General features: G+C 42.6%; 2 protein-coding genes and 1 long non-coding RNA gene across 13 annotated transcripts; 1 reads left to right on the top strand and 2 right to left on the bottom strand.

The window, feature by feature from the left end:
- Positions 1-797: 797 nt before the first annotated feature.
- EDN1 (endothelin 1) lies at positions 798-8,096 on the bottom strand. Its single transcript, XM_030549536.1, has 5 exons — positions 7,715-8,096; positions 6,049-6,217; positions 4,572-4,730; positions 4,164-4,277; positions 798-2,099 (listed from the first exon to the last, which is right to left on the bottom strand). Exons 1-5 carry the CDS (start codon positions 7,776-7,778, stop codon positions 1,958-1,960), a joined length of 648 nt encoding a protein of 215 aa, XP_030405396.1. The 5' UTR covers positions 7,779-8,096; the 3' UTR covers positions 798-1,957.
- A 15,614-nt stretch (positions 8,097-23,710) lies between these two features.
- On the top strand, positions 23,711-28,086 carry LOC115645150. The gene is made up of 3 exons (XR_003998664.1): positions 23,711-23,722; positions 24,509-24,511; positions 27,984-28,086. It is a non-coding gene; the product is annotated as an uncharacterized LOC115645150 (long non-coding RNA).
- Positions 28,087-52,182: 24,096 nt separating this feature from the next.
- Positions 52,183-255,559, bottom strand: HIVEP1 (HIVEP zinc finger 1). 11 transcript variants are annotated; one of them, XM_030552408.1, is made up of 11 exons: positions 255,414-255,559; positions 254,303-254,424; positions 251,994-252,065; positions 250,715-250,859; positions 139,164-139,217; positions 107,283-113,263; positions 97,671-97,804; positions 96,052-96,227; positions 74,483-74,584; positions 56,535-57,046; positions 52,183-53,902 (listed from the first exon to the last, which is right to left on the bottom strand). In XM_030552408.1, exons 4-11 carry the CDS (start codon positions 250,752-250,754, stop codon positions 52,730-52,732), a joined length of 8,172 nt encoding a protein of 2,723 aa, XP_030408268.1. In that variant the 5' UTR covers positions 250,755-250,859; positions 251,994-252,065; positions 254,303-254,424; positions 255,414-255,559; the 3' UTR covers positions 52,183-52,729. The 11 variants fall into 11 exon arrangements, with proteins under 11 accessions (XP_030408268.1, XP_030408266.1, XP_030408269.1 ...); XM_030552406.1 differs by lacking the exon at positions 251,994-252,065; XM_030552409.1 differs by lacking the exon at positions 251,994-252,065 and having other exon boundaries at positions 254,303-254,380.
- Positions 255,560-288,358: the final 32,799 nt, after the last annotated feature.

Raw genomic sequence — 288,358 nt, 5'->3', positions numbered from 1 at the left:
TTTGGCTGAATGTATTGATTTATTTTAAAAAGCCTGTTTTTTCAAGCAAAACAAAGAAATGTTCTGTTTGACAAGTTTTTACCAGCTCTATTTCCTTTGGCTGTGGGATTTGATAACAACTTTCATCGTATGGTCAGAGTTACTTTTTAAGCCTTCTCTTCTCGTTTGATTTACCTGGTATACAGTCCCTTCAAGCGGCGTCCATCCAGCTGCAGCTGCCTTAAGCCAAAGGACTTGGAGTGATGCAAATGTTAACGATGGGTCCATCTCTCCTATGAATACCTCAGGGTCTAGTCTAGGTCCTACTGACGTTAAAGGGACCATTAACTTTGCTGGGAGGAGGCTCAGTTCCTCTGGATATAATATTTCTTATCCAGTCCAAGAATTTTTTAATCTGAATCCTTATACACCCTGTTAGCCATCTCTTAGGGCACAAGATAGGCTCCACTGCCCCACTTATCATGTGGTTTGCCAGAATGGCTACTTTATGAATTAATTTTTTCATGAGGATAGATTGACCTCTCACTCAGCCCCCTGCCCCACCTGGAGGACCAGTGGACTGCTTTTCATCTGGTCCTTTTTGTTTGGCTTGGGTGCCCCCACCAGGAGTTAAAACTCCCATTCGCATAACCCTCAGGGCCATTGGAACATATAAGCCTTCCCACTGCATCCAAGGTCAGTCCCAGGGAAGGCCCGGCCTTACTCCAGCCATCGTATTGACATCTGGGAATATTAACCACCAGACCAATACAATAGTTAAAAATATTTATTTCTAAAGATATTTACCTTGACAGGCACAAAGCATTTCCCAATTTCACACAGAAATACATAAAACATGCATAGACCAATATGGCCCATTCCAATGTATATTCAACATGGTAAATATAAATGGATAATTTGTAGGAACATAAATATTTGTTAAAAAATTAAGCACATCATAAAATTCCATCAGCCCTCAGTCAGCAAATTCAATAATGTGAGTAAATTCACTGCTATAAACAGTCACCCAAAATTAGCCTTTTGGTTTCATTTTAAACAACTCTCTGTCTCCAAACATTTACATGACACAAGACGCTGAAGAAATTCTTGATCTAGCAACACTTTCTGCTACACATCAGGGTCAGTGGATTATTGGCAACCTGCAATACAGTACAAACCCTATTATTAGACCTTCAGTTGTCCAAACCTCCCTGTTATGTTAAACAAGATCATGTCCCCTGTTGTCTATTACTTATGTTGAAAATTCCTTTCTTTATCCAAAACCTTGGTTAGCCAAACAAACACAATGTCTGCCCTGCCGTTCAGATGACTGTGGTTGTTCTAGAAAACCAGACTGCTGAAAAAGGCAAAGGGTTGTGGCTGATAAGTAAAGGCAATACTTTGTAAAAATACTTTTGCAGAAGTGCAGTATACAGTATGTGAGGTAGACTTGTATCTATGCAATGAGTGCTGATTAAAGTAGAACAATGTCGTTCACTTTCATTTTAATTTATAAGTAAAAAAAATAGTCTCTCCTTTCAAATCTTGATTTCTCTTCTTTTTAGGAGTTTCTGTATCAAGTATTCCTTGCAACATCTTTTGGCATTAGTCTTTTTTTTCTCCCTGAAATCTGTCAAACTGATCAACAACACTCCATTTTACAACTTCTTTTCAGAAGCAGCATTCAAATGTTCCCTTTCTTCTTCTGACAGGCAGCTGTCAATCAACGTTTGTTAATCTAACACGTCCAATTGGATTCCAGAAGTATGACCTGTTAGGTCTTCACTGCTTTTACCTTGTCCAAATATAAGATTTCTTTAGGTTCTCTTCTAGCTATCTTTGGGGTGGGGGTTAAGGGATGGCTTAATATTTAGAACAACATGCCTTGCCATGTGAAATGTGAAAGTCAAAACAGAGCTTCGGCAATGCTCTATCAGTTATTGTTGATGGAGAAGGGTTAGGGTTGGTGATCTCCTCACTAAGAAGTTGTTTTCAGACTTTCCCAGATGCTTTGCCTTTTATGTGTTCTGTTATGCTTCAGCCTCTTCACTTCATGCAGTGCAGCCTTTAACTTTGCGATACTGAAGGAAGCTTTGATACTGTTACCAATGGCTTCTAGTCTGTAAAAACAAGAAAAATACCAAATACTATTATAAAAATTGAGATCAATCTTGTGTGAATAATAGGTGTGTGTGTGTGTGTGTGTGTGTGTGTGTGTGTGTGTGTGTGTGTGTGTGTAAAATCAGCATTTTGATTACATAAATCTAAATCTAGATTTATGAGGCCAGGTCCTCATATGAAGTAAATTATCATAGATCCACTGGAGCTGTACTGATTTAAACCAACTGAAGATCCAGCCCATTAGATATTGTGGCAAGTCTGAAAACCCTAATCCCCAGAAACTGTGTGTATCCAAATTAAAAGATATTCTGTAGTTGTTGGCTACTTTTTACTATTATTGGGGTTTTTTAAGATTAAGTGGAACCCAGTTTTAGTGAATTCAGGTAATGGGTAAAATTTTCAAAAGCTCGTAAGTGATTTGGGCCCAGATCCACAACTTCCTAACTTCCATTGATTTAAATGGACGTTAGGAGCCGAAATGTCTTTGATGATCTGGGCCTTAGAATCCTAAATTTCATTTTCAAAAGTAACTTAGTCCCTTAGCACTCAGTTAAAGCAAGAGAACTTCTGCTCCTGTGTGCCTATGCCACTTCTGAAAATGGGACTTTGGCACTTTTGAAAATGTTACCCATAGTCAAATTCTGTTTAGAGATAAATGGAATAAGTCATAAATTGCTTCAAGAATGGCAAGCTGCAGATTGCCTCACAGGAGGTGCTACTGCAAAGCTGTTCTTTGAAAAAGTGGGCTCACTGCATCATTTATATCGTTCAACTGGGATTACACTGCATTGCAATATGGCCAGCTAATGCCACTCCACCTATTACATGAGGATCTCCAAGTGCTCTCTCAACATTAATTTAATTTAGCCTCAACACTCCCAGGAGATAGGTCAATATTTTCCCCTTTTTACAGATGAGTAAATTGAGAAACAGAGAAGTTAAGTGAGTTGCCTGTAGGCACACAGGGTCTAATAGTGCAACCTTTACACAAACATATTTCTACTCTTGAATCCCATTGAAGTAAGTGGCAAAATGGGGAATAGAACCCAAAAGTCCTAATTCTGAGGTCCTGTCTCTTTCCAACCTTACCCCTTTGTGTGGTAGTTTACAACAGCAGCATTTTGCACTCACTTTGCCTAGGTTTATTTGACAACACAAGGGGCAAGGCTGTGGAGAATCAGAACCACAATGTTCTATAAAACCAGCAATGCCTCACCGAATAAATGGCATTTTTAACCTGGGTACATGGGTAACTTACATTTCAATAAATGTGAAGTATGCATGAAAAATCAGCCCTGAATGAATTTCAGCTTCTCATTTTACAAGGCTAATAAGGACACATTAATTTCAAACAGTACAGATCATGCATGAGCACACTAAAAATCAATGGATATTTCTGTCAAGATTTAATTTGCTCGTATTTTGTTTCAGGCTGATGTTCTGCTAAGCCTAGAGCACACAGAAGAAGTCAGCAGTATGGGGCTCAATAAGCTTAATTGTGCAAGGTAAGGATTTAAAACTGGGGTGGCCAAACCATGGCTCATGAGCCACATGTGGCTCTTTTACAGTTAAAGTGGGGCTTGCAGAGCCCCCTCCCCCACCTCCCTTCTCCACATACCAGATTTTTTGTGGAGAAGCCCTCTACCTTGCAGCAGAGTGGTGGGGGAGGCGCTTATGTCCAGTGCGGAGGGAGGTCTTGGGGCCTGAGCCCTGCAGAGTGCATCTACTGGGGTCAGGGGTTCAACAGGAATGGGGCTAAATCCCCGAGCCCCAGCAAGTGCCTCCTGTGGGACAGAAGCCCTGAGCCTGGGTAGGTGCATCCCTGCTCTTGAACTTCTGAAGATTATCTTATGTGGCTCAGAGGGTCAGTAAGTTTGGCCACCCCTGATTTATAGGATGAGCAACAATCAAAAGAAATAGTCCATGTTTTAGGGCTCCATTCTGCTCCCAGTTGAAGTCAGAGGCTGAACTCATACAGAGTCAACTGGGAGTAGGATCAATTGCTGTGTTTATACTTTATTGAAACTTCATCAGCCTGTTCAGGAGAGGGTACGATAGCTCACCTTCTCATTTTCCTGCTGTTAAGTAGTCGCCTGTGCACACACTTCAGTCCAAGTCCCATGCAATCTTCACCTTTGTTAAGATGATCCCAGCCCTTCTCCAGTGTGGACTGAGCCCTGTTTTCATAAAAGAAAACAATATTGCTATTAAAAAACAAGACTTCAGTCTACCTGGTGACACTTTTACATGATCCATCTTCTTAAGCTAAGAAATGTAACTGATGCTTCTGGGCCAGATTGCGGTATCCTTAATGATGCTGGTGAGTTGTAAGGCAAGTAGTGCCCCTGACTTCCCTGGGACTATTCACTTGAGTAAATACTCACCAACATGAGTAGATATACCACAACCTGGCCCTTTACAATGAGTGCATTTCAAAATTGATTACAATAATAATAATAATAGTAACCCACCAGAGTTCTTTTCCTGTTTGGCAGAAGTTCAGACACCTCTTGTCTTTTTGGTTGGCACACTGGCATCTCTTGCTAGATTCTGGTTGCTTCCAAGCGGTTGTATCTTCCAGAGACCGCCTCGATCGAGAAGGGCCACCAAGCCCATACGGCACAGTCCGCCTATGATCAGAAAATCAACATGAAAGATATTAATTGAATTCATTGCCTTAGAACTGAGGGGGTGTGTTCTGTGTCATCTTATCAATGGGACTGGTTTTGTGAGTAAAGGTTGCGGGACTGGGAAGGCTCTTTTGGTCACAAATTTGATATTATCAGAAAAATTTGCACTGAAGCACTGTGATTACAGTGTCTGCTTCTGTGACTAATGCATTTTTAATCATGAATTAAGAAATATGAAACAATTTGCAATAGAAGGCAACAGAACCTGACCTGTCTGAATGTTGGTAAATTGCAAGCACAGAAAGAATAAATTTAAAAAAATTAGTGAGATCCTCAGCTGGTGTTAAAGGGCATAGTTCCATTGAAGTCAATATTCACTACATCAGCTGAGGATTGCTTCATCCTTAATGAGGAAAGTGTAAAAATGTAATGTATTCTGCATTGTACACAAGCCCACTATTCTATAAAATGTACTCATTCACAATCCGGTCTCCCAGCCATTCTTAAGAAACAGTGTGGTTTCACTGAACATAGTTAGTTATTTAGGACCAGATTTTGCTCTGAAGAGACTCCCAAAGAAAATTACCACTCCAAGTGAATAAGGGTGGTAGAAACAAGACACCAGCGTTTCACCCTTCTGTGCTTCTCAGTGAAAAGTATTTTATAGCATCAACCATCCTATCCTAACTATGAAATAGTCTTGGTTGTATCTTAACACTTTAAGAATTGTGGAAAGGTTAGAATTGCTGTGCCTAGCGTTAAGCTATTTGCTTCACCTATAAGGCCAAATCTCGCTTGCTTTCCCCATGTGAGTGGTCTCTCCATTAAAGTCAATGGGAACATTAGTGTGATTACAAGTATGAGATGCGGCTCTATATTAGTATAGAGAATTCTGTGCTAACACATACTGTTCCATCGTCAACTACTCATTCCTCTCTAGCATCTTAAAAATATTCCTCTAGAGCAGTGCATGGCCTTTTTAAACATATTTTTCAACTAAAGTAAAATGCCTGCTAAAAATGCACAGGATTCATTGTACAGGATTTCACTTGGGCTGAGTACTGAAGAGCCCTCTAATGGCATGAACTCTTCAGATGCAGCCTATGAGCCCAGGTGCTCTCACTGACCATGCTGGTGCATTGGCTGCATGGAGGTGGTTGTATTTGCTGGTGCCCCAGGGAGCCATTGTCAGTGGTGCCTCTTCAAAGAACACTGGGGCTCTAATGAAAGGGAACCATAGCGACCGGCTCACAACCATCGCCGCTAATGCCCGGGTGAACGGGAGGTTAGAGCGTTCCAAGGGCCCCCCCCCACTTACTCCGGGGTGTTGATCCAGATGATATCGAGGTGGCAGAAGTAGACACACTCCTTGTCCATCAAGGAGGAGCAGGAGCAGCGCTTGGCCCTGCGCAGCGGCCAGGTGGAGCTAGAAGGACGAACCTCGGCGACAGAAGCGGCCACAGCAGCGCTCAGCTCAGCGCCTAAGGCTGCAGGGGAGAGAGCGAGAGCAACGGGGTTAGCAGGCGAGTGACTCCAGGAGCACTTTGCATCGCAGCTGCTGCATGGAACAATTGGACGGTGGACTCAGGCGGCTCTGAGCCAGGCAAGCGCGCTGGCGGGAGCGCAGTGGTAGGAAGGGAGATTGATTGGTCCCATAGCCATGTATCTATCTGCTCATCACCCGCCCCTGCCCAGATCTTTAAGGGTCTAGCAAAGCGGAATAGCTCGTGTGCATGGCTGAGATTAAATTTGTATCTGAAACAGAATCACCCTCGTCAGATGTACCAGGGCGCTGGGGGTCAGGATTACAACTCTCATGCTGTCTCCCTGCTGGACTCTGCATAGTTCTGGGGGCATTTAACTCAGGGGTTTACTGGGGGTATTCAAAGGCTGGTGCATTTCTCTGATTTGTCGTAAGGAGACACGCACCCAGCGGTTGTTGAAGGATTCCCCAGCCGTCAGACTGTAGTTTTCCGAGTCCCCTCCGCCCTCCCTTTCAATGCTCGCTTGGGGAAGGGAGCTGGGATTGCAGGTGAGGGAGTCAGGGCAGTGAAGATTGCTCTGGGCGCTGGGGTCCTGCCTCCGGGACCTCGGCTCTATTACCTGTCCCTTCCATTAACCCTTCCCGTCTTCCCCATGCGCAGGGGCTGTGGCCACTCCCTGCAGCATCTGTCCCCACCCCAGCAAAGGGGTGGCTGCGCTTGTAATTCTGCATCAAAACTACCAGGTTTTGAAGCCTTCCCGCCTCCCTTTGGTTGGGGCCACCCAGCTCCGGAGAAGACACGTTGTTTGGGGAGGAGAAATGATGGAAAGAAATTAGCACACCCATAAGATCTGCTTTTCCTAACCAGGGTGTAGTGAATACTGACGAAGCAAGACTTCAACGCCCCCCAAACCTGCAGGAGACTGCGGGACATAAAGGTTTTACTGTAGGATTTGGGGCGGGAGGTGATTTTTAAACCTTCCCTTCAGTTCCATTCAGTAGCGAGAGGTGACTGATTCACATCCATTTAACAGCCTCGAAATTATGATTAGCAGCTTGTGCTGTGACCTCTGCTCTGCCCGGGCTAGTTAAATCATCTCTGGGGAACACAAAAACAAGTTACGGGGCGGGGGGAGCAAACCCTTTCTCGAGGTTTGCAGAAGACCTGGGTGGGGGGAGCCCAGGGAAAGCCCATTGCGGGACCTGACCTCGCTCCTGATTTAGTCCTGTGGACGTCTGAACCCCGTGAGCTGTCTGTATGAAGGACTAGGTGGTTCTGGACCAATCTCCTGGAATCCCACCCAGGGGCACTGGAACAATTTGAACCGTGGCGGTGCTGAGAGCCACTGACCTACACCGTAAACCCTATACATGATGAAAGTCACTCCATGGCTGGGGGTGTAGCAGCACCCCGAGTTGCGGCACCTCTGATCCCACCTGGAGCAGCCGCGTTAGTGGTTAGCCCCCTGCACTCCGTCCTTGCCCCCCAGCTCACACCTACCTGTTTCCTGGGCTCCTGGGCAGAGCACGAACAGCAGGGAGAAAATCAACTGTGTACAATCCATCCCGCCAACGTCAGCCGGTCGCTCTTTTGCAGTCACAAAGCACAAGCCACGAGCAGCGGTTACTTCTCAACTGCAGAGCCCCGGGGGAGCTTTTCAGCAGAGGCGCCCTTGGAAAGGAAAGCTGCTCCCTTGGGACAGGGCGCGCTGCAAACCCAGTAACAGTCTCCAAAGCAGCACTGGCAAACCTAGAGGCTCCTTGTCCAGCGCGACTGCCTGAACGCTTCTGGCTTGGACAGCTCTCGCCAGCTCCCTTTTATACCGAACCCCCATAGAGCGGGTAAACAGCTCCGACTTTATTTGATCCGGAGACAATGTTATTGTGTTATTAGTCACCGAGAGGCAACGTGCAGACCGAGATAAGGCCAGGCTGGAAAGGAAACCACTGCAAACTTCAGAGCGGCAGACGCCGTCTGACAATGCAGGGGCCGGGCTACACACTGGCAGGGTGGGCGGTGGGGAGTGGAGAGAGAAAGAGAAGGAAAATAAATAGCCCGGGCAGACCTACAAGAAAGTAACCTGAGGGCAAAAGGGCGCCGACGGCATAGAGCCAGCAGGGGGAGCCCCTATGCTGAGCTCCTAACACCTGGCCAGATGCTACTGCTCCGGCTGTCGCCACCTTGCCCTCCCCACTCCCCTCCAAGGTAGCCATGTAGAAATCTGAAGTGGTTTGTTTAAAAAGAAAACAGGGGCGCGGAAGAAGGGGTTCTCTCAAGCATCTGGCTAGATTAAAACCATCCTAAACCTCAGCACATTGACGCCCACGTGGTTCAACACCATCATCCTTTACTGGTCTAGGTGAAGAAGGCAGAGTACTGCCTGAAAGACAGTGCTTGGCTCCTCGTTTTCAGTCATTTAATGGTGAGGGTTTAGCTGTTTCTAGGGAAAAGGGCAAAAACGAGTCTAGTTTTCGACGGGGAAAGAATGATATCCCCGCTCCAACACCCCAGCTCCCTGAATCCTATAGATCCGGGGTTCCCAAACTGTGGTACTGGTGCCATTGGGGGTACACCAGACATCTCTGGAGGGGAAGCAGGAGAAATTGAGCAATGGTGGATTTTATTTATTGCATTTTCGTTTAGGCTACTCAAAGGAAGCTATAAAACTCTCTGGAATTTGTTATATAAAATAAGGTAGTTAATTTACTTCAGGCTATATCAATGAGAACACAGATACACGGAGACTCTGAGGTACAGAGCCCTCACCTCCAATCACCCTACAGAGCAGATTCAGTTGCCCAGCAATTGGCCAGTCTGAGCGCAGAACTGAAGGGTGGGTTTTTTCAGTTGTATACCTTGCACTATAACTATATCTGTATGTGACCGTGAAATATGGACACAAGGCTAAAGACAGGTAGTGTTAAGAAGAACACAAAGTGTCAGCAATGAGAAGAGTAGGGGTACACAGGCGATTGGTAGATCTGGAAGGGGTAGGGTGACCAGATGTCCTGATTTTACAGGGACAGTCCTGATATTTGGGGCTTTTTCTTATATAGGCTCCTATTATCCCCCACCCTGTCCCGATTTTTCACACTTGCTGTCTGATCATCCTAGGAAGGAGGTCCACAATAAAAAACATTTGGGAAACTTTGCTGTAGATCATGCTCAGTCTTTTTGAGGGAATTGGGAAGTGCAAGAAGCTGCCTCTCTCACTGAAGAGTCAGGGTAGACTGGAATGTCCCTAGTGATGAAAGGTCTCCAAGGAACCCACTGAGTTAAAGAAAGAAAGAAAGAAAGAACTAGTCTCCTTTTGTTTTGTTCTTTTATCCATTAACCCATAGGTGTATTAAATAGCATTAAATGTAGGTCATTTTACTACATCCAGGCCACTGCAAAAAGATATGCATACTTAACATCATATACATTTAATAATAATTATTATTAATAGAGATTGCAAGGTCTTCAGGACAAGAACTATGTCTTTCATGAAATACCTAGCACAGGTATAAAATAGGAAATAGTCATTGTAATAAGAATGAATACAATAGCATTGCTGACATACCTATTTTTTGTGATTTGGTTTTGGTTCCTTTAGAACGTGCCTATCCTGTTTGTTTGTCAGTATTTCTGTCACTGGGCATAACAAGGATTATAGCAAAGACATGGCATGGTGTGCGCACCAGGGACTGGATTACTGAACCCTCAGCTATTGACTTCATTAGGAGCAGGAGTAGGCTCCAAGTGCTGGTTTCTGATGTCCTATTTATATTGCTGTCTCTTATTTAGACTCATGGTCTTTATTTGACAGTTCAATACATTTTTAGTGATTATTGCTGGACACCAGACCTTATTATAAAAATAAATGAAATCAGATAAACTAACTGAGATGGCCTTCATCTGAATATAGCTGAACAAAATATGTCACTCATTCAATGTGCAGTGATAATATGGAAAATGTGCCAATTTTACCCCAGATAGATAGTTCTCATTATCTGGTTTTTTTTGTACTTCCCTATACTTAGAGATATTTCCTCAATTATGGCAAATACCGAAGTTGCTAAATGAAAATCTTATTTAAATTATCTCAGGGGAATGACAAGTTTTTAAATGCCATCATAGTACATTCATCATTTTTTCTGAACAGGAACTATCATATCATATTTGAGGATGTGACTACTGGAATAATAGGTTTCTATCTATATACACAAACTAGTACTACTGAATAATAATCCACCAGCAGGCATACATTTTAAAAATTGGATGCTTTCACTCCAGCACAGATGCCCAAGATGCAGTTTCCCAAGTAACTCTGGGTTGTTTGCCCAATAAACTGCTGATTGTATAAGAAGTATTAGTAGCACATTAAAACAATACACTGTATTTTCATTGCTCTCCAAAAGTTGGGAAAGGAGGGAACTGCATTTAGAAAATGGAAAATGCTGACAGAACGACTGTGTGGGGTGGAAAATATCTCTCTACTTCAGTCAGTTTTTTTGTGTAACACAGAAGAAGGTACAACTTTGCCATGTCTGTCACTTAAAGATGGTATTACATGTCAGCATTTTTAATAAGAGATTTTTCCAAAATTGCCATTTCTCAAAGAATATTTCCAATACACCTCTGAACAACATACTAACCCACAGATTCCTTCCTACCAACACTACAAAAAGAAGGATTCTGCGTGGACTCCTCCTGAAGGTCAAAACAACAGACTGGACTTCTACATAGATTGCTTCTGTCGACGTGCACGGGTTGAAATTGTGGAAAAGCAGCATCACTTGCCCCATAACCTCAGCTGTGCTGAACACAATGCCACCCACAGCCTCAGTAACAACTCTGACATGATAATCAAAAAGGCTGACAAAGGAGGTGCTGTCATCATCATGAATAAGTTGGAATATGAACAAGAGGCTGCTTGGCAGCTCTCTAACTCCACATTCTACAGGCCATTATCCTCTGATCCCACTGATGATTACCAAAAGAAACTACACCATCTGCTCAAGAAACTCCCTGAAAAAGCACAGGAACAGATCTGTACAGACACATGCCTAGAACCCCTACCAGGGGTATTCTATTTGCTACCCAAGATCCATAGACCTGGAAATCTTGGACGCCCCATCATCTCAAGCATTGGCACCCTAACAGAAGGATTGTCTGGCTATGTGGACTCCCTCCTACGCTACCAGCACTCCCAGCTATCTTCGAGACACCACTGACTTCCTGAGGAAACTGCAATCCATCGGTGATCTTCCAGAAAACACCATTCTGGCCACTATGGATGTGGAAGCCCTCTATACCAATATTCCAAGCAAAGATGGACTACAAGCCATCAGGAATAGTATCGCCGATAATATCACGGCAAACCTGGTGGCTGAACTTTGTGATTTTGTCCTCACCCACAACTATTTCACATTTGGGGACAATATATATCTTCAAGTCAGTGGCACTGCTATGAGTACCCGCATGGCCCCACAGTATGCCAACATTTTTATGGCTGACTTAGAACAATGCTTCCTCAGCTCTCATCCCCCAGCACCCTCCTCTACTTGCGCTAAATTGATATCTTCATCATCTGGAGCCATGGAAAAGAAGCCCTCGAAGAATTCCACCATGATTTTAAAATTTTCCATCCCTCCATCAAGCTCAGCCTAGACCAATCCATACAAGTGGTCTATTTCCTAGGCACACTACTGTGCTAATAAGTGATCGTCACATAAACACCACCCTATATTGGAAACCTACTAACCGCTATACTTACTTATATGCCTCCAGTTTCCGTCCCGGACACACCACGCGATCCACTGTCTACAGCCAAGCTCTAAGGTACAACAGCATTTGCTCCAATCCCTCAGACAGAGACAAGCACCTACAAGATCTCTATCAAGCATTCTTAAAACTACAATACCCACCTGCTGAAGTGAAAAAACAGTTTGACAGAGCCAGAAGAGTACTCAGAAGCCACCTACTGCAGGACAGGCCCAACAAAGAAAATAACAGAACGCTACTAGCCATCACCTTCAGCCCCCAACTAAAACCTCTTCAGCGCATCATCAAGGATCTACAACCTATCCTGAAAGATGATCCCTCACTCTCACAGATCTTGGGAGACAGACCAGTCCTCACTTACAGACAGTCTCCCAACCTGAAGCAAATACTCACCAGCAACCGCACACCATACAACATAAACACTAACTCAGGAACCTATCCTTGCAACAAAGCCTGATGCCAACTCTGTCCACATATCTATTAAAGTGACACCATCATAGGACCTAATCACATCAGCCACGCCATTAGGGGCTCATTCACCTGTACATCTACTAATGTGATATATGCCATCATGTGCCAGCAGTGCCCCTCTGCCATATACATTGGCCAAACCGGATAGTCTCTACACAAAAGAATAAATGAATGGATTCAAATCTGACATTAGGAACCATAATGTTCAAAAACCAGTGGGAGAACACTTCAACCTCTCTAACCACTCAGTGACAGACTTGAAGGTGGCAATTTTACAACAAAAAAACTTCAAAAACAGACTCCAAGAGAGACTGCTGAACTTGAATTAATAAGCAAATTAAATACAATTAACTTAAGTTTGAACAGAGACTGGGAATGGTTGGGCCATTACACCAATTGAATCTATTTCCCCATGTTAAGTATTCTCACACGTTCAATGGGTCATCTTGATTATCACTTCAAAAGCTTTTTTTTTCTCCTGCTGATGATAGCTCATCTCAATTGATTGGCCTCTTACAGTTGGTATGGCTACTTCCACCTTTTTGTGTTCTCTGTATGTATAAATATCTTCTTGCTATATGTTCCAGTCTATGCATCTGATGAAGTGGGCTGTAGCCTATGAAAGATTATGCTCAAATAAATTTGTTAGTCTCTAAGTAAGTAAGCCACATGTACTCCTGTTCCATTTCCAAGAAGTACATCTATCAGTGCAAGATATTTTCTTCTTCTTTTGTCAAAATGCCTTGCTGGAATGTATTGGGTTAGCTGGTGGAAATGGCATGTAGACTTGGAAACATTTTTTCCCTGGAGTAGCAAAGCAAAAACATCATGCGGTAGGGGTTTATTAAAGTGCCATTCAATTTTTCGAAAACAAAAACCTCTTCAGTGATTTATGGGAGAGTTTTAAGTATTAGCATTGATAGAGATTTATCTATTCTGGTTCAGCAAGTCATGACAACTCTATTTCCTTCTGATTCTGGAACTAGCTGGGAATAAGCTGGCCCTGGCATCAGAGAGAACTCAGATTTAGGTCCAACTGTGCATAGATCCAAAGGAAAATTTCAGCAGCTGGGAATTACAAGGGCAAAGAAAGACTGCACGCTCTTTCTCCTGGGCCATGCCTCATTGGCTGGGAGGTGTATGGCACTTCTATGCCATTCAAAGACTCTGCTTGGAAATGAAATTCCACACAGGATTAGAACCACTGAATTTTCAGCTGCTTTGCACCACTGGAGAGGCACAAACCAACAAGAGCTGGAGCTAGAATCAAGAGTCATTTTTTGCAACCTGGAAATTCAAGGTCACATTCTGGCTTCCTACTTATTCAATAAATCACTCCACTTCATATGAAGCACATCTCCCCCAAATCTCTAGTGAATAGATGGGCCTTGTTAACACATTAGGGCTATTTTGGAACAATTAGTGAGCTGAGGGTCTCTCATGGAGAATAACCTTTCAGCAGAGTTTTTTCCTTTATACTGAGGGAACGCCAGCTTCAGCACCTCCACTGCCGGCAGCTTTGGCAATATAATGTGGGGAGAAAAATCAACTAGACAGACAGGCTCTAGCTCTAGAGTTCCAGCTGGGAATTGTCATGGCACTGACTGAATTTTCTGCAGGACATTTTGTCCAGTGTCAGAAATGGAAAATGCTGGCTTATCACAGAAACAATAAGAGGAGATTGCAAAACTGGTCCTTTGTGTCTAGAGAGCAAGGGAAGCAACTTGTTGTTTTCTATGGATTTGAAACACAATATTAAGCAAAATGAAAGTTACACAATCCTTCCCTCCCTCATCAGGGTTGCCTCTCTTATCTCCTGGACTTTCCAGTCACTCTTTCACTTAGCCCCAGTCTTACTCAATCACCACTCTCAAGGCCTAAATTTAGGCCTATCATGAGTCATCTCATCTGATGCCCACACAGCTTTCTTTCTGTTTACCCCCATTCACTCTGTCTATTGACACCTCTGCCACTGGCCTTCTCTGCATGCTCATTGGCCAGCTGAAAGGTGAATTCATTGTCAACCAACCTTTCTCCTCACCTCCAATTAATGAGTTTCCTGGAAGGACATAGAAACTTCTCTCTCCCTTTTCCTGGAAGGACATAGAAAACTCTCTCTCCCTACAGTTTTGGAGCTGGTAAGGTGTTTGGGCGTCTAGCCATAATGATTAGCAGATATTCCCAATTCAACACTTCACTAATTATGTGGTTCCTCCAAAGTGTCCAACTAATAATTCTCTCACACCCCAAAGCAACAAAAAAAACAACAACCTTCCTCTCACTTTCCCACTCCATATACTCCTCGGGAGGAATCTATGTGCCATATTTTTGCTCCACCTGAGCACGGGGTAAGCATTCCTGACATAGACCTTTAGCAACTCCTGACATAAATCTTTAGCAGCAGAATATAGACACTGAATGATTATCCTGTAAACAACACTTCCTTTGTAAAATGCCACCAAAAGGCAGGCATAAAAGGTGTGATTCAACCCGTTAGAGGCCAGCACAAAGGCCCATGCTCTATGCTCTCAGCCCTCGTTTGAGTGTTTAAGAGGTGAACATCATTGTTATTACTGAGGAATGGAGAGAAGAGAAGAGATGGGAGAACACACTGACACATTATCAGGAGTCATTTGGCACAGGTATTGTTAAGGAGTCTTGGCAATCAACATGGTCAGCCAGAAAACAAAGGACTAATGTGATGCCATGAAGAATCTAATGGGAAAATACACAAAGGCTGCCTCTACCATTAAGAAATCAGGTGCTGGGACTGTATTTTAAAATGTAGTGAAGTGTAATGTGTATCACTGCTCTTTACTGGATGGAATCAGAACTGTCTAACTAATGGTGTGTCATGTGCTCTCAATGAGGAGGAGAAATATGGTTTATCCCTATTGTCACTGGAAAGGTCCAAGTAGCTGTTGTGTGCAGCTGGGTGGAACCACCAAGTTCTAGAGGGCCCCAATGTATCATAGTACCAATAAAGATTTCTTTTCTGTTTAGTTCACTATGAGCCAGTATTTAGTGTTCATCTTGGTTGCATAGTGTTGTCATACCATGGTTAGCCTGGCTTAGGGATCCATGGTTAATAAGATTGGCAGGGGAATAGGTAGGGATCCAAAGGCTAAAAACTATGGTGGTAGTGCTGGTGTTCGCTTTTATTGTGCTTATCATTTTGTTTTCTTTTAAATGAGTGGAATTATTCTTTGGGCCATAATTGTTTGAGTATCTTAACAGAGATGGGCAGCCATTGTGATAAAAATAATACTAATAATTTAAATTATTTTCAAGCTTGCTAAAAATAGAAGAAGTGAACACTTGGGTGCAGCAGCTGAAATCCAAATCACCCTCTGTTGAAATGTAGGAGAATGTTGGCCTTACTGAACACCGCTTTCTTCCTCTTAGAGGGTCAAGGATGATGTCACCTGAAAAACAAACACAAAGATTCAAGTTTCGGAGAGATAGCTTCATGTGTCCCCCTCCCCCTTTTCTTTTTTCACAGCAAAGAGCTGTTAATGTCAGGGAAATAAGTAACTAGGAACCAAATCAAGGATTAGGAAAGGGAAACGTGGGAAGAGGAGAAGATTTAAATAGTCTGGAAACAGATAAAGAATCCATGGAGCTTTAGGTGGAAGGGAGTTTGCCAGTAACACTATTTCTCCATTCCCCTGCGTGGCACAATTGTCTCACCCATCATATCTTGGCTGAAGGGGGAGTTGCGCTATGGTGCCTCCTTCTCCCTTAAATGCAGGACATTGGGGATGTTGAATGTACTAGATCCTTCTCCATCCCAACAAGTTTTAGAAGCTTCTTTCACCAGCCCCACAATTGCTAAAGAGAAGTAGAGCACCTGGAACAGAGGAATGGACTAAGAAGAGCCCTCTTCTGCTTCCTTCCTGTGGACTTAGACAATGCTGGGCCCCTAGCACTCTCCCTCTAACCCAGTCATCAAGTAGATGACAATGGGTCACCTCCCCCCTGCCACCCCTGACTCCTGAGGATTAGCCTAATATAGTCCACCCATCACCTTGTAATCTGAGAGCCTAATTATGTTTGTCATTCTAGCTATTTTTATTTGTTATTTGTATTGTAGTAGCCCTAGGAAATCCACAATCCTGTTGCACTAGATGCTGTACCAAAAAGTCTCAGTCCTCCAACTGTTGGCATTATAAACAATTGACTGCAGAATTGTGCCAGGAAGGCCAGCTTTGATTTCTCTTTCCAACTACTGTACGTAACTTTCTTATATGAAAAGGAATTGATAGAGAATCTTTCTGTCTGGATACTGGGCGTATTGACTCATATTCCACCCAAAGTGAGACAATGACTTTTGTAGGGTTGCCCAACAAAATTTTACAGACTTAAGAGGATGACATACTCTAAACTAGGGGTCCCCAACACGGTGCCCGTCGGCACCATGGTGCCCACCCAGGTGTCTAAGTGTGCCCGCGTACTAGCCGGCGGACGAGCAGCTGCTGAAATGCCACCAAGAAGCAGCGTCATCCAGAGGCGTTGCCGCTGAAATGCTGCTGATTTTTGGCAGCATTTCGGCAGCAACGCCTGTGGATGACAGTGCTTCTCCTTGGCATTTCAGCAGCAACGCCTATTGACATTGCCACTTGTCGGCGGCATTTCGGCAGATGCTTGTCTGCCATCACGGTCCTCTGTGGCTCATCATCTGGCACCCACCAGATGAAAAAGGTTGGGGACCACTGCTCTAAACGTACCTTTTAAAGAAGCATCCAGACTTTTGCTTTTTAGAACTTACCTCCTGACAGTTTTGCCCATTCCTAGGATTTTCTGTTGCTTTGTTCAAAAAGGCTAGGCCTTTCATTTTGTACAATTCACTGGTGGCAGAATTTTCTCAGAACTCATTTTTAGTAGACTTTTAATGTTCCTTTTCAAATTCCCAGGTTCTCTTCAGGTTATATAATCCTCCCCTCTTTTGCGTGATTATGTCTCCAAAGATCCAAAACAATACATAATTTTTAATCCAACCTGTTCTCCCTTTTTCTCCTTGTATAAGGGATTCATGGAGATTAATTTAATTAGCAGAGGCATTGTTCAGAGAGTGGTGCTGGAAATAATTCTTTTGCATCAGGATCCCTTTCCCTAGAGAAGTTAGCACCTTTTGTGATTGTGAGACAGTTTGCACTCATTCTAGGATTAGCTAGGCTTTGATGCTTGCTTGCTAGTTCCAGTGGTGTTTGTGAGTTTTGTTTTTTTAATTTTTAATTTTTTTTGTTAGAGCTACCTATGCACATTATGCAACATGAAATATGTTTACAGTTATAGGAGTTGGTGTTTAAAAGAGGTTTGGGGAAATGCTCCACTGAATATGGCCCTGCTTACCCTTTACTGAATGGCCACCTCTTGTGAAGAGGAGACACAGCCTAGTTGACTGTCTTTACCCATCTCCAAAGCAGTGGAAATTCCTGCTCCACCTCCAACTTCATTGCCACCAGGGTTTCCTAAAATTGTCTCATGGAAACTAGCCCAAACAAATCAATCTTCTCAGCATAGCAGAATTATCCATTGACCTTTTGAACATTTGGAATTTAAGGAATGAGGCCATCTTTAAGAGCTCTTTCTGAATAAGCAATTTGGAGCTCTGGCTATACAAGGAAGTTTTACCCAAACATTTCCACGTGGGAAACCACCAGATTCAGCAGAACTGGTGTTAATGCTGGTGGGAACTCTAGTGCGGACATGACTGGCAGCTGGATCCATTTTTTTCCATTGGGTCAGTTAAACTTGCTTTTCAATAGGTTTATCTAATATCACAGTAAAACACAATGGAAGGTGCCTTGACTACATTAGGCCTCCCTCCTGTGCTAGCACTAGCTCAGCTGAACTGGTGGTAGCACCAATGGGAATTTTGTAAAGATTGCCCCATTTAGACCCAGATGGAACAGCAAAATACAAGGAGCATCTTGTAAATGCAGTTTTTCCTATTGGGAACTACAATTCGCCCTGGTTTGAGGACCAGTAGATCTAAAACTGGAGATGAGACTGTATGGTAAGTGCATTGTCAGAACCCAGAATGGTATCTTTAAAGATGAAATGATTCATGGAATAGATGAACTTCCGTATATTCATTGGTGCAAGTAGAACTCATTTCTTGCTGGTACTGCACTCATGGGAGGAACACAAGGGGGGCATGTGACCTCCCCACATGACCCTCCATGTGACTCCTCTCTGCCCCCAGCCCAGAGCCCTCTTCCTCTCCCCATCCCCTCTGACACCCACCTTTGTATATACTAACATCAACATGCTTAACTACTCATTTTCCCCCCTCATATGTAGTATTCATTCTGTTTATATGGAATATGGGAGTTGGGTGAGGAGCTATTTCAGTATCTGTATGAATTATTAAAAGACAAATTTTAAGTAGAACTCTATCCTAAAATGTTTTACGGTATTTTACCCAAACACTGAATTTCAATGGGGGATTCAACTTTCTTTATAGGAACAGAACAGACTCCTGAAACTTTTACCAGACCACAAAAGAGGTCCATAGTCATGCAAATAGTCCCATTGTCTTCAATGGGATTGAACAAATGATTATGGGTTTGCAGGATTAGGTTCCAAGTTTGTAAATTGTTCCGGATGAAACTGACAATGCCTGAGCTGTCAGATCAGAAGAAGCTTCAATTGAACAAAGGTGAGCAGCTGTGTGATAAGTCTTAGCTCCATTGTTAGAATGAGGAACATATTTTCAGCAAAGTTCTTGGCAGATTCCTGAGGCAGCTGGTTTAAGGCCATCAATGTCCAGCGTTATAATTTTCACTTATAGTTCTTTTACCCACAAAGCTGGAAAATAAGGCATTAGTTTTCTTTGTTTTTCAGCTCCAGTTCCAGTTAACAAAATGCATGTTAGACTAGTTTGGCTGCAAAGAAGAATTCTAGGTACACTGGGGACAACACCTGATTCTCATCAGGCTGCATAACTGGGCTGACATCAGAAGCCAAACATCCTCTGGTCAGTGCAAGCAGAGGCATTCCTCTAATGATTTGGATTTGATGTGATGCAGTATGGATGTCATGGATAATTCAGACCAATGGGGAGAAACAGAATAAAAAATACTGTTTAAATGTTTTCTGTCTCCCCACACTGCTCCCCTCTTGAGGACTCCAGACCAATCTAATAGCATAAAACATATGATAACAAACTTAAACAAAGCCTTTGTTTGTTAGCATATATATTGTACTATTAAAGCTATTTAACCAATGAATGTCCTCCCTAGCCGCGTTCTGCTGCTTCAAGGAGCAGATTGCAGCCCCAAGTCTTTCTGGTACCCTATACCTGCTAAAAATCTCTTGCCAGTACTGAGTACTGGTGGGTACCATCCTACTTGCACTCTTGTTTATATTTATCTGCACATTGACATATGAAGGGAAACACTTAAAATCTGACCAGTCTTGGTTAGATTTTCTGTGATCAATCTCAATTTTAGGACCATTTCTTGCCACAGAAATCCCACTACCATCAATGGGAGTTACACATAGAGCTTGAAATGAAGACAGACTAGGAGGTATAGCATCTACCACCTTCTAACTGTCCAGTCACACATATCCAGAAACTTAAGTTTTCACACTATCTAACGCCCCTTCATAGTTCTTAATGACATCTCCCTCATCACCCTCAGGCTCGTTCTTTGGAGATAAACACTTTGTGTTTCTCTTGCCAGTATCAGGTTATAAAAATGAGCTGCAGGGTGCTCATAGTGGATTTCAGTGGAGCTAACCAGGGATCAATAGGTCTTATACAAGGTATGTAAAGAGCTTGTAAAGAGAAAACACTGCATGCATCACAAGACAAAATTTCAGCCCTCCATTTATAAAATAAGCATTTCAATTTACAATTATACCAGAAAAGGAAATCCTGATGCCAGAAATATTTGATCCTGCAAATTCATATTTCCAGAGAGGGCACTCCTTCCCCAAAATTTAACTAAGGCCTTGTCCACATTCAAAGTTGCACCAGTCTATCTTTAACTCAGTTTAAAAACAGATTTATTTAAAAAAACTCAATGTGGATTCTCTTAGATTTAAAAGAGATTTATCTCATTTTATCTTCAGTCAATTCCTTAATGAATTAAGCTAAATTGAGATAAGACTGGTTTAAACTGGATTGAGAATGTCCACCTAAGGTTTTGCACCAGTTTAACTAAATCAGTTTTAAAATTGTACCATTCATGAAACCAGCACAACTTTGATTATAGACAAAGCCCAGATTGAACACAGAGAACAGCAAGAGGCAGATTGATAAACTGATAGATTTTCTTCTATTGTTGATGGGGTTTGGATCAGAGAGGACCTGGCATTGCCCTTTTCCATTTCTTTCCAGAACTGTATCTATTCTCAGAAGAGCTGGCACTAAGTTTGCTGGTACAAATGTGGTGTGTTATGTTATAAATAGGGAAATGTAACTAATTACTTTTCATTTCTGTAGCCCTGTGAATGAAATCTTTGCCTTCAGACTTTCATATTTATTTCTAGCTCGTTTCCAAGGGGAAAAAAGAAACAACAGGTTTTTATCATAAAGGAAGCATTCTGTAGATGGGTATTAGGCAACGAAGAAATGCCCAAATCCTCTTTGCAGAGAAGTGAGTGACTGCATGTTCATCATCAAGATGCTAGTATCTTAACACCACTCATATGTGGGAAGGAGAGTGGGCAGCCCACCCAGTTATCTTTTGATGTATTTACTATTCACACAGCTTTACCCAAATTACTCTTTCTTCCCTGATTTCTTTCATTTCAAGCCAATCCTGTTTATCTACAAAACATTCAAGATTGATAAGGGTTTCATTATGATGAGTAGGTGGCATTTCCAAGGCTGGAAACAATGTGTAGTTTTTGCTGGACGCAATGATTAACTATCAGTATATACAACAATGTGTGTGTGTGTGTGTGTGTGTGTGTGTGTGTGTGTGTGTGTGTAAAACAGTGGAAACCAAGTATATAAAACAAACAAACTATAACAAATACGTTGCCATTAGAACTTCACATTTCTCACTCTGCTGCACCCCACAGTAAACTGGAATTTCATAGCAACTTAATGGATAAAACCCAAATCCTTCATCTCCAAAAACACAGACCTAGTTCAGTTAAAATAGAATCTCCATTGGCTGTCAGCAGTTTAGAGCCTATTTTTCTGATTCTAACCAATAGAAGACAGTGGTGCACAAACATGCTAGACACTTCATCACTGTGTATTACATACATTTCCTGATTATTACTAGGTTATAAGGAATATTCACAACTAATTCCTGTTGGGCACTTATAGTACGTTGCCTTGGAGCAAAGTAAGGTGTTGCTTAATCACATATACTATAAACTGCATTTTTATAAGAATGAAAGGACTTCTTTTCGCCTTATCAACAAGTAGGATTATTTTCTCAAAGGATATTTCACAACCCAAAGTATAAGAGTGCTCCAAGGTGTGAGAAATATGATCAAACAATAAGGGAAATGGGGTGCAAAGCAACGTCTAGGCAATATACAGAAAATAGCACTAGAATGTAATTTAGCCACATGACAGCATGTTTCCCTCATCTAACAAGGTGGGTCAAACTCAAGGAGCTCAGGGATTAAGCCTAATATGGACATGATGAAGAAATATCAGCTCTTTTACCATTTAAGGACTTGAATCCCAGTAAAAAAAAAGAAGATACTATCTGCTGAGCTTGCCCAAGGTCATTTGGGGCCCCTGCACCCACCCTAAGGTTGTAAAAATAATAGTCATTTAGACCCTGATCCCGCAAAATTATTCATGTGCTTAACTTTAAGTATGTGAGTTGTTCTATTGACTTCAAGCATAGCTTTAAGTAGGTACTTAAGTGTTTGTAGGATTGGAGCTTGAAATTTGAAATTTCCTTTGATTCAGGTAGAAACCATGTCTTCCTGTGTGTGTGTAGACAGGGCCTAGCACAATACAAATAATGAACAACTATGCAAGTCTTGCTTTCTACTGAGAGGTACCTGGGAATCTAGAGGTGGGAACATCACATGGTTTGCAGGCACCTACAATCAACCCTGGATATATACAGGGCACTGAGTGTTAAACTGGAGCATAGATGAAGCGCAGTCCAGTGGCTTTAAGTGAAATTTATTAATATTATCTTATCCCAGCATTTTATATTGCTGCCTGTCATAGCAGTGGCTGAGTACCTTCTATGTAAACAATTGCAATAGTGAAGTCCTTAGTGGACTTCATGGAGTCTCTGGCACTTCTTTTTTTTGGGAGGGGTCCTTGATTTTAGTCTCTAAGGCAAGTGCATTGCTCCTAGGAAAGGTACTGGGATAGGTATTGCCCTTCAGTTTAGCTTCATCAGCAATGAGGTCCTCTGGGTAGGCTTGCACCAAATATTACTTAGGTCACAACCCCCTCTCAGCAATGGCAACTGCAGCACCTCCCAAGATTGGTGATGGGATATACAGTCCACGCCTAGGAAAACCACAATACCCACTGTCAGAGATCTCTTCCATAAACACAAATAGAAAAAAAGGACTTATTCTCCTCCTGGGAGGCAGTCACCTTCAGTGAGAGTTACTCACACATATGGAGTGCAGAATAAACCTCTTGGTGTCTCTCCCATGGCAGAAAACAATACAGTGGAGATTTTATTCTTCTATTTACTGTTTGAGAGAGGCAAAAAACAGATTTGTGGGGAAGGAAAGAGAGGGAGGGACAGAAAGGAAGAGACTAACCAAGGAAGAAGAAATGAAGAAGAGGAAAGTCAAGAGGAGGAGACAGAAATACCAGGAATATGGTTGATTTTCAAAAGGCGTTTGTCCATCAGTTACTAGACAGTGGTTCAGCATGATAGGAATCAAAACTTCAGGATTGTCAAAACATGGAATAGGTATGGAGATTCAAAGCTAACATTCCAGAGGAAACAACTAGAGACAAAAAGGAAACCAGACTCTTATATCACACTACATTGAAGGATCTGGTCCTCTCTAATGAGATTAAAATGGACATTGATATTGCTCAATAAAGAATATCACACATGATGATAATGATCAAATGGAATAGCAGGCATGGCTCAGTGCATGAACTTTGAAGCTGGGCTTTTCAAAACAGCCTGAAAGGAATTACTTGTAAACTGAACACATTTGAGCCAGAGTCCTTCAGATGCACCAAATACAGAACTTCAAGGCCATTTTTACTGCCACTTTGCAGACTGAAACCACGCTTTAAGGTATGGTATTCCCCATCTCCAGTATATTTGACCAAAAGCCATTCTGGTAATTTCTCTCATAGTTCTGCTGGATTGTCCATGTTGAGCCCTGATTGTTTATAAGAAAAAAAAACAGAAAAAGTCATTCAACCACCAGTTGATATCTTCAGCTGGAAATAGGCACCATGTTATTAATATTCATTTTATAGAGAGGAAAGGGAGCATACATATATTTTAAATGTTCCTGCTTTAATAAACGGATCAGGCCACCAGGTGGTGCTTTGCTCTAAAGTTGCATATCAGGAGACTGGCAATGTAGCAAACATAGGCTGCTGCTGCATTTGCATCAAGAAGTTACCTGTGGGATTAGCTTAGAACAACTCTGTCATTACAATCACTACACATGCCCTTCCTGCGATGGCAGATGATAAGCAATAACCAGACGCAGCTGAGCCTTCCTAGCTTTTTTCACCCAGGTTTTGCTAGGGAACAAAAAAAGCCTTTCTTTAGCCAAAGGAAACCTCTGCAAAGAGAGAGCTCTTGCAAATGGCCAAAGCCAGCTCAGATCAGATGGAAGACACCTTCCTGTTGGCTTTCAATGGCTTTGAATCAGGCTCTTACTCCTGACAGCAAGCAAAGATGATGACAAACACCCAGCCCACCAGTTTTAAGTTGTTGGGGGAAAACAAACAAACAAACAAACAAATAAACAAACAAACATGTCAGCTAGAGAACTGGTGTAAATAACAAGACCTAACAAGGAGCCCTCTCTCCACAGCAACAGACGGAGGGCCAGAGACAGCTGTAGAGACTGGTCACCCCTTTTTCTCTTGCCTAGAGCCTGTTTTTGCCATTTAGGTGGCATGAGGGGGTTACAAACTGGGCAGAAACTGCCAGGAAATACCCATGATGCAAGTGGTATTCCCAGATAGTGTCAAGCTACTGAAACTGCTTTTCACCCTCCCCAGCTTAGTCCTCAGTGAATGGGAAGGGACAGGGCCTGGCTGGAACATGGTACTGTGGCCACTGTTGCCAGGGCATTAGCTAAGGCAGCTCTAAGTATAGTAATGCAGATTCAGGGCCTGGGTATTACACTGTGAAAGTGACTTGCTTTACATCATTGAGGAAGGAGAGTGGGACAGGTGGGTTCATAGCCTTTGGATAGTCACTTGCCAAATCTTCCCCCCAATGACTTATGCCTGTGTGGGCGTATGTGTGCATGCACACAGGGGAGACAGCATAGGCCCCTGCTCTGAAAAAAGCTATTTGTTACACTTTTACCCCTACATTTGCAAAACATTTCATGGGCCCCTGGACATGTCACTGCCATCAAAGTCCTTGAGAATCAATCACAGGGCTGAAACCCCACACAGCTCTTTGAATATGTTCTCTGTGGGTTGGAAAGAACACAGCGCACAGGCTGCAACTAGGCAGAATTGTCTGTAAACACTGCAGCACCCCAAGAGAAATTATACTGGCTATAGTGTCCTCTGTTTGGTCAGACACAGACGTATGTGCACTTGGGACTCTCCCTTATCTCTTGGTGCATTCATTGGATCATTTGTTTTGGGAGCTGCTCTGAACAGCTCTGCAACGGAAACATCAAGGAGGGAGAGCAAAGTCAGGAGAAAATGGGTGATTGTGGCCCAAATGGAAGGATGTGTGAGGAGAACCACCTCACAAATTCATTCACAAGACAGGAAATATCCTGCACTGTGGTGAACATCTTCCGCAACTTGCCTGAATAGGCTAAAGGATTAGTTCTCTTATGTATTCTCCAGCTGATCCCACGCTAAGAGCTTTATGTGGATTTGGGCTGGCTTTCCTGCACCAAGTCCTTTGACCTATTAATCCTTCAGAAATGACCAGTTTCTTCTTCACTCGCCCCCCCCCACCATCCCTCGTTTTTGGGGGTTTTTTTTTGGATCTTCTCCCACAACATTTTTAGAGCAGCAGCCTTTCCAATAGTTTTAGTAGTTAGGGGCCTGATCCTGACATCCTTACTCATGTTGGTTGGTACCTTACTACACATGTACTCCCACTGAAGCCAATGGGCGTAGTCATAGAGTAAGGCACAGTAAATTGTGGGTCAGGGTGGGCAGACTGAGGCCCCGGATGTTTTAAAGGGATGTACACAGGATCGGCTCCAGGCACCAGCAAAGGAAGCAGTTGCTTGCGGCGGCACGTCTGGGTCTTCGGCAGCAATTTGGTGGCGGGTCCCTCATTCCGTCTCAGAGGGAAGGACCCACTGCTGAAGAATGGAGAGGCACAATAAAGCTGCTGCTGAAGTCCTGCAAATTGTGGCTTTTTCTTTCTTTCTTTCTTTCTTTCTTTTTTTTTTTTTGGCTTCGCCGCTTGGGGTGGCAAAAAAGCTGGAGCGAGCCCTAGATGTACACACAACTTAGTCCTTTAAAAATAAGCCGCTGGGTAACCATTTCCATTCCTTTACCTTAATTTAACATTTGATCCATCAGAGCGGAGCACTGATTGATCATACAGTTCTAAAATTCACCCGGAATGAAAATGACACGCTGCTCTCAGAGCTTGCAACCATTCTCTGTTAACAGCACTCACTCATATGCTCCCTAGGAGAATCAAGGAAGCTGCTGCCATAGGAGGCCTTATCTTGAAGATGGGAAGACATCGCAGCAGTTACAGGTTTACTCTCAGGGCTACCTGTCCAGCCACAGATCAAGTCAGAATAGAAACTAAGCACCCTGTTGTGGATCAGAAGGAGTGTAACACATGGGACAATTTTGCTAGCACTGAAGTGGCAGCCAGGGTGCATGAGAAGCGCATTCTGAAATACATCCACCTAAATCCACATGCTTATTATAATCTTTTCAGTGGGAGAGAGCATTACTGATGCCTCCGCTAGTACAAGATGAGCCCACACCAGGTTCTCTCCCAGCCAGTGATTTCTGCTATTCTCTCTTTTTCTGGCCTTGGCTTCCCCTTTGTCTCTTCCATTACCATTTGATGGAATAGGACGACTGCAGGAGACCCCTTAGACATCTGCACACTTACGCTGAAGATAAATATTTAGTTCTGGCTTTGTGTCCATGGACCTGGCTTCCCCATACTGCAGATGTACTTGCTGTCCCTTCCCAGAGCATCACTGAGCCTGTCTACAGGGGAAATGTAGAGGCTTTGGCTCCATTTAGAAAAGCACATGAACACAAGCACACAAAAGTTAATATGGCTTAAACATATGATACATTACGCATGTGCTTAAATCCTTTTTTGAGTAGGGATGACAAACATGGGCTTGAATGCTTTCTTGAACTGGAGCCTTTGTTTATTGAATAGAATGCTTTATACAACATCATGAATGGTTTAGACACAACAAAGCCTTCATCGTGGCATCAGGTTAGATTAGACTCCTCTTGGGGTCCCTTCTAACCCTACAGTTCTATGAACCTCTGATCTAATGGCAGTTTGGCTGTTTCTAGAAGTGGAAGGAATTTGAACATTTTCTTAGCTTTCAACAGGAAAGCAGTGACAGGCCCACCTCTCTTTGGATGCTGCAGCTCACCCTCATTTTTGGAGGGCTGTGAGGGCTAAGTTTGATCTAGTGCGAAGGCACACAAAAATCTGAAAGCTGTGGATTGAGGTGAAGAATGCATTGTTTTATATTTAGTATATGATCATGTGATCCACCAACAGATAGATAGCTAAGAAGGGGAAAATGCATTGCCCATTGTAAAGTTATTTAACATTCAGCACCAGGGGACAGAGAGTATAGAGAGGAGTGGAGTTATCTTGGTTTGCCCTCCAACTCCTTTAGGAATAGATCACTGCCAACTTCCTCTCCTCCAGGGCCTACAGATTTCTTAGCACAGCACAAAAGGTTGGTCCAGTTTAGCTCTATAAATAAAATCTTGTCAGGATCATTAATTCTGAGCTGACCACTATCCCACACAGTAGTTCTGTGCTGTCTAATAGAGTGAAGACAATATTACCTGGTACAGTTCTCACACTCCTATACAAATATGTGAAGAAAGAATCCACAGATCTATAGCAATTACTGTGTAGGGCTTGTAAAAATTCTCTCAAGGCTTTGTCTTAATGAAGCATATCAAGTGTGATAGATATATTTATAATTAAAATTGCTGTATGAATAATCAAAGAAAAGTTATGATCCTCTCCTCATCTACTGTGTTGCCCAGAATAAGTGATTTGTCTTATTTGGAAACCCTCAGTCTCCCACAACAAAACCCCCAAAACAAAACAACAATCTTCCGTCCCAGCTGTAGGAGAAATAGCTTAATTATACATTTCTGCTTGCTTGTGTGTGTGTGTGTCTGCATGAGAGAGAGGGCATGAGTGTGTGTATGTTACAGTTGCCAACCCTCCAGGATTGCCCTGGAGTCTCCAGGAATCAAGATTAATCTTCAATTAAAGATTACGTCATGTGATGAAACCCTCAGGAACATGTCCAAACAAAATTGGCAACCCATGTGTGTTTGTGTGATTTGTTATGGCAAACCCTCTGCAGTCTACCCAAGCAGAATCAGGATAAATTAGGAAGGCTATAGCAAACTCACACTCTTTTCCTGAGCAAAACACAAGCACAAAATTAAACAGTATCAGGTCTTTAAAGCTTGCTTATTAAAATAAAAAAGGAATTAGTACTAAACTCTCATGGAATGAATCAGAAGAGACAAGAGAGGAAGCCAGACAGCATACAGGAAACTGCAGCCTCAAAAGAGACCTGGATTCCAAATTCTAAAAACTTTATTGTGCCCAGCCCTGCACAGGAGAAAGAGGGGGTAACAAGGACCCATCCTACTTTGCATACTCTCCCAGAGGCCAGACACTGTGGCAGCCTTTATGCTTCTTGGAGCACAGAGGCTAGTTCAAGGCAATGAAACTTCTATCCCTCACCTCCCACGGCCCTATGCTGGGGAAAGGGTGGCACATTGCCATGTTCTCTTGACATTTCTTGACAATGGGCCTGGGTCGCCTCTCATTTACACGGGTGCAAGTCAGGAGTAGCTCCACTGAAATCTATGGAGCCACACCACAAACTGATGTAAGTGAGAGGTGAATTGGACCCAAAGCTTCCAGCAATTCTTCAAGTACCAGAGGGGTAGCCGTGTTAGTCTGTATCGACAAAAACAATGAGGAGTCTGGCAGCATCTTAAAGACTAACAGATTTATTTGGGCATAAGCTTTCGTAGGTAAAAATACCCTACTTTTTCAGCAATTCTTGGTAAGGCAGTACAGTTCCACACCCTTCCTTACTGCAGGCTATGGCTTACTATTGCCATTTTGCCCTAGACCTAATACATAAAGGTTTCTAGCTTTATACCCAAAGCAATTCTATGCCATTAATAACAGAGGGGAAACCCCATAACAAAGGACAAGGAGTTCTCTCTAGAGGGAAAAACTGGGATCTGAATTCTAAACTCACTTTTCAACTTGAGCAAAAGCTTGCTTCTGGCTTGGATGCTTCTGGGCTTCAGTTTTGAAAATGTTTAAATGTATATCCCAAATGTTCACACTCATCCAGCAACTCAATGGATTTAGTGGGAATGACTGGGCTCAGAGCAGCTGTTGGTTTGGTTTTCAGCTCATCAGAGGATCTTATTAAAATAGTAAATTTCCATAAGAAGTGCTACTGCAGCATTTTCTTAGAGGGAAGTTGTTATGCTAGTTGGATGATAACAACACATTTGGATAACTTGAAGATCCAGGTGCTTGGAAACAAACATCGGATGCTCAGCTCTGGGCAAAGTTAGAGCACCCACTGAGAAGGGAATTAATGCTCACACAGTTCATCAAACATTCCCTGTACTAATTCAAACATTCCCTATTGTATGTGAGATTTTACTAAAGCAAATGTAGAGAGAATCCATCTCAGACCCTTGCTCTTCGTAAATTGTTCATGTACTTTAACAATGAGAGGATTAAGGAGCCCCCTCTCCCTTTCATCTAAATATGAAACTAATGTTTCAGACACCTCCCCATTTTTTGCTCTGGGCATATGCTCCTGAATTCACGTTGCTGTCAAATTAATTTGCATCACCAAAATTATGCCTCAGTTGAATTTGTTAACGTGTTGTTGGCTGTTTTCATCTTTCATATAAATATGAATCTATTTGTAAGCATGGAGCTTGGTAATTATGAGTTTCTTCAATGAGGCTTAAGTAGCTGGCAACTGAAAAATGTATATTATAGGCTGTAATGTTCGCCTAGAGATTTGAATTTAGTGCACAAAAGAAAGCTCTCACTTCCTAGTGAGCTTGTTAGAAATATTTAATTTTGTATTTCTGGTGAATAGGGTAACTGGAACCATTGTAGCTTTTTTATCTTCTGAAAAAATGCTGGTCAGTTTTGATTTTCTTAAAAGGTTTACAAGCCCTGGGAGTGACAATGCCTAAAGTTTTTTTGTTTTGTTTTGTTATGTTGATAAAGAGCAATGAACATACAAGGGCACCTATTCATTACTCCAAGCACCGTAGGCATGATTCAGGATAAACTGTAATGACTTTCACCATTCCTACAACGCCAAAAATTCTCCCGACTGCGCCATTCCTGACCCTAAATGAGACATAGATAGGTAAAATAATGATTGACCCAATTCCTACTTCTTTCTGCTACTAACCACTATGATGGGGATTGATCTTGCAGGCTACTGATCAGTCTGAAGCTGACCTGCCAAAGCACTCAAGCATATGCCTAACTCCAAGACAGGATGTCCTGCCAAAAAAAATATGCTTTAGCTCAACCACAAGTTATGACCCAGCAATCACTGGGTGAAATTTTGTGCAACATGTTAGGCAGGAGGTCAGACTAGATGATCATAATGGATTTAATATCTATGAATATTAACTGAGCACGTGAATAGTCCCATTGACTTCAGTGACCTCCAATGAGACTTCATTGGGACTACTCACATGCATAAGTCAAATTAAACATGTACTCAAGTGCTTTGCTGGGTTAGGGCCGGCGTGCTTAGCATCTTGCAGTACTGAGCTCATAATTCTCCCAGCTCTCCAAGAGGTTCAGGAAACAAATGTGCCTGAAACAGAGACACATTTTGGGCTATTTGGACCAGTGGGATGGGCGAGTCCCAAATTCAAGGGGCCCTCACACACTTTGAGAAAATAAAAAACAAAATAGAACATTGTTGTGGGAAGTTCAAAGCTTCCATGTCCTGAATTTGCTTTTAACTGCGTAACCATAACCTTCCACTGAAGCAGAGTTTTGCACTGAATATAAAATGAAGCCAAAGTATCATGAATCATGCTGCCTGTGACCACATAGTACGTAAAACACACAGGGTGTGAAACACGGTCTAATTTCTAACTTGGGAGAATTCTCCAATTAGCATTTGGCACTTAATGAAGTAGATAGGAGAGTGGGTAGCCGGAAAACACATTCACCCCATGCATACCGTTAATATTCACCTGTGATTCAGCCAGGGAGAGATACAGCTAAATAGAGATTTAGATAAAAATACAATCTGAATAGCTGAACTATAACAAGAGTTCTCTAAATAGCATATGTGGTGCTATTATTTTTCCCCAGAGCACGCACAAATTCTTTGAGTTCAGAGTGGGTTTATTTTTTAAAATCTCTATAGAAAAGCTTAGTAAATGTCTTGCTCATGTTGATGAGGTTCCTCTGGGGAATGTCAAGCACAAATAGTAATATACCCTCAAATAACTCACCCCTCCAAAAAAAAATGCAGAAGAGGAGGGCAATAATGGAAGCAAGGAAGAATACTTTTTAAAAGAATCTCTTCATGTCGATATACAGCTAGTGCAGTTAACATAATAAACAGAGGTTGATTTAGGGAAGAGAAGGAAATAGCAATTGAAAATCTTTTAGCAACAAGAATTTAGCTAAGTTTGTTGAACATAAGAAACAAATGACCGTCAGAGGGAAGAGGAGAAGGAACATGGGAAGGCTGTTGTGGGTGGTCTCCTTTTGGAGAGTTAGCATTTGGATTCCAGGATATTTTTTCCTTCTAAGGTTCTATTGCCCCTTTAGCCTGAGCAGTTAGCCTATAGTCAGGGACTTACAGGATTGTTTCCATTAGGATGAGAAAGTGAAGATCTGAGTGAGACATATTATTGGTTTAACCTTGTTAATTTACAAATTATGGACTCAACATCCCATTTTCCTGAACAGGGTAGAGACATGTAACAGCAGGCAGGTTCTTTGCTAAGAAATCCCTTAGCCTGCCACTCCAGTGAGCTCTATGCCCAAGAAGCCCTGTATCTATGATTTCTTTCAGGGTCATAATCACAGTCACAGCACCTTTACGTGCCTTTCTGGTTCCAACCCATACAGGTTGCAATCAATATCCCAGTCCCTGTATCTGCAGTCAGGGAAATCCCTCAGTCCACAGAGCTTGGCTCTGATCTACCACGCAGCCTCATTCCTCTGGTGGTGAGCCCCGCTATTTTCAACAATTTTTACTACATAAAGGGGCTTGTTGATTCCTTCTGTTGACCCTGAAAGAGAGCTTGGCCCACCTATTGGCTTTAAAGAGGTCTGAGATTGGCTTTAGATCCAAGATCACCCCTGCTAGTAGCCAGTAGCATCTTGCAGCACAACAGGTCATATCTGTCATCGTGCACAGCTATTTATAATACAGTATTAAAAGTGAGGCACGTGTGACTGAACTCTCCTCTGCAAAACTGGGGCTAATGTTGCTCCCTTGGTCTCTGTCTCATGACTTGTCTCATTAGGCCCTGACTCTGCAAAGACTCATGCATGTGCTTAACTTTTGGCACTGTGAGTAGTCCTCTGAGCTTCAAGTAAAGCAATGTTTTATCATTTGGAATGTACTTGATGTTGTCCCCCCGTGGTTCTCACAGAGATTCCTCCAATGGGACTACGTGCAGTAGGTAAAGTTAAGTATGTGCATAAGTCATGCCAGATTTGGACTCTTGGACGCTTTGGGCAGGGACTGTCTTTTACTGCGTGTACCTAAAACACTCAGCAAAATGGGGCTCCAATCTCAGGTGAGTAGAGAGGTGCTACTGTACAAAGAGCGTAAATAATATAATTACTCAAGAGCAGCAATTGCTTGTTGCCTGGCACTGTCATCCTTGGTCCACAGCCTAATTCCACTCCATTCTCTCCAGCTATATGACAGGAGGATGAGACCTTGTTCTTATGGTAACTGCCTTGCTTGGGGTCCTGTAAATTCATAGATTTTAAAGCCAGAAGAAACCATTATAACCATTTAGTCTGACCTGCTGCATAACACAGGCCATAGAATCTTACCCAATAATTTCTCCATCAAACCCATAATTTCTGTTTGAGCTATAGGTTCTTTTTTGGAAAGATACCAGAGTTCAAGTGAGGAAGAAGCCACCACATCTCCAGCTAGGTTGTTACAATGGCTAATTCCCCTCAGTGTTAAAAGTAGCAAAGAGTCCTGTGGCACCTTATAGATTAACAGACGTTTTGGAGCATGAGCTTTCGTGGGTGAATACCCACTTCCTCAGATGCAAGGTGCCACAGGATTCTTTGCTGCTTTTACAGATCCAGACTAACACGGCTACCCCTCTGATACTTGAGTGTTAAAAGTGTTCATCTGATGTTTAGTCTGCATTTGTCTAGCTTCAACTTCGGCTTGTTATACCCTTGCTGGTCTGCTAGACTGATGAGCCCTCTGCTATCAGAAATCTCTTCTCGATGTATGTATTTGTAGTTCATGATCAAGTCGTCTCTTAACCTTCTCCTGGCTGAACTAAGTAGATTGAGCTTCTTGAGTCTCTCCTAAAAGAAGGCATGAATTCCAGGCCTTGAGTCATCCCATTCCCTGTTCCCTGCCTTAGTTGTAGTTTAGCAGCTAAACCGGTTCCTTCTTTTTCTTCTCCACATTATTTATTATTGGGACTGGGTAGAGGTCCAAGCAGTGATCATAGCACCATTGTTCTGGGCACCAGGCACACATCTAATGAAAAGAAAGGCCCTCCTCCAAAGAGCTCGCAATGGCCAAACTGAGGCACGGAGCACTTAAGTAGCTTAACCAATGTCACACCAGAGAACCAGTAGTAGAGGAGCTGGGAGTAGAATCTTAGTTTCTTCACTGAGCCTCATGTTGTAGCACATGGACTACAAGAACTGAGTACAACAGCTCTCTCACAGAGACAGTGTCACAAATGAACCGAACTAGCAACGCAGCATTTTCAAGGACTGTCAGTGCTCTCACTAAAAAGCTTTATTTCCCAAGGATTTCATAACATGCCAAAGACAATGGTTTGGGTCTTTACCCTGATACTCATCCTCCCAATTCAAAAGCAAAATGTGTGAGTAAAACAGAGGCAAAATACTGAGAGCTCCCATTGGTTTGCACAACTGAAAAATAATTCAAATGGTTTCTCTTTAACTTCTCAACTAGGGAAAGGCTAATTTTAAGAACCAAAATGTGGCACACAGACACTCAGCTCCCACTTTTGTTCATTTTAAGCTTTGTGTGTGCTAACATTTCAAAACCAATTACAAGATTGGAATTTGATCAGTGACTTTTGAAAAGCCAAGTTTTCCCAGTAGATCTACTGTGTATATATCTCCCACTCTATTCCATAGCAGCTTTCGGGGGAAAACAGAAGACAAGATAGAATCTAACCCTTTGTTTACAACCCATTCAACTCACATAGAAAATATCTTATTTCCTTTTCTTCACAGGGCCTGTATGCAGCAATACATCAGAGAAGCTTCTACAGCCACTGATTCTGGGGCTTATTTGTGTCTACAGATTTCTGTCTTCTATCAGTAATTTTTGTTTGTTTATTTGCTCTCTGTAAGTAATACTCTTCACCTGGGAAAGCTGCAAAAAGACATGGTGGGATGTCCTTCTGTAGCTGCTTCATATGCAAAGGCTTGTACTTCCTCCTTGCTTCAGAGTAAAACTAACTGGCAGTCAATCTCCCTTTGCAGCCAGCATGGTGGGAAACATATTTGCTTTGGGAGTTGTCCATTAGGGCTAGACAGACACAGCACATCCAGACTGTATGTGGGGTAAGTTTCTACAGAAATAAAAACAACACCAGGAAAGAAGGCACAGGCAAAGAGATTTTGCTTTCTCTTTTGCTAGTACTATTCACATCTGTACCCTATGTGAGCAACTAATTGCAATAATGAGATGCAGCCAGTAGCAACAGTACTCTAGTAGCAGGTAAGCAGTAAGAATTCAGCACAAGCAGAAACATGTAGAAAATAGGCAATATGGGACCTCAGATAACTAAATTCAAATCCAGACAACAGCCAACACCTGCAGCAGTGACACAGAGGTCTATCCATCATCCACTGTTGTTTATATGAAGAATGAAATATAAGATTGTTTATATGAAGAATGAAAGACTTGTTTGTCTCTGAACCAAAACTAAAAAGCATGAATAATAACACCCATAAGTCTAACATGCCAGTATTAATCCCAGCAGCAACCAGCAGTACAAGTAGCTGAGCTCAGGCTGACAGAGCAGCTATTGCACTATCAGTAAGAACCCTCTATTGGTGGTGTTGCATGCAATCTGTGTGTCTGCCTCACCCCCTTCTAGTGCTGCTTTTTCCTCTAAATTAATGCTGCATCTAATGAGATACCATCTCTTTCACACTCCATTTCCTTGTTCTACCCACAAACCCCACTCCCTTCCTGCTCTGTAAACTCAGCATTTATCTGTTCTCCAGCCAATCAGCATTTATTAGGCATTAGTTCCTGTTCCCTCTGACCCATTAAGATTGCAGAAATACTTTCCTTCCACTCTACTCTTATCTCCCATTTGGTTTGACTGCTAACTCCTCCCTAAGGAAGGATTTGTCAAGAAGACACCACATGGACAACAATAATGCTATAGTTTTCATTCCCACCATTATGTCCTGGTGATACTAACTTACCTAATAACAGCTATCTAGAGGGCCACACCCCGAACAGAGAGAAAGATGAGGAATAACCACTGAGAAATGAAATTGTAGATGGAAAAGCAGGCATAACTGAAAAGATGAACAGGATGAAAGAAAATAATGAAGAAGGTAAGAAGATTGGACTGTGTGGGACTATGGTAATTAGTGCTTGTATCATAAGTTGGTGCTGTCTTTCAATTAAAAAATCAGTATCTTTCTATACAGTCCCCCCCATCACAAAGTATCAGGTAGCTGGTTTTCTGAAGCTCTGTACAGCTTAACCTATTGCAGTGATCAGCAGCACACTTCATCTCTTCCAAATGGTCATATGTATTGTATTATTTAGCATTTTTTCTCAAAATGAATGTATTTCAGTGTATGTCTAGAGCAGTGGCTTTCAATCTGTGGTCTGTGGATCCTGGGGGATCTGCAGACCAAGTCCAAGATGTTAAAAGGGGTCCGCACCTCAATTTGAAACTTTTTAGGAATCTAAGAATGAAAAAGGTTGAAAACCACTGGTCTAGAAAATGCGTGTCGATTCCTGGGTGCTTTGTGCAGCTCTACTATGAACTTGTGTTTTTCTTAAGCTGTTTAGTTTCTCTAGTGTCCAACATACAGTAATCAGTTTAGGATCTTGAAGTGTGCTAATTACATAATTGTTTTTCAGTCGGCTTTATAATTTGTATTCCTTGACTTGCTCCTTTGTCTCCACTGCATGTTGTTGATCTCATGGGCCTGAGTCTTGTTTACACAAGGGCTCCTTTACACCATTCTGATGTGATAGTGAGGGTGTGCACCACAGTTCAAAAGGGCTTAGTGTAAATGAGAATCCGACAGTACATTTGGTTTACACTTCAGGGTATTTTTGTTGAGTTCCTCTGACAGCCATTTATATACAGATGTTTGGTATGGTTTGTCAGATAAGTGCCTGTTTTTTTCCTCCTCTCAACTCTGGCTTCTTTGGCATACAAGAGGGCCATCCTTAACACAGCTATGGTACTCTTCATGGTGGTTGGTCTCTTCCCTGGTATGAATCCAGGAAAGACATGCTTCTTTTCTTTATAAAAGACTGTTTTTTTGTTTGTTTCTTAATTCCACTAATTCTCTTTTTATTAATCTTGACATTTTTATGAACCACTTTCTCCTAATACCTTATGTGAGTGAGAGTGTGTATGTGTGTGTGTATATATATATCTCTCTCTCTCTCTCTGTGTTTTTTAATAATTGTGCCATTATTTCAGGTGAACCTAACAACAAATTCTGCAGCGTATGGCTTGTTTTTAGCTCTGTGGCTCTCTGCTACATTCCCTAGTGCAATAGAACCTGGCTGGCTGCTTTCCCCCCATGCTTTGCTGGGTGAATTTGCTGAGGGGTCACAAGAACAATGACTATGAGGGTAAGTAGCTGGACAGTACCTACTCTGGTTGGGATATATAAGGCTTCATGTGAAATTGAATTAGCACATAAAGTTAGATTGTGCGACAAAGCTTTATGTTCTAATTTCTTTAAATCTCCCAAGGAAAAAAATCCCTTGTCAAACTTCTCTTCTATCAGTTAGGCACAACTACAGTATCACCAGATTAATTACAGAGCTCTTAATAAAACCCTCCTCTGATGCTGCTGTTAAAATGCAGCAGAAAATGGCATCTGTTTTGACCTTTATTCTGAGCCTCCTGTTAAAATGACTTTTCCAACAGATCCCAATATGTCACATTTTCTTTGTCCTTTAATTTTATTTATGAACAGAACAAGGAGGCTGGTAATGGGTTTCTTAATGTTCCTTTTGGAAGTGTGAACTGTGTCCCTTCCTTCCATCAATCTACAGTTAGCAGATGAAGCTCCTTTACAAAATGCTATTAACTGTTGCTGTGAGCAGTTAGTCAAAATAGCAAGTCAGCTTCAAACAGAAAGGTTCCAGATTCCCTCAGTGTGTTAGGAAAAGCACATTAGTAGGATTAAGTCTGGCCAGCTGACACAAGCCTTACATCCCATGCAGACATTTGGGTTAATGATGCAAATCTGGGTTACAACTGCAAATGTATCAACCATTGATTTGCACGAAGGAGCAACCCCAGGTTTAAAAAAAAAATCACTTTCCTCTGTCATTAATAATAGCAGCCATTGTGAAACACCCACAAAGCTTTTCTAGATTTCCTCCATGGTTCAGGTTGTCCTTAAACATCCATGGGTAAAATCCTGAATGCAATGGGAGTTGACCCTATTGAAATTGGTGGTGCAAGATATCACCCCTTTTCTGATGTAATCAATTAATTAAAAGCAAAAAAACCCTCTTCCCATAGGGCAGTGGTTTTCAAACTGGGGTACATGGACTCTGAGTGGAATGCGAGCTCTCATCAGGGGGTATGTGAGAAAAATCCTGTTAATGACAAATAGTGTGCTTTATTTAGTACAGAGGTGGGGCACCACCCCCAGGGAAGCATCGAAGAATGTTCAGGAGGGTGAGTGGCCATGCCAGGTGCCTCAGGCCAGCCCCGTGGGGTGGCGCTGAGGAGGGAGTGTCACCTCCACCCCGACTCACCTCTGCAGGCTACCCAGCCACCCTGAGCTCCTGCCTTGGAGTTACAATTTTTTGGTTGCCCCCCCAGCCCCCGAATGGGGAGAGGCCAATGTCCCAGGTGAGCCTGATTGACACAGCAGGCAGGCTAAATCAGGGAGTTAGGAGGTCGGGGGGCTCCCATCCTCTGTGTGAGCTGAAATTGCCTGGGTCAGACAGAGTGGGGCCGAGCTAAGGAGAGAGTGAGGGCCCAAGCTGAGCTGGGGAGCAGAGCCGTGCCAGTCAGAGAAGAAGTCCAGGAAGCAGGTCAGAGCTGGGAGCAGAGTCACAGAAGCAGCTCAGAGAGCAGACCTGTGCTGGGAGAAGAGCTGTAGCAACCAAAGCCAAAGGGGCCAGAGAAGCAGCCCAGGGAGCTGGAGCTGGAGCAGTCCGGAGCTGGGTGCAGTGAGCAGCTGGGGAGAGTGAGGAGGACCCTGGGCCACGAACCCAGCACAGGGAGACGCTCCCAGCCAGGAGAGGGTGAGCCCCGCCGGACGCCTGAGTGGGCAGGGCTACAGGGCAGTGAGCCTGCCCCTCAGAGGGTCAGGAGGCGACCTGGAAGCACAAAAGCTGGCTGTCAGAGCTCAGTTAGAGCCCAGCCACTGCTGGGAGCAGACCTGCCACAGGGAGCTCAAGACTGGAAAGCTGCTGGGGCCCAGGGCAGTTGCCCTGACTGGCCAGAGCTTCCCCACGCCCACTACTGGGAGGAGCTGCCGGAGCCTCCCCGTCCCTGTTGTTACCCCGAGGAACCCCTGGAGCAAGCCTGGCCGGATTTCCCGGAGGAGCTGCTGGACCTACCACCCAGCCCTGGCCGCAAGGAGCCCATGCTGTTGGACTTCCCGGGAGTTGACCCCATGGACCAGGTAGGCCCGGAGGGGGAAATTGGAAGTAGCCTGGGGGCAGCCAACCCCAGTCAGGCCTTGCAGCCAAAGGCCTGAGCTCTTAACTGACTGTGTATTGTTGCTCCACCTTGCAGCAGAAAGCCTGAGCCCCCATGTAACTGTGCATTGTCGCGTAGCCCTGAAGCCAAGGGCCAGACCTGACCACATGTAGCGGGCCGATGTGGCTCCCCTCCGCTCTCCGAGAGGGTCAAGCCCCGGTCGCACACTTCTACAGGAACCTTAACCCTGATAGGGCAGGGACGACACTGGGAAGAAAGGTCCTGCCATCTAGAGCCTCAGAGTGTGTGGCCACTGCCAGAGCAAATGTCTGACTTGCAGCCTTCCTGCAGCACAGCTAGGGCCTGAGCAGGAGGCCTGGGACTTGTGAGGAACAGACAGAATGTCCCTGACATTCCAGAGACGCGGGGTGTGACATCTCCGTGCCACTGAACAGGATGACGTGTTTTCCCTTTAACTTTCCCCATTTTTTCTCTATTTTTATAAATAGATTGTTTAATAAATTGTATTTGCTTTGAACTGTATGTAATGATCAGTGGGTCAGAGAAACGTCCAGTGAAGAGAGAGCACCCCGGCGTGGGGACACCTTAGCCCCTGCCTTAAGTGACCATGATAAGGTTGGAGGTCAAGCCCCCCCAGGAATCCTGGGCCCAGCCTTGTCGGGGTTACGAGGACTCTGCCAGACAGGAGAATGGAAGGGGAGCCCTCAAGGGCAGGGAGGCCTCTGGGTAAAGGAAGTGGGAGCGAGGACTCAGATCCTTTCACTAGCCCATTTCACCAGGGTAGTGTATAAGTCAGGAAAGTTCCCCACAGTAGCAGAACCATTTTGCCGCTTACATCTGGAAACACTTACTTAAGTGGAAGGCAGAAATTATGGGAGGGAAGGAGGGGGAGATGTAACACTACAGTTGCCCACCCCACCCCCACATGTATTGTCTCTGCCTCTCTCAATACAGATACACAGTACACTATGTTATTTGGAAAGGGGTACATAGCCTAAGAAGTTTGAAAACCACTGCATAAGGAATTCCTTTCTTCAGTGTACCAGAACATACTGGAAACTTACTAGATAATGTCTGCAAGAGAATGTGTAGCCGTGTCTAAACTTTTTCCCCTAAAGTTTCGCACCTTTGGTTCCACTGCTCTAAAGTCTGAGTCATCACTCCAGTATTCCAATTTCATGCTGTTGAAAACTTGTCACTTTGGCATAAAACTCCCATAATGGACTGGTGAATCAGGCCCCTGGGGTAGCTGCTGCTATTTCTGCCTCTCGGCAGGGTCAGATGACACAATGCTTAAAATACCACTGGCCTGTCAATCTGTTGCCCACGCTAGTGCTCCCACCAGGTGTAGCAATGACAGGCAATTTTAGGGAGTGAGAAAGTCTTTCTACACATGCATATACTTGTAGGTTTAGTAGAAAATCTCACAATCCATAGGATGGGATAAATTTCATAGTTTTGCCCTCTTCTGAAAAGGTTTTTCTTAAATATTCCAACACTTGGGATTTTTTTATTGGTAATGCATTGCTAATCTCACTTGTCTTTCTCTAAAATGTGTTTTTTTTAAAAAATGACAGCAGTACTTTTGATTATTAAAAATAAAAAATGTTTCCATTCATATTTTCTCTCTTCACTGAGCAATGAAGAGAGACTGGTAGGATTCTCTTTCTGGCTTCTATATGCCAGCCAAAAACTTTAGGAGTGTAACACTGCAGGAAAGTTTTATATCAAAAATGTTTCCAACATTTTTATTTCAATTTTAATATTTTTGCAGAAGCTAAACTTTGAGCCCCACTCTTTTGCCATGCATTTAAATCACTTGAATGAGGGAGCTTTCTCTAAAACACTTCTTAAATTCTTAAACTATAATCTTGATAGAAATGAAACTAAAGCATCTCTAGAACATAGTCTCAATTTTGCAAAGACTTCTGAATATATTTAACTTTGTGCCTATTGATTTTACTGAAAATATGTCATACTGAGTTTTCTCCATTGATTTCAAGGGGACTACTTAAGATCTGGAGCCCAAACTTGTAAAAAGCAGTTGCTTGTTATGTATTAAACTCTTATGATGGTAGGCTAGTAAGGGGGTTAGACACTGATGAGTAAATGACATTTCTGAAAGCCAGCCTGTGACAGGCACCTACAAGCTCAGAGATCAGACCATGTATCTTCCTATTCTATGAGCTTAATGATAGAAAAAGGACAGTTCTCTAGACCCTCACTCAATTATTTGCAATTACTGGAGGAAAATTTTCTTGGTGTCTAGAAAAACAGAATTGTGTTGCTCAAATTTCTATAAATAGAGGGAGCAATCTAAACATACTGTCTGATGTGTTACAGCCTATGTGGCTCTTATTTTTAGTATATAAAAATTAAAAGAAACCCATAAAATGAATGAACGTAAATGCTATTTTTAGAAGAAAAAAGTTTAAAATCCAAAAGCTCTAATCCCATGTGCAATTTTCAAGATGCATCATTCCTTGAAGAAAATTGTTCAACCAGTTATTCATTCAATTATCTGATAAGACCTAAGTTCATCGATTTCATAAATTTTTAAGGGGAGAAGGAACAACAGAGTCTAGTCCAGCATTTCTCAAACTGGTATCTACAGACTGCTGGGGGTCCCCAAAGGTATCCCAGGGGGTCCACAGGCCTCTCTGATCAACTCCTCCCCCTCCCTCCGAGCACCTCCTGCACGCTAAAAGTCCACCAGCGCAGAGGGGCTAAGGCAGGCAGCAGGCTTCCTACCTGCCCTGGCTCCGTGCCACTCCTGAAAGCAGTAGGTCTCCACGCACTGCTCCCCTGCACCGAGCACTGGCTCCGCAGTTCCCATTGGTTACAAACTGTGTGGGAAGCACCTGCTGGTGGGGGCAGCTCATGGAGACCCCTTGGCCCCCTGCCTAGGAGCTGCTGCCAGAGGATGTGCACTCAAACTCCCTCCATCCCAGAGCCCACACCCCCTTCTATACCTCAAGCCCAGAGGCTGCACCCAAACTCCCTCCCAGAGCCTGTACCTCTCACCTTCTCCTACATCCCAAACCCCTGCCCCAGCTCAGAGCTCTCACCTCCTCCTGCATCTAAACTCCCTCCCAGAGCTGCACCCCCTGCTGCACCCAAACTCCCTGCCCCAGCCTGGTGAAAGTGAGTGAGGGTGGGGGAAAGCGAGCGACAGAGGGAGGAGGGATGGAGTGAGTGGGAGGTGGGACCTCAGAGAAGGGGTGGGGCAGGGGCATTGCCTTGGGGAAGAGGGCAGGGCAGGAGCTGAGTGGGTTGGGGAACTTTGGGGTCCCTGAAAATTCTAAAATCTAAATAGGGGTCCTTGGGTTGCTAAAGCTTGCAAACCGCTGGTCTCATGGCCTGAAGTTTCAGCATTTCAGTGTTAGAAATTGAAAAAGAAAACTATAACCTAGAACAATGAAATGGAAGAGCCACAAAAATCTAAAAATTAGAATGTACATAACCTTTTGTAATAGATCTAACACTAAGCCATGTTTGATTCTCTTATTCCCTTTATTTTCATATTTGAACAAAATATGGCAATTTAGAGAAGTATGAAAGACTAACACTTAAAACCATAGGGTCAGATCTGCAAATAACGTAAATTATTTTGATCAATTTATACCAGCTGAAGATCTGACCCATAGTTTACCTCAAACATTGGAATAAGTTAAGAATATGTAAAACTGGAATTACTCAAGAAAAGTTAATTTGTAACAGATTCCAGGTAAATAATCTTTTCCTGTGTGGTTATTTTTGGTCTGTGGCATTATTATGGAAACAAATCTTCAACACAACTGGAGAGAGAGAAGCTGGGCAGCAACATTTTTTGCCCGTGCTACTCTGCTGAGGCAGTTGATGTCTTCATAGTTGAAGCACGCTAGAGCTTTGATCTGGGTTAAGGAATATACTGTGAGGCACTGCTGATACAGGGAAACCACAATTTCTAAAGAGAAACTCAGCAGTAAGACCACAAGAAAATACTGGACTAGGGTATCTGAAACTCCCAAAGATGGATGACTATCAAGCAGATAACCCCATGGGTGGTTATAGGAAAGGAGAATAAAAGATGTAGGAGAAAGACCATAGAGACTTTTCTGATGCTTATCATAACTTTATCTGACCTACCTAACCTGTTGAATATTTGGTAGCAATCAATGCAGATTGGCAGGGGCTATTTATTCCTTTGTAATTTCTGTGATTGGCCTGCCACTTAGCCAACACAAAGGTTAAGACTTCTCTGCACGAGACAGGAGATAGATACATGAGGCAAAAAGGCAAAGCTCCCAAAACACATTTTCAATAATTAAGGTCACACAAAATAAGGTGCAGACTAAGTCAGCGTTTTAAATATGTCGTCTTATTTTTCAGGTGTGCCGCACTATGAAAATCACTCTTCTTTGTGACTCTAGGACCCAATACAGAGTGAATTCTAGGATACAAAGTCGTACTAAACCAAAGCGCACAGAGTTCAATATCCAGTGTGTGAAACGAAGTAGTATTAATTGATAAGGTATTGTGCATAAACTAAAATATATTTTAAAATTTCAGACACCTGACAAAAGGGATACATTTCTACACAAACTCAACAGAAAACTTTTATGTTAAGAAAGGCTTGATCAAGTTAAGTACACAAGGAAATAAGGCACGATAAGACTACAAGTTTGTGCTGACTAACAAGTGACTGGGATGAGTTTTCATTGGTGCCTCCAATACAGTCTATAGATTTAGGAGTCTTCTGTACCCAGTGATACTTTTTATTGATATCAGTAAAAAGTAAATCTGTGGCAGGACTATGACTTCACAGGAACCCAGAATTCTACCATTCCTAGAGTTTTGTTACACAACCCAATGCCTTGGAGTTAGACAGATAGTTAATATGGGCCAGCTGTGTGTTTGGCTAGTCTTGCAGAATAAATTAAAGCATCCTTAAAGCAAGGCAAAACATCAAAAACATGACATTTTTCATGGAAAAGGGTTTAAAGAAAACCTCAGTTTGGGGACAATGGAAACCGATCTTTCCAGCTTCCAGAGGCAAAGAGCCAGGCCACTCTGCCTCCCTGAGCTCTGGAGGACAGAGACAGCTCCAGAGCTCTTTGCCTCTCCATCCCTGGAGGTGGGGTGGGGGGATGCAGTGCACCTGCCAAAAGTGAAATTGAGCAGCTTTCCAGGCATGCAGCGGGGTAACCAGCCTTTTGATTTTTTCCCAATCTTCTTGTGGAAAACTGGTTTTGCATAAAGTGCGGTTTTCATCAGAAAGTCATTCGAATGAAAAACTTTTCAATCAGCTCTACTGCCAACAAACCCAATAGCACAAATGGCAACAAAGGTTAGTACAGGAGAGAGAAGTCTTAGACACAGTGCCTTTACTTCGGTCATGGACCTGATGCTGGCAGTGAAGGTAGGGATGGATGAGCTACTGTGCTCACTCTACAGATTTAGTACCTGGTTTTGAAAATCTTGACCGAAAACGAAGGGTGAGATTGTGGCCTGGTTTACACAATTGTACAAGAGAGCATCTCCTTGCGCTAGCTACTCAGATGATAGGGAGTCTAGCAGCTTTGAAATGCTGCTGCATCCATGCAAATGAATGGGACTTGGACTCTGTCCTTCTTTCCTCTACAACAGGGGTCTCAAACTCCCACGGGCTACTTGCGGCCTGCAAGCCTCCCCAGTGTGGCCTGTGGGGTTCCAGCTGTTTTGGGGCTGGGTCTCTCCCTTGGCCCCACCTGCCTTCCCCAGGTGCTCCTCACTCAGGGGCCCTGGCAGTGCAGCGGAGCTGAGCAGTGTCTGCCTGCTCACTCTAGTGGCTGCCAGCCCCTCCCTGCGGCCCAGCGGTGGGATGGTTTGCCTCCACACGCTGCCCCCACCCCAAGTGCCCCTGTGGCCAATGGGACACTGTGGGGGCGGGGGCTGGGGGCAGAAGTACTCTGAAGTCCCCTGGCCCACCCCACCTTGAAGCCTTAGGTAAGTGCAGCACTCCTAACCCCTTCCCAGAGACTGCACTCCACCTCCAAACTCCTTCCCAGAGCTCACACCCCCTCCCCACACTCCTCAGCCCCCAAACTCCCTCCCCGAGCCTGCACCCCCTTCCTACACACCTCAGCCTCCAAACTCTATCCCAGAGCCTGCACTCCAGACCTCTCCCCTAGACCTCCTCCCCCACCCAAACTCCATCCCAGAGCCTTAGGGAGGTGAGGGGCAAAGTTTTTGAGGGACAGGTTCCGGGCAGCATGAGGGACATTGGCCCACTGGGAGGATTTGAGGACTGGCACTGGCCCTAAGGTAAATTGAGTTTGAGACCCCTGCTCTACAATGTGTCAGCTAGCATAGCTACACCAGTGCAGAAAGGAAATATGCTGTGTTTGGGGTGATCCAGTGCATGGGACTTCCTCTGGGGGTAGAGTGTGGGTTAATTGGGAGGAAGACTTCTAATCTGTTTCCCAGGCTTGTTCATAGGAAAGCAATGACTGAGTCCTATGAATTTAAGAGATGACTGCTGTACTCAAAATGTAGTGACATGTAACTAAGCTGATCCACACATTAAATTTTTAGCATCTTGAAGGGCTAAACCAGTTACAGGATTTAACTCAATGTCTGACTATATATGTGAATATGAAATGAGTGATGTCTAAACTGAAATGAGGACATTTTAACCAGGTAACAATGAAAAGTGAAAACAGTGGATTACCTGTCTTTACAAGCCATCTTCAATGAGCCTGTTTCCAGCATTACAAAATGGCTCACTGGTCACAGGCATTGCAATGTAAGGGATTTCAAATATACTAAGAGTATAACCACAGAATCAAACAGGTCTTAACATTTGACCTCATGGGGCAAAACAAACCTGTTATTACCAAAGACAACTAAGCATGCCTAGCTAATTGACAGATCTCAAGACAGGCTTTTCTTTCCATGACTGAACTTTAGGAATGCAATGCCTTGTCATCTTTCAATTAGCAGGGTTTTCTTAGACTTCATAGACAACATTTGTCTCTTAGCTACTCAAAATATTGCTGTGATTCTAGAGGGGAAAAGGCATAGTGTTCAATATTTTTTCTTTTAAATATGGGAAGAGTGTTTAATAAACAGGTTAGGGTCAACGTTTTTCAGAACACACAATTACATGCTTCTTTCTTCTCCTTATGCCCTCCCAGGGTACTGGATAATCTAGTAATGGAATGTATTTTAATAGGAAGGTGGAAAAGAAGAGACAAACCCAACCAGTCTACAACCTATGCATGTGACAATTTATACATACAAATGTCAATGCCTTTATACAATGTGTCATCCTCAGGGATCGAATCCATCAATGATTTACATATGCTTTTAAAGAAGTCCCCTGTCTTCAGCCTCCTACAGATTACATTATTATATTGTCATGTAAAATAGGCTTCTCTAAATACCCATCCCCATTTTCGTTAATAAGGGAGAAATATTCTTCCACTGTTTTAAGACGATCCTCGGAAAAAAAATGCTTCAAATCATTAAATTATGAATGTGCACAATAGACTGCCCACAAACTTCTGTTGTGGACTTCTGATGACAGTCCATCACCAATACTAGAAACCACAATAATCCTAAAGCTGAGGGAAATATTTCCTTCTTCATTCTGATATCTCACTGGCCCCAGAGGAGCTTGTCAAAGGCAACAGGCTTAAAGACCTTCCTTTACACAGCAAGCTGCAGGTAGGAGCTTGTAGGTGATGGTCTATTGAAACTCCCAGACTGGGATGTTCTTACAACACCTGGAAGAGCAAGTCTCATGTAGATAGTTGGAGTCTCTGGGTTTTGTTAATTTGTGAATCAGCTATAGTGTCTCCATGTTTTATCCAATTTTAGGAAACTATCTATAGTGTACCATGCTGATTTAAGTATTATCAGTCCATGAAAAGGAACTTTGCAGACACACTCAGATATGTTTATGAACATATACTTGGCATCATCTTATGAAAATTTAGATTTCTGGGATAAGCAGTATGGTGACAGATTCCTTTTTGGACACCACATGTGAGTAAACTCAAGGGAAATTAAACTGTTTATCCAAACTCTATTCTGGGATGCCATGGTACACGTTTGCTCTTTGGATGTAACACCCCCTGTTTGACCTAACTAGAACGACATCAATAAAAAGTAAGTCTATGGCAGGACTTTGACTTCACAGGAACACAGAATTCTACTGTTCCTATGGTTTTGTTATACAACCCAATGTTTTGGAGTTAGACAGCTAGTTAGTTGACATAGGCCAGCTATGTGTTTGGCTAGTCTTGCAGAGTGAGTTAAAGCATCCTTAAAGCAGGGCAATTCATCAAAAACATGACTTTCATGGAAAAGGTTTAAAGAAAACCTCAGCTTTGCCTCTCCATCCCTGGAGGTAGGGTGGGGGGATGCAGTGCACCTGCTAAAAGTGAAATTGAGTAGCTTTCCAGGCATGCAGCTGGATAACCAGCCTTTTGATTTTTCCCAATGGAAAATCATGTTTTTGGTGAAGCTGAAATCTTCTTGTGGAAAACTGGTTTTGCATAAAGGGCGGTTTTCATAAGAATGTTATTCGAATGAAAACTTTTCAACCAGCTCTACTTCCAACAAACCCAATAACACAAATGGCAACAAGGGTCAGTACAGGAGAGGGAAGCCCTGGACACAACGCCTTTACTTCGGTCATGGACCTAATGCTGGCAGTGAAGGTAGGGATGGATGAGCTACTGTGCTCACGCTACAGAATGGGAGAATCTGGGGCTGGTTATGACAAAAATGGCTGCACGACACTCTGAGATCTTGCATTACGAGTAAATCAAAGTTCTAAGAGGGACTAAGACAGAAATCGCTTCATAGATTCCACAGTGAGAACCTACATTCCAAAAATAACATTGCTACAAAAAAAGCAGCTACCCAGGATGGACTGCTGGAAATCCATGGTGGAAATATTATCTATGTTCCAGATCTTCAAGGTGTTTATCGAAGTGGTAAGCTAGAGCCATGCAATACTGAAACACGGTGCATCACCACCATTACTCGAGATACCAGTGAAAATAGGGAGATCACATGCTACTTACCTGTTCTGCTTGTAATTAGGGTTTTCAAGATCTGTTTGACAGATGTTAGTATGTTAATGGGACTTAAGCGAATGCTTAAAATTAAGCATGTGTGTATATGCTGTCCTCAATCAGGGTCTTAGGCATGGATCCTCAGTCGGTATAAACTATCAAAGGTGCACGGAATTCAATGGAACTGTGACAATTTACATCAGGTGGGGAACTGCCCCTTCCATTCTAATCCTGCACTGTCAGCATCAATGAAAGTTTTGCTACTGATTTCAGTAACAGCAGGAGCAGGCCCTTAGAGGCAAGGAAAGGATGAATCGCCTCATGAATGGTGCCAAAGCAAATATGGAAGTGCACAAGTATAGAACACTCCTTTTCTTAAAAAAAAAAAAGGAAAGCCAGGATTGCTCTGCAAGTAGTCACATGCTTATACCAAAGGGAAAATAACCGTGTGTGATGTAGAGAAGTTATGTAACTTAGAAAATAAATGTCCTATGTGAATGTTAGATGCCTTTTATTTACTTGACAACCATTTTTCAGCACATAACACTGAAATAAAAAATGTTCTCCTAAATAACCAAAAGCTTCTGTTGGCCATGTGTGCGAATTAAAGCAAAATTGACAGACACTGAAGAGGAGCAGGCAAGAATCCCAGGCATTTGTAAGCTGTGGCTACATTTCTGATATTATTTGTTTCTGATAGTAGCTGCAAAGTGGCAGGTGCTGTACAAACACACAATAAGGCCTGGACCTTACCATGTAATACGCAGGAAGGGAAAAGGGTGACAATTATCCACATCTAACTATTTCCTTCCACTTTCCCTTCTAAAAATACTATCTATATGACTTATCTGCAATTATCCCATAGCCTGGTCATTAATGGAAATCCTACTCCGCTGTTTTTGTGGAGTAAGTGACACCAGCAGTTCTCATAGCAGGCAGGTGCATCCTAGTCCTCACAGACAACACCTCGGCGATGTTCTATATCAACAAATGGGGGGTGTACGCTCCTCTCCCCTATGCCAGGAAGCCCTTGCGCTGTGGTACTTGTGTAGATCGCTCAATCCACCTGCAGGCATCATACCTCCCAGGAGTGCAGAATGAGCTGGCGGACAGTCTCAGCCGGCCACAAGTGGTCTTCCACGGCCACGAGTGGTTCCTCTGGCTGGACGTGGAAAGATCAATCTTCTGTTTCGAGGGCTCTCCCCAGATAGACCTGTTTGCCACTCAGAGTAACAGGAAAAGTCAGCTATTCTGCTCTCTCATGAGTCACAGTTCGGGGTTCATCGTGCTCTTCAAGATCGGCAGGGACTGGGCCTGAGTCATACTGAAAGCACCAGCGTGGCCACGCCTGCACTGGTTTTATGTCACTTCTGGGAATGTCTGCAGAGCACAGCTCACTTTACCACTGGTCCTGGATCTGATAATGCAGGACCATGGCCAACTCTGGCACCTGAATCTAGTCGCTCCACCTCACAGCCTGAATGCTCCATGGCTAAACACAGCACAGCTGCCATGCTCAGATCAAGTCAGACAAGTCCTTTTTGGTAGTAGAAAGCCTTCCATCAGGGCAACGTACCTTGCCAAGTGGAAAAGGTTCTCCATCTGGGTGGAACAATGCAGTCAGTCGCCGCTGCTCACCCCCATACCGTTCATACTAGACTACCTCCTTCACCTAAAACAACGAGACCTGTCCTTGTCATCAATAAGGGTCCACTTAGCTGCCATCTCCACCTTCCATCTAGGCACAGACAGCTTCTCAGTCTTCACAAACCCTCTAGTCAGTCATTTCCTCAGGGGCCTGGACAGGCTTTTCCCATAGATGCGTCAGCCTGTCCCAGCTTGGGACCTTAATCTAGTCCTCTCCAGACTTACAGGCCCTCCATTTGAACCACTGGTGACCTGTTCCCTGCTCTCTCTCTCTCATACAAGGTTTTGTTCCTTCTGGCAATTACCTCGGCTAGACGGGTATCAGAGCTCAGGGCCCTTACGTCCAAGCCCCCTTACATAGTTTTTCATAAGGACAAAGTCCAACTCAGACCTCACCCGGCCTTTCTCCCTAAAGTTGTCTCCCAGTTTCATATGGGCCAGGACATCATCTTCCCAGTGTTTTATCCCAAGTCATACTCCTCCGATAGGGAGCGCAGGCTGCACTCACTGGATATACCTAGGGCCCTAGCCTTCTACATAGAGAAGATAAGATGTTCTGGAAGTCTATCCACTCTTTGTGGCCCTGGTGGACAAAATGAAAGGTGTCTCTGTCTTCTCAAAGCATCTCATCATGGATCACATCCTGCATTCGGGAGTGTTACAGCCTGGCGAGGGTGCCCACCCCTCAGGGCCCAGGCCTCCTTGGTGACGTTCCCGGTGAAAGTTCCCACCCAGGAAATCTGCAGGGTGATTAGAAGGTTCTCGATACATACATTCACGACGCACTATGCAATTACACAACAGCCCAGAGACAATGTGGCCTTTGGATGTGCTGTGCTCCAATCAGTGCAGGACTCCGACCCCACCTCCTAAGCTTTGGCTTGTGAGTCACCTGGTCGGAATGGAAATGAACAATCATGCAAAGAAGAAAAAAAGTTACTCGTTTTCTCATAACTGTTGTTCTTCGAGATGTGGTGTTCATGTCCATCCCAAAACCCACCCTCTTACCCCTCTGTCGGAATAGCCGGCAAGAAGGAACTGAGGGGGTGGAGGGCCCTATATTGGGCGCCCAGGCCCATCCTGTGGATGCTGCTAAGGGAAAAATCTTCTGGCTGGCATACATGCGGGGCGCACACACCTGGTTGGAATGGACATGAACAACACATATTGAAGAACAGCAGTTATGAGAAAGTGAGTAACTATTTTTTTCTAACTGCTGTGTATTACTGCAATTTGTTGACAATCACATTGATATGTTTATACTGTAAATGCTATTTCTTAAAGTCAAAGGCCAACATTGTATTTGTTGCATTATTTCATTACTGTGTGCTGCAATATTGTAGACAATGTGAGCAAAGTACAAAAACAGAGAAATAGCTTAGGGATATAATATTGCACTTGAATTTAGAGCAGTGTTGAGATAAAAATTGTTATTGTAATTTACAGGAATAAATCTGTGAGCAATGCAACACCCAGCTAACATTCAGTTTCACTTGTGATTTTCAAGTTTCTCAATCATCATTACATATGCACACATCATCTTTACTTTCACCAGAAAGGTTGCTTATCAGTGTTATTACTTTGTTCTACTGAATTTTGAATACAATTGTTAAAATAGCTTTATAAATCTGCTGTTTTCTAAAATGCTCTTTTTAACCCTCTTCCATATACTTATTAAAAAAGAAAAAATGAAGCACTTTGTGTTGAAAGGTTGTTTTTTTTTTTAATCGAATCAATTTCAGGATAATTCCAAATTTAGGGTGGCTTAGACTTGTAAAGTGTCTTCTCTTGAAACATTTCAAGGCTTTAAGAGGCCTCTTGGGGACTTTAAATTGCTTGCACTGTGCATGCCCAGAATCTCATTCCAATATTTTGGAATTGTTCCATATCTTGTATGCTTACAGTGAGATTGTTGGAATTGGGGCAAGTTAATTGTATACATCAACCTATTTTCTTTTTCCTGAATGAATAAGATGAAGCTGTATTTAAGGCAAAATTAGCCACCTACTGCTGGAAGTAATGATTTCATGAAATGAAATACTTATTAGAAGCCAAGGAAGTGTCCTGACAACTTGTACTGCAAAACCCTCACTGCTGCAGCATCATTTTTTTGCCTCTTGCACTAGTGATACTACAAGCAAGAAGACACAAATTATTCCTTTGTTGCTCAACTATATTTTAGTTTTATTAAAATGTGGCTTTATCGTTCAAAGTTACCAAAAACAAGATTATCTTCAAACCTTGTCATTTTTGGTAAGTAAAAAAAGGCTTATTTTGACATTCAGCCTTTGATAATAAATATGAAAAATTTATAAGCAAATATGTTCCCTACAGGAATTTTAAAAAGGAATTTGCTTCCTAAGAACATGAAACACCTGTTAATTCATCTTTAACCATGGTTGCAGGCAGCTGATCAGTAGTTTCAAAACAGAAAGCCAGTTATGGGGGCTGTATTAAAATAAGTGATTTAGGTAGCTCACCAATCACTAATTAGTATCAAGAAGGCACAACATAAGCAATGGTAAAGTCAGTAAACAAAATTTTACTGTAATATTTCATAACACAGATACTGTATTCTGTTTTAAGTGTAAAGCTACTGTCTTACACGAGAAAGATGGACAGACCCTTGTTCCAAGACTAATATGGATACAATAAATATGGAGTTTTACATACTAGATCTGTACACAGAAACTCTGCCCCACAGCCATAAAAATTTACATTTAACAGTGCAACATATAATTTAATCATTTTAGTTTTTCTGACATAAGATGTTTTTACTTACTAAACACAAGCAACTACCTGGTTTTAATATACATATTTTTTATATATATATATATATATATTTTCAACAATCTGTACAGGTTTCTAAACATAAAACTCCAAAAAGGCACAATTGTCTATACAACATGTACAAGAATGGCTGGAGCTGACGAGAAACAACAATTATTGGTCAAGAGTTCATGATTGCACAAAAAGATTAGTAATGAGTTTGTGTCAGAAAAATGTGCTTTAAGGAAAGGAAGGTTTGCAAAGAAACCTGTAAGTGTTGTTATAATAATAATAAAAAATCTAGGTTGCTATTACAAGTCTGTCCTCATCATCACTGCTGCCATCACTAAACTGTACAGTATTTTGCCTTCGTGGCAATCCTGCTGGCCTATGTACCTGTCTATTTGGAGAGACAGTTTGATGGACAGGGGACTTGGTTAAAACTTCAGAATTCACCTTCAAGAGGGGTTCTGAGGTGGAAGCCCTTTTGACCTGAATGGAAATGACATCACACTTTGGTTTGACGTGGTTTACTGAGTCAGCCTTTTCAGTATCTGTTTTTCCAGGACCATCAAGTCTTTCATACTCCTTTGAAGAAAAAGGCTCTGCAACTTTTTTTACATTGTACCACTGGACCGTAGGTGCCACTTGAGGTGATACAGCACTAGCGATCGGATTGATGTCAGCTGCAGGAAAACTCACAGGAGTCCGCTCTTGGTGAATTTCACGGGCTTTATTACTAGAAGCTGGTATTCCTGGAACTCCTTGCCCATCTGTAGTTACGGGGCTGACTGAAGGGATCAACGTAGGCAGTGCTATATTCAATATTTGCAGGCCTGGAATGTGTGTCTGAGGGCTGGGGTTGCTCTGAGGAGAAGGGTTTGCAGTCAAAACTTGTAGTCCCACAGCATTTAGCGTGAGTCCTGAAGGATGTATTTGAGGGGCTATATTTGTATTGGCCAGGCCTAATATGTTCACTGTCTCCATGCCTAATGGTGGAAGAGGTTGTAAGCTTGGTGTACTCAGACTCTGGATGCCTGGCCCGTTTATCTGACCTATTGGAATACATGGCACAACACTGTTCACTTCAGCAACTCCCAGTGGATTTGCAGTGGCAGAGACTGCACATGCTGTGTCACCAAGCGCACTTGTAGTTCTGTGAATCACGCTAACAGCAGGAATGGTAAGTTGCACTGGCCCACCTTGAATTGGTACAAATGTGGAGTACGTGGCTAGGCCAGCAGGGACCACATGAATGCCCCCTACTGGAATCATACCATAAGGTGTCTTGGCTTGCTGCTGTGAGTGCAAAGGAAGGTGGCTAAATAAATGAGTCAGAGGAGTTGTCAGTTCTGTGCCATGCAGCTTCTCTTCTTGGATATCAGGATAGGGTGAGGCTGCTGAAGGACCCACCATTGTTGTCTGCGTGCTTTGGTCCACGGCTGGTGAGGGAAGCCCTACAGACGGTGTGCTCTACAAAAGAACAGCAAAAACATTTCAATATTAAGAGGGCAAGTGCAGCTAAATTAAATCAAAATACTCTAAAGGAGGTAGTTCGAATTACAGCCTACTTTCCCTTTAGGAAGTTGCAACAAATCTGTTCACAATACAGCTCATGACCTGAACAATTATTGACTATGTCTCCCGCTCCTCACCCTTTAAGAAAGCTTTCCTAAGTCTAGTACATCTGCTTTCTCTCTTGTGTTAATACATAACAAGCATTTTGGCATTTCCCTTATAGTAAATTCATTGTGAAAATCAGCTCTCGTCTGGGAATTAACTACTGTGGTATCTTGTCACTGGACATCCAGATCTACAAGCGTCATCCTCTCCTGGGGGTATTTATTTAGCCACACATCAGCAGCATTACAGTCTCTGCACTGAAAGGCTAATGCTACAATGCATTTGTTGATGCAGGATTTTAATCTGGAAGACTAGAATGAAAAGAGATGGATGATGATAAAGTATTGTCATCATAAAGTGACATGGTTACATGGAGGAGCACTGAACTGGGACTTGGGAGACCTGGGTTCTGTTCGCAGTTCTGCCATTGACCTGCTGTATGGTCGTGGATAGCTAACTTCGCCTCCGTGTGCCTCTCACACTCTCTCTCTCTTGTCTATTTAGACTGTAAACAGTTTGACATAGGGATACTCTCATCCTGTGTGTTTGTACAATGCTTACCACAATGGGGCTCCCGTTGCAACTGGGGCTTCCAGGGGCAACTGCACTACTACTACTAGGGCTTAATATCCTGTGACCCTACTGTACACATCAGGTTACTGCAGAGATTAAGGAGTCAGATGCCTTATGCCATCACCATTTGGCTGAGTTGTAAGATGCTGAAAATTGCCATTTCCCATCTGTGTTTTCCTCAGTTTGCTAGAGGCTGGTTCGTTCAATCCCTACTCCTACTCTGCACACCCAGAATTCATATCCCCCACAGATTCCCCCCCCCCGAAAACAGTCAGGTGCTGCAATTACACCTTTTGCCCACCAGGGGCTGCTGTTGTGCCAGAAGAGAGGGCAGCCAGCTCAAGGCCAGAGAAGCCAGCTTCAGAGACAAAGGTGGCAGTGGCTGCGTTCCTCACAGGGCCATGCCTGCAGGGCTGGGTGAGGAGGCATGGGATATGGGGGGGGGGACAGACAGAACAGGGCACATGGGGCTGCGAGGGGGTCACAGACTGGGGTTCAGAAGGGCCAGTGGGAGGGACAGAGTGAGACAGGGCACAGGAGGCTAGGGTGTGACAGCATCGAACCAGGGGCTGTATGGGGTTGGGCTGCACAGACCAATGGGGGGAATGGAAAAGAGCTGGCTGAGGAGGGGTGCAGGGACACATGAGGACATGGGGGAGTGGTTGTGCAGCAACACGTAAGGACAAGGGCAGAGGTGTCTGACTGAATGGGAGAGGCTAAGGATCAGCCAAGGTCTGCATGGGGGAGACTTCCCAACTCTCTAACAATCTCGCTTCCCTGAACCCACCCCCAACCAAAAAAACCCACACCAAACTTGTTCCATACTTTTCCCACCCACACCCAATAACCCTTCAGATTCATTCCCAGGCTCCTTCCCAGAAATTACTTCCCTCTCCCTCAGATCCTCCATTACTCTGACTTCCCCAAGCCTTTGTCCTGCTTCTGAGGGGCATGGAAAATAAGGTTCTGTTTTATAGTTTAAATGAATTAGTACTCAGAGCTCTGTATTGACATGCCTAGTAAGGAATGTCAAAAAACATTTCCTGAATCTTTTTTGTCTGTACTGTTACAGACATACTTGCTGACAGGTATTTTGAAATAAATTACTAAAATAATTGAAACTGGTGTGATTGCATTGTGTTATTTTGACAAAACATGCAGAATTTAGAACTGTGCCCAGAATTTTTATTTTTGGTGCAGAAGTCCCCCAGGACTAAATCCCTCAGGATTCCACCAGCATGGCACATGCATCACACAAGCATCTTGCTCAGTATGCCATATGCAGGTGAAGCTCCAGACAGACACAATGGAGCCGCCTCCTGCTGATGCTGTCCTGTTCCCAACAACTAATCCTTTTGCCTAGGTGATGGTGCACTGGGCTGGAAACTTTGAATACAAGTCTTAATTCTTTTAGAGCCTCAGATTAGTAATTCTGTGCTCTTCCCAGCCCTTGGTATTGAACATGGGCAACTATTGTGCAGGTTTTTTGGATCCTGGAACACAGCATTCTATTCTAGCACTAAGTCTATTTGGTATATACCACTATTTAGTGTGTACAGTACAGTCAATTAATTCCAAACTTTTGCAAAGATCTAAAGAATCACGTTATAACTAATCCTTTTAATCCTGGAGATACAATCTAATCTACACACTTGGGGGGGCGGGGCGAGGGAGGGTAAAAACTAAGTGTTCCTCTATTATTACTATACTCCTGCACTTGGAATTCTTTTTTTTTTCTTTTTTAAATCTGCATCAGTCTGCAACAATTGTATGAAGAATATAAGGAAGGGAAACAGATGGCTTTTAGAAAAATCACCAAGATAAGAACAGATGTTTGGCTCCCAGTCACAGCTCTTGAGAAACATTTAAAATACAAGTCTTCTTCTCCCCCTAAATTGAATACTCTAACCTTTGTAACAACAGTAGCTGGTGTTGCAGAACTTCCCAAAGCTTCAGCTGTATCTGGATAATCTACAGACATCTGATGACATGGAGATCTAGGAGAAGGGCCCGGGGAGATGGCAAGCTCTATACTTGTTTCATTGTCTTGTATTTTCTCTTCTTTTGCTTCTTGATGTGCAATTGCTATTGGTGACCTGGAATTCCTGCTGTCTGATTGCAACGTACTGAGTACAGTCATCTTTGTAAGTAGTGCTTTAGGTAAACCATCCATAGAGTCTGTGTGGACCCCAGCAAAGCAGTCTGTAATTCTGATGTCTTCATCAGCACTTGTGGTCTCCTGTAGGATATTTCTAGATGGATGATGCTGAGGGCTGGCTGTAACTGAGGGGGTTGTAGATAGGACTGATTCAGCTTGGCTGTCTTCATCATCATCTTCATTGTCATTGTCATCGTCCTCCGGGCCATCAGAATCTTCCACATCAAATCCTGATCGATCGCAGCCAAACCTTTGCTTCTCACCTGTAAAATAAGACCCAATACAAAAATTAGAAAAATAGTTATTCCACTGAAGACCTAGCCAAGTTTTTCTATCAGAGTTATCAGCTTTGGGGGAATAGGTCAAGACAACTTGATATCATTTGAATTGTAATGCTGATACAAAGCAGAATCACAAATGTCTATCACCCAGCACTCAAAGTACAACACAAGTGCATCAGCTACTTTCCACTACTAAGTCACAAACAACCAAGAGCTCTACACTTCCATTTTCCAAAGTATATCATTAGGCACACTTACGCTAATCCTGTATCTCTTACTTCTGCATTTTTCTCATGCCTGTAAGACTGCAATTTCCCCCCTTAAATCTTCTCTATATAAAGTGTTTCTTTTAATAAGGGACAAAAAAATCCAAATGAAACAAAACCACATCCAAAAACATACATTTAGGTTCTTAATTGGATCCATCAGCTTCAATGCCACTACAACTATAAGAAAGACTTTTTTACATATGATACCTCCAGAGTGACCTATGACTTTCATTATTTCTGACTTTCATCATAATGTGTAGGTCAGTGATTTTTGAAGTTTTGGGGCTTGGGACTCAGTCTGGATTCTCTTTTAAGCAGTATTCCTTGGGGGGAGGAGAGGGGTGAATCGCACCTGTCTAGGAGATGGCATTATTCCTGTACCAACATTGCATAAGTATTCTTTGAGGAGTCATACTGCTTCTCCTTCTCCCTATGCACAGATAACCCTTCCTACAAATGTTGGTGTAAACTGTATTTGTAAGTCCTTATAGGTAAGTAAATCTATCTGAATTAATTTGACTGGATCCTCACACCTATGCAACAAACAAAATGAGAGTCAAATAAGCTTGTCTTGACTATGAAAAGTGGTAGAGTTTAGGATGGCTTTAGCTCATAAATTCCCCAATTGCTTCCAATCTCTTAATCTGACTTAATACCTAGGTTCCCTGTCTTGTCCAAAATCCCAAGATATTTTTATTCATTTCACAGGTTTCTCAAAGTAAGATTCCCTTTTACACTGGACTCTCGCTCTCGCACACAAATATTTCTATATCTTCAGATTCTTATACCTAGGCGAGTCGTCTCCCCCCCCCAAATTTTCATATTATTAAATATATATTACAATTCTTCTCTGACTTTACTAAGATTATAAGGACAGGACTGTCCTTGTTCTGTGTTTGTACAGCAGCTAGCACAACAGAGTCCATGACTGGAGCTTCTATGATGATATACATCACGAATAACAATCTGACGAGAATATATAAAAGACCAGTTTTAATTATAGTCTACATTACTCTCCAAAGCAGAGATGTGTCCTCATTTTTTACGGTTTTTGCAATCTTCTCTATTATAACACTAATGTTTTAAAATATCATCACATTCAAGTATTGTGAGCCAGGAAGATGTGAACCAAGAACATACTTAATACATAAGGAATAATTCAAATATTCTTTAAAAAAACATTGAGGAAAAACTCTATTTAAAATTAGCGCTTCTAGTACATAAATTCCCACTGTGTATTGTGTAAAAGCAAGGAAGCGGTCAGTTTCTGGATTTCACCCTTTGGAGTTCTTTCTTGGTGTAAGAATTCATACCTGTGGATAGCTGATTTGTTCTGGAATATACTGATCACTATATATACACACACATATTAACCTAATACTACTTTCTATGACCTTCCTCCCCCACCCACAGCTTCAGTGGAAAATACTGTCAAAACCTTTGACTCAAAGCCTATTGCTAACCGCTACTTAAGCTTTCTGCCTTCAGGGGATAAGATGAAATACTTCAAATGAACAGCAGTAGGAACACCAGTGTTTTAACTACACACGTTTTAAACTTTTGTTATTGAAATACTCTCCTTTTAAAAACAGACTTTAAGACTCAAAAGAAATTGTCATACTATAGCTCTTCAATTTCCAGTGATAGAATTACTGTGGTTGCAGTAGTTTATGGAACTGCACACAGAACAAGCTATGGTCTGGATCCTGCAAACATATAGACAAAAAAACACCTTCACATGTGTAAGTAGTTCTCAAAAACAGTTGCAGAGTCAAGCACCCAAAGTCTAGAAAATGCCAGATACAAGGTCAGCTATTCTATCTGTGGTTGTGCCACAGACTTCCTATGATATATTGGCCATAATGTATATGTGAACTAGGGACAAATTAAGTCTCAAAGAGTCCCAGTTTAGGCTTTTCTTAACTTTTGAGTGCTTGACTTCGTAACCTTATCATGCTTTTAATGTAATGTAATTATTTATTACTATTAATTAGCATTAAAATTGAGCTCTTCTTCCTTTGCCTCTCCATACCCCAGTGCTACTTAGGAAGACTCAGGCCCCACTGCCCAATGAATAATTTTAAAAAAAGTAAAGCCAAGATTTTCAAAACTAGATATTATACATCCCGTTATGGGGGGAGGGATAGTTCAGTGGTTTGAGCATTGGCCTGCTAAACCCAGGTTGTGATTTCAATCCTTGAGGGGGCCATTTAGATCACTGGGGTAAAAATCTGTCTGGGGATTGGTCCTGCTTTGAGCAGGGGGTTGGACTAGATGATCTCCTGAGGTCCCTTCCAACCCTAATCTTCTATGAGCTAAGTGTTGACCTTTAAAACCTCCCTAGCTCTTCTTTCCTCCCAGGTCTCCCTATCCCTGTCTCTCTTTGAAAAGTGTGTTTTTCACCATTCTGAGTAATTTTAAAAGATGGATTATGTTGGGGCAGGGATGGATTAGGATGCTACTCTCTATCCACTCTTATGTGTTTCAGGGAGGAGAGGAATCTTTAAACAATACCATGCATCTAAGAAAGCAATTTCTGCAAGCTTCCACTCTGGCCTGGTCTTGCTGTGAATGTAGACTGCGCATCTACACCGATGAATGCCCGGCAGATGACCTTTATGAGAGGTATCTGTCGGTGGAGCCCCTCAGAAAGCAGGTAAGAGCTGCAAAAGGAGGTGGCTTGTCTGCATAGCAACCAGGAGCACAAGGGCTTCATTGACAGGACATACGTGGAAATCTCTGGGACAGAGGATGCTAGCCACCTAAGGATGACTACAGTAGCACCAGAGGAGGAAGGAGAACTGGCTCTTCCAGGGGAAGGAAACTGTTTGTTGGCCACATCAGGCAGTAGACAGTGGTGACGAGATGCTCAACATAATTATTATTAACAAGGGGGTGGGAGGGAGGAATGCAAACAAACAGTGAAGAAACAGGTTAAAGAATATTCAGATAAGTTTGATTCAAATCAGCAGGGCCTGACGAAATTCATCCTAGAATGCTAAGGAACTAGTTGAAGTGATCTTAGAATTATTAGCACTATTATTCTTTGAGAACCCAGAGGTCTCAGAGGGCTGGAGAACAGCAAACATACTACCTATCTTTAAAAAAAAAAAAAAAAAAAAGTGAACATGGACGACCCTGGGAATTACAGATCAGTCAGCCTAACTTTGACACATGGACAGATACTGGGACAAACTATTAAGCAACCAGCTTGTAAGTGCCTAGAAAATAACAGGATTTTAAGGAATAACCAACATGGATTTTTGAACAACAAATCATGCCAAACAAACGTAATTTCCTTCTTTGACAGGGTTACTGGCCTGGTGGATTGGAGGAAAAGCATTAGATGTGATATATCTATATTTTTAGTGAGGCTTTGACACAGTCCATCATGACATTCTCATATGCAAACTAGGATAATATGGTCCAGATTAAATTACTATAAAATGAGTGCACATCTGGTTGAAAGACAGTACTCAAAAAGTAGTTATCAATAGCTTGCTGTTACACCGAGAGGACATACCTAGTGGGATCCTGTAGGGGTCAGTCCTGGGTCTTATATTATTCAATATTTTAATTAATAACTTGGACTATGGAATACAGAGAATGAGTATAAACTCTGTGGATAACACCGAGAGGGGTTGCAAGCACTTTGGAGGAGGAGAGGATTAGAATTCAAAATTACCATGTCAAATTAGGGAATTGCTCTGAAATCAACAAGATGAAATTCAGTAGACAGTTGCAAAGAACTACACTTAGGAAGAAAAACTCAAATGCACAACCTCAAAATGGGTAATAACTGGCTAGGTGGTAGTACTGCTGAAAAGGATCTAGGGATTATAGTAGATCCCAAATTAAATATGAGTAAACAATGTGATGCAATTGTAAGAAAAGCTAATATTCTGAGGGTGGATATGACACTACTGTTAATGCAAAACCTGGGAGGTAATTGTCCTGCTCTGATAGGCATGATGAGGCCTCATCTGGAGTAATATGTCCACTTATGGGCTCCACATTTTAGGAAAGATGCGGATCAATTGGAGAGACTCCAGAGGAGATCAACTAAAGGATAAAAGATTTAAAAAATGTGAGCTGTAAAGAAAGGTAAACATGCCCGGTTTATTTTTAAGTCTTGAGAAAAGATGACTGATGGAGAAGGTGTGAAGTGTTCAAATATGTTAAGGGCTGTTATAAAGAGGATGGTGATTAATCGTTCTCCATGTCCCCTGAAGGTAGGAGAAGTAGTAATGGGCTTTAATCTCCAGAAAGGGGGATTTATGTTACATATTAAGGAAAACTTTCCAACTATAATAATAATTAATCTCTGGAATAGGTTTGCAAGGGAGGTTGTGAAATCTGTGTCTTTGAATGTTTTTATGAACAGGTTGGACAAACACTTGTCTGGTCCTGCCTCAGCACAGGAGGTTGGACTTGATGACCTCTTGAGGTCCCTTCCATCCCTCCATTTCTATGATTTACTCCCTCTTGTGGAGTCAGGGGCACAATGGTTTAGTTTTTCCATAGGAATAAATACTAGCAAGAGGAGGAGTGGGGTAGGTGGTGCAGCACAGTGGCAGGTGGTATAAAAGGTAGCAGGAAGAGGTGAAAAGCTTAGGTTGCCAGAGTTTCTGTGCACATATGACTTACATTCTGCAGAGATTAAGTGTGTAGGATCTGTGTTGTGTAGCTAGTGAGAAATAACCATAGCTGTCATGCAAAAAGTGTGTTGTGAGTGGTTACTGATAGTTGTGATCTGAACATTGCACAGGAGTTGACACACTTCATGGTTATTATTGAATAGTAACATCAATAATTGTCATTCAGATTTTCAGCCAATCAGTATTCAGGGACTTGCATAACTGAGTGCTTTCACTGTACTCAGCGCTAGCATCTCTGTGTTTTGATTGACTGAGCTCCTAAGCATTATTTAAACATCTGGATTCCGATTCACTCTTTACTTTTCTCTACATTAGTATGCCTGCTGGGTGCTAGTGTTCAAGTCTCATTTCTTTTTGTTTGTTCCTATAATTAAATCTCCAATAAAAAGAATATTTTAAAACAAAACGTGTTCAATGGCACAAGTAACAAAGCAAAGAGGGGTATTCAAAGTATTGGCAGGGTTTCCCAAATGGAGAACACCTGCATTATTAAATTGGAATTCATCTGCTTTGGGTTTTTTTGGACCAAGTCCACAATAAAGGTAAGGAGTACGATTTAGCTGAGAGGTATCCAGCACACAGGTAAGCCTGGTTATTTGATGCATTAAGCACATATTTTAAGACACAGATTTTTTTAGATCAACTTGCAACTTAGTTTTAAGGATATATTGTGATATTTAAGATATACATTTTGTACTTTAAGTACGTTTTTATTAGCTGCATTATATATTGCAGAAGCTTTGGTTTGTATCATCATTCTGAGGTGACTACATTGATGTGCACAGAATATATCATTATATAAGGACTAAAAGCAACTCCAAGTAATTAGGCCAAAATGCCCTACTTCATTGTGAGAAATTACCTTCTCTAAACACACATTTAAAAATAGTATTGATCTCACTGGGAAATACTGTTAATATAGGACCTAAGCCAATATTTTGTAAACTTATGCATATGTCTCAATCTCCCATCATCAAAAAGTGGAACAAAAAAAGGGGAAACCATGTAGGGGACACTGATTCCTTAAATGCAGGGCTTAATGTGGGGATATCATACCCCTCCAGCCCTGTTTACCTATTTCCCTCCATCATTTGAGTTTGCCGGCTTCTGCTTAGAAGTGTACACATAGAGCCAGAAGCTTGCATTATAAGCAACCTGACAGGGATAAGTGTGGTTCCATTACTCCCACACTGCTTTCAAAACACCAGATAAAAAAAATAAGTTATTTTGGCAATGCAAAGAAGAACACAATGCTTTATATCCATGTGTGCGTGATCACTGCACTGATAGGTCCCTGGGCTTTTGTAATTAATGAATGCTTGGAGTATTATCTAATATTAGTGATGTTACTTGTGATAATGTCTGACTCTACAGTTTCTGCTTTCTTCTTACGTGGAGGGGAAGAACCATGAAGGTTACAGGTTTTTAGTAATAAGGTGCTGTCTTTGGAAGAGATATCAAACAGAGGCTGTGACCACTTATTGTATCTCAAAGAGCCTATGGCACCTTTTTTGCAAGCTGAGGCTTGTTAACCAAGATGTCTTGGTCCAATTCCAACTTTGGTAATTGCTTTCTGTCTACTTAAGTTCCCTGTAAAATTTTAGTAGGAAAAAATTATTTGCTTGCTGACCTAAGTTCTGTATAATACTGTTATTAAATAGTTGATACATCAGAAGAGCTGTTTGCATTTTGCTGTGGATATCAGTGTAAGTTTGTAAAGCAATACAGGATCATTAGAGTTGTCATAAAATGATTGTGTTTAAATATTTAACAATTTGCTTAAAATGTTTCGGCACATTTTGTCTTGGTCACACAATAACCAGTACAAGAATCCAGCTTAGTGAAAATAGTATCTACTACAGCAAAAAGAGTTTTTTTCCCCCTTTCTATTTGGAAAACATTAAGGATGTTTGTGTAAAGCACTCAGGATAAGTGAAAATTAAGGTTTCATGCACCCTTCTTAACTCTTCCCTCTTACATGTATGCAGTTTGACCTTGTCTAATTATGTGATTTAATACTCTCTCAAAGACAAAAAAAGATACATCCTTAGATATGCATGGGTAACATTCCACTATGTTGTACTACTGTATTTATGGGTCCATGCATCATTTACATGTGAGAGACGAACTGAATGAGGCAAGGGATCTTATGGAAGGACAAACTTAATTGTATTTCCTGACTTAACTGTGCAATTCTAATGGTCTTTATGAGATTTTTTTTTTTTTGCAATTGAAGTTCCTATGTATTTTACAGAAGAAAAAGGCTCTATCCTGCTAAATGTCCAAAATTAATAAAGCAAATTCTCTTTATTGATAGGGTGGCCTGATCCAAAGCCCACTGAAGTAAACATGCATACATTCTTCAGTCTGGCAAAGGAGCCTTGCTCTTTTCAATGTGTACCTCAGCAGACATAGATGTTCACTGAGCACCTGAGTTAGTCTCTCCAGATGTGTTTCCTTTGCTTAGAACACTGGTGAATGTGCCTAAAAACTAGTATCCAAAGTTCTGCAAATGCTTATCCTGGGATTTTCAAGCACTAAGAGCTTTGCAAATACAAAACTAGTTTTCAGTCTAACTTTCCACGGCTCTTCTGTTCTATAGTTTATTTCCCAGTCAAAGTTCTAACCCCACCATTTTAGCACAAAAACTGTTTAAAAAATCAACCTCAAGAATACTTTATAATGGCAAAAACATTTGGAGAGGGGGCATGAGGATGTTTTATTCTCCCTCAAAAAATGGCTGAACTACCATTTTTCCCTCAAACGTTTCCAAAGAATGTTCTCCTTAGGCCACAAATGAGAACCTGAACCTTCTAGCCAGATAAATGAAAATTTCAGGAAGTTAACTGCAAACAGCGATTTAATAGAAAAAAAATTAACATAACTTTTCACTGTAGATTTTGTAGCACTTCGGCTATAATCATAGTTAGTAAAACTGAGTTTAATCCTACTTATTGAAGTACACTAGTTTATGGGTAAACCCTCTTGATTCATTTTGTCCTTATGGCCTTGGCCTGCCAATCAGATCAGTATTTTTGACCATGGTATTGATTAGTTAGTTGCTATAATGGCATTTTACCTCCAAGAGGGAAAGAAAAGGCTTAAAGTTCCTCAACACAGCAGCATTAGTTGGAATTATTAGCATCTTAGGATACGTCTAGACTACCCACCGTATCGACAGGTAGCGATCGATTTCTTGGGGATCGATATATCGCGTCTCATCTAGATGTGATATATCGATCCCCGAAAGCGCTCCTTTCGACTCCGGAACTCCACCAGTGCGAACGGCGGTAGCGGAGTCGACAGGGGGAGCCGCAGACATTGATTCCGCACCATGAGGATGAGAGGTAAATCGATCTAAGATACTTCGATACGCTATTCACGTAGCTGAAGTTGTGTATTTTAGATCAATCCACCACCGCCCCCCAGTGTAGACCAGCCCTTAGTATGTCCATTACTGAGAGAGCCTAGGGTTGACTAACTCCAGCCCTGCTCTTACCAGTTGAGGATGCTACAAACTATAGGACTGAGGTAGATAATACTAAGCATTTCTTTACATTTACACTTTTGTAAGCCCTTTATTTATTTTAAATATTTTTCTGCTTGAATCCTTATTGTATATAGTTGTTTAAAATGCTGTTCATTTTAGTAATAATATTTACATGAGGCATCACAGCAAATGTTTTCATAGTCTAAATTTATAATTTTTCAATATTTATTCTGATATTGTCAGAAATAAACATAGTGTCTGATTTGACTTTTCAGGGCCTGGTCCTACAGTCATGTAAGTAACTTCCCACTGACATCAAACGGCAAAGTTCAGGGGCTTACAACTTGACCATATCTAGGTAAATTTTCATGGGAAAAGTAGAAGATCCAAGGACTATCTCCCTGCCAATTCTAAGCTCCTGCTACAAAGCAGGGAGGCACTAGAACTCTTCAAAGAAACAACTGGGGAAAAAATACAATTTAACATTAGCGTAACTGCAATTTTTCCTTAACCTCATTTTTTAAAAGGGCAGAACTGCTTTTGCTGAAACTTTCCAAAATTGTTCAGCTTGAGGCAGAGGGCAATTTCAGCCCACATGGCTACATTTGGCAAAATTTATATGCAACTGAAAGCAGGGAATTATAATGGAAAATGTTAGGCAATTTTAACTACAAGTGTCAGTAACAGCTCTGACTATGAGAGACTGAAGGTACTTCTTACTAGCTGAATCATATCCTGGGCTGATAAACATTTCTACCTGCAGCCTTGTATCTGCCTCTGAGTTTATTTTGTCCAGAACATGTTTAAACTTCAAACGGGGAACATCTACATTAACAACTAATTAAGGCATTTATTCCATACTATCAAGTTATGGTCTTTATCCAAGTTTAAGAAAGATATAGTATACTATGACAACAAAGGTGGAAATATTTTCAAATATTACATTTGTGACAGACCCAGGCCAGTGGGGTGCAGGAGTCTGGTAGAGGGCAAATATACTGGTCACTGGATAAGTAGTTTTCTGTTCCCTGAGTGACCAGAACAGGGTCTGCACTAGAGTAGTCAGGAACTTGCTAGAACCAATTAAGGCAGACAGGCTGATTAGAATCCCTGCAGCCAATCAAGGCAGGCTAATCAGGGCACCTGGGTTTTAAAAGAAGCTCTCTCCAGTCAGATGGGGAGGAGCCAGAGGAGAGGAAGTGTGTGAGAGGAGCTGAGACAGAGGGTGTGCTGCTGGAGGACTAAGGAGTACAAACATTATCAGACAGCAGGAGGAAGGTCCTGTGGTGAGGATAAAGAAGGTATTTGGAGGAGGCCTTGAGGAAGTAGCCCAGGGAGGTGTAGCTGTCACACAGCTGTTACAAGAGGCATTATAGACAGCTGCAAATCCATAGGGACCTGGGCTGGAACCCAGAGTAGAGGGCAGGCCTGGGTTCCCCCCAAACCTTCCAACTCCTGATCAGACACAGGAGGAGTTGATCCAGACTGTGGGGCAGATCACTAAGGTGAGCAAATCTGCCAATAAGCGCAGGACCCACCAAGATAGAGGAGGAACTTTGTCACACATTGTATTATCATTAATACTCAGCAGCATGTCCTTTGTAAGCTATCACCACCTGACCTGTTTTTCTACTAGTATGCAGGCATATATTTGAGGTTAAGAGTGTTACCGTCTTGCAATGGACATCTCAAATGCCACAAAGAGACAATTTAAAACTACTTGGCGGAGAGCTTTTAAAGACTTACAGATAGATGTTAACAAGAAAATTATTAAACAAAATTAGCACCTATTTCTAAATTTGATGGATTACTATTTTTTAAAGTAAATCACAGGTTTACTTTAAAGATTAAATTTTAGTCTCTGCTCATTACTGTCTGACAGACTCATAGTGACATCTACTGGAAGAAACTTAAGATCCTCAGATGAGCAGCTGCAGATGTTTGAACCTGAAATTACGTAAAAAAAGAAAAGCTTATGGCTTCTCACATTCTTTTCTTTAAACGAGAAGTGTTCACATATAATCCTGCCTTGTGTAAATCTTGTATTATAAATTACCACTAGCCACAAACACACTATTCCCAGGTCAGAGGATGTAGAGTTAGAAGGCATATTACATACATTTAAGCCGAGCAAATAATCATGTTAATTATTATTTTAAAAAAAATCTTCCCTGGAAAAGAAAAAAGGTCAATTTTAGATTCTTCTAGATTATCAGTAATAGATTTTTACTGAGGTTTTCATTTATTTTAACCTTTTCTATGCAGGTATGCTAAGAACGCAGAATAAAACAGCATTAAACTAAACCTGAGCCTTGAAAATCAGTTTATGAACTACTGTGATAAATGACACACTGCTAATTACGTTGGAAAAAACTGATCTTTAGAAAGGCTCATGTAATATTGTTCAAAAACTATAATTCAGTGTATATTACATATAAAAATATCTAACAATTACAGTGTGGAAAGCAAGATATATATTTAGGATGAAAGCTTTCTGCATAGAAACTGCTCACAAGTTCTTCTCATCACTGAAGTGTATTGTTAAATAATTTGTATAATGCAGTTGGTGGTTTACTTAAGTTTGCAAACTCTTACACTTGTGAGTAGTTTTATTCAGGCAAACAACCTCAGTCATATGCACTTGGCAGGATCAGACCTAGAATGTTTACAGTTCAGAAGAGATACAAATTCATCTTATTAAAAAGACTGCAAAGTAAAAACAAACATGGTCAAAAAGGATATCCCCAGCTGGATTTTGTCACACTAAATGGTTCACTTTTGCTGACAGCTGAATTCAGATATTAACATTCCTCACATTGTAACCCTTGGGGACAAGAACATTCCATGGATCAGAAGATGAAAGGTAAAATGACATGAGGATGGTTTAGAACACAAAAGCTGAAATCAAAAAGTATTTACTAATACCCAAATGATGACAAAACCCAAATACAAAGAACATGGTTAAAAGCTCTGATTCCACAGAGTCTTAACCAGCAAGGGGGAATCTCACTCTCGCTCTCTTCCAAGGAACACTGTAGTCCTGTAAATTCTTAAGTGTAATGACTGCAGTGTCTCAAGTTGTTTGAAAAATGGATTGCATTAAGTGTGTGCACACAACAGCGAAATATCTACAACAGTTTTCTGTTCCTTCTTCTATATGCTGATATTAAACTGTGTAGTACTTCCAGGTGAGAATCAACCTCTTTCTGATATTCGCTTAAAGAACAGGGCTACTCATACTGGTATCAGTGCTGGTATTAGTAGGATAACATATGTAGTAGTAAACTTTAACTGTCAGACTCTTAAACAACAAGCTAGTAGTTTCTTTAAATGCCAAACCCTAATTTCAGCTGATTAACTCGAGGAAAAACATACTGAGTTTTATTGGAGACAACAGCTTAGTTAAGTAGGCATCAACAAAAAACTGGACATGTATATGACCAATAAGAATATGCATTATTACCTATGCCAGAACAAAAAATTATAACATGAGACCTATAGACACCCTGCTGCTCCAGGACATAAGCGAACAATTAATTGCCTAAGGGACAGATGAAATTTCCTCTATGACCATGTCATTTCACAATTGTCTTCTCCTGGATTTCTTGCACCCTCCTCTAAAACAGCTGGTATTGGCTGCTGCTAGAGGAAGAATATTGAGTTAACTGGACCATTGGTTCCTATGATATAAACGTGACACTTCTAACTATCAGTCAGCTCTTTGACTAAAAAAATAAAAGCATGCAAAGCTGTCATTTATTAAAGTAAAAAAAAAAGCATATTTGACACAAATAAAACATTCACCACTGAAAATCAAGGTGGTGGAAGGTGAAAGGATCAAATAATACTGATGTTATTAGGTGAAATCAGATGATTTACACTTCTCCAAAGGGATAGCTCAGTGGTTTGAGCATTGACCTGCTAAACCCAGGGTTGTGACTTCAATCCTTGAGGGGGCCACTTAGAGATCTGGGGCAAAAATCGGTATTTGGTCCTGCTAGTGAAGACAGGGGGCTGGACTCGATGATCTTTCAAGATCCCTTCCAGTTCTAAGAGATAGGTATATCTCCAATTATAAAAAAACTTTTAAATGGTACAGTTAGTAAATTTTATCTTATTAAGCACATGATACTAAATTATTTAGGGTAAAATTTTCAAAAATGCCTAAGTGACAATGTTCCATTGACTTCACACAGTCAGTTACTGTAAGCGAACGACATTAACTCAGAGGTTAGATATCAGAGGGGTAGCCGTGTTACTCTGCATCTGTAAAAAGTGACAAAGAGTCCTTTGGCACATTACAGACTACAGATATATTGGAGCATAAGCTTTCATGGGTACTTACCCATTTTGTCAGATGCATGTAGTGGAAATTTCCAGAGGCAGGTATAACTATGCAGGCAAGAATCAGTCTAGAGATAACGAACTTAGTTCAATCACGGAGGACGAGGCCCTCTTCTAGCAGTTGAGATGTGAACATCAAGGGAGGAGAAGCTGCTTTTGTAGGTGGCTAGCCATTCACAGTCTTTGTTTAATCCTGAGCTGATGGTGTCAAATTTGCAAATGAACTGAAGCTCAGCAGTTTCTCTTTGAAGTCTGGTCCCGAAGTTTTTTTGCTGCCGGATGGCTTCCTTTAAATCTGCTATTGTGTGTCCAGGGAGATTGAAGTGTTCTCCAACAGGTTTTTGTATATTGCCATTCCTAATATCTGACTTGTGTCCATTTATCCTTTTACGTGGGGACTGTCCAGTTTGGTCAATGAGGGGCATTGCTGGCACATGATGGCGTATATTACATTGGTGGTTGCGCCTCTGGAAAAATTTCCACTACATGCATCTCACGAAGTGGGTATTCACTCACAAAAGCTTATGCTCCAATACATCTGTTAGTCTATAAAGTGCCACAGGACTCAGACATTAAAGACTCTTATTTTGTAATAGACAGAGGTGAAGCTTAATAATGTGATTCTTCAAAAGAACATGTCTAATTTCTTCCACAGAACACAGACCTTTAATAAAACAGAGCAAATGGATTTTCAACAAGACATAGAATCTTAAGTGACTTAGGCACTTTTTAAAATATTACCCTCAGTAAACAGAGCGCCATGTGCTTGGCCACTTCCCAAGTATATTTCCCAATTTCCCACCTCTACTGGAGATTCTCATATTAATTTTAAAACGTTTGTTTCATATGTAGTTTTGCTTCTGTTTTTGCTCTGGAACAAGAAGAACACAATAAAGGCTGAAGAAAGTGGCTTTGGAAAAGAAACAAAAGGGGGTGAGAGATGCACACCAACCATTTACTACTTTTGCATACCCCAAGGGGAGAGTTCCTGTACCTTCTTCATGAATTCAGGTGGAGTGGTTACATACATCAGAGTAACTCTCTCTCTTTTGTTTGAGCAAAGACTAGAGAATATTGATGAGAAATAAAACCTTAAACAACTGTAAAAACATAAAACTAATAAAGGGTTTAAAAAACCTATGATGAAATAGCAGCAATTAAATGTGCAAGCAGAGAAAAAGCTTGGCATAGAATCAACATGCATTTCTTTACGGATGCAATCTTAACACCTTACAGTGCATACCCAAAGCTCACAACCTTGTCCAGAGCCCTGCTTTTAGAAGGTACTATATGCTTGTATAACACTGACAGACCCTGCTTGTCAGCAGGTGGGACTGAACCTAGGACCTCTGGAGCTCAGTGCATGAGCCTCTACCACATGAGCTGAAAGCCAGCTGGCTGGTAGCTAAGGCTGTAGAGCAGACTCATTTTTTCTCTCTCTCTAAATGGTCCCAGTGACACTAGATAGGACAGAACACCACACCCAGAAGATGTATGGGTTACACTTAGGGTGACCAGATCACCCAGGTCAAATATCGGGACGCGTGGGAGTGGGGGGGGCAGAGGGGGAAAAAAAAAATCTCCCAGCCCCGATTCCGCCTCCCTCTGCAAGTGCTGGAGGGAGGCCTGAGAGACTCAGGGGAGCGCGGGGCCGGGGTGAATATGAGTCCACCCTGGCCCCAAGCAGGCAGGACTCGGGCGCGGTACCTGGAGGGAGAGTAGGAGGTGGCCTGCGGGGCCAGGCGGCGGCTGTTCTCCCCACCTGGGCAGCAGGACTTGGGAGCTGCCGCTGGGGGAGGAAGTGGCCGCTGGCCACGCTCGGCGGCTGCGGCTCTGGCGCCCACGAACCCCCCGAGCCCGGGCCTGCTGCAGGGACCCAGCAGCGCGCACACTGCGCCCAGCCCCTGGCCAGTCACGTCTGGCTGGCTGCGTAGCTGGTGCAATCCCGCGGGTGGCCCCGGAGTGGGGGCAGCAGGCCCCTGCCCCCGCATCTCGCTTGGGTCCCGCAGGGGAACGAACGGGGCTGGGCTGCCGATGCCTCCGCCACAGGATTGCACCAGCCCAGATGTGACTGGCCAGGGGTTGGGCACAGCATGTGCGCTGCTGGGTCCCTGTAGCAGGTCCGGGCTTGGGGGGTTCGGACCTGGGCGCCAGAGCTGCAGCCGCCGAGCGCCACGTGCTTGGCCACTTCCTCCCACCACGGCAGTGGGAACTGCAGCAGTGTCTGCTGCTGAGTCCTGCTCACGAGGTGGGGAGAACAGCTGCGGCCTGGCCCCGTGGGCTGTCCCCTACTCTCCCTCCAGGTACCACGCCCAAGTCATGCCTGCTCGGGGCCAGGCTGGCCTCACACTCACCTCGGCCCCGCGCTCCCCTGTGTTTCCTGCGCATGGCGTGCTTGGCAAGAGGCGGGAATTTGGGGAGGGAACCAATGGGGGAAGGAAGGGTCGGGGTCGGGGCAGGGGAGGACACGAGCTCTTCTGAGCTCTGGAGCCTTTGCTTGTTTGTCCCGTGTCCCAACCTAACATTGGTTGGGACACGGGAAAAACAAGCAAATATCAGGACAGTCCCAATAAAATCGGGACGTCTGGTCACCCTAGTTACACTGCATGTACTGGCACACAACTCCAAAGGTAAAGATATGTGGAGTCAGTTTCTTTAAGGAGAAACATAGATATGCATCAAACACAATGACAGATCCTTGCACGTCTCGTTAAAGACTGGGTATCAAGTTTTCTTCCCCTAAGAGACGTAAGCACTATCTATCTGGGTGCTTTGTTTTCTCTTGGTATTTGGGCACCTATTAATGATTTTAGCAGTTTTTGGCAAGTGGACGCTTCAGATCAGGCTAGAATTTTCAGAGGAGCCTAATGGAATTAATGTCTAAATCTCAATGAATTTCTTTTTTTTTTAAATCCCAGTAAATTTCACTATAGCATTTTAGTAATTTTCTTGCAAAAATGTTGTGCCCTAATATATGCTAGTGAATTACTATGTAGTCTGTTATAATTAAAATAATAATTTAAAAATAACAATTGTCCTGAGTACTAATGATGATTTTAAATCCAAAACCATAACGTTACTACTATAAAGGGAGATACTTAACAATGCAAACATAAACCTATCAATCACTTAATTTTTTTCACTCTAGTGAATAGAACATCCCTGGTCACCTATACTACAAAAGGCCAAATGAGATTATTATAGCTGCAGAATGGTATTTAAAAAAACAAACAAAAAAAAACCAAAACAGTTCAGCATTTTTAATTTATTTTTTTAAATTTTGTGTGGAAACTGAACATTTGAAATAAAATTGTTCCTAAGTGAGAAATAGATTTGAATATGTAATGGCAGCATATTTTCTGTGGTACTTGTTTTTGTACTTCAGTTACTAAGAGGACTAATTCATGAATTTTGTTGTCAAGTAAGATTACCTTTGTTTTTTCCTTGTCTTCAAAAGGAATAAATCAATTTGTGCTCAGAAAGGGCAAATGCCGCTTCCTTTGTACTTAGAACATTACTGAGTCATACTAACTGAAGAACATTGAGTCACATTCTCAACATTATTAAGAATTAAATTCAGGCTGATTCACTTAGTCTGCTATTGGTTGTCAAGTGAGAGCATGTGCATTAATCTGTTACCCTTTCTTCTTTCAGTAAAAACGCTTCGCCACTTTTCTCTTTAAAGCCTCCTCCACAATCTAATAAACTATTCAGTGTAAATATGAAAAATATACTGAAGACAAAAATATGTCTGATCCTACTGCAGAACAGATGGGTGGGCAGATGTATTTTACCACTACACTGATGAATTTCTAGAACCAAAACTAAGTCCTAAAATAATGTCCTGTTTTACCTCTCAGAATTGGCTAGTGCTAGTGAACTAGCTTATTCAACTAATCAAAATCTGCAGTGTCCCTAATTCTGCATTTCTGGAACACACTCAAGCTCCTACCTTCTTCTAAAGGCAGCTTTGAGTGTCTTAGAAATACAGGATTTTTGGTTCAAATTTTATCAATTGTTATAAATGCCTTTTACTGATGTTCATGTTATTAACGAAAAAGTAAAAAGGGTGAAGGTGGAAAAGCGGCAGAATTGTTAACTGAATATCACCCACCTAGTGATATACACAATCACTGCTACAATAGCACAGTCTTCTTCTGCATGCAGCACAGTGACTGCTTGTTTGCTTTCTGGGATAAGCTGCACAAAATATTTACAGCAACATGTTCATAATTTGAGCATTTTATTGCAGATTTGACATTTGGTCCAATTTTTGTGAGACTTTTGTATTAAAATTTGACTTTTTAAGCAAAATTATTTTCAGTGAAAATGTGAAATTTTGTGATGTGGAACTGCATGTTCTGCAGGAAAAATTATGTTTCTGAGATATATTGAGGTCTTGTAAAACTGGTGATATTAAACTGGGTAGCATTTTTTGAACATTTCCCAGCAATGGAATTTTAGCAAATGCCATCCCTTTTTTTGGCTTATGTGTCTTTCTAGTACCTTTTACTCTCTGTCATATTTCTAAGGTGTCTATCGCACTGGCATTTCCTTCTAACAGAAGTTAAAGGCTCTGGGTGAGAAAGGCTAGATACGTGAGATGATAGAAGAATAAATCAATACAAAGGTGGAGTAAAGAAATGAAGATCCTTACCATATTCTTCTCCATCCTGGTCATCTATTAAGCCTATTGAAACTCCTAAATCCATACATTTCTTGCTGTGTGCCTTGGACTTCATATGTTTTGTCAAGTTTCCTTAAGAGAAAAACAAAAATGAATTACTCTTTAAATATACATATATATGTACCCAAGATTGTCACATTCTGCATATGGAGCTACACTGATACAAACACAGTTATAGGTGTACTTTGATTTTGTACATAACCAGTTCACTCTTCCCGAGACCCAGATAAGCTGTCCATAGTTATCGAATATTTAACACCCTGAACCAACTGTCACAAAACCTAACTTGTAGGGACCTAGAAAAATCACTGGAACAAACACTACAGTCCATAATACCTGAGTTAGCTGCCTTGCCTCCCTTTACAATGAATGAGGACAGAAAGGCATCGAAGAATGAGATCCAAAAAAACAGCATGCTAGATGGAGAGCCGCCTAAGCTAGCCAATGGAAAATGCGGAGGAGAGGGGTCTGTCCTAAGCCCCATCCCTCTCAGGGAGGCACCTATATCTGCTTGCCTATCACAAACAGGAACCCGTCTCCTGGAGTCATATTGCTTATGTGGCTAAGATGTTTCTTGCAGGAATGAGGTAGGGACTTGCCACCACCACAGTGGAAGTGCCTGTTACATTAACTTTGATTAAATAAATGGGCTCAAAGAATTAAAGGAGTTAACATGACCCTGTCACTGTCCACCATTAAACAGTTTTAAACCAAATTGGGGGTTTGGTATACAGACCAACAGGTGGTTGCGATTTTGCCACCTCCACTGGCTATGTTATCTGGGTCCTTCTTTCTGGCCTCGCTTGGTCAGGACATCTCTTAGGATTAGGATGACAAAGGCCCAACAGTGTCACAGTGGACTCTGGGTCCCAGGAGACAGTGAGGGTGGCAACCATGAGGGTGAAGCTCACTTCTTCCCCTTTTTTCAGTCAGCAATTGTGCTGATGCTCAATTTTCACCCCCAAAGTCTTTTCTTTGAAGAGCTCCAAAAGGGAGTGATGGGTGGAATAGCTCGTCCTCTCATTACGTTGTACACCAATTAGACCTAATTTCCAGTCCCACACTTCTCTTGTTTACCAGGAATGATCTTAACATAGTCCTAGTCCAGGGTTTCTCAAACAGGGGTTGCCGCTTGTGTAGGAAAAGCCCCTGGCAGGCTGGGCCAGTGTGTTTACCTGCCTGTCCGCAGGTCTGGCCGATCGCGGCTTCCACTGGCCCCGGATTGCAGCTCTGGGCCAATGGGAGCTGCTGGAAGTGGAGGCCAGTAAGTCCCTCGGCCCGCGCCACTTCCAGCAGCTCCCATTGGCCCAGGGCAGCAATATGGGGCCAGTGGGAGCCGCAGTCGGCTGGACCTCCAGATGGGGCACGTAAACACACCGGCCCGGCCCGCCAGGGGTTTCCCTATACAAGTGGCGACCCCTGTTTGAGAAACTCTGTCATAGTCCATGGTAACGTCAGTAGGTCTTTTTGGTTAGACTAAGTCTTTCAGTCTCCACTTTGTACCTTTGCCCATCAACATTTATTTTTGTGACATTTTATGAACTTTTATGTACTTTCATACAAGAGCCTTGCCAAAAGCTCTGGACACAGTCACAAAAGCGTAATGCTGGGAAAACACTTGTACTGAAGATGATGTTGCTGTCCTGCAGAGATCTCAAAGGTATGTTTTTCAGCAGGGCTACTGAGGTAGATTGAACACTCGTGGAATGAGCTACAACTCTTGGATGGGGGTGAACCTCTGAGGCTTCATAACAGGTTAAGATACATCCTGAAACCCATTTGGATAGTCTTTGGGTGGAAACTGCTTGTCCTTTCATGCACTCTGCAACTGAGATGAAAAGTCTGGGTGAAGCCCTAAAGGTCCTAGCCCTGTCTAGGTACAAGTCAAGAGTTCTACTTGCATCCAGTGTGGGAAAGCTTGATTCTTCTCTCTAAGACTGAGTCTTAGGATAAAACAGCAGAAGGTGAATCTCCTGGTTGATGGGAAACTTTGGGAAGGAAGTGAGGGTGTGGATGTAGAGTCATTGTGTCGTGATAGAACATGAAATACCATAGGTCAGCCATTAGACTCCAAGCTCTCTTACCCTCCCGGCTGAGTGGATGGCTATGAGAAATGAGATCTTAAAGGGACAGACAAAGGAGAGAACAGTTCGCCACAGGTTTAAATTGGGGTTTCTGCCACGCAATAAGGATTAAGTTGAGCTCCCATGGTGGAGTTGGTTCCTTGACAGGAGGGAAGACGTTGAAGAGGCCCTTGATAAATCTTGCTGTGGTTAGGTGAGTAAAAACTGAAAACCCTTTGACTGGGAGGTGAAAAGCTGTGATAGTAGCTAGGTGAACTTTGACGGAGCTCAATGATAAATATGAGTTTTGTAATTGAACAGATAATTGAGAACGTGTGGCAGACAAGACTCAAAAGGAGCTGTACATCTCTGCCCGCACCTTCACTTCTGCAGGTACATTTTCCTTGTTGTAGGTTTTCTGCTATGAAGCAGCACCGTTTGTACCTCTGGGGAGCAGTCTTATTCTATCAGGGTTCCCTCCCCGCTCTGAACTCTAGGGTACAGACGTGGGGACTCACATGAAAGACCCCCTAAGCTTATTTCTACCAGCTTAGATTAAAAACTCCCCAAGGCACAAATTCTCCTTTGTACCATGGATTAGGTAACACTGTCATCACCAAGTGATTAGACAAAACTCAGGGAAAGGACCACTTGGAGTTCCTACTCCCACCTAATATCTCCTTAAGCCCTACACCCCCTTTCCTGGGGAGGCTTGAGAATAAACAAGATGAGTTTTTTTAGGACACTAAAAAGAAAACAAAAAACCAATCAGATTCTTTTAAAAACCCAGAACTTTATTAGAAAGAAAAAAGGTAAAAGAAGCACCTCTGTAAAATTAGAATGGAAGATAATCTCACAGGGCAATCAGATTCAAAACACAGAGGATCTCCCTCTGGGCAAAACTTTAAAGTTACAAAAAGAAAACCAGGAATACACCTTCCTCCCAGCACAGAGAAAAGCACAAGCCAAAATAAAAGCAAGCTAACATATTCCTTTGCTAGTACTTACTAATTCCAATGGAGTTGGATTGCTTGCTTTCTTGATCTGTCTTCGGCAAGCACACAGAACAGACAGAACAAAGCCTCCCCCGACCCCAGATTTGAAAGTATCTTGTCCCCTTATTGATCCTTTGGGTCAGGTGCCAGCTAGGTTACCTGAGCTTCTTAACCCTTTACAGCTAAAAGGATTTTGTGCCTCTGGCCAGGAGGGATTTTATAGTACTGTATACAGGAAGGTTGTTACCCTTCCCTTTATATTTATGACAATACCAGAGAGCTATTTAGCAGTCAAGCTTTAGGTGAAGTGCTGAAAAATTCAGATGAGTGATCAATCCCAACTCTTGGGTGAGGAGGTTCACTGTTAGGGGAATAAGGAGAGGCAATCACAGAGACAGGTGGGTCAGCTCTGGGAATCACACCCATCTTGGATAAGATAGTGCGAAGAGGATGGCTACTAATTTTTTTGTTTCAATTTGTTAAGAACCTTAAGTAGTAAGAGAATTGGAGGATAAGCATAAAGTAATACATGAGGTCAGGGAATGACTAAGGTATTTCTTGTCAAGTTGTGGAGGTTCCCTCTCCTCGAGCAGAATTGTCTGCACATCACACTGGATGGAGTTTTGAAGGGATCTATCAGTGGATGGCCCCAAGTAAGATCTCTCTCGGAATACCTTGTCATTCAGCTCCCACTTGTGGTCAGTGTCTCCAGAGGGAATCTGCCAATATATTCTGTAATCCCAGTAGATAAACTGCTGAGATTTGCCCACAGTATGATATTGCACCAGAGTCCCACAGTTTTAAGGATTTCGTGCATAAAGACTGTGATCTTGCTCCTCCTGGACGACTGATATAATATACTGCTATTCTGTTGTCCAGCATGATCCTAATTGGGTAGCCCCTGTTGTGGGGTAGGAAGTGCTTGCAAGTGTAATGAACCACTCTGAACTCTAATACATTGATATGGAGTATGGCCTCCCAAGGAGTCCATCTTCCTTGCGCTGTGAGGTTCTGGGAGTGTGCGTCCCAGCATATCACCAAAGTTTCTGGAGTGATGGTCCTTATAGGACAAGGCTGCAGGAACAGAATTCCCACACACACTTTTTGTGGCTCTTTCCACCAACTTAGAGTGCTGAGTACACTCCAAGGAACTGACACCTGTTTCAACAGACTGTGCTTATTCCTGATATAGATGGTTCTCAGCCAGGTCTGAAGACACCAAGAATGTACTGTTGCTAAGGGTGTCACAAATGTACAGGCTTCCATATGGCCCAGAAGTTTTAAGCAAGCCCATGCTGGGTTTGCTGTATCTTTGAAACAAGGTTGGACTTCAAGGTAAATCTATCCTTGGGCAAGTACACATTGGCACTGGAGGAGTCCAGAGTGGCCATGATGAAGTCTGTGTTATCTGGGTATGAGGGTAGAATTTTTCAGGTTGAGGCAGATACCTAATGAATGATAAAGAGCTAGGACTTTGCCAGTTACTGCCTAAGCCTTTAGAAATGAGCGACCTTTCGGGAGCCAATTGTCCAGGTAGGGGGAGATGACTATTTCCATCTAACAAGATGGACTGTGGTGACCAATAAGACTATGGTAAAGACCTTGGGCTGGCAGAAAGGTTGAAAGGTGATATGGAAATAAGCATTCTGAAGATCAAGGGAAGTTAACCAATCTCTCAGATCCAGAGAGGGAATTAACGTTCCTTGGGTTATCATTCTGAAATGCTGAGCACAGATGAAAGTGTTGAAAATTCTGAGGTCCAGAATTGATCTCTGTCCTTCAACTCTCTTTATGACCAAGCAATACCAAGATTAAAACCTTTTTAGATGAAATCCAGTAGAATAAGTTCATTCGAGTGCAGTGTTAGGAGAGATTATACCTCCTGTCTCAAAAGATCCTTGTTAGAATGGCCCTGAAGACGGATGGGAAAGAAGGGTGAGGGGATGGTAAGGAGCTGAACTTGATGGAATGGCCTGTGAAAATCAACTCCAGGATCCATCTGTCTGAGGTGATGCACTCCCACGAAGGTAGAAAATGGGACAGATGATTCCCAAAAGGATGGTAGTGGTGGGAGAGGGGGAGGTGCAGTCTAGAATCCGGAATAGATGGCAGTTTGTGGCCCTTGATCAATAAGTCAAAACTGGCATTTTGAGGACATCACTGGTTGGGAGTTCACTGAAGAGAGCCCTTTCTTAGGGAACCTGCACTTCTTCCTGAGGCAGGAGGATTCAGCTAGTTTCAGGGGCTAGTAGTGGACTGGATGAGATCACTGAGCAGTCTTCAACCTGCGAAGAGACCCACCTGTGGTGTCACTAACCATCTTGAATCCCTCAAAAGGAAGACCCTCAACAGTATTTTTCAATCTTACGGAGGAGGCTGGAAGACTGCTGAAGCTATGGAAAGGGCAGCTATGCCAGTGGCCTTGAGCAAAGCCTGTAGAGGTGCCTTAGCAACTTTCTGACCTTCTGTAATGAGGGCCTGAAACCGTCCTCTCTGATCCTGAGGCAAGTGTTTAATAAAGCCTGAGAAAGAGAATAGTTTTAGAAGTCATACTTCACCATCAGGGCTTGGTAACTGGCTATTCTGGACTGCAAAGTAGCAGATGAGTATCTCTTGTGGCCCAGAAGATCCAATCGCTTCAGCTCCTTGTCTGATGGTTTTGAATGGAACTGGTGTTATCTGATCCTCTTCTTTGCTGTCTCAACAACCAGAGAGTTGTTTGTAAGGTAGGAGAAAAAAAATACTCTGAGCGAAATATCATATTGCTTATCAGCCCATTTGCAGGAGTTGGAATAGCCACACCTTGGAGCTTGCCACACCTCTCATTACTTGGGCTAATGAAGCATCATTGATGGGCAAGGTGATCTTGTCTTGGGGAGATGGGTGAAAGATGTCTGATGGAATGTTGGGGTTCCTGAATGTCCTCCACTGAGTTTGTCAACTGTCCACTATATGTTTCACTAAGTCTTGAAACGCCTTGAAATGATCACAGTAAAATGGCGAAGGAGACATGACAGCCTCATCTGATGAGGAGGAGCACTTGTGGGAAGGTATTCTTAAATCCTACCCACAGCTTACATTTGGAGGAGATATGCAGTGTTATCACAGCTGTGACAGTCCCAGGATATTAGAGACACAAGATGAGGGAGATAATATCTTTGACTGGTCTGTCTTCTGTTGTCTCTCTCACCAACACCTGGTCCGATAAAAGATATTACCTCACTCATCTTGTCTCTCTAATTTGGAGCGGAGGTGAGACTCCCAAAGGCTGCCGGAATGTTGGTTACTGTGGAGAAAAAAACCTATGGCAGGTCTGGCAGGGTTTGAAGCCTGGGGTGTTGGGCATAGCCCATATTCAAGACCATACAGTGAAGACAAAGAAAAGCGATAAAGGACCATATCAGACCAAAAAAAGAGGACAAGGAGAACCCCTCCCACTTGTGCTAAATAATGGAAAAATAATAAAACAGAAGTACCACTATAAAGATAAGGGAAAAAATAAGCGAGAGCTGTACAAAGCAGCATGGCTAGAAAATGGACACTGCAATGCTCCATGTCAAGCTGCAGGCAACTGAGAAGGAAATGGAGTGGTGGCAGGTCCACTCCTCCCTATATACCTTTTCATTGGGACATGAGAGTGTTTGGGATGCAGGCATAGACCCTGCTGATGAAAATCTCTGACAACCTGATGTGGACCACCCATAGGAAACCTACTCAAAGAAGAAACTGTGGTTATAAAATCCATATATTATTACTATTGACTGACTTACACAATAACTTTCCAAGTTTCCAAGGTGCTTTACAGAAATACAGGTTATGTACTCCATGTGTGCAGGACAGTTCACCACCCACTGAGAAACATCCTCTTCTTTTGACTGAAAAATCATCATCATGCTCCTATTATGCACCTGGCGTTTAGGGCAGTGACGAAGCTCTCCCACTCCTGTCTGTTTCTGGTAAGTCTTTCAATGATTCCCCAGCTTTTTCAGCTTGGCTTCCATAATTCTTCCCCATGTTGTTTTCAAGTGGCCTCATTTTTGCTTGCCTTCAGGTGTCCATTTTATTGCCACTCTGGTGATGGAATCAGTTTCTATCCAAAGCACATGAACGATTCATCTCCAACGCCTCCTAGCAATGATGGTGCTCAGATCCTCTTGGCTGCATTGCATCAATAGATCTTGGTTTGAGAATGTTCTGGGCCAAAAGATACAGAGGATTTTTCTGAGGCAGGTTGTATGGAATGAAGACAGTTTGGATATGTCATACTTTCTCATTCCCCAGCATTCTGCACTATAAAGTAGTGTTGAAAGTATGCAGCTCTGATAAATCTTGAGTTTGGTTTTGGTGTTGTATTTTGATGATTTCCAGACTGTATTTAAGCTCCTGAAGATGCTCCTGGCTTTACTGATTTTGTTCTGGATGTCCTGGCTTGTTCCACCGTCCTGGTTGATGGTGCTGCCCAAACATGTGAATGTTTCTATATTGGTGAGACCATAATCCTCTATCTGTACTGGTGATGGTGAGGCAATACTAAAGGTCATAATATCTGCCTTACTGCAGTTGATTTTCAGTCCAATTTGCTGGCTGAATGCGTTGAGTCAAGTTGTTTTTTTCTTGTATATGGTGTTGGGTATGTGATAGGAGAGTGACATCATCTGCAAAGTCCAGGTCTTCAAGGGATGAGAAGAGAGTCCATTTAATGCCTCTTGGCATGTCTTCTGTTGTATGCTGCATTACCCAGTCAATGGCAGTGTTGAAGACGTGACACACCCCTGACATACTCCTGTTTTGACTTCAAAACTGAGCTCACTGTGATCAACACTGCATGTAAAGTTGAAATAGAAGCTTTTGATGATGTTAAGTATCAGAGGGGTAGCCGTGTTAGTCTGGATCTGTAAAAGCAGCAAAGAATCCTGAGGCACCTTATAGACTAACAGATGTTTTGGAGCATGAGCTTTCGTGGGTGAATACTCACTTTGTCGGATGCATGTCTTTGATGATGTTGGGGATTATAGGGAAATGAATTCCGTATGCCCACAGAATGTGCCATAGGTCGGTCCTGTGAATGCTATCAAAAGCCTTCTGAAAGTCTATGAAATTTATGCAGAGTTGCCATTGTCATTCTAAACATTGTTCTATTATGTTTCGTGGAGTGAAGATCTGGTCTGTGCATCCAAGCCTTTTCTGAAAAACAGCTTGCTCTTTTCTGAGAACATGATCAACTGCCTCTGATATATGCTGGACTATGATCTTACACAATACTTTGCTTGGCACAGATAAAAGTGTGATACCACACCAGTTATTACAATCACTGAAAGTTCTTTTCTTTGGTATATTCACTATAACCCCATTGATCCACTCCTCTGGCACTTTTTCCCTTTCCCAGACTGATGTAAATAGAGGGGCCAGGATAGGTGCTGCTAATTTAGGATTTACCTTTAACAATTCTGCATTCAAAGTTATCCTTGCTAGCAGCTTTCCCATTTTTTAAGGATTTGATGGCTTGAATGATCTATTCCTTAGTTGGGGTATCTGTGTGGATACCAACATCTTCTTTTGCCTCCTGGATGTTTGCTTCCTCTTTAGGTGGCTCCCTAAATTCTTTGAAATGCTCTGTACAGCGCATATCTTATTCTTTTTTGGTTAGTAGATGTCCCTGTTTGTTCCTGACGAGAGTGTTTGTTGGTGTCTGCCGTGTACCACTGATAAGCTGTGTCATTTTGTAGATGGTTCCTTGTTCAACACAAGGAGCTGCATCCTCTGCTTGTGTTGCCAGATTATCAATATAATGCCGTTTGTCCGCTCTCACAAGGCGTCTGACCTCCCAGTGCGCCTTGCTACACTGCTCGTGGTATTTGTCCTTTAGCTTCTGGGATTTTGTGTCAAACTTTTTTTCTTTGGGACTCGTCTGGTTTCTGTGGCATTCCACGTGGTGGGTGTAATCCACTCCTTCCTGTCATTGTTTGCATTGTCCTTACTGACCTTGGCATTCAGGTCTCCCATGACGACAGTTAGGTCGTGGCATGTACTCTCTCTAACTCCTCCTGTAGTATAAGGTAGAATTTGTCCTTTACTGCTTCATCACTGTCATTTGTCGGAGCATAACACTGAATTAGGGAGATATTATTATGTTTCCATTTCAATCTCGCTCTCCTAAGTCTGCTGCCGATGGATTTCCATTCAAGCAGGGAACGCTCCACTCCCTTCTTCAAAAGGATGGCAACACCCTCATGGTGTTGTCCATCATCCCGTCCAGAAAACAGCAAAGTTTCTCCCGAGGCTGCTGTTAATCTTTCTGATCCCATCTATTTTCTCTTGCAGACACCCAGGATGTGTAAGCTGTAGCGTCTTATCTCTGCTGTGACCTGAGATAGCTTCCCTGCTTCATACATTGTCCATACATTCCAAAAACCAAGTTTGTTTTTTGTCTTGGTGTTCAGCACTTCAGTCTTCATGCCAATGGCTTCCTTTTGGCTTTCACCACTGGCAATCATACGGGTTATTGACTCCTGGAGGCCATCAAACACAATAATGGTCGATTTCTCAGTCACTGTTTCCGTAACATTTTGTTTTTTTTTATAGGACAAGGTTGTTAGTTCTGTGCCTAACCCACAACCTGGAAGACCAGGGTGTCTGTTTTGACTGAATGCAGTAGTCATTGTGGCAACCACAGCATTGCACAACAGTTTAGGATAGGAAGTGAATAAAAATACTGTATCCAACCAAAATGACAGGGGAATTGAGGCAGGCGGAATTTAATTATTTGAGTTTGGAATATGGCCAGCACATCCACTCTTGCAAAAACTCCCATGGGCTCTTTCATGATCAGAAGTGATTAAGGCCTCAGTTTGACATTTCATCTAAAAGACTGCACCACAAACATGTGTACTCCCTATACTGTGATGGACTACTAAGTTTCGACACACCTGCTGAATTACGTGCATCACTTTCAAAACAAAACAAGATATTGTAGGAAGTGTTCCAGTCCAGTGCTGACTAGGCCTGACCCTACTTAACACAATAGTTTCTCTGAAATCATAGTGATATAGGTGCATGAAAGTTTAAAGCAAAGATCATAATTTAAAAAAATTAAATATAAATTAAAAACAGTACAGGTGTGTCTCATCTTACACTGGGGTTACGTTCTGCATTCAGTGCGTAAAGCGAAAACTGCGTATAATCAATATTACATTGAGTATAATGGAGGGCGGAATCAACGCACTACAGGAACAGTATTTAAATTGTTATTTTTCTCTTTTTTTGGTTTTTGTTTTGTTTTTGCCAACCGCGTAAAGCTGAATTTGTGCATGTTAAATGCGCGTAAGATGCGACAGACCTGTATAACGAGCATGTCATTAGTACAGTGTTTGTTACTCTGTTACTCAGTCAATTAAGAAGAAAGTTCAGCCACATGAGACAAAATTCTATAGTTAATAAAATAATTGTGTTAGAAAAGGACTTATCATTTAAAAGGTCAAATTAAAGCTAGCTTAGTCTCCTGCTCTAGACTCAGAAACCCAAATATGATTGTGCTGCCTCTGTAATTCAGAAAAGACGGTTACTCACCTTTGTAACTGTTGTTCTTCAAGATGTGTTACTCATATCCATTCCAGTTAGGTGTGTGCGCGCCGCGTGCATGTTTGTCAGAAGATTTTTACCCTAGCAACACTCGGTGGGTTGGCTGGGCGCCCCCTGGAGTGATGCCGCTATGGCGCCGGATATATACCCCTGCCAACCCAGCCACCCTTCAGTTCCTTCTTGCTGGCTACTCCGACAGTGGGGAAGGAGGGTGGGTTTGGAATGGATATGAGCAATACATCTCGAATAACAACAGTTACAAAGGTGAGTAACCATCTTTTCTTCTTTGAGTGCTTGCTCATATCATTCCAGTTAGGTGATTCCCAAGCCTTATGTAGGCGGTGGGGTCGGAGTGAAATGTGGCAGAATGTAAAACTGCTGAGCCAGAGGCTGCAACATCTCTTGACTGTTGAACCAGAGCATAATGCATGAAATATAATGCATAGCAAAGATATGGACCGAGGACCATGGAGCTGTGCGACAGATCTCGTGGGTAGGTATACGAGCCAGCAAGGTGGAAGATGAAGCCTGAGCCCTGGTGATGTGACTTGAGGAAATATGAGCCAAATCATAACAAGTGCGGATGCACGCCATCACCCAAGATGAGATCCTCAGAGGAAACGGGTAGGTCTATCCTTCGGTCTGATACCGCAACAGAGAGTTGGGGGGTTTTACGAAATGGTTTTGTCTGCTCAATATAAAATGCGAGCGCTCTACGGACGTCCAGGGAGTGCAATTGTTGCCCCCATTGCATTGAGTGTGGTTAACATGAAAGGCCGAAACTACCTTAGGGAGGAAAGCCGAATGTGGTCGTAACTGCACCTTGTCTTTGTGGAACATAGTGTACGGTGGAACCACCGTAAGAGCCCTGAGCTCAAAGACTCGTCTGGCCGATGTAATGGCTACGAGGAAAGCTGTCTTCCAAGACAGGTATAGCAGCAAGCAGGTCGCTAATGGCTCGAATGGGGGAGACATAAGTCTGGCTAAAACCAGGTTGAGGTCCCAGGTTGGGGCTGGGCGGCGTACTTGAGGGTATAAGCGCTCCAAGCCCTTGAGGAACCTCGAAACCATAGAGTGTGAGAACACAGAACATCCACCTTACCCTGGGTGGAAGGTAGAGATGGCTGCCAAGTGTACCCTCAGCGATGATACCGCTAGGCCCTGCTGTTTTAGGCTAAGGGTAGTCCAAAATAGAGGGGATGGAGACCTCAGTAGGAGTAAGATCAAGCGTTCTGCACCTGTAGGAGAAACGCTTCCACTCGGCCAGGTATGTTGACCAGGTGAAGGCTTCCTGCTACCCTGGTTTAGCCACGCAGCAGCCACACCGTGAGGTGAAGAGACTGTAGGTCCGGGTGGCGAAGCCTGCCGTGCTCCTGAGTTATGAGATCTGGGTGGAGTGGCAGGGTAATTGGGTTGGCTATCGACAGGTTGAGCAACGTAGTGTATCAGTGCTGCCTGGATGATCATAATGATGCACGCTCTGCCCCTGCGGAGTTTCAGCAGGACCCTATGAATCAGCGGGAACGGTGGGAAGGCATAAAGGAGTTGGCCCTTCCACGGCATCAGGAAAGCGTCCAAGATCGATCCCGGGGAGAGACCTTGGAAGGAGCAGAACATTTGGCATGTCCTGGTCTTGCAGTAAGCGAACAGGTCTATGTGGGGGAAAAAATCCCCACTTCTGGAAAACAGAATGCATTACATCGGGGCAGATCGACCACTCATGAGACAGGAAAGACCTGCTGAGTCAATGCAACAAGGTGTTCTGAACGCCTGGGAGAAAGGACACTACCAGATTTATCGAGTGGGCTATGCAAAAGTTCCAGAGATGGATGGCCTCCTGACAAAAGGGGAAGGACCATGTCCCTCCGTAGTTGCTTATGCAGCACATGGTCATTGTGTTGGCTGTAAACACTGAGACACCACGGCCTCACAGCTGCTGCTGGAAACCCTGGCACACTAGGCGGACTGCTCATTTTTGGACATTTAGGTGGAATGCCAGCTCCTGAGAAGACCAAAGGCCTTAAGTTGAAAGGTAACTGAGGTGAGCACCCCAGCCAAGAGATGACACGTCCATCGTCAGGGACACTGAGGGCTGGGGGGGATGGAACGGCACCCCTGCCCACACCAGGGAGGGAGTTAGCCACCATTCCAGGGAGCCTAGGGTGCTTGACGGAATGGTGACTATCGTGACCATTGGGTCCCTGTCCGGGCGGTACACCGAGTTGAGCCAAACTTGGAGAGGATGGAAGCGGAGCCTGGCATGTTTGGTTACAAACTTGCAGGCAGCCATGGGACCCAGGAGACCGAGACAAGTGCGAGCCGAGGTCGTTGGGAAAGTCTGCAGACCTCGGATGATTGTTGCCATCACCTGAAACCGCGGCTGTGGTAAGCAGGCTCCGGCTAGATCGGAGTCCAGGATAGCTCCTATGAAGTCTAACCTCTGCGTGGGAACCAGAGTGGATTTTTCTATAGTGATCATCAGGCCTAGACATGTGAATAGGTCCTTGACGATGCTCACATGCTGAGTGATTCGTGTCTTGGAGTCTCCTCAGATAAGCCAATCGTCCAGATAAGGAAAAACGCCTATCTGACGTCAGCGGAGGTAGGCGGCAACGACGGCCATACACTTGGTCAATACCAGTAGGGCTGTAGAAAGGCCAAACAGCAGGACCGTAAACTGAAGTACTGACGGTTGGCTAGAAAGCGGAGGTATCTCCTGTGTGGAGGGAAGGTGGCGATGTGAAAGCGGCGATGTGAAAGCACGCATCCTTCATATCGAGGGCGGCATACCAGTCTCTAGGATCCAAGGACAGGATAATGGTTCCCAGGGATACCATGCGGAATTTCAACCTTATCATAAACTGGTTGGGTCCTCGCAGGCCTAGGATAGGTCTGAGACCTCCGTTCGACTTGGGGATTAGGGAATAATGGGAGTAAAACACCTTGCCCCTTTCGTCCATCGGCGTCTGCACCTCTTGTAAGAGGAATTGCTCGTGAGAGGGGTCCCTGAAGAGGGACAGGGTTGGAACAAATTGGAGGTGGTACCCATACTCCAGCGTGCGTAGGATCCAGCGATCTGAAGTTAACTGGGTCCCCGCCAGGAGGATGTAGGAGTGGGATCCCGGCCTGTAACTGGTACGCCACCCTTGGGCGCATCTTCGGAAGTTCGTCTTTGGTCCCAGTGGTGGTTGCGAGGGACCTTGATCTTGGCCCTCTTGGAGTCCTGATGGTCATCTGCGACGACTTCGGCCGCGCCGCCTGCTGAAGTCCTGTCTCTGGCTAGGCACAGAGTACAGCGGTGTGGCTGGAGACGGAAAGGCCTGCGTTTGGTCACTGGCGTATGCACGCCAAGAGAGAGTATTAGGACCCTGTTGTCCTTCAGGCTTTGCAACCTGGGGCAGTCTTTGCCGCAAAGAGGCCTTTACCATCAAATGGTAAGTCCTGAATGTTATACTGCAGCTCCGGCGGGAGGTTTGAAACCTGAAGCCATGAGATGCGCCTCATGGCAACACCCGAGGCCAGAGTCCTGGCTGCTGAGTCTGCTGCATCCAACGAGGCCTGGAGGGAAGTTCTGGCCACCTTTTTCCCTTCCTCCAAGAGGGCAGCGAACTCTTGGCGAGAGTCTTGAGGGAGAAGCTCCATAAATTTACCCACCGCCACCCAGGTGTTATAATTATAGCGGCTAAGCAAGGCTTGTTGATTTGCCACCCAGAGCTGTAAGGCCCCTGCAGAGTACACCTTGCGGTCGAGTAGGTAATTCGCCTAGCCTCCTTCGATTTCGGGGCTGGCGCCTGCTGGCCATGTCGTTCCCTCTCCTTAACGGACTGAATGACTAGTGAGCAGGGAGGAGGACGGAGATACAAGTAGTCGTACCCTTTAGAGAGCACCATATATTTACACTCGACTCCCCTGGCCGCAGGAGGGATAGAGGCTGGGGACTGCCATATAGTACCGGCATTCCCCTGGATGGTCCGAATAAACGGGTAGGGCCCCTCTAGTGGGGCTTCCGGCGATAGAATGTCTACTACCAGGTCCTCTACCTTTGGGACCTCCTCCACTTGGAGGTCCATGTTGAGTGCTACCCTCCTTAGGAGGTCCTGATGGGCTCTCAGGTTGTTGGTGGGCACATTAGAATCGCGGTCCTGAGCATAAGAGCTGTCCGCGTGGGATGACACTGATGCGTGTCTGGATGGCCATGGAGGTGCTGAAAAGCCATGGGCAGAGTCTCTGTCTCTATCGGACCTTGCCCAACTCGGCACCGGTCGGCGTACCAGTACCTGGAATGAGATCCAGACCTGCGGCCACAGCGGTGCTGGGAGGTCGACCAAGATCTCGTGGCTCGAGGTCGGGAGTGGCTACGAGAGTCACGGTGCCTGTAGCGATGCCGGGAGCTGGAATGGTGCCGAGAGTAGTGGGTCGGCGAATGGGATACCGATTGGTGTGGCGAGTGCGACCGGCACCGAGGAGGAGAACAGCACTGGGACTGCAAGTGGCGTCGGGAGTGAGAGTGCCGACAAGACCTGGAGCGTCTGTGGGACCGTGAACATGAACGGTGCCGCTTGGCAATGAGATCCCTCGCCATTGGGAATGTCTCCGGCGTGGAGGAAACAGTAAGCTCAACCACAGTGCGTACCAGGGAGCTGTCAGGCACCGGATTCGACGGCCCTCGTGGGACCAGGATCGACGGTGCCGACGTCGTCGGTGCCTCGGCAGGTGTCGGTGCCGGGCGATCCGACTTAGATGAGCTCTCTGGCTGAGGTGCAGTTGGCACGGAAGCAGCAGGAGCAGTAAGCTCAACCACAGCGCGTGCCGGGGAGTTGTCAGGCACTAGATTCGGCAGCCCTGTGGGACCAGAATCGACGGTGCCGATGTCATCGGTGCCTCTGCAGGTGTCGGTGCTGGGCGATCCGACTTAGACGAGCTCTGTCTGCAGTGCAGTTGGCACGGAAGCAGGAGGAGTCTTAGGCTTTCTCGACCTCAGAGAGAGGAAGCGGTGCCGAGTCGATGTCAGTGCCGGCGACTGCCGGTGCCGAGAGGCCTTGGCAGTACCAGCGTGGTCCGGTGCCGAGGAGGCGCTTCTGCCCGTGAAGTGACCAGTGCTCGATGCTGAAGGCAGAGGGGTAAGTGAAAGTCCCGCTCCTTTTTGTTCTTGGCTTAAAAGCCTTGCAAATGGGGCACTTAGCTGTCAAGTGAGATTCCCCAAGGCGCTTCAGACAGGAGTTGTGCGGATCTCCTGTCGGCATCGGCTTGTGGCAGGCCGAGCCTGGTTTGAAACCCGGGCTCTGGCACTGGGTGCGGGGGAAGGGGCTACTCCCCGAACCCCGCTAACTATTACTAAACTAAGTATGCTAGTAAAGAAAAAACGTATAACTATATATCTCAATATAAAAGGATTATAACTATATAACTATATACATGATAACAAACGAGAACTACGAGCAGCTAGGGAAGTGGAGGTCAGCTAAGCTGCGCTCCACTGTTCCAACAACCGACATGGGCGGTAAGAAGGAACTGAAGGGTGGCTGGGTCAGCAGGGGTATATATCCGGCACCGTAGCGGCGCCACTCCAGGGGGCGCCCAGCCGACCCACCGTGTGTTGCTAGGGTAAAAATCTTCCAATGAACGTGCACGCGGTGCGCACACACCTAACTGAAATCGATATGAGCAAGCACTCGAAGAAGAACTCCCAGATCCTAGTTGGTGAGAATAGTGAGGAAGGGGAGTGCCTCCATATCAATTTATCTAGTTGCTCCTGAGGGAGGCTCAGAGACTACCCACCCAATGTTATCTTGGCTAGAAGGTCAGCAGAGGTGATACAGAGTGTTGAGAGCCCAGAGATGGTGTCAAAGCAAGTAAAATAGAAAATCCATATTCCTCAAGAATCACTTGGTGAGAAATATTAAGATTGGTAATTACTTTAATCCTTTGCAAATCTAATCACATGTACAATATATATTAACCTAGAACAAGCAAATCTAAAAATGAAAGCTAGTCACCTGTAACCAGCGTTCTTTGAAATAACCTCTGCATTTTCCCACTCTTAGGCCACTCAGAGAAGGAAACTAAGTTAAATTAGAAACATAACTGTTACATACAATGTCAGAATTCAAAATTTTATTTTTTAAGAGCAGTGCAGAACCACACACTCAGACAATTAAGTGTTCTTCACAGTGCTGAGAATCCTGAACAGTGTCAGGTGAGTAGGTAATGATTTATAATCAGAGGTTACTCACCTTGTGCAGTTACTGGAGTTCTTCAAGACGTGTGTCCCTAGGGGTGCTGAACTTCAGATGCGCTTACACCCCCATTTGCCTTCAATCGGAAATTTTTGGTGGTAGTGCCTGCTCGTGCTGCACACCAAGGGCATATAGGGCTGCACAGGCAAACTGCCCTCAGTTCGTTCTCCATCACAAAGTCCCATACAAGAAACACTGAAACAGGGGAAAGAGGACAGGTGGCAGAGCATTCACAGGGACACATATCTCAAAGAACTCGTTACTGTACGAGGAGAGTAACCTCTCTTTTTTCTTTGAATAGCATCCCTTGGGGTCCCCCATTTCAGGTGACTTTCAAGCAGTATCCTCAACATGAGGAAGCTCTGACTTCAAGTCCAATACTAAAAACAAGACTGCATTCCCAAGGCAGCGTCTCATCTAGAAGAATGAACCATCACGTAGTGCTTGGAAAACGTATGTACTGCAGATCAAGCTGCAGCTCTGATGATCTGAACAAGGGGAATGTTTTTGAGTAATGTCACAGAGGCAGAGAAAGAGCTTGTGGAATGGTTAATACCCTAGGAGGAGGTTGTAAATGGGCAGATTCATAACAAGGAATAATACATCCAGAAATCCATCTAGAGAGTCTCTGGGTGGAGACTGAGGATCCTTTGGACATTCAGCAATTGATAGTCTTGGAGATTTTCTAAATGATCTGGCTTGGTCCAAATAAGAGGCCAGTGTTCTCCTGATGTCTACGGCATAGAAGAGAACATCCATCCTGGTGTGATGTGGCTTCACAAAGAAAACTAGAAGATAGATATCTTAACAGATATGAAATTCAGATGACACCTTAGACAGAAAATTTAGTATGTGGATGTAATGAGACTTTGAGTATGTCTGCACTGCAATTAAATACCCATGGCTGGTCCATTTCATTTGACTCAGGCTCTGGGGTTGTAAAATTGCAATGTAGACATTTACGCTCAAGCTAGAGCCCAGACTCCGGGCCTCTCCCCCATCACCGGGTCCCAGGATGGATGAAAGACTCATCATTGGGCAAACAGCAAGGTGACTCAGGTAAGGGTCCCAGGCCTGTCTGGGCCACACTGGAACTATTAATATCATCTTGGCTTTGTCTTGCTTGATCATGTTTATCTCCTTAAATATCAGGGGCACTGGAGGAAATGCATACAGAAGGCCCCTTGTCCATGGAACAAGGAGAGGGCCCACACCCCCTCTCAATTAAAATTGTTTGCATTTCTTGTTGATTAAGGTAGCAAAGAAATTCACTTCTGTAACTCCCCAAGTCATGAAAATGTGACTGAGAATCCAGGAGTCCATCTCTCATTTGTAATTGCTTGAGAAGTGCCTGCTGAAGTCATCAGCCATAGTGTTTTGTACCTGAGAGGGAGGCTGCCAAAATTAGGATGCAGTTGGTTATACATCGGTTCCATAGCCTCACTGTTTCACACAAAGAGGATCCCATGCTTACCCGTCCATCACACCAGTTGATATAGAACATGCAGACTACATTGTCTGTCATGATTTTTATGAAACTGCTCCTGATTTAATGGCAGGAAGTAGATACAGGCACTTCTGACTGTCCTCAACTCCAGGATGTTGATGTGCAACTATGCTTCTTGTGCAGACCATTTGCCCTGAATGGTGTGGATCCCAAAATGTTCTCTCCAACCCACCAAAGTTGCAGCTGTCATTATGGCGATGGCTAGGGAGAGCTGGATGCATGGAACACCTGCGCAAACATTGTCTGAGTCTTTTCACCAATTGAGTGTCTTGTACTTGATGAGGGACTGACACCAGTTTCTGCAGGCTGCATTTGTTTAGGGGCATAAACCATCCCTGGAACCATCAAAGGCATGACCTAACACGTGTCACAAAAGTACAAGCTGCCATGTGTCTGAGTGGTTGAAGGTGATTTCTTGTTGATGTCTGTGGACTGATTTGAATTTTTGAGATGGGGTTTGTTAAGGCCATGACCCTGTCCATGGGAAGGTAAGCTCTTGCTCATACTGCATCTAAGGATGCCCTTATAAATTCTATCCTTTGCACAACGCTTAGAGTGGATTTTTTGATGTTAAGATGAAGACCTAGCCTGTAGAACAGAGACACTGCTGTCTTTACGGTGGAGAGAATCTCGGAAGACAGCCAGTTGTCGAGGCATGGAAAAACAATTATCCCCAGACAAAGATAGGCAATGACCACTGCCAATACTTTCAAGAATAACCCTGGGGCAGAAGATAGGCCAAAAGGAAGCACCTGACACTGGAAGTGATCTTGACTGATCAGAAACTGAAGGAATCTCTTGTGAGCTGGATAAATCGTGACATGAACATATGCATCCTGAAGGTCAAAGGCTGAAAACCAATACCCCAGTTCCAACAACGAAGTTATAGCTGCAAGAGTCACCGTCCTCGATGTTTGTGCTTTCAGCAAGTTGTCTGGGAATCTTGCGTTCATTCACTGCTTCCACAACCAGAGTTAGGTGAAAGATTGGAAAACAAAAATTCAGAGCCCTTGTCTGGACTTTTTTTATTTATTTATTTTTTAAAATCAGCATGCTTGCATGTCGATGGTATTGTTAACCAGGGTCTGCTAGATGGTCTTGGTAGGATCCAACAGGGCCTTATTAATTGGCAAGGCTACTCGAGCATAGTGAGTCCACTGGAGAATATCCAGGAACTTATGCTTTGACTCTGACCTCTATGGGGATCTGTAAAGAGTCTGCAATACATTTCAATAAGTCCTGGGACTGTTTGAAATCATCAGTTAAAGAAGCTGGAGGAGGCATAATCATCTCACCTAGAGAGGATGAGGAGATATTTGTTTGCAGAGTAGCGTCCTTATCTGTTCTGGCCTCCTGCTCTTCAAAGGATTCCTGCATGTGAGGTAAAGGAGGAGGCAGAGATACAATAGAACAGTCTCCTTCTGTGGTCTCCAAGTGAAAGACTAGGGACACATGAGAATTGCTGTTGATATTTAGAAGAAGGATCCCAGATAGCCACTCAGTGGGGTCCATCAGACATGGGAGGTGGCATCCGATGGTGCTTGAATCAGAGTGGGGCATGGATTTGAACTGGGTGTAACTCCCTTCTCTCCCCAAAAGTAACAGGAGAGAAGTTCCTTTGGTGCGTACGGGAATCCTGCACTGAGATTGGAAGTCAGAAGAGAACTCTTCATCTAAAGGAAGTGCTTTGCCACTTTTAGAAGGTGCTGGAGGACTGAATGGTACTGGAGAAAGATACAGCCTCAGTCACCATGTCACTCTCGCTATCAACAGACATTTGGTAACCATTATTGGTGAAGACTTCAGTTTATCTGAAACAAATAAATCCCTGGAGCGTCTGAATTCCTGTGGTATAGCGTGGGTTGGCATGGGGCAGTTTCACAGACAGCCAACAGCATAGACTGCTCTATTAAGTCTCATCTGATGGAAGTAGACAGTACTGAAGAAGATGGCTTGAGAGGAACCGAGACAGAATAAGAAGTATGCCCTCTCCCTGGTACATCATCTCCCTGGCCTAGGAAGGGAGAGTACTGAGTATGTTGTAGGTGTTATCCTTTTAGGAGTAGAGTGCTTAGACTCCTTCACTGCAGTGTCCTACTGCTGTAGTATGGAGAACGATCCTGGTACAGAAGCATGTTTGGTGCCTTTAGTCTTTTAGAGGAGCTCAGAGCTCCAGACAAAGGGTCGGTACTGACGGAACATAGAGACTCGGCAGTACCCATATTGGGATGTGAGATCTTCAGTGTGATCTTTGAAGAGATGAAGGCTTTCTCAAAGCAGAGAATTGACCCTCTGTCTGTGAATCTTTCCCGAGTCCTCCAATGATCCTTCCAGAGTAGACCTGGACAAGCATGTAGATATTGATGGGACACTATTCTCATTCAGAGACTGCTGTGTAGGGATGGAGATGGGATCTCCTTGCCTGGATCCAAGGCCAGATGAAGAGAACACTCCATCGTTAAGAGTTTAAATGTTGTCTCCAGATTCTTCCTAGTTCTGCTTTCAAAAGCTGAACAGATGACACACTTTTGAGGGATGTATGTTTCTCCAAGCAACAGATATACCAGGAATGCCTGTCACTGACCAGCATAGCTTCCCAGCAACTGTGGCAATGTTTAAAACCCAGAGACTCTGGCAAACCCTGGGATGATGGGGATCTTAAAAGGAAAAAATAAAACAAACAAAATAAAAAAACCCAAGGGGGGAGGTTTATAGAACAGACCTCTCTACAAAATGAACTATTTATAAAATTAAATTTAAGGAAAGGTAAGGAAAGAAAATAAGACTGAAGACAAGTAGGCACACCAGCACTCTGTCTCAGACCAAGTCCATTGAGAAGCAACTGAGAGTGGTTAGTCTGCATGACATTATATGCCCTCAATAAGGAGTATGAAGATGGGTACGACTTATGTGTGGCCTCACCAGGATCTACACAATAAATCTCCAATCAAAGGCACAAGTGGAGCACCCATAGGGACATTGCTTGAATTAGAACACGACATTTTATAGTTGTTACTGTAACACCACTTATTCAATTTATTTTATACCTCTATACCCACTCTTGCTGTTTAGATTTCTTTTTTTTAAAAAAAGGCAGTTTCAAGTAGGTAGAAAAGAAAAGAAAAAAGGAAAAATCACTAGCTACGACAAGTGCTTCTACCTTTAGTTTTGAAGGAGAAGTTGCAGTAGTTGCAGTGGTAAGGACGGACATCTGTATGTGTACGAATATGCTTCTTCAACATACTTGGTTTCTTACAACGTATACCACATTCTTCACAGATGTACTTTCCCCTTCCTCTTCCCCGAATATACACGTATTCTTCATTTGATTTGTACCTAACAACAAAATGGTAACAGTGAGGAAGTTTGTTACGAAGTGGGTTATTTTCTAGCTAAAGTCCTATGTCAGCTAAAGTTTGAAAATCCTTTGTAGAATGAATAGAATTCCAGAAATAATGTAATATGTGAACGAACGACATCAAAATCAAAGCCTGTCTCTGATCAACTCATGGCATTTTAGTCCTCAGTTATTTTACTAGGTAGCCAACAAAAGGTTTAGAGCAGAATCCTAATGTCTTTAAGAATGGGCTTCCCCCTATACGACAAACATCTAGATTCCAAACTTAAATCGTAAATCTGTTTAACACATACACACACTTCTAAAAACTGTCAATTTTTGTGGGGAGGAGGAAGGTGCTAAAAGAACATCATGTTGGAGACTGAGGTCTATGTAATTGGAATAGCCTGGGTTATGACAGCGAAAAATTCCTCACATCTCCCTGCCAATGTATTTCAATCTTAACCCTAGTGGGACACCCTTTGGATGAAAGTGTACTTCAGAGTCTGCAGCCATTCATTACTTGGCTTCTCTGCTGAGAACATCATCCAGGATGCCACTTGAGGTGTTGATTTTTTGTGAAGTGGATCCTACCCATTAGGAAATGGGCAAAGAAAAGGAACATCACTTTGCCTGGACAGATGGTAACAAACTTATGCTCACCATTGCCCTGGATTGGATTCATTAGCCTAGAAATGAACGACCCTGGGATCTCATTACCAATCACCTAAGTCATGTCGTCTCTCTTCTCTTTGTGCCCCCCCAAAACCTTTAAAAATGTCAGTGTTACTTTACTATTACAAAGAATTGTTGTAATATGTTACATGGAGGGTACCACATGCAAGTGATTGTTATTTTGATGAGCATTTGATATCTGATGCAAAAAGTTACAGTGCTTTATTATTTTCAGTAAAATTTTCAGAGTGCTTTGCAAACTAGAGCTCTCCAACTTTTTCACATAGACTGCATGTGAACAGAGACTGTATTGAGGACCACCATCCTGCCCAGGCCTGATCACTTAGACCAGCTCCCCTCCCATCCACAATCACATACCATCATTGTGGCAGCAACAGAAATCATTTACATGGACTGGTAACATTAGGAAAATACCTATGCCTATGGCCATATCTATCTATAACATCAGACATTTTTTTATGTGATGTGATGAGTGTTGTGTTCTTTGAAAAAAATTAATCCCACTCTCTACTGTTTCTTCATTTAATCTTTCTCCTTCTATCTGTGCACCACCATGGAACATATGACTTGTGTTTCTCTAGGGAAAACCAGGAAGCATCCCACAGACCATTGCTGATCTACATGCCACAGTTTGGGAATTGTTAATTGAAATAAATTGAAAGAGGAAAGATCATCATACTTTCAAACAAGGCCCAGAACCAAGAAATAATTACCCCAATAGTGTTTGCTTAAAAATATATACTTGCCCTCCATCAAATATTTTAACCCTTCTTGGTTCGGTTTTGGTAAAGGAGTTTTCTTTATCGTGCTCAGTGCTCGTTTCAGAGTTTTCTTTATTGCTGAATTCGCTTGGAGTCAATTTTTTTTTATTTAATGCCCGCTGAAAGAAAATAGGAAATTAATAAATTTCTGACTACAGCTGATGTTAGCACCCTTCATTATGTTATTCAAGTCAGTAAATTAAGAATAAACAAAGTAAAAAAACCAATTATATGCACAAATAATTGCTTTAGAAGCCATACCTGTAACACTGATTGCAGATCTTTGGAACAAGATCTTCTTACTAAGCTTATTTCCTACTACACATTGAGAGTTTATGGACGCATTGACTCTTATGGAAGTTACTCTCCCATGGCAAATGGGAATGCTGTGAGTTTGCATTCAAAGTGGCCTCCTCATTCTGTTGTCAAGGCCTCAGTTTAGGTGGGGTTATGGAACAAGAATGAAGTTTGGGCAACAGACCTACTTAGTCCTCCGAAATCTGAAGAGGCCCTCCTATGCCTCTCGGCCTCTTTTATCTCTGTGGCAGAAGCCATGAAGTCAGTGGCTGTCATGCCAACTGCAACCTCAGGACTCTCTTAGGTGATGTTCCTCAGCTGCACCAGGATGCTGCTGTCCTCCATAGTTTGACTAGAAGTGAGAAATTTTAGCCATACAAACCAATTACTTCCACTTTCTCCTCCAGTACTACTGGTATAGTATCAGGACTACACTTCATGAGCACTATATATTTGAACCACTTGCTCATTAGAGCTGTCACAGGGGACTGCAGGGAACACATCTCCCTCAAAAATTCCTGTCCTGTAGCTGCAATGCTCAGATTCTACCAGGGGCACATTAACCACTAGTATCTCATTGCCTCCAGGGGCGGCTGACAACTGTCAACAGAGATGAAGATGAGAGAAAGACAGACGTATACAAAGAAGAGATACTTACAGGTTATATTAATTTAAAAATATGTTTATATTTTCACTCTAAGAGTGGTCCACTCACAATTTAGTAACTTTCAAAGCAGAGATTCCAAACCCCCTTAATAACAGTATTCCATATGTGTTTCTTATTGCCAGAGAAAATTAAGAGAGAGTATACCAGTAATCTAACAATGCAAAATAATTTTTCAGTTTTCCCTTGATTATTAAAGAAGGAAATTATTTTCTATCATTTTTTTTTGTAAAGGCTGAATTCTACAACATTTACCAGTTGAAATCTAATCCTTCCAAGTCTAGCGTATTTATAAAATGAGGCAATGATCTAATTAGCTAACAGTTATTACAGCCATGTTTATAAATTGTTCTACCCACATAGCTGGCATACCTAACACATTTTCTAATGCTAATAAGCCAATAAAATGGTAGGAGAAAAATATTAGACTCATTATTTAAAATGTTTTTCATTGGCTATAGAAGTGAATGCTGGAGGTTTTAGGATTCACAGAAAAGGCAATGCCTCAGCGATGTATTTACATTGATCGCATATTAAAACACTGTAAACTACATACAATCATCCTGGTATGAAGGGATTGTGCAAGTTCCTCTGTGCCACTTGAGCCATGCTTTTGCTTTCTGCATGTGTAGGCGTATGGTGCAGAGAGGTGCAGCACTGGGGATGGGTCAAAGGAGAAATTCGTATATTCATAATTTGGCATTTCCAATGACCTTAACAGTCTGCGTAAGTGCAGGATGCTGCAGCTGCTACTCCAGCATTTAAGATTGATACATTTCTATGTCCTGACTGATGTTGGTCTTTCCTTCCTCCACTCTAAATACTTCTTCCACATCAAGCCTGATAATTCTGGCTCTGTGCAGTTGAACATAAATTTCACCCTCATGCAAAAATATCTTTATCCTTCATGTTGCATTAACAATATCTAACACTCTGGACAGGAGATACCAGAAGATCAAGTGACAGTGCAAACTTAATTCAACCACACTGAACTTCCTGTATATTTCATGGCATATGTTATAGCTTAGTCTATTACTTTTTATAGTGTAACATTTACGTTTAACAAGGGAAAGGGGAATAGAAAATGCAATTTCTATGCAATGCGGCCAGCAGTGTGTGACCATTCCCAGCACCTGGAATTTGCTGACTTTAAGTGCTTGATCTTTCAGTCTTAATGAATTAACTTTTTTTTTCCATATTTAATTTGTAATGGTATAAAAAGGAAAAAGGGAAGAGAATCCAGAGGTAATTGCTCTATGTAGCTTACAAGCTCTTGGGCCATCTGCACCAAGGTGAATTTAACCTTTCTATAAATATATGACATACATAATGGTTATAAGACAGGATATTCAAATCCATGTTCAAAACTACCATCCCACTTCCCACAGTCACATATTTAAATTAACTGGTTTTATGCTAATTTAGCACTGGTTTTAGTGTTCATAACATAGCAGATAATCCCAGTGAGCTGAAGCAAAACTTCTGCTATTACAGAAATGCACGAATAGAAATGTTATTTGAATTTCTGTCAGGAAATTTCAGAATCATGGGGTAATCAGGAAAATCTGCATTTTTATTTATTTTTCGTAAATAATGTTTGTGAAAAGTACCAGATTGACCCTCATGAAGACTCAGGTCATCTCTATGTGTACGAGAGGTACAGTGCAGGCAAAGGCAGAACAACGCATTATTGTGCCTCACTCCTAAACAAAAGGACCACAGCTAGTGGTCAACTGATAAGAAAAATTATACTGGACAGTAAAAGTTTCCTTTCTTCAATTACTAATGCCTGACAATCCTCTCAGTGGCTTTCCTACTGCTCTTATGACTGGAGGCAAAGGCCTGATTCACCTCTGAATTATTCCAGTTTTGTGCCACATTAAATCCACCAATCTCCATTAGTGATATAAAACTGGAGCGACAGTGATTAATGCAGCACAAAGACCATTATTTAACAACTACTGATGTCATGTACAACTGTCCCATGGAACACTACACCGAGAACCAAAGTTTTCCAGAGCTATAATTTTCATGTTATAATAATCATTTTTCCCCCACTGGCACAGAGCCATTTAGGGAAAATGTTTAATATTTTGAGATAGTTTGCTAGTTTAATATAAGACTGCTCCGATTTAAGTTCTTTCCAATGGTGAGTTGGATTGTTGTCACACATAATCCAAGAAAGGAAATGATCCAATCAGTAGGTATTTTCCATTCTTCAGCCTATTGATGGCAAAAAATCCTCACAGTGGAATGTACCAAGAATCACCTCAGAGCGGGAATCAAACTTTAAGAGAGTAGTACACAAAATTAGGTACAGATGCTCCCCAACTTACGCAAGCGTTCAGTTCCAGAACGCCTTGCATAACTTGAATTTTGCGTAAGTCGGAAACATATACCCAACCATTACACACACACCTAAAAACCCCCGACTCCTATTTTTAACTTATGGAAATTTTTCTGAAAGTGTGGATGTGTGTAACCCGGGGGACATCTGTAGTAACTAGGCTTAAGAGAGAACTACTGAGAAACCACAGATAGTATTAGGTGATTGAGCTTGTAATGTCTAAGGCCATGTCTACATCTAAAATTTTGCAGCGCTGGTTGTTACAGCTGTATTAGTACAGCTGTATAGGGCCAGCGCTGCAGAGTGGCCACACTTACAGCAACCAGCGCTGCAAGTGGTGTTAGATGTGGCCACACTGCAGCGCTGTTGGGCGGCTTCAAGGGGGGTTCCGGGAACGCGAGAGCAAACCGGGAAAGGAGACCAGCTTCGCCGCGGTTTGCTCTCGCGTTCCCGGAGCCACCCAGCAAACCGCAGGGAAGGAGACCTGCTTGCTCGGGGTTCCGGGAACGAGAGAGCAAACCGGGAAAGGAGACCAGCTTCGCCGCGGTTTGCTCTCGCGTTCCCGGAGCCACCCAGCAAACCGCAGGGAAGGAGACCTGCTTGCTCGGGGTTCCGGGAACGAGAGAGCAAACCGGGAAAGGAGACCAGCTTCGCCGCGGTTTGCTCTCGCTTTCCCGGAGCCACCCAGCAAACCGCAGGGAAGGAGACCTGCTTGCTCGGGGTTCCGGGAACGAGAGAGCAAACCGGGAAAGGAGACCAGCTTGATTACCAGAGGCTTCCTCCTTCCACGGAGGTCAAGAAAAGCGCTGGTAAGTGTCTACATTGGATTACCAGCGCTGGCAGCGCTGGATCCTCTACACCCGAGACAAAACGGGAGTACGGCCAGCGCTGCAAACAGGGAGTTGCAGCGCTGGTGGTGCCCTGCAGATGTGTACACCTTCAAAGTTGCAGCGCTGTAACTCCCTCACCAGCGCTGCAACTTTCTGATGTAGACAAGCCCTAAGAAAGAAAATGGAGTTTGGACCAAGTAGCTACCTCTCCTGTCCAAGAAACGGCATTAGCTCACTGGGCCTTTAATTTATTTGAACCTATTGTATTTATTTATTTTAGAAGCAGTAGACCCTCCTCCGTTACACACATCTTTGAGGTGTACTTTGAATCAATGGTCTATGCCCACACTACTTCCTCTGGTCCAGTCAATGGTAAAGAACAGAAAAGGGTCCTGGATTTCCTTATTGCCTGCATTTACTTCAACATATCTTCATTCTTCTCCTGACATCTAATGTCAATAGAAATGTCTTTTTTTAGGATTGGGATTAGCACAGAAAGGTGACAATATTGTAATAGCATTCTGAGCGTCCAGAAAAACAGTTCAAACCCCACTGCTTGAGTCATTTAAATATGAACTGGACTGGAGGAAACGACTGAGAATATACTGTATGAAAAAATCCTGCATTGGTACAGCACACGCTAGCTCTTTTCAATTCTTAATTTCTATTTTTTAATCCTAACCTTTGCACAATCTGAGGGATACATTAATCTTCACTTGATGATTTCTTGCAGCACTTTCTTCTTTTATAACTCCTTTAAGTATAAGGAGTTATACTTAATTTGATGCCAGTCAGAAGCTGGAGAAATGGAGATGAATTTCTTTCCAGCTTCACCGTAATAATATACTTTGAAAAAAAATCAGAATATAAACTTGAAGAAAAATTAATAATTTTGCTTCTTTGTTAGCAGAATAAGTGTAAATGTAAGTGGGCACATATGACAGCAGCCTCTGTTTAAAAGGACACTTGTCAAAATATTATTCAGAATCTTGTTACTCACTATTTATACGCTAAACTGAAATTATTTTCCAACAGAATTTTCTTTTCTCCATTGTACATGCACACTGGCTTGTTTTTGCAGAGGCTGCTCACGACTGTCCTTTTAAAAAATACAAAAACTAAAGTATAGTGAAAAGCCCATACAAAACTTCGCTTTCCCAAAGAAAATAGCTAAATGTACACAACTAGAAAAAAGGCCAATTTAATGCCTGTCACGACAGTGTCCCTTTAAGTTTTTTGTTTTAATGTAGTAACATTTAAATACATCTCATCTACTATATGAGGGAGACATCTTGAAACAGATATGAGTAAAACCAAAAAAAAAAAAAAAAGAGAAACACTGACTTTGCAATACATAATACAATTCAGTGGCAATATGGATACAGAAACAGCAGTCTGTATTGAAATGCACATTTTTTTGTTGTTAACACAAAGGGTTAAGTCTTCACCCCAGTGAAACTGATGGTAAAATTTCCAGTGACTTCAACAGAGCCAGGATTTCACCCTAATACTTTCCTGCCTTTAGAGGTTTAATAGAATATCCTTACAGCCTCTCTTGCAATTCTGAAGTTATTTTTCTAACCTTACAGTATCTGTCCCCACCTCTGAATATTTTGTATCTTAACCTTCTCTTCAGCACAGAAATACTAGACAGATCCCTTTGGAGCCGCTAAACTGTAGTCTTTGCCACTGAACAGCAACTCTTCTTTCCCTCAGACGGGGGTATGTTTCCTCCATGTCAATTTCAGGCCCAGTTGACCCAGCTTCAAAACCTCACATAGCCACAGCATGAAGAATGTTGTGCTGCCCATACACTGAAGACTAACCCAAAATAATCACTGTTGATCCCCCAAATAATAATTCTGTATGTTCTAGACATTCTTTGCATGATTCTAGACAAACTGATCTCTGGGGCCAATGTTGAAGCCTTACAGCTGTACCCAAAAAAGAAAAAAAACACTGCACAAAACTGGCATCAGGCAAAATGGTAAGGAAAACAAAGAAGAATCTCAAACTGCACTGTACAGTGCACAGTTTTCTTTATAAGATGATACAACTCAATGTGCACATTTCTACATTTTCTTAGTAATTAACCTTTCGGTGCCTGGGACAACAAATTCAGGCAGACTAGATAAATACTGACCCTTGTTGCCAATTTATAATATATTATTGGTATAGCATCAATATAGAAAAATTGTTAGGGTACAGAGTCTGCTTAATCTATTTGCAGAAAGTTACATCAGTTACTAAGAACATCAAATTCAGTGCAAATTAGCATACTGCTCCATTTGTTAGTTTTACAAACACAAATACGTGGCCATTGCAAAACAAGTCTCCTTTCTTCCACATCTTTATAGTACACCAAGGCATTAAAAATGTTATTACCTTGCAGCTTAAAGAGTAGTTAATTTTTAATGATCGCACCTGTTAACTTTTGAGGCAGGGGGGTGGAAGAATGGAGTGGAAATATTCTTAAAGCAAAAACCAACTGAAATCCTTTTGTCAGACAAAAGGGTGACTGTTACCCCCCACACAATGAAAAGGTACATTTTAATTTGTTTTAGTTTGAAAAAAAGTAATTTTATACTCTGATAATGAACATTTGTCAATAGCTTGCTGTCCATGTATCTCTCTGAGGTAGGCAGGCAATTACATTGCTGCTTCTAATGCTGGTGTCCTTGGCATTGCCATTCCAGAGGCTTACCTTACTGCTCAAGGACAAGATAGACTATGCCAGCCAAGATGTGCATTTGGTTACAGGCTTTCTAGAGCAGTAATGTAACAGGGTGCCTTGCCTCTTAAGGGCTGGAAGACCTAGGGCTAGTCAACCCTGATTACTAAAAAGGGTTAGATCATGTCATTCCCTGTAAAGGGCAGCAAGTGGCTGTAGTGAAGGGGGAAGCCTAGGAAATGGCAGGAAGTGAGAAAGGTTTATATGGGGAAAAACCCTGAGACCAGAGGGTCTAGTAGCCAGAGCCAGAAACTTGAGGCTTCAGCCAAGTAGGGCTGGGAGTGACCTGCCAAAGGAGGAAAAGCCCCAGGCAGGAAGTTAACTGGGAGTGAACTGGAGACTGCTGGCAGTAAGCAGGCTCCAGAAGACAGACCTGGGATGAGGGGCAGGAAAAGCCTGAGCGTAACCCAGCAAGAGGGTAAACCTGATGGACTGTGTTTTGGGACTTTCAGCTTGATTCTGGAACTTTCTGCATGTGAATAAACCTGGACCCTAGAGAAAAGGTGGTAAATGGACAAGAAAAGCCCAGCTGCCATTTGTTTAAGAAGCCCTTTGAGTGAGATATTGTTAGCAGGGTACTGCAGAGCCACCCCTGGGCAATAAGGGGTGCATAGGAGGTGCCCAACACACGAACCAACTTGCATATTCTTTTGTGTGTTTTGTGGATTGTTTTTTTTAATAACAAAAACAGGGTAATTAATGGATTGCATGTGGTGATCATCATTCATTTCCAGTTGTCTAGTTTCTGTTAATGTTTTAGTGCGGAAGGAAAAGTTACTCAAATTCACTCAAAACATGCACAGAATATTATATTCTGATAAAGATTCTGATCATGTATGGGAAGCACCAACTGCAATGAGACACTCTTAGAAAAAATTTTTTCAGGACACTCAAAGAAATTTGAGAATAAACTTTAGAGATATAAAATATGTGACATGAGATATTACTATGCACTGCAGCAATATTTTATAAAACATCTACATTGTAGCCAGTTATACTGCCTCTAACTCACTCAATTGTGCCTAAATATTCAAGCACATACAAGACAATGATTTGAAAAGTGTATTGAAGTCCCATTAAATTAAGTAATTTGTACTGTATACTCTGGATTGAAACAGAAATCCTGTACGGGCCCATAATACCTGGCAGCATTCAAAATGCATATATTTCAAAGGAAGGATCCAAACATATTTTAGCTGAAGACATCATATTGTATAATCATATATCATTCTCAGACCTCAATCTTTTTACCTTATTTTGGTGCTCACACAAATGAAATGCTGTAACATTAGTTCTAACTTGGTATTGTGCAGGTAGATATTGTGCAAGCTTTTTTAACAATTCTGAATTTTCATTCTTAACTTATTATTCCAGTTAGCGGCCTCTCTTCAGTTGGAGGCTGTCAAATGCGCTGAATAGTATGAGGGCTTTCTGTTGAGGACATATGAGCCACTGAAGGAGACTGATGCTCTTTTACTGCTGATTCCATGTCAATGGTGTTATTCATATATATGTGGATTACGTATATTATTTTGAACATGTTTTTAACTCTGTAAATTTCATGGATTCTTTGGAACAATATCAATCAATAATATAGAACGGGTAGTGAAAATTTTTAAGAAAGCGGTAACCACATTTTAAATGACATTATCTTGGCAATTGTTTCATCCAAACTATCAAATTGGGGGATTGAGGTGGGAATAGTACTCTCTCTCTCCCTCCCTCCTATCTAAGTTCCTTCTAAATTACACAGCTGCGCAGCAGGCTATAAAGGGACACACAACCACAGGGGCTTGGAGAGGAAGAGGTAGGGGGTGGGTGAGGACTGTGGAGGGGACCAAATTGGGGCTTGCAGGGCTGTCGTGGGCCTTTTCCCCAGCCCTGGAGCTCACTGTTGCCAGCGGAGAGAGGGGGCCACCCTCCCCCGGAGCTTGCTGCTGCGGCAGGGAGAGGGCTGGGGAGAGTCCTCTGGCCCCAACCCTAGGGCAGCCTGCAAGCCAAATGCCTTATCTCCAGCCCCACCCCAGAACCCTCACCCCAATCCCCCGCATGCCAACCTCCTGCCCCAGCCCCGAGCCCCCTCCCACACTCCAAACCTCTCGGCCCCACCCCCGCCACATATCACCTCCATTTTGGTGCATATAATAAAATTCATACTGCACATGGATAAAAAAAATCAGAGGGAACATTGCTTCCCACACACCTTGTTTCAACTAGCAATGATATCAAATGTGTTTGTAGCACACCCATGGATAACTGCTCAATCTGAGAGCACTATTTTACATCAGACAATAATAGTCAATTTAGAGGGTCAAATACCTGCAAACTCTTCATTTACAAACAAAGCTGCTTTTAAATAGACAGGGATAAAGTATTTAAATGGAAGCTATTTTTGGTACACTTTTCTTGCAATTTAAAACTAGCCAAGTGGATTTCTGTTCAAAGACCTGTCTAATTTTAATCCACAAAGAAATTTTTTTTAATGAAAAGTGATAAACCCCTAAGAACAAGTTTCTTCATTGAAATAGTGTAATATCTTTATAGTAGTGCATCCCAGCACAACTATAACACATAAGCACATTATGCATATAATTAATTAGATAGGGGAAAAAATCAAGGCACAATACATTATTAAAAATATAAATGCAGTATGCTTTTTTAAAGCAAGTACTCTATAAACACAAATTTTATCCTTAAAATTAAGATATATTAAATGTACTTTAAGTACCTTGGTTAAGCTGTTCCTCCACTTGCTTGAGTAAACCAATACATCGGATCTGGAATGAGTTGTTATTGCTTGAGTGTATAGTGGTTTTTCAACTTTTTGTTTTGAATTTAGGAGGGAAAGAGCAACCTTTGTTGACAAGCCAAGTGGATTGGGATTGTTGAGACTAATAGTCCAAGTAGAATATGCTGAAGTTTTTTGGTCATTTTGTAGCAGATGTAATGGTTTTCTTTTTAACAGATAACACCATGTAAAATTTGTTGAAGTCTTTAGGCTTGGAAATGACAACCGTTGTGTATCCCCTGCATTTGTCACAGATAGAGTAGTTCCAGGGTTTGCTTGGCCTTGGGTATTAATTTGTGTGCCCTCATTATTAACCCGTGGGGACCAACTTTCTTGACTGTTACCTAAAGCCTTCAGAAGAGAAGTCTGATTATTCACTGCAGACGGTTCAGATGGCTTTTTAACTTCAAAACTTTGAGGTGCAGAAGATGTAAGATTTTCAAATTCTGGTGACTCCTTTATGGTTTCAGAAACTCCAGTTTTAACACTTTCAGATGAATGGTGGTCAGTCACTAGCACATCTGGTGAACTTCTCTGTCTGCTGCTTTTTTCATGTTGTGGAACAACATCAGGCTCTAATAAGAGGCCTTCAAGAGGCTCTATGGTGCAAATCTGTCTCACCAATACTGGCTTCTTTTGCCTATTAGGGTCACTGGCTCGAATGTTCAATGTTTGCATTGATCTCGAATCTGTTGTGCAAGCTGCTCCACTTTCATCTTTAACACGCTTTTGGTGTTTTTCCATGGCAATATCTAAACTATTGGCTGGTGAGAGCATGCGTTTACTTGATGCTGCAGCTTCTTGTTGGGGGAAGAGTCCACTAACTGGTAATTTCTGAATAATATTCAAGGAACTTGGCAAAGGTGAATTTCTGCTTCCAGTCTCAGAAAATGAATGATCAAATATAGATGAGGATTGTAGATTTGGCAAAACTCTCTGATGATCTCTGTGTAATTTTCGCAGTGGAGTTTTCCCTTCAAGAGTTGGCATTGTCACAACATTTGTTTTACAGACAGACTGATTTACCTGATCCTGCGTCACTAAAATTTGGGGAAGAGGTGTAACAGTAGCAAATCCGTAAGATGGAACATTACTATGAACACGAACAGGCACCATAAAAGTTGGGATGTGATGTATTTGACCACTGGAGTTTTCAGGTACCATACGTTTTTGGGGAGGCACTGAATATGGATTAGACATACTGTCAGCTAATTTAGTAGGTATGGATAATGAAGTCCCACTCTGGTTCACATCAATTTGACCTGGAAGAGTGTGGGTTGGGAAAGCACCTGTTATTGGTTTAGAAGAATATGACTTACTTACATGTGCAGCTTTAACTTGAAGCTGATACTTGGGAGCAAAGTAATACTCCTTTTCAACAGACTGACAAGAAAAGGTGTTTGTGTCTGCTTGTTCTCCTGGGGCCAGTACTTTAAGAGAAGTCTGCGAATCTTGTGTTGAGGGCTGCTTTCCCTGATTATGCAAAACAGGACCTAAAGGTTGCTGAACAGAGGGGAGGCTAAGAGGGTTACAGTTCTGAGTTACTGACTGAGATTCATGTAATGGTTTAGAGTAAGTCGGTGAGCGCTGAGAACTTGAAGGAAACTCCACTGAAGTTCTACTAGAGGTCTGCAGCCTGTGAAATGGTACTGTAGACACGTCCGTTGCATGAGCTATTTGAAATGAAGATGAAGATTTAACTTGAGGCAGATGGTTTTCTGGAGCAATATTTAAAGATATTTGTCTTACAAGTGGCCCCCTCCTCCTTTCTAACAGAGGCACATGTCCAGTAACTCCACAGACAGAAGACGACTTTGGAGAGGATCTCTCTACAAGTGGGGTAGGTTTTGATGGAGACATATTTCCACAATCAAAAGATTTACTTCTGTAATCTACAATCTCCATGGATGGTTGTGTGCAGTTAATTTGTTCTGATGCAGCACGTCTCATTTCCCTGCAAGGAGGGTCAGGCACACCAAGTGTATTTGAGCCAGCAGGAATTGTAAGGAATTCTGCTGATTTATTAAGATCTATTTTGGAAGCACTCTCAGTTTTAGAAATGTCTTCTTTATCAAATGAAGCTGAGAAACTAGAGGCATGAGATAAACTACTCTCCCGACTTAAACTTCTAGAAAGCATGGAGTCAAAGCTTGATTCAGCTGAAGAATGCTCAATTTCAGCCAACCGGATCCTTTTCTTCTTCGGTGGCAGTTTTTCTGTTGGCAATTTTGACAGAGTTTCGCTACGCTGGGGCCAATTAAACTTTTCTGTTTTTTCCTGATCACTGAATTGGTTTTCCTGGTCCCTGTCTGGTTCTTCTGTGACCAGTATTTCGGGAACCTGGATGTTATGTTGGCGAACTAGTTTTAATGGCTGCATTACTGCATTTCTTTCATTAGAGACTATTTGACTTTCCTGAAGTTCCACTCTGGGTGCTTCTGCTGACACTGATTGATGATGCTGGGAAGTGTTCAGATGACAGTGCCTTTCCTCTTGAATTACCACTGTGTTCAAAGAATGGTGCTTCACAGTCTTATTAACCTCTTGAAAAGACACTGGTGAAACTCTTTCAAAAGATTCTGATTTCTCAAATGAACTGGGCCTGCTCAATGAATTAGTGTGCTGTATTACTGAAATGCCAGTTCCTTGTCTTTTCAACTCTACCTTTTCTTGTGCAACTGAACTTGTCTGCTTTTTCATAAGTGGAGAGACCTTTGGCTCAGTGGTTTGTTCTGTGCCTCGTGCCACAAGCTGAATTTGAGACCTTTGAAGGGGAATGCTGCCATGCTGTTGTGAATCTACGATTGTTGCATTAGGTTTAGATAAACAGGGAAAATCTCCTGGCTTACTTTGACCTTCTGTACTCTTTGATGGTATCCCAGTATCATTTTGCTGTGGCTCGTCATCATCTCCAACACTTTTCATTTTCCTTCTTTTTCTTATCTGCGGTGTCTGCTCCCAGACACCAGTTGAACTGGCAACTCTGTAGTGAAGAATTTGAGGTTGTGTGGTGCTAGGGACTATCTTATGTTCAGGCTCTCTGATAGCTGCCTTAGTTTTTGGTCCATGCAACTCTGAACAATAAAACTTTTTGTGGTTTTCAAAATTCTCCAGTTTTCTATATCTGTTTCTGCAAGTTTCACACTCAAACATTGTCCCTCGCCCTGGATGTGATTTCTTTACTTTTTCCAAATTTGAAACTTGTGCAAGTGACTTGCTCCTTGGCAATGAGAGTTCATTAGGCAAATTACATCCATGATAACCTTCTTCTACAGATCGTGCTGGTGCAAGAGCATGGCTTTCATTAGTTGAAGAGTCCTCTATTGCTGTCTGTCTAACAAGAGTGCGAGTATGCCCCCCTTGGTGCAGTGGAGTGACAGGTCCCGAAAGAAAGACGTCATCATACAAAGAGCCAATTTTATCATCAAATGATTGACTTCCTCGAATTGGATGAGGAGGCGGTATTAAATTTGCAGGTATAGCTGAATAGCTGGTAGTAGGCATAGAATTACTTCTGGTTATAGGTAAACAGTCAAGGGACGGTACAGACAGAAGAAAAACTTGCTTTGATTTCTCAGTTGGTGTGAAAGGAGACTTTGGTATGTCAGAGCTCGAACTAGTTCTTCTTCCCATCGGTTTTAAATCAAACTGGAAGGAGTCTTTAAATATGTATGACTTTGGTGAGTCTATACTGCCTCTTCTTGAAAGAGATGTTCTTCTTGGTTTCACACTATCTAACTGTTTGTCATCCACTACAGCTTCATTATCTGATATTAACTTTGAGATGCGTTCCTCAAGTGTTTTCGTTGCCATTGGTGGTCGCATTTGACCAGAGAAAAGTAAATGTTTTTCAGCACAAACTGTTTGTACAACAGATGCCACTGTGGCACTTATTCGTGGCACAGAGGACAGATTTTTATTTGGGTCTTTTTCAGAGGTGGGCAATCCCCTGACAAAAGGAGTTGGTGGACTCATTGCTTGATCTGCACTCTCAGAACGTGAAAAGTAACCAGAATCAGTGCTTCCTAAGCTCCTAGGGCTCAAAAGACATTTTCCTTGTTCCTGGGAACAATCAGTTGCCTGTTGTCTTTGTAGCTGTGCATGCACTGTTCCTACAGCAGACCCAAGCTGTTCTTCTAATGGACCCATTTCTATTTTCTGGTGGTGCTTAACATCTGTCTCCTTTAAAGAGACCATGTGTGTTACATTTGATTTTATATTTGTAACTTTAAAATCTCCTTGTCTCTGTGCTGCAGCAAGCTGAGGCGTGGAGTCTGCTACTTCTGGACTATCAGCCCTTAAAGGAGAAACATTCACAGGATGAACTACTACTTTAGGTAAAGCTGCCCTAACTTGTGGTTCTGTGTCATGCAATGAAGAGTCGCCTATTATACAGTTTGGATTGCTTAAAGGAATGGGGCTACCTTTCCGTAACGTTTCAGAATTTGAAATGATTTTCACTATTTGTGCAGGTTCCAGTTCTATGGATCCTTGATCGTCTTGTCTTTCATCAGCAGTGCCTTCATCTTCACTTTCACAACTTTCTTCCACATCTGAATGAATACTAAGTGCTTTGTCTGATTCATGAGATAGGAATAAACCACCAGAGTCCGGTTGTAAGACAAGTCCAAGTTTGATTGCATGTGCATGAGATTTTTTGTGCTTGTATAGATTACTTTTGGTTTTAAATGAAAATCCACATGTCACACAAGGATACGGTCGCTCTCCTGTATGGGACCTGATATGCTTTTGGAGAACACTAGGCTTGGCACAAGCCCTATTGCAATACTCACAAACATATTTTCCTAGTTTTTTAGGCTTCTGGTCTTTCAGAAGATTACATATTTGTTCTACACCATGGTTGACAACTGATGCTATTTGGGCTGAATTATACAGGGGAGCTACAGGAAAGTGTGTTGAATGAGATGGCTTAATTGACAAAGACGAAGATGAACTAGCTACTAGCTGGTTTTGAGGAAAAACCTGAGTCACAGTAGAAGAGGGGGGGTGTACTACAGAAGAGGTTACTGCTATACTGTATATCTGTTGGAGTTTGGGGTTTTCTTTACCCTGCTGATGTACCAGTGATCTAGTGAAACCTGGACACACAACAATCTGTTGATTTTGCTGTCCAGTTTTAGCAATAAATTGTTCTTGTGAATGAGAAATTGACTTGGTCTGTGTTTGTTCACTCTTCCCTGATGTTACCGCTTGCACATCACGTGAAGAACAAGGATAGTAGTGCGATCCAGCTACTAACTCTTGCTGTGATAAAGCAAAATGATTTGGGACACTCATTGTATTGGATGTGAGACTCGAAGAGGCGCTTGTAGTTTTATTTGGTCTCACTTTTTCTATTTGCATCCCACAAGGAGGGCACTCTTGTGCTAAGATGTTCAGTTCAGGCTCCATAGCTTTTAATAAGACATCAAATGCAGTACTTGTACCTGAGGATGAAGTACTACAATCAACAAAAGTAATACATTCATTATTGTCAATCTTTGATTTACTTGACAAGGAATTAGAGAGAGGCTTCTTCGCTGGCAAGTTTAATTGGCTTGTATCACAGTCTTCTGCTGTCCATTTACTCAAATCCAAGGACTTATGTAACAATGAAAGATTTGTCTGCATCCATGTTTCAGATGTGACTGTTTCATCAGTTACCTTGCTACTAAGTGTTTTCCCATTTTGTTTCACACATTGTTTTCTATTTTGTACAGGTAACTGATTCTTTGCTTCTAAGTGTTCCAAAGCATCAGGAAGAATTTTAGATGATGAAGATTCTTCTACATTTTGTTTATGCTTGGCCTGAGGGCGGTTTCTCAAAGGCGATTTTGTTATCTTTTTCAGATGGTTTTCAGTTACAATCTTTTTCCGTTTCACACCTTTAACTGTATCTGAAGTTCCTCTAGTACCAGCCTCTGAGATATGTTAAAACAAAACAGAAAAGGAAATGGTAAATTCACAGAATCTCTGTATGAATTATTATTACAACACAAATACATTATATCATCAAATCAAGGTAATGACATTACAATTTTAACAAATCTAGTAAAACATTTCAACATGTTCTAAAATGCAAATGGAAATGGAAATAGTTTTTCATTCCACTACAAATTATTCAGAATTAACATGTCTGTTTGATAGTCCCATACAACACATGTCTTAACCTGAGCATTAAACTGTCCATCTACCAGAGAATGGCTGGAGACAGTTCCTCCAGAGTGTTCTTCATTTCTAGGGACTGAACCTGCTGAAACCTGCATCTGTTATCTTGGGAAGCAAGAGCTGAATTTTGATTCTGTGACTTATGTTGCTAACACGCTTAAGACCAGCCCCATGTTTCCCACTGCTATCATTTTATCTTCTTAGCTGCAAGACCCCTCTCTCAGCTACTCAGCTAGGCTTCTTTTGAGTAACGTCTCCCTGCTGCATTACGATCAGTTAGCTCTGTTAGCATAAGCAACGATAATAGCACAGATGTTAACTGGGCAATGCTATTTTTACCAACGTATCACCCAACTTTGTTCACTGAGAAAATATGATAGTGTGGTTAAGACACGGGGACTCAGAAAATCCAGGTTCAGTTTCCAGTTCTGCTTCCTATGTGACCTTGAGCAAGTCACTCTGGGTACATCAAGGACTCAGTCTCCCAGCCCAGGTCCACAGACTTGTGCTAATAGGGCTTGTGCTAGTGTGCTAAATAGCCACGTAGATGTTGTGGCTCAGGCTGGAGCCGGTAGGAGGGGGCTCGACAGAGCTATTTTTAGCATGCTAGAGCAAGTCCTGCTAGCACAAGTCTGTGGACCTGAGCTGAGAGGCTTGCTCCCAGATGCAGAGCAGAGACACTCTTTGGAAGAAATCCTGGCTCCATTTAAGTCAATGGAAACATTTTTGTTGAGTTAAATGGGGTGTGGATTTCACAGCTAATCTATCTGTTCCTCAGTTCTCAATCTGTAAAACAGATATTTTCCTAATATTTTCCTGCTTCACTGGAGTGTTGTAAGGATAAATTAAATGTATGTGATGTGCTTAGATATAACTGTGATACAGGCCACACAGAGTACATCCATATGACAAGATGGTGAAAACATTGTATGACAGATGGAGCAATTTCCTGAAATATCCTGTACTACTGCATTAAGTTTTATGTCTTATTGTGGGCCAGGATTGTATGTAACCTATATAGAGGAAAATGTGACAGATGTAAGAACTGGGAGTTCTAAAGATTATACTGCAAATGTGTCAGAAAAGTATGGACTTTGGGGACAAGTGTTAAGTTGGCTTTTGGGGGAATTTTCAGGGAGTGGTGAATACAAAGTCCCCAACTCTGGTTATGCAAAAACCCAGCCATTTAAAGCTATACCTTGAGTACATGGTTATTGTCTGTTGATTACTTGTTACAGAAGGCCAAGATAAAAGGTCCAAGCTATATAAAGAAGCAACTGATCTGCCCAGCCTTTGTTGTGGTTCTGGAGAGAAGACAGTTGTGAACTTGTAACTATGGGAGAAAACCCAGTTCTGGGTTTAACCTACCAGATCCTTATGCTGGTATTAGGGATGACCTCCAGTGTTTGCTCTAATATTTTATGTCCATGTGCGGAATGAATGTTGTTATGTACACCAATATGGAGGTGATGTTTGACATATCACCTTCATATTGGTGCACATAACAAAATTCATGTGGTGGTGGTGGGGCCAAGGGGTTCAGAGTATGGGAGGAGGCTCAGGGCTGGGGCGTAAGCTCTGGGGTGGGGTCTGGGATGAGCGGTTTGGGGTGCAAGCTGCCCCAGGGCTGCGGTGGGGAGAGAGGACTCCCCCTAGCTCTCTCTTGCTGCAGCAACTCAGGGCTGGTGAGAGATGCTTCTCCCCGGCCGCAACAGCTCTGGTGGGGCTGGGCAAGGTCGAGCAAGGGGCTCCTCTCCCTGACAGCTCTGGTGGGTCTGGGGAGAGATGCCTCTCTCCACCTGCCCTTGACAGCCTGCTGCGTGGCCAGGCAGCTTACAGGGCACATCGTTGACCTCTGGTAAGATTTTTTGCATGTGTGTAGCAACTTTTATTGTTAAGTGTTTTCTCTGCAATGTTTTTACCTTAAGAATAAATATGCTTGTTTAGAAGGAGCTGTATGGTAACTTATAACTGTGGGCAACACACTGGTTATAGCCATTGGAGAGACAAAAAAAATGCACAGCCAATGGTCATTTTAGGTAGTCTGGCTGCTGGGGATATCACCATATAAGTAAGGTAGGGAGTTGTTCAGCCTTAAAATCCCCAGTTGGAAGGGAGTGAGATGTGGGTCTCTGCCCAAGAGAGGTGACTGCTAGGAGCAGGAAGCCTAAATTGGGTGCCTTTGGTGGACCACAGAGGAGAAATACAGGTGCAGTTACTCTGAAACTGTGACAAACTAATTGGGTTGGAGGGGTGGACCATAGATATTAATTTTTTGAACATGGCTTTAATTTTTTTTGGCCAGTTAAACCTAAAAATAATGGCTTAAGCTACAAATTTCATTATTCAGACGTACTTGATTATATTGGTTTTCTATGCAAACAAGTACAGAGACTTTTCTGTGTTTGCAAGCTCTAAATTTTTAGTTTTTTAATTAAAAAGACTTTATCAGGTAACAATTTTTTTTAGCCTACCTTATGTTATAAAGGATACTGTAGAATATTAAAACTAACAGGATGTAATTCACTTTTGTTTATACTATGTATTGATTTTATCTCTTTCAGTTTAGACAGTCAAAATATGACCAGTTAGTTACAGTAAGTCCTGTACTACCAGGGAAATGGACCCGATGATTGAATAGGTATTTTCCAGATCTTGACTCTCTGGTTAGGTTAGACAGAGAGATTTATTGCCCCTGAAAACTATGCTTGCTTGTTGATTTGTAAGGTATTACAAAAGTCACTATGCTGGTATATATGAAAATCTGCAAAGAAAATATAAAGAAATTGAGCTATTTAAATAATACACCTCTACCTTGATAGAACGCTGTCCTTGAGAGCCAAAAAAATCTTACTGTGTTATAGGTGAAAGCTATTGAACATGCTTTGATCCACCGGAGTGCGCAACCCCCGCCTCCCCGGAGCACTGCTTTACCACGTTATATCCAAATTTGTGTTATATTGGGTGGCGTTATATTGAGGAAGCGGTGTATTTTTTGATTTATAGCAACTCCTTTTCATTCACAGTAAAATAAGCCTTCATTTTGCCCTTGTTTTAAAATACAAATTATTATAGTGGAACAAATGAAGCACTGAGCAACAGATTTGTTTTTCTATTAGGACTGTCTTCTCCCCTTCCCCCGCCCCCCATCTCCTCCTTTACATTTGGCAACAGACAAGGAACGAAGACACCTTCCTTCATGGTTATTTTTGTGACTGGATTTATCAGTATCGTTTCAGATGAGCTACTACCACAGATAAATGAAATCAGTCAAGTTTAAATGATTTTCCATTTGGTTATTCATGAAACGAAACTAACAAAATTTGAATTATTTAAATATTTAACTATACTTGTTGCTCTATTTAACTAGGCATACACTGGGAATTTCAGGGCTTCCCTGAATAGCAAATGATTTATAATATCAAACAAAGTATAATTTTGTAGCATAGGCATATATTATTCTGTACAGAGCATGCATCAAAACACAGTGTAACATTGCATATATAAAATGAAAATAAGTAGTAATATTTACTCTCTCTACACACACACATGCAACTTGCTGTTATGCACCTTTGTTTACCTCATCTCTGAATCATATTCTAATCTGCTAAATATTTATCTATTCCTAATGCACAAGTGTCCAGAAAATCAACACCACCATCTCATGTAGCATTGTTGACCGGTTATCACAGTAGAAGCTAATAATTGTATATGGGTGCTCTCTCACCCTTGTAAACTTTTACAAATAAACCAGTAGGTCACTAGCCAGAAGATTTTCAAACTGGATGCTGATGCTCGAAGTAAAGGAAAGGTATGAGGAGAGTGGGAGGCAGATGCCCCTCAAAAGGTCCCAGTGAATGGTAGCTTGAGGGGTAGTACTATGGGCTTGTATGCACATGGTGTTATTCAGGAACAACTATTCTTGAGTAACTACATGTAGGGCACTTTTCTGAAATAAGGGTCCACTCCATATCCTTTCTTTAGCTAAGCAGCAACAAAGTACTCTTATTCCGGGATATACAGACAGGCGAAGAATTTTTACAATTAACACCCCATTGAGATGAATGGTGGCAGTCATACTTCTACTATGGACTAATTCTGCCTCCTCTGTACATTGAGAGTGGCTCTTGCAGAGGCATCAGTCTGCTTCTATTCTGCAGAACGTGGAAAGCACATATGTCATAGATGCTTCCTATATGACATGGAGACCAACAGCTCTGGAGGGGACTGTGATATGCCACAGTGCAATTGAGTACATCCACTAATCATCCTTAGTTGCATGCATCAGGATGATAAGTGACGCAGAGGCAGCTTCAGTCTGAACCTATAACAGCAGAACAGAGTGACTCTGCTGCTCCAGAGTGGTTGGGAGAGAAGGTGAGGAAATAGAATCCCTCTCACTCCATCTCAGAGAAACTCCCCAGCATGTAGCCTGGCTTTTTTAGACTGTGGTGAGGCCAGCATTTGGGTAATAGGCAGTTCACACCCTTGTTTCAGGCTTGATGTCTGCACAGAATGCTTTAGTTTACGGCCAGTTCATATATAGAAGATTTTCTTTCAACCTTAAAGGCTAAAAACATTTTTCTATATAAACAAAAACATGGATTCTGCAGAAAAGGTCATTCTCTCCCATTTGCTAGAGGAAATTTAACCACAATGAGTAGGCAATGGATGTATCAAGTTCCATACTCTTGTAAGGGAAGCACTGCCTCTGGGGGATGTCACTAGAACCTAGTGGCTCTGAACTGTAGAAGTACAGGAGCTCCTGCTGTTCTTGTGCCTGAGACATGGACTCAGATAGGAATCCATTGTAATACATATGTTTGGATAAAAAGTGTATTTAGTGCTTTGTCACAAACAACTAAGTGACATCCAAGATATAACTGCCTTCATTAGGATGTTTTATCGTTTCAATAGTATTGCAATTAACTGAGTCTTACATTGATAAACTGCCATTAATATTACTAATGATGGCTTTTTTTAAGATGCAGCATTTATTGCCAGTTTTTTTTAAGCCGTGGTCAAACAAGCTGAAACAGTTTACATGAGTCAGAGAAAATATTAAGGTAGTTACAAAAACAGAAAAAAAAAGAGGCCCTGCCCGCATTAAAATTTTAGCTGTGATTTTGTAACCCGAAAGAGGCTTAGTCATGTTATCAGGGTGCAAGGAATACAGTTCCATTTATTCACATACTGCAGCTTTTTGTTATCACAACCATACCTCCACACCTATTGTACTGCTTGCATTTATACAAGAAAATCTAGGCAGTTCACAGGTAGCAGAAATGGTAGTGCGCCCATAGAACAAGAACACAGGCCTGGTCTGTACTAAAAAGTTAGGCTGGCCTAGCTATGCTGCTCAAGGGTGTGAAAAATGTACATCCCTGAGCAATGTAATTAAGACAAATTAACCTCAGGTGTAGACACTGCTAAATTGACAGAAGAATTCTTCTGTCGACCTAGGTACATCCTCTTTGGGGAGATGGATTACCTACACCTATGGGAGAACCCATTAACGTAGGTATTGTATACACTTGAAACATTATAGCAGCGCACCTGCAGCGTTTCAAGTGTAGGCAAGCCCAGAATGGAAATAAGCAGCATGAAGAGGAATGTCCAAGTGGCCAAACATGTTGTAGCACAAGGGTAAGGTGTCCTGTCCAAACTGCTACAAACTGTGTACTAAATCAGGAAGACAACCATGTGCTACACTGGTGGGGAGAAATGGTGTTAAATGACTCTGGTTTGAACCATGTTGTGTGAGGACACACATAATATTTAGACCTAACCATGTTAGTAAACAAACAACAAACTTGGTTAAAAGTTAGAGTGGACAGGGTCTTTTAAGACAAGTACAAATGCTTTAACATCTGACCTGTGCCTAGCTTCTATCAGTTCAGTAACTAAGAATCTCAAATTCACTGTGAAAATAATCTCAAGAGTTTTGGAGGGTTACCTATTGCCATATTTTGTAATGACATACTAATATATGGGGACTGTATATTTTTTTGGAGAGGGGATAGGAATGAAGACTGTAGAAATTCTCTCACAAAATGAAAACAACTTGTAGAAATGGTTTATAATTTGTTTCATTCTTCAGCAATCCCTGAAAGTGGGATTTCCATTCTGGAAGAACTTTGAATCATCAGGAATGATGAGTCTGGCTCCTTGTTTTTATTCTTGGCTCTGTCATTGACTCCCTCTGTGATCCTGACTAGGGAAGGTGATAAAATGTACCTCAGATTACCTATCTATAAAATATTGCAACTAAAGCAGTTGCTTAACAATGGTATTATGAACTTTAATTGTTTTTTTAAAGTTTGAGATCCTCTGAAAATAGGCACTACAGAAAAGGGCAAAATATTCATTTTATGCTTACTAATTGCAAAAGCTACAGTATTTTTATTTTTAAAAAGGAATTGCTCCCCTACAGCCAATCTTACCTATATTTTTACTTTCTTCTACCTTTCTGGGTAAATGTTCTTGAGGATATTTCTCTCACAGTTTCAGGGTTTCTGCACATCTATTCTGCCTGTGGACCTTTGAGGGCACCCACTTACTGGTTTCCAGCTCCCTGACATCTCTGGGAAGAGATCCGTGTCTCACTCCTTCCTGACCAAGGTTTTTCCAGCTGCACAGTTCCCTGACTAAACTGTGATATCCACAACAAGCCAGATTACCTAAACAGGCCAGGGTCTGCGCTTTGCTTTCTCTCCAAAGACTATGAACAGTGTAATTGCCAGCTGTTACAAATTCCCCCACAGCACTTTTGGGCACATTTATTCTAAAGATAAAAGTATTACAGAAAAATCATATTAAAAAAATAAAACAACCTGCACATATGCTAAAACGTGTATCAGAAGACTCCCCCCAACTCCATCCGCAGACTCTGGTACGTATTAGTCTTTCAAACCCCACAACTGGATTTTCCCCATTTTTAAATTCAGAACCAGAACTCAGGCTGAGCAGTTCAGCTCAGGCCTTTGATCTCCATGAACAGACAATGAACCACATCCAGGGCTTAACTTCAAAAGGCTGGGTTTTTGCATAAATGGAGGTGGGGAATTTACACTAAACTCCCCCTAGATATTCACACTTATTGAACCAAAAGCCCACTTCTGTCCAGCACATTTTCAGTATAGCCCTTTGAACTCCTAGGCCTCACATTACATCTCCCCCAGAAAGGTTACATATAATCCTGGCCCACAATAATACATAACTTATTGTATTAAGGTTTTTTTGGATATTGCATGAAAATAGTCTTATCTGTCACAAATTCATTATACAACTGTGTAAATTTACAAAAATCTTTACCAAAAAGTAATGCAATGTTTTAGGTCTGATTTGCTTTTAAATTGTAATTACACTTGGGCAAGGCAGATGCAATCAGTCACAGAATGATAACTATCAGCTCCCTCATCAAATCATAAAAGCCTCATCCTTCCAAATCACTGTGCTTCTATAAATGCAAATACCTCCACTGGCTGGTCAAATGCTTCTTGCTCAAATTCTAATCAAATTTCTTAAAACTTTTTTTCATAATCTATCTTGTGGTATGACAGCCATTGCCCACATGTATCTAGATGGTGGGTATACAGAAAGCAGACCTACGGTGCTGTACTGGCTCTCTTTGACTTTTGCTTCCATTCTTTCCCATCAAACCCCATACCAGCTTATCTCTAATGTTTTTCCACTATAATTTTTCCTTGTTTTTTGGTTGGCTTTGCTTTCTTTTCACTTCCCTTTCCTTCTTCCCTGCTCCCCAGTTACTCTCAGAGATGCTAGAACTAGGGATGATGAGGGTGCGGCTGCATCCTCTGGCTTGAAGTACTAACAACCACCAAATACATGGTAAAAGCTTTCAGCACCCCCACTATAAAAATAGTTCAAGCACCTGTGGTTACTCTGCTTCATTCTGCAACCAAATGTGAGCTAGAGACTCTGCCAAGATATCTACGCATTACTTCAGAGACCTGCAATTTGTCGGTTACTCTTTGCTCCTTGCACATGAAGTAGAGCAGTAAAATACAAACAACAACCCAGTAATATAACAAACGTGCCAAACAAAGGAAAAATATAAATTACTTGAATTCTGTCTTCCTTTTTATTCACCCAGGAACCCGATACTGGCTTGAGCTCCACGGCTCTGTGGAAGTAATTCTTAGAGCTGCCTGTCTGAAAGCCTGCTCAAAGCCACGTTATTAAACATCCACTTTCTCTCTCTCGCTCAAAAAAAAGCTGTAGACTTGAATAAAAAAAGAAAGGAATAGAGAGCAGAAGCGAGGCAATACTACTCCAATACTACTCTGTGAAAGTTACCTTTTGGATTCAGTTTTCAGCTTACAGATGAACAGATAGTACATTATTCAGTTTCTAGTATTTTTTGTTTATTCTATAGAAGCATTTTAAAACATTATAAATCCATATACCAGGGCCAACAATTACTCTTAAAATGCATATTTTCTGAAAAAGATTGCACTTAAAGATGTGCAAGCCTCTCAAAAAAGAGAGGCAGGCCGTTGCTAAGGGTCTTCCACAAACTAAAATTAGAAACCCTACGGACCTGGTATTTTAAAATATTCAAAATATTTCTACATTCCTATATGTGATGTCTATTTAATTACAGCAATGATTTCTCTGAGCCTGTTACAAAACAGTTATGAATCATCCCTGTGAGTGTGTTTTCATGACTAAACAACAAAAAACTTGAGTGCTAGATACAGAAAGTAAGTCTAAATGGCGTAAGCCATAGATCTTCATTTAAATTAACAGCAGACTGCTAAAACCTTTTGTTTCTGTAACTGACCAACTTTTTTAACCCTCATACAGCAGACTGGACCTTCAAATAATGACAGAAGTTTTTAAAATATTTTTTTCCTCCAAAGTTGAAAAAAGATTGTAAAGTGTCAATACCTAAATATACATACATACATGAAAATAATTAATGCGGCCAAGACAATATTCTACCCCAATTTAGTCCCTGATTAAACAAAGCACTTAAGCACATGCTTAATTTTAAGCACAAATAGTCCCTGTACACTAAAGCCTACACAGGGGAAAGGCTGGAGCAGTCCTGGGCCATGAAAGCTCTGCCTCTCAGGCACTGCGGAACATGCTTCCAGGAAAAGGAGTGGTAGAAAGAGAGGTCCAGCAGCCTAGGCAGAAGGGAGAAGAGAAGCAATATCCTAGAAGGGCACTGCTTTACTGTAGTAGGAGAAGCAGCTCTTTCCACCCAGGTCCAGCTGTGAGTCTCTCTCCTGTCCTTTGAGACATTGCCCAAGAGGTAGTGAGAACTACATGCAGGGGCATCAGAGGGTCGCCTGTTTTAGCCCTGAGACTCGGAGGTTTGAAGCAAAGGACTACAAGTGAACAGCAGCCATGTCCCAAACAGCCATCTGGTGTGATAGGAAGGGCCCAGAGAAAGGTGAGCAGGCGGTGGGCCTAACGTAAGCTATCCCACGCTATCACACTTTCAAAGGCCCTGGGTGGACCCAGGTTCCCTTACACACCGCAGATTCTCCTATACCTAGTCCTAGGATGGCAGGACTAGGGGGTTACTGACAAGTAGGCTGATCCAGCTGAACCCCATTCAGAGGGTTCAGGACAGATTGAAGAAAAAAGGACTGGAGCAGCAAGCAAGCCCTGACCACTAGGCCTGTTGACTGAAAAGAGAACCCAGCACAGTCCCCTTAAAGTCAATAGACAAACTTTTAAAATACAACTAATGGTTTTGGGTTTTGGGTTTGGCCAAACTTGAAATACTTGAAAGGGGCCTGATTTTTTTCAGATGGAGGGTGCTCAGTACTTTCTGAAAATCAGGCCCCTTTTAAACATTTTAAGTTGGGTACCCAGCCAAAATCAGTCGTTCTTTTTAAAATCTTGGCCAATGGGCTTTAAAAAGCCAAGCATGTGCTTAATTGCTTTGCTGACCAGGATCTTAAGATTATTTTTTCTTCATTAGGTGAATGAAACCTTAAGAGCCAAGTGATCTGCTCTTATATAAATCACAATTGGAAATAAGTCAATAAAATAAAATCCATCATTTCGACATTCAAAAGGATCAAATACACTGAGTAGAAACCTGATCTAATGCCTACTAAAGCTTATGAATTTTTCCATTTACCTCAGTGACCATTATATCAGCACTCTAAGACTTGCTTCTTCTACACACAGTTTTTGTACCGGTATTACACCTCTACCCCGATATAACGCGACCTGATATAACATGAATTCGGATATAACACGGTAAAGCAGCGCTCCAGGAGGCGGGGCTGCGCACTCTGGCGGATCAAAGCAAGTTTGATATAACGTGGTTTCACCTATAACGCAGTAAGATTTTTTGGCTCCCAAGGACAGCGTTATATTGGGGTAGAGGTGTACTTTTGGTTAGGAGTGTGAATTTTTTTAAAAAAATCAATATAGTTACGCAGGTACCACTTTTAGTGTGGGTACAATGATACCATGCTGGATGAGCTTATTCCTTTTCTGTTATGGGAATACGCTGTACAGGTATAAGCAACTCCATAAGGTATAGTTGCATTCATGGTTGGTGAGTGCATTGTAGTGCAAGAACTGTGCTGGTGCAGTTAAAGCAGTCCACATATAAAAGTTGTACAAGCCTTTAGTCTTTGAACCTCAAAACACTTACACATGTGCATAACTTCACGCATGAGTAGTTTCATTGACTTCAATGGGACTGTTCATTTATCTAAAGTTATGCACAATTTTAAGTATTTACAAGATCAGATTTACAAGAATCAAGTATGGCTGTGAAGTTTTCTGTATGTAAAACATACTAATACAAACTGCACTAAAAAAATCACGTTAACTGAGTGAGGTTTAATGGCCAAAGACAGAAGGTCAGACTAGATGATCTAATAATCCTTTCTGGCCTTAAACTCTCCGAATCTATACATAGAGTCTCTTGAAATAAACTACAGACATTCTATATTTTAAAGTTACTGCTGCAAAGTCGGAAAGCCCAATATGCCAGGAAAATACGTATAGAGTTGAAGAACTTCTAAATAGTTTAAAACGTTCTGGGGTACTTGCAGTATCCGAACAGAGGTCTCCATCTTGTTCAAAAATCTTAACCACAACATATACCCATGAGATCTTCACTTAACCATGAAAGTGGCAACACAGAGGAAAACATTCCCTGTGAATTCTCCCTTTTCCTTTATTTTCAGCTGCCTCTTATTCCCTGTTCTTTTTCCCAACTCCCACCACCAATCAAATTACAATTACATGCACTCTGCCCACCTCCTCTTAGCCATGACAACACAGAAACAAAAGTAAACAGTGGTCGAAAGTGATACTGACAATTTTCTCTCTGTTCTACAAGACATCCCAGAGGCAGTGCAATGTTGCTAGTATCATAATCTTATCTCCTTACAGCTAAATCCAGTCTTTTGCAAAACGTACTTTTTGAATGACTAAGGTCTTACACATTTCATCAAGAAATGACCATGCTTGTCAGTTTTTTAGACTGATATATTTTTCAACTCAATAACCCGTAGTTAAGAAGACCCAAACATTGTGGATTCTGTACTTAATATATATTGTGACCTACAGCATTTTAAAGAACTTAATTCTAATAATTAATATTCGTGAATGATTGTTTTAAAATTAAATAAAAAATGGGAGTCAGGGGAAGGAAGAATAGTTATTTCTCATCTTTTAATCGTATTTTACTATGGACAGAGTCTGACTTCAACGATTTTACCTCACATTTTAGCAGACACAAAAGAGAAAATAATTGGAGAGACAGCAATATAAATGATCTGAAACCTTCTTGTCACAGCCCAGTCACAATAGCTGTAGCACTTAAACATACACTGAAGCCAGAAGGAGAAAGTAATTTATTGGCAATAACAAAACTAGACCAGAAAAAGTACTCAATCAAGACAACTGGAAGTTTAAATATTATATCTAGGAATCAACAATTTGTACAACTTGGATGAACAATCAGGGAGAGTGAGATGTTTGACAGTTTATATGAATTTGAGATATTTCATCAGCAAGGGGAGATAGGATCAACCTTAGCAAACCAGTAATATCACAGCATAAGGCAGGGAAGATCCCAAAGGCATAATGCCTGGACTTATCAGAAAGTTCCTCTGTGATACAATCTCTTCCCAGAAATAGGAGTCAGTTAAGACAGTGAATTTTGCCTTAAATTTTGCCTTAAATCAGGCCACGGCTACACTAGAGAGTTGCAGCGCTGGTGAGGGGGTTACAGCGCTGCAACTTAGGATGTGGCCACACTTGCAAAGCACGGCCAGCGCTGCAACTCCCTGGTTGCAGCGCTGGTTGTACACCCGGTCGAGCCTCGGGTGTAGGGATTCCAGCGCTGGTGATCCAGTGCTGGTCAGCAAGTGTGGATGCCCACCAGCGCTTTTATTGACCTCCGGGGTATAAGGAGGTATCCCAGAATTCCTGTCCACAACAAACCGGAAGAAAGGGAGAGCTCGGAGTTCAGCCAAACTGCTTATTTAAAAAACAAACACAGCTCCTGTTTGCTGAGCGAGCAGAGGCAGGCAGGGGAATTACTTTGGAATGTTCACGGCTGTTTGCTTGAAGAGAGAAACAGCACGCTCACACGGCAGAGGAGGAGGGGGAAGTCTATATTGAGCAGTTGCTGATCTGGTCTGACGGGTATTTAGAAGTACATAATTTGCATTTAGTGAATGACAGAGGAGTGGGGGAAGGGACTTAGAACTTTTAAAATGATTGAAGGTAGGCACTGTGTGTCTTCCAGTCCTTAGAACTTGCAAGGCAGGGAGCTGAGAACAGTGTCAACTCCAAAAATCCATTCTGTCTGTCTCCTCCACGCTCCCTGTCACATTCCACCTCACCCCCCTCTTTTGAAAAGCACGTTGCAGCCACTTGAATGCTGGGATAGCTGCCCACAATGCACCACTCCCAACAGCGCTGCAAATGCTGCAAATGTGGCCACACTGCAGCGCTGGTAGCTGTCAGTGTGGCCACACTGCAGTGCTGGCCCTACACAGCTGTACAAACACAGCTGTAACTACCAGCGCTGCAAAACTGTAAGTGTAGACATGGCCTCAGTTGTTCTCAACAAGGAGTACACATACCCTTGAGGGTATGCAGAGGTCTTCCAGGGTTATAACAACTCATCTAGATAATTGCCTAGTTTTACAACAGGCTACATAAAAAGTGCTAGCGAAGTCAGTACAAACTAAAATTTCATACAATGACTTGTTTATACTGCTCTATATACTATATGCTGAAATGTAAGTACAATGTTTATATTTCATTTGGATTTATTTTATAATTATATGGTAAAAAGGAGAAAGTCAGCAATTTTTCAGCAATAGTGTGCTGTGACCCTATTGTATTTTTATGTCTGATTTTGTAAGCAAGTAGTTTTAAAGTGAGATGAAACTTGGGAGTATGCAAGACAAATTCAACTCCTGAAAGGAGAGGTTGAGAGCCACTGCTTTAAATGACTGGACATAGATGAGAAGAAGATGCTGTCTTGAAGCTGATAAGTCTTTTAATGTCATGACTTATATCAGCTAGAGAACATTATCAGAAGGAGTCCAGGGTGGGAGTGGGGACATAATTAAATTAGTAGGCCCAAGAAAGGTCACCCTTGGAACAAGAGACTTCCATTTAGGGTTACAGCAACTCATCTAGATAACTGTCCATTTAGCTTCTTGGTCTGGCTTAAGGAAGTCATGTCCAGCAGAGCTCCAGCCACAAAAAATGCCTTACTTAACAAGGAGAGATTGGAGACAGAAATGGCAGAGCCAGGGAAGCTCACACCCCAGAACTTTGCAGCAGCATTTTCTCATTCCTGGTACAAATACCCCAAATCCACAGAAACCTGCTGTATAGTTGCTTGAAGCCATGGTTGCAGAGCGTGATTTTACTACTCAGAGACCACCACAGGTGATGCTTTGGAAACTTGACACAGAAAACAGAAACCCAACATGACCAGTTGGTGCTGCTTTGCCTTGAAAGGAACACATTCTTCCTCTCCGTGTTATCTGATTTCTTATATATTTGCATATACCATCATGAAGAGAGGAAACAAAAAACACACCCAACTCCCCCACCCTCACCCCGAAAAACCCCCTACCTCCTACCTAAAGAGAAAACAACCTGGGGAATAGCCCGGAAGGCTGAGTGGGAGTTCAGAATTCCTGCCGCCCACAGTCTGAGACAGATCAGGACTGGGATGTTGAAAGGTGACTTGAGCTTACCAAAATGGCTGCCTCAAAATTCAGCACTTCCATGAGTCAACTATGCCAATGTGAGTGTAAAGTAAGGAAAAAGTCCATCAAGTTTAAGGACAAAAGACCGATAAATATTTGACCACCAATGTAATGCCAAAGCCTCAATGGAGCAATTCTAACATCCACTGTTAAACAAGCATGCTATAGTATATTCCAATTCAGTACATATGTTTAGCTAAAAAATCAAAATAACCTCCAAAACAACATCTTGACACCAAAATCTTTAGTCAAATGATTTTTTCCCCCTACAGACTGTTTTTTTTCTTTCCTCTCCAGTGTGCCAAATTTTGAATTGAAATCATGAAAAGAGGCATTTTATGCTAAATGTGCCCATTTAGTATTCTATGCAGGAATAACATCTCATTGCCTGGGTCACTAGATTTAAAATGCCTTTTTGTAGGAAAAAGAGTGGCCAGTGTAAGGGTCGTTAGCAAATCATTGCCGGATTTCATGAAATCCTGCCTACAGACATTTCCCCAACCATGAGTATGGAAGGGAAAAATAGAAAATAAAAGGAAAAAGTGGTTATCTAATCTTACGGTGACCAGATAGTAAGTGCGAAAAATCAGGATGGGGGCGAGGAATAACAGCACCTATATAAGAAAAAGCCCTGAATATCAGGCCATCTGGTCACTCTGTCTAAGCTTCCTCTGTACATAATGATGTTCAGCCAGAACAAGTTTCTGAGCAAATAGTCCCTGCTCCTTTCTCTTCAGTTCTTTGATACATATTTCCATTTGAAAAGCTGGGCTCAATTAGATACATATTGCCTGCAGCAATTAGGGAAAGATGAGGGCTCATATTTCATGGCAATAATGTTTAAAGATACATTAGATAGAAGACGGTGGGAACAATTTTAGCTCTAACAGATGGAACTGTACAAGTTTAAACACTAGCTCTTCCTTTTTGGGCTTAACAGAAGAGAAGAGCTTAATTCAACTACACTTTAGCAGCCAATGACGCCTTAACCAGCCAGGAAGTTAAATATGGAAGGTTAGAAGGATGACATCCACCAGGGCATGTTGCATTTATGTGTTACTGTAAAATTCCCGGCCCTGAGATCTTTGGGTTGCTGAAAGTGGCTCTTCACTAGCTGCAGATTGTTAATACTACCTCATACGCACAACTTTTTAGAAGTTTCTCATAACAAATCTTCAGCCAAGTCAGGTCACAATATCTTTCCACAAAAGGAGAATTACTTATATTTTCATCTGAGTACTCTGTTGTATCAACCATTTTAAAACACCCCTTGGCCTTTGGTGGAGGACTAACTAAATGAGCAAAAACCTGATTTAGGGAAACCTCTAGAAAGACTCAGTAATCATGTCTGAGTCCACACAAGACTGAGGAAGCTAACAGGAACCCAGAGTCCAAAATTCTGCAATGTCAGTGCTTGCTTACACCAGTTCAAGTGTGATGCAACAGGCAACCCATCTGGTCAGATATATACTCATCTAAAAGGAATGATTTTGTTCTGATCTCAGATACATGAGTGCCTCTCATGCAGTCTTTCTGTTCTCTCTAGATTCTTCTCAATTTCATTACCTTACCAGCTCACAAGGACTGAGTAAACAGGAACATTGGCAGAGCAGCACAAAGTACACAAGCATATCTGCAATCACAACAAACCAAATATCTTCACTCCAGTGTTGGTGGGGCACAAAACCCTGCTGCAGGTTTAACAATGCAGCATAGCCTTAGTTTTGGAGGATTCATTTCTTGTATACTATCAGAAAGATTTTTTTTAATGTGGGGTCTGATTCAGGACATCTGGGGCATGCTAACCTGTACAGTGTCCCTTCCAAAAAAATGTGATAGATGCATTCTGGAATCTCTCTTTTGTTGAACTGTTACTCAAAAACTTGGCTGTAATCATCAAAAAGTCAAAACACTATTACTCTAACATCACAATAATATGATAAAGTTCTCATAACAGTTTCAGAGGATGAAATTTTAATTCTAAAATTGTGAATCTGTTTATCTCCCTAACTGTCAAAACAATACCAGCTTTGTTTCGTAGAGCACCACTAAACAAAACAAAACAAATAAAAATAGGTTTCCCTCCACAATAGAAACAGCAGGTCCAGACATGGCCTTGTGGTCCAAGCAGACTTGGGAGCCAGGAACGGCTGAGTTTCAATCCCAGTATGGCAAACAAATTCACCAGCTGGTACACCGCATTGTGGCTAGGAGCAAATTGTTTTCCCCTGTGGTCCCGCTGACCAGGTCCACTTATTGTCCTGTGACTTGGCCCTCCAGCAGGGTTACCTTTGGCCTCACCCCCTTTGAGATAAACCAGGGTTTTCATCCCAAAGTCCCAAGATCTCACACCAAATCAACGGCCCTGACCCAGTCCCAATAGTCATTCCGGTCCCAGTTTGGCTGTGAGGGGAACCCAGTCCCTCCCTCTATCCTGGGTCCTAGCCCAAGGACCCTTGTAGCAACCACCAAAAGTCTGTATGGTAAGACTTCCCCAGGATCAACCCCCTAATCCCAGCTCTCAAAGCAACAAAGAAAAGGAAACTAAATGGACGAAGAACAGCACCAGCTATTCTGTCCTACCAGGATCCTCCAGCCATCTATCCTACTGCTCTGCTCACAGGTAACCACAAATTGCTTGGTTCTCTGCTCAGTTCTTTTCTGGGAGCTGAGAACGAGAGGCCTATCTACTTCCCCAGGCTAGGGCCTTCTCAGCTGAGCGCCTCCCTTTTTAAGGTTCCTGCTCCAACAGCGGCATGCCTCACAGGTGCCGCAGGGTGGCGGGAGGGGCTGCCTGAACCCAAAGATGCTATTAACCCATTCTTGCCTGGCGTGGGGTTTGTATACCCAGTCAAACCCAGCTCTAATACTGCTTCCGCCTGTGTCCTAGGGAAATTAACCATCTCCCTGTTTCTCAGCTTCCCCATCTGTAAAATGAGAATATTGAGACTTAATTAGCTACCCGACAGAGGTGGCAGGGAGCGAGGAGTAAGGCCTATCCTACTCCCACTGAAGTCAATGGGAGCTTTTTACGTTATTTCAGCGGGAGTAGGAATAAGTTTATAAAGAGCTTTGAAAATGAAAAGACCCCCTCCCCCTCCAATAAGTCAAACTTCTTAGCAGCAGCAGCAAACAGATGTCTAACAAGTCTGCTCACTCCATTTTACTCAGAATCATAGGCATTGTCTACACTTGCGGCCACACATAGGGTACGTGCAGCTACACGCCACAGTGAAAGGCGGTCCATGTCCACGCACAGCTGGGCAGGGAAGAGGCAGTGGGCAAAGGCTCCAGCAGTGGGACACTCTACTACAGCACTGTAGACATGGGAGGCATGGCTTAGGCATGCACAGAGTCAGATGGGGTATATACCCTGGGGTTCTAATGCCCTAATCGGTGCCGCACCATCTATGCTGCTATTTATACCCATGCTAGGGTATAAAGCAGTGGGTAGAGTACAGACATTCTAAGTGTGGACCTACCCATAGATTTTAATGCCAGAAGAGACTGTTATGATCATCTAGTCTGACAGCATACATAACCAATGACAATCCCTGCGTGAAGCCCGTAACTCCTATTTGTGCTACATCTTATATCTTAGAAAAATATTCCATATAGATTTAAAATCTTGTAGTCTGATGTACCAAGAATCACTTAATAGGGACTTGTATATGTGATAATTATGTACAGGAACAAAGACTTTATGAAAACAGACAAAGAAAACAAGCAACAGAATTACACAAATGATTATTAGTTTGCACTTTAAAGACGTTTAGAAATTCAAAGTTAGGCAGCTCTGTTGCAAGCAAACAGAATAAATATGTTAACTCAGGGCTTAAAAAATAAAACATTGCCAAATGAGAGCTTTTCATAGTGAATGTGGAATGGGAATTAAACCTTCAATTTGTGAAGAATTTAAGCTTTCACTTAAAATAGGTAAGTGTCTATTCTTTATGGTTGTGAAGCTAACCTACAAAAACAAAATGAATGGATCACAGTGACTAGGTTCACTTCCAGAGGCAAGGACATACTCATCAGCAAGTATAAAATAAAAAGAAGGCACTTCTGGCTACTACTACTCAGCCAAGGCGTGCGCTGCACATTTCATTAGGGCAGGAGTCGGCAAACTTGCAGAAGTGGTGTGCCGAGTCTTCATTTATTCACTCTAATTTAAGGTTTTGCGTGCCTGTAATACATTTTAATGTTTTAGAAGGTCTCTTTCTATAAGTCTATAACACATAACTAAACTATTGTTGCATGTAAAGTAAAACATTTTAAAAACCTTCTTAAGAAGCTTCATTTAAAAATTAAATTAAAATGCAGAGCCTCCTGGACTGGTGGCCAGGACCTGGGCAGTGTGAGTGCCATTGAAAATCAGCCTACCCTTGCATTAGAGTGTGTACCCAGGGATTTTTTTTTTTTAAAGGAGAACATGTATTGAATACTTAATAATAAAGAACATTATTTTTATTCATCAAACAAACTAAAGAAACTAAAACTTAACCAAACTTGTTAATTTAAAAAAAAAATCAACGAAACTTTACTTAAAAAATACAAACTTAAAAAATAAGACACAAAATACCAAATTTTTGCTGTAGTGAAAACAGAGGTATACAAAGATACAGTCAATTTTCATGATCTTTATCTTTAACCAGATAATGAGCTAACCCAAACTGACCAAAACAGATTAAGGTTTCTTCATCTTCCTGTCCTAGAGAATGAGACGTTGTGACCAGGTGTTAAGGACTTAAATTCCTCAATCACATCATTGAAATTAACTGACGAAGCCAAGTCTTGTTCAATGTACAAAATCATGAGTGAGTCGAGGCGCTGTTGGGACATTGTACTTCTTAGTTTGTTTTTTACATGTGCTAGTTTTGAAAAGGCTCTTTCACATGAACAGCTTGTAACAGGTCAGACTGCAAAGCACTGAATAGGTTTGTAAAAGGCCTGGAACATGGAAGACCAATCTGATTCCTTTAGCCAATCAAGCCACTCTCAGCTGGTGTTCGTAGTGCTACCTTTAGGAACAGATCCGTCATAACCCCGAGGCAATCCAACTTCAGCTTCCAACTCATCCAAGGACACTTTAAACTTGTTGGCAATGATTCTTATATTGTCCCTGCCAATGTCTAAGCTCAGCAGTTTTCCCATTGCAGTCACAATTTTACAAGTCTTCTGTTCAAATCACTGGTCAATGCTGGTAATCATTGAGTCTAGGAGTGGGTAAAATGAAGTTATTCTCTCCTGTTCCTCTTTTGTATCGAAGTGATGCTGGAACTCAAACGCGTCATCAATACAAGTGGACGTTTTTCTGTTCTTAACTGGGGGAAATTGATATATCATTCTCTACACACATTTTCGTACTGTCATTGAAAACAAATTGAAAATATTCTGGGCCACTTCTCATCGCAGCCAAAGAGTTACGCAAGCTTTTCACCCCTGTCACTGCAATAAATAAGTTGAGATCTGGAGCTTGAAGGGCCTTATTCACTTTTACCACCATCTGGAGAATAGGGTGCATCATGTGAAGGACAAACATGAGCTTTTATTTTAGCATCAGCAAGGCGAGTTGTTTCGATAATCTCTTGTAAAGCTTGTAAAATGATGGAGTAGTTTTGTTTTACAGCAGCCACTGCTTCTGCTCTGCATGCCCATCTTGTGTTTGACAGTGACTTCAAAATCTTCAGCTGGGATCCTACTTCTATGAAATCTTCTCCATTATTGCATGTCACATAGAAGTCTCCTCCATAAAGGCATAAAGAGTCTGAACACCACCAAAAAAATCAAAGACAGTTCTGTTTTGTTTACTTGAAGTGCACGCATCTACTAAGACGAGGTTCAAACAATGCACACAGAAGTGTACATAGAGTATTTCACTGTTTCCTTCTTTACATTTCATGTGAACTCCCGCAGTACATCCAGACATCAAAACAGACATGTTTTGTGCCATCAAAACAGACATACATCACTGATGGCCAGTCAATTTTAAGAATGCCAAGGACGTCATTTAACTGGTCAAAAATAGACTGAGGATCAACTGTTAATAGTCTCTGAACAGACAGAAAATGTTCAACTGGACTATGTTTTTCATTGTCAAAATACCGCACCACAATGGACATCTGCTCATGGTGTTCACAGTCAGTAGTGTCATCAGCAATCATTGAGACCATTTTTCCATTTAGTGAAGACACAATCTTTTGTCGTACAACGTTGTGCAAGGCCACAATTAAATCATTTTGGATGCGATTACTCAGATAGGTAGTGTTTTGAGGAGATTGTTGCACGTGCTTTGCCATTTCGGGATCATATTTTGGAGCATATTGGCAAGATTTAGAAATAAACCTTTCTCAAAATTGTCAGCTTTTTCATTGTCACCCCTGGATGGTCTCCCACCTTTCGCCAAACAGAGAACAATATCAATCAGTCGCTCCATTACACTTCGGTTATGGCATCGCTCTTCTTCTTGTTTAGACAGATAAGCCTGTTTACCTCATCAACAATACATCAATAGGTTTCCCTTCATTAAAACTTGACCACGAAGAACAGCGCAACACATGAGATTTTGACAGTTGGTGGTTTTAAAAACATTCATTAGCTATATGCCATTTTCTGAATCCCTTATCAATAAATGCTGAATCAGTGTGACTTTTGTTTGCTGCATCATTAGAGGAGAAGAAACGGCAGTAAAAGCAAAATGCTGCATCCTTTGATGAGCTATATTCTAACCACCTGTACTTTTCATACGAATCAGACTGAAAACTTTTGTTTATTCCCTATTTTACTTCTAGGAAACACGCTCAATCTAGGCTAATAAGGACCTATAGATAAGAGAGACTGGCGTTCTAATCTATTTTTTGGACTATCACAGACTGGGTCATCAGATGGAATGTCTGATGGCTTTGAACAGGAACTACACTGACCTGAACAGAGACAAATTCTGTTTCTGTTGGTCATTACTCAGTTTATTGCTCGCACTGGAACTGGTGGCAGCATTATCTTCATGTAAGTTCTTAACGAAGGAGTCCGAGATATTTGAACTACTATCAGCACATTCATTATAATTCAGTTTGTCTGCTCCTTTTCTTATCTTAACAACAAACCAATCCATATTTTAAAATTAAAAGGGGATATCATATGATTGAATTAAAACGTAAAGCCAAGGGCTTGTTATGCTATTTCAGTAGAGTACACGTAACGAAGATTACAAACACTGTAGACACTGCACTGGGCATGCCTGATGCAGCCGCTTATATAGGTCAAAGAATTTTCTAGAATGGTAGTTGGAGAGGGAGGAGAGGACCAATGGTAACGAGGTGCTGCAGTAGTGGGGTGACATGCTGCGAGTGAACGCAGACTTTCCATACATTTCTACAACATCTGTATTATGCAATTCGGTGCTTATTGCATAATACAACAATCCATACTTTAAAACTAAAAGAACGCAGCATGCGATTAAATTAAAACGCAAAGCCACTTCTTTTTTGTGTGGAGACATTAGAGCGTGCCTGGGCACACCCTGTCCGCATGCTTATGCTACTGAGTATCCAAAAGTAGTGAGGAGTCCAAAATGACTGCACTAAAACCTCAGGGCAAACAGCCTCTGTGGAGGGTGAGGTTATATATCATGGTAGATCATCAAATTCCTTTCATTTTCCTATCATCCCTTCCATCTTTCCAGATTTTATCTTGAGCTCTCTCTCTCGGTCATCCTAGGTCCCTGTTTTCCTCAGACACTGCAGTGGGCATATTGCACAGTCTATGAGTGATGAAGAGATATTGCTGTTAATGACACTCTGAGTATCTTTCCATGATTTCACACAGTGACTTTATACATGAACTGAACGGGAGAGGTGACAAGATTGAGGATTGCAGGACATCACAGATTAAAGCCCTTATTGAACACCTTACTAGTTACTGAAATATGATCAGTTCTTCTCCCTACCTCCCCATTATGGTAGGATGTCTTTTCCTTTTTAAAATGTTTTATTTTGGGAAAGCAAAATCAAACTACACACATTTTACATAGTACTTTGCCAGAATGAGGCAGACTCTATAGTATGTTGTACATGAACTACTTGAGTTCAAGACAACTCATGTTAGACCTGACTGAACACTCTATGCAAATATTCCTAATACAGACATTTCTAGTGCACCTTAATTCACACTTTTGCTGTTGGAGCCAATTCATACCTTAATGCACACAAGGGAAGTGAAAGAAGAATGGAACATTAAGAATTTTAGCCACTGACTTTTCAATGTTCAAAATTCATTCACTGCAGAGTTAGCTAAGCTTAGTATGTAAGGCTGGAACAGTGTCTGGAGATGCTGACAGTATCTGTATTCACTATGTGCTTTCTTGCCAGTGATGAGCAACAATACTTTGTACTACTTTAGCTCTTTTAATTCACGGATTTGAAAGCACTTACCAAACATTAATGAATTAAGGCTCTCAGTATCCTATGAGGCAGATATTACTATTATTTCCATTTTACAGACGGAGACAGAGAAGTAGGGTGACTTGTCCCAGGAGACACAGTACGACTGTGATGAACCTGTATTATTAGAACCTGATAAGTCCCGTGCTTCAGTTACAACAGCAAGCTTCCTTTCCTAAGTTACGCTGGAGTTCAATGTATTGCATAAATTAATTTTTTTTTCATTTGAATTAAGTATGATCAAACTGTTTCTTCTCTCATTTATATGTAACATAATCAGGTCCAAGATATTTTTTTGTAAATTAAAAAGTCTTGGTTTTTCAGTTGTAGCTTTATTCCAAATACTATTAAAATTATCTTAATACTTAGGAGCCTCAGTCATGTACTAGGATCCCATTGTATAGGCACTGTATAAACAGAACAGAAACATGGTCTCTGATCCCAAGAGCTTACAATCTAAGTGCAACACAAGAAACAACAGGTGGATACAGACAGACCCATGGCAGAGTACAAGGAAACAACGAGACAGTATTGGTCAGCTGGACAGGCAGTGGTCTCAGCACATCAGCAGCCTAACCGTTGTCATGGATTTTGTACAGCTCATGGCAAAGAAAAGTTTTAAGAAGTGATTTGAAGGAAGATGATGAGTTAGTTTTGCTGATGTTACAGGGAGCTCCTCCAAGTGAGGAAAGCCACATGGGAGGAAACATAAAAGTTCTTGTTTGAAATTTAACAAGATGACAATAGGGTGCATTATGTGTCAACCAGAGACAGGGGCTGACCTTCCTATAGTGAATGAGAGATGATATGAAGAGTGGGGACATGCTGTGAACATGTAAGGGCCCATAGGTAGAGAAATAGGTCTACAAATATTGCTATTCTGCTTAATTTTTCTCCCTGTCTTTGATAAAAAAAAAAGATCTATTACAATTTTCTTCTTATTTTGACTACTTTACATAGTGAAAACAAGGTGTATTTAGCACAAACTCTTTTTGTGGCTTTTTCCACACCACACTAATCATTTATAAATCTGATCACTGGCAAATTACCGTCAGCTGAAAAAACAGTATGTATAACCACGTCATGAAAACATTTTCCTCTACAAGCAGGGTATGTAAATTACAATATTACCAAAAACAGTAGTTGGCTTGTAAGTTTGTGGAATTTATTACTCTATTTATTTTAAATAGGAAAGACACTTATCTAAGGAATCTCTAAACTGAAAAGACCATTTGGTAATTTAGATACAAAAGAACTGAAAGAAGGAAAGAAACACTTTAGGTGAATTTGTGTATATTTCACTTTGTTTCATCATCATTATATAAAAGCTTCTGTATTTTAAATTACTTTTTCAGTTTTATACAAATATTCTTTTTAATCTTTCAATATCCGTAAGAATTTGATTGCTTCTTCAAATGATATCCATCAGAATCTAGCTCATATTACCAACTGGTTCACCTAGGTACAATATATAGACAAACCATAAAATAAATAATAGTTTTTCTAAGAGGAAAAGTGCATTTCTACTCTGTAAAGAGACTTTGTTAAAAATGGTAGCAGATGGTTCTCCACTTATTGTCTCAATTATTTCCATATCAAATTCTGTAACTGACAGTCTCACAAACTTGGTCTAAAAGCTGAAAGTCAAGTCACTACCAATAGTAGATTCTGAAGGCCAAATGTTGTCATCACTTGGACCTCTGTAACCACATCATCTTCAAACTGTACCCTCAGTTACACCTTGGCAACCCTATTGCCTTCAGTCAGGCTGTACAGGTGTAACGAGGCGCATAATTTCAGCTATGCCAGCTGCATGCATGCCCCTGGACATAGTTAACATTTTGGTTGATTATGCCTAGTTTACTCTCCCAGAGCTGTACTGCTTTTAGACTGCAAGATTGACAATAAAAAAAAATTGTGTTTTTATCACTTAAATAAGCAGTTATAAACTGATCTGAAGATACACAGGGATCTAGGATCTACTAAATAAGAATGTGCCAGAAGTGATTAAAGTTTAGTATAAAGTCTGAATTGTGGAAATGGAAGAGTCTCTAAATTTGAAAAGGATACTCAAATATAGCACTACAGCTTTAAGCTTGATGATTTTATCATTTAATCATTTATTTTTGTTTTTTTCACCCTTTACAAATATTTGGTGAAATGTCAAGGCCCTGATGCAGAACAACAAAAGCTTGCATCCAACTTTTCCTAAAAAGGCCCTCTGGTTGCTTCTCTTCATACTAAAAGTTTTTGTTTCTTCCACTGATTGAACCTGTTCTTTGCAAACATTAGTTAGGATACAACACCACCTCTATGATGTAGGCAAATGTAATCTCTATTTTGCAGACAGGCTATCAATAAAGTCTGAAACTATGATCTGTAAAAAAATTATGAAACTTGTATAAAAAAATAAGCAACTCTGTTCCAGGCAACATCAAAGATTCATCAAACTGTCCACCACCTGCAACATGTCAGATAACACTTTGAACACACTATCAAGGAGGAGGAGAACGCCTTTAACATTTGACACAAAGCACCAATCTCCTATGCTACTGCTGTCAGCCAACCTTACATGACCATTAGTCTCTGCCACACAGATTTCATCTGTCAGAGGTCATCTGTATTTTAAAACAACTGATAAGTGTCCTCTCATAATCCATATAAACCAATCACAGGTTGATCATCATGGATAGAAGATAGTTATTAATAATCAATTAACGCATAGTATGAGCTGAAATGTCAGTACAGATTTAACTTTATTCACCTCAGCAGTTAAAGTCATTGGGACAACTCAAGTGGTTAAATTTAAGCAAGTATTTGTTAGCATGATTGGGTGTTAGCATAGCATTTGCTCTACAGTCATGCATTCTATTGGCTTATCCCTAAACCCAGCTAAATCAAAGGGAGACTTTCCACAGACTTCAAAAGGCTTTGATCAGCTTTGCCATGAATGGCTTTTGCTTTTTTACCTTTCTGCTGGTCTTCTGTCTCATTAAGTTCTTTTTGTGCTTCTTCAATTTTGTCTGTTTAAGAAAAAAATTACATCATATTAAAATATAAAATAAAGTTGTAAAAAAGTCATTTCTTGAAAATATCTGCTTGGTGTTAATATGCTAACTACTTCCTTGGATTATCTCAGACATTTACAGGCAATATATCATTCACATGTAAATAAATATATCGTGTAAGTCATACAAGACATTATAATAATACTGCCAAGTAAAATCTTACTGTGTTGTACTAGCACCTACATTTGCTAAATTGCTACTGATATATTAACATACACAGAACAAGAACTACAGGAATAAAAGCATCGCTATGGGATATGCAGTTGATAAGTAAACCACAACATGTTCACATTATCTGCAGTAACTCATGTAGCCCAATGGACTACATAAAAAAAATAGACATTAATGTGAATTACTGACATATAAAACATTTTAACACATCTTAGAAAACATCAAGTGCTGTTAAAATGTTACAATGTTATTACAGCACTAAGGATTATGGTAATATAAATCACAAACAAGATTTGTTTTTCCATGCATATTGATGTGGGTAGAACCAAAAGGCCCAACAGCGCTTCCCCATGGTAAAGCCCAAGGACAAGGCAAAGGGATGGAAATTGTTCCATTAGCTGTGTGTGGTTTATCCAACTATGGAACTGTCCTACATAACCCATGGACAAGCAGGAGGGCCATCTGTGCAGAGAACCTGTGCCTTCCTGCTAGCTGTGCTCTCAGCAGCCCACCGCTACCAGGGATCCCTTTGGAGCCATAGTGGCAAGGCTTCTGGAGTGAGCATCAGTACCATGACACCTCATCATGTGTGCGCACAAGAGGGGATGGGGAGTAGTGGGAAACTAATACAACCTTGAGATGTATTTATTTTTTGTACTGAACTGTGATGGATGTGCAGGTGGAGGAAGACACACATTTCCTTGGCCAGCCTCCCTACCTGCAGATCTACGGTCCTACAAACAGCCCTCCACGTGCTCTGTGGGAAAAGAGGTGGTGGTGAGGAATGCTGTTGTAGAAGTAGCTGAGCCTGTAGTCCACAAGGGAGCAGGGAATCTGCACATACATCTCTTCCCAAGGAAGACTGCAGGAACCCAATCAGGTTCAAAAACTTCCATTCTAGGTATAACTATACCTCAGTCTCATCTTAAATAAGACATACTACTGTGGAAGTTAATCTCAGTTCTTCTGCATCTGTGATGTAGTATCTTTTCCATGCATTCTACATAAATCTTATAGATGCATATAACACCTTAGGGAGTCAGTCTGTTTTTTAAATTTAATATCCCCAAATATGAAACAACACACACACACACGGGTAAACTTGGACATTCCTATGCAAACACACAAAACAAAGTAACTGAAGATATGAACCAATTCAGGTTTTACGTATCTATCAAGACCTGAATTCAGATTATAGCATTTAGACACGAGGTAAAATTTTCAAAAGCATTTAAGTGATTTAGGAGGCCAAGTCCTATTGGACAGCCCATAGTTGGTGGTGAGGCAGAACTCCACTGCTGCAGAGGAATCACTGAAGCTCTCTGGCTGTACTGGTGAAGTGCATTGAAAGGGTGTAGTACACTCAGATCTCTTGATTTTCACACTGGAGGGATGGAACCTTAGCTCTGGATACTCCTCACCCTCTTTCAGGTAAGTTGTTCTTGGTGGGGAGAATCTTGGTAGTAGCTAGTGTACTCTCAAGAGAACAGGAGCTGCAGTTCTGGTTGGCCTTACCTCCTCCCACTACCCAATGTGAGGTCATGTAAGTGTCCACCATAATCTATCCCTTAGTGAACTTTTCCATGACAGACTCTGCCTTCTTACTGTCTTTCCCAATATCTGAGACACAAAACAATAACACACCATAAAGATTTGTTATGGTTGGCTCACTGGCACTATTTGTAAATAACTGATGTAACAGCCTGCAGTTATTTTTCAAAATTTTTTTTTTAATTTTGAAAAAAATTTAAAGGAAGAGAACTATAATACAAATACTCTTTTATGGGTTTGGAAAGTAAGTGCTGTACGAGTTATTCCATCTTGTACTTTTAGCTCTCAAAACTAACAAGACACAGGATTTATATTCACTATGCACACAGAGGCCCGCTCCTTCAAACATTTACACTTCCGAGTAACATCACTCCTGTAAACAGTCCCAGACAATACAATGGGATAGCTTGTGCACATTTAAAGGACTGATCCCCAAATTTATATCAAATTAAACAGCCGAAAAAGACTACAACTGTAGTCTTGCAGGCGAACTCCTGCCCCCATTTAGGTCAATGGGTTTTTGTCATTGACTTTAATGGGAGCCAGATGTGACCCACAGCCTGCAGCAGAAAGTTTTATTTAAAATTTGTTATTCATTTAGCTGTGATTAGTTGCTTACCATAAACATTAGCAAACCAGAAAACAGTGATTTGGAAGCATATATCATACATATTAGATGCTTGTAGATACTCAAAAATTAAGTACATTACATATAAAAGATTGTCTCAAAACCAAATCAACTTTCAGTAATTTATATAGAGGGCCTGATCCTGTGAGGTGCTGAGTGTCTCCTTCGAGTGGGAGGTGAGGGTTGTCAGCAGCTTATAGCATCAGGCCCCCAATGATGAATCTATTGCAATAGGCAGCATTAAGGAGTTGTTCACATATATAGTCATGCTGACTGACTTTATACAATACAGAATTTATATACTTATATCTTCTCAGAGTTGGATATAACTGAAAGGTACCCTGTTTTTATTTTAATGCTTTCCCCTGGGAAAAGATCTGTCAAAGACAATTACTAAAAAAATGTAAAATATGAAGCATCAAAGGTGCAGTTTTTATACACCCCTTTCACGATTGCTTTCATGGAAGAGAGAAATACAACCTCTTTGACAATCTCATTTTACTGTTCTTCTAAAGATTATTTCTTTAATTACTTAAAAACTATTCAAGATAGTTAAGTTCCAGGCAGACTGTGAAGAGCTACAAAAGGATCTCTCAAAACTGAGTGACTGGGCAATAAAATGGCAGATGAAATTCAGTGTTGATAAATGCAAAGTAATCCACATTGGAAAACATTATCCCAATAATACTTATAAAATGATGGGGTCTAAATTAGCTGTTACCACTCAAGAAAGAGATCTTGGAGTCATTGTCGATAGTTCTCCAAAAACATCCACTCAATGTGCAGCAGCCACCAAAAATGCAAACAGAATCTTGGGAATCGTTAAGAAAGGGATAGATAAGATAGAAAATACCATATTACCTCTATATAAATCCATGGTACACCCACATCTTGAAAACTGCGTACAGATGTGATCGCCCATCTTAAAAAAGATATATTGGAATTGGAAAAGGTTCAGAAAAGGGCAACAAAAATTATTAGGGGTATGGAACTGCTCCGTATGAGGAGAAATTAATAAGACTGGGACTTTTCAGCTTGGAAAAGACGACGACGAAGTGGGGATATGATAAAGGTCTATAAAATCATGACTGGTGTGGAGAAAGCAAATAAGGAAGTGTTATTTATTCCTCAAAACACAAGAACTAGACATCACCAAATGAAATTAATAGGCAACATGTTTAAAACAAACAAAAGGAAGTATTTTTTCACACAATGCACAGTCAACCTGTGGAACTCCTTGCCAGAGGATGTTGTGAAGGCCAAGACTAACAGGGTTCAAAAAAGAATTAGGTAAGTTCATGGAAGATCGGTCCATCAATGGCTATTAGACAGGATGGGCAGGGATGATGTCCCTAGCCTTTGTTTGCCAGAAGTGAGGAACAGGCAACAGGAAATGGCTCATTTGATGATTACCTGTTGTATTCATTCGCTCTGGGGCACCTGGCATTGGCCACTATCAGAAGACAGGATACTGGGCTAGATGGACCTTCAGTCTGACCCAGTATGGCTACTCGTATGTTCTTATGTACTTAACAGTTGAAGCACTAAGATATTTTATTAATATCTATATGACACACTTTAAAGTATATTACATCACTGGGATTCACAGGCAATCCGGAAATGAACACTGTCTACATTCTTCCAGCCCTGACTGGTATTTGCGAACCAGATAATCTTTAAGATTCCTGAGATGTTAATTAGCAATCCAAAACAGTAAGTGGGCTATCTACCTCATTTCCCCATATGATTTGGCATATACACAGCACATAAGACATAATGTTTGCCTTTCTTCAGATAATTTAGCAGGTTTTCCATCTAAATGTATATTTGAATATACTAAGAGCTACAAAATTGCATTCTATTTAGATCTTCAGGAGGACTATTAAGAAGTATTAAGTGCATTCTGTTTTCCTTATTTCAAATAAATTATAACAAGTGCCCATCAGAAATTCCTAACCACTTGTAGCATAGTCTGTTACCTTAAGCAATGAGAAGCTGATAATCGAAATAACAACTAGGTAACTACACATTTTGCATGCAGTCAAGACATTTTTTTCACTTCCTGCAAGTCCCGCTATATCCTTCAATAACTTATTATAACTTTTGCATACAAGTGTTTCTTTGCAACATACACATCAATACAGATGAGTTTCAAGCATTCTGAACTTAGAAAAACTTAAATATTGTACTGACAGACAGCCACTCTGAAATACTACAAGGAGTCCAGTGGCACCTTAAAGACTAACAGATTTATTTGCCCAAATAAATCTGTTAGTCTTTAAGGTGCCACCAGACTCCTCCTTGTTTTTGTAGATACAGAGTAACACAGCTACCCCGGATTCTGAAATACTAAACAGAGTGGCCAAACAAGCAAGAATAATGCAACACAAAATTCACTTCCATCACATATTTGACAAGTGCTGTTTAATTTTTAATTGTAATTATAAATTTTAATTATTAAGATTTAATTTTAACACTTCATAACACTTTACTACAGCACTCTTACTAAATCTTTGCTGAGAAGTGAGAACGAGAAGCTTCCAAATTTGTTTGTACTTGAGGTGTATGGATTAGCATGGGTCTAATTTACTAAAAATTTCATTGAGTACTACATGTTTGCAGCAATACTTACCAGACAGATACCTTTACTAATCATGTATAGAACACTGCAAATGTTCATAGCATTTTATAAAACTGAACAAGGTATGTACCTGGCCTCAAGGATTTTACACTCTGAGACCTAGTCTACACCTAAAACGTATATCAGCCTAGCTACATCGTGCAGGGCTGTAAAAAATTCCATGCCCTGCATGCTGCCAGTCTGGGGTTCCGGCCACCAGCCATGCTCAGCCCGCTGCTGGTGTGAGGTCCCGGCCACTGGCCTCGCTCAGCCCAGACTGGCAGCGAGCTGAACAGGGCCTGGAATCCTTGTCTGGGGTTTCAGCCACCAGCACCGCTCAGCCTGCTGCCGGTCTGGGGTCCAGCTGCTGACCCTGCTCAGCCCGCTGCCAGTCTGGAGTTCCATCACTCAGCTGACAGGTGGCTGAGCGGAGCCACTGGCCGAGACTTCAGACCGGCAGCGAGCTGAGTGGCTCAGTCTGCTGCCAGTCTGAGGTCCTGGCCGCTGCCACCACTCAGCCCAGTGCCGGTCTGGGGTTCCGTCTGCAAGCTCCTGCCAGCCAGGATCCCGGCCACCGGCCCTCCTCAGCCCACTACCAGCCTGTGATTCTGCTCACCCAGGCTGGCAGGAGGCTGAGCGGGGCTGGTGGCTGGGACCCTGACTGGCAAGGGGCCGGCAGCCGGCTGAGTGCTGCCCGCACCCAAGACTGGCAGCGGACTGAGCCACTCAGCCGCGTGCTAGCCCCTCTCAGCCTGCCACTGGCCCCCTCAGCCCACTGCTGGCTGAGTGAATGGAACCCCAGACCGGCAGCAAGCTGAGCAGGGCCAGCGGCTGGACCCCAGACTGGCAGCGGGCTGAGTGGTGCTGGTGGCTAGAACGCCAGAGAAGGATCCCAGGCAAGGATCACACTAAATTGATAATATCTGCATTTTAATTTTATTTTAACTGAAGCTTCTTAAATATTTTTAAAACCTTATTTACTTTAAATACAGGAATACTTTATTTATATAATATAGACCTTCTACAAACCTTAAAATGTATTACTGGAACACGAAACCTTAAATTACAGGGAACTTGGCACACCACTTCGGAAAGGTTGCCGACCCCGGGTCTACACTATGGCACTACAGCAGCACAGTTACATTGTTTTAGCTGTGTTGCTGCAGCGGCAGTATCATAAACACGGTCTAAGGCACTAATTCTCAAACATCTGACAGACAAGTGTGAGAGGAATTACGTCCCTTTAATGACAAAACCGTATACCGTACTGTATCTTTTATACATTTATAACCATTAGTTCTTGTCTATACTGAGAAACTGCATTGTGTTTAAAAATGTATTAGCTAACACATTTTAATTAACATGATGTTACATATGATTTTACCCTAAGCGGGATTCCTACTGTTAACCACTACTAGATAACGTGTTGCTTCTGTCAACACCAGAAACTAAGCTGTATTTAACATCAAATTAGTTAAAATGTGCTAGCTAACACATTTTCCATCTGTAGATATGGCCTCAGGATACGTCTGATAAAACAATATATTCTGCTTTTTCAATGATAGGAATAATTGGTTTACTGTGAAGGTTTGTGGAGTTAGATTACATAATATATTTTCAAGGTCTGCACAAAAGTTATAAATATTTCTTCTCTATTTTTCTTTAGAAAAGCATCAGGTGTACTAAAAATCACATTAATAATTTAATGTCATTTTCATAGATTCTAGTCTGACCTGCTGTAAAAAACAGTCCACAGAACTTCCCCAAAGTAATTCCTAGAGCAGATCTTTTAGAGAAAACATCCAATATTCATTTATACCCACCATGAACTTGGTAAGTTGTTCCAATAGTTAATTACTCTTAATGCACGCCTTACTATCTCTGAATTTTTCTAGATTCAACTTCCAGCCATTGCATCGTGTTATACCTTTCTCTACTAGACTAAATAGCCCATTATCAAATATTTATTCCTTGTTTAGATACTTATAAACTGTGATGAAGTCACACCTTAACCTTTCTGTTAAGCTAAATAGATTGAGCTCCTTGAGTCTATCGCTATAAGGCATGTTTTCTAATCCTTTAATCATTCTCGTGGCTATTCTCTGAACTCTCTGTAGTTTATCAATATTCTTCTTGAATTGTGGACAGCAGAACTGTACACAGTATTCCAGCAGCAGTCCCACCAGTGTCAAATACAGAGGTAAAATAACCTCTTTACTGCTACTTGAGATTTCCTTGTTTTGGCATCCAAGGATCGCATTACCCCTTTTTCAGAGTCTCTGTTTCCCAGGATAGTGTCTTCCATCCTCTAAGGACGGCCTACATTCTTTGTTCCTAGGTATATACATTTACGGTTAGCCCTCTCACCCACAGATTTAGACAAGTGCTTGGGTCCTGCTCCCCCTTGAGAAGCACACCCCAGGGCTGGCCTCTTAATAGATTTTCACTCTTCACTGGTACCTCTCCTTATTTTAGTCACATTGTAGTACAAATACACCATCAATATCAAGATACAAAAACTATATTTAAAATCTGAGCAGGCAATGGCAGCATTAGCTCTTATATCATTGCCAGGAGAAAACATTTAGCTCCTTATAGACCTGCTTATCTTGACTCTAGTAAAACAAAACCAAAAACCATTTCACGACCACTGCTTTGACCAGAATAATCCTGCTAACAAATGCATCTGATTTTCTTCTTGCTTTAGGGAATTGGATACAGCACCCTCTTAAAATGTGTTTCACTAGTGAACTACTACTTCTGCTGCATTTTTATTCAATACCACAGCTGTCATTTGTAAAACACAGTTTAGAAAATTATTACATACAGTATGGATTACTTGATACAAAATTTAGGAGAGAATTCTTATTAAGATAACATCTTTCTGCCCATCAACCAAGGCTTTTATATTCCCTCATCACGTAGTGTTTGAGCACCTGTGAGATATACTCACCTGTTAAAATTGGAAGTATCAAGTCAATCACACATTAGTACAGCAAAAAGATTCAGGTGAGTTAACTGAAACTTTCAATTGTATTCATTATCCAGCATTTTCATTAAACATCACTCCCTAGGCAATAAATACCATTTTACTTCTCAAATTTATGTTATTAAAAATAACTTGGTTTTCTAATAAAGCCATCTTTATTTGACAAGCATCCAACATAAAGATCATTCCGTGTCAGATTCCATCTTCAGCAGCACAAGCTATAGCTAAGTATCAGAGGGGTAGCCGTGTTAGTCTGGATCTGTAAAAGCAGCAAAGAATCCTGTGGCACCTGGGACTATTTCTTATAGAGAAAAGAAAAATAAGTGTGGACATAAGGCTATACAACATAAGGAAAGATAACGAAGATAGACCAGGAATTCTTTTCCCTCTGTCTCATAAGAACAAACCAAGCTTCTTGTATACCAGGCCATTGTTATCCCTGCTCTCTTGTACGTTGCCAAAACCTAGGTCATGTACAGCAGACACCTTAAGGTTCAGACCTTAAGGTGGCCATCCTGCAGCAAAAAAACTTCAGGACCAGACTTCAAAGAGAAACTGCTGAGCTTCAGTTCATCTGCAAATTTGACACCATCAGCTCAGGATTAAACAAAGACTGTGAATGGCTTGCCAATTACAAAACCAGTTTCTCCTCCCTTGGTTTTCATACCTCAACTGCTAGACCAGGGCCTCATCCTCCCTGACTGAACTACCTCATTATCTCTAGCTTGCCTGCATATATATACCTGCCCCTGGGAATTTCCACTACATGCATCTGACGAAGTGGGTATTCACCCACGAAAGCTCATGCTCCAAAACGTCTGTTAGTCTATAAGGTGCCACAGGATTCTAAGCTACAGCTAAAACATTATATTCTATCAACAGAGAGAACTGCCATCTTCAGATATATATGGTATTTTCCTTGAAAGTCACTTGTATTCTATTCTGTATATGTTCTTATACATTACTCATCAACATAGTACGAGCACCTTCCAGTTATCTATTAAACTAATATCTGGTATATGTTGATTGTGCTCTTATCCTCTCCCCAGGGGAGAAGTGTATGCAGTGAAGTGTCTTGTTTTGATAGGGTTGTGTGTTTGTTTTTTGGGGGGATTTGAGGGGGGTTATTTTTTAGAATATGCATTTTCCTATGAAAAGGCAAGGTTGAAGAAATGTGTCTTGCACTTGAATGTGGTGAGGTTTGTAAAGGAACAAGTTAATCTATGAGCGAGTAGGTGTAGTATCTGTAAGTGCTGTAAATCCCTTGTACTGAAGATTGTTTTGCTAGTCCAAAACTCCCACCACTACCTTCCTGCCACAGAATCCAACCCTCTGAAATAGACAATTAGAAATAAAAACATCTTGAACTTGCTCCATCACAAATCTCATCAGATCCAAGTGCAAGACACGCTTCTTCAACCCTGTCTTCTCTAACATAGCAACATGCATATTAAAAGAAAAATTTACCATCCAAAACACAGACCCCGAAACAAACAAAGCCCTAACAAAACAAGACACTTCACTGCATATACTTCCCCCCCTGGGGAGAAGATAAGAGCACAATTAACACATGCCAAACATTAGTTTAATACATGACTGGAAGGTGCTCGTAGCATATTGATAAGCACGGTATAAGAACATATATTAAATACTTTAAAGTCAAACGTCTGTCTGAAAGTGCTTTACCTAATAGTGCTACAAGTAACATCCATGATTATTGTAACTAGAAGACTACATTGGACAATAATTGCCCCTATTTTTCAGGTTTGTGAACTGGACACTGCTTTTGTATATTGTCAGTTTCACCGGTTCCCCATACATTCAGTTGTCTCTCACCACGTGGATCTTTCATGCAGCAACAGAGAATGAAAATAAAGTTCTTACAAATGAGACAGTATGTTTTGATCCTAAAAATTGGCAGGCAGATTCAGAGAAGGTTTAATTGCTGAAACTACCTATTATAAATGTTTAAGTATTAATATTTTGAGTTGAATGTGTTTCTTTAGGTGTAAAGTATTCTACCAGCCAGTATCTATTTGATCAGTGACTTATCAGACAAAAGTATTTCAGGAAAATTTTCATGAACCTTTTTCTTATTGTTGACTTTGAACACTAGCAACATATTATGTGTCCTAAATTATTGTCATTTAAAAATTAAAATAATAAAATAAAAATTCAACACTTCACTCATTTTTATTTTAAGAAATGCTTTGTATTTTTAAAAAGAGGTTTGATTATGTTAAATAACATGCTTTATAATTTTCAGATTAAATGTACATAAGCAGTGAACATACGTACCACATTAGTGAAACATTCAGTGCCGTAACTGTGTATATATTAAATGTAATACACAAAGGCTCCAATCTTACAATCGTGCGTGTGTTACTTTAAGCATAAGACACAAAGTGAGTGGGGTGCTATCTTTTATTGGACCCAACTTCTGCTGGTGAATGAGACAAGCTTTTGAACTACACATAGCTCAGTGGGACTTGTGCATAAATTATACATGTGTTTGAAAAATCAGGTCCAAAGTCAATCCTCCACGCTGGGAAAATAATCACCTCCACAGTGTTATCTTATATTGATACTATTTGAATTTTTATACTGTTTGAACTGATTATTAAACTTGCTCAAAATAGGCTGACAAAGATAGATCGATCCTTGGATGATGACTACTTGCATCACTAGGTTAGAAAAATAAAAAACAAACAAACCCAAAGAATTAAGTACCTTCTAATCTGTGGGGACAACCAAAATCCACAGTTACTATCAAGCAAACCACTCAGAAGTAAAGAAGGTGAAAGATCAACAGCTGAATCACCTGTTGAAGGCATCCTTTTACATTGTATGAATAAGTATATTATGTAATCACTTTATTTTTCCTTACACTGAAGGATAGCGACTATCCCAGTAGTGCCACAAAACAAGGCATTACTATGTTTACCCCAGATATTAGCCATGACACAAGACAATTATTTTTTATTTATAGCTGTTTCAATTATATAACCAAGTACAAATAATGATAGCGATAGTGTCTGCACTTGCAGAGTTTCCAATCAACAAACTACTGAAATAATTACTACACTGCTATGTTGATATTCTACACAGAAAGCCAAATATTACCTATATACATAGAACTGAATGATCATTGTAGATAACATGTTCTTAATAATATAAGTTGCTAGCAGAGCTACTATTCAACCTTTAATTTGTGCTTTATATGCTCTCTCTCTATAACTCAATACAGGACTTTTTTTTAAAGGAACAAAATAGAAATAGTATGAAAAAGGTAAATAAAAAATAACCGAAACCATAAGGGGCAAGTTGTTCCACTTACATCTAAAGAAATCAAAGAAAAAAACACAAGTGTCCATTCTAGATTCTGACAGGGAAATGGCTGAAGTAAACAAAGGCTGGTGATTTCTTAGCCAATTCATGGAATGACAAGATATCATTAGTACAGGTCTATGGCAGGGGTTATACTGCAGGCAAGTTGTGGAGGTATCAGTATTTTTCTTTTTTAAATGATGTATCTCAGTTTATTTGATTCATACTATTCTAACTACACGGATTTGATTTTAAAGGGGCTTTTAGAAAGAACATGAAGGAAACTAATCAATTACTAAAGATAAAATAGGTGAGGGGGAAATATTTCAAGGGTCACTAAGGGCTTGTCTACATCAGAAAGTTGCAGCGCTGGTGAGGGAGTTACAGCGCTGCAACTTAGGAGGTGTACACATCTGCAGGGCACCACCAGCGCTGCAACTCCCTGTTTGCAGCGCTGGCCGTACTCCCGTTTTGTCTCGGGTGTAGAGGATCCAGCGCTGGTGATCCAGCGCTGGTAATCAAGTATAGACACTTACCAGCGCTTTTCTTGACCTCCGTGGAATAAGCAGGTATCCCAGCATCACCGAGGAAGCCTCTGATAATCAAACTGGTCTCCTTCCCCAGCTTGCTCTCGCGTTCCCCGAACCCCGAGCAAGCAGGTCTCCTTCCCTGAGGTTTGCTGGGTGGTTCGGGGAACGCGAGAGCAAACCGCGGGGAAGCTGGTCTCCTTTCCCGGTTTGCTCTCGCGTTCCCCGAACCCCCCTTGAAGCCGCCCAACAGCGCTGCAGTGTGGCCACATCTAACACCACTTGCAGCGCTGGTTGCTGTAAGTGTGGCCACTCTGCAGCGCTGGCCCTATGCAGCTGTACTAACACAGCTATAACAACCAGCGCTGCAAAATTTTAGATGTAGACATGGCCTAAGAGAACAAATGGCTTCTTGATTGGGAGGCACCTAACTGCCTGCCTCTGCATAGGTTAACAAGTTTATATTTTTCCAAGGCTGGGGCCTAAGATCAAAGGATTGATTAAAAAAAAACAAAACCTGCCTAGAGAAGATAGGGAGGGGTGAGCGATCAGCAACTGCTAAGGGGGAGACCCTGCAGGAGAGATACTGAGGGATAGCCTACACTGCAAAGCTTTTGCCAGCATAGCCCATTAATGGAAATACAGTTCATACTGGAAAACAGTATGTATTTTGTATCATTAATAGGGCTGTCAAGAGATGAAAAAAATTAATTGCGCAATTAATTGAGCTGTTAATAATAGAATACCATTTACTTAAATATTTGTTTAAATATTTTTGGATGTTTTCTACGTTTTCAAATATATTGAATTTATTTACAACACAGAATACAAAGTTTACAGTGCTCACTTTAATTACAAGTATTTGTACTATAAAAACCAAAAGAAATAGTATTTTTCAGTTCACCTCATACAAGTACTGCAGTGCAATCTCTTTATCATGAAAGTGAACTTACAAATGTAGAATTATGTACAAAAAACCTCTGCATTCAAAAATAAAACAAGGTAAAATTTTAGAGCCTGCAAGTCCACTTAGTCCCACTTCTTGTTCAGCCAATCGCTCAGACAAATAAATTTGTTTATATTTGCAGGAGATAATGCTGCATCCTTTTTGTTTACAATGTCACTTGAAAGTGAGAACAGGTGTTCTCATGGCACCGTTGTAGCTGGTGTTGCAAGATATTTAAGTGCCAGATGTGCTAAAGATTCATATGTCCCTTCATGTTTCAACCCGTATTCCAGGTAACGATCCAAAGCAGTGCAGACCAATCAACGCATGTTCATTTTCATTATCTGAGCAAGATGCCACCAGCAGAAGGTCGATTTTCTTTTTCTGTGGTTCAGGTTCTGTTGTTTCCGCATCAAAGTGTTGCTCTTTTAAGATTTCTGAAAGCAAGCTCCATGCCTCATGCCTCTCAGACTTTGGAAGGCATTTCAGATTCTTAAACCTTGGGTTGAGTGCCATAGCTATCTTTAGAAATCTCACATTGGTACCTTCTTTGTGTTTTGCCAAATCTGCAGTGCAAGTGTTCTTAAAATGAATAACATGCTGGGTCACCCTCCAAGACTGTTATAACAGGAAATATATGGCAAAAAGTGGGTAAAACAGAGAAGGGGACATACAATTCTGCCCCAAGGAGTTCAGTCAGAAATTTAATTAAGGCTTATTTTGTTAATGAGCGTCATCACCATGGAAGCATGTCCTCTAGAATGGTGGTTGAAGCATGAAGGGGCATGCGAATGTTTAGCATATCTGGCACACAAATACCTTGCAATGCCGGCTACAAAAGTGCCACGCAAATGCCTGTTCCCACTTTCAGGTGACATTGTAAATAAGTGGGCAGCATTATCTCCCTTAAATGTATCCAACCTTTTTGTCTTAGCAATTGACTGAACAACAAGTAGTACTGAGCGGACTTGTAGGCTCTGAAGTTTTACACGACTGCACTCAAAAACAAAACAATGCATCAAAAAATAAATAAATCTATATTTGTAAGTTGCCTTTTCACGACAAAGAGATTGCACTACAGTACTTGTATGAAATGAATTGAAAGATACCATTTCTTTTATCATTTTTATATTTGTTAGGAAAAAGAATATATATTTTGATTTCAATTACTACACGGAATACAATATATATGAAAATGTAGACAAACATTCAAAAATATTTAATAAATTTCAATTGGTGTTCTACTTTTTAACAGTACAATTAAAACTGCAATTAATTGTGATTAATTTTGAGTTAATTATTTTGTCTCCTGTTCATTTCATATTGCATGAGATGTAAGTATCGGTTGTGACAAAGGTAAATTATAAGACAGGTGGAACTGATAAAACTGAAAAGCCTTTGAAAAATTGACAGCCACCCAACTAAGACCCAGGGAAACCTAATTAAAAATGAACATGGAGATTTCTCAGTTGTTCCCGTGATCAAAAACTTCAGCATTGTACTCAATACAAAACGTGCACATTTATGTGAATGGTGAAAGTGATATGAGTTGGCCAGTAGAACAAGATTTAGGAAACTATATCTGAGAGCAAAATGAACTAAAACGACAATGATACATTACTGCTCTGTTAAAATTCCAGATGTGAACATGGGATTAGCCTTTCTAACCGATTTATCCAATAGCCGCACATAGTTTATGCTCTATTCCTAGAGCTCCAACAAATGAGTATTGTTTAAACTAAAACTGGCAAATTAGACTCAAAGTTTGCTTTTACAACTTATTTTAATATTTTTTAAAAGTTTTAAAAAACTACCAAAAATTTGGTGCAAAAGTCTCCTGCGATGTGTTGAGCACCCACAACCCATTCGGTTCAAGTCAAAGCAGCTGTGTGTAGTGATCACCACCTTTCCCAGGCAGTGCTCAGCAGCTCACAGGATCTGGGTCACAGTGAATAAAACTTGACAGATCTGAGCCTATTAAACCGGAAAATTGACTTCAGATGTCAATTTTTAAGATAAAACTAAAATGCTGAGTAAGAAGTATAGCAACCCAAGCAATCTTTAGGCAATACGGAGATCTTAATAAGGAAATTCTGTCAGATGTTTACAGAGGATGGAAAGTGCAATGGTACAGACTTAAATACTCTCAAATATTCTTTGGCAGATAGCTTGAGTGGCATTCCAGCTCCAAATGGAAAATGCTGCTCATAAGTGGAGGAGGAAAATTAATCAGGGAAAATGGAAATCAGCAGGAAAGTTGTGCATTAATTACCCTAAATCATCTGACTTAGCCAGACACTTCCCAAATTACTGCCTTGGGAATGGAAGGGAAACACTTTGGCATACATGCTCATATGAGATTAGAGGCATAAGGGAGAAGTCCTGTACTGCTGCTGGCGCAAAGATAAAGAGAAAAAAAAATGTACTAAGAAAATTCGCTACCATGTTCAAAGCACATCAGCAGTTTTGAAGCGGCAAACAACTATAAAGTCATTTCATCTTTTTAAAAGAAATGCTAGAAACTGAATTCTAGTAGCAACTAACCTGTTAACCACCAATTCAGGTAGGTATTGAAAGCTGAACTTGCAAGGTACTTAGCACCTAGCGGGACTATGTCTCAAACAAATGTTGATTTCCTCTGACAAAAAGAGGATGTAATGTTTCATATTAAGAGAGGCCAGGCAGTCATACATCCACTGTTTAATATGGATTACTTTCATGCCCTGATCCTGCAAACATTTAAGCACATTCTTAATTTTAAGCCAATGAGTAGTATTTCTCACATTACTGTTTTCTCCCTGAAACTGTTTCCATACATACAGACAGGTCTAAGAATGTAACTGCATTCTCTTCATTTGCATGTGTTAGGCCATCCTGTATGAACCCTGTAAGCTACACTACTAATGGAATAAACTGTGTACTGTTTTATATAATAAATTAACTCCAAATCTGGAATATTTGGAGATAAACCTAAAGGAAGACACTCTCTGTCCCCTAAAGTACTTTCAACCTTAGAAAAAGTTTTTGACCTAACCCGTTAGAGTTATTTTATGGTCAATTGTACTTTTATTCTGCATCACAATTAATATTCTACTCATTACCCAGGTGTCACAACATTATTCATATTTTATTATTTGTATTGTGCCAAACATTACAGTAGGTGCCATGCAACCAGCAGAAAAGACAATTTATATTACAATTTACAAATGTGAAATCCTCTGTATTGGTTGTGACACACTCTAACTCAAAATAACACCCTGTATCTAAATTCCCTCTAAACTGAGCAGCAGCACAGCTGCCTATTAAGGCCCATGCAGGGGCTCAGGGCTGCAGCTGGGAAAGATACCTCTCCCACAGCGCGGACCTCCCAGGCGGCCCCATCGTGGACCTGCCCCAGACCTGCTGCAGTTGGGGGAGAGGAGCCCCTCCCTCGGCCCAGCCCTGCTGGAGCTGCTGTGTCCCAGGAGAGGCGCCTCTCCCCCAGCCCCGAGCTGCTGCAGCAAGAGAGGGCTGCGGGAGATCCCCTCTCACCACCTCAGCCCTGGGGCAGCCTGCCTCTCTCAGCCCTGGCCTCACCCCAACCTTCTTCCCCAGCCCTGAACCCCTTTCTGCACCCCAATCCCCTCATCCCTGGTGCCACCCCAGAGCCTTTACCCCTAGCCGGAGCCCTCATCCCCCCAACCCTCTGCCCCAGCCCTGAACCCCTTTCTGCACCCCAAAACCCTCATCCCCAGCCCCATCCCGACCCTGCCCCTCCAGCCAGAGCTCACACACACACACACACACCCCAGAACCCTAGGCCTGTCCCACACTGCGAACCACTCAGCCCTCCCCCCCCCAACACACATGAATTTAGTTATGTGCACCAATATAAAGGTGATATGTCATACATCACCTCCATATTGGTGCACATAACAAAATTCATTCCACATATGGACGGAAAGAATGAGAGGGAACACTGCCGTGTACTCCCATATTCACCACTTGTATGTGGTTATGATATTTTGTACAAAGTACAATGTGAGATATCATTTGAAAAGCCATGATTTGCTGAAACTCATTGTCCTGTTTAAATGTGTGCATCAATATATAGCAAGTGATGACATTTTGCTACGTCTTGTTACTGAGACATGTTGTAAGTCTGGGAAATGCCCACACACTAACCTCTCAGAAAAAAAGAAGGGCCTATAAACAAGAGACCTGCATGTCATCTCCAGAGAGGGCTCAAGACTCACATAGACAAAAGGTGTGAGCAAGAAATTTGCAATTCTCCTAAGACACACTATGTATTTCACAGCAACCCAGTTGGGTGAAGGGTTATGCCTGAAAGCAAGAAGAGTATACATAGGGGACAGTGATATCATCACTTCACCTCCCTCTCCTCCACCATCTTTACGCAAGGAACATCGGGAAGACAAAGAAACTCCTTTGAGGCTATGGGAGGGGCTGGTCCTAACTAGAACGCATTCTAGTTAGCAAGAACTGCCAGTGAAGTTCTGGGTGAGAGAAATTCTTTTGCTTTTAGAATTATTAGCATGGTAAAGTTTAAGAATTAGCTTGCAATTTTATATTTTATTTCCTTTTGTAACCAATTCTGATCTTCTATGCCAATACCACTTACTCACTTAAAATCTATCTTTCATTAGCTAGTAAATCTGTTTTATGTCTAATCGTATTTTCAGCTGAAGTGTTTGGGGAATCTACTCAGGTTAACAAAGGGTGATGCATAATCTCTGTCAAATTGACGGACTGTATTAGGCTGTACCGTTCAGTGAAAAACTGAACAGTGCAAGATGGTACATTTCTGGGGTGCAACGCTGGGACCAGGGATACGTGGATGCTGCCCTATGTGTAATTCAAGAATGACCATAGCACTTCCTTTATTTTTAAATTCATGCTCAATTTCATACAGTCTGATTGAAGATGAGGGGTTGGTGAGGTCTGCATGGGAGAAAGCCACAGTAAGCTGCAACAAAAACATGCACACTGTTCCATACTGCATTTGGAACAATTAACTCTGGAGAGAACTCACTTGAACAGTTATATGCCAAAGAGTGTGTCAAGGGACTCCCAAGTCTTCAAAAGGGTTTCTGTCCTTTAATGAGATTTACACAAATCAACTCTTGGTCAGAACAGTAGAAAGACTTGCATCCAACTTATTAAACTCATCTGCAGTAAGATACTTAATTTTTGGAACTGAGACTTCTAGAAAAACGGTGGGTGGGAGAGGAAATCAGAATAAGCTACTATACTAAAACAACTGAAAGCACAGAGACAGTGTAATGTGCAAGATGGTACATTTCTGCATCCTAGAATACTCAAGGAGTTAATAGAGGAGGTATCTGAGCCTCTAGCTATTATCTTTGGGAAATCATGGGAGACGGGGAAGATTCCAGAAGACTGGAAGGGGGCAAATATAGTGCCCATCTATAAAAAGGGAAATAAAAACAACCCAGGAAACTACAGACCAGTTAGTTTAACTTCTGTGCCGGGGAAGATAATAGAGCAGGTAATTAAAGAAATAATCTGCAAACACTTGGAAGGTGGTAAGGTGATAGGGAATAGCCAGCATGGATTTGTAAAGAACAAATCGTGTCAAACTAATCTGATAACATTCTTTGATAGGATAACGAGCCTTGTGGATAAGGGAGAAACGGTGGATGTGATATACCTAGACTTTAGTAAGGCATTTGATACGGTCTCGCATGATATTCTTATAGATAAACTAGGAAAGTACAATTTAGATGGGGCTACTATAAGGTGGGTGCATAACTGGCTGGATAACCGTACTCAGAGAGTAGTTATTAATGGCTCCCAATCTGCTGGAAAGGTATAACAAGTGGGGTTCTGCAGGGGTCTGTTTTGGGACCGGCTCTGTTCAATATTTTCATCAAAGATTTAGATGTTGGCATAGAAAGTACGCTTATTAAGTTTGCGGACGATACCAAACTGGGAGGGATTGCAACTGCTTTGGAGGACAGGGTCAAAATTCAAAATGATCTTGACAAATTGAAGAAATGGTCTGAGATAAACAGGATGAAGTTCAATAAAGATAAATGCAAAGTGCTCCACTTAGGAAGGAACAATCAGTTTCACACATACAGAATGGGAAGAGACTGTCTAGGAAGGAGTATGGCAGAAAGAGATCTAGGGGTCATAGTAGACCACAAGCTTAATATGAGTCAACAGTGTGATACTGTTGCAAAAAAAGCAAATGTGATTCTGGGATGCATTAACAGGTGTGTTGTAAACAAGACACGAGAAGTCATTCTTCCGCTTTACTCTGCGCTGATTAGGCCTCAACTGGAGTATTGTGTCCAGTTCTGGGCACTGCATTTCAAGAAAGATGTGGAAAAATTGGAGAGGGTCCAGAGAAGAGCAACAAGAATGATTAAAGGTCTTGAGAACATGACCTATGAAGGAAGGCTGAAGGAATTGGGTTTGTTTAGTTTGGAAAAGAGAAGACTGAGAGGGGACATGATAGCAGTTTTCAGGTATCTAAAAGGGTGTCATCAGGAGGAGGGAGAAAACTTGTTCACCTTAGCCTCCAATGATAGAACAAGAAGCAATGGATTTAAACTGCAGCAAAGGAGATTCAGGTTGGACATTAGGAAAAAGTTCCTAACTGTCAGGGTAGTTAAACACTGGAATAGATTGCCTAGGGAAGTTGTGGAATCTCCATCTCTGGAAATATTTAAGAGTAGGTTAGATAAATATCTATTAGGGATGGTCTAGACAGTATTTGGTCCTGCCATGAGGGCAGGGGACTGGACTCGATGACCTCTCGAGGTCCCTTCCAGTCCTAGAGTCTATGAGAACCTCTAAAAATATTCAGATTTAAAATTGTCTGTCTTTCTTAACACACTGTACCTTACTGCTTACTAACTTGGATGATAAGTTTCGTTTTCCTGACCACCAACAGAAATATTTTCTCTCTATCATAAAATAATGGGTCTGTTCAAATATATAGTTTTGCTTAAAGTTTTTAGGTTAAAAATGGGACCTGAAATTGTGTGGCTGATTACAAAAATACAAACAACAGAAGACAGAGAGAAAACAACAAACAGCCTCTTACTAGTCACTTTATCTTCTATCAGAAGAGGCACATCTCTCCACCATTATAAAAAGTTTGCGTATTTTGGAAAACTGGATCATATATTTCATGCAGGAATGTGTCTTGGGCTACAGAGAGTAGAAAATGCTGCAGTTCACTACTTTTCTATCACGACCTGGGCAACACTTTAGTATGGCAAGCTGATGAGATCCTTGCTTCTCTATGGGTGAATCCTGGTGGAGTGGAGTTCCTGCAGTCTGTTGGGGGCCAGTTATGATATTCCTCCTCTATATGTTATGGATTATGTAGGTATCAGATTACTCTTCTGACAGATGTCAACAAAGTCAAAATGAGCACTGACAGTCTTGCTCTCTATCAAACGACCTTTGGGTGAACACTCACTAGTGTGGAAAATAGTTTTCATTCTGATTCTTCGGTATCTAGTTGAGGGCTTTGAGATCCAAGGACAACTCTGATTCATCCTAACTTCTTCAAAACAAAAAAAAGAAAACTGAGCACAAAATCTCTACAGAGGGGGACCTACTTTGATCATCCCCGTAGATGCTGCTTTTGCTAGGCTGTGTATTGTAGTGGGGGAGGGATGTACCCACTCCCTTAGTACCTTTTGAGTTGTAGGACACAAGATATATCTCAGACACCTCAATTTGTGCCTTTGGAGGGGTGGGAGCTGAACTGGTCAGATTAGGGTGACCAGACAGCAAATATGAAAAATCAAGACATGAGGTGGGGATAATAGGAGCCAATATAAGAAAGACCCAAAAATCGGGAATGTCTCTATACAACTGGGACATCTGGTCATCCAAGGTCAGATGGGTAAGAAGTTTCCATCTTGAATTTGTTTTCTGCTTGCTCCTCAGATAGAAACAGGGACTTTCTCTTCAGTGTTGAAATGTGGGAAGAAGAGCAAAAGCAACCAAAAAAATCACAGGACTAGAGAAAGAGGAGAGAAAGTCATCACAAAGGTGGTCCCAGAGGAAAACCCCGCTGTAGAACAACCAACGATGGGCTGAAATTCACCTTCACTTTAATAATAATAATAGTAATAACCCACCACACACACACAAACTGATCAGTTACAGTTTGATAACATTACAGTTCAGAAAATCGTAGGAAGTAAGAAAATACTAAATACAAATTTCCTGTTTATTTCCAGATGCAAATAAAGTGGTTTTAGAATGTTAGACAAAACTTTATCAATAGCTGTAGCCACCAGTATACCCATGTCAAGAAACACAAGTGCCCTGGTAAACAAGCCGGGGGTTCACATTGCTGACAATCTTTTCATCTATTTTCCTTTTTTGTAATTTTATTTCATATTTGCAAACCAAATTTCAAATACAGTATTATATTTTTAAGGATTATCACATTTCTTGGGTGGTCAGAAGTTTTTGGCATTTAGCTTCATGCTTCAGAATGCATCTGAAGCATATAACAATTTTCAATCAAAGAAACCTATGTCCAACTGTTAAGATCATTTCACTCGTTAATAGATTTGGTGTCTGTTCAACCACACAACGTCAAATATGTGCTTTGTGTGCCTGTTTAAACATTACATTTCCCATTTGTTTCATCCTGTTTAGTGATCACTTTTTCTAGGTCAATTAAAACACAAATTTTTAATAACTTCTGAAGAGTAACTGCCATATTTTTTCACAATTAACACTCAATGAGTAATCCCATTAAACCCAGAGTTACATATTACTCAGCATGAGTAATGATAGCAGAATCTGTCTCTACTAATAAACTACATAAACTTCAGTCATTAAAAACTGAAATCTCCCACTTCTAATAGGTCATTTTAAAAGGTTTGATAGTTGTAATTTAATTGCTTTACATGTTTTGGTAAAGAAAAGATTCAGAAATTACTATTTTTCCATACACAACTTAGTGTAAGCACAAAGATAGACTTAGTGACAGCTGTCAGAAACAAACCTGGACAAAAAAGGGAAAAAGAGACAAAGCCACCGCCCTGAGTTACCACTAGGAGTCAGCTCTGTACAGGTCAGGACTCTAAGTACTTGAGTTTATTCAATATTTATAGAATACTGTATAAAAACCTAATGTTATAGGACGTTTTAACAATCACTTATTTTCCATGCACACAGGACAGTCAGAGTAATGCAATCTTCCTAATACATTATGAATCTAAATTGTTTGCATGAAAAATGCTTCTTTTCAGATAGTTACGTTACTGCCTGATCTGCTAAGGGAGCAATCATTATCAAAACATTATGAAATTGAGACAGAGTTAAAAAGAAAGCAAATCACAATGCTTATTTGAACTACTCACACACATTGATGGATTGTAGATTAACTGTAACCACTCAGGAACATGCCTAGATGTCACTGAGGATAGCTCACAGACAAGTATATAGTGCACAAAAGCAGTCAAAAATGTAAACAAGATATCAGGCAGTATTACGAAAAAGACAGACAATAGTACTGCAAATATAGTGCCATTAGTACTACCATCAGTGTAGGATACAGCAAACAGGATATAACAAAAGTAAACAAGGTCCAAAAAAGGGTAAGAAAAATTATCAAAAGTACGGAAAGGCTTCAATGAGGGAAGACTAAACATTTCTCTAATCTTAATTTACAGTGGAGATGTAAAAGAGTTGATATAATATAGGTATACAAAATAATAGAAGACAGAGATAGTCAATGGGAGCACTCCTATTTACCCTCTCTTACATTATAAGAGCAAGGACAAACCATTGGGGGAAAAAAGAAATTTGAAGACCCATAAATATGGTCTGTAAATGTTTAATATCATGAAGTTTATTTTAGTAGTTGAGCATCTTGCAGGCTTTATTTACTTTACAAGTATATCTTAATTCTCTTCCCACTTGTTTTAAAAATATATAATTGTTAAACGTAGCTTTCACACTGAGTTATCCGTTTTGTTTAGAATGGAATAAAAATAAATCCTTTTACACAATATATAATCAATCAACTTGTGGAATTCACTACCTCCTGACATTACTGAAGCTGAGAAAAGACGGTTACTCACCTTTGTAACTGCTGTTCTTTGAGATGTGTTGCTCATATCCATTCCAGTTAGGTGTGTGTGCGACATGTGCACGTTCGTCGGAGATTTTTTTACCCTAGCAACACTCGGTGGGCCGGCAGGGCGCCCCCTGGAGTGGCGCCGCTATGGCGCCTGATATATACCCCTGCCGGCCCATCCGCTCCTCAGTTCCTTCTTGCGGCTACTCCGACAGAGGGGAAGGAGGGCAGGTGTGGAATGGATATGAGCAACACATCTCGAAGAACAACAGTTACAAAGGTGAGTAACCGTCTTTTCTTCTTCGAGTGCTTGCTCATATCCATTCCAGTTAGGTGATTCCCAAGCCTTACCTAGGCGGTGGGGTCGGAGCGAGACGTTGCGGAATGTAAGACCGCTGGGCCGAAGGCGGCATCATCTCTGGACTTCTGGATCAATGCGTAGTGCGATGCAAAGGTGTGGATGGAAGACCAGGTGGCCGCGCGGCAGATTTCCTGTATGGGTACATGGGCCAAGAGTGCGGCAGATGAGGCTTGAGCCCGAGTAGAGTGGGCAGTGATATGGCCAGTCAGAACGTGAGCCAAGTCATGGCATGCCTGAATAAAGGACATCGCCCAAGATGCAATACGTTGGGAAGAGATTGCCACGCCCTTCATACGTTCTGCCACCACTACAAATAGCTGAGGTGAACGCTGGAAGGCTTTGGTCCTCTCGATGTAAAAGGTGAGAGCCCTGTGGACATTCAGAGTATGCAGCTGCTGTTCCCGTCGCGATGCGTCCGGTTTTGGAAAAAAGACCGGCAGGAAGATGTTCTAATTAACGTGAAAGGCAGAGACGACCTTAGGGAGGATAAGGGAGAAGCGGTGGATGTGATATACCTAGACTTTAGTAAGGCATTTGATACGGTCTCGCATGATATTCTTATAGATAAACTAGGAAAGTACAATTTAGATGGGGCTACTATAAGGTGGGTGCATAACTGGCTGGATAACCGTACTCAGAGAGTAGTTATTACAGAGGATCCACAGTCAATGCTCGAAGTTCTGAGATTCGTCTAGCCGAGGTGACAGCGACTAGGAATGCTGTCTTCCAGGACAGGTACAGCAGTGAGCATGTAGCTAAAGGCTCAAAGGAGGGCCCCATGAGCCTGGTTAAGACGAGGTTCAGGTCCCAAGTAGGGGTTGGGCGTTTGACCTGGGGGTAGAGTCGCTCCAAGCCCTTGAGGAATCTGGAGACTATAGGGTGGGAAAAAATGGAACTGCCAGCTTCCCTAGGATGGAAGGTGGAAACAGCTGCAAGATGAACTCTTAGAGAAGAGATCGCCAGACCTTGCTCTTTGAGAGACCATAAATAGTCCAAGATAGTGGGGAGTAATACAGATTGCGGAGACAGGTCCTGCTGGGTGCACCAGTGACAGAAGCGCTTCCATTTAGCGAGGTATGTTGATCGTGTGGAGGGCTTTCTGCTTCCCAGCAGCACCTGTTGCACTGCAGCGGAACAACGAAACTCTGATTGGCTCAACCAGACAGCAGCCATGCTGTCAGATGAAGGGACTGCAGATCCGGGTGGCGCAGCCTGCCGAAGTCCTGTGTGATCAGGTCCAGGCAGAGTGCTAGGGGAATTGGGTCTGACAGAGACAGGTCGAGCAGCATGGTGTACCAATGCTGCCTCGGCCAAGCCGGAGCGATCAGGATAAAGTGGGCTTTGTCCCTGCGGAACTTGAGTAGAACTTGGTGGACCGGAGGAAACAGTGGGAAGGCATAACAGAGGTGGCCCGTCCACGGAATGAGGAACGCGTCTGACAGGGAGCCCAGGGAGTGACCTTGTAGGCAGCAGAACACCTGGCATTTCCTGTTCACTCTGGAGGCAAACAGGTCTATGTGGGGAAAGCCCCACCTCCGGAAAACCGAATGGAGAATGTCCGGATGGATGGACCACTCGTGCGACAGGACGGACCTGCTCAGATGATCTGCAAGCATGTTCCGGACTCTTGGGAGGAAGGAGGCTACTAAGTCTATGGAGTGGGCTATGCAGAAGTCCCACAGTTGGACCGCTTCCTGACAGCAACACAACAGCCCTGCAGATGGCGCTGGAACGCTTGGCATGCCAGCCGGACAGCTCTCAGCTCTCTGACATTGATGTGTAGCGTCAACTCCTGGGACAACCAAAGGCCTTGGGTGCGCAGGTACCCTAGGTGAGCACCCCAGCCCAGGAAGGACGCGTCCGTTGTTAGGGTCGTGGAGGGCTGGGGAGGATGGAATGGCAGACCTGCACACACCCGGGATGACATTCGCCACCAGTCGAGGGAGCCTAGAATGCTCGGTGGAACTGTCAGAATGATCTCTATGGCGTCTCTGCCAGGCCGATAGACGGAGGCGACCCAGATTTGTAGAGGACACATTTGCAGTCTGGTGTGCTTTGTGACGAATGTGCATGCAGCAATGTGACTGAGGAGACCAAGGCAAGTGCGAGCCAAGGTTGTTGGAAAGCTCTGAAGACTTTGGACAAGGGAGACTATGGCCTGAAACCAGTGGGGGGGTAAACTGGCCGTTGCAAGGTTAGAGTCCAGCATTGCCCCGATAAACTCTATCCTCTGCGTAGGCACCAGAGTGGACTTGTCTAAATTGATGATCAGGCCTAGACGCATAAACAGGTCCTTGATGATGGTCACATGGCTGATGACTTGTGCCTCGGAGGCCCCTCGGATAAGCCAGTTGTCGAGGTAAGGGAAGATGTGTATTCAACGACAGCATAGGGAAGCAGCAATGACAGCCATACACTTTGTGAAGACACGAGGGGCCGAGGAGAGGCCAAAGTGGAGGACAGTAAACTGGTAGTGTTGATGATTTACCATAAAGCGCAGATACCGCCTGTGCGGGGGATAAATTGCAATGTGGAAATATGCATCCTTCATGTCGAGAGTGGCGTACCAATCTCTGGGATCCAGGGAAGGAATGATGGTTCCCAGGGATACCACGCGGAACTTGAACTTTTTGATGAATTTGTTCAGTCCTCACAGGTCTAGGATAGGCCGGAGGCCTCCTTTTGCCTTGGGAATTAGGAAATATTGGGAATAAAACCCCTTGCCCCTTAATTCCTCCGATACCTCCTCTATAGCTTCGATTGAGAGGAGCCTGCAGACCTCCTGGATGAGGAGTCGCTCATGAGAGGGGTCCCTGAAGAGGGATGAGGAGGGGTGGGTGGAAGGGAGGGGATGAAACAAACTGAAGATGGTATCCAAGCTCCACCGTACGTAGGACTCAACGATCTGAAGTCAATTGGGATCACGCAGGGAGGAATGGGGAAAGGTGGTTGTAGAACTGAAAGGGATCCGGGGAGGCAACTGGTACACTGCTCTCGGGCGCACCCTCAAAACTTTGATTTGAGTCCCGGTGTTGGTTTGGTGGGACCGGAATTGTTACCCCCTTGAGGTCCAGACTGACGTCTGCAGTTGGTGCGACCTCGTCTTCTGGCAAAGTCTTGTCTTGGCCGAGGCAGGGGGTAAGGGCGTGGAGGTTGGGAGCGGAATGACCGTCTTTGAGTCTGAGGCGTATTAATTCCCAACGAACGCATAATTATGTGGTTGTCCTTTAGACTCTGCAGTCTGGGGTCCGTCTTTTGCGAGAACAAGCCTTGTCCATCAAACGGCAAGTCTTGTATGGTATGCTGCAGCTCAGGTGGCAGGCCGGACACTTGCAACCATGCTATACGTCGCATGGCTATGCCAGAGGCGACTGTTCTAGCTGCCGAATCAGCGGCATCGAGCGAGGCTTGTAAGGAGGTCCTCGCGACCCTCTTCCCCTCCTCCAGGAGTGCTGTAAATTCCTGGCGGGAATCCTGCGGAACCAACTCGGTAAAATTCCCGACCGCCTCCCAGGTATTGTAATTGTATCTGCTCAGGAGGGCTTGTTGGTTTGCCATGTGGAGTTGGAGGCCTCCTGCGGAATAGATTTTCCGTCCCAACAAAACCATGCGCCTGGCCTCCCTAGATTTAGGTGCAGGGGCTTGTTGGCTGTGGCCCTCCCGTTCGTTGACGGACTGTACCACCAATGAACAGGGAGCGAGGTGCACATAGAGATACTCATACCCCTTGGAAGGCACCACGTATTTCCGTTCGACTCCCCTGGCTGTGAGTGGGATGGAAGCCAGGGATTGCCAGATAGTGTCTGCTCTAGCCTGGATCAAACAGATGAAAGGGAGAGCCACTCTGGTTGGTGTCTCTGCGGACAAGATGCTAATCACGGGTCCTCCACCTCTGGAACCTCCTCTACTGGAAGGTTGATATTCTGGGTGACACGCCGCAGAAGGTCCTGGTGTGACCAGAGGTCAATCGAAGGTGGCCCCGATGATGATGTCCCCGCTACTGCCTCATCTGGGGAAGAGGAGCATGACAGCCCCAGGACAAGTGGGTCCTGCACTGACGCCTGGTCCGGGGGGACCTCCATCTCCGGAAGATCATGCGGGTCTGGTGTGTGTGCACTGGTTTCCTCTGTACCAGCAGGAGGAGGTCTGCTGACAGTGGCCTCGGGCACATGGTGCTCTGAGTGACAGGAGCATGATGGGCCAGTCTGTTCGCCTTGGGCTTGATGATAAGCCCAAGCTGTCCAAAAGGACCACTGATGAGGTCCGTGGTCCGGGCCATGGGCATGCATATCCGAATCCCTGTAGGAGGAACTGTCCACATGGGAGGAGACGGATGGATGACACGAAGGCCACGGAGGAGCTGAGGTCGATTGGACCAGGTCTCTGCATCCATTGGACTCTTGTCTGCGCAGTACCGGTGAACGGTACCGGGAGTCATAGCGGAGCCGGGAGCGGGACCTGGACCTGCCCGTCAAAGCAATTAGTTCCCGAGCTGTGGAGAAGGTCTCTCCGGCGTGGAGGGCATGACGAGCTCAACCACAGCGTGCACCAGGGAACTGGTAGGCACTGGACTTGACGGCTCTTGTGAGACCGGAATCAACGGTGCCGAGGCAAGCGGTGCCGCGGCAGTTGACGGTGCCGGGCGGTCCGCCTTGGATGTACGCTCTGACTGCGGCATAGATATAGGTGCCGCCGGAGCCTTGTGCCTCTTGCTCCTTGGGGAGAGGGAGCGGTGCCGGCCAGAAGTTTGAGCCGGTGAAGGCTGGTGCTGAGAAGTCTTTACTGGAACCGTGCGCTCCAGTGCGGAGGGGGCACTTGTCCCCGGTGCCGGAGTCAGTGCCGAGGATGGACAAGTTAGAGCTGCCTCCATCAAAAGTTGCTTCAGGCGAATGTCCCGCTCTTTCTTTGTACAGGGCTTGAAAGCCTTGCAGATTCGGCACTTGTCCGCAAGGTGGGATTCACACGAGTCGTGCAGGTCTCCTGTGGGCATCAGCCGATGACAGGCGGCGCAGGGTTTGAAGCCTGGTGAACCAGGCATGGGCCCCGGTACCAGGGGAGGAGAAGGGGCTAGAACCTGATCCTCTTTAACTATATACGCAACTACTATAAGAACTACTAATATAAATGTTAACTAGAACTATAGAAGAGGAACTATGTACACAATAACTATACAACGAGTGAATAGCTAGGGAGGTGGAGATCAGCTAAGCCGTGCTCCACTGTTCCAACGACCGACACGGGTGGTAGGAAGGAACTGAGGAGCGGATGGGCCGGCAGGGGTATATACCAGGCGCCATAGCGGCACCACTCCAGGGGGCACTCTGCCGGCCCACCGAGTGTTGCTAGGGTAAAAAATCTCCGACGAACGTGCACGTGGCACGCGCACACCTAACTGGAATGGATATGAGCAAGCACGAAGAAGAACTTAGCAGGATACAGAAAGGAACTGGACATATACGGTTACCCTAGCTAGAATAAAAATGTTCAAGAGATAGACTACTGAATGCCTGGGGTTAAGAAGAAATATTCTGGCCTATAGGCTGTTATTACATAATTGTCCATTATGGATGTCTTACAGCATCCCTCTGAAGCATTTGGTGCTAGCTAAATTTGGAGAAAGGATTTCACATTATGTGAAACACTAGATTTTTGTTTTAAAGAAAAGAAGAACATAGTTTAAAATAATTTTGGTTGCTTCAGAAACCAACATCCCTGGTTTTGCTTTATATGAGGTATCATTAGATGCACAGTGAACAAATGTCTATTACCATCTCATGGGTGTCCCTCCGTGAGTAGCATGAACCAAAACGAAAGCAGATCATAAAAACATAGGCTCATGTTTTAAATGATAATCAGACTGAAAAAGCTATCCTCTAATGGGGCCCTTTTCAGGGCCAGCACCAAAAACCCTAGACATGGGGCTGTTTCTAAAGATGTTGCATTTTAATACAGAGGAGCTATTGGCAGTGAAAAGAGCTATCCTGCTCCACTTAGTTACAGACACTGAAACACACATTATCTTGCCTCAGGAGATGTGCAGCTTCCAGTTGCAGGCTATACCATCATGGGTCATCACTATCACAAGCAGTCTGGGATACCATCTTAGAGAAATGTTGACATAGTGACAACCTCTGTAGAGCCCTCCGCGGATACAAATTTATATTCACAGATGCGGATATCCATGGATATAAAGCGGATATCTGTGAAGCTGCAGGGCTCTACCAGGAATCACAGCAGCAAAAGCAGCAGCACATCAGGCCGACACTCACAGGAGCCAGCACCCAGCCCAGGGGGCCCCTCTGGCATGGTTGTACCACCCCCAGCCCTGCCCACTGGGGCTGGCACTAAGCTCACCAGCAGCAGTCCCTGGTCGTGCTAGTGTTCACAACTTGCATGCTCCCAAACAGGAGTCCCTTCCATGCAGTGGTTTGCGTCTCCTGCAGAGTTCTAGACATCTGGTCCAAACGACTTCGTAGAATGGCAGGCAATAAAGGTAAACAAACCTATGCTGATTAACGTCTACAACCCTCCATCAGTTAACTAGCCAAACCCTGCTCTGCCCATCTTTCTAGGATCTTCCATCTACTGTGGTGTCTTCAATTCCAACTATGTCAATCTGTGATACCCTCACAACACCACACATGGAGAATGATTAATGGAGTGGACTTCAGTCGCTGACCTACAACTCCTCTATGATCCAAAGCAAATGCCAAGCTTTCACAGTAGTAGATGGGTAACAGGCTCTTCATTCACCATTGTCTTTTCATCTTCCAGGCAACTGGTTCCAGTGGTCAAATGTGGAAGGTGCTTGAAGCTTTCCCAAAGTCTCAGCATGGGCTCTCTTTGATCACCACGGGCCTGTGGATATCAACAACAAAACAGCTTACAGAAAGCCCAGTGGAATTATCAGAAAGCTCAGTGGGAGGTCTTTCAAGCAGAACTAGAGATGTCAGTCAGTGAACTGGCCACATGTCCAAGCAATATTAACCAACTCCTATCAAACTTCTGCAAATTACTTCAGGCAGCTGCTAAAAAAACGGATCCCTAGAGCATTGGTTTTCAAGATGGGGGGCAAGTGGAACTATGAGGTTATCGGGGATGGTGGGGGGTGCAAAGACCTGACTGGTTAAGAATTTTTTCTTGTTTCTTCAAAATATTGTTGATAAAATAAGAATTCCTCTCACCAGTTGAGTCTCCTGCTTTAGCTCCTGCTGTGAGGCCAGAAGAACAAGAAGGAAAGAGAGATGAGGAGTGAGGGGCATGGCCTCTCCCTATGTAGGAAGCGTATGTGTGGAGGGAGGGAGCTTTCCAGCTTACTGGCCTCTTAGAGGCTGATATGCATGCTATCCCTTGGGAGCTAGTTCCTCTCTGTCTGCATAGCGATAACATCGTGGCCAGAGGAGCCTGCAACCTGTGAGTGATTCTGAGGTTCTCAGGGGCAAGGGCACACAGGGGGGCGCAGCCAGACTGCATTCTGATGGGGCCACCCACCTGAAGAAAGTTCTAGGCAAGGGATCGTTGCAGGGTACGGAGCACTAGGACATCCTGGCCAGAATGGGGTCCTGGATCCCACACATCCATGGACATACTGTCTCTTAGAAACGGGGGGCGGGGAGTGCACATAGGATACGACTCTCCCAAAGGGGCTCAGCAAAAAAAAACTTTCGGAACCTCTGTCCTAGAAGCTATCACTGACAGTATGTTCCTGTGTGGCCAGAGGCAATTACTCCCTACAAGGAATTCAAATCTGCTGTTATTAAGAGCAAGGAACTCAATCCATTACTGGCTCAAACGAGGCATGATTGATGGTGTGAGAAAGTCACAAAGCCGTACTTTATTCATTCTAGCCAAAAAGTGTAGCAGACCATCAAAAGACTTTCTGGAGATTCCAGCCTCAGCAAAAAAGAGAGTTTTCCAGTCACCACAATCATCACCACATCCAGCTAGTGGCTAATGGTCATATACAGAACTTGGGTAAGTCTTTCAGCTGTGCAGACAAAACTGAGATACAGAGAGGTGGGAGCCTCCTAGCGTGGATTTGAACTTGAGGGTTCCTTTTTCAGACAAAGAGGGAATAGGCCATAAACCTTATGAAAACAGTAAAGGCTCTAGGCCTGGATTATATAAATATGGAGCTTCTAATTCACCTAGGACCAAAAGCTGTCTGCTCTGGTTCCTCAACCAATATCTCCAAGATAACTGCATCCCATAAATCTGGTGTAGGGCAAAGTTCGTAGATATTCTGAAACCAGGAAAATCCCTGGAAAACCCCAAGAGTTATGGAACTGCCTATCTCCTTTATGTCACGTACAAGCTATCGAGAGACTGACCCTGATGCATATCAATAAGGCTACTGAACCACACTGCCTTTATTAAGTCTAGCTTCAGACAAGGACTGCATAACCAAGATCAAGTCATCTGCCTAACACAAGACATGGAAGATGCCTTCGAGAAGGGCAAGAAAGTTGGTGCCGTTCTGGTTGATCTGTCACCTCCATATGATACTGTTGGCCAGCAAGTTGTTGCAGACTATTTCTTGCAATACCATGGTGTGGTTCATTATGGAAATGATAACGAATCAAACCTTCATTTTGCAAACTGGAGACAGTCAGCCAACTTAGTCATCTCCATAATGCAAGGATCTGTTCCATCTCTTCTCCTTTTCAACATACGTATTGATGATCTAACAACAACTAAGGCTGATAAGTGCATATATGTAGATAACATATAACTTGCTGATGTAGTAAACCACCACACAATACTGAAGAGCCACTCAACCAGGACATGAATGCTCCAGCCACTTGCCTTTGTCAGCAGAGACTTACATTAAGTGAGTCTAAAACAGTGACCACAACCTTCTATCTGAAGAACTGCCCAGCCATCCAACCCATACACGCTGTGTTGAGAATGTTCATTCCCTTTCCAGCCAGCTGACACTTACTTAGAAGTGAAACTGGACCGCACTCTAACATATTCGTCCTATCTAGAATAAGTGAAGAAAAAGATCACCTCCCATACTTCCTTGATCTAGAAGCTAGCCAGGACATCCTGGGGAGCACAGGCAAGTGTTTTACAAACCTCAATCCTAGTACTGGTATTTGCTCCAATAGAATATTGTGGAGCAGTATGAGACAGAAGTTGGTATATGCATCTTGATATGGAACTGAATACGGCCACTCATGCCATTAGTGATTGTCTTAGCCAAAAATTAACATAAAATGTATACACGTTGACTCATATCTTCCTCAGAACTTTGATGAGATGCTGTTTCCCTTAAAACCACATGAAGGGCTATGGTAGATGAAAACAGCCTGCTACATGCAAGGCTAACAATGGTTCCACTGGGGGCAAATAAGCAATACACACTTCCTATAAGATCTGGCCACCTCCACAAGAAAACACCGACATTTGCAGTTCCTGCTGCCTTGCCACAACTGAATTTGAAACATCCTTTTGTGACAAACATTCATGTCCAGGGCTAACGGCCTAGTGCCATCTCAGATGAACAACAGAACATTGGGGCCAAAGCTATGTCCTTGCAGAGTGGCAGCAACTCTGGGATAGAGAGCCAGGTATGCTGATGAATTTCAGAATCCCTAACTTGCATCACCTTTTGCAATCAAGAATGCAGATCCTGGACCAGACTTAATAGGCTGCTGATGGGAACAGCAAGAATGGCAGCCACAATGCAGAAATGCTTGGCCCAGTTTTCACAGCATGACTATGGAGCAGCGCTGCAGACCGTCAAACAATTAGAAGTGCACAGTCAGAAGATTGCAACACCTTACTACCCTTGATGAGGCAGCAGTTAGATGGCTGAATAATCTAGATATCAATTTGTGACATACATGAAAAAAGATTATACACATATTACTACAGTGCACCTATACCACAGATTCAGGAACAACTTTAACCCTTTTGTGAGAAAGTATAACCAAAAAGATTATGAGAAGATACAGAAATTGTACTTTCACTATACATTTTTTCTTAACAGAACCTGCAGTCATTCACAATATTGCCACCACAGATATCAAGTGAAATTGTTTAATTATGTCTAGTTCGGGGGCAAGTGTGATTGGGACCACAAAGATATTACAATAACCCACTGTCTAGTGCTTCATTCAAAAAAAACTTATTCAACATAAAAAAAATGTTTTCTGTATCATCAAAAGCAATGTAGAAGCCACCTATTGTATCTTCAAATCAAAGAATTCATTTTTAAAGTATGTTTCCAAATACAAGAGTATTAAACAATATGGGGGAAGGGCTCCCTTTTGTTATACCAAAAGGTTTTGCTTACATTTCACTCACAAATTCTGCCCTATGGCTTTGTTATGTTGTTTCCCATCTATATTATTGAGGGCATTTATGCTGCCAATGATGACCCAGGTTTTCATTTTAAAAAAGAGATTTCAAAACTGCTAGCCATTCGTCTGGGTTTTGTTATATGTAAAACATGGACCGCTATTATGTTCCATCCAAAAGATATCTTAATCCTAGGAGTGCAAAGAATGAAAGGACTGCTGGCCAGACTGGTAGACCTAAAAGAGATTTACAATATTTATTTTGGGTTACACATGTTCATGTGATGACAGCCAGTTAATGCTGTGCCATCCCTTGCACTGTACCCATTATTTCCATGGTTCTGAGTAGCAGATTATTGAAGTATAGAAAAGTGTGATCTGAGTGCTTAGTGGAGCACAAGTCTCCTATTTCAATACCTGGCCTGCTCACAGGACATGGGCAAATAGGTAAAATCGAGGGATGGCTGGTTAACCATCAAGCAATCTTTAAAATTAAATAAAAAAGCAGAATACTGTAATGCGTAGGCAAAAGGGTACTATAACAAGAACTCTGTGACTTAACTCCAAAGGCTCTTGATTTTACTGTTGTGTCTTATTCTGATCCAGCACTAAAACATTATTTAGCTCTATATCAATCTGCCAATATAATCTATCTATATATAGCACTGGAGGGGGAGTCTCTCTCTTTTTATATATATAATTACTAGTTCTTTTTTAAGGATGCAGTGTTAACTATAATAAGACAACTACAACAGTTCATGATGCTTAATGCCTAAGGCTAAACCAAAGTGCAGTTTAACACCTTTTACAATCTGCTTGCAGGTTTTTGACTGTAGTGATTTGGGAACAAGTTTTGCATTTTTATTACTTATAATTAAATACATACTTAGTTTCTATTACTATTGTTTAAAATGAGAATAAAAATATAATTAACAGATTTTAAGACTTCTCAAATTGGTACTAATCAAAAGATTGTTTTGACCTTACAATCACACTAAAATTTAATACATTTGTCATTAGAGAAAGATTTTGCTGTACATGTCAGTATACTGGATGTATTTTTGGCTTACTTTTTAAATTTAGTTTTCCTTTAATTATATAGGTTGTTTTCAAACCAGTTATATAAAAATATGTAAAATTAATTTCTATGTTAGAGACACAAAATGGGTGATGTAATATCTTTTATTGGACCAACTTCCATTAGTACGGCTGCCAACTTTCTTCTCGCACAAAACCAAACACCCTTACCCATCCCTCCTGAGACCCTGCCAAGGCCCCCCCTCTCTCTGAGGCACTACCCCCACTCATTTCATTCCCCTCCCCCCATTCACATGCTCATTTTCACTGGGCTGGCTTAGGGGGTTGGCGTGCGGGAGGGGGCGAGGGTTCCGGCTGGGGATGTGGGCTCCAGGCAGCACTTAGCTCAAGCAACTCTCAGAAGCAGCAGCATATCCATCCTCTGGCTCCTAAGCAGAGGCACGGCCAGGCGGCTCTGCACGCTGCCCCATCCACAAGCGCTGCCCCTGCAGTTCCCATTGGCTGGGAACCGCGGTAGGAGCGGTGCTTGGGGTGGGGACAGTGTGAGGAGCCCTCTGGTTGCCCTTACGCACAGGAGTCGGGGGGGGACATGCCAGCTGCTTCCCACGAACGATGCAGAGCCTAGCAGGGAGCCTGCCAGCCCCTCTGCGCAGTGTCGCCAACCAGACAGTCAATGGCCCAGTCAACACTGGAGCCGCCAGGATCCCTTTTCGACTGGGTGTTCTGGTCAAAAACTGGACACCTGGTCACCCTATCCGTTGGTCAGAGAAAGAAGCACAACAACATTTGAGATAAACAATATGTAAAACTAAAACTGCAGATAATATGAAATTCAGCAAAACAGTGGAATCATAACTCAATTTATCTATCTATTTTTGACAAGCTTAGTATTTTTCTCTGGAAGGCCATTTTGCTAAATTAAGCAATGTATTAACCTTCTTCGTTGTTCTGCAATACTTTCCAAATTTGATACACTGAGCAATATTTAATTTTACTTTTAAATAGAATTATACTGGGAGTGATTCTTAAAATAAAATTTCACAGAAGTTTCCTTTAGTTATATTAAAACTAAAAGGGATTGGTATTCTTCACATATACAACTATAGTATAAGCAATCAGTGACGTCTATTTGTTAGTTGTGTGCACTGTACCATAAAATACATTATTTGAAAATGTTACAACTGACTTAGTCTACATCTTTTCTGTAAATTTCATAACCAAGGACAACATATGAAATGGAGCCAACAGACATTTGCATTTATGAGAATACCAATTTTTAAATGCCCTATGGATGCATTCAGAGAAGACAAGTTAAACCTGACCATCACTTCCAGCGGTTCTCTAACTGTAGCAACCAAAGGACCCCCATTTTGATTTAAAAATTTTCAGGGACACCCAAACCAAGCCACTCAGCCCTTGCCCCGTCCCCTTCCCCAAGGCCATGCTCCCACTCACTCCATCCCCCACTCCCATCAGTCACTCTCCCCCACCCTCACTCACTTTCACCAGGCTGGGGCCTCCTAGGGGATTCGGGTGCAGGAGGGGGTGTGGCTCTGGGAAGGAGTTTGGGTGTGGGAGGGGGTGTGGGAGAGAGTGAGGAGTGTGGGCTCTGGGAGGGAGTTCGGGTGTGGGCTCTGGACTGGGGCAGGGTGTGTGTGGGGGGGGGTTAGGGGGATGGCACTTACCTTGGGTGGGTCCCGAAAGTGACCGGCATATCCCTCTGGCAGTGGCAGGGTCAGGGGGTCCTCACGCGTGCCTCTGCCTGTAGACACTGTCCCCACAGCTCCCATTAGCCACAATTCCCAGCCAATGGGAGCTGCCGAGTCGATACTCAGGCCAAGGGCAGCAGCAAAGGTCTCCTTTCCCCTTCCCCAGGCCACATGGACATGCTGGCTGCTTCATGGAGTGGCATGGACCCAGAGTCCCTTCTCCTCCCCATCCCTCCCAGCTTCCCCAGCAGAAAGGAGGTGCTGGAAGGGAGGGAGAAGAGTTGAGAGAGGAAGAGGAAAGGAGTTGATCAATGGGGCTTGTGGACCCTCTGGAATACTCTTGGGGACCCCCAGGGGTCCACGGACCCCAGTTTGAGAAATGCTGTACTACACTATTGTTTCATGTGTGTTCACTGCACTGTGATTTTGAAACTGAGGTTCAATGTACCAAATTACTTTATTTACTGCTGCTTTTACAGCTCTACACTTTTCCTCAGACCGCATTTTCAGAGTAGCTACCAAAGCTACGGCCAGTGCTTTAACATCTAGCTCCATCCATCTCCATTTGAGATGGAGCTTCCCTAGCCTCTTTTCTTTCCTGCAGCAAAGCAGCCATTTGAAAAGTACAGGAAATAAAGAACAGGGGCTATCCTGGCCAGCCTACCTCTCTCTCTCTCTCCTTCAGAAACATGGGAAAGAAACCCTGAACTCCAAGGCTATGAAAGGAGGAGGAGGTTTCACACAGTAAAAATTAAGGCATTCCAATGCACAGGATTGGATAGGACACAGCCTCTCTCTCCTTTTGAATATGAGGGAGTACAAAAAAAGATAACTCCTCCCCCTCTTAGGCCTGGTATCACTATCTTACTAGCATTCTTTTTAAGGATGCAGTGAATTTTCTATACTGTCTCTTCCTGATATTGCTGAGCTCAACAGCATTCCTGAAGTGGCAAGCTGTGACTAGGAGAAATTTCTCCATTTTTGTAACTTCATTGACAAATACAGAGTAGCCAGATGCCCAAGATAACCAGGGCCACTTACAGATTTCAAGGCCAGGAAGGAGGTGGGGGAAGCCTCCCTTGCAGGAAGGCTTTTGCTGGAAAAGAGGAAGAATGCTTTCAGTCTGGTATAGTGGGAACTCTGGAATCCCATTAAAAGCATAAGTTGGCTTCCTGGCCAGTGAATTTGCCTTTCTCTATATATACACACAGAAAAGATAGTTCAGCCTATAGACCTGGAAGTGAACAAACGGTGATTTAGGCCTTCATGAGAACCTCCTCCATTTCCACCCTTGCCTTCAAAGAGAATCTCTCCATCCTATGGCAGGTCCTCAAGCTTCTGATGAATATCCTAACAGAGACCTGAAAAATGCAGCCATACATGCTAGCAAGCTTCAGTGCCAGAGACAACTGCCCTTGCTCCCATATCACTGATAAAAGATGACAGCACCTCTGAGACATGGTTGAGTCTACTCTCTCACAAGTCAGCTTCTTGAAATGTTTATATCTCCATTTGGAAAGAGAAAGTGAGTCAGTGAAGAAGAGAACCTTTTGCTACAGCTCAAAACGGTATTTGGTCATGAAGAACAGATACGAATGTTATCAAAGTCTGCATCCAAGGGCAAATCACAGTCTTTGAATTTCAAATCAGAGATTAAATTGAACTCTGTATTTAGAGGACAACCAGAGTGGCAGGGTGATATGTTCACCATGGTAGTGCTACTGAGTAATTGGAATGCTGCATTTTGTACTAGTTAAAGTTTTTTCAAGGTGTGTGGATTCATTCCTAGACATAGGGCGTGATGCAAAGCCCATTTGGAAACACTGGGAATCTCTAATTACTTCAATAGGCTTTGGATATAGATCCATCATGAGTTACTATATGAGCATCCGTGGAGGTCACAAGTATATGGGATTACTATAGACATATCTATGTCCAATAGAATGGAGCACAGTCTTCTGCCCATCTATAAGTGAGCCTTTTTCAGTGTATATTTGACTATCCAAAAGCACTGAGGAGTCCAAAAGGAGCTAGAGACTTCAAACTGATGTTATAATCAGCAGGTCCTGTAGCTACATAAGCAGATTGTCGTCTGTATTACGGTAACACCTAGAAGCCAATAACCAAGGATGAAGGCCCTCTTATGATAGGTACTGCACCCACATATACCAAAAAAGAGAGTCCCTGACCCAACAAGATTACAATTTAAGAATGCCAATAGAATTTCCAGTCCGCGAGATGCCATTAACAGATTCTCACTTAGTGACTTGCAGTAGAGGAAAGTTCACAGGAACTGTCTAAGCTCACAAGGGTCTAGGAGTTGCAACCAAAATGCTCTACTAGCATTTACTGCTTCTTTCATATGGCAGGTATAGAGCAACCACAATTTCACCTGAAGTTGATTGGAGCCATATGGCTACATCAGGAGTAGCAGAATTTATTGCAGTAATGCCTCCTTCATATTATTAAATTGGGCAGTAGGTAGTGATATGTTCGATGGTCTGTTGTGGGGAACCACACTTGCAAACCGGGGACTCCTTGATTTTCCATTTATGCATTAGATATCCGCATCTACCGTGGTTAGTTCAAATTCAGTTCAGAGTTGACCAAGATGACTGCGGAAGGTCAAACCCAGGAACGTTCTGCATGGGATCGGCCACAAGGTGCTTATTTTTAAGTCTTATTTAGCCCGATCTGCTTTCCAAGCCTCCTCCTGGTCATAGCCTGATTGTATGAGGCTAAACTAATGTTCCCAGAAAGGCTTGCAGGACTTAAGACGTTGGGGGGGGGGGCATTGTCAAAGTCTTGGTGAATAAGAAGACATCTGTTTTCCTGGATTCACTGAGCTTTCCAGAATGTCGCAACAGTTCGGTGTATCAAAAGAGGAGCGATGTTAGACAGAACAGGTAGCCACGGTGTTGGAGATGACTTGAAGGTTCCTATAATGCACCGCATCACTATATTCAGCTGGGTATCCACAAGTCGCGTGAAGCTGCATCTGCTCCATACCAGTCTGGAAGACGGCAGCCTTCACGGGGCCAACTCGTGAATTCATGATGAATGCCATCAACTTAGCGACCAAACATTGCTCAGCAATCTCCCGGTCATTGGAACAGCAACGCAACATATCCTAGCACTTACTGAAAATGGAGGAAGAGTACAGACTAGGAAGTTGCAAGACAGTGTAACTTGTTCACTAATAAATTAACAGTTATACCAGTTCCTAGATTATTTATTTTAAAAAGGGAAAATCAGAGTTTTCAAAAAATAGAATATGCCAAGGATAGTTGAGGAAAGCAATTCAAATTACCTCTCTACCTGGGACCAAGTGTAACATTTTATCAATTATGTTCTGTGGACATACTCATCACAGTATGGAAATAGGCACCCACATTCCAATATATGGTTTGCACATCGGATGCACAAAGTGACATCAGCTCTTTCAAATCTATGTAACATAGAAGAAGCAATGAAAGTCTCAACTTAACAACGGATGTTGACTTGAGTCATCTTTCTTTGTTACTACTTAAGAGAAAAAAAATGCAAAACCACATACTGGAAAATAAAAATAATTTTAATATAAATTGGAACAAAATAGGGAGTTGTCATGCTTTGCAAGTCCAATTTACATTACATTTCTCTTGTTCGAGCTGGGTAACCAAAAATATATTTTAAAAAACATTCCAAGCCTCTGTTAAGCAACTTGTGAACATGAACAAGGTAAGTGGAAGAGAGAATAAATAGTATACCAAGTAACTGTCAGAATGCTGCTCTATGCAGAAGATCAGAAGTAATGTTGCCATATCAAACAATTGACTGTGACACATTATATTATAAATAACATTTGGGCTTGCTTTGCAGATTTCTGGTTTTGTTTTGTCAAGCCTAGTTTGGCTACAATACAACATTTACAAGATTTTGCTTTAATAATATGTCAGGTTTTTTTTATTTTAAAAATACAATTTAAAAGAGGATCTTGCAAAATCATTGGTGATACCACAGTAAAACTTGGTTATTGGGTGTAGTGCGCAGGTGCTGATTGGTGTTAGTGGCCTCTGATATACAGGAGGTCAGATTCAATGACCTACGGGTCCCTTCTGACCTTGACCTCAAGGATTCTAATAAATTCATGTAGCAGAAAAGCGACAGACCTACAGTAAATCTCCCTGTTAAATGCATTTTGGGATATTCTGTACAGACTGATAGAAATCTTCACATTCTCAAACAGTCAGTTAATATTATACCGTTACTCCTTGGTGATACAAATTGGACATGATGTAACAAGATATAATGCTCCTTAAAATTCACAGACAAAAACTAGGATAAAATGGAGTTAGGGCTGAGAGTAAAAACACCCAGGAACGTCAGGTAAGGTTGAATTTAAAATAAGTCCAACATAGTAAGATATGCAAATACACAGTTAAAGAACCTCAACAACCTTAACTCAACTCTATAGTGACACCATGCAATAATTGTATGATTATGATTACAGCATGTTAGTGTTTTTGATTGTGACGGAATGCGCCCTTGTATTCACATCCTACACACTAGTGTAATAATCTTTGTACATGACATGTCTTGAGAGATATATCATTTGAAATATCAATTTGCTAATCAGTAATATCATGCTAAAATGAATGTAGCGACATGTTTGTAATGTTATGAACATAAGCTGAAATCATGATTGAAGTATGTTTCCCAGATAAGTCTAGGAAGTGGCTAAACTAGTTCCTTGAAGACAAAGGGCAAGCTGATGCCCCCAGCTAGGTATCAACAAAGCTGTCACCTATCAAGAAAGGAGGGCAGGTACAAATATCTGCAACTCAGCAAAGAAACAGCATGACGTCTTCTTCATCCACCAGACTCCCTGTACCTTGGTTCTCACCCTGAAAAGGTTTTCAAAGAGGGGCTGAAACTATAAAAAGGAGGGGCAAACACCCTAAGGCACTCCTCTTTCTCTCTGCCCATCTCATTCTCTCCACCTGAGAAGATAAAGGTAACAGCTGTTGGACTCTGTGGGAGGAGTCCTGACCCGCACGTTCATTCAGTAATGCTGTTGGACGCATGTGGTGAGAAACTTTGCTTTGAATTCTGACTTTTATGCCTCATTGCTTGTACTCACTTAAAATCTCTTTGTAGTTAGTTAATAAATGTGTCATTGTTTTATCTAATCCAGTGTGTTTAACTTCAAGTGTCTGCATAACTCCATTTCAGGTGATAAACTGGTGTATATTATTTCTTTAAAGGAATAATGAACTTAATATACTTGGACTGTCCAGGAGAAGGCTGTGCAATGCAAGACATACATTTCTGGGGAAAGTCCAGGGGTCACCTTGCAGTATTATCCAGACTGGCAAAAGCCAGCATGTAACCCAGTTGTGGCTGGCAGGCTGCAGTCACACACAGACACTCGGTGTGAACTGCATGCTGGATGGTTGTTTGGGGGTGGTCCAGCTGGAAGCTATTACCTGTAAGGCACCTAAGGTTGCAGGGCAGGGGTGACACAGCCCCTCACTGGTCTGGATTGTACCCTGGTACATCACAGGGATCCCAGATTTCTATACCTTGAGATGCTCATACCATATGAGACTGAAACCAAGCTGCACACAGGCAAGAGAGTACCCTCCTTCATTTGGAGGAGGAGGAGGGGGAGCATTGAGCTGGTTGAAAAATTTCTGAAGAAACATTTTTTACTAAAAAATGTTGATTCCTCCAAACTGAAACTGCTCAGAGGAAAGGGTTGGTTTTGATTCATCTCCCAGTTCAAAATATTTTGGGGGAAAAAAGTTTCAAAAAATGTTTGAACTGTCCTGTTACAACATTTTATAAACAAGAGGCTTAATTTTATTTGAAGTTACTTTTCTTTTTGAAATTTTAGTTAGTTAATTTGTATACTAATAAGTTACCTTTTTAAAAAAAAGGTTGAAATTGAAATGAAATGTTTCAAAAATTATCTAAATGAAATATTTTCACCAATTTATTTATTTTTTTGATGGTCAGTTAAAAATTGTGATTTCAACTTTTTGTATTGTTTTGGGAAAGAAACAAATTTGACTTGTCAAAACCTTTATGGGACAGGTAAACCACTACCTGCAGAGCTCTACTGGAGAGAAACACTCTGAGGAGCAGGCGAAAGAGGCAGAGACCATCATTGAAAAGGACAGCCTGGGGCTTCAGTTTCACTGTGAATAATGGGAAATGACAGCAATTTGAAAGACAGTGATACTCTTTAGAATTCTTTGAAAATTAATTAGCCAGCACTGCTGAAACAGAAACAGTCCAAACAGTCCAAAACCAAAAGTTCTTCAAATGTAGCCCATGCAGGATATTTCAATGAGTTAGCAATAAGGGAAGCTTAAAGACGATGTTATCCTATTACTAAGATAATGAGACATGCACACACACAAATGTTTGACATCTAGTGCTAAATTTTTACAAGACCCATTTTTAACTTAATTTTAACTCAAACATATTAGTAGATTTACTTGTAAGGTTTCAGAAAAATTATTCCACGAAGCGTTACAATTTTGGAAAGGCTAAGTTTTATTTTTCACACATAACAAAGAAGATGACTAAAATGTAAAGTTCAACTCAAATTTAAGTGTAAATCTGCAAATGGCGCTTCCACAATATTCACTCTCTCTACCAAATATACACGGACACACCCACTCTATGCATATGTGTATATAATTAAATATCCAATACACATACGTATGACGTATGTTTTCTATTTTTCAGGAAAGAACAATCTCTCTCATGCCACCTTTTGTTGACTGGAAATAGTTTGATCAAACAGAAATGCCTTTTTTGGCCCCATATTGCAAGCATTCCACTACTCCATAAAACCACTATAAAGAGAGGATAGCTGATGAAGAGTTCATGCTCTGGGAACTTTAAAGCTCCAGAACATAGGGAATTATAATGGCCGGGGGGAGCAGAAATTGTTAACCCAGAAAAGCCATGTGTGCGCTGACTGAAAACCTGACCCCACAGAAGTCAATAGCAATGTTCCTTCCTGTGGACTTAAAAGAGGCATGACAAATCCTCCAGGCATTCCACAAAAACTCTTCTAGCACCACAACACCCACCCATCTATGGAAACTCTTGTTGCTACTTCCATTCCCCAGTGGCAAGTGACTCTGTAGACCTGCTAAGTTTCACACAGAGGTGTTACTTCAGACTTCTTCTGGGATCCCACACTGCAGACAAAAGCAGGAATGGACTGCAGTGGGAAGTAGTCACCCTTATAACAATATAAGCAGGATGCACACCAGCAGCACAGAGCTCTCTACACGCAGAGAGCAGGGTGAGAGAGGAAGTAACTGCTCTTGACTAAGCAGTCCAATGAGAGAAACGGAAGGACTAACACGGGGGGAGGGAGGGGAGATGGACCCAGGCACTATACTGGATCTTGAAGATATCAGACTTCAGTATCCATGTCTGCCACAGATTCCCAGTGTGACCAAAGGCAAGTGGCAATCTCTCTGTGTCTTAGCTCCCAATCTGTAAAACAGATAATATTTCCATACCTCATAGGGTTGTTGTAAAGATCAAGTCATTAATGTTTCTGAGCAGCTCAGTTGCTATACTGATGGAGCCATATAAATACACACACATCAGCAATTTACTGCTATCAGCCACCCTACAGGGAAGAAACTTTTGAATTAATTCCTTAATTGCTCTTCTTAATATTTTTACAGCGCACACAAAGTTGAATGTTGTTCACATTTCTGCTATCTGACCATGTGCTACTATCACGCAGCCCTTTTGGGGGTATTAGCTCCTCACCGAGGCTATGTCTATACTTCAGGCCTTGGCTACACTGGCGCTTTACAGCGCTGCAACTTTCTCGCTCAGGGGTGTGAAAAAAACACACCCCGAGTGCTGCAAGATACAGCGCTGTAAAGCGCCAGTGTAAACAGTGCCGCAGCGCTGGGAGTGCGGCTCCCAGTGCTGCAAGCTAATCCCCATGAGGAGGTGGAGTACTTGCAGCGCTAGGAGAGCTCTCTCCCTGCGCTGGTGCTACGACCACCCTCACACTTCAAAGCGCTGCCGAAGTTTCGAGTGTAGCCAAGCCCTCAAACACTAATCAGCACAACTGCAGCTGAATCGCTGTAGTGCTTCAGTGTAGACACTCGCTGCAGCAATGGTTCTCCCTCACTGTGGTTAATCCCACCCCTGAGAGATGCAGCTATACTGATGTAAGTTGTCAGTGTAAACCAGGCCATAGAGAAATTTCTTAGATGTTAAGTATATATGTAGCCCAAGAATTTCAAAGCTGACTACTGATTTGAGGGGCGCAACTTCTGACACCTTAAAGGGGCCAGGTTTTCAGTGACTGGTTGCGCAGAACCTTATGAAAATTAGGGCCTTTTAAAGTTGGGTTACCGAAAATCACAGAGGTCAGCACTGAAAACCTTAATCTCAGAATATATCTGTTTTCTTTAAAAATAATGTATAAGCTATTCTAGTAAGCACAATTTATACCAGGCAGCCCTCTTCTAACTGTGCAAAATGTTATTCCAAAATTAAATATCTTAAAAATACAGACCAGGATTTTCAAGAGCACTCAGCTTTTGTCTAATTCTGCTCCCAAAGAACGCAGTGGTAAAACTCCCATTAACTATAATGGGTGCTGAATTAGGCCAATGCTAAATTCTTTTTAAAATCCTACCCATAAATTCTGGGTAAATTTTCTACCAAAGCCTTCTTTAAAAATAAAATAAAATAAAATAAGAAAGCTTATTATCTGGTATAAAACTCTTGTGCATGCCCTATGTGATAACATTTATTATTGTTTAATGTTTATTTTACACCACCACCCAGAAAGTACAATCAAGATAAAGTCCCATTGTTATATGCACCATACAGACATACAAGATGATGTGGTCGCTTTCCCAAAGACCTTAGAACAGTGGTGGACAACCTCTTCCCACAGCTCCCATTGGCCGGGAAAGGCGGCCACTGGGAGCTACAGGGGGGTCATGCCTGTGGACGGTCAACGTCAGCAAAATGTCTCACAGCCCGCAATCAGATTACCCTGATGGGCTGCAGGTTGCCCACCACTGCCTTAGAATGTAAAAGACCGGAACAGCATGCTGAGATGATAATAAAAAATAAAAATCTTATTTAGCATTTATTTTATTTCTCTATGCAGAAAGGCAACCCTTGCATGACAGTGTGTCGCAACCCGCTCATTCTAGATCTGAAACACTCCAGAGTGTCTGATTTGGGAGACCCCCAAAAAGGGCCCCAAGATTATCTTAAATTTGGCATGACTCCCCACTTGGCTATTGCCATTTTTTTCTTGGTTAGCAGAACAGTCCATTAGAAGAGCAGACTACCCCACAAACAGCCACAAGCTTCCCCCTGTTGCTCAGACATTATAAGCTCTCCGTAAGTAGGAATTAAAGCAAATTTTACAAAGTATAAAAAAGCACTGGGATCATTCTGGATCAAACTTGCTATATGAATATATGCTAATATGATATTATATTAAAGGAGAGATTTTCAACAGGATAATTAGGCACCTAATCCCCTTCTGTGCCTTTGGAAAATCTCCTCCTAAACAAACTGTAGCTGTCCTTTCATAAGCCTTCTCAGCAACAACTTAGGAGACAAGCCAGGAATGGATGAACCAACACGGATATTTCTTCGATTGTTCTAAAGAAGAATACTAGGTTTAGTGAGGCCAAGTTCTGTCATGCAGCTTCTCCAATGTCCTCAAGCAGTATTGGGATTTGTGTTCAAATCACAGTATGCAGACTACAAATAAGCCAACAATCCCCATTTGATTAAGGGTGTCATTTACTCTGGTATAATTACACTGATGGCTGCAAAGGTCTCCTATTTTTAAACTATTTCACAAACATTTAATTCACTTCTCATGATGACAAGTGTACAGTACACATGCCAACATAATGATACAGAAATAAGTAAATACAGTTTATATATAAAGAAATGTAAACATCTGAAAAAACAAATCTACAAAAAAACACAGAAATGTAGGGCTGGAAGGGACCTTGAGAAGTCATCTAGTCCAGCCCCCTGTGCTAAGGCAGGACCAAGTATACCTAGACCATCCCTGACAGGGGTTTGGCAAACCTGTAAGAATGTTGGGGATTCCACCATCTCTCTTGGAAGCTTATCCCAGTGCTAACTATGCCCTGAGTTAGAAACTTTCCCCACATCTTCCTTGCTGCAGAAGAAGCTGATTACTTCTTGTTTCACTTTTAGCAGACATGGAAAACAATTTATCACAATCCTTTTCATAACAACCCTTAACATATTTGATGACTTTTTTTTTTTTTAAAGACTAAACATGCCCAGTTTTTTTGTAAACCTTTCCTCATAGGTCAAGTTTTCTAATCCCTGTACCATTGCTGCTCTCCTTTAAACTCTCTCCAGTCTTTCTTGAAGTGCGATGCCCAGAATGGGACACAATATTTCAGCTGAAGCCTCACCAGTGCCGAGTGAAACAGAACAATTTCCACCCATGTCTTACATATGTCACTCCTCTTAATACCCTCAGAATTATATTGGCCTTTTTTCTCAACTGCATCACATTGTTGGCTCATTTGTGAACCACTATACCCTCCAGATGCCTCTACCTCCTAGCAGTTATTCCCCATTTTGTAGCTGTGCATTAGATTCCTTTAATTCCTAAGCACAGTACTTTGCAACTGTCTTTACTTAACTTCATCTGGTTGATTTCAGACCAATTCTCCAATTTATCAAGGTAGTTTTTAATTCTAATCCTTTCCTCCACAGTGCTTGCAGTCCCTCCCAGATTGGTGCTATCTGCAAATTTCATAAGCATACCCTCCACTCCATTATTCAAGTCATTAATGAAAATATTTAATTACACCAGATCCAAACCTGACCCCAGCAGAACCCTACCAAATATGTCCTCCCTATTTGACAGAGAGCCAGATAACTACTTTTTGAGTATGGTCTTTCAACCAATTATGTACCCATCTGTAACGGTGCCCGGCCGGGGCTCGACCCTCCCTGAGGAGGAGGGGAGCCACACCGCCCTCACTACAGGCTGTCCGAGTCTGCCCTTTTGTCAGAGTTAGGTGACGCTGCACAGTAGCTTGGAACTCTGGCCTTCTGCTACAGGGCGGAGTAAACAGAAAGTCAGCTCAGGGCCTCAGGCCCTCAGTCCCCGGGGCTGAGGGCCCCCTCACCCGAGGCTCAGGCCGCTTGAGCCCCTTGATGCAGGACCGAGCACTGGTACAGTTTAAGGGGGCCCAGCCCCTGGGTTGGGCGGGGCACCACACACAGTTATAGAGGCTCAGGCCCTCTTGGCTCAGGGCTGAGCAAACAACAGTTTAGGCTGCTCAGGTCCTTCGGTGCAGGACCGAGCAGTGGTACAGTTAAAGGGGGCCCAGCCCTTGGGTCGGGCGGGGCACCAAACACACAGTCAGAGAGGCTCAGGCCCTCTTGGCTCAGGGCTGAGCACGCAACAGTTCAGGCTGCTCAGGTCCTTTGGTGCAGGACCAAGCAGTGGTACAGTTAAAGGGGGCCCAGGCCTTGGGTTGGGCAGGGCACCAAACACACAGTTATAGAGGCTCAGGCCCTCTTGGCTCAGGACTGAGCAAACAACTAGTCTATAAAGCCCAGGCCCTGGGTCAGGGGGGAGCACTAAGCAGCTCAGGGCTCAGATCCTTCAGCAGGGGGCTGAGCAGCAGTCAACAAGGGAGTCTATAAAGCCCAAGCCCTGGCTCAGGGCGGGGCAGCAAACAGGCACCGGGCTCAGACCCTTAGGCAAGGGCTGAGCAGCAGTTCAAACAGTACGTCTATTGTAGAACTGATAAATGAAATTGTTTTATTAATGTAACTTCTGTTCACTATTCACTAAACTTGCCTATACTGTAACTTCTGTTCCATATTGTAATTCAAACCCCATTTTAAAACACTCAGGGCTTGTCTACATCACAAAGTTGCAGCGCTGGTGAGGGGGTTACAGCGCTGCAACTTAGGAGGTGTACACATCTGCAGGGCATCACCAGCGCTGCAACTCCCTGTTTGCAGCGCTGGCCGTACTCCCGTTTTGTCTCGGGTGTAGAGGATCCAGCACTGGTGATCCAGCGCTGGTAATCAAGTGTAGACACTTACCAGCGCTTTTCTTGACCTCCGTGGAATAAGCAGGTATCCCAGCACACCTGAGGAAGCCTCTGGTAATCAAGCAGGTCTCCTTCCCCGGTTTGCTCTCGCGTTCCCCGAAGCCCCGAGCAAGCAGGTCTCCTTCCCTGCGGTTTGCAGGGGGGTTCGGGGAACGCGAGAGCAAACCGCGGCGAAGCTGGTCTCCTTCCCCGGTTTGCTCTCGCGTTCCCCGAACCCCCGTGCAAGCAGGTCTCCTTCCCTGCGGTTTGCTCTCGCGTTCCCCGAATCCCCGAGCAAGCAGGTCTCCTTCCCTGCGGTTTGCAGGGGGGTTCGGGGAACGCGAGAGCAAACCGCGGCGAAGCTGGTCTCCTTCCCCGGTTTGCTCTCGCGTTCCCCGAACCCCCCTTGAAGCCGCCCAACAGCGCTGCAGTGTGGCCACATCTAACACCACTTGCAGCGCTGGTTGCTGTAAGTGTGGCCACTCTGCAGCGCTGGCCCTATACAGCTGTACTAATACAGCTGTAACAACCAGCGCTGCAAAATTGTAGATGTAGACATACCCTCATTCCATTACAACAGCCCTAAACAAAGTAAGAAGCATCCACCCTAAAAAGAAAAGGACAACAGAACAACAGAAGGAAGATCAAAGCCAGGTCCAAGGCTGAAAGTCACGCCTGCAATTAATGGGTGATCAATCTAAACCCAGAGGCAGCGTGACACAGCAAGACCTATAGACTTTGAATCCAAACTAAAAGCCTATAAAAAAGAAGGGTGAGATGAGAAACTCTGGGTAACATTCTGCTGCCAACATGGAAGGAAATCAGTGCCTGCCCAAGAGAGATCCAGCTTGTCCTTGTGCCCAGCTTTCCTGGCCAGTTAGCTGCCACAAGCTACGAACCCAAGCTGCAAAATCAAGCCATGAACTTAAGCTATCTTCAGGACTGGTAACTGTGCAGCAGCTGCAGAACACCTGATGAATGTGTGTGTATGTGTGTGTGAATGTGTATGTGTGTGTGTGTATAGGTATTAGGTATTATAATGTGAGTGTGTGTGTGTATGTATAGGTATTAGGTATAATGTGTGTGTATAAGAATTAAGATATTAGTTATTAGTCATAAATTGTTATAATAATAAATGTGGCATCTTTGCCTTGTCCCCTTTAATAAGATCCTGCTGGTTTTTACTGGTCTAATATAATTGGTACAACATTTTGGTGGAGAATAGCGAAAGGGGGATTATTGGTATTTTTGCCTCACTTATTTTAAACCAATCTGTGTGCACACAACCAGCTCTACAGAGCATGGTTCTATTTTTGGTTAACCAAAACCTGCTGACCCCCGTGTGGGTAGCAGGAAAATAAAGAGCTCTTAAAATTGTTAACAAAACCTGCTGGCCTCCGCGTAGGTAGCAGAAAACATAAAATTGTTAACAAAACCTGCTGGCCTCCGCGTAGGTAGCAGAAAGAAAGAAAGAAAAATCAGGGGTAGCAAGAGGGTTCCAGGGGCCAGCAGTGCTCCTTGCTGAACAAAATTAAAAATGTTTAAGAAAAGGCAAGGGAAAACAGTCCTAGAGGAAGAAATTAAGTCAAAAGTAGCTTCTACCTCATCTTTTATAAAAGAGATAATGCCTTTTCAACAAATCCTGCAGAGATATGGGCACAGTCCTTAGACTGAACAAGCCCTTGCAGATATCTGCACCATTTTGGATCTAGAGGATAGCTTGGCCCAATATATCCTCATATGTAAACCCCCAAATGCAATAAAAAGAGATGCTGCAGGGATCTGGCTGCTGTGGGAGGCTTGTAATGACAGCTACCTCCACCTAACAGCCTGTAAAAAGAAAAAAAAAAGGAACATTTGAGACCCCAGAAGGGGCAGACTTTTGGGACCCCTCTGGAGAGTGGGAAGGGGGATATTTGGGTAGATTCCTCCTCCCAGGGCCAAAATGCCATTGCAACAGTAACAACAGTGCCTGCTTCTGCCTCAGACCTCCAGGCCATGGCAAAATGGCTGGGAATTTTAAAATGAAAAAAAAAAAATCTAAAGTCACAAGGAAATGAACCACCTAATTAGTATTTGTGCAGCCCCAAGTACCAAACACACTGTGGCAAAGACTGAGCAGGGTCTGCCATGTGGGAGCACTGTGCTAATTTGTTTCTAAGCTTCTATTTTTCAGGCTCTGAACCAGAACATCAGGAGGGCTGGTACCAGCTGAAAAGTTATAAAATACCATGGTTATAGTGTCGCGACAAAGTCTGTGTTCAGTGTTCTGTGTTGCAAGTTCTGTGTCTGTCTCTAGTGGTGTGTGTTCAGTGTTCTGTGTTGCATGTTCTGTATCTGTCTCTAGTGGTGTCCTGTGCTAGCATTGGGTCCAGAAAAAAAAAAAAAAGAAATACTACACTAGACAGGACAAATGTCTTTTCCTCTCTCTACTTCCCCCAAGTCCATCCAACTTAGCAATCACCACTTGTGTCCAAAAAAAAATTTGGTCCCCAGTGCATCAGGTTTATTTTTTGTTAGGTTATCTAATAGTCATTTTGCTGTTAATTTTTGTTATTAGTACATTTGTATTGTTAATTACATTTGCTTATATTGTTAATTCCACACTTTCCTCTATGCACTCTGGTTCTACTCCCCCAAGCCCTAAAGGGTAGTTCTTGGGCCCCCATAACCTCTAAGACCTTGGCCCATAATTGTAAGGCCCCATCTTTCAAGTCCCCAAAAACCTCTTGAAAACAAAATGTTAGTTTAAGTCCAAATCAGCTTAACCTTGCATAACAACTGTGGTCCTCCTACAAAATCTTATTTGTTGTGTGTGCTTAAGAAGGTCCTAAACTCAGTAACTTTTATTATTTGATGGCTATTGCTGCATCAAACTTGGTCCTCATTTTATTTGTTAATGTACCCAATAATTGTAATGGTTTTATTGTTTTCATTTATGTGTAGGTTATATCTGGTGTTTAATCAATTGCAATAGGTTTAGTTATATTCACCTAGTTATAATTATTTGGTTTGTTTGCAACAAATCACCTTGCCCTACAATGTCAACAACTACTGTAATGGTCATAAATCAAGGGGCAAAGTGTTGTTAGAAGCAGCCCACCTGGTCGGCAGTTCTAAATATAATTTTTCATCCCCTCATTGTCCTATTAGTAATCCTAACTGTTATGTTGGTTCTGCCTTAAAACAATTACATAAAGCGTGACCCATTCAATGCCCCTGGATTGAAGGGTCAAAAGGGGGACAATGTAGAACTGATAAATGAAATTGTTTTATTAATGTAACTTCTGTTCACTATTCACTACACTTGCCTATACTGTAACTTCTGTTCCATATTGTAATTCAAACCCCATTTTAAAACACTCATTCCATTTTGTAAAAGCTTCCTCCAACCTTCATTTTTGCCAACCCTGCTGTAATCTTATTAGTTTAGTTTAGATGTGTGAATGAGGTATGTATGAATAATGGAATCAACCTCCAGCCCCAGCCTGTCCTGATGAAATAAAGTTCAAATACCAACGGCTGAAGACCTAGACAACAGCCCTAAACAAAGTAAGAAGCATCCACCCTAATAAGAAAAGGACAACAGAAGGAAGATCAAAGCCAGGTCCAAGGCTGAAAGTCACGCCTACAATTAATGGGTGATCAATCTAAACCCAGAGGCAGCGTGACACAGCAAGACCTATAGACTTTGAATCCAAACTAAAAGCCTATAAAAAAGAAGGGTGAGATGAGAAACTCTGGGTAACATTCTGCTGCCAACATGGAAGGAAATCAGTGCCTGCCCAAGAGAGATCCAGCTTGTCCTTGTGCCCAGCTTTCCTAGCCAGTTAGCTGCCACAAGCTACGAACCCAAGCTGCAAAATCAAGTCATGAACTTAAGCTATCTTCAGGACTGGTAACTATGCAGCAGCTGCAGAACACCTGATGAATGTGTGTGTGTGTGAATGTGTGTATGTGCGTGTGTATAGGTATTAGGTATAATGTAAATGTGTGTGTGTGTGTGTGTATAGGTAATAGGTATAATGTGTGTGTATAAGAATTAAGATATTAGTTATTAGTCATAAATTGTTATAATAATAAATGTGGCATCTTTGCCTTGTCCCATTTAATAAGATCCTGCTGGTTTTTACTGGTCTAATATAACGAAGGCCTTCTCAGGCCAGGGAGAGGGGGTAGTCTGCCACCCTTGGAAGGGTGGCAGGGGGGATGCAGGCCCTCCCACTCCACTGCTTCCCGGCCCGGGGCCCTAGCGGCAGCCAAGACTCGCTGCTGTCAGTGGGGATCCTGGCCGCAACACACTGACATGGGCTCCAGTACACTTGCAGCCTGACTGGGGTCAGCTGCCCCTGGGCCACTTCAAATCTCCCCCTCTGGGCCTGCCTGATCGGTGGCGTCAGCCCCTGGGAAGTCCAGTAGCATGAGCCCCTCCCAGCTGGGGCTGGGTGGTAGATCCGGCAGTACCTCTGGGAAGTCTAGCCAGGCCTGCTCCGGGGGTTCCTTGGGGTAACAGCAGGGATGGGGTGGCTCCGGCAGTCCCTCCTCGTAGTGGACGCAGGGAAGCTCCGGCCAGTCCGAGCAACTACCCTGGGCCTCAGCAGCCTCCCAGTCACAAGCACCCTCTGGCAGGTCTGCTCCTGACAGTGGCTGGGCTTCAACTGGGCGCGGCCGGTCGGCTTTTATACTTCCGGGTCGCCTCCTGACCCTCTGAGGGGGGGGTCCAGTGCCCTGTGGCCCCGCCCCTTCCGGCATCTGGCGGGGCTCGACCTCCCTGAGGAGGAGGGGAGCCACACCGCCTCGTTACACCATCTGATAGTAATTTCGTCTTAATCACATTCCCCAAGTTTGCCTTTGAGAATGTCATGTGGGACTGTGTGAAAAGACTTGCTAAAATCACATCTACAGCATCTGCACTTGCAGAAGGCCAGTTACACAGTCAAAGAAAAAAAATGATGTTAGTTTGGCATCATATGTTCTTGACAAATCCATGCTGGCTATTCCTTATAATCCTATTACCCTCTAGGGCAGGGCTCCCCAATGTAGTGCCCGTGGGTGCCATGGCACTTGCAGGGGCATCTAAGTGCACCCGCGCACTGGCCGGCAGACGAGCATCTGCCAAAATGCCGCTGACAAGCTGTGTCATCCAGAGGCGTTGCCACCGAAATGCCGCCGATTTTCAGTGGTATTTTGGTGGTGATGCCTCTGGATGACGCTACATGTCGGCGGTGACACCTATTGACATTGCCGCTTGTCGGCAGAATTTCAGCAGATGCTCGTCCGCCATCATGGTCCTCCGTGGCTTGTCATCTGAAAAAGGTTGGGAACCACTGTTCTAGGTCCTTACAAACTGATTGTTTAATAATTTGTTCCAGCATCTTTCGAGGTATTAGGATTACTATTCTACAATTCCCTCAGTCCTCTTTGTTCCCCTTTTTAAAGAGAGGTAGTATGTTTGCCCTTCTCCAGTCCTCTGTCCTCCAGTCCAGTCACCCATCCTCCATGAGTTCCCCAAGACAACTGCTAAAGGATCAGAGATTGTTTCAGCTAGTTCCTTAAGACAAATTTTCATCAGGCCTTGATAACTTGAATACATTTCACTTATCAAAATATTCTTTAACCTGTTCTTTCTCTATTTTGGATTCTGTTCCTTTCATCTTGTTAATAATATTAAATTGTGTTAAGTTCTGGTCACAATTTTCCTAATTACTGAAGATTAATGCCTGTTTTGCTTCAAACACCCATTATTAGCTCTTCTTCCCTGCTAAATCATGGGCCTGCACTTCCTTCATCTTTCTCTTGCTTCTAATGTATTTGCAGAATCTCTTCTCATTGCCTTTTATGTCTTGTACTGGGTAACTCACTTTCTGCTTTAACCTTTCTGGTTTTATTCCTACATGCCTACATCATTTTTGTACTCACCCTTAGTAATTTGTAGAGCCCACCCCCTCTTTCTTTTTTTGCAAATGCGAAATAAAACAAACATCAACCTATAAAACGAAATAAAATGAAAATCTTAACCCACAGTGGAGGCTTCTGTCCTGTGGGGGGGCTGGGTCCGGCTCCCCACTCTGGGAATTGTGACCTGGCACATGAGGTCTCAGTGCCGATCAGGACAGACCAATCTGCCCCTTCGTCATGACTGGGAGGGCAATAAGGCCAGATTTGGGTGAGTGGAATTGCACCCTGATGTACGAGGTTGCACAATCACTCAGGTTTGGCCTGAACACCTCCTTTGTTATGATGGAGGGGCAGCCAGGCCAAACGCTGTGATCCCATGTACCAGATTGCAACACTTGGAGCAGGGAGCTGAGCCCAGCCCTGTGCGACAAGAGACACCACAGTGGGACGAATGCAGAGTGGGCTCACTCTGCAATCCCCCCTTCTCCCCCCCCCACACGATAAAATGAAATAAAACTAAATTCCAAAAACATAAAATGAAAAATTATAAAAATGAAAAGAATTTCATGGGGCTAGCAATTAGTCTCTGTTTACACTTTTTGTAGGATTCCTTTTGGATTTTCAGGGCACTAAGGAGCTCCTGATGGAGCCACATTGGCCTCTAACTATTCTTTCTGTCTTTCCTTCACATTGGAACAATTTGCTGTTGTGCTTTTAATATTGCCTCTTTGAGTAACTGCCTGCTCTCCTGAACTACTCTTTCCGTTAGATTTTCTTGCCATAAGACCTTGCCTACCAGTTCTCAAAGTTCATTAAATTCTACTTTTATGAAAACCACTGTCATTCTGCTGCTCTCACTCCTTTTTTTCCTTTGAACCATGAAATCTACCATTTCATGATCATTTTTATCCAAATTGCCTTCCACTTCAGATTCAAAACCAGTTCATTCCTGTTCATCAGAATCAAGTCTAAAATGGTTGTCCAACTTGTTACTTCTTCCGTTTTCTGAAATGTGTTGTTCCCAATACATTCCAAGAACTTGATGGATACTGTCTTTTAGTATATTACTTTTCCAACAGATGTCTGGGTAGTTAAAAACTCCCATTACTACAAGGTCTTGCGTTTTGGATACTTCTGTTACTTGTTCTAGAAATGCCTTATACACGTCCTCCGCCTGATTTGATGATCTATAGTAGACCACTACCATGATATCACCTCTGTATTTTTTCCTCTTATCTCTACCCAGTTGAAAGCCTCTGGTCTGCCTCTCATCTCATTCTAGACCTTAGAACACATTTATACATTCTTGATATATACAACACATCCTCCTGTTTCCCCCTTGCCTGTCCTCCATACCAATATTCCAATCATGAGATTTATACAGAGATGCCAATTAAGCAATAATTTAGCTTACACAATAATATTGCCAATTCTTCCTGTTTATTTGCCACACTCCTTGCAGTGGTGTATAGACATCTAAGATGTGGAAGAGATTCCCCCACTGTTTTCCTTCTCGTTGATCCTATGACTCTGTTGTAATTTTCTATTTCCTCCCGATCATCTAACTCTCTGCTAAGGTCATCGTTGTTTATGCTTACCTAGAGGCTTCCGTCACCTGCCCCCTTGAACCTAGCTTAAAGCCTTCCTTATAAGGTTGGTGAATCAGTGCACAAAGATACTCTTCCGCTTCTTGGTCAGGTGGACCCCATCTGTTTCAGCAGTCCTTGTTTCTAAAACAGCAACCCATGCCAATGAAGCTGAAACAAAGCCTTTCCATCAACAACATCTGTGTAGCCAAGCATTCATCTGCAGGATGTGTGCGCCCCTGCCAGGCCCCTTACCCTCAAGAGGAAGGATGGACGAGAATACAACCTGTTCCCCCAACTCCTTCACTCTCACTGCCAAGACCCTGTAATCACTGCTGCTCTGCTCAAGGGCATACCTGGCAGTATCTTAGAGCCCATGTGCATGGGTAGTGGTCAGAGGGATAGATGAGCCTTGGCAACCTGTGATATCTTAGGTGTGGGCTCCAGTCAGGCAGCACACCTCCTGGGACACTAGGTCAGGTCAGCAGATGCATGCCTCTGTCCCGCTTAGAAGGAAGTCCCTGACCGCCACTACCCTATGTCTCCTCCTCGTGGGTGTGGTGGCTAGGAGCCTCTCAGGCATGGAGGCTGTATAGCATATTAGTTCTTGGCTGTAATGGATGGGGAACTGGGTGGGGGATGAAACACAGTGTCCTATCCAGCAAGCAGCCTGTCTCCTCACTGCAGAACAGCTGGTTTTCCTTCCTCCCTTAGTGCTGCTATAGTATTTTTCTAGTTGGCTGGCATCCTCCATCCCAGCTGTCTCTATGTGCATCCTATTGATGAAGTCCACTGGATGCTATGCAGGTGAGCCACTCTCCTTCACCTGCTTCCTGAGGGACTTCACCAAGACCCCTCTCACACTGGGTGGCTCTGCCTGCCTGGTTTTCTTTGGCAGGCACCTGCAGTCCACATCCCCAGCAAGTCAAGACCAGGATCTGGGTAGAAGACTCCAGAGTCAGGATGCCTGTCTGGCCAGCACCTCCACACGTGCAGGTAGCGGAAGAGCTAGCAGTGCTGTTGGTGATAAGCCGTTTTCTTCCCCTTGCTAGGAGCGGCAAGTTATATGGGCTTCTGGTGCCCAGACTCCAGGAATATTAAGAGCTTGGGGGCTCCACCAACGTTAGGAGCCAGGTCTCTCTCACGGCCCTGCCTGCCACCCTCACATACCTCTTCCGGAGTGTCTCCTGGCCCCCACCTCTTACTGTGCCTCAGAGTGTCCCTGCCTGAAGCAGGCGGCTGCCCTGCCACTTCATGCTGCGCCCCCTCGCTGCCGCCGGTGGCTGCTTCTGCCTACAACACAAGAACGGCACCAGCAGCGGGCTGAGGTGGCTGCTGCACCTGCAGAAGAAGGAGGTGCACACGATTGGCAGCCCTCCCCTGGCCCTCACCAGGAGGCGATGCCGAGGGGGCTTCTGGGAGACGGAGTCTAGACCTCACCTGAGCAGCTGCTGAGGCTTAGGTGAGTGTTTGACCATATGATCCATGACCTCCCCACCCGCTCGCAACCACCACTCCTGCCCCATGCTGGACAAGGGGTAGCCCTATCCCCCATGAGGGGCAGCAGGCTGCAGCAAGGGAGGAGGCCACATGTGATGACAGCCCCCTCCCCTCTGGCACACACCCACCACAGGGGAAGCGAGGGGGCTTCCTGGACCTCAGAGGGGCCTGGCCCACTGGAGCATGTGCAGTGCCAGTGCCAGGTGAGTGTGCTGATGGGAGGATGGGGTGGGGAGAGAGAAAGAGGGCTGGGGGGACTGTGGAGTCCTCCTCTCTGGCCCCAGCCCAGGAGCAGCCTGCCTGCACCCCCAGCTCCTCATCCCCAGCCCCACCCCAGAGCCTGCATCCTCAGCCAGAGCCCTCATCCCCCCACACCCCAACCCTCTTCCCTAGCCCTGAGCCCCCTCACACACCCCAAACCTTCATCCCCCCCCCACCCCATCCCACATTGTGCAAATGCTTACTATTTCCAGTTCATTTTTACTATATATATATATATATATATATATATATAGACTTACAGAGCAGCTGCGGGGATGTCAGGACTTGGATCTATTCTGGGCACCACCAAAAATTATACAAGCCTGCTGCCTCTGCCCCTTGTAGGTTCTTCCTTGTACCTACAAGTCAAGGAGGAAAACAAAACAAAAACAACCCCATCTTCCTGCCTTGCTCCACGGCAAACTAGCTGGCTAAGTCCCTTAGTCTCCTAACTTCCTTCATCTCACCAACCATGTAATCACATCACATTATATTGATCAGAAATATATGCAAATCCAATGAGTTTTAGAAAGACTTCAGAATCAAATCAGAAGATGGGGCATGTGTCACTTCCTTTACAGAGAAAGTATTTATTAAAATCCTACCCTGTCAAAACTTGCTGCCAAAAGAACAGCAATTAATTCTCCACTTTCAGCTGTATATGCCCAGTCCAGCCAAAAATAATTTTAAGGTCAAGGATCATCCATCTTCATTTGTTTTACAGTTTGCCAAGGTAACTGCCATTAACTTATCAAGTCTCAGGCTGAAACATTTAACATAAAGGAGGCTTTTGAATTAAAAAAAAAAAGTTATTGGTGTGCATGATAAGTCTTTAAATAAACAAATGTTATTGTTGCCAAACAACACTGCATCTTAAAACACAATAAACAAGACTAATATAAAAAGTATCAAAACGTAAAATATTCCCATCTGTTAAAAGGCAGTTGCCTATTTTCACAAAAAAATTACACCCACATATGTATAGGAAAAACCCCTTACAAAAAATAATAAAAAGCATGATTATATTTTGTATGGGACTGCAGCACAGGCAGTCATTTTCCAGTTAATTTTGCAAATTAATCTGTATTCAACCAAGAAGGTACACAAGCAAGCAACGTTATAATGTTTAAATGGCATTAAATTCCTTCAGTAAACATGCTCTCTTATCTTCACATAAGATAAAATTATATGAAGGCAATGCTAGTTCTGAAAGTATCTTTAACAAAAAGCATGCCTGGCATACCAAATAAACATTCCAACTGCCTAACAATATAATCTAATCAAACACCGTAGCAAGCTTTTAAAACAGAACTATTAAAATTCAGCATACTTTCAGTTACTAACATTATAGTTGACTATAAATTAGCTCCATTACTGTACCATGGCATTCAATCATTATCAAAAACGGTTTCTCATCTCTTTATTGCACTGCCCAGATTATGATGAACTATTGCATAACACTACTGCAATAAATCTGATGTTCCACTGTGCTGCTCATATGCCTATATTCTGGTCAAGCTATTTTACCTCATTTTTCAAATGCAGCATACTCTAACCTCTAACATTTTTAGAAAATAGACACACACAAAGCAGAAATGAGAAAATAATAATTAAAGCAAAAATGCTTTTTCAAATGTTTTCATATAATAAATATCCAGCTTGCACGAAAAATGCTCTGGTAGGTTGCCTAAATGGAACTTGGAAATAAAGATTTTACCTTGATCTTAAAAGTGAATGTTAAAAGCTATGCAACTTTTTAAAAAAGTCAGGCTTTACCTATTTATACAAAAGACATTTATCTATTTTGACATTTCATTAATCTACTTTTCTCTTCTTCACCCTAAAAGTTTTACAAAGGCTGAATTCCTTTATTCATGTGTATCAAATATACACTTTTTTGCAAGGAACAGCCTGGCAACTAATAACAATTTTAGAACAATTCTAATATAATGAAATGCTGTTTTGGGCTATTTATATTAACAGTGAATTAACTCCCACTGGTATATTTCAAGAATTCATACACATGATTTATAAAACGTGACTCACAAGAGTTCGTTATTATAATAAGAGAAAAAGCTGTCTAGATTCAAGAGACTGCCTCTCAAACCAAATATGCTTAGCCTGCAGTTTCTGTCATGGAAGAAATTACTCAATTAACTGCAGACAACAAAAACAACATGGTTATAACTAATGTACAGTAAATGCTCTGTGGGTGTAATGTAAGCTCATTTCCCAGTAATAACTCCCTTACATTCTAATCCATTTCTCGCTTAGCTTTTGCAAAAACAACTGAAGTATGTTACATTTACTTAGATTTTTCTCTGATCATCATATTGCCAGAAGAATAAGTTGCAAAATATTAGTAACCCAGTTATGGCCCTCTCTGTCTGTTTGAAATATATTCCCAAAGAAAATATTTTCAGAATAAAAAATGTCTCCCACCTGCTTCTAGACAGTAAATCACCTTTTTCAAAGTTAAAATCAAGTCCCATTATTTATGAAGTTTCTGCCTACAGTGATGATTTTCCTTGGCAGCAGCAAAGGAAGGGACTACAATGACAGTAATCAATAAATGATTACCTGTTTCTAGGAATTAAAGGCAGGGAACTACAAATACTCAAAAGCTTTAAAAGACCTGATTAATAACAGTCTCTCTCACTCTGATGCCCAGTGAGTATGGGCGTAAAACATTATTAAAAATAACTAAAAGAAAACTTACATAAGCAGACATATAAACCTGCTCCTGTCATTCCTTCCACTCATGTTAAAATATCCATCAATGACTTGTTTTCTCACCTAGACTGCTAAATAATTTGCCTGTAGCACAGAGCGAATGTTTGCTAACATCAGCCAGTTAGATTTCTTGCTGTTTACATGTCACAGCATAACATTTTTAGGATATATATCTATGTCAGCACCATAACACAGCTTTTGTTGTATGATTAAATAAGAAAATAAAAGAAAATTAACTCACTATAACAATCAAATCTGCAGATTACAGTTAGAACAAATCCAATTCTGCTACATGACAGTCAGACCCTTAGCAGATGTTAGCACCAAGTATCAATATGTATAAATCCCCTTTTCATTAAAGCCTGCCAAACAGTGCAAACCAACCTTGTACAAGGTGCTGTCACATCTTAAAAACACAGCCAACATGCAAATAAACATAAGCCTCTTTACTCTCAAAGCTAAGTCACATGCACTGCTTTATTTTTATTTTAATATTATGCCTATAAGAAGTATTTTAATTGTCACGTTACCAGACAGCTGACAGGTCATCCCTCATTATCTGTGCCACAGCACACCTGAATTACTCTGCCACATCACATTATATTCAGAGTGCAATTCTAAAACATAATCTCTCACAGGCTATGGGATCCTAGGAATCCTCCCCCGCTATCTTGCCATGGCAACAGTAGCTACAGTAAAGACAGTCTACCTCTTACGCAAGCGAAAAAGAGTATGAAACACGGCCAAAAGGCCACAAATGTCAGCAGTCAAAACACCACTCTCGCCCCTCCCCATTTAGTTTCTCCCTTAAAGAAACAGTAGTCTATATTTCTTTTCCCTTACATTTCAAATATCTCAAGTCACATTTTGCTGGATGAGAAACAGCTTAAAGCAGACATAGAAATTAGAGCTACAACCCAAGTACATATGGATAATGCACCAATGTTTTCAACAACAGATTTCCTCCCTATATTTTCATGTAACAAGTACTTCAGCAGAATATCTTTATCCTTCACAGAGATATTCTTGTAGACAAAAAATTTTTACAATGTCTATTTTAGGATTGCGGATACTGATTACCTTAGGATACTGCCACCAATCACCTTCTGAATGTTAAAATTTAACCCACAAATATATCATCTAAACTGTGAAAACTTTGTTTTTAACACCAAAGCAATTTACTAGGATATTTACATTTTTTCCCAGTAAGTCAGTGCTGCATCTGAACTGACTTTAATTTTCTGAACCTAATAAAATGATAAATTAAACCCTCAAAGGGCAAAAATTAAAGATGAAAACAAGATATGGACCTTGGTCCTGAAATGTGACCTAAGTAGGTGGACCCCAGAGCCCATATGGAGAACCACTGAAGATCAACCCATGCAGATCAGATTGCAGCATCAGGACCATAGTAAGCAAGCTAAAAATAAGTAGGAAAAAAAAAATCTTTAAACCTGGCACCTTTCAACAAACAAGACAAAAAGACTTATAAGTTATAACAAAGGACTATTAAGCATATATAAATAGCAGTCAAACTTCAGTGCTTTCCTGAATGGAGGCTTAAGTAGTACGTGCTTAAATCCATCCCTATTCAGGGTAGCACTTAAATGTGTGCTTAAGTTTAATCTTAGTCTTAAATTCCCTTGAAGGATGTAAATATATACTTAAGTGCTGCTCTGAATAGGTATTCTCTTCTTTATCAGAGCCTTATAGCAAAGATATACTGGCCTGATTTTTCCATATGTGCTATGAAGCAACAAAACAATATATCATTTTATTTCATATCACATAATTCTGCTTTCAAATTAAACCACTAGACCCAAAATAGACTACAGAAGATGAAGTGTTATTTTAGACTTACAAGCTTTTTCCTTACAAAACATTTATTTTCTTTATATTTTTAGATCAATAGACTGCAATGTGTCCCCATGAAAGAGCCTCTTTTAGGAGGAAAAAAAAAGTTAGCACATGAAAATAGCAGAGATGGCTAGAAATGTCTGGAATTCTCCCTGACATCTTGTTCACAAGCCAAGACAGAGTTACATATAGCAGCTGATATGATACATCCACTAGTTCCTTTTTGACGTAAAGCTCTACGATATTCTAGTCTATTAATATATTTCAGCTATTATGGATTGCAGGTGTTTGCCAGATGAAGTAAGGTCACCATTACCTCTAATGGCGCAGGACTCCCTTTTTAGCATAAATGACAACTACCCAAAACCAAAAACTAAACACACAAACCAACCACACACCCACTCTCTGACACATAGGTAAAGATGACATCAAGCACTGATATAACAAGCTATGAACTTTAAAGAACACTACAGGCCAGATTAACTCTTTTTTGTATGCCAATCAGAGTTTTAGTTGAACGCTATAATGGATGCTTTAGAAGGGTGATGCTTTTATTTAATTTTTCTGTTCCTTTTATTATGTTGTTCTGAGGCAACAAAGACCAAAGTTCCTGGAATAGGAGATGTGGGGGGAAAGCAAGTCTTCTACTGCAGGACTTGAAACAGATAAGTATCCTGGTAGAAGATGACACTAAAACCTGGTTGCTCCAAGCTCTTCTTGGCCAGCCTTTCATTAATAGGAGAAACATTTTTATGTTCTGCCCCTGAGATGTCAAAGAATTTGGATGCCTTTTCCTGGCCTGCAGCAACTCACACAATCAAGACCTGAACTTAATGCACCATCATCTCGTGGAAATTATAAAGAGGAAGAAACAAAGAATGACCAAGAAGTCATCTAGTAATAGGAATACCTATCATCTGTTCCTCTTCCTTCTGCCCTGATTCTGAGACATCCTCTTCTAAACGGACAATGGAACATACAGGAAAAAGTGGCCTCTCAGTTACTTCATTAGGGTGCTTTGGTGCTGAACAACGTGGTTGCTCAGTGATCTTACCCTCAGGAAGATTCCTGAGGAAGCGGAGACTGAGACTACCAGCCCCAAGGATCACGATGGTTGCTCTGGTCATAAGGGCTCTGACTTTGCATGCTTGGGTCCCCAGTTGGGAAAGGAAATCCAAGAGGTGGGGAATTGACCTCTTTCCCTGGAAAGAGTTAGGGGAACCACAAGCAGGGAACCGTCTCAGGTACCTTCACCACCCCCACAGGGAGATGGTATCCCACGAACTTCGTCCTTGCAGGGGTGGATTCTGATAAGCCCCTAGATAATAGCAGGAGCAATTCAGCAGAGAAGAGGGGAGATCAGATATGTCATCCCCTCTGCATTATCCTTGCACCAAGAACCAGAAAGAAGCGGCTCCAGACCTCTCCAGCCAAGCCCAAAACATGAGATTATAATCAGAGCCTCATCTTTTATGTAAAATAAAAATAAGTTTATTTCAATGGAGAGGTGTCTGCCTGAGTCTGCACACAGCCAGAAACAACAGCTCCAAAGGGAGTGTGGGGAGGGGGGAGAGGGGAGAATGAAATGTCCCATTCATCTCTACGGAACATTAACTTCAAGACTCAGTATTCTGTGGGGGCTCTGCTAACACTACCCCAGCAGAGAACTCTGTGGCAAGATGTGTGGTGATGTCAGCAGAACTTTTTTCCTCACAATGGACTGTGTTCATCGTCACTAAGCCCAGTCAACAGACAGAAAGGAAAGGGGAGAACATGAAGGAGGCTGGCATTAGGGGATAGACAGTGGATACAGGGTGTTGTTATGCTTCACTCAAAGTGTGGATTTCCGAGGTTACAACAAATGAAAAGGCAAAGGTTTTTTTCAACAAGGATGAGGAAGGGCTAAACACAAAGAAATCAGCATCCTTGCCCATTTGTTGGTATGTTTTATCTGCTTCTACCCCTCATGTGTTTTGTATTTATCATTCAACTTAATTCAGCACCTCTGTTAATCTCAGCTACAGAAATAGTACACAGTGAGAGGAGGACTCTTTAAGACAACTGGGACCCAAAGCTTTTCATAGGACAAAGCCAAGTCCTTGAATTGCATTTGTAAGTGAACGGGAAGCCTATGAAGTTTCAGGAGAACTCGTGTTTCCAGGTAGGTAGATGTGTTCTGAATCAGCTATAACTTTCAAAGGATCTTCAAGATTCCAGGAAAGCTAACACACCATGCCATTTAGAGCTGAAAAAAACAAGATATACTTGTCATCCACCTGCTGATCATGCTTCAGCCTGAATAGTCTCACTAATACTCCCATTGGCCTTCAATATATAAACAGCGATAGGAGTAATGGAGTAAAGCCACATATCAGAACTCTCTTGGGAAGACGAGATGTTTATTCCCGAACATCCTCTGAGATTTCAGAAACAATAATGCCTTTTTTTCAGGGCCACACCAGCCACTCCATCCAGGATCTACTCAGGGCCAGCTGTATCAAAAGACAGCTGACTCCAGCATCTTGGTTAAATTCCAAACTCCTCTTAAAGCTTCATTTGAATAGGATTTACTTCATTTTCTGCTCTAAGTTGTTGTACAGTATAGCTCTGGGTAGTTAACAGCTGCCGTACTGCACTGCAGAGGTAAATGTAGTTCAATTGTGGGAGGGATACAAAGGAAATGAAATACAACTTAAGATACTTCAGATGAAAGAAAATATATCAAGGTCCTCTAACTATTTAAACACAGATATTTACATATAAATAGAGTTCACACTAGATTCTAACACAGTTTAAAGAGCTATTGTGGATGGATCGAAGTGGTTTTACAATTGTTTCTAATAAATAGTTGAGAAGAATTTAAAAAAAAATAGTACTAATATGTTTTTTCCCTTTAACCTACAGTATGCTGTAACCAGATTTAACAAAAGCTGTGTTTGAATCATATTTAAACAGAGTGCCCCAGCAAATTTAAAGCATATGTAAATTCAAGATAGCTTTATTAAAAGATCTAATGAAGAAGAAACATGCTTTCAACATCTGTTGCAGAGATAGAGAAGTTAGCAACAGGAATAGCAAATACTATTTTCTTTTTTGAGATGCAGTCAACCCACTGAAGCAAAATATCAGTAAAAGTAGAACATCTTTAAGAGGAAGGAGGCTTAAACTGATTTGTACCTTCCAGAATGAAGATGACTAAAGTTCCCAGGTGGTGACTATTTCAGAACCTCATCTGCTTGCTTATCACCATCTGCTAGCTCTGACTTGGGAAGAAATGTAATCTCTTCCTCAAACCTATTATGCATCTTAAAGAAAAATGAGCATCTTTACAAAATGCCAAATTTAGGTTAAAAAATCTCACGTTTTCTAAAAAATATCAAATTCCAAAGAATATTTAAACTGCACAGTCACACAGTGGCTGGCCATGGTAAATAAAGTAGGTCCAGCTCACTGGTGCCTGAACAGATGTTCCTGTTTGGCCACTTAAGAGGCAGGGCAGCAGACAGGGAGCTATCAAGGGCCCAGTGAGTCAGAGAAGACTGGTTCAATCAGGAAGGGCAGATGAGAGGTGCCAGAGACATGGGGAATTGGAGGAGTCCCAGAAGAAAGCAGAAAGTGGTTCCTGGGAGGAGTCTGAGGGCAAAAGGTCAGCAAGAGGGAAATGCTAGTTAGTGTCCTCAAGCCAGAGAGCCAAGGCCAGAGGGATGGAGAAGAATGAGGCCAAGAGGAGCAGCAGTGGGAGCTGCCTGTGGGTTCTAAGCAAGAGAACCAGTTCCAAGAGCCAAAAGCCTGAAGGCAGTGGAGCAGCAGAGGATCTTACCCGCTGACATCTCCAGGGTCAGAAAGCCAGACCCAGAGGAATCCCTAAGAGGACTTGGGGAGTGAAGGATACTCTCCTGGCAGGATGCTTTGCAGCTGAGAGGCTGTAGGAGTTCCTCTTGGAAAAGGGGTTCCTCTTTGGAAGACTAGGGTTGCACTCCAGTTGGAAGGGTTGGGATGGCTGTCCTGGTACAAGCATACGAGAGCACTGACAGAGTCCAGGCATGGTTTAAAGTGACAATTTGTGACATATGGACATCAAGAGATGAGATATCTTGAGTACTGATGACTGCTTACACTAGGGCGAGAAACAAACTATGTGTGTGGGGCTTTTATTATGGACTGTTTTGAATTATGTTCTAGTAATAAATCATGTTGATTGACTAGAAGATAAGCCTTGCATGGAGTTATTGCGTTACCTGAGAGGGGAAATGAGGCAGGCACACGTGTCCTGCTGTGGTCTGCTGCAAGAGGGCATTCCAAGTGGGATTGCCCTATGACATACATCAAATGTTATGCGAATTAAGGAAAGAATGATCAGTTGTATGACTCAACAATGATACCCTTGAGGTGGATACCCTGTCTCTGTCTAGGCTATCCTACAATTTATTCTTCAGAGGTTCTACAAGACAAAGTAAAGAAGTGTTTAGTATGCAACTTACTGTTACTTCATGAAAAAAAACTAGTTTCAGTAAATGCAGTAAAAAGTCTTAGAAATGCTCATGTCACAGAAATTCCTTACAAAATGATATTAAGTCACATTAGTGTAATGGATGTATTAGCTTGACAGTTATGTCAATGTTTTACTTAAAATATACATGGAAAAAACAAATTTCATACTTATCCATTTCTGTATGAATGATCTACACTTTACTGTACAGGAGAACAAACTCTGATATTTATGCCTAGAGAATTTACTATTGACTTGACCAATAAGTAACCAGGGACAAAGACCCTTCTGATACTCAGCCAAAGTGCATCAAAATGTTGCTCCCTTATAATGCAAGTAATTCTCACAAATTCAGGTTAGCTGTACAATCTGATAAACCAGTAAAGAGTCATACTCAGTTCCCCCCCCTGGTTTTTAACACAATACATATAAAATAGTTGTAACACTATAAAGCGAACAGCATATTTTAAAACTCTGATCCTACAAACAGGCTTACTGGGTTAAAAAAAAAAAAAACTGTTCAAAAGGGTTTTTGGAGAGGGCTGAGGATATGATTCCCAGGATAATGAAAGGGTGGAAAGGCGCTTTTATTGTAAGTGGCAGGCTAGCAGAGTTCCTTCTTGAATAACTATTTTAATGTCACTGTGGTTTTGAGGTAGTATTAATTATGTGTTAGGGCACCTAGACTGTTGTATAGGCATCTCTTTTTTTTAAGTATTTAAACGGAAATAAATAAAACACAGAGAAACTGTAGGTACTCAGCACTTCTGAAAACAATGCCATTATTAACTTTAACACTCAAACAATAAATTAATAGCAAATAATGCATTCAACAAGGTGAAGCTCTTTGGAGACAAAGTAGCTGGTAAACTCTAACACTGTTCCCTCCTTCACAGAGAAGGATAGTATCAGTACATGTGTTTATGATAAGCACCTCATAGCACATAGGAGCTGAGAACCATGCTGTCAATGCAATTGTCTCTATTTCTAGAAAAATTAACAAAAAAAATCCTACATGACATAAGTGGAAAAAATGTTAATTTAAAAACATTTCTATTTTGAGTTTCTGAGACAAGGATTTTCAGAGTAGAACACCAAAGGAGAAAGATAGGCCAAAAACTGTGGAGAATCAATCAGATTCTGTGGGCTATCACCTAGAAGCTGATTCAAACTCGGCAAACTAATAAACTGTATTTGATTAACGTTCTGGCTTACAGGAAATTTACTTTGCCCATCTCCATGGCAGCAGTCAACTGAGGAGTAAGCAAATTGTCACCTACACCTTTTCCCACAATAGCTGGTCAACTCTGGCAGGGGACCAACCAAAGAGAGTCTTTCCTCTTGTCATCCCTAACATGAACAGCTCTGTGTATCTCTGAAAATACCACACATATATTCATAAACAGCCTCAGGCCTGTTAGAAAGGGCTCAATGTCCATAACCAGTCTAAAATAATAGAAGGTGAATTCCTGCAGCATTCTCTACAGTAACTACTCTGTTTCTGTCCATTTTCCAGCAACATGCACTGACTCAACAGTATGAAGTTGCTAATATTCCTCCATGGGATGTTCACCCACAGTACAATTTACCCCCCCCCCCCGACCCTCCAAAAGTCACATAATGAATGAGAAAAGCTGTTTGAACATCACCCCAGCATTGTAAAACCTATATTTTAGCCACCTAGCTTTATAAAAGAGCCCTAATAAATGTTGCTGTGAATAAAACCAGCTGAACAAATAGTCTTTGGAATTACTGGAAAAAATTATAGTAGTGAAATTTTACAGGCATTTAGCCCACAGTGAGGACCAACAGTTTTTTTGGTCCAATCTGGAAAATAAGTTATTTTAAATTAGTAGGGATTTCCGCCTCCTCCCCACCCATTTTAAAGGAAACATTTACTGTGCGTGTGTGGCAAGTTTTAAATAGCATAAATGTCATAAGAGTTCTTTAGTATTCAGCCTCCATACTCAAAGAGCTTTGAGTAAGTAAGCATAGTGTAGAAAGACTAAATGTTAGTACAAGTGGTTGCACATTCTCCTGGGAACTATATAGTTTCTGTTGGGAGTGGCTTAAGTACATCAAAATAGGAAGAGAAGTTCACCAATATTAGCCATCATGACAGATCTTGGCCTTGGATGCTGATGGGATATAGCACAAAGTGGATAATGGGGACATGCCATGTAATTTATCTGTAAGGTGGTTATGGCTCCAAGCAGGCCCATGGCCAGTCAAACAAAAGTAAGCAAGAATGTTCAGTTTATGGTGCTTATAAGCATCATCACTTAGACTTGATCAAAACAGAGAATGGATGGAAAAACAACAAATAAAATTGGGGATCCAGTCACCTTTTTCTCTGGAAATTTTTAAAATAATGATATTTCCTGCAGTTTAGAAGATTTTAAGACCTTTCAAAGGAAATTTTATTCACACACACAAAAATTTGAATTTACTTAGTAATTAAAAGTAACTTGACAATGTGTTTTTCCCAGACACACACATTAAAACATATGTAAACATGCCAAATATCAGCACTGATCATGTAAAAAACCCAAACAAACAAAAATGCATAAAACAGCAAGTTATCTCTCCCTCTATATGCAAGAATATTGGTTTTTCTGTACCCATCTTATATCCATAGCCAGGTCATGTCCCCAACATTTAAATCAAACACCAATGTATGTTTCGTTGAAATCCTTTTGGCACCAGATTTCATAAAAACATTTCTTTTTTAAATTTACCACGTTCCTCAAGTTTTCTGCTCTTTCAATTCAATGCAATATTTATTTTGTTTCTTAGTCTATGATGAATTTTCTTCATCCATTCCTCCATTTCAATCTCCCCATTCTTATGCCATCTCCAATTTCCTCGTACTCTGTGAGACATCCTTTCCCTTTTCCCGTGATGTGATGTAACCCTGTTCTTCCAAGCCCTTTCAAGTACAGGCTTCCTCTGGGACCCAGGGGTGCTCAAGCCCCAGGCCCTCCCCCTACCCCACTCCTTCCCCCAAGTCCCCACCCCATCCCTTCCCACTCCTGCCCTGCCTCTTCCCACCCAGTTCCACCCCCTCCCCCAAGCACGTCCTATCTTCACTCCTCCCCCACCCCTCTCACAGCACCTTCTGCACTCTGTGGAACAGCTGATCACAGCAGGCATGAAGCACTGGGTGGGAGGTGGGGAGCTCGCTGCTGGTGGGTGCTAAGCACCCACAGAGTTGGTACCTATGCTTTCAAGCAGCTAGTCCAATGGGGCAGTAGAAATGAGTAGGGCTTATATTCCCCAGTCCCACTGTTTAGAGATGCAAGAAGGGATAGAGATCCACTAAGAACTCCCACTCCTTGAAACCCTGGAGTTGGGACCAGCTACAATCTGGCCATGAGCCGTGAGTCTAAGGCACAGCTAGTGCAATATATAGCTGATTGTTGTCAGCTGGCTACCTGTAGGGCAGACTAGGTTGCCTGATCTGGTAAGAAGTTTGGGGGCTCAGGCATGTGAGCAAGACAAGAATCAACAGGAAGGTGATGGGAGGAGGAGTTTTCCCATAGCAGGGGGAAGAAATTTGGTACATCTGTGTCCTGTTTAGTTTTGACTTTCCTATGGATTCACCAATGGATTCACCAATGTATGACACATGATTAAGGTCAAGATTTTGACACAGAAATGTTTATTAAAATTCACGGGCAGGACATGGGCAATGAACAATAAATCACAGAAGCTCCAGCCCTGCTGATGTGAGGGGTGGACTGCCCTAGCCCAAGCCCCGCTGCTATGGGGGGCTGACTGCTCCAGCCCGAGTCAGAAGTCATGGAGGTCTGTTAGAGTCATGGAATCTGTGTCAAAACTGTATCCTTACACATGATGTTTGCTGAGCATCTTTACTCTGCATGTATGTCACCTCACTTTTCCATTAGTCTGTCATGTTTATTTGGATTGTAAGCTCTTTGAGGCAGACACTGTTTTGCTCATTTGAACTATGCCTAGGACAAGGGTGGGCAAACGTTTTGGGCCGAGGACCACATCTGGATGGGGAAATTGTATGCAGGGCTGGGGAAGGGGGTTGGGGTGTGGGAGGAGGTGCGGTGTGCAGGAAGGGGCTCAGGGCAAGGGATTGAGGCAGAGGAGGCAGCTCAGGGCAGGGGGTTGGGATACAGGAGGGGTGTGAGGTATATGAAGGGCCTTAGGGCAGGGAGTTGGGGGGAGGGGTGCAGGAAGGGGTCAGGCTTCAGTTTGGTGCCACTTACCTAAAGCGGCTCCAGGGTGGCAGTGGGGCGCACCAGGGCCAGGGCAGGTTTCCTGCATGCCTTCCCTGTCCCCAGACCAGCACCACTCCAGGAAGCGCTGTGGCCCCTGCAGGAGTGGGGGGCGGAGGGCTCCACATGCACAGCCCTTGTCATGCCTCCAGGTACCTCCCCCAAAGCTCCCATTGGCTGCAGTTCCCCGTTCCCGGCTAATGGGAGCTGCGGGGGGTGGTGCCCAGAGGCAAGGGCAATGCACAGAGCCTTCTTTCCCTCTCTTCCCCCCCCCCAGAGGCCACAGGGACGTGGTGCCGGCCGCTTCTGAGAGCAGTGCGGGGTTCATGACGCCATGGGGGGTAATCCTGTGGGCTGGATCCAAAGCCCTGAGGGTCCCAATCTGGCCCATGGGGCTTCTCTTTTTAATTCCATTAAGAAGGAGATTTTGCTGGCAGGACAGACTCCCTTTCTTCTCCCAATATCCTTAGAAGGGAGAGCTGGCCATGTGGATCCTAGAGAGGACAGGAAGCCAAAAGCAAAAATTGCCATCTCTTCTTTCCTACTGCTCCTAGTGGGGAAAAGAAGCTGAGGCTGGGGAAGAAGAGGCTTTTTTATCCTACTTTCCCTGAGAGGGGGAATCCATCAGAGGCGGAACAAATCTTTTATTGCTGTTAATTATCTCTATTATGGTAACACCTAGAAGTCCCAATCAGGATCAAAGCCCTGGTGAACACAGAGTGAGAGACCGTCCCTGGAGATCCACAATCTAATAAAGACAAGATGCAACAAGTGATTGTAACACTGAAGTAGTACAGAGAAGGAAGGGCAATGGAAACAGGAATAGGAATGTGTGTCCACAAGAGTCCAATAAATTATTTTGCTATTAGAAGTCCCTACTGCCCAATCCATCTTGCCATTATCAGCTGGCACTTTCCCAAAGGTATTATGAATAAAGTGAGTCTGGCACAAAGATGCAAAGGAGGACAGAGTAATGGCTTTATGGTCTAAATCAGGAGAGCGTTCCAAGCATGAGAGTCTGGAAGGAAGACAGAAGTATGAAGGTGCTTGGGGGAGCAGCGAAATGGGCAATAGAAACTAGCACTGACAATTGGGAGTCCTCATACAGGAACTAGCTCATTTTGCTAATCCTACTTTGGATTCACCTGTGTGGCAAATCCTCATTTCACAAACCAGTGAGAAGAGAGAGCGGTCCTTCCCCTACACCAGGGAGAGGAATTCTCCACATGCTTTTAACAAGAGAGGAGAAATCTGGGTTCTCCAGCATAAAGTGGCTGGAGTGAGGGCAAAGATCTCCAAAATAGACACATACCTTGGGTACATACATAGTACACACACAGCTTTTACAAGCAGTCTGGAAAATGCAAGTGTCTTCAGAGTTAAGGCTCTTCTGGCACACACCTAGTCATAACAGAACACCACTGTAACTATACTATTGGTCTACTCATTATTAAACGCTAAGATTTTGTCACGGTTATTTTTAGTAAAAGTCACAGACAGGTCATGGGCAATAAACAAAAATTCACAAAGTCCATGACCTGTCCGTGACTTTAATAAAAATAATCGGGGGCAGGGCTAAGTATGGGGGACGAATGGAGTCTCATGAGGGGGGTGAGGGGGGAGAAAAGAACTGACATGCCGAGCCCCCCACTATGGAGGGGGGCACAACCCTGGCTTCATCACCCCCACCGGGGAGGGGGGCATGCAAACCTCCCCCCCCGAGCTGGTCACAGCTGCGGGACAAGGGTGTGCGGCCCCAGCTGCAGTCCCTGCCAAGCCCCGGCCGGAGACGTGGGGGTGGGAAGGGGAAGCGCATGGTCCTGGTAGACCGTGAGGGGGGCACATGGCCCCGGCTGCAGCACAGTCCCCGCTGCAGTTCCTGGTGGAAGCTGGGGGCACTGGGATGTAGCAAGGAGGCGCAGCCATAGGGTGCACACAGCCCTCACTCCGGAGCTGGCCACAGCTGCTGGACAAGGGCACACAGACCGGCTGCAGCCCCCCTGCCTCAAACTGCGAGGAAGGGGCTGCAGGGTCCTGGTTTCAGCTATCCAACCCCTGTTGCAGGGCAGGGGTGCACAGCCCCGCCTCCAGCCCTGGCTTCAGCTGCTGACAGCTGAAGCGCAAGAAATCACAGCGGTCCGGTAAAGTCATGGAATCCGTGACTGCCATGACCAAATCATAGCCGTATTCATTACTGTCTAGGGCTCTGTCTACAATCCAAAAATGTGCAGATCCTGACTCTGCTTTCAAAAGGTCATGCCCTATCCATATCCACCTGCGTAGTTATGTTCCCTGCAATGGTTTTTGAGACCTGATCTTCAAAACTGAATACAACATTTTTTTTGTAGCATAGACAGGGCCTAGATATACCTTAACTCAGTGGGTCTCAAACTTTTTTTTTACTGGCGACCTCTTTCACACAGCAAGCCTATGAGTGCGACCCCCCTAATAAATTAAACACTTTTAAAATATATTTAACACTATTATAAATGCTGGAGGCAAAGCAGGCTTTGGGGTGGAGGTTGACAGCTCATGACCCCCCATGGAATAACCTCATGACTCCCTGAGAGGTCCCGACCCCAGTTTGAATTGTGAAGCAGAATTCACCAAGCGTTGGATTGTTCACCCACTAACAGGGAACGTGAGCTGGGTTTAGACCGTCGTGAGACAGTTTAGTTTTACCCTACTGATGATGTGTTGTTGCCTTAACTGAATTTACCTGCCTTAACTGAATTTACCTCCTTTCGCTGTTTGTCAGCCCATAACACTATAACAATGTTGGTCTTTGCAAACTTATAATCCTGAGCAGGAGGAAAAATAAATGAACCTTTGATCTGTGGTCATAACATTATTTATATACGGTTACAGTAATCCTCATTTTTCAAAATACCCCAAACCTTATACAAACAAGGGCTGTAAAATATAACAGACACACTTGATAGGGTACAGGATTTGCACTGGCTAACCATGTAAGATGTCACGCTTTACTCATTTGGAAAGTACCTAAGCACCACATCTCAACTCATTTTGAAAGGAGAGAGGCCAGTTCCTCTGGTTTGTACAAAACTATTTATCAGGAAACCACACACACTCAGAAATCTCCCAGAGCAGTAACTAACAAATATACTCAGAAGGGAAAAAAAAAATAATTATATGCATGCGCACACAGAAAGGATATTACATAATGTGCACAATATGAAATCTTAACCTAAATTTTAACAGAAGGATAGCTGCTTGACAGTAGTTGCTTCATCAGACTGTGACAGCCTGTGCCACAGAACCACCTCACTTACACTGTCTAAGTACAGGGTTCACTAACATGCAAAAAGCTAATGGCCCACATTTTCAGAAGTAGAACCTAAAGTTAGGATCTGGGGAAATTCTGAGCACCCAACAATTCCCCTTGACCTTAGTGGTGCTTAGGACTTTTTAATATCAGGCCATTTATTTAGGTGCCTAAATATTAATTTAAAAACTTCACTTTGGGCTGCTGTTTTTAAAAACCTTGGCCAATGACTGATGTACACATTTTTGCAGATTAATTCTTTCCTACTAAAAAGAGAGTGTAGCTACTTAGGTTGAAGACTGTGTTACCAACTCTTGTGATTTCATCATAAAAGTCTCACAATGTTTGAGGTTTTTCCTTAAAGCCCCAGATGCTAGAACCAAGAGGCTGAATGAAAATCTCATCTTAATTTTTGTTTGTTTAAGTTTCTAGCCCTCACGTTTACAGAGAAAACCTTAAAAATGCAAAGTAAGTGGCTCAAAAAACAGAAGGCAAATAAAATTAACTCCAAATTCATTATTTAAAAAAAAGTTATTCCCCCTGTGCAGTAACAATGGTTCTTTGAAATGTGTCCCCTCACCTCCAGTATGGGTGCTCCACAACGCACCCTCTTGCCCTCTATTTTGGAGTTCTTGTCTTTGACTCTGTGGTAGAGAAAGAACTGTGGGGGTTAGCCTGCACGTGCTGGCTATCATCATGGCAGGGCACGAGGCGAGACAGTGCATGTGCGGGCCTTATGGACACTGCTACTGAAGTTCTCCAATCAGCAGTGCAGGGACACAAGCACAACTACAGTGGAGCATCCACAGGATCATTCATCTTGAAGAACCATCATTACTGTACAAGGTGAGTAGCTACTTCTTTCAGTAGTGTCCCTTTGGGTGCTCCATTGTAGGTGACTTCCCAGCAGTATCCCTACCGGAGGTCTGAGGTTCCGGAGTCAGGTCAATTACAGATGACAATATTGTGAGGGAGCCGAAAATGACATCGGAGGCGGAGTCCCCAGTGATCGCATGATGTTCTGCAAAGGTGTAGATTGACGCCCTTGTCGCTGCTCTACCGATTTCTGAGATAGGAAAATTCTTGAAGAAGACAGCAGAGGAAGAGACTGGCCTCATGGAATGTATGCGAATACTGTTTTGCGAGCTCACTCTGTGGATCTGATAACATTGTCTAATGTAGTTCGAGACCCATTTGGAGAGTCTCTGGGCTGATACTGCTGAACCCTTAGATCTTTCTATGAAGGAGGAGATGGTGGTCCTCAGAATCACTTCTTCCTCAGTGCTGCCCTCCTGGGCCTCCATGATCTCTCCTGGAGGTTCCAAGGCTCTGAATGCCATGGTCGAGGGGGAAACCAGAAGCCTGAGAGGTGTGGGGGCAATATGCAGCTCAAGGATCCCAGTATGGCCACTGGGAGAGGGTGGAGGGGGATCTGAGGGTATGCTCAGGGGCCCTCTTGGTATTGGGCACCATAAGGAGCATGACAGGAGTAACGAGATACAGCCTCCTCTGGTTTGCTGTTCGAGACCACACTAGAGAGCGGGTATGCATGGCAGGGCAGCAGAGAAAACTCCCATGTTAGAAGACTTGGTGTTAAGGTCCCTGTACCGAGGAGACTCCAATATGGTGGATATGCGGAGGTCTCTTGAGTGCTGGAATTCCAGGGATACCGACCAACTCAGTGCCAGTGCTGGTACTGAGGGGGTTAAAGATCTTGCTCACATCGACCACTCCGGTGTTGGATGGGGCATTGATGATGGTGACAATGATACAGCGCATTTGGCAGCATCTTCTTAGTGGAGTGCTGGCTCCTATCTTTGTCCTCCAATGCCATGTACTTGGTGCCTGTACCCATTGGGTCCTTAGGTGCACCAATGGCACCTGCCACTGCAGATCTTCATAAGCCATGTGTACCAGGCAGGGATTGTCTCAATGCCGATGATACCAAGGACAATAAGCGTGCTAGAGATAGTTTACAGAGGGCTCACTCTGGGGATTTCCCTCTCTTTTCTGATGAATTGCGAGATTTCTTCAACCCGCAGACCTTACATGTTGAGGGTTGTAGGGAAGACTCACGTTTGCCAGGTAACTCTCAGTGCAGGTCCAGGGAGAGTTGGAGGGCCACCTTCATGAAGACAATCTTCTGTCTCAACTCCCTGTCCTTGCGAGACCTGGGTCTGAGCCGCTGGCAGAGACCACACTTCTGTAGAATGTGGCCTTCCCTGAGGCAGCATATGCACCAGCAGAGTTTGTCTGCTACACAGATGGCCTCTTTGCAGAAGAGGCGCTTCTTGACACCCATTGAACGAGGCATATCCCTTGAGGGAAGGGTCCCAGACGAAGAGAGGGTGAGGGAGAGAATAAAGTCGTGTTTGTTTGTTTTGCTTTTTTGTTCAGGAAGTAAAAGAAGAAGAAGAAACAACAACAACTAAGACCAGGAAGTCTGTCTAACTATAGAAATGCAAAAGAAGGGAATGGTTGCAAACAGATTACTAATAGCTCTGTCTCTAGCCAAGGGCAGTTGAGAAGGAACTGAGGGGGGCTAGCCTGCGTGCCTTGGATAGCCTTGTAGAGGGGCATGAGGAGAGACAGTAGGTGTGCAGGCCTAATGGACACTGCTACTGAAGTTCTCTGATCAGCAGGCAAGGACACAAGCACACCTACAGTGGAGCACCCATAAGGATACTACTCAAAGAATATTTTGATTTTAAGCCTTTTGGGGGGAGGGTAGGGGGGGAAGGAGACACTGAGTCAAGATCTTTGAACATTTGTTATTGGCAACACTGGTATTTTGAAATTAAGGTCCTGGTTTTTCACTATGTCCAAGCTGTCATTTGTGGTTCCTCAAGTCTGAGCTACCCAAACTTGATGCATGTAAGGCTGCAAGGTGGAGGAGCCTTATGGCAGTGGAAGATTGGGCCTAACTCTTCTCTGTTTCACCACATCACCCCATCTGCCCATCCTTCCCCACTACATCCGCTTCCTTCCCCTTCTCGTGGGAGGGAGAGGCAACAGCTGGTGTAGGAGGGGTTTTCTCCAGTTGTCCGGCAGCAGAGTGTTTCCCTGCACAGTGGGGAATTCTCCAGCTACTTTGTGCTCCTCCTACAGAGCAAAGTAGTAGAATGAAGACCTCTGCCTTAAGTCTCTTGTAGGACCCATACCATGCTATATGGTAGCTTGTCATCTACTATGTACAATAGAACCACTATTCCTTTTGAATAGCAACAATGCCATTCTAGGAAGAGACGATCACCTAACTTTACCTTCTGAGCATGGAAATGAGTGTGTGTGTGGGGGGGGGGGAATAATTATCATTATTAATTACTTGAGTCATGGAAGTGCCCAGTGGCTCTAGTCGTATATCAAGGCCCCGTTATACTACACATTATACATACACATAAAGGAGATGGTCTTTGACCCAAAACACTAGTAATGAAAATCAATAAAGAAATAAAAAGTGTGGTTCAAAAAAAAAAATCAGAAGGAAAAATGTACTGGGCCCTCGAACTTTCCCCAGCTTTTCTCATATCTGGATGAATCTGTGTATATGCACACAAAATATTTCCTTTTTCAGTGGCTCCCGTAATTTTTTATACAATAAATGTTCTACTTTAGGCATTATGAAACTGTATTTTGTGAGTTGTAATCTATAGCTTCTTAACCACTACATTCAGTTACAGACTAAACATATGCTTTTTTCTAACACAGGCATAAGAGGAAGTTAAAAATCACGCCAGAGAATGCTAGTTAGTTACCAGGAAGGACAGCATTTAGAATCTGGCAGTCTGCAGACTTGAAAGGAGTGGAAAAATTGTTTGGAATTATCAAGTAGTTTGTGTGCACTATTGCTTTTTGTTGGCGACTGTGTCCACCTTCAGTCATATATAGCTAAAAACTGCATTTTTTTTTAAAAAAAACCAACATATGCAAGTATGCAGCTCTCCCTACACATTTAATTTCTGTATGCAAAATGGATGCTTGCAAAATATGCTCAGCTCCGCTCACTTTTCATGTGCTTCCAAAATCCTATCTTTTATTGAACATTTAATACACCAAAAACTTGAAAGCTAACAATGGTAATTTTACCTTTTTATAAAAGTGAACATCTTGCAAAAGCAAAATGGAGCTGAGGACAACTAAAGCTAAAATCATGCTCTCAGTAACCTAGAGGAAAAACTGGTATCCCGCAGTATTGGTAGATACTTAGATACAGGTCACATAAAAAATTAGATAGCCATCTTTGTTTCAGGCTCACATACGCCAAGTTATAAACTCTACAAATCTACCACGCTAATAATGAACCTCCTTTACTGAAAGAAAATTCAAGCTTGATGAGTTGCTTATTGGTGTTGTCTTCATACCTTTTGAAAGTCAATACACTGTTACTTCAATATAACGCCACCCAATATAACATGAATTTGGATATAACGCGGTAAAGCAGTGCTCTGGGAGTAGGGGGGCTGCGCACTTCGGTGGATCAAAGCAAGTTCAATATAATACAATTTCACCTATAACGTGGTAAGATTTTTTGGCTCCCAAGGACAGCGTTATATTGAGGTAGAGGTGTAGTTTTAGTTGAGAAGATAGAAGAATCACGTGTGCAAAATTTCCTTAGTATAGTTCTAAGCAACTAGCCATACAGGGCAAACTACTGCAAAGTCATACTAAATAAACAAATCTACAGTAACACCCACACAAAATTAAGTTCAAAGATTATTATTAAGGTTGCTAAGTGAAGCACTCCAAAGTTAGGAAACGCCAGATTTAAGGTTGCCTCTACAACCCTAATTCAACCTCATTGTGCACATGCACCATGCTATAGTTTTAATTACATGCTCAATGCTGCTTTTTCCACAGGACCCCTGAAACTGAAATAAAACAAACTCCGTCACATGGGAGCATAGTAACATCCACGTGGGCCATCAGCAGAATTGCTACCTTTAGATCCACTGCTCAGACCTCTGCCACTTGAACAAACAGAATAATTGATAGCAGTAGTAGCTCTCATCCTAGATACAGACCAGAACTTTGCCATTGGGTTTCACAGACATTTACTCACAACAAGTGCATGGTAAGATTCTGAAATCATGGGTTCCATTCCAGGCTCTGAGGGTAGCATGCTTTAGTAAGCAGGGACTTTCTGCTTGATCCCCTCTGCCCCACTACTTCTGCACTCCCAGACTTTTCCCATCCCGGCTCCCAGTCCCCTCCGCCAGACCTTCTGCTCCGTCACCTTGCCCAGCCATTCCCAGTTCCCTGCCTTCACCCTCAGCTCCTTATCCCCAGTTGCCTTGCTCATTCCATCTCAGTTACCCCTTCCTGATTCCTCATCCAATGCATCTCTCACCCCATCCCCATCCTCTACATTCCCTGTCTCACTGACTCCCATTCCCACTCTCCTCCAATCAGCTATCCCTATGCTCTGGTTTTGTCTCAGTATCTTTGTCCAGCAAGTCCCAGTTCTCCTTGCCCCCTCCCCACCTCTGCACCCACACATCCTGGTTCCTTGTCAGATCTGTCTCTTCCTCCCCGCCACTCCACCAGCCCCAATGGTTCCCAATCTCATAACTCAGCCAGTCTCAGTCTCCCATGAGGGCCCTTCATCCAATCTCACTCTCCTAACACCTGAAATCTGAGGCTCCTTTGAGGTCAGATGAAGTTCTAATAGGGCTTTCTGGCCTTAAAGTGTAAAAATATATTAATCCTCGGCCCCTTCCCCATAGCTCCCAAACTCTGGAGCAGGGTTCGGCAACCTTTCGGAAGTGGTGTGCCAAGTCTTCCATTTATTCACTCCAATTTAAGGTCTTGCGTGCCAGTAATACAGTTTAACGTTTTTAGAAGGTCTCTTTCTATAAGTCTATAATATATAACTAAACTATTGTTGTATGTAAAGTAAATAAGGGTTTTTAAATGTTTAAGAAGCTTCATTTACAATTAAATGAAAATGCAGAGCCCCCCAGACCAGTGGCCAGGACCCGGACGGTGAGAGTACCACTGAAAATCAGCTAGCGTGCTGCCTTTGGCACATGTGCCATAGGTTGCCTACCCCTGCTCTGGAGTTTAGGCATGGAAGATAGTTGAATAATTGGCTCCTGGAAAAGCAGTTTGGGTTTTGAGCACACAGGGGACTACTAAAGCTAATGGCACAGGGAAAGATGCGTATCACTTCTTTTCTTCACATTTAGGCTTGATCCAAAGTTCATGGAGGTCAACAGAAAGATTCCCATTGACTTCACACCGCTGTAAAGTGGCAGTGTAAACAAGGCCTCAGACAGACAACACTACATTAAGATTACACTCTGTTAACCTTCTAAATGTGTCCTTCAGGATGATAAAGAAGCAATTTGTAATGAAAGCTTAGATTTGGGAACACAATTTTGGGACAAAGTGTAGGTTCTGTGGCAAAGTCCATGCCTGCAGGAACCAGTGGGAAATATATCACTGCTGATACACCTCTAAAGACCAGAAGCCTGGAAGAACTCCAAGCACTGAACTCTCTTTGAAGTCAGTAGGGCTTCTAAAGCAGAACACTTGCAACATTGGGCCCTATGTTTCAAACAAGTCACTATGCTGAAAAGCACAGCATGCATCTACAGAAAAAACTATTTCCTCTGCTCTTTTTTAAAAAACAAACAAGAGTGTAAAGCAAAACAAAAAATAAAACAAAAACTGAAAGCAGCGTGAAGGTGCTAAAATTATGTTATCTCCATGTAATCCAGATGTTTAATAAATGCACACAAAAATCCCAAATTTGTCTCAACTTCTGCAAACTATGACAATTCTTTTAAGGGAGACATTCAACATGAAATCAAGTAAATTAAAAGACAAGTCGTAGTATAGCAGAGCAGCAGTTCTGCTAAAGTAAAGCTTCAGACAAGCTTTCAGTTTAAACTTGACTATTCTAAGTGCTCTAAAATCCATATGGTTAATTGGATTGCCTTGAAATTTGGTGTGCCTCATGGGGATGCAAGATACAGTCAATGTTCCAACTACAGGACTACTTGAACAACAGGTTCCTGAGATACAGCTCCTGGAAAAACATAGCTTTTCTTGTCTACACTAGTACTTCTGTTGGCAAAACTTCTGTCCGTCAGGCGGTGTCAAAACAAAACAAAACATAACTACTGCTGCTCATTGGGGGTGGTTTAATTCTGCCAGTGGGAGAGCTCTCTCCCGCCGGCATAGAATGGCTTCACAGGAAACTTTATAGTGGTAGAGCTGCGCCACTGTATGGTCCACAAGATAGACATAGGCTTAAAGTTGACACAGGGCTTGTCTACACTTACAGCGCAGCAGCCATAAAGGTTTGGCCGGCCCCAGAACAGTTTGAGTCATGCCCCTTCCAGGCAGGGTCCTGCCTTTACTCTCAGTCTCCCCTCCTGGAAAGCAGCAGCCCCTCCCTGCAGTTTCCAGCTGTTGCTCCTGCCTCTTAGCTGCCAAGCAGGGAATGTACCAAGCAGGGCAGGCAAACCCTGGCAAAAATCTGGGGTAAACTCCCTCCCTCCCACACAAGCATCATCTCTGCACCAGACCTTTGGAGGATATGAAATTAAAATACTGTTTGAAAAAGAAAAAAGTTTGTTTATGCATTTAGGCGCACTAAGGCTCACACACCTATTCACACACCTAATGGCTTACACTGAGCATGGGGACAGAGAGTTAACAGCATTTTTAATCTATAAAATTTTACACCAGTTGGCCAGCTCAGTGGGATAAACAGTAGTCCTTTGAACCTAACCCATCAAGCAGGTGTCAGTTTCTGTCCCACCTTGGGCTGAAAATCTGGAAAAGTTTGGAAGTCATGTTGCTAAAATCTCTCTCAGTTGGATTACTACCCCTCAAAACCAAAATATGTAACAAAACAAAAATCAGACATGAATGCTTGCTGGCAGGAAGGGGCATTTTAAAAGGTGGAGGAGTTGGGGGAATAGGGGTGAGAATGCATCCAGGTGAGGGAGATAAATGTGGATGGGTGGCAGAGATGGTGAGAGGGGCTGGGGGACTCAGCTTAGGGAGAAAGACACTGGTGAGAGGAGGACATGGGGGTGAGTACTAGGGTGACTGGAAAATAATAGGGGTGCCTGTCAAAGCCATATTCTCCCATTGTTTGTGTGCGCCAGGATCTGTGGGGGATGAATCCCCTCACTTACCCCAACAGTGTGAGCTGGAATCTAGGGGTCCCTGCCCTCTGGGTGGAGAGTGTAAATCCCTCCTTCATTCCCCACTATGTTAGCCAGGTTCTGGGAGAGGTTTGCCATAGTGGGGTGTCTGAGCCCCAACCCATGTGAGCTGGTAGCTCACGTGCCATATACCTCTAAGGGGATCTGAGCCCATCACCTTACCCACCCCAATGTGAACCACAATCTGGGGAAGCGTGAGGACCCCTCTGGGTGGAGAGCTAAGAACAGGCATGCTCAAAGCATGAAGCAAAGATGCTGTTGTGAGGAGCTGAGAATGGGCATGCTTAACACTCTCCAGCAGTGGGGAGGGGGGCTGGGAACACCCAATGACATGAACAGAGCAGTTCACACATCTCATAGCTATTCTTTCAGGCTGTATTCATCTCCCCTGGTCATCCTCTTTCAGCTAAGAGCACCTCATTGAGATGAATGGGCCATTTCACATCTCTCAGAGCCTGTAACTGCTGCAGCTGGATATGCAGGGCTGGGTGCCCCATCTACCAAAGGGAGAGGGGGGCAGTGGGGAGTGAGTGATCTGAAGAGAAATCCAGTCTGGCCAAGAAGCACACAGAATCCAGTTCCTTTTCAAAAAACTGAGATGGCTCTTAAAAGATCTTTTGGTGTCTCTCTTCATCCATGGCGGGATAGCCAGATTCCAAGGCTAAGTTAGTCAGAAACCTGGGAAAACTGCCATGTACATACACCAGGGACATACCTCCCTTGCCTGTGTGTGTGTGTGTGGTGGGGGTTAAGGATAAAAACAGCATGGTGGGGGCTGGCTGAGAGGGTGGCTGGACTGGGAAAGACTGGTTGGTAGGACTGGGCAACAAGGGGCAGAAGGGTATACGGCCAGGATGGGTAGTCTATTTGACCTGTAACTACTATGACGACTCCTAACTCCTACCAATAAGGTTATTTTCTGTTTTGTTTTTTTTTTAAAGGGCAAAAATCTTTAACAACACAGATAAACCTTCCCAGTGACAGCTCATGCCGTTCCAGAATGTCAAGCTTTCAAGTATGAATTCTTCTGAAAACCAGGAAAGAGAGAGTTAAGGTACATGCCCATTTAACTCAGCCTTCTTTGAGTGATGCCCCAAAACATTTATCGCACACCTGCCTTTTCACTGTAAAGGAAAAGCCACTTGGATCTGCCCTACACTCAGACATTTAATGTTTGTCTACACTTCAAATGCCACAGTAGTGCTTCAGTTCGGACACTACCTATGCCACAGGAGTGGCTCTTTCATCGGAGTAAGTGATCTACCTCCCCTAGAGATGGCAGCTAGGTCAACCGAATAATTCTTCCACTGATTTGGCGCTTTCTACTCCAGGGGTTGTCAGTTTAACTACATTGCTCATGGATATGGATTTTTCACATCTCTGAGCAATGTAACTATGCCACTATAAGTTCCTAGAGTAGACCAGCCTCTTAGCCTCTTATCCTGACAAGAGTATCCCACTTGTGAAATTTAACAACCACTCCACACTTACTCCTATGATACCATCTTAGGGTATGGCTACATTTGGAATTTCAAAGTGCTGCCGCGGCAGCGCTTTGAAGTGTGAGTGTAGTCAGAGCGGCAGCGCTGGGAGAGAGCTCTCCCAGCACTGCATGTAAACCACATCCCTTACGGGTGTTGCGTGCAGCACTGGGAGCCGCGCTCCCAGCGCTGCTGCCCTGATTACACTGACGCTTTACAGCGCTGTATCTTGCAGCGCTCAGGGAGGTGTTTTTTCACACCCCAGTTGCAGCGCTGTAAAGTGTGAGTGTAGCCAAGTAAATCTACATGGCCCCTTACCCATCATGAAACCCACAGACTGTTCTCACCTCCCCACCCACTCACTACTGACAATATCCACGGCAAGAAACGCCCCCCAGTGTCTTGCTACTGAGATAACCTGTAACATTTTGAAATAAAAAGATGCAGACTAGCTCCTGAGGGTAGATATACTATCATTTCCTTACACGCATGGTATGCGCACAAATCCTCATATCACAAACACACATCTACCATCCTTGCCCTGTCAGAATTCAAACCAGTCAAAAAAAAACAACTATAACTCTCAAACAAAAGGCTGCTGCAGTGAATGCAGATAATTCGCAGTGGCTACTGCAAGCTCTGGAGGGACAGAGCTAAGGTTTTGTAGGCATGTACCTCAAATCTGTATTTCCTGGTTTTCTGAAGTTTGAGTTTTGCTGCTCTCGATGTTTGGAAAGGCATCAGCTATCACCTGGAAACCTTAAATTTGCATTAATGAAGATTTTTGCCATTTAATTTGGTAAGACCTTTACTCTTAAGTCCATCTGCCAGTGTCAGTGGTTTTACCATCACTTTTCCTATTAAAAAAAAATCCTTCCCTCGCAATGTATGACAGAACCAATCTGAGCAAGCCAACCAACCAGACAGTAGAAGTGACTACACACAAAGTACACAATTTGTGTTTTTCTTTATCCGCTTGATCTTATAGAGATCTTAAGTAGTTCTAACAACAAAAGGCTAAAAGCAAGATGTCCTCATTGAAGCAAATCTCACAAAAATATCAAAGTCGCTGAGGCCTGGTCTACAGTACGCGTTTAAACCGAATTTAGCAGCGTTAAACCGATTTAACCCTGCACCCATCCATACAACGAGGCCCTTTATATCAATATAAAGGGCTCTTTAAACCGGTTTCTGTACTCCTCCCCGACGAGAGGAGTAGCGCTGAAATCGGTATTGCCATGTCGGATTAGGGTTAGTGTGGCCGCAAATCGACGGTATTGGCCTCTGGACGGTATCCCACAGTGCACCATTGTGACCACTCTGGAAAGCGATCTGAACTTGGATGCACTGGCCAGGTAGACAGGAAAAGCCCCGCGAACTTTTGAATTTCATTTCCTGTTTGCCCAGCGTGGAGCTCTGATCAGCACAAGTGGCAATGCAGTCCCAAATCCAAAAAGAGCTCCAGCATGGACTGTACGGGAGATACTGGATCTGATCGCTGTATGAGGAGACAAATCTGTTCTATCAGAGCTCCATTACAGAAGACGAAATGACAAAGCATTTGAAAAAAATCTCCAGGCTATGATAGACAGAAGCCACAGCACAGTGCTGTGTGACAAGCGTAACGGAAAGCCAAAGAATCAAATGGACGCTCATGGAGGGAGGGAGGTGGTACTGAGTACTCCAGCTATCCCACAGTCCCTGCAGTCTCCGAAAAGTATTTGCATTCCTGGCTGAACTCCCAATGCCTGTAGGGTCAAACACATTGTCCAGGGTGGTTCAGGGTATATCTCGTCAATTTACTCCCCATCTCGCCCCCCATGAAAGAAAAGGGAAAAAAGTCATTTCTTTACTTTTTGCAATGTCACCATATATCTACTGCATGCTGCTGGTAGACGCAGTGCTGCGTCACTGAACAGTAGCATCCTCTCCCCTCCCCTCCCCGGTGGCAGATGCTACAGTGCAAAATGACTGATAGAAGTCCTCGTCATCATCCTGTGAGTGCTCCTGGCTGGCCTCAGGTGAGGTTGGCCGGGGACGCCTGGGTAAAAATAGGAATGACTCCCAGTCATTCCCGGCAGATGGTACAGAACGGCTGGTAACCGTCTTCATCATAGCAACTGGGGGCTGAGCTCCATCAGCCCCCCCTTTCATGTCTAAAGAAAAGATTCTGTACTGCTTGGACTATCATAGCTGTGGGAGGCTGCCTCCCTCTCATTTTATCTCACTAAAAAGTCAGTGTTTCTTATTCCTGCATTCTTTATTACTTCATCACACAAATGGGGGGACACTGCAATGGTAGCCCAGGAGGGTTGGGGGAGCAGGGAAGCAACAGGTGGGATTGTTGCAGGGGCACCCCCTAGGAATGGCACGCAGCTCATCATTTCTGCGGGATCTGACACGGAGCGGCTGTGCTCTCTGGTACACTTGCCCCAAATTCTAGGCAGGACTGACTCTATTTTTAGATACCATAAAGGAGGGATTGACTCAGGGAGTCATTCCCATTTTTGTCTTTGCACCCCAGGCCAATCTCAGCAAAGACCATCCAGGAGCACCCATGACAGCAGCAGACGGTACAGAACGACTGATAAACGTCATCTCATTGCCAATTTAGAATGGCATGGCAGACGGTACAATAGGGATGGTAACCATCTCTGCTACCTTGCAAAGGCAAATGAATGCTGCTGTGTAGCACTGCAGTACCGCCTCTGTCAGTGGCATCCAGTACACATATGGTGACAGTGACAAAAGGCAAAACAGGCTCCATGGTTGCCATGCTATGGAGTCTGCCAGGGCAATCCAGGGAAAAAGGGTGCAAAATGATTGTCTGCCGTTGCTTTCACGGAGGAAGGATTGAGTGACGACATTTACCCAGAATTACCCGCGACACTGTTTTTGCACCATCATGCATTGGGCTCTCAACCCAGAAGTCTAATGGGCGGGGAGACTGCGGGAACTATGGGATAGCTACGGGATAGCTACCCACAGTGCAACGCTCCAGAAATTGACGCTAGCCTCGGTACATGGACGCACACTGCCAAATTATTGTGCTTTGTGTGGCCATGTGCACTCTACTTTATACAATCTGTTTTACAAAACCAGTTTATATAAAATCAGAATAATCCCGTAGTGCAGACATACCCTGAGCTTTATGTCCGCACTTCTCACCCATAAACACTCATAAAAACTACTCTTGTAAATACAATTATTTAACTAATCTCATATTGTTTTTTACTGTGCATCTCCAAAAAACAAATTCAGGAATCGTATATTTTATGACCGAGGAGAGTCCTGATTATTTTTATAAATCATTATGAATCATTATTTCTTCTCCAGTCAACATTCACAACTTTCAGTACCATTAACACACGCTGTTCTCTCGGAATACTGACTGGCCTATCAACTGTTCCATTTTGTTTTCTTCCTGTGTAACTTTCCATATTAATCATAAGTATTCTGCTTTATTAATTAATTAATAAATAAAGTGGGAGATCTATTTCACAGCTACCATAGAGCAAAGAGTTAGCCTCCTGCACATGGATCCAAAACATTCTGTTCCCCTTTTCACCAGTATGCATATAAACCTGCTGTTTTTGCTCTTCCCACTACATAGTCTCATAGCCACTATTTTGGCTTCCTAGTGATTTCCAAAATTTGGCAAAGAATTCTCTTCAGAACTGGAAGCAGCTGCTATACCTGTGCTAAGCCTGTTCCCCATTCTCTGACAATTATATATTTCTCCTTAGTCAATGCTTCATCCTACTCAAATCTGACAAATAAAAAGTAAATTTCAGGGAAGCAGCTCTAAGAAGTTTTCAAGTGGAAATATCTAGCTGTATAGTGATCATTTCTAAACAAGCTACACAATTCCAACCCTCTCCATCCACTTGATGTATCTTTTTTTTCATCTATGACTAGTGCTGATACTGCTACTGGCTATGACCCATTTCAGGATATGGTGAATGACTGATGCTGAAGCCAACATAATATGCCAGCACAGAAGGTAGGCCAGTGCAAGGATATTTTGTGCCCTAGGCAAAAATTCCACCTTGCGCCCCCCACCCCCAGAGCATTGCTTATTATAAACTTTCAAAAATGAATACTGCATAATGTGGCATTGTTCATTAGAATTAATACACGTTCAGCTTAAAAATGTATTAATTTCATTATTTAGTCATTATTTAATGAAAATAAATGGCCTTGAGTCTCCTACACATGGCTAGAGTCCCCCCTCCCCCCCATGGATCTGGAAAGAGCTGTTTTGGGGATCAGAGCACAGAGATGGGAGTCGAGATCTGGCTTCTATTCTCCACCCTGGCACCAACTCACTTGATGACTTCAGGCAAGCTACTTCCTCGTTCTGGGCTTCAGCTCTCCCCAGTGCTAAGGTGTGAAATGGTTCCTTGCTTCTGGGCTGGAAAGTGCAATGCAGGCAAGAGGGGGTGTCTGAAGGCCTGTTTTCCCCACAGGTGTGAGACAAGGACAGAGTTCCAGCCGCCGTCACGACCGTCCTGGTTGCTTTACTCTGCCCCATGCCAATTGCTGCCAAAGCCCCTTCCTCAGAGGGCTCTGGCCCAGGGCAGAGGTGTCAGTGTCATTCTGGGCCTGATTTTCAGAGATGCTGAACACGTGCAGTTCCCCCAATGTCTATGGGAACTCCAGGGTTTTCACTACTTCTGAAACTCAGAGAAATTTATTTCAAATGCTGGGCCAGGACTGAGCCTGCAAAGGCAGGTGCATATATACCCCTCAATCCACAGCAGATCTCCCATCAATAACACCACAAGCAATTAGGAGAACAATGAGGAGCAGTTGGCCCAATGCTAGGAGTGGGGAGCATATGGCCCTAATGTGGTCACTAAACTTCTACCTAGTAAAGTTACTGGTGCACCTGCTGTCACTCGGTGGGAGAACAGTGCTGCAGGGATGGATGGGGATGAAGCCTTGGAAGGTGGAACGTGCTGAGGATAGTTACACTTTTGCAGCTCTTTAATCCTGTATTCTCTGGCAGGGCTATGATCCACCCCCGCAGGTGGACCGGTGCCCCTGGTCTCCTCTTCCTTTCTCCCACCCGCACCTACCCTCCCGCCGCTGCATTTGCTGTCAATAGGGCCAGCTGCAGGCAGGCTGATGTCACCCGCTCTGATCTGCAGCCAGCAGCCCTTGGGCAGCAGCCGGTGCTGTAGCAGGGAGTCCGGGACTGCCAGAGCCGAGGGAGTAGGCTAGGGAGCAATGCAGCAGCCCGGGGGCTTGGGGAGGAGGCATCTCCAGGCCGGCGGGGGGGGGGGCGTGGGCGAGCACTGATGTGGGGCGCAGCGGAGGGAGGGGGCGGGGACTGCAGTTGCACAGGATACCCACAGAGGTAGGTGCTAACGTGGCTGCAAGTGGCCCATCCCCCTGCCAGGAAGAATAGTGTAAAAAATTTGGGGGGCACCGCTTTTTGGCACCCCCAAATCTTGGTGCCCTAGTGGTTACAGCGGCCCTGCGAGAAGGCTAACATCAAATAGTAAAACAGTTTTCAAAGAACTGTGAGTATTCCAGAGGTGGGAGTGTTAGCACCAACAAGGTTCCAGAGGCTTACATCATTTTTACCACCATGTTAATTAAGCAGCAGCAGGTTTAACTGACACGGCCATAAGAAGACTGGAAAAAAGCTGCTATATCCTTATCTACAGAAGGGCTCACACTTTTGCTACCACCTGTACAACTGGCCTCATAATAGCACCAGTGGGAATTTTGCACGAATTCCCTAGTATGGTCAAGATCAATGGTGAAACATGTTACCCCTTATAAAGGTGGGAAGCAAGTATTTCAGGCAAACTATTAAATTAAGAGTCTACAAAGGTTCAGCAACTTCCCCCTAATTGTGGAAATTAGTGAATGTAGGCCTATATCCAGGAATATGAACAACAGCCCTCAGGCTGACAGCAGAAGGAAACTCAGTGAAACAAACTGGCATCATCAAAAATTGGTAGGATAATACACGACTGGAATGTTGGTGTGGATGGGTACAGCTTGCTGAGGAAGGATAGACAGGGGGAAAAGGGAGGGGGTGTTGCCTTATATATTAAAAATATACATACTTGGACTGAGGTGGAGATGGACATAGGAGATGAAAGTGTTGAGTCTCTGGGTTAGGCTAAAAGGGATAAAAAATGAGGGTGATGTCTTGCTAGGAGTCTACTATAGGCCACCTAACCAGGTGGAAGAGGTGGATGAGGCTTTTTTTTTAAACAACAAACAAAATCATCCAAAGCCCAAATTGAGTGGTGATGGGGGACTTCAACTATCCAGATATTCATTATAATCCAGTCCTTAAATTACATGATCAATACTGATTTTTCCATAGAACACGTGTCTCATTTAGAGCACAAGACAGATGCACGTGGCAGCAGAAACAATTTGCCTGGGTAATCATAAATCTGAAATTTCCTAACTTTCAAGTGCTTGACTTTGCAAACTAAACCTTCATTTCACACAGATTTTTATGTAGCCAACATATTCCGTAGCTTGAATTTCTTGTTAAAAAGGAAGGGAGATGTTTCTGTTAGCCTTAAGAAAATGCATGCACAATTATTTCCATGGATATTATGTAAAATGAAAGGGGATAATAATAATAATAAAAAGAGCAAAGAAAACACATCATTTGACCAAACAAGCATGTTTACTCATCTCTTCTTTCAACATGTATGACCTCGCAGTTGTATCAGTCAGAGTTAGGTATTCACATAAAGAGAAAGACAGACCTCACAGGGAAATTTTAAATTACCAACTAGCACTTAAATTGATAGAGTCATCTTTACATTAATGAATACTAAATCTATAATATACTGCACCTCAGATGTACTGCCTTGCTCCTACCCCAGTCGTAAGAACTGACATTACTATTTACTTCTTACATTTAGCTATTTAATACAAATCTTTTATATAAATCCTTAACATAAATCTAATCCACACACAGAAAAATGCAATTCTTCAGCATAGCCATAGTTCAGGCACATCTTTTTGGGCTTTTTGGGGGAGGAGTGTGGGGGGGCGCATTGTTTTTGTCATGCAGTACTGCACTGCTAGGTTTGATCATTGTATCAGCATTGGAGGGCCATTCATGCTAGCCAGCTGTTTTCTATCTCTATTGAAGGAAACGGGGCAAACAACATGCATAATGAGCTCTCCTAGCCTTACCTTAAGATTGGACTCCCCTGTCTCTTTGGGGAAATAATGATTTAAACGGTATCATTCTATCTATAGTATTTATATGGCCCTCATGGCTATAGTATCTGTGTGTCACACATCCTTTAATGTACTTCTCCTCACAACATGCCTATGAGAGGGGGTAATGCTACTATTGCCTCTCTACAGACAAGGTAATGGGCAGAGAGAGACTAGGGACCAGGTTTTGAAAGGTACCAAGGCACTGAAAATGATTTAGACTCCTAAAATCAGTTAGGCATTGCAATGCTGAGTGCCTCAATACCTTTAAAAGTCTGGGCCTAAACTACTAGCTCAAGGGCACACAGGAAGTTTGTGGTGCACAAGTCCATGCGTAAAAGGCATATTTTATTAATGATTCTGTAAGGAAATGATTTTGTTTCTCCTTTTTATCTGAAGCATCTGGCACTGGCCACTGTCGGAAGACAAGAAGATGGACCATTGGTCTGACCCACTATGGCTACTCTTATGTAAATTCCTGTGTGCGCGTATGTACATGTTACTCTGTAGAACATACATATTATTATATAGCATATTTTATAAGGGTACAAAATAAGCAAAAACAATATATTGCCAACACTGATTAAGTAAAAAAAACCCACCCAAAAAAATTAGGATTTTTCCAGGAGAGTCCAAAAAGGCACATTTCTTCTCTTCAGAAACTGTAACAGTAATTATGTTACAGGATGCTATCTAAAACCAAATCTTTTTTCACTCATTTTATATTAGCTGTTACTATTCTAAGTATGTGTTATGTAGAAAGAGATTTCTGTTTCTGACAGGATTGCTAACCCTCCAGGATTGTCCTGGAGTCTCCAGGAATTAAAGATTAATCTTTAAGGCTGCAAGTTTGTTACGGAGATCGTGGAAGTCCCGGGGCCAGCCATGCCAGTTGCTGCTGGAGCCACCCCTCAGACAGCCCCCAGGCCAGTCATGCCGTCCCCACCCCCCAGCAGTGGCCTCCCAGGAGGGTCATCCTTCCCCCCTCTCCCTCTGACCAGCAGGGCCAGGGCAGCTAAGATTTAGTCAGAGGTGTTTATAGTAAAAGTCATAGACAGGTCACGGGCCGTGAATTTTTGTTTACTGCCTGTGACCTGTCCATGACTTTTCCTAAAATTAGTCATGCCTAAATCTTAGCCTTATTAATCTTTAACTAAAGGTTATGTCATGTGATGAAACCTCCAGGAATCTGTCTAACCAAAATTGGCAACCCTAGTTTCCGACCACCTTTAAATCTGTATTATACATTCTATTGTAAGATGTCAAATATTAAATTGTTATTGAAAACAGATGCAGCCTTAATGAGTAATTTCCAAAAATTGTTGTTCAAAGTGGGAAACTTGCATTTGCAAACTAACTGCTGGTGATGATTTCAAAAGGTGCAGGGGAAGGTGTGGGGGGGGGAAGGATGACAATTTGTGCACCTGATTTGGATTTGCCTCAGCAGCGCACAGGAGTTTTAAGTCTTTTTTCTATTGCTTAACTATGCATATTTTCTAATGCTTGTCTGCAATACCCTCAATGCTCTTGAAATAGTTTATTATGCACCCTCTGCTGACTTTGACTTTGCATTGTTCTGTTCTTCATCTCCAAGTCTTCTTGTCTTATGAGTCTTCCAAGCTTCGTGTCCTCCTTCAACATCTCCAACCACATTTGTCTAGGTCTTCCTCATGGTATTTGTCCCACGACTACTAGCTCTTGTACTCGCTGGCCAACACCTCCCAGATCTCACATCACCACATGACCCAGCCATCTCACTCTATAGTCCCTCAACTTTTCTGTGACAGGGATTACCTGCATCCTGGCTTAGAATAAGTAATGAAAAGGTACATCAGCTCTCCTCTTACCCAACGTCCACTTTAGCATGCTCATCTCAGCAGCATGAAGCAGTTGTTCCTTCTCCCTCAGTGGCCAGCATTCTGACCCATACATTATGGCTAGCCTAGTCATCATCTTTTACCCTTCGTTCTTCAGCTTATCTGGCACATTCTTATTGCAGAGAATTCCTGTCAACTCTCTCCATTTACATTAAGTGCTCTTCATGCAGCTCCTAAATCCACATCCACATTCCCAACATGGCTTAATACTTAATATTTAAATTATTGCACAGACTAATAGTTCTAGGACCCTTTCCAGGTCATATTAATCTTCATGGCACAACATGATGCTATTGATGAAAAGAATGTTTCCGTGGAGCCTCTCCCCTAATCTCTTGCATCAAGGTGTCCATTACAATCATAAATACGAATGGGCTCCAAGCTGATCCTTGATGCAGACTTACCCTCACAGTGAATTACTAACTAAAGCCACAGCTGCTTTTCACGACTGTTATGCTACTCTCAGAAGTGTCCATGATTGCTGAAGACACATGTTCAGGCTGATTGGAAGACTGCAGGTACCACCATAACGATTCTCTAGGACCTCTGTCATAAGCCTTCTTTAAATTCACAAACGCTAAGCATAATTCCTCGTATTTCTCCCCATATTCCTCATGAAATAATCAGATTCCAAACACTGCATCCATTGTTGACCTTCTTGGCATAAACTGAAATTAGTTGTCACTTAGCTGATGCTTCAGCTCCTCCCAAAGTCTTTTCTCAATAATTTTATATAAGGCTAATCAACTTGATGGACAGTAATTACTACGTTCTTGAACATTTACTTTACGCTTGAAAATAGGGCCCAACGTGTTCTTCCACTCATAAGGCATTTTTCCCAGTACAGAGAATTAAATTGAAAGTTTGTCACCATCACCACTCCTTCATGGCTTAGTGCTTTAAATAAGCCATCCTCTCCTCACCCACCAAAACAGCACTAAATATACCCAGAAAACTTTGCTGCTGTAAATTACAATGGAAGAATCACTCAAAGCCTTCTGGGATCTCAGGTCCTATTCAACAAAAAGCAGATATGTTTGAGAATACTGGAAAAATAAATAGGTTCTGGAATCAAGGGGGACGGGGGAAGATAACAGCTGTTTTGGAGAGACCAGAGAAGGATAGTGAAGATGTTGTGCAAATTGAAGGGTTGAGTGAGGGAAAGAGATTAGTTTTTCCATGTTTGGGCTCCCTCTCAAATGTACTGTAGGTGAGCATTTTTTCTCCTTCTGGAGTACCATATTTAATGTTGCTAACAGAAGAGGTATTATGGCTATTTCTCAAACTGTTCATCCTCCTGCTGCCTTCTCCCTTTAATAGTGACTTCAAAAGTTCATCATTTTACCAAAAATCTTTTGGGGAAGTGTTTAGTACTCCTATAACTTGTTCATTTCAGGAGAGTAATAGCCTAACTTGGAAATGAAGACAAAAGAACAATTAAAAAACAAAAAGGCATAGAGAAAATGGGATTCCTTGTGCCTCACTCCTGAATTTGTTTTGATACAACGTCCCTGTTGCATGACTTTTCCATAAGCTTGTTGCATGAATTTTCAACATGCTTGTATCAATTCCACTACTTTTAGCCACACAGCTGTCAGATTTTCATTTTTTATTACGTGCCTATGTGGCAGGCCAACCTTTCTGTAGAATGTCAGCTTCCCATGAAGCTACGTGCTGCAACCCAGAAGGATGTAGTTATTTTCTTGGTCACATAAGACTTAAATGATCAGTGTAAATAAACTGAGTCTTTTGTTTATCTGAAAATACCGTGAGGAAGAAATCCACATTACTGAGACATCAAAAATAGGAGCTGTAACATTTGAAAGATCCACTGGTAGGTATGGAAGTGAATACTGCACAAGGGAAAGGCAGCTTCAGATGAGGATTCTAATCATAAGTGACTCATAAAAGAAAGTACAAAGGGCCTGGGGTGCATTCAGCACATTACCAAAATCTAAACTAGATTGTGACTGACCCAGCCTATAAACAGATGATGTTCAAGAAGTTTCACATGCAGAGCTTCTGAATTCACTGTGTAAGTGGCAGTGAAAATACCAACGCACAATTTTCTCTTTAAAGATTTGGAGGAAGAATCCTAACATATTTTCCTCCACTATCTATTGCCTTTGGTACTTGAAGGAATTTATCTCTACCTTTAAAACAAATTCTATGGCATCCTTGTATTTTTAATGTTATATAAGCAGCTATTCAATGCATCAACATTTAAAGACAGAATACAGATGTAACTAGTCAAATATGCCTACAGCCTTCTTTCCATTTAATAGAGATTCTCTTTTAAACATGTTGTCTTAATTACTGTTGCCAAAACTGTTTTTAAAGCCTAAGAGCGAAAAAGCTGATTAGTTCTAGTACTGGCTCAAGAGACATTTACATCAGCGTTTGTGAGAAACAGGACTCATTAACATGCAGATACAAGTACATGACTCTGCGTCTAGCTTACCCCTTCTGTCAGCTCAGGTAGTAAGAGGCACAATTTTTCTTCTTCTTCCCTTTTCTTTAAACCAGAAGTTTAAGTGTTTTTGTTTGTTTTTTAAAACAATACAGCAGGGATAAGTTGTTAACCAGAACTCCGCTCTGAAGAACACTCATCACTCCATCTCCTTTTCAAGTTCTTATTTTCTGCCAATAAAACGTTAACTTATCAGGATCCACCCTGTATCCAGGGATTTTTAAATATCATTTTATAGTTACTAAGATCTGTAAAACTAAAATATTACAAGGCTGCAGAAGGCAAGAGCGTTACTAAATTATTACTCATTCTCAACCATGCTGCCCAAAGTTTAATTCCCTATTCACATGGGGTGGGGGTGGCGGGGGAGAAATCAAACATTTACAAGTTTACAAGCTTTTTAATGTCTGGCCACAATACCTAATATTGAGAGTGCCTGGTTTCATTCCATAATAGGCATGATCTGGGGTTATCCCCATTCTGTATCTGGCCTTGGTTTGAAAAAGTTTATAGTCATTCATTTGCTGCTTAGGCATTTCAGCTGCCACCTCTGCTAAAGGTCCACTGAGCTGTGACCTCAATTCTACCATGTACTGGTCTTCGGGGATGCTGTACCCAAGACAGGCTCTTTCAAAATTTTCCAAGAAGGCCTCGGTGTCATCACCTGCCTTGTAGGTGGGAAATTTCCTGTGCTGTGGAGCAATAATTGGCGCCGGGTTGTTAGGGTTGGCTGGCACATGCAGCCCAGCTTTTGCCAAGTCCAGTTCATGTTTTCTCTGTTTTTCCTTCTCTTCATACTCTTTTTGTTGTTTTTCCATTTCTTTTTGGTGTTTTTCCATTTCTTTTTGGTGTTTTTCCATGTCTCGGCGGTGGGCCGCCTCTTCTTCTTCTTGCTTCCTTCTGTGGGCCACCTCTTTGGCTGCCTGTTCTCTTTGGTAGGCTGCCTCTCTTTCTCTCTCTCTTATTTCCATCTCTGTTTGTTTTATTTCCAGTTGTCGCGTGTGTTCAGCTTCTCTGACTTGTTCTTCAACCTCAATTTTTGCCTTAGAAGTCATAGTTCCTGTTTTCTTGTGTTGGGGTGCCCTCCGGTGTTTATCTTCTGAACTGCAGACTCTGTTGCCTCCTGGGGTCTGCCTAGCAACAGGGGTTTTGCCCTTTGTTTTCAATGTAAAGCAAACCAGAAAAACCACTTTATTTGCATGTATATAGTGCTGGTAATGACTCTCAATGGGAGTGCTATTGTGTGACAAAAGACTCTTAATAGCACCTTAATGGTTTCTTGCTTATTATGCAAGCCACAAACTGCCAGAGAGAGCAGAAAAAAAAATTCTCTCTGGTTCCCTTTTAAAACCAAACTGTTTCTCTCTGCTAAAAAGCCCTTAGCAGAGAAAAGAAAAATATAATATTCCTACTGGCTTCTGGATTTTGTCTATCCCGTAACCGCTGCACACCATGTCATAACTTTAGTCCCAGATTTGGACCTTAGCGTCCAAAATATGGGGGTTAGCATGAAAACCTCCAAGCTTAGCTACCAGCTTGGACCTGGTACTTGCTGCCACCACCCAAAAAATTAGAGTGTTTTGGGGCACTCTGGTCCCCCTGAAAAACCTTCCCTGGGGACCCCAAGACCCAAATCCCTTGAGTCTCACAACAAAGGGAAATAATCCTTTTTCCCTTCCCCCCTCCAGGTGCTCCTGGAGAGTTACACAGACACAAGCTCTGTGAATCCAAATATAGTGACTCCCCCTCTCCGTTCCCAGTCCTGGAAACAAAAGCACTTTCCTCTTCACCCAGAGGGAATGCAAAATCAGGCTAGCAAATCCAACACACACAGATCTCCCCCTGATTTCTTCCTCCCACCAATTCCCTGGTGAGTACAGACTCAATTTCCCTGAAATTTCCCAGAAAAGAAAACTCCAACAGGTCTCAAAAAGAAAGCTTTATATAAAAAAGAAAGAAAAATACATACAAATGGTCTCTCTGTATTAAGGTGACAAAATACAGGGTCAATTGCTTAAAAGAAATATGAATAAACAGCCTTATTCAAAAAGAATACAAATCAAAGCACTCCAGCACTTATATTCATGCAAATACCAAAGAAAAGAAGCCATATAACTTACTATCTGATCTCTTTGTCCTTACACTTAGAAACAGAAGATTAGAAAACAGAAACTACTTCTCCAAAGCTCAGAGAAAGCAGGCAGACAGAAAAACAAAGACCTCAGACACAAAATTCCCTCCACCCAAAGTTGAAAAAATCTGGTTTCCTGATTGGTCCTCTGGTCAGGTGCTTCAGGTGAAAGAGACATTAACCCTTAGCTATCTGTTTATGACAGTCCTAAAATTCATAATCATTAAAATATGTGGCAAACATGGAAGCTCTAAGCAATGCAGGTCACCCAAAGCCAATGGACATGAGCTCTCCAATAAGGGGTCTACTTCTGTAAGTGTCCCAGAGAGAACTTCCAATAGGAGGCTATTCCTAATGAGCCAGGTAAAGCTAGCCAGTATTAAAGCACAGACACAAAACATGCATATTGAAAACAATTAGATTTAAAATATTTTACAATAAAAAGGGAAAGTACCACTGTTTTTGCACAACTTTAAAAAAAAAAAGCTTTATTCCTACACACACTCATTTTAAGCCTACATTTCCAATCAGATCTTAAGAACATTCAACGTATATCTAAGATGTGCAGACATTTTAAATGCTACCATATATACATTCACTCTTCTGCAGAGTACATTATTATTTCCTGTCTCTACAAACTTAATCAATTACTTGTTATCACTTTCAGTGTATTATAGATTTTACTTTTTTTTCCCAGACTTCTGAATAATAATTCACTAGGCACTGCGGTGGTTATTGACTGGTTGGTCATTTGTCCTATGGTCTCCAAATATTTTTAAAACAACATTATTCAGGCTTACTCTTTTTTGAAAAAATTATTTTAATAGACACATTTACTGGTAAAGTTAACTATTACTTTCTGTGGCAAGGTAAACAAATATAACAACTAATAAAAATGTAAAATATGGAAATAAAGAGAATACATTACAGAGTTTTAGTCTACTAAATTTTCCATGCACTACTGTAAGTTAAATTGGAAAATCCATAGTGTCCTCTATTAAATACCAACTAGACCAGCAGTGCCAAACACTCATGCTGAAAGTCAGATGTGGTTATATACATATGCAGATTCTGTACAATCTAAGCTTTCATAAAGAAAACTCATCTACCCTTTGTGGACTCTGTTTGCCAGAAGCTGGGAGTGGACGACAGAGGATGGATCACTTGATGATTGCCTATTCTGTTCTTTCCCTCTGAAGCACCTGCATTGGCCACTGCTGGAAGATGGTCCATCTAGCCCAGTTATCCTATAACTCTGACCCAGTATGGCCGTTCTTATGGGAAATTTTCCAAATGTAAACAGACTGTAAATTGATACAGTCCTCTCTTCCTAAGTCTTCAAAAAAAACCAACTTACTCACTATATTAATCTCACTGGATATCAGTTCTAAAGCTTAATGTTGACACTAACGTCATCGTTGACCATTTTAAGAGACAGAATGGGAAAGGGGCAAGAGTGAGGGGTATAGGAGAGTGGGAACTGGGAGCTTGTGCAGAAAAATCAAAGGAAAAAGAAGAAAGATAGGGAAGAGAAACAGGAGGAGGAGGAGGATAGGGAAGAAAAAGAAACAAAAGGCAAAAGTAGCTGTGGTCCTAAATGGGGGCATGCTTGCTTCAAAACTGGATACAGAAAGCGGTAATACAATACTGAAAAAACAATCAAAATTAGAAGTACAGTAGTTGCTAGATAAAAGGCCTTGATCTCTGTGCAAACCTCCCATTGACATTAGTGGGAGTTCTGGGATCAGAGTACACAAGTCCATTTGTCTACTAACGTGCACATTTATGAGGACACAAGACTCTTACGCAAACACTTCAAATATGGCTATGGAAAAGTCACCTTATTACTATGAAGCTCTTTATTTAATGAATGTGTAACTGAAAAAAATTCACATTTACCCATCTGAAAGAATCACAGACCCAACACAAAAAGAATAAATTGCACAGGTTGCCAAACATCTCGGAGTTTCTGAGCATACTCAGGTACCGGCAACAACTACTGGCCTTCAAAAGACAGAATATTCAACTTTTAATAGGGAGGCAGATCTGGATTTAATAGTTTAATAGCAATCATTTAGACAGCAAGCTCTTGGAGGCAGGCACTCTCTTTTTGTTCTGTGTTTGCACAGCACCTAGCACAATGGTATATGGACAGCATCATGACTAGGGCTCTTAGGTAGCACAAATAATGAATACAGTAATCATCAACATGCTCAAATTCAACCGTGATGCTAATCTGAAACATCAGTTTAGGAACCTGAATATCTATGTGCCCATACAATGAGCAATAAATTATCATTCAGAAGTCTGAGGAAAATGAAATCTATGATGCACTCAGAAAATGGTAAAAACCCCTATTATATATCTCCAAGTTACATCATTGCTTCAGGTCACGTCTCGACAACCTTAATCTTCTTAGAAGGAGGCAAGAAAGAATATATGGACAACAGCATTTGAAATGTGTAGCTAGACAGACAGGTAGTAGATAAAATTACATAAAAGCACAATATATGCATACTTTTCTAAAATCAATTTAAGATTTGATTGGCAAAGGCATTACACCAGAGATGATATCTGGTTACAAAGAAAGGAAAAACAGGACAAAGCAATTCAGATGATTTCTAGTTAAACTAAGTAATAGAGAAGAATCATAGGAAAAAAAAGACACTCATCCATAGAGAGATTATTTCTCCCAGCAGCAACATCTAAGTAATGATGCTATGTAATACTGAAGGAAACCTCAGATAGCCTATTATATAGAAATGACAACATCTTATTAGGAAGCTATAAGAACATCTGGTAAGGTATTTTAGAGATATCAGTTATCCCTGGTTCTTGTTCTACCTCTTGTGGTCTTTTACTGAAGAGGCTGAATATTTTCTCAAAGTAAACAAAACACTACTAAGTGTTACAATACATGTATTTAACTGTGCTTCTTAACAAGATGTCTCAGGAATTACAGTAGCATTTCGGGCACATCACATATTGCAATATTTTCATTATATTAAAACAAAATCTTCAGGATTTTTAAAAACGCTATAATGTGTAAACATCATTGTGTTTGACTGTCATGGGCTGGAAGTTCTCCTTCTGTGAAAAATCCTGCAGAAGGGATAAAAGTTTTAAACTCTTTTTGCTATTAAGACATATACTCCTTTACACTCAGCAGGGCCACCAGTGATGTTCATTAGGTGGGGGGGGAGCCTAAAAATGACATGCAGGCCAAAAATTCACAGAAAGTGACATTGTAAGTGCCATGCTATTTCTGGCTATACATATCTTTCTTGGCTGTGCATAATACTTGCCCCTGTAAAGGCATCTTTAGAGTTCAAGGCAAGCATATGACCTCCCCTCTGGGTTGACATGGCTCACTGGTTAAGAAAAGCTAATGCTGAGATTTATTATGCTGCTTCCCACACCTTCAAGTTATGCCAATAATCAAAGGGAACATGAAGTTCAGACTGGACATTCCATGACTTCTTCCCAGGCAGGACCTAACCCACCTATTTCATATGTAACTGAACGTATCACACACAGTTGTAGCTACCAACAACTATGCAACATGACATCATGAGATCATACCGCAGCACTACTTCTCCAAATCTTTTGCCATATGATTTCAGACTGTCATCTCTCCACTGGGCCATGTAAGAGAGGGCAGTATAATATGGTCCTATTCTTTTAAATATGTAAGGGCTCTTTATTTAAGAAAAACTAAAATTCAGCAGCTGTTTAAACTATAAATCACTTCTTTAAGATTTCCATTCATCCCTTCTAACTGTAAGAAACAATAAGTGAGAGTAGCCTGTTAAATCCAGGGATCACCAAATCCAGTCATTACTTAGAAATCCAAACTCCAAAGAAATTGGTCTTGCTGGCCATATTCAGGTAAACATGCCTCTTGAGTTTAGCATTTAAAAAAGTAGTTTTCATGACCCTGTGCATCATTATAAAAACATTTCTTTTCATCTGTTACTGACTTACACAAGGGAATTGCTGACTCAGTCAGTTTACACACTGAACAACCTCAGTACAAGGAAATTTTAAGAATATTTTTTAAATGTACTTACAAGACATAAACAGTATCACCTGCCCTACTAAACAAGAATCAGAGGGGTAGATGTGTTAGTCTGTGTCCACAAAAACAACAGGGAGTCCGGTGGCCTCGTTGTTTCTACTAAACAAGAGAGTTTCCCCACTTCCTCCACAAATGCGTCACAGCAGATTCCAAACATTTGACCAATTTATTTTATGAAATGTAAACACTCTGAACGTTACTGTACTTAAGGAATGAAAAAGAGGAAAAAATACTGCCCAATCTTCTTCAGTGCTTTAGACTGTAGTTTATTGGTCTGCTGTAGTGCTCTAAATCTTGATTTCTACTATTTACAACTACCGTACAGAGACTTCATTTAAAAAAATGCCACCTCACAGAGCCATTACTGAATCAGAAATCCTGCTAACTACTTCACCCCTATTTCTACATCAGTAAGTCAAGTAAAAACAAGCTCTTGGAAAATTTACAACTCTGGAAATTCCCTTTAACATTTATAAGCAGAAATACAACAACATTTTGCACAACAGGAAATCAAGTTATTTGAATATCAAAAGAGTCTCAATGAAGATTACTGTATTGAAGTAATCACAGAAATGTGATGGAAAGGCTGGAAGGGATATCAAGAAGTCAGCAAATGCAGCCCCTTGCATTGAGGCAGGACCAAATAAACCCAGCCCATCCCTGACAGAGGTTTGTCCAACCTGTTCTTAAATATCTCCAGCTTTGGGGATTCCACAACCTCCCCTGGAAGCTTACACAGAGCTTAACTTCCCTTCCAGTTAGAAAGTTTTTTCTAGTATCTAAGCTAAGTCTTCCTTGCTGCAGATTAAGCTCAGTACTTCCGCCCTACCTTCAACGGACATGAAGAACAACTGATCACAGCCCTCTTTACAACAGCCCTTTAAGTATTTGAAGACTATAGCAGGTCCCAACTCAATCTTCCTTTCTGAAGAGTAAACATGACCAGTTTATTTTATTTTTTTTTAATTTCTTCATAGGTCAGGTTTCCTAAACCATTTATCACTTTTGCTGCTCTTCTCTGGACTCTCAATTTTATTCCATAAAATAAACCTGGGATTTTAAAGAAAAAAAAGAAAATTCAATTCCACAGCCTCTTGAATAAATGCAATTGTGCTGGTAAAAGTAGGGTATTGGGGAAGTGTCCAAAAGGGGGATGGGCAGTTTGACCAAAGTGGTTTTCATTTCCCCAGCTACTGTGCAGTGTGTTGGGTGTCAGCCACCAACTGCTCTCCAATAGAAAGGTGACTGCATTTCATTTGTCCTGTATGTATCTGTTTGAGTAGGGCAATATATACATGTAAAATGTTATTGCTTCCTGTTACCTAAAGCAGTATTTTGCCTACTATTATTGGAAAAAAAGCCAATAATTCTGCTCTCAGCATAAGTGCTATTTAAATTATGTTGTAACTGATGATATAGGTAAAGTACTCATCGTTCAGCAAGATGCACATTACGAAAAAACTAATGTTATCAAAGACTGAGCTAGATGTAGACCAATCACAATTTTTTTTTAAAAAATGGCAACTACGTACCTAGCATCTGCTGGGCTTCAGTACCACAGAAGCCCTTTGTGGTAACAATTGGCTGAACATATACTGAGTCTATAAATTTCCTCACCTTCATGTGTCAGTGTCTTCAGATTAAATTACATATTCGTTTTTGTACTTCTTAAAGAAAAAAATCACTAGGGAAAATCTGAGACCAAAAATCTCAACTACTATTCATAAGGATGTTCAATACACACTCCCTCATAAAATTCTAAAGAAGTTGCCAAATAGATATTTGCACTACAGCCATTTTAGCTTACTGGATAGTTCATTATAAATCCTGATGGCTACACATTAGTAGTGGCTACTTTTCAAAATATTTTTTCTGCAGAATACCAAAGCAATTAGATCATATATGGATTAGCTGCAAAAAAGAAGCTATTTTGAACACTGAGTGTAAAAAAGCATCTTTATTAAACTAGCAAAAGGACTTTTTTCTGTAAACATTCACATAAAAACTTACTGAACTTTTATAAAATGCAAGCCAAAGTTTTCTTGGGCTCAAAAGCTTAACAAACCAAGAGTATATCTACACTGCAATAAAATACATGCGGCCTATGTCTGCTGACTCAGGCTGTGGGGCCATAAAAGTGCAGTGTAGACATTAGAGGTCGGGCTAGCGTGTATATGAAGGAATGGAACAAGAGGGAACAGGGACAGAAACCCAGTGAGGGGAATGAAAATACAAATTAACAAGCACACTCCTGTCCAGAACCTGGAATTGAACTAGGATTCCCACATTTCCCTCTGCTAACAACAAAGAGCTGCAAAGTCCACTGACAAAAGTGTGTCTTATCAACCTTTAGTGGCTTGTCCACACAGAGGATAGCAACCTACTAGTGCTACCAGTTACTCATTTAATTCAGTTGACAGAAGTCTGTGCTGTAGTTCTAGAGGTCCCAACCCTATTAATGGCTTATGTATGTGAGGGTCAACATGGTTCAAGGTGACTTTTTTCCCCATTTTGCCTTTTTAAAAACCTAGGGAATTATAGTAAAAAATTACATTAAAAGAATGCTAAGGTTGCATAGTCTAGCACTCACAATTTAGAAAGTGTCAGAATTAAGGTTGCATATGCATTCTTGAAATATATGATCACATATTATTTTATCCAAAGAATCCCTGCCTCATTCAGAACACAGGATGGACCATACTCATGGATTGGATAGTTATTAAATATTTATTTTAATCTTTATCATACAACATGTGTCTCCAGGCCTTGTTTACAGTACATCCTGAACAGAACACAAAATTATTCATTTCCTCATCAACTTTTCCATGTTGCTCTCACTGTAGTATCTGAGTGCTTCACAGATGAATGAAATTATCTTCACAGCAGCCCTGTGAGGCAAAGTGATATTGTTAGCTCCGATTTACAGATGGGGAACTGAGGCACAGTGATTAAGAGACTGCTCACCCAAAACTAGACAATTTGAGATATCTAGGACCTGATTTTTCAGAGCATTTTTACTACTTCATGTTCAAGTCACAGCTGCAATCGTGAGAGCTCAGCACTTTGACCCACGTGTCAAAGTTATTTTAATAAATGAGGAACACACAACTAGTGGCCTATTGTGAAAAGTTTGTTTTAAAGAGATTTGCCCAGCATCACATAGAAATTATGTGGCAGAAGCAGTGGTAGAATCCAATTCCCCAGGGCAGCATTCAATTGTCTTACCATGAGATCATCCTCTCTTCCTGCAATCCTCTGTATCATATGATACACAACTTCCAGCTTCTGCAACAAATGAGGCAGGGCTCCTACAGACAAGTCTCTTTCACTACACAACTCTGGTTCATTTCTTGAGCCCCATCAATCCTGTACACTGAGGAAAAAACTATGTGATCACATATTTAAAGACTGTATCACCATGCATATGCACAAGTGGAATGAATTAAGGTTTTAATTCTGGCACTTCCTAACTTTTCAGTATTTCACAACCATAACGTTCTACTAACAGTGTTTTTGTATGTAATTACATAGAATATATTGTTCGTGTTAACGTAGCACTTAGATGACTTGCTCAAGATTGGCCTGACTCTGTTAGGTGTTGTATTTACAGATAGTATAAGACAGTCTTTTCCCTCCTAGTATCTTACAATCTAAATAGACAAGACAGATAAAAGTGTGGCGGGAGAGGGAGCAGGAAGAGAGAGAGAAATGAAGTATCATTACTGTCATGTTACAGATGAGAAATTGAGACTTAGAGAGATTAAATCATTTGCCCAGGTCTCTGGTAAACCATGAAACTGAACACCAATTTTCTAAGTCTCGGGCCAGTCTATTAACCACAAGACCATTTTTCCTTCCTATTTCTGTAAAAGGTTTTTGGAATAGTTTGTACAAAAAAAGCTACACAAAACGAAGAACGTGTTGTACAGAAGCCCCAACTGCTATAGACTCAATGGACACTTCCATAATCATGTGCAGTCTTCTGGCAAAGCACAACCTTGAGTCCAGAAGCTGATAGTTACTGCTATATTTCTGGCTTTGCCATGACATGCTGTGTGACTTTGGACAAGTCATTTATCCTCTCTGTGCCTCAGTTTTCTTTGACTGGAGAGACAAGTTAACGTTCCCCTACCTCTGATATTCACAGGCAGGAGCGCCGCTAGCTTTTTTGGCGCCCTAGGCGGCAGAAGGTCCACCCCCGAAATACTGCCAACGACCGCGGCGGCCGAAGATCTGCCCCCCAAATGTTAGCACCCTAGGCAACCGCCAAGGTTGCCTAATGGGTTGCACTGGCCCTGTTCACAGGTACGTTGTGCAGGTTTATATCATTAATTTTTGTGAGGTACCAGCACCACAGTAAGAACACCTCAGAAATGCCTGTAAACAAAACACTATCTATGCAGCAATAACAGTAGTAAAAACCAAGTCAACATTATTTTTAGTTTTTTTAACTGAAAAACAACAATACAGAATCAGATTTCATTTATTTTTTTTTAAAAGCATTAGGCACTTGATTCAAACCTACTCTTAGTCATGCTTTGTAAGCCTGGCACAGCAGCTGATTTACAAGATATATCGAAATGTGTGCCAAAATACTGGTAAGAAAGATCAACCTGTTAATCTTCAATCTACACTGGCACCTTTCATTATTCAAAAATAGTTTCTAATTTTAACCATACTGAAAGAACCCGTTACTTTCATTACTTAACAGAACACTTGTTCAACTCCGTTGAAGTCAGTGGAAGAACCATAACAGATCCAGCTTTCCAATGAACTTCTGTTCACTGTTTAGATTACAGTAGAACATATCTTAATTTCACATTATGTTCAGATTTCCATAGCAGACACAAAATGTTAGAAGCCTAACAGGGCTGTTAAGCTTTAGAGACAGAACAATCATCTGTTTCAAGTGGAAAATATTTGATGGTAAAGGGAAAATACAAGAAATAACTGAAATTCATACTCTTAACATATAATTTTAAAGAAGCTGGCCAATATTTTTGGAACTAAATTGTGTTCAACCATCTTTTTGTTCTGTGTTTATACAGCTTCTAGTTCAACAGGAGCCTAGTCCATGACTGGCACTCTTAGGCACTATCAGAATACAAATAATAAACAACCAGCTTTAATTACAAACAAAACAAACACCTCACTATTGTGACATTCAATAGACATCCAAGAAAGCAAAAGCAGGAGACTTAGTGTTTTGCTCTATATCCTCACAGCCATTTGACAACAAATACCAAGTGTAATCAACCCTGCTAAAAGTGAGTCTCTAATGTAATTGCACTTTGGGGAATATATTAGTGAGAAATGTTTGTTATATTTGTGGAACAACTGCCTAATCTGGTCTGTCCCATGAAAATAAACAGGGTAGCTGCATAGAGTGGTCCCTTCACTAGTCAATTGACCAGTTCTTCCCTTCATAATTCTGTTGTATTAAGTAAGACATGTATAGTATTCAAAAGATGAAAAGGAAGGAATAGGTAAGAAAATGTAACCTCTAAAGATGCTTAGGAACTGAAGTATAACACCTAAGGATTTTAATCTTTGTGCCTACTTACTGGAGAAAACAATGTGTTTTCTTCTTTTTTTTTAAAAATGTGCTGATGTTTCTTACTTAGAGGCATGATATCCCATCAGACTACTCATAAGGCTAGAAAAGTATAGAGAACTTCTGTTTATGAATTGTTCCTCCAGTTTAACCTATAGGTAACAGACTGTGATAGCTTTAACCTGGGTATGCTTTTGGACTTTATGTTTGGAACTACTGAATATTTTGGTAATATAATTATCTTGTCACTCTGAGACCTGAGAACATACAACTTGTCTCAGACTTTAGTCAATCATCGCCAAAGCTGGAGTTAACATCTTCAAGTTAAACAGTCAAGAGCCTAGGTTTGAAAACATCTTTGAGACCTTTTGCCAAAACAGTCAATATGGCACTAAAAAATTTTCATCACATTAGGATGCATTCAACAAAGTCATAAAGAAATGAGAAGATTAATGCTGTGAAACAAAATGATACAGAGCAGGCATATGCAACATGTTCCACTGGGACTGTTCCGATTTCCATGCTCATTCTCCCATTTGGCATAAAAAAATCTTGTCAGCATTGTATAGTCATGAAAGCAAGTGACCAGATGATCTTATTGTCACATAATTATTTGTGAAATAATGTTTCCAATGTCCTGTCTTCTTGCTAAATTTTCTTCCCTCTGTAAAAGTCAGATTAGTACAGCACTATATAAATAGACAGTGAAAAAGCAACAAAAAACAACCACCTCAATGCCCATAAAATGAAAGAAACCTGTGCTTCACCACAGAATGCTTTAGGGACACATCTAGTCTGCAAGCGATAGTCAAATGTCTTTACTTAAAACACTGAGTAAATGAAATTCACCTCACCTGAAGAAAAAGCCATATTTCACTAGATATCTTATCTCTGGATTTAACAGCAACAGATGCTATTTCATTCTCTCAAACCATGCAATAAAGCAACCAACTTTTAAAAACACAAGAACATATTAAAACAACAATTTAAAACTTTATCCCATGCAATGAAAAGTCTAGTATTAACCAAAAAGGAGATTATTTTCAAGGCTTTAAGAGTCAATAGAAATGTTAAATTCTTAGGCCATGTCTACATCTAAAATTTTGCAGCGCTGGTAGTTACAGCTGTATTAGTACAGCTGTATAGGGCCAGCGCTGCAGAGTGGCCACACTTACAGCAACCAGCGCTGCAAGTGGTGTTAGATGTGGCCACACTGCAGCGCTGTTGGGCGGCTTCAAGGGGGGGTTCGGGGAACGGGAGAGCAAACCGGGAAAGGAGACCAGCTTCGCCGCGGTTTGCTCTCGCGTTCCCGAACCCCTTGCAAACCGCAGGGAAGGAGACCTGCTTGCTCGGGGAACGGGAGAGCAAACCGCGGCGAAGCTGGTCTCCTTTCCCGGTTTGCTCTCGCGTTCCCGGAGCCACCCAGCAAACCGCAGGGAAGGAGACCTGCTTGCTCGGGGTTCCGTGAACGAGAGAGCAAACCGGGAAAGGAGACCCGCTTCGCCGCGGTTTGCTCTCGCGTTCCCGAACCCCCTGCAAACCGCAGGGAAGGAGACCTGCTTGCTCGGGGAACGGGAGAGCAAACCGCGGCGAAGCTGGTCTCCTTTCCCGGTTTGCTCTCGCGTTCCCGGAGCCACCCAGCAAACCGCAGGGAAGGAGACCTGCTTGCTCGGGGCTCCGGGAACTAGAGAGCAAACCGGGAAAGGAGACCCGCTTCGCCGCGGTTTGCTCTCGCGTTCCCGAACCCCCTGCAAACCGCAGGGAAGGAGACCTGCTTGCTCAGGGAACGGGAGAGCAAACCGCGGCGAAGCTGGTCTCCTTTCCCGGTTTGCTCTCTCGTTCCCCGAACCGCCGAGCAAGCGGTTCTCCTTCCCTGCGGTTTGCAGGGTGGCTCCGGGAACGAGAGAGCAAACCGCGGCAAAGCTGGTCTCCTTTCCCAGTTTGCTCTCTCGTTCCCGGAACCCCGAGCAAGCAGGTAAGGAGAACCGCTTGCTCGGCGGTTCGGGGAACGAGAGAGCAAACCGGGAAAGGAGACCCGCTTCGCCGCGGTTTGCTCTCGCGTTCCCGAACCCCCTGCAAACCGCAGGGAAGGAGACCTGCTTGCTCGGGGAACGGGAGAGCAAACCGCGGCGAAGCTGGTCTCCTTTCCCGGTTTGCTCTCTCGTTCCCCGAACCGCCGAGCAAGCGGTTCTCCTTCCCTGCGGTTTGCAGGGTGGCTCCGGGAACGAGAGAGCAAACCGCGGCAAAGCTGGTCTCCTTTCCCAGTTTGCTCTCTCGTTCCCGGAAACCCGAGCAAGCAGGTAAGGAGAACCGCTTGCTCGGCGGTTCGGGGAACGAGAGAGCAAACCGGGAAAGGAGACCAGCTTCGCCGCGGTTTGCTCTCTCGTTCCCGGAACCCCGAGCAAGCAGGTCTCCTTCCCTGCGGTTTGCAGGGTGGCTCCGGAACGCGAGAGCAAACCGCGGCAAAGCTGGTCTCCTTTCCCGGTTTGCTCTCCTCGTTCCCCGAACCGCCGAGCAAGCGGTTCTCCTTACCTGCTTGCTCGGGGTTCCGGGAACGAGAGAGCAAACCGGGAAAGGAGATCAGCTTGATTACCAGAGGCTTCCTCCTTCCACGGAGGTCAAGAAAAGCGCTGGTAAGTGTTTACATTGGATTACCAGCGCTGGATCACCAGCGCTGGATCCTCTACACCCGAGACAAAACGGGAGTACGGCCAGCGCTGCAAACAGGGAGTTGCAGCGCTGGTGATGCCCTGCAGATGTGTACACCTTCAAAGTTGCAGCGCTGTAACTCCCTCACCAGCGCTGCAACTTTCTGATGTAGACAAGCCCTCAGTCATAGTTGCTCATTCTCCAAAGTGGCCTGGGATGTAAGTGCAATAGACATAGCACATTTGGAGAACAGATAGTGTTAGGGGATGTTTAATAGTGACTCCTGTAAGGAGCTCTGAAGGAAGTTAAAGCTTTCAGATAGCTTCTGAAGTTCAAGTAGAGTACATAACACTTGCAATGGGGAAGGGAGAAGTCAGGTAGGTCCATTAATTAGGCGTGGGGAGAGATGATAAAAACTATTGCTACAGGTGATTTTAAGATGCTGACAATCTATCTACCAAATGAAGTACATAATGCCCTCTCTATCCTTATACTGTTAAAAAAGTATGCTTTTGTTGAAATTGAAAATATTCATTGAGTTTCATCTTAGACTCTATAAATTTCTTCTTTTGGCAGGTCTAATTAATTGAACCAATTGTCATAACTTATTACATTGTACATATATATTTGATTCATTTATAAGTTGCACTCATTAAAGGAGACACTGTAAACAGTCTCCAAAATTAAAATATTTAAATATTTCTACTTTATAAAATTCCAGCAAAAACAACTATTTTAAGCATAGATTTCCTGCAATGCTTGCAAACAGTGACAAACCAACACAACCTGAAAAGTGAAACTGATTACATCTGCTTCATTTAAGATGAGAGAAATGGAAACAATATAAATAATGAACAGTAAACTGATTTTTAAAATTTCTTAATTTCTATAATCTAAGATGATAACAAATATATGTACTATATATATGAAGTTTATAGCCTCTCTAAGCAACTTTAACTATAACAATAAATCCTAAGGAAAGCTTGTAAAAAATCTTTTTACAAATTTGGGCTTACACTATACCCAGATTTTCCTTCTAAAGGTTCTTTGCTTAATTTAATGAAAGGCTCACTTAATTGCAGAAGACTAGAAACTCTGATAATGCACAGCACTATATCACCGGGAGACGCTCTCCCACTGACATAACTACCACCGCTGCTTTTATTATGTCAACAGTCAGCATAAAGCGGCTACAGGAGCACTCTTACAGCGGCACAGCTGTATCAGTACAGCTGTGCCTCCGTAAGCTTTAGTGAAGTGTAGACATGGCCTTTGACTGTAAACTTTCTGTGGCAAGAAACCATGTCTTCCTTTGTGTTTGGAAAGTTCATAGTCTATATTGGGCATTTCTGCAATCTCTAGAACAGCCATATGCTCTCCATGCACAAAATAAACAAACTACAAGAACTGAAGAAATGCCCTCTCACCCTCTCTCTAAATTGTCTCTATTACAGTAATCTTAGACATTACATCTAACACTAGTGTGTAAAATATTTTTCCAGATTGAAAAACAAAGTTTCTAGGTATGTGTTCCTTTAATTTTCCATTTGAAATTGTTCCCAAGCTTCCTGGAAATTTTGCTTTCTTAAGTAGGAGCTTCTTACCTCTCAGATTTCTGGGATGTATCTGTTTTGTCCGAGGCATTTTGCTCTAATCAGAGGCCACTTTCTCCTCTCCAAAATAGCAAGTAGAGCAAGCAGAGGAAAGGCAGCTCCATAAATCTGCCAAAGGGGTCAATTAATCCATGTGCTTAAAAAAGGAGGGGAAAAAAAAAAGGTTTTTTTTAAGAGACATATAATGTTAATATGAAAACAAATATATCCTCTCTACCCTCTTTTTACCTTAAAGCTGCTATACAAATTAATAAAGCATAGTTAATAATCCTTTGTATCTACATAGCATCTTTCATTCCAAGAAACTCAAACTTTCTTTTATCACTATTGTTAGCAAAAACAGATTTCTAGGGTTACAAAGGATGTCATTGATGGACTAAGAAATAATGCACTGCTTGTACCTTTACCAGTTTCTGCTCTAACTTGCAAAAACATACACTTTTCCCTACAAAAATACTCAACCTCAGGCTTTGAAATATTGATCCACGGTGAAAGGAAGTGAACAGAAATAAGCTGTACTAGAGATCCTCTCATATATACTTCCCATTCCTTCCCCTCCATGACACTAGGCATCTGCAGGAGCCTGCAGTTGCGACAAAGTCAGGAGAAATTTTGCTGGTGGCTTCATTGCAACCTTTCTTTTAACATGGAAAACAAAATCAGGCCCCAATCTTGCATGTGGATAGACTCCTGAACCACCCTGAAACCAATCAATAGGGCTCTAGATGGGTCTAGCTGTCCACCCACACAGAAGAAGCTACAACATCAGGGCCTAAGTGTATAAGGACAATATCTGAAATAGACCAAGGTAAAGTGACACTCTCCTAATATTCTGCAACTAGGTTTTCCATATATTTGAAGGTACACAAATACGTATTTTAGTCACAAGAGCTAGATTTCCCCCTGCCCCCTGCCCCCCAGTTCTACAAAGCTTAATACACAAAAATGTTTTCATGACTTTTTATTTCTATTTAAACAGTATTTTGCTTGGATTTAAATTGCTCTGCAGTGTTTACAACCCTAGAAGGACAGCATCCTGCTCCTGTAGAACTGCTTATTGAAATTGACCAGTATACTTCCACTATCCAAGCTAAACAGAATGAAAAGGTAATACATATAAATATAGAGTTAATTTTAAAATGTACCCTCTACAGTACTAACAACACAGGTAATGATTTTTTAATTACTTGACATTGAGCCTTTAATTGGACTAGGCAGCAAGTGAAACTGCTTGAGGGGGAAAGGGGAGATAAAGGCCATTCTCATACACCTTATCTTCAAGGTGTAACAAAGATATTGTATTTTGTTTCCAATTCTTTGTTTGTAAAAAGACATCATAAACCTGAAATTATTTAAGTCAATTAAATTATTTAAGTCAAATTAAAGTTACTAAACCTGCCCCTGAAGCTTACCCATTGTTTTGTATTTACAATGACATGTTGCTATTAATTTTAAATGTTTTTCTCTTATCTGTTGTTGTGTGAAAGACTCAAATGCTGACTACACAAATGGAAAATAGATTTTTCCACAAATTTCTTTCAGTTATAATAATAAAATTATGTTAAAAAAATCCCACGCAGTAGTGTGATGTTTAAGTTGTTCCTCCTTTAAAAGATATTTGGTATAATTATGAATACATTATAAATGAAATTCAGCATTCAACATCAGAATGTTCAAGCTTTGGTGACTGATGTTAGGCACCTACATCTGTAGCCAAATTTTAAAAGGTGCTGAGCATCTCTGAATCCCAATGATAATGATAAATTCCAGTGAGAGCTATGGGTAACCACCTGGCACCTTTGGAAAAAGATATGCCGCTTAAGTGCTTAAAGTTAAGCATTCAAGTAAGTTTCAAAATGTTGACATATCTTTGAACAGGGATTCTTAGAACATTTCTTAGCATTTTGTTGCAACACAAGTGACATGTTACATAATATTTAAAACTGCATACTTCAGTTGCCCACCAGCAATTAAATAATAAGATTTTTTTGCTGGGGGGCGGGTGGAGGAAATCACGCAGTAGCAAGCGTACAGGTAGAAATCTTTTAAAACCTAAAGAAAACTGAAATCTCCTTTTTCCTTCTCAGCCCTGAAAACATGGCCATATCATGATCACCAGCAAAGCGGGTTAAAGGCAAGTATTTAAAAAAAAACCCAGAGAAAGAGAGAGAGAGAGAGAGAGAGAGAGAGGCATGAAATGATGAGAAGTGCAAACACAAGTTGCAAAGGGGAAAAACATGAATGAATAAAGAGGGAGGAGCCTGGGAAAACCCCTCTGCAACGCTGCACCGAACAAAGCGCTCTACACATCCATCCACATGCCAGGAAGGGGGAGAGCGACCGGGACCGACCCGGGGAAGAGGCGTGGGGGGGACAAGGAAACAGATGGGAAGGGCTGGGGGAGAGGGGAATCACCGGGATGCCTGCCTACTCCCTGCCACAACCCAGCAAAGCCTGCCTGGGGGCGCCTCACACACACACAGACACGGCTAGAAACAAACACACGCGGCTGGAATAGGAGTAAAGGCGGGTTTCGCATAAACCGCAGCCCCCTGGCAGGGAGGTGGGGGTGGGGGAAGACGGCAGCTGGAGCCGGGCCTGCAGGTCCCTGCCTCCCGCCCGCCCCGATCTCCCTACCGTGGCGTGTCTGGGCGCCGCCGCGGCTCCGACAAGGGGGCGGCTCCCCGGGCCGCGCCAGGCGCATGGGACCCGCTCTGGGGGTTCACTGCAGCGCCGGCCTGTGCCCCTGCTGCCGGCCTGCTCCGGGGGGCGGCTGGAGCCGGCCCTGCTGCCGCTGCTGATGGCGGCCGCTCCGGTGTAAGGGGGCACCAACGGCGGAGGCAGCAGCTAGGAAACACGGCGTCTGGGAGCCTCCTTCACTTGACAACCTCGCACAAACATAACCCGAGGCTGGCCCCCTCCCTCGCCTGAGCAGCAGTGCAAAACGCCCCAGCCCGCCCATCTCCGCCGCCTCCCAGCTCCCCAACACTCCAACATCTGCACCGCCCCAAGTACCCCCCCGCCCCGAGCCCCCCAACATACACTGCTCCAACATCTGCACCGCCCCAAACACTCGAGCCCCCCAACATACACCGCTCCAGCATCTGTACCGCCCCGAGCCCCCCAAAACAGCCCCGGCCCCCACCCCCACAGTGCCGCCCCCAAACAGCCCCGGCCCGCCCAAACACCCACCGCTCCAGCATCGGTGACGCCCCCCGCCCCCGCCGCGCCCCCTGCACCCACCCAGGCCCCAGCAGGGCGCCCCCGCTGTGCGAGGTCTGTCTGTCTGACACTAGTCCCGCCCCGGCGCGCAGGCAGCGGCGGGGGATGCTCCATGCATGACCCGGGCAGGGGCCAGCGGGCCGGACTGCAGGGGGAGGCGTCCCTGGGGCCGGGCTGTGGGGAAGGGGGAGCGGGTAGGCGGGCCCCGCTGGGCCGGGCGGGCCGCTGGCGGCGCAGCCATTGGGGGCTCCCCGGCCGGTCACTCACGTGGCTGGCTGGGGGCAGCAGCTGGGCAGCGCGAGGGGAGGCGCACGGCGGCGGCAGCTCCGAGTCGGGGGGGGGGAGGGGGTGTTTTACCTTCGTTCACTTTCTATTGCAGGAAGCGGCCCGGTCCAGTGACGTCATCGGGTCTCCCGGTTCCGCCCTCTTCCCTGTCTGCATGGGAGGGGGAGGGGTCACTGAGGGGGTTTCCTCACAGGCTGGTGGGAAGGGACAGAAGTGAAACTAGATACTCACCCAGGCTAACATTTAAAAAAAGAAATCCCCCAGCCAGCAAGGAGTCCCTCTCCCCCAGCCCATCCACACTGCCCCCCACCATCCCTACCCTGGAAAAGTGATATCGTGCCAGAGTGCCCAGTGCCACACTGGGCCTGGCAGTGCCATGTCAGATAAAGTCATGTTAATATAATAAACAGACTGCCCAGCACTACAATGGAGCCAGGCAGCATTGTGTCAAACACAGCGTCACTGCGCCAGACTTCACAAAAGTGTGTCAGACTTTTGGGAGAGCGATAGATGATGTAGCACCATGCCAGCCCATGCAACACCGTGTCAGAACACGTCAGTTGGTGCAGCACCATGTTAAATTGTATAAGTAGTTTTGACATGACGTCGTATTTGGTCAACTGGTAGCATCTGAGACATTTTCAGCCATGAAGCAGTTAATCCCAAACAGCAGCAGCAACAAACAGCTGTTAAAGTCTTATTAAAGAGAATTCTATTTTTCCTAGGAGACATGACCAGAAAGTCAGGACTTGATTAAGAACCTAAAAAAAAATTATTACAAAAAGTTATTTGCATTCTCACACCCCAACATGAGGGGCTGCTGTCACAATGCACTGCAGTGGGCACGCAGGTGTGTGTCGCACTCCCCCCTACAGTGGCCCATCCCTCCAGCACAGACAGAGAAGACACACAAACACGCACACACACTCCCATGTATGCACATAACTGGGGCCGCCGCTGACGCGGAGATCCCGGAGGTTCCTCCTTGCTGCCACTGGCAGGTCACACATGCTGTGTCCTCCTTCCTCTGCTCTCTCTGGGTTTTCCCGTTCGCTAGCAGCTATGTTTAATCCCCTCCTCCTTCCATTGCAACATACCAATAAAACCTCCCCATGCTAGGACAGCCGACCATCCAACTCTCCCCATACCATTTTCCCCAACCAGATTAAAAGAAGAAACTTACCCAATGCCCAGACTCTTTGCACATTCTTTCCCAGTTAACTTTTAAAATAAAGCGACAAAAGCTGAAAGCAAAAAAACCTCCTCTGCTGGAAGTGGGCGTGAGAGGAAATACGAGGAGGAGGTGCCTAATGCTCTCTGCTGCTGCTCCCCTTTTTTGGCCCTTGCTAGGGTTTTGCTGTTCTAGCTGTACTGCGCTGATTGGTTTACTACATCAGCTGTTTATATAGATTTCGCGTGTGGGTCATTTTGAATGGGGAAGATTTGTGGTGAGGGATTCCTCCTTGTTGCAGGGAAGTAAAGGGGGCGGATCGCTGGTTAAAACACACACACACAAACCCCCTTGCCTTTTGTTCAAAAGCAGACAGCTATTTTAATGATTATTATTTAAAATGCATTATCCCAACATCTGGATATTTTAAGTTTCTGTTGCTACTGAAGTTCTACACGAGATTCTCCTTTATATTCCATTTGGATCCAGCGCATTTCTTTTTTTTAATAGAACAAACTTAATTAACTGACCTCCCAGTAAATCTATCTTATATTGCCTCATTGTTTACTTGTGCTTCCTCAGCTATCTATCTAGATCCATCTGTTGCCTCTTGTCTTACACTTAGACTCTCTGGCGCAGGAGCTGCCTTTTTGCTACAAATTTGTACAGTGGCATCAACACAGGATTCCAGTCCGTGGCTAGGGCTCTCTCTTTATGGTACTTATATAGCCCCCATTACCATAGTATCTGAATACCTCAGTTTTTTAAAGGTATATATCCTCACAACATCCCTGCAAAACTTGGAAGTATTATTATCCTCATTTTATAAAGGGAGAACTGAGGCAGAGCAACTTGTCCAACAACACACAGGGAGTTAAACCCAGGTTTCATAAGTCTCAGGCCAGCACCCTAACCACTGGACCAGTCTTCCTCTCTAGGACTCTGGGGTGCTCCTGGAATACAAATATTACACCCCTGACAACAATATGTGACATACAATGCACACTTACTTAAATTCACTACCACTGGGAAAAAAGATGGGAATGTTTTGGGGTTATAGTTTGCAAGATCATCACTTAGGCATCCATAGGTATGCTTACACTTAAACCACTGCAGCAGACACTACCTGCACTGACAGGAAAACCCCTTCTGGATCTCTCACAGGTGTAAAGAAATCCACCTCCCTGAGAGAGAATTCTTCTGTCAACCTAGCACTGTCTGCTAGGTTGGCATAGCTACATTTCCCAAGGTTATGGATTTTTCACACTCCTGAGAGATGTAGCTATGTCAATGTAAATTCCCTGAGTAGACCAGCCCCATGTTCACGGGTGAAGCAATGTTGTCAACCTACATCAGTCTGAATGAGGAGGTCTTGAAAAGCCCACTCTCTCACAGTGAATGTAAAACTTGCCTGGTGACAGCAGGCATTAACGCAACAGTATCTGAAGAACATAAGCTTTCATGAAAAAAATGTTTCTCATCCTTAGGGTGCAAGTATTATTTTTCAGATTTGAACCAATGAAGTGCTATATTCCAGAGTCTGCAGACAGACAGCTCTATTGTCTCTTTTGTGCTCAAAGATTTCCCAAGCAGCAGAATGAAACTGACAACTCGGACTACACCCAGGGAATAGACATAAGGGTTACAAGAATAGTGTCATTTTCACATTGTTACTTGTTGAATCAGTAGCAGCAGAAGCAATGGAATATTCACAAGGCAGGAGAAGACAACAGTAGCAGACATCCCACCTTCCAACCTACCAGCCCTTCTGCAACTTGGATGCTGGAGTGAGACTCGAAAGTTATCAGATACCTACAATTAGACACTTATTTTAAAATGGAGCCTTCAAGCAGTGTCTAGGGGCAGCATCATGACAGGAATCAAAGTATACTTCCAGCAGAAAGGGGTGAAGCAAGCTTCTTAGCAGGGATTTGCCTCTAGATCTTGCTGGTGAAGTCCTTTCACATCTGTCTCTGTCTATTAAATTTAATCCTCTAGATACTAGGGGGTAGTATCATCCACTGGATATAGCACAGGCCTGAAAAAAAATCAGGAAATCTAGATTCTATTACTTGTTCTGTTATTGATATGCTGTGTGACCTTGGGCAAGTCATTTCATCTCTTTCTGCCATGATTTTTCCATCTGTAAAATGGAAATAATATGCATATCCACTATGTAAAGCACTTGGCGATGTTTGGATGAAAAGTGCTATGGAGTATTATTAGTAGCAGGTGTCTGGTAATCTTTTCATGCCCTGTGCATGAAGAATATTTCAAAAAATAATCAGTGAGATTTTAAATGTCTCATTGAAACGCACTGCAAAATCCTTCTCACAAAAGTAAGATACTTTAAAAACTGCATCTAAAATGAATCCCATATACATGAGAGTCACCCTTCAAATGAGTGAGTGGGGGGAAGGGCTATTAAAGCATATTTTACTTTTGGCTGTATTTCAATTTCAAAAAGGGACTAATTTTTAAAATTTCAGTATCTTCTCTCTCAAGTTATGCAAAGAGCAGCCATACTTGGCAACAGGTGATATTGTATAATAATGCTTACATATAATTACTAATTATTATTATTTATACTACCATAGCACCTACAAGTCATAGTCCTGGAACAGGAGCTCTTTGTACTACTCCTGAGTCTATCACACAGGTACACAGAAAGTTTAGAAGTAGGAGAGGCCAGGATACAGCAAAGAACTTTAAATAATTCAGCATTTACCACACCATGGTATTTTACTTTACCACAGTTCTTACTAACTATGGAAACTGTTGTGGCAAATTTAACTACCCTGGGCAGCAAATATTGATATTGTTTATATTGTCCACTGCACAATGACATATGTATTAGGCAAGCTTAGATTTATATTTCTCTCACAGACTTGAGTCACTCAAGGAGATATACTATTGCCAACCCCTTGAAAAGAACAGTCTCACTGGGGCAATGGGGTCTTAGGCTTGGTCTATATTGCACAGTTAGGTCAACATAAGTCAGCTTATGTTGACCTAATTATGTCAGCCTGGCCCACCGATGTAAGTGCCCTACCAACTGACATCAAAACTCCACCTCCACGAGAGACATAGAGCTTATGTCAGTGCAATTAGGGCAACACAGTGTCTCTGCAGACACTGCTACTTACACCAGCTGTTGGATGTCTTGTCAATTTCAGGGCTTCATGCTGGAGCCTTGAAATTGACAAGAAAGCCGGCAGGCTCCATCCCTGGTTCCCCGCTCCCAGCCGGCTGCCCCCGTCCAGCTCCCTGTTCAGGGAGGTGAGAAGCCCAGGTGGCTGCCCCCTGCTTCTAGCAGGAAACGGGGAGGTGAGAAGCCCAAGGGGACAGCTGGGCTCCTTGTGGGGAGCTGCACAGATCTGAGAGCCCTGGCTCTCAGCCCCCAACACTGCCCCTCTTCAGTCAGTGGAAGCACTCCTGGTGAGGACACGCACCAACAGAAGAAGGGCAGTGTGGACATCAGCCACTGCAGTAATTACTGCTTTGGCTGTAAATTAACCTAACATAGTTAAATTTAAGTCTGTAGTGTGAAATACACTAGGCAGATGTGGAATAAACCAGAATATAATATACTGATATGTCATTATACCTTAAATCAGTAACTGACTGTTAACCAGACGCTACTCCAGAGATTCAATTAACCCTTCAAACACTGAAGAACCATTAAATCATTGATACCACACTAATTACCATATACTATCCAAGTGTCTAAGATGAGTCCACTTGTTCATGTTTTGCACTGAATGACTATTACGGTGAGTGTATTGTTTTCAGTACTCTGCCTCATCCCTACAAGAGTCCCACTATCTACTTCTATGTTCACTCATTCCTAACCAAATGAAAGTCACTAGCAATAATACTTACAAACTCAAGGATGACAGGAGAGGTCCCGGAAGACTGGAGAACAGATAATGTAGTGCCCGTTTTTAAAAAGGGGGAAAAGGAAGAGTCAGGAAATTACACACCAGTCAGCCTGATTTTGATACCTGGGAAGCTGCTAGACTAGAGCAATGTATAAAACATTCAATTTGCGAATACCTGGAGGATGAAGGGGTAAATTACTAGCAGCCAGCATGGATTTACCAAGAACAAGTCATGCCAACCTAGCTAATTTCCTTCTTTGACAGGGTAACTGATTTGGAGGATGAGGGAATGCAGTGGACATAAAATACCTTGACTTCAGCAAGGCTTTTGACACAGGCTCACAGGACATTCTGATAAGTAAGCTGGAGAATTGCAGGCTCAACATAACTACCATTAAGTGGATACATTATTGCTTAAACAGCCACAAACAAAGAGTAACTATGAATGGAATGAAGTCAGAGTGAAGAGAGGTCTCAAGTGGGGTTCCACAGGGATCTCTTCTAGGTCTTGTGTTGTTTAACATCTTTACTAATGATCTGGATGTAGAAATAGAGAGTATACTGATCAAATGTACAGATGACACAAAGCTAGGGAACACTGCAAGCTGCAAACACTTTGGACGATAGAACTAAAATTCAAAGGGATCTTGACAAATTGTAGAAATGGGTTATAGACAACAAAATGAAATTCAACAAAGACAGAAGTGAGGTGGTACACTTAGAGGAAAAGAAACAAATATACAAATACAGGATGGGGGAAAACTGGCTTGGCAGCAGCACTGTTGAAATAGATTTTGGAGCTATACAAAAAAAAGCAAATGCAATTTTAGGTTGCATTAACAGAGACATAGCATGCAAATCATGGGAGATGATAGTGCCACTCTACTTTGCACTGGTTAGGCCTCAGCTGGATTGCTGTGTCCAATTTTGGTCACCAATGTATAGAAAGAACATAGAGGCAGCGTGACAAAGATGATCAAAGGAATGGAAAGCAAGCCATACGAGCAAAGGCTGAAGCAACTGAGCATATTTAATTTGAAAAAGAGGAGATCAAGTGGGGGCATCATAGCAGTCTTCAAATAATTGAAAGGCTGCCATAAAAAAGATGGAGAAAAGTTGTTCTCTGTAGGACAAGAAGCAATGGGTTCAAACTCATCAGCATCATCAGCAATCCCTTGATCTGATGATGATCTCTACCAAAGGTTTACATATGGGTCCTGAGATGACTCAGGAGTCTGATCCTGGAACCACATATGCACCTGCACTAGATGCAGGTGTTTTCTGGTGGGTCAGCTGCCTGATAGGAGCAAGTTCTTTCTTTTTCCTTCCTGCTCGCTCTTCAGTTTCAAGGGCAAGGCACTTCTCCTTGAAGCAGGCCACTGCCTGATGGAGGATATGGAGCTATTGAGGTCAGTTGGTGGTTTGCTCCTCCCAGCTTGTGATGTCCACATCAGTTTTCTTCAGATATGCTTTCAGTGTCTTTGTAGCATTTCCTCTGACCACTATGGGATCTCTGACCATGGGTGAGCTGAGAGTAGGGGGCTTGTTTTGGGAGGCGAGAGTCTGGCATCCACACACAATGTCCATTCCAGAGGAGTTGGAGCATAAGGACCATTGCTTCAATGCTGATGACACAGGCTTTAGTAAGGATGCTGGTGTTAGTGCTGCAGTCTTCCCACTTGATGTGAAGGATCTTCCAGAGGCATCATTGGAGTCTGGAGGTACCTCTCCAGACTTTTGAGATGCTATCGATAGGTCACCCAGGTTTCACATCTATTCAGAAGTATAGGAATAACAATTGTCTTATAGACCTTAATTGTGGTGTCTTTCCTCAGGTCGTGGCCCATGAAAATGCACCACAGCAATTTCCCAAAGGAGGCACATGCACACTGGCTCCTGTGCTGGATCTCACTGTCAATTTTTGCATTTTGAGAGAGTTGGCTATCGAGCTGGCAGAAGTGCTCAACTGTCTCCAAAGTCTGGCCCTCGATGATGATTTGTGGATCATGCGCAAGGCCTGAAACAGACTGATGGAGCCCTTTAGTCTTCTCAATATTAAATGAGAGTCCTCAGCTTCAATAAGCTTGTGCAAAAAACTCAAGTATGGACTGAAGATGGTTCTTAGTGTGCATGAGGATGGCACAGTCATCAGCATACTGAAGATCAGTAATGGATGCCCTGAGGACTTTAGACTTAAAGCGGAGATGTTGAACATTAAAAAGCTGCCCATCCATTCTGTATTGAATGTCAACTCCAGTGGGGAGGCGGTCTTTAATGAGGACCAAAATGACTGCTAAATAGATAGAGAACAGAGTTGGGGCAATAACGCATCCTTGCTTAACCCCAGTTTTGATGATGATAGGGTCCATCTCCAGGCCATTACAGAGAATGGTGGCAGTCATCTGATCATGAAGAAGCCTTAGGACCATAATATATTTTGGAGGGCAGCCAAAAGTCAGAGGCCTTTGTCAAATCAATGTAGGCCATGTAGAGGTCCTGATTTTGCTCCTGAGACTTTTTCTGGATTTGTTGGGTAACAAAAGGGTTCAAACTACAGCATAGAAGATTTAGATTAAATCTCAGGAAAATCTTCCTAATGTAGGAACAGTAGGACAATGGAACAAACTGCCTAGGGAGATTGTGGAAGTTTCTCCACTGAAGGTTTTCAAAGGGAGGCTGGATAGCCATCCATCTTAGATGGTTTAGACACAACCAATCCTGATCTTAGCAGGGGGTTAGACTAGATGACACTTGTAGTCTCTTCTAACCCTGTGATTCTATGAACACCCATCTGGCAACAACCACACAGAGAGACCAAGCACTTCATACTCTGGCCCCAATTCTGTCTGCCACTGCAGCCCATTTATGCTGCTTCAGCAGTGTAAAAAAAAAGAAAACAGTCCTGTGCAAAGAGGCATTTCTGGTGATATAGCACGGGCAAAGCAGTACTGTGCCATCTCCACTTGCAGCTCCTGGCACAGAAGCCAGACAGGACATGAAAGGGGTCGTAATGCTCCCCATTTTTGCTAGAGAACAGCCCACCGGAAGCTGTAACAACTCACTGCAGCCCTCGTGGTTCCTCAAAGTTACACTCAGGGCCAGGCAGATCCCCAGCTGGGCCCAGAATCCTGAAGGCAAAAACACCTTAAAGCAGGCAAATCCACTATTTATTTCCCCCACGAGCCTGCTAAGAAGCTTCTCCTAAAAAGCACAGTTCAAAATTGGCACCTTCCTTTCCACCTGCTTTTTGCTCCGACCTCTGCTCCATCTCACTGACAACACATATTGAAGGTTACACACAAATTACTATCCCCACCAGCATGATATCCTGATATAGCCTTACCAGCCTGAGGGGATAATCAGAAATTGGTTCACCATCTTAAAGTCTTAACTCAGCCCTGCTATCCTTCAACCATAAAACTCTCCCTTCTAGCAAGCATGCAAAACCTTAAAAAATAAATCCAAGTAACTTTATGACTCTAAGGCTATGTCTACCCTACAGCCTATATCAGCATAACTTATGTCTCTCAGGACGGTGAATAAACCATGCCCCTGAGCAACATAAGTTACACTGACATAAGCGCTGGTGTGGATAGTGCTATGCTGGCGGGAGAGCCTTTCCTACCAACATAGCTACTGGCACTTACAGGGGCTGGAATAGTTAAGCCAAAAGGAGAGCTTTCTCTCCTTGGGTTAGATCAGCTATATTGAATAGCTTATAGTCATGCAGCTGTGCCGCCGTAAACTCTCGAGGGTAGCCATGCCCCAGGAATCCCTCAATGCCAACTCTTGTGTAACCAGTGACTCTTAATGGGCCTGACTAACTCAGTACACCCAAATCATTGCTTTCATAGTATTCACCCAAAGCGGGACAAGTGAGGTATTTATTAAAAGCTTATGTCATACTGATCCTCATGATCACTGTGAGATGTACATACAGATGATTTGTAAAGAGTCGTGCGGATATATCAGAAAATGTTTTAAAGTCTGAATCAAAGCAGCGTTGACGAGCAGCTTTTGACCAGCCAAAGGATGCATGTTCACTGGTCTGCGTTGGTTTGCATGTAAAATAACCATTGGAAAAGAGCATAATGGAAGCCCGTTTGCATGCAACATCAACATGAGGATATGATGGCAACATGAAGCCAATAAACAAGGGAATAAACCAGAGGGATCATCTTGATTCTGGGGATAAAATGATGGCTTAGGGAAGTAAAGGGGAAGGCAAAAAGACACTCTTCATCCTTCACTGAGGAAGCAACAAAGGACAGCACTTTTTGCATTCATGAAACAGCCATGTTGGTTGGAGATGCTAGGAGGTTGCTTTAGGTGAGAAACTAGAGGATTTTAGCCTGTTACAGTCAAGTTTAAACTCTAGGAAGCATGTTATGCTTCTTGCATTATATGTAACTATTTCTGTTTCCATCATTATCCTTTCTCCCTCTCTTTTAAATCTTAGCCTTTGATAATAAACTTATGATTGTTTTCACTACAAATGTATCTCAGTGTTGCACTGTTATGGCAGGGGAGGGATAGCTCAGTGATTTGAGCATTGGGCTTCTAAACCCAGGGTTGTGAGTTCAATCCTTGAGGGGGCCACTTAAGGATCTGGGGCAAAAATCTGTCTGGGGATTGGTCCTACTTTGAGCAGGGGTTTAGACTAGATGACCTCCAGAGGGTCCCTTCCAACCCTGATAGTCTATGATTTTATGGAACCAAGCAAGTTGGTGTGTGCACTGCCCTTTGGGGACAGCTTACCTGGTAATTTCTGTGGATAAGAAGTGGACACTGCAGGGGAAAGCTTCAGTGGGGCTTGGGGTGCACTTATTGTTAACCTGCACGGCAAAGTAAGGGGTGGTGGTGTCAAGGAACTCACATTCAGTTTAGCACAAGCAAATCTTCCTTTCACTGGAGGCGGGAGGTAACAAGATGTATCACAGTCCTGAGCAACCAAAGAAATTGTTAAAGACTTCCACCTGGGTGAGGATTTATATACAACAGCTATTATAGTTTATTTTAAAACATTCATCTATGATTAAAAGAAACACCAACACCCAAGACTATTTTAGCCCAGTGACTGTCTTCCCTGTCTCACAGAACTGTCCATGATGCGCTGCAAATACTTAATCTATAAAGCCTACTTATTGCTCATATTGTACCTCACATTGCTACATTTTACCTAGAAGGCTGCCCAACTAACTGTCTTCAGCTAGGACACTGGTTATCAGACTTGTGTACTGGTGACCCCTTTTACATAGCAAGCCTCTGAGTGAGACCCTCCCCATATCAATTAAAAACACTTTTTAATATATTTAACACCATTATAAATGCTGAAGGCAAAGCAGAATTTGTGATGGAGGCTGACAGCTCATGACTACCCCACGTAATAACCTCATGACCCCCTGAGGGGTTCCGACCCCCAGTTTGAGAACCTCTGCACTAGGAGAAGTGAGTTCTGTGCCTGATGACCCCTCTGTTGAAAATGCAGTCTGGTCTTCTGTCTGTCTCTTTAGCAAGGATTGGCTCTCACCATCTGTGAAGAACGAGGGAGTCATGTGTGTTATATTTTAGAAATATCATATGCCTCTCAAGTTATCTGTTTGATATTAACTGGGCTGACTGCCAGGAATTAAATTAAAGGAGATGGGTAAGGGAGAAACCCACAAAAAAACCCAAAACAATGATAAGGCTTGTTAAGGAAACAATGGCTAGGCACATCAATAGGGAAGAAACTATCTGTTTGACTCCATCCAGGCTAGAATGCTTTACGCTCCCCAAAGCTAAAACCTGGGATCGAAGAGAGTCTAAAACCTCAAAGATCCTGGAAAAAGGAAGAGGGGTTGGGTGGGCTCAGATAGGCTGCCCAAAGTGTGTCACTGGAAAGCTGACAGCCTGGCAAGCATTCACGCAAAGGGAGAGAGGTAGAAACTGCAATAGGAGAAGTCTGTTTCTCCCTGCCAGAGATTGTATTAGCTGGGCTGAGGGGAACTTACAAAGGTGTAAGATAGACTGATGCATATAGGCCTCTTATTGTTTTAACTTCTGCTCTATATGCTTTGTACTTTTGAGGAATGAATAAATCATGCTTTGCTTTGAAGATGTTGTTTCTCTGTCACTGCAAACTTATGCTGTCACAGGTTCCCAGAAGGAAACTCTTACAGGTGCCAAAACCAAGTTGGGCCCGTGTTGTCCTTCATCTCATGCTTTTTGGTTAAATCTACTCTTAAATTTTTCTTAACCACAGATTCCATACTAATTCCCATAAATATAATGTAGTTCACATCTGTATTTAATACGCCTCTTTTCTCTTGTATTTCATCCATTTTAAAACCTACTGAAACATGTGAACTTACAACATGTTTGTCATATGATACTATTTCCGTGGCATGCTCTCTTTTTTGTTTAAATTCCTCAACAACCACCTTATCACACCTAAGCATTTCATTCAGTGGTTTCTTTGTGAGGCATTTCTGAGGTTCAATGCTATTGTACTAATATATCTGACATATATTTTAAAAGTATATTTTCTAGAATTCCTTTATAGCCTACTGAGCAAAGGATCCGCTTGAAAGTTCACAGGTTGTGGGGACAAGACTTGCTTTTTCAGGAAAGGAATTTTTTCCTGTACACATTTAACAAAACATGTAAGGGGGAGGTGAACTCGGTTAAAAAAATTGCTATCAGATTTGTAACCTTTTGATTATCAGGGCCTACTAAGCCAGAATTATTGGAAAACAGGACGTTTTGCATAAACATACCTTACAAAATGTCAAACATACAGGGAATATATAAGTTTACCTTTTGAAAATTAAACATTAAAAGCAAAATGTTTTGTGCTCAGTGTCTCTCCATAAGTGAAATGCAGGCCATATGCTGGGTATTTGCTGTGGTGTGTCAAAAGCCAGCACTAAACTATTTAGTTGTATTCAGCTCTCATGTTTGTACCATTTACCATTGTTCTGATGTTAGTCTGCATGCTAGTCCCCTACTAAATGAAAAAGGGGACAGCAATGATCTCTTGAATTCATATTTCTGCTTTAAATTATCTTGGTGCTCTTCTTCTGAAGGCTTGATTGTTATACTACTGCTATTTTCTCACAGTGGGGTCTTCACACAGCAGCTCTCAACCATTCCAGACTACAGTACCCCTTTCAGGAGTCTTATTTGTTTCGTGTACCCCCAAGTTTCACTTAAAAACTACATGCTTACAAAATCAGACATAAAAATACAAAAGTGCCACAGCACATTATTACTGAAAAATTGCTTACTTTCTCATTTTTACCATTTAATTATTTAAATAAATCAATTGGAATATAAATATTGTACTTACATTTCAGTATATAGCATATAGAGCAGTATAAACCAAGTCATTCTCTATATGAAATTTTAGTTTGTACTGACTTTGCTAGTGCTTTTTATGTAGCCTCTTGTAAAACTAGGCAACTATCTAGATGAGTTGATGTACCACCTGAAAGATCTCTGTGGAACCCCAGGGATACTTGTGCCCCTGGTTGAAAACCAGTATGCTAACATATCCCCCTGCCAGCTGCAGTCAATGATTTTGCTAAACCTTTAAATATATTAAATTACATCTTTTGTTAACTCTAAATTGCTAACATGCCAAAAGCTCCAGTGCTGAGGAGTTAAAATTTTTCAAAAAAGATCTTAGAAAACAAATGCAAGGGTGAGGCATATAACACACATGCATCTTTTGAGGGCATACCTTGCAATTCAGTACTGTTGTCATGGCATACCTACCATTTTGCAAGATCTCCACAGTAAAAGTTATGGACCTTATTTTTCACAGCCATGCACCTTGCTCAGTCATTTACACCTGTGCAAAGTGAATGCAAAGGGGGAATAAAATGCTACCAAATGAGAGTGCGTGCATCTTACACAAGTGTAAGTAAATGCCTATATGATGTAAAAGGCAAGTAAAGCTACACTGGTGCAAATGAGATTAGAACCTGGCCCAAAGTTAGCTTCTCTATCCAGTAAATTACGAGGGGAACTAGATTTGAATTTGGATAATTTGGATACCATGGATTTTGGATCTGCAAGCCATGACCTTTGAGCTGTTCATAGGTAAGCAGTTGGAGTGAGTGCTGGCATCCCTTACCTGCCCAATTCTCTCTGGCCACCCAGAGTGCATGTGGTAGTGCTTCAGTTTCAGTTAACTCATGTTTCCATTCAAAAGGAGGGTGTGTTTTTTTCTGTAAGCTATTTGATTGCTAGGCACTTTTTCTCTGAAAAGAGAAATATGATTATGTTTAAATAGAATAATAACTTAAAAGGCAACATCAAAACGTTACAGTAAATGGCACTGACATGCCACTAAGACTGCTAAAATGTTGGCTCACCACTTGTCACAAAAGAAAAATGTGTGTGCTTGAAACACATGCTTCACTTCCTTGAGAGGCACAGAATCATAGAAATGTAGGGTTGGAAGGGACCTCGAGAGGTCATTTAATGCAGCCTCCTGTGCTGAGGCAGGACCAAGTATACCTAGACCATCCCTAACTGGTATTTGTCGCACTTATTATTAAAACCCTTCAATAACAAGGATTCCACGACCTCCCTTGGAAGCCTGCTCCACTGCTTGCTATCTTTAGTGTTAGAAAGTTTTTCGTGATTCTTAAATCTCCCTTGCTTCAGATTCAGCTGATTACTTCTTGTCCTATCTTCAGTGGACATAGGGAACAACTGTCATGTGGGACTGTACCAAAAGCCTTACTAAAATCATGTTACCTGTCAGAAAATGCTGCAGCCTTCTTTCTACTGCAAATGCAGAGGTTACCTCTATGTCACAAAGATACAGTATATTTTTATACTTGGATATAACTGTGACTTAACTGCTCTCACACATAAAATAGAAAAAAAATCTATATTGATGCAACATTAAAGTTACAAATGTGAACATTACGATGTAAGGAAATGCAAAAGTTAAGGAGCCAGATCCTTAAATGGTGCAAACTGGCATAATTCTATTGAAGTCAGTGGGACTTTATAGCAGCTGATGAACTGACCCAAAGTTTCAATAGTAACATTAACTTAGCACATTGCATATAATCCAGCCATCTAACCAGAGATCCAAAATACTATATGTGCAATGTGGCTGAAATATCATTACTGTTGGGACCTTATTTGAGGTGGGAAGAGCAGCTGGCCAGCCTATAAAATGTAAGGAGGCCAGCTAGCCATCTCCTAAAAAGAATGGAGTAGAAAAATGACAGAGGTAGAAACGCAAGGGTAGATGTCACATAAGAAGATAGCCAAATGGAGGGTAGGCATGAAGGCCGGGCATGCCCAGATAAAAATGGCTGGGGATGAAGTCCTGACTTGAGGAGAAAAAACATGAACTATGAGATATTAGTCCTTATTGAGGTGGTCCGATATTACTCTAGTGAGGGTAGTCTAAGTATCTATAAATAAAAGAACAGAACAGAATCCTCAGAGAGGTTAGCACACCTTGGCAAAGTCTGGTTCTGACCAAAGTTATAGCCCCTATTTTAAGCAAGCATCCCAATTCAGGAAATAACTTAAATATATATTTAATTCCCACAAAAGACAGTAAGTACTTTCTTGTGTAAAGCTACTCATAGAATCATAGAAGATTAGGGTTGGAAGAGACCTCAGGAGGTCATCTAGTTCAACACCCTGCTCAAAGCAGGACAGCAAACAAATAGATCATCCCAGCCAGCACTTTGTCAAGCCAGGCCTTAAAAACCTCTAAGGATTCCATCACCTCCCCAGATAACCCATTCTAGTGCTTTACCACCCTCCCAGTGAAGTCATTTTTCCTAATATCCAACCTAGACCTCCACCACTGCAACTTGAGACCATTTCTCCTTGTTCTGTCATCTGCCACCACTGAGAACCTCCGAGCTCTATCCTCTTTGGAATCCCCCTTCAGGTAGTTGAAGTCTGCTATCAAATCCCCCCTCACTCTTCTCTTCTGCAGACTAAATAACCCCAGTTCCCTCAGCCTCTCCTCATAAGTCATGTGCCCCAGCTCCCTAATCATTTTCGTTGCCCTCTGCTGGACTCTCTCCAATTTGTCCACATCCTTTCTGTAGTAGGGGGCCCAACACTGATTGCAATACTCCAGATGTGGCCTCACCAGTGCTGAATAGAGGGGAATAATCACTTCTCTCGATCTGCTGGCAATGATCCTACTAATGCAGCCCAATATTCTGTTACCCTTCTTGGCAACAAGGGCACACAATTGACTCATATCCAGCTTCTCATCCACTGTAATCCCCAGGTCCTTTTCTGAAAAACTTCCGCTTAGGCAGTTGGTTCCCAGCCTGTAGCAGTGAATGGGGTCCTTCCATCCTAAGTGCAGGACTCTCCTTGTTGAACCTCATCAGATTTCTTTTGGCCCTGTCCTCCAATTTGTCTAGGTCACTCTGGACCCTATTCCTGCACTCCAGTGTATCTACCTTTCCTCCCAACTTATTGTCATCTGTGAACTTGCTGAGGGTGCAGTCCATCCAATCATCCAGATCATTAATGAAGATGTTGAACAAAACCTGCCCCCGGACCAACTCCCGGGGTCCTCTGCTTGATACTAACTGCCAACTAGACATCAAGCCATTGATCACTATCTGTTAAACCTGATGATCTAGCCAGCTTTCTATTCATCTTTCTACTCACGTGGTCAAGTATTTGCAGGTGTGTGGCCTTAGTTGTTAAATACAATAAATATTAGTGAAAAAGAAAACAAAAAACAAAAATGAAAAAGAAATGTACAAATTTTTTTTTACCAAAGAATAGTTTGTAATGAAGTGTAACAGAGTGACTGGTAACTATACCTCTACCCCAATATAACGCAACCTGATATAACACGAATTTGGATATAACGCAGTAAAGCAGCGCTCCAGGCAGGCGGGGCTGTGCACTTCGGTGGATCAAAGCAAGCTCGTTATAACATGGTTTCACCTATAATGCGGTAAGATTTTTTGGCTCTTGAGGACAGTGTTATATCAGGGTAGACGTGTACTGCTGGTTAATCAAGCAAATAATGTATAATTGTTAATGTCCTGATTCTACAACTCTTGATCACATTTAGTTGTATTTATGAGACTGAGGTGGGGTTATATTGTGCTGCTCCATAGTTCCTTCTTTGGTTACAATTTGTTTGTATGTTTCTTTACCTTTTTTTTTTTAAATAAAAACTACTTTTTTCATTTTATTTTCTTCAAAAGTTAGTCACACACACAAATTAAGCTAATTTAATATTAAATATAAGATTTTAATCACACAAGTCAGGAAATACAGAATTACTTCTCAGCAGTGTTAAGAGATGCAGAACAGGGTCCTACATTGAAATAAACTAAGGGGATTGCATTCTTCATTGTTTCTGCAGGCTAAGACCAGAGGGTCCTTCCATCCCTCCATTCCCCCAGTACCCGTCCCACACACAAGCTCCCACTGTGCCACTCTCCCATTCTCCCTCTGTTGCAGGAACTTCTGCCTCACATTGTCCCCTCCCTCATGCCAGGGGCTCTATCTACCGCCCATTCCCCCCAGCTCCAGAGCTCTGTGTGTCCCTTACTTTTCCCTCTTGCTCCCATTCACATTCCCCATGCAACCAGATCCCAGGGATTCTGTACATCTCTCCTCGCCTCCCCTCCAAGGTACCTTTCCCAGACAGCTACTGTTCTCTCTCTTCCCCATCAGGCAGCAGACTTTGGGGAGGCAACATGTTTGGAGGGAGGGAGAAAGGAAGCCTCTTTCCCTCTGGCTCCCCCTGCTGACTAAGCATCTGCCCCACAGCTGTTAGGTCAGGGGTTCTCAAACAGGGGGTTGGGACCCCTCAGGGGGTCATGAGGTTATTATATGGGGGGTCATGAACTGTTAGCCTTCTAGTCAAACCCTGCTTTGAATCCAGCATTTATAATATAATATAATGTTAAATATATTTAAAAATGTTTTTAATTTATAAGGGGGGGGTTGCACTTAGATGCTTGCTATTTGAAAGGGGTCACCAGTAAAAAAGTTTGAAAACCACTGTGTTAGGTGGATCACAGCAGTCAGAGCAAAGAACAACTTTAAATGCAAATAGCTTTTTCCAGTCTTCCAGTTTTCAACAGGGTTCGGCCCATCAGTGCGTAGAACATTCCCTGAGATTTTGGAATTGATAGGATGTTGTGCTCAAGTTTACCACATTACATCCAGACCAGAGGTAGGCAACCTATGACATGGGTGCCAAAGGTGGCACGTGAGCTGATTTTCAGTGGCACTCACACTGCCCAGGTCCTGGCCACTGGTCCGGGGGGCTCTACATTTTAATTTAATTATAAATGAAGCTTCTTAAACATTTTAAAAACCTTATTTACTTTGCATACAACATTAGTTTATTTATATATTATAGACTTATAGAAAGAGACCATCTAAAAATGTTAAAATGTATTATTGGCACACGAAACCTTAAATTAGAGTGAATAAATGAAGACTCGGCATATTACTTCTGAAAGGTTGCCGACCCTTGATCCAGACTAGACAGAAATGCCATGAAGGGTCTTGCCTGCACAAATGTGTTTTTCCCTGGTTATGTGGTCAGACAAAATGCAACAGGATCAGCCCAGAAAATCAAATGTAGAGTAACTAAGGTCCCAATTCTGAAAACACTCAGCTGTATAATTCTTAAGTGAGCAGTTTCACTGCAATCAATAGGACTACTCACCTGTGTAACTCATTCTCAGACAAGCAGAGTTTTGCAGGATCAAGCCAGTGAAGTGAAACATCAAGTAAAGGATTATCCTTGTTTGTGAAGAAACCATGCCAGCATAAATTGCACTGGGAATCTTCACATCTGAAAGTAAAAGAGCTAAAGAAGAATATAGGACTGGGGGAGGTTTGTGACTGGAGTAGCAACAGTGTCATATTTCAAGCATTCTTTCGCATGTTGCACATTCTTGCATTTACAACATACCCATGATTTATTAATGCAGTTGTAGCAACTATACAGCACATTTTATTTATACCATTAGCAGTATTGCCATGTCTCATGATTTTATCCCTGCTGGAGCTAGTCTCCCAATGATGTCAGAAGCTCCAGCTCACTAGTGATTTTCAGCCTGGTCTAAGGGACAACCCCCTTTGATTGGCTGCCTCTCCCCTTACCCACCTCCTGCGGAAGACTAGACAGTCACGATTGCTGCCCGAGGCAGAGCTCTTTCCCTTCCCTCAGGAGCCAAGATGGCTTTTTGGATAGAGGAGGGACAGCAGAAAGAGCCCTGTAGCTCAGGGCAGCTCTGCTCCCTCCTGTCCTGGAAAAATGGGTCAGTCTGTTTTCTGCTCCTTCTCCTCCCCATCTTTTTAACACCAATCCTAGGAAAAAAGGAAGGGTGGGGGACTGAAGACTCCAAGGAGGTGCTCTCTTTCCTGCTCCTCCCAGGCCTAGGAAGGGGGAGAAGTTCATTCTGCTGCAGCCCTTCCCTGTCCTCCCAGACCTAGAAAAGTGGAATGAAGAACCCCTGGAGTTGGAGGAGGAGGAGAATTGCACTAAGGGGCCAAGGATAGATGCAGAGGCTGGGAAGGGGCAAAGCTGATGAGGAGTTAAGGGGTGTACAATTAATTGCTAGGGGATGGGCAGGCCTAGAATGAATTGATTAAAATGTTGGCATTTGGGGGGCAGCGTGAAGTGCTTTGCCATCAGGCAGCCAGTACCAGCACGAGATCCTGCTGGAGCAGCCTGAGTCCCCTTACTCTATGTAGCTGGAGGAGTTGGCAGCACTAAGTGGCAGGCCTGCATATGCACAGGCATCAGGAGTGGGTAAGAAAAGTTTAAAAATGATCATTTTAAAAAAATAGCTGCTGATTGTAGAGTCTAACTCATGACTTTTGACTTAGATGTGCAAATCTGTAAGATGATAGTCTGAAAAGTTAAGGAGTTATGGCTGCCCTAGAAGAGGTTGCGTAAGCTCACCCTAACTAAAAATGCCTACCTGAAGACAATATGACCTGAATTTTCATTTACAGTAAGGCCCCTTTATAGTTCTCTGGCAGCATAACAAGGCCTTGAAATGTGAGTAAGTCACATTTAAATCCACATTAAGGATGTTTATGTTACATTATTACAGATTATTCTGATGCAGAGGATATTTCTGTGACACTTTCCTACATTTCTTTTGGTATTACTGCTTTCCATGTTCCTCCCAGCCATTGAAAACAGCCTATTTTGGATTATTTTCCCAGGTTGATTCACCTTTTGTTGTTGCCAGCCCATAACACTAACCATTCCAGGTCCCTTTGTATTATTTTTTGACGTGCAACAGTCCTTCTCAATTTTAGAATCAGCTGCAAATTAATTAACATAGTGTTTCCCCCCCATGTAACTTCATTAATGAATGTCACATAAGGCCAGACCCAACACTGATCCCTTGTAGTTAGCTTGCCCTCAGCTGGGGCTTAAACCATAGTACCTTGCCCCTGGGTCCCCTAGAGGAATCCCAAATCCTGGGCAATCTTACTGTGCCCAGCAGGAGTTCAGCTCACTCCCAGACTTTTTTTTACTCTCCAGAGTACAGTCCCTTTGTCTTTAGCCCCTGGCGGCACTTCCCAGAACCCACCACCAGTCACTGGCTGGAAGCAGCCCTCCAATGCCTTCACTCATACCAAGTGAAGTAGTGTCAAACAGTAGATAGGGATTAAGGAAAGGGTTAGCAGTTGCCTCAGGCTGAGCTCCACTTGTTACTAGAGCTCACTAGCAGTCCCTAGTAGCTTCCCTGTTCCTGGAAAAACTCCCCTACTTTGTGGCCAGTCTTATCCTTTTAATCACCACTTCTCAAGGTGGAGCACATTCTGCAGGTGTGGCTAATTGGTGCTGCCTGAATGCAGGAATACGCATTAGCCTTTCCACTAAAGGGGTGAGGGTGTATCCCATCACATCCCAGCAGTTTCTTAAATTGCAACAAAAATGTCTCTTCTTGTGTCTCCATCCTGCAAATGACTCTGTGTGGACACAGGAGTGTGTACTGCTCATGCATACTCATTTTCAGAAAGGGACCTTTGACTGTAAACTCCCTGGGGCAGAGATCTTGTCTTCACATTTGTGTATACTGCTGTAATATAAATATTAATAATAATTAATAACCTCCTGCACCTAATGTCCCAATTTAATACAATTTGTCCTTTGTTTGCAGTCTGGTTTTCAATCCATAAGCATTCATATCTAAACCACACTGAATGAATTTTTGAAACATTTAATTTGTGAATACTCCCATTGCATCAAATGCTTTAATAAGGTCCTCATATTACCTATAGTCCATTGCCCTCATCCATTGATTTTGTAATTAGATTTTTTTAAATTCAGTTTGGGCTGAAATTATGTGTTCTTTATAAACCTATCCATTCCCCTGCCCACAAACATCATCTTCACTAAATAGACCGAGTTTAAGCCAGCTAGTTTTCATCTAGAAACCTAACTCATTTATGTACCAAAAAAGCAAGGATACTGCAATATCTGGGTTTGATTTGAAAAAGGAATGATACTGCATGACAAAATACCCCATAATCCCCTGTCCCCCCAGTAGCCACATATTCACATTGAACAGGAATGACGGTGATGAGATGGAACTGCGGAGGATGTTACTCGTGAGAGTCCTGGGGCAGAATGAGCAATGGCCTGATACAGCCGCCTCTGAGTCCTCCTTGCCAAGTATGAATGGTGTCACCATAAAGCCATCCCTTCCAGGTCCCACAGATGATTCAACAGCACCTCACGATCATCCCTCTGAAAGGGCAGTGAAAGATCAAATACAGTTGTCATGGACATCTGATTTATGTCCATTGCCAGAAGGAGACCGTCAACCAAAAGGGGAAGGATAGTCTCAGATTTTGAAACAACTTCCAAGACAAACACACTGGATACCTGATGAACTCCAGCCACAGTAAGCAGCTTTCATGTGCTGAATGTAATTATAGTGACTGACAGTTATATAGTGTAATTCAACCAAAAAAGATCGCAAAGTGCTATGGTCAGATTGCAGCTCTTAAACCCATGGTCACACTGCAGGAAGGAAGGTTGGGCAACCATACTACAGCAGGAGCTCTTGGAGGAATTCTAGCTGATTCAGCCAGAATTCCTGCAGGGGCTTGTATACCAGAGCTGTGCTGCCAGGGGCGGCTCCAGGCACCAGCGCTCCAAGCATGTGCCTGGGGTGGCAAGCAGCCAGGGGCGCTCTGCCGGTCGCTGCTAGGGCGGCAGGCAGGATGCCTTCGACGGCATGCCTGCAGAGGGTTCACTGGTCCCGCAGCTTCGGTGGACCTCCTGCAGGTGTGCCTGCGGAGGGTCCGCTGGTCCTGCGGCTTCAGCGGACCCTCCATGCTTGGGGCGGCAAAATGTCTAGAGACACCCCTGTGTGCCGCCCTTTGAAAGGATGAAGTATATGCTTCTCTTCAAGGTGGGCCAATTTTAGGGGTTGACAAGGAGGGGTTTACCTACCTCAATTTTTATAGACTAGTGTTGTGTGGTTGGTGCAAGAAAAAAGGCTGCTATGGTGCCTCATGGAATTGTGCCTTGGTCAATTATGTGCTTGTGAGCAGTTCCATGCACCCTCCTCCCTTGAACAGCCACTCTGAGGTGAAAAACAGCTGCTGCATAACAGTGCACAATAACACTAAACATCAGTTGAGGGCAGGAAATAAGAAATGCCTTTTCCAACTGAGACTATCATGGCAATTTTGGATCGACAGAACATAACAGATAAATCAGCCCTATCATTGGAGTTTAAACAACAGTTTTTGCCTTTGGAAGTTTTTCATAGAATGACAGATTTCAAGAGTTTACTTTAGTCAGGGCTTACATAATCAATTGCACAGAGTGTGCATAGGAGATGGTTTCCACGTTGCTAAGCTCTAATATTATCCGAGATTCACCCCCATTACAGAGGCCTAAAACTTAGGTTGACCTAGTTACATTGCTCAGGTCTGTGACCTAATTCCTCCTGCAGATGCAGCTAGGTTGGCTGAAGAATTCTTCCATCAACCTAGCTACTGCCTCTCTGAGAGGTGGATTACCTACACTGACCCTAAAACCCCTTCCATTGATGTAGGAAGCATCTACATTATAGCAGCACAGCTTCAGGGCCATAGTTATGCATCTGTAGCTGCTGTTGTGTAGACATGCCCTGAGAGGTTAGCAGGGCTGAATTGTCACTCAAAGCTGTCTCTCACTTTAGAATACTCAGTTTATCGTGTGAACACTTTCCCTTTAAACAAGATTTTCTTTTTAAAAGTATTATGGATTTTTTCCCCGCCTCAAATTTCTTTCTTAAGAGGAGGATTAGTTGCTCTTGATATGACCCACATCCTTTTTATTCGTGCTTCTGTTGTTCTTCTGAGGTGCTTTCTACATGGCCTAATTCTCTGCTGTGTTGCTCCTTGGGCTGTCTTTTAAACCTATACAAAGTGGGTCTGAGTCTCATTTAAATTAATGGCACTTTACATCATTCTTTCAGTGTACTGGTGCTTTAAAGTGAGTGTAAATTACAGTTAAGAACATAAGAATGGCCCTACTGGGTCAGACCAAAGGTCCATCTAGCACAGTATCCTGTCTTCCGGCAGTGGTCACTGCCAGGTGCCCTAGAGGGAATGAACAGAACAGGTAATCATTAAGAGATCCATGCCCTGTCATCCATTCCCAGCTTGTGGCAAACAGAGGCTAGGGACACCATCTCTGCTCATCCTGGCTAATAGCCATTGATGGACTTATCCTCCATGAATTTACCTAGTTCTTTTTTTGAACCCTGTTATGGTCTACCCTTTACAGTGGTAAAGCCTCCCCAATCAAAATAGAAATATTTTACACCCACTTTACATTCCCTTTACGCAGTTGTAAATTGCTGTACTAGGTGCAAGGCAGTGGAGAATCAGGCCCAAAAGCCAGATTCCCCGTTGCACTGCAGCCTCGTTGAATAGCATGGTCAGTGCAGAACAGCCCTTAAGACAGAAGAGTTGGCCATGGAAGGATTACCTCAGGAAAGAGGAGATTCTTGGAGATCATAGAGTTAGTGTAGCATTCCCTTCACCATCCCTGTAACTGGCATATGGGGAACAGGTCAGGACATCACTGTTCCCAGCTGACACCTGCTTGCTGCAGTGGGACTGTTTGCAGTTGGTACCATTGGAACAGCTCTTGAGGCCACGGGCAACTAGCACAAGTCTTCAGGCTGCTCCAGTTTATGCTGGGACACTGGCATGGTACACGGCTCACCTAGGATTGAGAAAGCATAAAGATGTCTTAAAGCCACTTTTGCCTCCCTCCATAGACCCCTGAATTGCTCTGTGCACTAATTTGTTGCAGCCAAGGACCTGGGACACAGTGTTTAGCAACTCCATGGTTGGAAAAAACAAAAAATGCCTTCCAGAATCCACATTTTAACCCAACATTGGTTCCTTTCATGCTTAATACTAGATCTTCATAAATGTATGGTCAGATTCCAAATTGGCACCTTTATTTTATTCATCTTAACACAGATTTGTGATATTGCTGAACAATCTGAAAGCTGTATGTTGGGGTGGAGAGTTATAAAAAAATGCAGATTGAAGTATAGAATAATTATGCCACAAGTAGGCACGAGTAGTGATCAGCGCACCCATTAGAGTACTTTGTATGTTATGCTCCTTCTCAGCAGAAGGAGCACTGAGAGCACTAGATACTGCTTACAGGTGGTTGGATCTTTTGCTATATTTTCTTCATGTGCATCAGGAAATGATCAAAGGCACAAGAATCTAATTATAGCCTGATCAAAATCATAGATTCATATATTCCAAGGCTTGAAGGGACCTTTGTGATAATCTAGTCTGACCTCCTGTAAAACATGGGCAATAGACTTTCCCCAATATAATTCCTAGAGCAGATCTTTTAGAAAAACATCCAGTCTTGAAGAAAAATCTCCAATCTTCAGCTAGCAAGCAGAATACTTGATTAATGTTTCCACAGGGCTCAGGTCCTAACCCCTGGTCTGGCTGCTTTGAGCTGCTCTGGCAGTGCAAAACAGGTGGAAAGCTGGTTTAAAACTGGCCAGATGCGCAATATCCTGTCATGAGGATGTGGTGTGGGAGGAGTACGACTCTGCTCCAACAGTCCCAGGTTAGTGTACTGGCCCCTTGGGGCTGTAGTCAGCCCCGCGGCTGCTTTAAATTACACCAGGGATGGTGCCAGTATAGATCTGGGCCCTGGGATCAAGGAGTTCCAAAAATCTTCTTTTGTGACCTCCATCTTTTTTTCTGCAGAGTGCATAGAGGGCACTTCTGAGGGATTGTCTACACTGGCAATTTACAGTGTTGCAACTTTCTTGCTCAGGGGGTGTGAAAAAACAGCCCCTGAGCACAGCAAGTTTCAGTGCTGTAAAGTGCCAGTGTAGACAGTGCCCCAGCACTGAGAGCCACACTCCCAGTGCTCAGAGCTACACCCCTCATGGAGGTGTTTTTTTTAGAGTGCTTGGAGAACTCTCTCCCAGTGCTCTGCTGTGATCACAGAAGCCACGTTAAAGCGCTGCCATGGCAGTGATTTAGCATTGCCAGTGCAGACTAGCCCTAAGAATCTGGGCCTATGTATTTAAGAGACACTAAGCAACAATGAATGCACTCTAAGAGTATGTCTAGACGCGATAAATCAATCCCCGAATGCTCTGTCGTCTACTCAGGAACTCCACCAGGGCGAGAGACTGAAGCGGAGTCGACAGGGGAGCCGCGGCCATCGATCCCGTGCCGTGAAAGCGGGAGGTAAGTCGATCTAAGATATGTTGACTTCAGCTATGCTATTCTCACAGCTGAAGTTGCATATCTTAGATCGATTTCCCCCCTTTCCCCCCAGTGTAGACCAGGCCTAAGTGATACACAATGGATATATGTATGTGTCTTCCCACTTACACCAATGTTGAGATAAATAAGGCATTAAATAAAAACGAAACATTGAAATCAATGGTGTTACACTAGTGTAAAACAGGAGTCAAGCAGCAGTGATTTAATCTCAACTAAAACATGTTACACAATGATTGATTAAATGGAGCATTCCACTTCATTTGAGACAGCAAACATGGATCAGCACAGATAGTTTTTTTACAGTATCATTCAGTCAACAGTCATTCAGCCAACAGTCCAGAGCAGCTGTTAACATTTAAATTGTCAAACCAGAAGGTTCTTAGTGTCTCATATATGCCTAAGGAAGTATTCAAGCTGAGGTCTGCTTGATAAACTCAACATGAATTTGGCCTTCATATAGATTGGGGTTTTTGCCTTTGAACATTTCCTGAAGTATGATAAAGAAAACATAATGCAAAGATACAAAATCAAACCAAACCAAACCGAAACAAACAAACAAAAACCCCACCTCTACCTATGTTAAAAGAATATTGTTAAAGCTGTGAAACCAAGCACCCAAATTAGGAAATGCTAGAATTAAAGTTGCGTGAGGAGTAACTTAATTTGGCTCCCTTGTGTGTATTCATTTCGATCCAGTCATTAATTATATTACCACATACTATTTTTTTTCTCAAGATCTCCTAACTCATTCATTGCACACTATACTGTGTTTTCTCCTTATTGTTCAATGTGTGGTTCTAGGCCTTATAAGCTATTCAAACCCTGTTATGAAGACAGGAACATTAATTTCCCTAAGGGCTTTTCTGTGGCCCTCATCACTAGAGTATCACAAATATTAATGAATTTATTTGAGCAACACTCCTGTGAGATGAGGGGACATTATCCTCATTTTACAGATGGGGAACTGAGGCACAGAGAGATTAAAGTAATAAATTTCCACTAATTTTGGTGCCCAAGTTGAGACACCTAGGACCTCATTTTTCAGAGTATTTAGCATTAAAATAGCACTTTATACACCCAAAGCAAAGCGTCCATGGACTTAAGTTGTACCTGTGAGTACTTAGCACTTCTGCAAATCAGATCCAAGGGTCTCAGATTGGGGACCCAGAAAATGAGGTACACAGAATTAGTGACCACTGATGAAAAGTCTGGTTTCAGTGATTTTTCCAGCATTGGATAGGAGCTCTGTGGCAGAGACAAGAATAGAAACTAATTTGCCAGGGCAGCATTCAATTACTTTAACTCTGAGACCCTCCTTTCTCTTTCTTTCCTCATTCACTACACTATTGCTGCTCCTCCCACACTGGTTCTTAGTCCCAGTCTCCTCCCAGCAAACTCAGTGTACACGCCAACAGGCTCCCAGTCCCACCCACAATTTCCTTCACCAGCTCCCAGTCCAGCTGTCTCCCCCCACCAGGTTCCAGATCAGAGGCATTCAAATCAGACTTCATGTTCCATGCTGCCTGGGTGCCAGCAGGAAGGGGTGGGGAGAGCCACTGAGAGCACCAGAGAGAAAGGTTCCCTGCTTTCAGTTCAGGTGCCTGGTTCTGTGCTAGCCTGGATCAGCTGGAAGCAGCTATTACAGGGAAAGTTCAGCTTCAGCCCTGTAGTCCTGGGCTGGAACATGCATATTCCAGTTACATATAGGAGTTGTGAGGGGATAAAGCATGTCAGTCACTTTGTGGGAATGGGTGCATGCAGAGTCTGATCAGCATTAGGAACTGCGAGAGGCCTGAGGATGCCCAGTGAGAATGGGATCTTCATGGATTTTAGCTGCTAAAATCAAAACAGCCTCTACTGAGCATGTGCAAACAGCAATGTTTCAAAGGCTTGCAACTTGGTCAAATTTGAGCACATTTTCACGGGAATCGCAAAAGTCATATCCCTGACTAAAAGGACACTCCTTACTCATAAGCATGGTTACCCTTGAGCTTTTCAAAGAAAAAGTCACTGGAATTTTTTAATATGAGCAAAACAAAGTATTTTCCCTATCCTTGATCTTGGAAATGGAGCCCCCCCCAATAAAAACAACAACCCCCTGCCCCAAAATAAAGAAAGAAAAAGAAAAAGAAAAAGAAAAACTGCCTAAGGAAGATACCTAGCATGGACTCTCCTCCTAAATGGTTGAAGTTTGGCAAAGTTATAAGGACTGAAAACAGGTCTTCAAATGGAAAATGTTAGACAACCTTAACTCTAGGTGTCACCTATAATAAATAATATATTATTATGTATTTGTTAAGCACCAATAATATGCTCACCTTATACATTATAGAAGAAAAACAGATTTCTGTCCTAAGGGATTTATAATTTAATTAGACTTTAAACAATTATTGGCTTGAACTATTGCTTCAGCTTGGAGCAAGTGCTCAAATTTATAAGTTAGTAGATGCAAGCAAATGCTTTGTGAAGTCACACTCACATGTTACTCTGAAAACTAATAATTTACCCTTGTGAAAAATGTTCATGGCCTACTTTTCTTATAGAAGTAGTTGTACTTGTAATGCTCCATAAATGAATTTGGTATACAAATGAATAACAGAATCTAGTAGACACCAAAATAATGAGCCAAAGGACACATATAAAGAATTTAAATTTGAGATGGAAAATGCTACCCAGGTTCCAAGTGACAAATCTCTTTCCTCATTCCCCTCTGACATCCCACAGCTGAGCTACAAGAACAGTTCCATTGGCCCAGGAAAACAGAACAGAATATTTGTTGGAAATCAGCAGCTTTTAACAAGTAGCTAATTTAGTGTCGTCATGGTCACACGCTTTGGATGTAGAATTAATAGGAGCTGGTAGAAGACTGGTAACATAATTCACATAAAATCTTGTACAGAGTCTTTTACTTACACTCCGTTTTCCGATTATCTCAAATCCATTGGGAGAATAATAGCGTCCCAGTTTTTTAAATTTAAAAATATGTGTTTCCCCTAAACATAAAATCTATTTTGCAATGATTCTCCTGATGGGCAAAGCCCCTGCCCATTTATTATTTAGTTACCTCTGTGGCAGATCTGGCAGTTTCCTGCATATCCTTGGGGAAACTTACTGAATTAAGTTTAAGTATCTTTGGAGTCCATCGTTTTAAATGAATGGTTTATGTATTCTGCTCCACGAGGGAGGGCTATAGTGGCTCCTCCAGGAACTAAAAGCAATGGATGATGATTAAGGCAAGTTGGCCAGGTTGTAACCCCTCCAGAGAGGTACCATCTTCTGGGGAGACTCACATATACTAGTTCAAATGGGATTTTCCAGAGACCAACAGACAAAGAAAAAACTTTTAGATAAATAGCCTGAGTTTAAACTGCCTCAGGGCCTTCTTTCTGATCCAACAAATGGACAGGACCTTCTGTCCAAGCAGGGCCCCAAACTTTGTGGAAGGGTTGGGAGGACTGACACCTTCTAGAGCCCAACGCTGGAGTTGGGTTCGCTTCTGGTAAGGTTTTTTTAGCATGCATGTAGGTTCTTTTATTGTTTTAAATATATTTTCTCTGTAATGCTTTCCACCTTAAGAATGAATGGGCTTGCTTAGGAAGGGCTGTGTGGTTATTTATAACTATGGGCCATTATGCAGTTTATAGCATCTGGAGAGAAAGCAAAGTGAAGATACAGCCTGGCTTGCTGGGGATATCACAGTGTAGACTGGGAACTGTGCAACCTGGTCAGGAGGGAGAGAGACACAGGTCTCTGCCCAAGAAAGGTGATGGCTGAGGAGCTGGGGGACTAGAGTAGGTGCCCTTGAAGGACCACACAGGGAGAATACAGATGCAGTTGCCATGAACTGTGACAACCTTCATCCATGAAATACCTCTGCCCCTTGTTACTCCTTCCAAATCCACTATCTTGGTAACTCCCTTGTTAAGCCCCCACTGCTAATAACCCCATCATTACACTGCTTGTTATTCCCTCTGCTCTCCTAACCATTCCCTGGCAAAGTAAACTGCTTGTGATATAAATATTCTTTCTTTCGTTCATGTATGACCCAGTATGAAAGTTCCTCTTCAAATTCAGAGGGAAATATTCTTCTCTCAGTGCATTCACATAGCTTCCATTAACACTAATAGGACTCTCAAGCATTGAATGAGAGAAGAATGTACCCCAGGGTATTTATAAAATCAGACTAGTGATATGAATTCTACAGAGCATTTCACTTTACTCGTCTGTTCATTTTTGATCTATTTCATATTTTAAACAAGCAATTAAGTGCATGTGTGATATTTGAAACAATAGGCTGAGTTTGCACACACTTGTCAATTATCACAGCTGGGGCTGGGTAGTGCTCTCACTGGGCTCTGGCCACACTAGGCAAAAAGAGATCATGATCACAACTAGAGCTGGGCAAATGCATGACGCTGAACATTTGCTTTAATTTTCCAGTGAATTCACTTTGGCCGCCCATTTAGTGTTTCCTTTCTGGGAACATTCTATCACCAGGGTTGATTAGCATGAACATTTGCAGGAAGGATAAATTTGTGTTTCCAATTGGTATTTTTTTTCTTTCAGCTTCCAGGCTCACCTTTCCAGCCATGCGCTTCCCTTCTTTTAGGCTTCTGAGGAGAGATGGTCAGACCCGACAGTCACATGAGGCATAGCTCCTCCAATCGAGATTGCTCCCAAATCTGAAAAATATTGCAAAAGAGTCTAAAGTTAAGGACTGAGGGAAAGGATTAACTAGTGCTCCTTTTAAAATGTAATTCACCACAGAGCACAAAATGCCTACCACTAATGGATGCATTAAAGGAAATTTCCAACAAAAGCAAGAAGGAGTGGTCAGCATGGAAGCCCAAAGAAAAAATATCATTGCAAAATGTCCCAAGTTCCTATCCAGCACCTCCTCTGCCACCAAGTACCACTCTCAAAATGTACCACTTTCCCCAGTGCTCCCTCCCTGCACGCCCAATGAAGCAAACTGCCTCAATGAGGGCGGAGAGGCAGTGGGTCATAGCTCTGCTCTTCCACCACTGCTCTGGCCCAAAGAACTGGCTGGATGTGGTCAGGGGACAAGAATGCATGATTCTAAAAATCTGGAACACACTCTTCTGCACCCTGGGCAGTGGACAAAGAGACTTGTGCCTGTTGAGGCCCACTCTTTCTCAGAGCTTTCATGAGCTAGCTCAGTTCCACATCACCCCAACACAAGCCTGTGCTTCAAGGACAGAATGCTGAGCACCTACAGCTCTCGCTGACTTCAACTGGAATTGCGGATACGCAGCATCTCTGAAAACTGGGCCCTTAATGGAACAATTTGCTTGTGAGAGTAAACACTTCCTAACTCTGGGTCTTTACGTGTATTTCCAAGTGAGACTACAGCCAACATTGTGAGTTCTTCTAAGTTCCCTGTAAGCTGCGCAGCCACGCAACAGCCTATTTAGCGCCACACAAGCGCTCAAGGAACCCACCCAGGGACCTACTTCCCCTCTTCCCCAGCCCCCAACCTGCCAGGGCATGGAGCGCCCCTCCCCCGGCCCCAACTCTGCTGAAACGTGGCCCAGGCCAGCCCCAAATGTGGCCCAGAACCAGCCATGGAGGAGTCACCTGGACCTGCTGGGCGTGGTCAGGTGAGGCCAAGCCATGGCTGAGGCGGGGTGGCCTAGCCCCAGGCACGGACGGGGCAGCCCGCCCCAGGTGCAGCCACAGCAGCCCAGCCCCAGTCATGACCGGGAGCCTAGACCTGCTGGGGCGACGCGGCTGGAGTGGCACACACCCAGCTGTGGCCAGAGCGGTGCAGCAAGAGTAGCCCAGCTCCAGCCACGGCAGCCCTCCCCCAGCCTGGACTTGCTGGGGCCTGGGGAGGGGCACCTATCCTGCAGCCCCAACCCCAGAGCTGCCGTGGTGGGGAGACGTACCCTTCCCACCCCACCCAACCCATGTGCTGTTGCTGACGGGACAGAGAGCTGCGGGGAGTCCTTTCTCCTCACTGTATCCCCTGTGCACCCTCCTGCGCCCCAAACCCCTCATCCCCAGCCCCACTCCAGAGCCTATGCCCAGCCGGAGCCATCAGACCTCTGCACCCCAACCCTCTGCCCCAGCCCTCAGCCCCCTCCCACACTCTGAATCACTCAGACCCACTCCCACCACATGAATTTTGTTATGTGCACTGATATGAAAGTGATGTGTGACACATCACCTCCATATTGATGCACATAACAAAATTCATTCTGCACATAAGTGGGAAAAATCAGAGGGAACACTGCTCCCCTCCGGCCCCCCGCCATTCAGACACTTTGGTTTAGTAGGTCCACATCAGGGGTACTTGCTCCTCTTTGATTAAATCAGAGGTAAAATACAGTGCTATAGCTTAATATTCAGACACTACAACTATTTCTAGAGCTGTACATGCGATGGAACATGTTCCCATCACAGAACACTGATTCATCGAAATCGAAACATTCTGCAGAGGTGGTTTAATTTTCATGCTGGTCCAGTGGAAACCTATCTGGTTTCCTGCCAACTCATCTGCTGAGCTTCTCAGCAGCCTACTTGGTGGGCTACTGAGATGCACAGACTTTCAGGATCCTGGGTCTTCAGCAGCTCGCCTGGTGGGGGAGTTCAGAGCCCAGAAGTCCTGATAGACCCTGCTCCCAAGCTCCTCTGCAGCTTGCCTGGTAAGCTACTGTAGAAGGGGGCTCCCAGCTCCTCCACAGTCGCCAAGTGTGTTGACAGGGAGACTGGGAACACCAGCTCCCAAGCTTGTGGCTCATCAATAGCCTGGACTTCCAGGGTCCAAGGCTTTGAGCTAGGCAGACTACCTTGGAGTTGGGGACCCCAGTGCTTCCAGGGTCCGTGGCTCTGTGCGAGTTAGCCAGGCAGGCTGCCCCAGAATGCAGGCTTTCTCTTTTGCAGAGAATGTCTAAATGTTTGGGTTTGTTCCAAACTGTTTGGGTTTGTTCCAGCCCCAGTCGTGACCGGGGAGCCTAGACCTGCTGGGGCGACGCGGCTGGAGTGGCACACACCCAGCTGTGGCCAGAGCGGTGCAGCAAGAGTAGCCAGCTCCAGCCACAGCAGCCCTCCCCCAGCCTGGACTTGCTGGGGCCAGGGGAAGGGCACCTATCCTGCAGCCCCAACCCCAGAGCTGCCGTGGTGGGGAGACGTATGCTTCCCACCCCACCCAACCCATGTTCCAAACTGGAACAAACCCAAATTTCAAAATATTGAAATTCTCCATGAAATGGAGCTACCTGTCTCTGCATAGCTCTGCTTATCTGTGGACTGCATGTGTTTCAGAAGAACCTCCTAAAAAGCTGTTTCAGCAAGATTATGCTAACCTATTACTCCAAGAATACAATTAACTGCAAAATTAATGTTTTCGGCTGCAAGGGAAATCTGAGCGGCAGCATGTATTAGGCACTGCACTGGGACTCAGAAGACATGGATTCTATTCCAAGTTCTGCCATTAACCATCAGGGTGAGTATGGGCAAGTCACTTCACCTATCTGGTATCAGAGGGTAGCCGTGTTAGTCTGGATCTGTAAAAGCAGCAAAGAATCCTGTGGCACCTTATAGACTAACAGACGGATTAGTCTATAAGGTGCCACAGGATTCTTTGCTGCTTTCACCTATCTGTGCCTTTTTCTCCTTCTATCCTCTTTCTCTGCCTTATCTAATTATGCTGGAAGCTCTTCAGGGCAGGAATATCTCTTACTGTGTGTTTGTACAGGCCCTAGCATAATGGGCTCCAATCTCAGTTGAGGCCCCTACATGCTACTGTAGAACAAATAAATAACAATAGTAATAAAACCATTTTAGATAAAGTGGTTTTACACTGAGTTTCAGAACATATTATCACTTTGCACATTCCTTGCAGGAAGTGCCAGTATACGCTCTTGTGCCAATCAGCAAATTAGTGGCCCAGATGACTGAGTTGTTTAGACCACCATATTTTTCACCAGTGACATTTAAGTATGACATTTAAGAAGGGGAAAAGGAGGTACAAGCTGAGGACAGAGGGAATATTGTACATGAAGAAATTTTACATAAAATGGCTTTTTACAATAATTACATATCTTTATCTCCTTTAAACACATGCACATGGCTTCAGCTTCTATAGCACTTGCCACACTTATCTACTGCGTATGAATGATAAGATACTTGACAGTAAGAACAGTTCCATTAATTCTGTTCTTCAGTTAGTTTGGTAATCCATCTGATGCTCTGATCTAAACATGTCAATTTTAGTAATATCTACTGGTACACGAAAATGCAACAGATCAATATTTCTGAAATAGAAAAGCTTTAAGTCATAATCAAGTCATTACAAATTTACTTTGGTCATAAAAGATTATTATTTTAAACTATGTTCCCATAAAGTACTGACTGTTGGAGGCACTAGGCAATTTTAAATACTGTAGATACTTGTTCATAAGCCAAATATTTTGGTAAAAAAGTGACACATCAAAGAGCGGGGGTCAGCTTATAAATGGGTCTACACCAAAATTTGATGATTTTAAACTCTATGGAATCATTGAATTGAATATCTAATACATTGTTGTTTTGTTTACCTGGAGTGTCTATAGGCATAGAGCCCCTCAGCTCCCTATGGTGCACCACTTTCCACAGCTCCCACTGGCTGGGAATGGCGAACTGTGGCCACAGGTTGCTCAGGGGCTCCATACCTGCAGATGCACCAAGTAAACAAAACGTCTGGACCAGCCAGCGGCTTACCCTGATGGGCCGGGAACCAAAGTTTTCCAACCCCTGAAATATAGGGTCAGTTTATGAAAGGGTCATACAGTTTTTGCTATTTTTACCATCCATTTGAGGGGTCGGCTTATGCACAAACAGGCTAATGAATGGTAGTTTTGCTTTTTCATTAATTTTTCTCTTTATTTTATTGGAAGGTATCTAGATATGAGTAGCCATATACCTACAATAAACATGTTTCAGAAACAGCACACAATATGAAGACGAGACTTATGTGTCTTCCGCACTGTTCATAAAAGTCCAGATCCTATTCTTAATTACATTTATATGTTTTTTTTCTATTCGGGATTCTGATAGACACAGCTAGATATTATAAAATCAATCATTTCACTTATTTATATTATTAATTTATTTACTTCCAGTAGCAACCATAATGTGCTTGGCATTTTCCAAACAGAAAAGCAACCATGTTTCCTGTTCAAAGGAATTCTAAGGAATCTAAGTCAGAACCCATTTATTGTAGCTTGTAATCCATAGAATATGAAGATTTCCAAAAACAGCTGTGTGTCTGGTAGTTTTAATTAAATGATCCACCAGTGA

Source organism: Gopherus evgoodei, chromosome 2 (genome assembly GCF_007399415.2).
Source record: "Gopherus evgoodei ecotype Sinaloan lineage chromosome 2, rGopEvg1_v1.p, whole genome shotgun sequence".
Lineage (NCBI taxonomy): Eukaryota > Metazoa > Chordata > Testudines > Testudinidae > Gopherus > Gopherus evgoodei.
This window is presented reverse-complemented; position numbering and strand designations above follow the sequence as displayed.

Coding starts and splice junctions, on each gene's coding strand:
- EDN1 (XM_030549536.1), bottom strand. CDS start 7,778: ATGGATTGTACACAGTTGATTTTCTCCCTGCTGTTCGTGCTCTGCCCA. Junction 4,731..6,048: donor ATCTGGATCAACACCCCGGA/GTAAGTGGGGGG, acceptor TTCTGATCATAG/GCGGACTGTGCCGTATGGGC. Junction 4,278..4,571: donor CAAACAGGAAAAGAACTCTG/GTGGGTTACTAT, acceptor TTATGAAAACAG/GGCTCAGTCCACACTGGAGA.
- HIVEP1 (XM_030552405.1), bottom strand. CDS start 169,215: ATGAAGAGCCTGTTACCCATCTACTACTGTGAAAGCTTGGCATTTGCT. Junction 139,218..169,145: donor GGATCATAGAGGAGTTGTAG/GTCAGCGACTGA, acceptor TTTCTTAAACAG/ACAAAATTGAAGAAGCACAA. Junction 96,228..97,670: donor GTTAAAATATTTGATGGAGG/GCAAGTATATAT, acceptor TTTTGTTGTTAG/GTACAAATCAAATGAAGAAT.